Source organism: Nuphar pumila, chromosome 5 (genome assembly GCF_984573655.1).
Source record: "Nuphar pumila chromosome 5, dmNupPumi1.hap1.1, whole genome shotgun sequence".
Classification (NCBI taxonomy): domain Eukaryota; kingdom Viridiplantae; phylum Streptophyta; class Magnoliopsida; order Nymphaeales; family Nymphaeaceae; genus Nuphar; species Nuphar pumila.
The window spans coordinates 121,853,934-122,142,291 of NC_143253.1; the positions used below are offsets into that span (position 1 = coordinate 121,853,934).

The following is a 288,358-nucleotide window of genomic DNA, read 5'->3' on the forward strand; positions in this document are numbered from 1 at the left end:
GTTTGTTCCTAAAATGAATGTTTATCTCATTCTCGAGTTGTGCAATGCCAAGTGTACTTGTTATTTTCCTACAGTAAAATATGTTATATGGAAATTTCACCATTATGCACATATTCAGAGTAGGTTTGAAAAACACTGATGCACACATACATTTGTAATGGGAAAAAGCTCACTTTAGTGCACATGTTTAAAAAACACGAAAACACGATGATTTATCATATGCTTATGAAAAGAAAGTTATGTGTCAATGAATGTAGTGAATGAATGAGATATCCATGACATATTCTTGTTGCACATAGTTTTTGTAAGTGATTGACATACAAAGGTTGTGACCAATGTTTCAATGCATAAATCGTCTGTTGCTAAATGTATATTTTTGTTATAATTGCACAAATAAGAGAAAATCTACAAAGACATGATAGTACAAATTGAAATTGAGCATGTCAAATCCTTGTGATGCCATATGGGCACATATGATGCTAAGTAAATTGCATATAATTGAATCGTGATTGCATGTAAATGTTATGATATGTTGTTGTGCTAGTTGATCTATGCTTGTTCTACAAAAGTTTGCGTAATAAAGGATAATTTTAATGCCATGATCATGTGAAAGCTCAAAACCGCGCTTGCGGTCTTATGGGACCATTATAGTGCCAAACGAGCACTTATGAAAAGTTGTACTTGAGACATGCCTTATGAGTGCATGGTCAGTGGGGTACCACACGTTCACCCGAGCTCAGACATAAAACTTTAAAATGCTGAAAGTATGAGTACTCGGCACATAATTGAGCCAAAATATTGAAAAAAAATCATGGTTGTTGCCTATTGGGCAGTTAATGGGCAAAGTGCATACACTGAGATCACTCCGAGTGTGGGTTGGGATTTTGGAAATCCTCGCTTGTGCAATGACTTGCACACAAAATAAACAAGAATGAAAAATATGCACATCTAAAATAAAAATGAGGGGGGTTCTGGGTATACCTGAAAGATGGTATATGTTACTGGTTTCCCGGGATACTGGGTATACCTAACAACGGTATATGTTACTGGTTTCCCAGGGCTCTGGGTACACCCGAAAGATGGTGTATGTTACTGGACCCATGGTCTACCTTGGAGAGGGTAGATGGTACAAACTCCGTGAGACAGTTTAGTTTTGTGAGAGCGAGGCGTCTCACTCGGTCCCCAGTCATCGGAGTTAGGGGACCAGGACTACCAATTCGTCCTAGGTGGTAGATCCAAGTCTTCTGCAGAAGTACAGGGTGCATCCTGATTTTAGTTCTAGCCATTGGGGAGTACTCTCTCGGTCGTGAACCGTCCCCTTTGGACATCCGTACGGCTAGTCACACGGGTTATAAAATAATAAACCCCCGTGTGGTCTCGGTCCGCTACGATGGCGAATGCCTGTGCGTACCCACAAGGTAATTAACAAGATGAAACATAAAGTTAGTGCATTAAGAAAGATCTTTTAGTAGTTGCATACTACTCGATGTTGAAATTGTGGGAGTAAGTTGTGACTCCTACATGGCATGATTCAAATTGGTTCTCCTTTACATGGAAATTGTGATAACTTATGAATGATGTGTTGAACATTGATGTTTGTGCTTTATGCACACTTTACATGAAATGTTGTAGTTAAGTCAGGTGTACATCCACATTAGTTTCAAAGTTGTTATATGAATATGGTCTATGCATATGATGGATCGTGCTTTGACGTTGATGAAATATATCATGAAATGCATGACTTTATTGACTTGTACATTTATCAATTGTTAAATAGTTATTAGTTCTATCTAAACTTGTTGCACATGTACTTGTACACGTGACACTGTGCACACTCATATGGATATTATGCTTCTTACTCAGACGTGGTAGTCTGACTCCTTCTGATTTAATATTTTCAGGAAAACTGTATGGCGAGCAATTGCAGTCGTCGCTGCGGAAAGTGCTATGTGACCATATCTTCTTCGGATGTCCTGAGGATTTTTGACTTGTAATAAAGCTTCAAGTTGTAAATGATAACTTGTCGTATTTCAATGCAAGAATTTATTTTACTTAAATGCCTTGAGTCTGTGCTATTACTTGTAACCCGCCCAAATAATTTGACTAAGGATTTAATAAAGTTTTCCGATGTTGTTTAGAAAAAAAAAATTATTCCAAAATTTTCAAGTTAAATATTTGGGGCGTTACAATGCCAACCTGCCAACCCGTTTGACCCGTTTAATAAACGGGTTAGGCGTTTACACGAACCCGTCAACCCGCAACCCGTTTATATATATATATATATAAAAAAACTTATCTAACCCTAACTCCTAACTTTACACTTTGGTCACCCACCTGCCTCCTTTCTACCCACTCGTTTATATATATTGAAGTTTTATGTTGATGTTGGTAGTACAATTCCATATTGAGACTTGCATAAAAAAAGTATAATATGTATTTTTTTGTGTGTTTTTAATTGTGTTATTCGGGTTAGACAGGTTATTCGGGTTACTCAGGTCAGTTATTGTGTCTATGTTATAGGGTCGACCCATTTAATAAACGGGTCATTGTGTCGTGTAATCGTGTCGATCCGAGCCATTTATTAATCGGGTTAACCGTGTCGGGTCGGGTTACCCGTTTAATAAATGGGTCATGTTTGTGTTTGCTACATATGACCCGTTTAATAAACGGGCCGTGTTCGTGTTAAGGTATTCTAACCCGCCAACCCAATTGCCACCCCTAGTGCCAAGTGGGCATTTTAAAAAAGGGTCTTAATTGCATGACGAGCAAGAACTAAATGAAGTATGCATTTTTTTACTTAAATCCATATTTAATTTTTTTGGTTAAAAAAGTCCATCCCATGTATTTTTACTACAAAAAAAAAAACTTTTAATGTGAAAGTGCATTTAGAAAATAGTTTGAAAATTTTATTTTGTATTGAATGAAGCTAGTGTTTTGGGATGAAGGCGTAGTTGTTGTTGTTGTTGTATTGAATGAAGCTAGCTTCCGATACAATTTTGAAAGCATGAAAAAAGAACTATGAGCAAAAGAGCAACAGTATAAAATGCTTTATATATATATATATATATATATATATATATATATATATATATATATATATATATATATATATATATATATATATATATATATATAACAAAAAACCCAATTTTTAAATGGTAAATATTGAATGAGATTGATAATATGTTATGTTACAAAGAATGCGGATGTGTGACAGGTATTCAACTTGAAAGTTTGTAATTTTGTTGGAAAAGAGGGCGCGAGGATATGGAATTTTTAATTTCTAATCAAACAAAAATTATTTTTTGATATTTTAATGTCAAAAATGTATTTTTATTGAAATAAAACCTTAAAAAGTTAAAAAATAAAAATATTGAAATGCGATTGTACATGTGGTGTCCATGTCGACGTGCCAATAACGTGTCCCCAGGGACACACCCCTGTGACGTAGATGCTATGCCGATTGGCATACTTTTAGAGTTTTTTTTTCCCGAGTAGCATCTACGTCACAGTGACACACCCCTGTGACGTAGATGCTATGCCGATTGGCCTACTTCCTCCAAGGTCCAGTCCAGACCGTTAAAAAACATAAAAACTCTTTGACTATCGGGGCAGCTACGAACTCGGTCCGCTTTGGATGGTATTATAGTAATATTTCGAATACATGAGGGGACACTGCAGCGGTGTTCGTCGAAAACGTTTTGTTTAATTGTCTTGTTTGATGTGGGCCCACGATATCATTTTGAGACAGCCGTAGCTTGTCATTAGCCCGATAACCACGTTGCTTTTGTCGTCTGCAACAACCAATAAATACCTTCCACGTGTAAATATTCCAGCTCGCATCCTCATTTGTCCGAACGCGTTTCGTGCAGTTGATCGCGTTGAGATCACAAATACCCAAAACCTTTTCAACTTTTTCATCAAAGACGAAACGTTCCCTTCCATGTTTTATTATCAGAATTCAGAAAGATTAATTGTCTGATAAGGACATACTTTTACCTGATATTCCATGTCAGGCATCACTTTTTATGAAATCCCTGGTATAGTCCCAACTTTTCCTGACAATTGTCAAATGAAGACCTGCTGCAACCTACCGTTAACCTAATCGGGTTAACCCGAATTAGTGATTCAATAGCTAAAATGGGATTCGATTGGTAAACGTACATGGATTGAGTATCAAGTTTTACATCCAAATCCAAGTCTAAATTCAAGAAAAATATGGTTCAATATACATAAGATATCGGATTTTAAACAATTTGGATCAGAATTCATTTTGGCTGATCCTTGTCCAACTTTGAATCCCAATCCAGTTATGTTAGATCCAATCATGTGGGTCAGATCCATTTTGGAAATGCTTAAGTTCGTAAAATGGTCGTAGGGGTAGTTAGGAATTTCTCTGTTTTTAAAAGGGTTATCAAAATAGTTAGTAAAAATAGGATAAAACAGGAATTCTGCCGAACTTTAACACGTTCCCTCTTGTTTGTGTGAGCCCGTTCAACCACAGGTCTTTCTCAGGAAATTGAGGTAAAATCAGAAAATGGTGGTACTATATCAGAAAATCAGAAAATGGTGGTGCGTGACATGGAATATCAGGTAAAAGTAGGTCTTTCTCAAGAAATTGAGGAATTATGATGCACCGGACGGCGCAAACCTTGGATATGGTTTGAATCATGCGTGATCCAAATCCTATTTTAAGATTTCTGCGATAGATTCAAATCAGAGTTTGGATCTCAGTTACATCGGGTGATGTAGATATGTATCCTAAACATGTATTGTATAACTGGATCTAAAAGGAGACCGAAATTAAGGTTTTTACATATAAAAAGTGCAACTGGATCAAATTCTGCCCAACCCGAACATAGATTCCATTCAAAACACTGATCTGAATTCAATTTTGGAAAAAGTAACCTGAATATGTGAAACTGCATATATACTTTTACATTTTGTTTTTAAACAATCTTACCTTAAAAAAAGTCTCATATTTAGATTTGGATGTGCAATCAAAATTAGATCCAAATCCAAAATATACAAATTCGTGTCCTTTTTTTCCAAATGAAGGCCTATTATATTTATACCACATAGATAGATACAGATCAGGTCATGCTGAAAATGAGGGTTTTCGCTCATGCTGACATCGTGGTTATCCGATTTGCATTTTAAAAAGATCAAAAGTCAACAAAACCACGTGGCATTCATCCAAAATGCAAACAGACGGCCACGATGTCCGCATGATTTCAGCATGACCTGATCTGCTTCCCAATTCATGACATGGATTTGTGAATTCTATAAAAAATAAGACGAGGATATTGGATTATTTTATTTTTATAATTTTAAACAATCATTTAAATATTTAAATGTATATTTAAAAAATTAATATCTTAAAGCGATAAAATGGTGGGTGGCAAGATTGTCATTTGGAAGAAGTCAAAGGGCATAAAATATGCAACGCAAGAAGTCTTTGTGGAACGTTCGCCGTCTGTTTGTACAAAGGAGGCGGTGGTATGACCGATTACCGGACGAGCCGGTGATTTTAAATGCTGAAAACCTCGAGAAACGAACACAAAAGGAAAAGGGAGGGGAGTGGGTGCCAGAGAGAGGAGTGCGTTGGTTGAAGACGCCGGTGTTGAAGGCTCGGCTCGTCTTCCTCTTTTTTCCCCCTTTGTCTTCCTTCCTTTCTCTCATTGTCTGGTCATTCGCGTGATCCATCCATCCTTCACTTCGTTGGAAGCCATATCTCGCCTGAAAATCTGTTCTCCGGCGGTGATGAAGTACATTCTGGCCATATTCCAGCTGCTGGTAATCTTTGCTGCTGCTCCTTTCTTCGTAGGCGCTCAGAATGCGGCTTCTAACTCTACGCTTTTCTGGAAGACCCTCAGAGGTAACAAATTACAAATCTCTCTCTCTCTCTCTCTGTATTTCAATGAGGTTTTTCGGTGATGGATACGTGATCAAAGGAGAAAACGAAAAAAAAAGTAGAGATTCTGATCTCTTAATGCTTGATGTTGTTTTTCTTATGATTCAATTCCTTCAAAAGAAATGAATGAGAAACCGTATGAGGATTTTTTTTCGTAGAATGACAACAAGGTGATTTTATCTGTCAACTTTTTCATGATCGCCTTCAAAAAACTAAACGTTGTCTTATGTAAAGTCGTCGAAGTGCGATTATCTTCTTGATTTGGAATCATTACTGGCTTCTGTTAAGAGCACCGTTTTCTTTTTGTTTTTGAAGGAGTGGTTTTGATTTCCCTTTGTTTGATTCACCTGTGAATGGATTCCGCATTGCAAGAATTGCCACTCTGTTTCTTCATTTTTCTGTTTTTTCTTTTTTTTATCCTTATCGGCTTTTCAATTTGGTCTGTGGATGTTCAACAGGCGGCCGGCCGTTGGTGGTGGCAAGGGGTGGGTTCTCGGGGCTCTTTCCTGACTCGAGTGAGCCAGCATATAAGTTTGGGATGCAGCTGAGCTTGAAGGACGGGGTTGTCTGGTGCAATGTGCAGTTGTCGCAGGACGGAGTTGGCTTTTGCATTCGGGAGCTCAATCTCTCCAATACCACCAATGTTAAGGACATCTTCCCCAATGGCGCCAAGACTTACAATGTTAGCGGCGTTCCCACGAGTGGGTGGTTTCCAGTTGATTATAGTTCATCAATCATATTTAACAATATCTCTCGTAAGTCGATCAACGATTGATCAATTGATCGATAGATCACTCCTTTCATTTTATGCATTTTTTCTTTGTATGGAAAAAACATGATAGTCAAGTTAAATGAGATAGGTTGCTTCTTCAACGGCTGTTTCCTCTGTGGAGCTAGGTGCTGCATTGTGTCCAATTAGATCAAGTGCCCTCTCTTCTATACAAATTTGCGGGCTATAGAAAGACCAGCTTGATTCTGCTTCTTGTTTTCAATGCCATGTAACGAATTTTCAGCTCATAAGCTACTATGAATAAGTTAAAGAAGGATCTTTTATGACTTAAATATGGGGATTTGCAACTTTGGTAAAAAAAAATAGATTCCAGTCCCCAGTTTGCCTTAGGTGAAATCTGGCTGATTGTCGCCAATGGTGGGACAATTTGCCGCCTAAGAAATTTCTTCTTTGCTGACATTAGAGGGAATGTTGCTATTGTTTATTGGTTGGATGCACTGGAAGGACTATGTTCATATTGGTATGCACCATTATGCGGTAGAGCGTGCTAATTTCTTTTGGGTTATTATGCAGTTGTGAAACCTGAAATCTTTTCTTTTCTTGCTTTTTTCTTCAGTGGTTCAAGCATTGAATTCTCGTAATAACCTTTTTGATTTCCAACCCACACTTAGAGTTGAAGATGTGGTGCAATTGAAGCCTCCAAGTCTTTGGTTGAATGTGGAGGTAATGCTTTGATCACTCTACCGGTGTTTCACTTCCTGTGTCGCTTGCATCATATTCATGTTTAGTGTCCATATTTTGTTTCCATTTTTTTATCTTGGTAATTCTCATAATTGCTGCATTCTCCACCAAAGCTGCTTTGTAGCTTTTTAGGAGAGTCTCGTGTAAAGTAGCTGCTTAAGTGTACATTTTGAGGGCACAGGTGTAGAAATCTGGCTCTATTGGTTCTTACCATTTATGCTTTTCTTCCTTTCAATTTCATGTTTGATATTGCTGATTCTGTCTAATACTGTTTCTTTTCTTTTTCTCTTTCAGCACGATGTCTTCTATACACAGCATAAACTGAGCATGAGGGCATACATTCTTTCTATATCAAAGGGGGTGGCTGTTAATTATATTTCATCTCCAGAAGTTGGTTTCTTGAGGAGCATTGTGTCCAGTTTTAATGGCACCAAGACGAAGTTAATTTTACGCTTTCCAGATTCAGGAACTATTGATCCTTCAACAAATCTAGACTATGGTTTACTCTTGAAGAACTTCACATTTATTAAGACATTTGCTTCTGGAATTCTAGTGCCAAAGAGTTATATATGGCCCACGGGTGCAAATCAGTATCTACTGCCTCATACATCTCTTGTCTCGGATGCTCATACTGCGGGACTGGAAGTTTATGTGTCTGATTTTGCAAATGATAACGCTTTAAGCTATAATTACACCTATGATCCAGTGGTTGAATATCTGTCTTTTGTTTATAATGCTGGTTTTTCTGTTGATGGTGTATTGTCAGACTTCCCTGTAACTGCAGCAGCAGCAATAGGTAAATTATTCATATTTTACACACACACATAATGTTGCATTTCATTTTGTTCTTTATGAATGTGTTTGAGGATTTGTAGCATAATTTAATATTGACAGTAGGCCACTGCTTATCATTTTGTTCTTCATTTATGCTGCTTGCAATTAATTGCACTCTTGCATGCACAAGTACATGCATTCAGAGTAGTTTCTCTTTCAATTTCAATGGAGATGTAGAACTATCAAGCAATATGTTAGTAGATTGCAGATAATCTGGAAACTATTTGTATTTATGGGTCAATCTATTTTATGATTATCTTTGTGCTATTCTCTATCAGTTGAATCGTCTCTGTTTGCGTGATGATTTGGCCTCTTAAGCTACCTTTTGCAATCACATTCTAGTTTTTGCACTTTCCTTCATTTTTCTGAACAATGATTTCTAATAGTATAGGTTCAAAAGTTCTGGCACAGCAAGGTCGGTGTGTATTTTCTTGTCATCTTGTTTTTATTTGCATGGTGGAACAAATTTATGGACTACACATTTTTAGGTTGTTTTGCATTCAATCTTGTTGTTGACCAGTGCCTACAAATTCCTGTTTCTTCAAGTTAATCCCATTAATTTGGTCTTACTTTTGCATTGGAAGCTGATATATGATGCATGTGTCTGCTTGTTCTCCCATAAACTTTATAGTGTATACTGCTTCTGCTGGAAAGTCAACTGTGGTGGTATGAGATGATCACACTTTGGATCATCTTTTCTCAAAATATGTGATTTTCTGAGTCATGAAATTTTGGTACATTGGTTGATTTCTGAATCCCTTGGAAAGCCAACTCACATGTTGCGAACACATAACTCAAAACCTGTTTTCTACTAAAGAAACTATATAGATCACATCTATAAGGTTAGATCTGCAAGAGTGGAAAAATTTGAAAAATGTGGTGTTTTCTACCGGATTGCAGGTACAAAAAGCTGTAGCAAATTTATATCCTATTAGGTGGCCTTCATGATCCGTTCCTATTAGTTTTGGAAGTGCTGTTAAATGTGTGGTTGTTCTTGCCAGCATCAAACAGAATCAGGCATAAAAAGACTATTTGAACCTAATCTATGTAGGTGATTGTGCATTAGACTTACTCTGTTGACTCTTTTGGTCATGTTTTTCCATAAGAATGTATATAATCTGTTACATGTTATTTAAGAGTGGAAGACACAAATATTTTGTTTTTGAGTTATTAATTATAACTTTCTCTTCTTTTATGACATGTAGCCTCGTTACATTCTAACATTTTAAATTTGATATTTCAGATTGCTTCAGCCAGTTAACGAATCATACCTCTGGCCAAGGTAGGCTTTTCCATAGCATATTCTTAGTGCACAACTATTTTTTCATTCTATTACGTGCTTAGTTTCTGTTAGATCTTCTGTGGAGATTTTGGCACTATTTTGCTTTCTCATGATTTAGTTTTAAGATATCCTTGGGTGCTTCAGCAAAACCTTTGGTCATCTCATTTTTGGGGTCTAGTGGAAAATATGCTGGCTGCACTGATCTGGCTTATCAACAAGCTGTGGCAGATGGGGCTGATGTCCTTGATTGCCCAGTTCAAATATCAAAGGATGGAGTTGCTATATGCTTAAACACTACAGATCTTTTGACCAGCACGACAGTTCTTACATCAGCTTTCAGTTCTCGGATGACAACCATCCCGGCGATTCAGCAACAAAGTGGAATTTTCACGTTTGACCTCACATGGGAGGAAATTCAAACCTTGAAGCGTAAGTGATCTGCTTGATAATCTTTGTGTTCTTATTAGGTTAGTCTTCTCTAATACATCTTTATAACTAAAGAGATTCAGCAGCATTAAGCAAGATTCATAATGAACATTTATCTTGTGAGTGCAAATGAGAACCTTTAACCCTATCTTATTGGTCTGACATTCTGACATCCGTAAAGGTCTCTTATAGATATCTTTTCCCTTTGCTGCTGAGTTTGATAACCCAAATGATTCCAACTTGGCATCCCTTCGTCTTGGTTCTCCCATTGTATATCAAAGCCTACAAAAGTCTGACAGGAAAAATCTTACATGGGCACCATGGACTGAAGAGTTGAACTTAAAGATAATATCATTAAATTATTAGGCATCATACAGCTAACATTCCTTACAAAGCTAACTGCAGTATGCATAAGAATCCTGTCTAATGTGTTGTTGTGGACAGTCTCTGGCATGATTATTTAATGTCCCAGGCTCATTCTTGATTATGCTTCATGGTTGTAAGTCATATGCAGCAATGGTTGTTGCAAATTGAGGTAACAGTGGAACAAGTTATAAGCATCTCATGGACATGCAAAGCATAAGAGTTCTGGTGGATTTGATGTCTAATACAATGATTTCACCGTCATTTTTATTTTAGGCAAATAAAAACTACATCTAAAAGAAACAAACTTAAAACTGCATGTGACAGTGGTCCAGCATACACCACTAGTGGCGTGTATTTTGTATTGAAGTTTATTTTGACAAATGCTTCAACTTCATTGTTTTCCCTTAATAGGCTTGTGGAATACAAAGAGAGAGAGAGAGAGAGAGAGAGAGAGAGAGAGAGAGAGAGAGAGAGAGAGAGAGAGAGAGAGAGAGAGTGTTCTAGAAAAAATAAGTTTTTGAAATAACATGCATATTGTGAAGATGAAGATTCTTGAAGAAAAAGCACAATCTTGATGGCTTTTGCCATGCATACTCGTACAAGAATATCTTTATTATATATTTTTTTCTAGTCTCAATTTTCTACGCTTATGCTATTTAATTCACTCATCCAATGGCCGTTTCCTTTATTTTTTTCCCAACTATCATATGCACTTTTAACAGCTACCCTTGTTTGTCTGTTGGGATGTCTTCATGTTGTAATATTGAGGTGCCTGGTTAAAGATCTTATTATTTATTTGTATTCCTGCAGCTGTGATTCAAAGTCCATATATCAGTGAAGGCCTTCTGCGAAATCCAGCTTATATTAATGCAGGAAACTTTATGACACTTTCTGAATTTTTGACTTTCACAAAAGGTCGCCCTATTACTGGAATTTTGATTGACATTCAGGTGTGTGACATCAGAGTTTTTTAGTTTCTTTGGAATAATAATGCACTGTGGAACTCGTAATTTAAGCTGGCTAGAGGCTTTGATTTTGCAGTTGTGCACCGGAAACTTTATGCTATTGAATAAATGCTTTGCTTTGATTAACTAAATTGTGCTGCTCTCTAATAACTAATAATGACTAAGGTGAATGAAATTATTTAAAAGTGCAAGTGGATATGTGCAGCTTCAATAACTAAAATTAAATTGTGATTATCTAAAACATATTGACTGTACTATTCAGGCAGAGCTAAGAGAGTTCCGTTAGCAATATCTCTGATGTTAGTTGGCCAGACGATGTCAATATGAATATAGTTACACATCTATTTTCTCACAATAGCTCAAATAATTTCAGCCAAATGATATTTGAATCATTGTCACAAATATTGGAAATATTTTCAAAATATCATGATATTATCGTTGTATTTTCAACAAACGATATTATAGGTAAAATATCACCAATTTGATAATATCGTGATATTATCAATTATTGTTACTGTTTTATTTATTTTCTACATCCTAATTGTGTTTTTATTCTTTATTTTTGCATTTTTTACTTATTTCTTTTGTTATATATGTATTTTATTATCTAAACATGATATTTTTTTACTTATTTTTGTTATTGTCATATATTTTTATTTTTTTAAGCCCCTAGATTTTCCTGAGATTTATCACTAAACCTATAATATCATGAGAAATAGCCTCATCGAGATATAGCCGATACTGATATTTGTGACTGATTTGAATAAAGAAAAGTTAATCCATTTTCATTGCTAGTAGTTTGGTTTTTCCTTGTTCTTGATGTCTGTATATAATGGTTATCTCTACCTGAATACATTTGTTTGCGATTATGTTCTTATTTCAATATGAATTTAATCACACATCTATTTTCCTATTGGCTCAAATTATTTCAGCCAAATGGTATTTAACCAAGTTAATCCATTTTCATTGCTAATATGGTTTGGTTTTTCCTTGTTCCTTATGTCTGTATATAAAGACTATCTCTACTTGAATGCATTTGTTTGGGGTACAGGAATCGGGATTGAAAAGACGTCATTCACGACTGGATCCAGACCCAATTCATCTTGTTTATTAACACATGCTCATTAATGGCATGTTGTAATATTTGTATAACATGTAATGGGTATTTTCGTACCCTAATCACTGTACAGAAGCATACTTAATGAGAAGCAAAACCGCAGACCCTTATTGGGTTTTCTCTGTAGCCATCAGAGCGTCTCTCTCCTCCCTCCTTGCTTTCTCACATGCTATCAAAGCCATAGGTTTCAGGTTCTCTCTCCAACATCTTCTTCCAAGGTAATCTTTTCTCTTACTCTTGAATCTATTGAATCTCTCTGCCAACATATTCTGCAAAATATTTCTTTCCAGTTAACGTATTTTGTTTTTCTGTTTTTCCCTATTTCTAAGGTCTGTATCTCATCAATCCCTTTTCACTTTTGATCGTCACCCACCATTAATCGTCATCCTTTTTCCTTTAAAGTTTGCACCTTCTCTATTTGCATTTTCTTTTCCTCACACTGTTTGACGTGATTCCATATGGTCACGCAAGAGCAAATCCTTGCGTGAATTTCATAATTTATTTCTCATCTCTTTCAGAAAAGTAAAGACAGATTCTGATCTGAGTAAAATATCCGATTTCTTTTATTTACATTTTAGAATATCGTTACATCCAAAAATCAGATTCAGCCCTTTGCATCTTTCAAAAAGGAAAAACACGTTATATCCAAATAACGTGTTTCTGTTTTGCTTTTCATTAACTGCTCTTTATTCAGATCAGTTTATTGCATAACTTCGTTTTCTGTCTCGGGTCTGCTGTAAAAAAAAAGAGCTGAGTTTTCTGAAATTACGTATTGGTTCTGACCTTTATTTCTGACTTCTTTTGTTTTACTCCAGTATTCTTTTTTCTTCCGTTACCTATGGATCCTTTTTCTTCTTCTCAATTTGTCCTTTCTTCCAACTTTCTTAGCCAACTTGTGTCAAAAAAACTGAACTACAATTTTCTTATCTGGAAAAGACAAATCATCCCATTCATAAGAAGTCAGGATCTTTCTGGACATCTAGATGGCTTTGTTTCTGATTTTGTTCCTCCATAGTTCATATCAATGATGGCAAGACTGGGGAGGGTGACACTTCCACTACTTTTGTCAGAAATCCAGAATTTATATCCTGGATGATGCGAGATCTGGCTTTGGTTGCCTGTATCACTTTCACTTTGTCACAGGTGGTGCTTGTGGCAATCCCCGATGACTGCACAACTATGCAGTTATGGCATCGTCTCGTTCAGACATATTCTCAAGTTTCTCGGGCAAGAGTTTTATTTTTAAAGAAAGAATTTCAAATGCTGAGAAAGGACTCCATGACTGTCATGGAGTACTTAAACAAAATGAAAACCATCACAGATCAGTTGGCGATAGTGGGTTGCGCGGTTAACGACAAAGATATGGTGCAACAAACCTTGAGTGGGCTGTGTCCCGATTATAATATGATGGTTACTTTCTTGCTGTGTTTGCCAAACTTACCTACATTTGAAGATCTTCGTGCTAAGCTCTTACAATATGAGATGACTTTGAAAGGATTCTCTGTAGGTAATCACAACCCCATTGGAGCCCACAGTGTTCTTGCCACAGGAGTTACCTATAGTCGAGGACGTGGCAGGTATGAATCTCGAGAAAGAGGAGGTCAAGAAAGGAATGGACAAGGAGCTCGTGGAATATTACCTACTCCCAGTATGCCTTTTAATCTGCAAAGGCAAAGGACAATACCTACCTGCTTTCTCTGAAAAAAAGGGGGGCACATAAAGCCAAATTGCTGGTTTAACTCGCAAAATAGAGGAAAGCAATTGAAGACAAGAAAGAGAACAAATACATTGAAAAATAGTGGAGAAGTCAAAGAACTGTTATTGTCTACTTTGGCTGAATTAAATATCAAACAGAATGATCAAGGCACTTGGTATGTTGATTTTGGTGCAGTCACTCATGTCACTGGTGATGTTGGTAAGCTCCTAAATCTTGTTCTTTATGTTGGTAGAAATAGTATAGTCACTGGAGATGGGTCTCACCACCATATTTCGTACATTGGAGATTTTGTAATTCCTATGTCCAACTTTTCTCTTGCTCTTTCAAATGTCATCCATGCTCCTAATATCAAGAAAAATATTGTTTCTATCTCTAAGCTTGTAGATGACATTAATGCTTCAGTTGAGTTTACTCCTTTCTCTATTTGTGTTAAGGACCTTCACACGAGGTAAACGTTCGCTGAAGGAAAACGACAAGGAAATATGTATGTGTTTCAAGAGAATCCTTCATCTCGCATTCAGTCTGTTGATTCCACCTTGAAACTCACACCATCATCCTCAGTTCCTCCTGACAGTGTTTTTAATCTTTCTGAATATATTGAGCTGAATTTTGGTATGGTCGTTTGGGTCATTGTAGTAGTCGTCTTATTGATAAGCTTGTTTCAAGTAGTCTTATTCCCAAGTCAAGTTTAAGTTTAAGTGTCGACAATAAAAAATGTTCTAGTTGTCTTCATTGTAAGAGTCATGTTCTTCCTTTTCATTCTATTAATAAAAGAACTTCAAGATCATTCGAGATTATATGTTCTGATGTTTGGGATCCGGCTCCAGTTTCTTTCATGTCCGGCACTAAATATTATCTCATCTTTGTTGATATCTATTCTCGATACACATGGATTTTCTTTATGAAAAGTAAATCTGAAACCTTTAAGTTATTTCAGAACTTTCATTCTTTTGTTCAAAATCAATTCTCTGAGAATATCATTTGTTTTCAATGTGATGGAAGGGGTGAATTCTGTTCAAATGACTTTATTAGTTTCCTCCAGACAAATGAGATAAGTAGGCAGGTGTCTTGCCCTCATACACCTCAACAAAATCGGATTGCTGAACGTAAGCATCACCATGGTGTTGAGAGTGCAATGAGCATGGTGCATGATAGTAATCTTCCAGTTACTTTCTGGACAAAAGCCTTTCATACATGAGTCTATGTCATAAATTGATTGCCCATGAACATCTTGGAAAACAAATCACCCTATTTCTCTTTGCATGGTGTGCATCCAAATTATCATGATTTGCAGGTATTCGAGTGTGTATGTTATGTTCATGTTGACAGTTCAATGCGGCATAAGTTTCATGATAAGGCCTTAAAGTGCAGATTCGTTGGGTACGCTGATGATTACAAAAGCTACGTATGCTATGATCTCGTAAGCAAGCGCATCAAAATATCCAGAAATGTTGTGTTTGACGAATCAAATTTTGGTCATAATGCTATCACTCCTGAAATCGAAGTTTATCATCCTTGGTTAAACTCAGATCTCTTTTCTAGTATTGATGATGTTTGTTCATCTGAATGTCATCAAAGAGATGAGGGAAACGTATCTACTGCTGAGCAAAGACCTCAGGAAAGTGTGATTTCTGAGTCACTATCGGCCCCAGAAAGGTATAAAGGCATTGTTTACTCTCGACGTGAGAAGGAGATATCCCTTAGCTCTAATCAGGAGCAGAATCCTCCTGTTTTCATTCAATCACCTGTTCACAGAATGTCTACCCGATCTCGACATCCTATTGATAGGTGGGTTAGTTATGAGAATTTTACAATGGATTTCCAACTCTTCTTAGCCTCTTTGGGCAAGGAGGATCAACCCACAACATTTTATCAAGCAATAAATTTTAAGAGATGGATTAAAGTTATGAACGAAGAAATTGCGGCTCTTCATGAATGTGGCACTTGGGATATTATTCCCAGACCACACGATCGAAATGTGGTTGGATCAAAGTGGGTGTATAAGATAAAGTATAAGTCGGATGGGACTATCGAACGATACAAGGCTAGGCTGGTTGTTAAAGGCTTCACACAGGAGCAAGTACAAGATTATGATGAGACTTTCAGTTCGGTCGTGAAAATGGGCACTATCCGCATCATACTATCATTGGTTGTTGAGCACCAATGGACTCTCAGTCAACTGGATGTGAAAAATGCGTTTTTACATGGAACTCTAAATGAGGAAGTATACATGGAGCAATCCACTGGTATGTAGAAGAAAACTCTAAAGAATATGTGTGCAAGTTAAAGAGAGCTATATATGGTCTCAAGCAAGCATTTTGATCTTGGTTTGACAGTTTTTCGCTTGAAGTAGAAAGATATGGCTTTATTCGGTCTCTTCTTGACCATTCTCTTTTCATATTCAAATGCAAAGATGTAGTTACCCTGTTATTGATATATGTTGATGACATTATCATTACAGGTAACTCTAATGAACATATTGAACAGGTTAAAGAACTTCTGAATCATAGATTCAAGATGATGGATCTTGGTAAACTACGATACTTTCTTGGAGTAGAAGTTGACAGAACTGCTGAAGGCATGACACTCACTCAACGTAAGTATACCGTGGACGTTCTTAGCAAGGCAGATATGACTGATTGCAAGCCTCTAAGCAAACCCAGTGTACTTCACCAAAAACTCAATTCCCAAGATGGAGATCTGTATGAGGACCCTACAAGATATCGCAAGATAGTAAGAATGCTTCATTTTCTTACCTTCACTCGGCCTGACATTGTCTATTCTGTCAATCAGGTATCTCAGTTCAAACATGAATCACATATTGGGCATATGGAAGCTGTTAAACGCATTCTTCGATATTTGAAGGGAACTATTGGAGATGGTCTTCAATACAGAAAGAGTATGCATAGCCATCACATGCATGAACTTCTTACTTACATTGGGCAGGAAATCCAGATGAGCGTAGGTCAGTTTCAGGATAATGTATTTTTATTGGCTTAAATCTTGTCTCCTGGAGCAGTAGGAAGCAAAAGGCCTGTAACGCCCTAAAAAACGCTCTAAAAACTTAACACGGAAACACAGGGATTTTTTTTTTATATACAGCGGAATCATTTTATAACTCATGGTTAAGTGAATGGAGCGATACAGGTAAAAAGATCTTCAACAATCCACACATCCTTTATTCCACTTTGATTCATGAAACTTTACAAAAGTACATTTACATAGAACGAATCCATGATGGCCTATCAGTTACAAGTCGGCTAGGGAACCAGTAGATCAAACAAATATCGAAACCTTTCCTGTAACCACTTGTGGTGACTACTCATGACCTGAGAATGTTAAAAAAGATAGGAATTAAACTACCACGTCTAAGCAGGAATTCTGTACTGATAGTGCAAGTATATCGTGAATCGAGTGTGTGGTATGAGTGTCATGGTTGAGCTATAGTGTATATCAAGACAGGTAAGAACTATGTAACAAAGATCTAAATTCATGTACACGAGCAGGTGTGCAGTTATATAACAATAACAATTATGCCACATTAATACGCAGGTGAGGTATGCCACAGTCAATGTAATAACATGTACACTTTCAGATAATAATTTAATTACCTCGTATCCACAAAGTTAAGAATTTTACTAATTTACAAGTTGATAATATAAAGCATCTGAAATAAAACTTACATATATCTCTCTAGTGTCTCCACTGGTTGTGACACCTAACTCTTCTAAATGATGTTTAATTATCTTATCCCATGGTTACACACAGGCACAGATGACTATCTCAAAAGAGAACGTTCGGAGGTTATATTATTCTAGGTATTTTATTAACCCGAACATTTTAACGGAGACTGAATCCCCAAAGAAGCGATTAATAGCCGAGAGAATCTCTCAAGGGCTCAACTCAAAACAGGACGCATCCCTAACTTCTGCAGAAGACGCGGAACTACCACCTAGGACACATAGGTAGTCCTGGTCCCTAACTCTGAGGATGGCGACCCACGAGCCGCTTCACGCTCGACACCAAATACAAGTCCTTGAGGTCTTGTACCACCCACCCTCTCCAAGGTAGGTCTCAACTGAGTAATTGGGTTTCATTAATTTAGTTATTTTTTCGAAGTTTAGAACATTTACACAACTTCTAATCACTGCTATAGCATTAAACCCCATTCTTAGTAATACACACACTCAAACATTGAGTCCCAAACTTTCCTTTATCACATGTTATGTTTATTGTTCACCGTATACTAAACATGAATACCCATCATAAGTGTCTATCTGTTAAATATAACTCAACTACTCTGTTAATAAAAGTATCAATACTCCCACATATTGTTCTAACCAAATTGTCCCAACTAGATATCTTTAAAAAAAAAATAACAAATCAGCTATCCTGAAATTTGTGTTGAACCATTTTTAGCAAACAATCGTCCAATATAGATTGCAGTTAGTCAGAAAAATGCATCGATATGGTTTAAAAGAGACGACAATTCATGAACAACGAGGCAATATACCATTGACAACGTTAGTGAAAATCAAACATGAATAGAAACCACTACTCCTAAATATAACCTTGCATGTAGTGTGAAATGATATACAGTTTTAACATGTTCTTTATAATGTGAGATATGTTGTATGGATCACCTAGTATAAGATATAAAACAAAATGGAATCTGATACAGCATATACAGATTTTAGTTAATCTGAAATCTGACGCAGGCATCAAGAACCCAGGTTTATTCAAGAAGTCAAAGAAATCTATGTTAGGCTGTCCTTATTGAAAGGAAATCATCAACCGACAGATTCAAGACACCCTGCTTCACATATTATGTAGAATCCAACGCAATAGGTTAAAAGAAATCAATCTAACCAAGAATAATCAAGGTGACCAACATCATATATGATCAAGAAACCATTACACTTAAGAGAAGGAAACAAATCCAAAAACCCATCTGATTAAAACATATACGATCAAGAAAATCAATGTGTTCCAAAGAATGAATCAAATCAGGAAAAGAAATGACCCCCAAACCGTTCAGATTTGAAGATTTAGGGCTTGGCCAGCCAGACCCCGGGTTGGATTGTTTTAGAAATCATCCGCTCAGAATCCCAACCCCTTTTTCCTCATGACCATCGCGACCCTTGCTGGAAATCTCCAGCCCTCGGGATGGTTTTTCCGGCAAGCAGGGTAAAAATAAACCCTGAAATATGGACAGCCATCAGGTGTCCCTTGCCGACCCGACCTCACCTCGAATCAATCGATACCCTACAATATCAGAGCAAAATCCTACCTTTTCTTTTCCGGCGACGGACGAAGAAGGACGAGGCTGACGATCGAGTTCAGGTACCCTCCCCCCCTCCCAACACTGTGCTTCTTGCTGCCGACTCTGAAATCGTCAAGAGAAGAGGGATGAGAGACGAGCGACGAGAGAAGGAATTTGAGAGGAGAGAAATGCGAGGGCACAGACTCCTCTACGTTCCCCCCTTTTATCGTGGATCGGGAGAGTCGGTTACCTCCATCTCCGATGGATCGGGAGAGTCGGTTACCTCCTGTATCCCCTCCCCTCCCCCGATTTTCCATTTCCACTTCTTGAGTAAGAATCGTGCCCTAAGCACGATTTTGAAACTCGAGTTTTAATAAAACTCAAAACGGGTTCGGGTCCAAACCCGATAACCTACAATGTCGGATCCATTTTACCGTGGATCCGGATCTATAACAAATTATTTACCCACTCGACCCATTGGATCCTCCATGATGTGGGTTCGAAATGACACCACTTGGGCAAATCCTTAAATGGATCCATTTGGGTCCACGGGGATTCGACCCAACCCATATAGGTTGTACCCTATTGCCTACTCCATTTGGATCCAGTGAAGGGATCCAAGACCCCAAATCCCCCTATTTTTCGTAGTTATTACATCCTCTCCCCCTAAAAAAAAAACCGTTCCCGAAATTTACCTGAAAGAAAACAAAACTTTACTCGAACAGATTGGGATACTTCTCCTTTATACTAGATTCAGGCTCCCACGTGCATTCCTCTATACCATGATGTTGCCACCTCACCTTGATGAAAGGAATAATTTTAGGTCGTAAGGCTCGCTCGCTTCTTTCCAATATTTCCACCGGCTTTTCGTCCATCGTCAGGTCTTCCTTTATATTCACTTCCTCATACTAAATAATATGAGACAGATCATGTAGTTATTTCCGCAACATCGAAACGTGAAACACATTATGTATTTGTGCATACTGGGGAGGTAAAGCGACTCGATATGCTGTTTCTCCAATCCGTTCCAAAATCTCGAAGGGTCCCCACATATCTTGGACTTAATTTATCCTTCTTACTAAATCGAAACACACTTTTTGTAGGCGATATTTTCACAAAAACCTGATCTCCCACACCAAAAGTAAGTTCTCGGCGCCTCAGATCAGCATAACTCTTTTGACGACTATGAGCGGATGTTAATCTATCTCGAATCATTTTGACCTGTTGAGTATAATTTTGTATTACGATTGGTGGTTCTAAAGAACGTTCACCCACTGCATCCCAATAAATCGGTGATCTGCAAGGTCTTCCATAGAGAGCTTCAAAATGAGCCATACCAATACTTGCATGGTAACTGTTATTGTAAGCACTCTGCCAAAACCACATGCTTATCCCATTCGCCCTTCCAATCCAGCATACATGCTCGCAACATATCTTCGAGCGTTTGAATAGTCCTTTCTGATTGACCATCGGTTTGGGGATGAAAGGCCGTACTCAGCTTCAGCTTGGTACCCAATGCCTGTTGTAACTGACTCCAAAACCGGCAAGTGAACCTTGGGTCTCGATCTGATATGATTGATACCGGTACCCCATGTAACCGAACAACCTCTCGAATATATAAATCTGCTAGACTCTCCAGAGATTGGGCGATCCTTATGGGTAGGAAATGAGCTGATTTTGTAAGTCGATCCACTATTACCCAAATAGCATCGTGTTGTCTTCGTGTTTTGGGCAAACCCACCACAAAATCCATAGTGATCTCTTCCCACTTCCACTGAGGAATCTCCAGTTGCTGCATCATTCATCCAGGTTTCTGATGTTCCATCTTGACTTGCTGACAAGTCAGACACTTTGAGACATAACTTACAACCTCACGTTTCATACCATTCCACCAATACCCTCTTTGTAAATCTTTAAACATTTTCGTACTCTCTGGGTGTATGGTGTACTTGGTTTTATGTGCTTCTTCTAACAGTTCTCCTTTCAACTCGGAATTGCTAGGAACCCAAAGTCGCTTTTGCATCCAGATACTTTCATCCTCTTTCAAGGTAAAATGTGAGTTTCCTTGTTGAGCCAATATTCTAAACTTCTCGTATTGTGGATCCTCCTTCTGACCATCAATAATTCTAGTAAGGATCTCAGGAAGAACCAATAGATTTGATAATCTGATGTTTCCTTTGTCGTTCTCACACGACTTCCAGTCAATAAATGCTTCCATTAAATTCCATCGTTTACTCACTAAATTGGACATTGTACCCTCGGTTTTGCGACTTAGAGAGTCAGCTACAACATTTGCTCTTCCAAGATGATAGGAAATCGAAAAATCATAATCTTTTATAAATTCCACCCATCGCCGTTGCCGCATGTTTAACTCTTTCTGCGAAAAGAGATACTTAAGACTTTTATGATCTGTGAATACTTCAAATGTCTCCCTGTACAAGTAATGTCGCCACATCTTTAAGGCAAAAACCACGGCTGCTAACTCAAGATCATGAGTTGGATAATTACGCTCGTGGTTCTTAAGTTGGCGAGAAGCGTAAGTTATTACCTTCCCATTTTACATCAGAACGCATTCCAATCATGTTCCTAACGCATCAGAGTAGACTATAAAACCACCATGGTCTGTTGGTAAAACTAAAACTGGAGCAATTGTCAGTTTCTTCTTTAGTATCTGGAAACTCACCTCACATTCATCCGTCATGGCAATCCGTAAAAAATCCTGAATGAATCTTCTATAGTAACCAGCCAGACCAAGAAAACTTCTAATGTCACCGACATTCTTTAGTTGACTCCAACTCAATACAGCCTCAACCTTCATCGGGTCCACAGATATGCCATCACGGGATATAACATGACCTAAAAACATGACCTTCTTAAGCCAAAATTCGCATTTGGAAAATTTCGCAAATAGTTAGTCTCCAATATTATTTTAAGATGATCTTTGTGTTGTTGTGCAGTCTCCGAATATATGAGAATGTCATCAATAAAGACGATCACAAAAGTATCCAGATAAGCGCGGAATAGCCTATTCATCATCTCCATAAATGCCGCAGGAGCATTCGTAAGTCCGAAAGGCATTACTACAAATTCGTAGTGACCATACCTAATTCGAAAAGCTGTCTTTGAAATATCCTCACTCCTAATCCGCAGTTGATGATATCCGGATCTGAGGTCGATCTTAGAAAATACCTTAGCTTTCTGCAATTGACCGAACAAATCCTCGATACGTGGTAGTGGATATTTGTTCTTCATTGTAGCCTGGTTCAACAAACGATAGTCTATACAAAGTCTCATGGAACCATCTTTCTTTTTCACGAAAAGGACTGGCGCCCCCAGGGTGATACACTTGGTCTGATAAAACCCTGTTCCATTAACTCTTGGAGTTGCTTCTTCAGTTCCTCTAACTCTGCCGGAGCCATGCGATATGGTGCTTTCGAAATGGGCAGTCCTAGGCATCAACTCAATTTGAAAATCTACCCCACGCCATGTTGGTAATCCTGGCAATTCATCCGGAAATACATCTGAAAAGTCTCGCACCACTTCAAGTTCTTCTAAAGGAATGAATTTTGATTCACAGGAAAGTATATTCACCAAAAATGCTCTGCATCCTTGCTTTAAATACTTTTAAACCTTTAATACCGATATAGCTTTGGAGGTTGCCACCCGTTGGGAGAGTCAAAACTCAACTTTTGGATGCCCTGGTCTGTTCAAAATTACCTTCCCTTGGCGACATAAAATCTCAGCATAATGCTCAAATAACCAGTCCATTCCCAGTATAACATCAAACTCCGTCATATCGAGAATGACTAAGTCAGCATTAAAGGTTTGTCCTTCTAACACAATAACTACCTCAGGAATGACATTTATACATATGGAGTTATATCCTATAGGGTTGTACACATCCAAAGCATGTTTTAGAGTTTCAGTATGTGCACCTAAACGTTTTGCAAACTCAATAGAGATGAATGAATGTGTGGCACCACAATCAAACAATACTAGTGCAACATAACCACCGACCATTACAGTACCTTGCACCAATTTTGTGTTATCGAGTTCTTTCGCAGTAGTAGCGTAAACCCGCCCTGGTGCCCGCTTTTGCACATTCGATGGAAGAGTAGGTTGTGGTGGTGGAGGTTGTTGCGGTGCAGTCCCAACTTGTCTTTTCTGCATGTCAGCAGTCTTCTTACGGCACTGTCGAATGTAGTGGCCCATTTTGCCACAGTATAAACACGCGTCGGTGTCCCGAGGTCAGGGTTTCCCATTATGAGGCCGGTTGCACTTGAAACATGCCTTGTTTTGTCCTTGATGTTGTGGAGGACGGTCTCCACTTGAGATATGCGGCTTCTTCTGCGGTGACTGATATTTCTTGCCACCAGGTTGCTGCTGTGTGGAAGCTCCCCTTTTTTCTGACATGCCACCCTGATCCTTTCGAGATCGCTCCCACTCTTCGTTCAAGGTCGTGGCTGCTTCGATGGCCGAGGCAAAAGTGGATGGCATGCTAGTCATTACTTTTACTCGCAACCCATCTTTAAGACCACAGACGTACTTAGTTGCCCATGCTTTGTCATTTCTGAACAGGTCCGGGTAATATCGCTCCAAACTGCGAAAACGAGTAGTATACTCTACAAGACTCATATTGCCCTGAGTCATTTGTAGGAACTCCTGCTGCTTCCTATCGCGAGCATGTTGTGGAAAGTAGGTTTCCAAAAAGACTTTCCGAAATCCTTCCCAAGGTATGAGGTCCATTTCTGCGAACTGAACCGTGCGAGCCGTATCCCACCATTTCTGTGTATCCCCTATCGATCGGTATGTACCAAAGTCAGTCCGTCTATCGTCTGGAATAGGCAGAACTCTAAAGGCTCTCTCGATCTCGACAATCCAACTGTCGGCACATTCTAGATCGGCTTCCTCAAAGAAGGATGGTGGATTTAGCTTCAAGAACTTCTCATATGTCACGACTCCTGGGTCATGACGTGCACTCGTAGTAGCGACCATCTCTTTCTGGACCCACACTTGCGCATCCAAGGTCTGCGCTAAGTTGTTAAGGGTATTCATCATAAAATCCCTTTGTTCTTACCATTTGTCAGGCGAGTTAGAACAATTTTGGTTTCGACGATACATCTTTCAAAAATCTAGCAAAAGTAACAATATATGTCAATCTTTATAAGATTTGTACTCACTGGGCTACACTACTTAGCATCATGCCCACAATACTAGCTCAATATATATATATATATATATATATACTCACAAAACGCTTACAGGGAGTGGCTCGACCTCGATGCTTGATGTACTATTCCCGGCTTTGATACAATTACTGTAACGCCCCAAAAACTTAACACGGAAACATAGAGATTTTTTTTTTACATACAACGGAATCATTTTATAACTCATGGTTAAGTGAATAGAGCGATACAGGTAAAAAGATCTTCAACAATCCACACATCCTTTATTCCACTTTGGTTCATGAAACTTTACAAAAGTACATTTACAGAGAACAAATCCATGATGGCCTATCAGTTACAAGTCGTCCAGGGAACCAGTAGATCAAACAGATATCGAAACCTCTCCTGTAACCGCTTGTGGGGACTACTCATGACTTGAGAATGTTAAAAATGATAGGAATTAGACTATCACGTCTAAGCAGGAATTCTGTACTGATAGTGCAAGTATATCGTGAATCGAGTGTGTGGTATGAGTGTCATGGTTGAGCTATAGTGTATATCAAGACAGGTAAGCACTATATAACAAAGATCTAAATTCATGTACACGAGCAGGTGAACAGTTATATAACAATAACAATTATGCCACATTAATATGCAGGTGAGATATGCCACAGTCAATGTAATAACATGTACAATTTCAGATAATAATTTAATTACCTCGTATCCACAAAGTTAAGAATTTTACTAATTTACAAGTTGATAATATAAAGCATCTGAAATAAAACTTACATATATCTCTCTAGTGTCTGCACTGGTTGTGACACCTAACTCTTCTAAATGATGTTTAATTATCTTATCCCGTGGGTACACACGGGCACATGTGACCATCTCAGAAGAGAACGTTCGGGGGTATATTATTCTAGGTATTTTATTAACCCGAACATTCTAACGGAGACTGAATCCCCAAGGAAGCGACCAATAGCCGAGAGAATCTCCCAAGGGCTCAACTCAAAACAGGATACATCCCTAACTTATGCAGAAGACGTGGAACTACCACCTTGGACACATGGGTAGTCCTGGTCCCTAACTCCGAGGATGGGGACCCACGAGCCGCTTCACGCTCGACACCAAACACAAGTCCTCGAAGTCTTGTACCACCCACCCTTTCCAAGGTAGGTCTCAACTGAGTAATTGAGTTTCATTAATTTAGTTATGTTGACGACCTGAAAGCAAATGCAGAAATCGAGGCAGAGAGAGAGAGAAAGAGAGAAAGACAGAGAGAGAGAGAGAGAGAGAGAGAGAGACGGCTGTAGGAAACAATGGAACTTATTTTTTGATTAGGGCTCCTCTCTATGTTAAATAGAGAGAGAGGCCAAAGAAGTGAAATTACACATAAGTCCCTCATTAGAATAAAAATTCAAATAGCCTCTAGTTTAGGAAAACTTAACCATAAAACCTCTTAATCTCAACACTCCCCCTCAAGCTGAAGCATAGATATCGATCATGCTCAGCTTGTCACAACAATGGGAGAAACTAGGCCTCGCAAGGGCCTTGGTAAAGACATCAGCAACTTGATCTTCGGAAGATACATGATCTGTGCAAATATAACCAGCCTGGATCAAGTCACGTACATAGTGACAGTCAACTTCAATATGTTTAGTCCTTTCATGAAAAACTGGGTTGTTGGCAATATATGTAGCAGTCCTATTGTCACACACCATCACTATAGGTAGGGATACGTTCACCTGAAGTTCGGTCAAAACTGATTTTACCCACATGATCTCAGCTGCGGTTTGAGCCATAGCTCGGTATTCTGATTCGGCACTAGACCTGGCTACAACAGTTTGTTTCTTACTTCTCCAGGTAACAAGATTTCTTCCCACAAAAACACAGAATCCAGTTGTTGACTTTCTATCTTCGATAGACCCCGCATAATCTGCGTCAGTGTAAGCAACAACGTCCAAGGAAGGATTTTGTTTAAATAACAGTCCTTTACCCGGAGATGACTTTAAGTACCTGAGAACCATCATAGCTGCATCCCAGTGAGCTTTGGTAGGTTTATCCATGAATTGACTAATTTTACTCACGGCTAATGAAATGTCTGGTCTAGTAACGGTCACATATAACAACTTACCCACCAAGGATCTAAAACTGGTACTATCCACATATTCAGATTTCTCATCGAACATATGAGTTTTGGGATCCATAGGAATGTTAGCTGGATTCGCTCCTAGCATTCCAGTCTCTTTTAATAAGTCCATCACATACTTTCTTTGTGACAAAACTAAGCCCTCTTTGTTTCTTGCAGCCTCAATACCCAAAAAATATCGAAGGGAACCAAGATCTTTAGTAACAAAATGTTCCTGAAGGTGATCCTTTGTTGCAGAAATATCTTGGGCACTGCTTCCTGTTAATATGATGTCATCGACATATACCACCATAATCACAATTTTAGAATTAGTTTTCTTGATAAACAAGGAGTGGTCTGAGGCTGACCTGACAAATCCAAAATTCGACATTACCTCAAATAATTTTTGAAACCATGCCCGAGGACTCTGCTTCAAGCCATAAATAGCCTTATTCAGCTTGCACACTTTCTGACACTCCCCCTGAACCTCAAAGCCTGGGGGTTGTTGCATATAGACTGTTTCATGTAAATCTCCATACAAAGAGGCATTCTTGACATCCAACTGAGACAAGGGCCATCCATAGTGCACTGCAACAGAGAGAACGAGACGAATAGTGCCAAGACGAGCGACTGGGGAAAAAGTTTCAAAAAAGTCAACACCAAAAGTCTGAGTATAGCCTTTTGCAACCAACCGGGCTTTGTACTGTTCAATTGACCCATCCGAGTTATATTTAATGGTATATACCCATTTGCAGCCAACAATATCTGCATCAGTTGGAGGATCAACCAAGTCCCAAGTGCCCCTAGAGCATAGGGCATCCATCTCATCCTGCATAGCCTGCATCCATTTGGGGTCGAAGAGAGCCTGACTGTGATGAAGCAGAACAGAGGAGGTAGACAAAGCCGAGATAAAATTCTTCATAGATGCCCCAAGATTAACTTCAGAAACAAACTGAGAAATGGGATGAAGGGTGCACTGTCTTTTCCCTTTTCGCAAAGCAATAGGAAGATCCTCATCAAGAGCAGAAGCTTCAGTATGCTCAAAGATACTTACCTCAGGAGAAGGAGATAATGGGGGCATGGAGGTAGGTGGTAACCTGTGAGTATATACTATAGGAGGGTTTCTATATCGAGACTCCCCAGAGGATGGAGCCACAGGCTGTGGAGTGAACGACTCTAAAGGAAAAGGAGAAATTGGCAGAGGAAAGACATCACCCTGACTCTCTTGTAACCTTGGAGTAGTACTCGTGAAATATGGGGTAGACTCAAAGAAGGAAACATCCGCACTGACATACTCTTTATGGGATATAGGATCATAACAACGATATCCTTTTTGATTCTTAGGATACCCAAGGAAAACACATTTAATAGACTGTGAAGCAAGTTTATCTCGTTCAGGACCCAGCTTATGCACAAAGCACACACATCCAAAAACTTTAGGGGGGATAGGAAAAAGAGGAGCCTCAGGACGGAGAATTTGGATTGGGATCTGTTCTTCTACAGAACTTGAAGGCATGCGGTTTATAAGAAAACCAGCAATCAAAATTGCATCTCCCCAGTATGACGCAGGCATATTGGATTGAATCATTAGGCATCGAGCGACATTTAGAATTTGTCTATGTTTTCTCTCAGCCACACCATTTTGTTGGGATGTATGAGGACATGTAAATTGAGGTTGAATCCCTTTCTCAGAATAGAATTGAAGCAAGTCTTTGGATTTGAACTCAAGAGCATTATCAGTGCGAACAATTCTAACACACACGTCAAATTGAGTTTTTATTTCAACAATCAAAGATTTAAGAATGACAGGGCCTTGAGACCGATCTTTTAACAAGAACACCCACGATAACCTTGAGAAGTCATCAACAATGACCAAATAATAACGACACTAAGACCTACTAGGAATCCTAGTCGGACCCCATACATCGACATGAAGGAGGTCAAACAATCTTTGACTCGATGGACTTTGACTAGAGGGAAAAGAGCTTCGGCAATGTTTTCCCAATTGACATGTTTCACACTGAAGAGAAACTAAGGGAGGTATATGAGGAATGACACTTCGAAGTTTTGTCACTGGAAGGTGACCCAAACGATGATGCCACAAAAGAGGACTTGAGGATGATGTAACAACAGAGTTGGCCGAAACCTCTGGTTGGTGTAGGTAATACAAACCACCTTCCTCATAGCCACCACCAATCCTTCTCCCCGTCAGCAAGTCTTGAAAGGTGCATCCCATAGGATCAAAAATCACTCTACAATTCCACTCTTTTGTCAATCGACTGACAGATAATAAATTCTGTGGAAACGAAGGAGCATGAAGAACATGCGACAATTGAAGAGTAAGGGTAATAGACATGTTTCCTTGCCCTACAATTGGGGAAGAGCTACCATCAGCAAGACGTACCCCTTTTTGACCTGTCACAGGTTTTAAACTCACAAAGTTGCTCGAGTTTCTGCACAAGTGACCAGAGGCTCCAGAATCAATGACCCACCTACCACCTTGGCCAAGAAGGCCATCTCTTGCCGAGCCTGCAACCTCTGCACCAGGAGGCTTCGAAGCGGATGAACATAAGGCAAGGAGCTCATCATATTCAGCCCTGCTAAGAGTTACAGAGTCATTGGAATAATTTTCACCTGGTTTAGCCCCTTGAGCCATAAGATAAAATGATGGGCTTGATTAAAAAAAAGGTACAACCACACGCGCACCCAGTTTGCTGAAAATTCAAATCTGATTCACAACCAGCTATACAACTGGCTGTATCTAGTTTTAATTTCACAGATAAACCCTGAGATTCATGACCATCGACTGTAATATGACGACTATTCAGACCCAATATATCACATCCACCTTAACAATGAACTGCTATAGGCAGCATATCACACCACCAACAGAGATAGCACTAAAGACCTGCTCCACACTCCGCAGATCAACGACAGCTGATGGCCTTCACCAAAATACCTTGAAGCTTCAACACAACTTTCTTCCAGACTTGACGTCAAACCTAATTCCAGATCAACGTCTAAAAAAAGAAAAACTTTCAGCAATCCAGATCTCCACCTGATCTGGTTCCACGATCATTAGATTTTTCTCTCCACCTTCATGCGACTTCAACCTTCACGCTATCTCCTGGTTGGGTCTTCAAAGAGTTTCCAGATCTGGCAGCAGACAACTTCAACTACAATAGAAGGAATATCAGATCTGAATATGATATGATTTTGAGAAATCTAACTTCGATAGAGAATATCTGATCTGAAGGAATATGCAGGACCACGACTTATATAAGAATCCCTACAGTTTTTTTTTCTTCCGACAACCAGAACATTAAAGAAATGGTGATATAAGCAGATTAACATCTGTTCTCACAGCACTCCTGCTACTGCCAAAAAAAAACATATCACGACACAGCCTGCTGCTCATGCCTGCTGCTTCCACGAACAGAAATCGTTATTAACATTATGTTTTCACAGCACTAATGCTACGACCAAAAAAAAATCACGAACCAGCAAGAATCACGCCTGCTGATATTCATGTTCTGAAAGTGAACAGCCAAATAAGATCCAAGAAGAACTCGGCACCCAGATTCACAACCAATGACAGCATGTTATTAAAAAAAAATAATTTCAGGACTCAGCAGGGAACTTGGCAACCATATTCACGACCCACGATGACAGGCGCACGCAGAAGCATAGAATCACGACATCCAGAAACTGTCAGTTGTTTTTTTTTCAGCAACAAACAAAAACTTTTCATATTCAGATCTTAATGACACACACTCATCGTGTCAAAGATCTATCATCAGAGAAAAAGGAGCGACACACCTGTTTCCACCTTTTTCAGTTTTATTTGAATAAATTTTTTTTTTTGAGTAGGTCGATCACGCTCCCGGGATCTACCGCTTTGATACCATGTTGACGATCTGAAAGCAAATGCAGAAATCGAGGCAGAGAGAGAGAGAGAGAGAGAGAGAGAGAGAGAGAGAGAGAGAGAGACGGCTGTAGGAAACAATAGAATTTATTTTTTGATTAGGGCTCCTCTCTATGTTAAATAGAGAGAGAGGCCAAAGAAGTGAAATTACACGTAAGTCCCTCATTAGAATAAAAATTCAAATAGCCTCTAGTTTAGGAAAACTTAACCATAAAACCTCTTAATCTCAACAAGTTATTTTCCCGAAGTTTAGAACATTTACACAACTTCTAATCACTGCCATAACATTAAACCTTATTCTTAGTAATACACACACACTCAAACATTGAGTCTCAAACTTTCCTTTGTCAATAACTCAACTGCTCTGTTAATAAAAGTATCACATACTCTCACATATTGTTCTAACCAAATTGTCCCAACTAGATGATCTTTTAAAAAAAAAAACAAATCAGCTATCCTGAAATTTGTGTTAAATCATTTTTAGCAAACAATCGTCCAATATAGATTGCAGTTAGTCAAAAAAATGCATCGATATGGTTTAAAAGAAACAAGACAATTCATGCACAGAGAGGCAATATACCATTGACAACGCTAATGGAAATCAAACATGAACAGAAACCACTACTCTTAAATATAACCTTTCATGTAGTGTGAAATGATATACAGTTTTAACGTGGTCTTTATAATGTGAGATATACTGTATGGATCACCCAGTATAAGATACGTAAGACTGTTCAAGCAAGATATAGTCCCTCAATGAAAGTATGTTTACTAATATTTCTCTTTCATAATACATTTTTTTCAAAAGAAAAATCACAATCTACAACAACCCACGAAATTCTGGGCTTATAAAACAAAATGGAATCTGATACGGCATATACAGACTTTAGTTAATCTGGAATCCACCGCAGGCATCAAGAACCCAGGTTTATTCAAGAAGTTAAAGAAATCTATGTTAGGTTGTCCTTATTGAAAGGAAATCATCAACCGACAGATTCAAGACACCCTGCTTCACATATTATGTAGAATCCAACGCAATAGGTTAAAAGAAATCAATCTAACGAAGAATAATCAAGGTGACCAACATCATATATGATCAAGAAACCATTACGCTTAAGAGAAGGAAACAAATCCGAAAACCCATCTGATTAAAACATATACGATCAAGAAAATCAATGTGTTCCAGAGAATGAATCAAATCAGGAAAAGAAATTACCCCTAACCGTTCAGATTTGAAGATTTAGGGCTTGGCCAGCCAGACTCCGAGTTGGATCGTTTTAGAAATCATCCGCTCAGAATCCCAACCCCTTTTTCCTCATGACCATCGCGACCCTTGCCAGAAATCTCCAGCCCTCGGGATGTTTTTTCCGACAAGCAGGGTAAAAATAAACCCTGAAATATAGACAACCATCAGGTGTCCCTTGCCGACCCGACCTCACCTCAAATCAATCGATACCCTACAACATCAGAGCAGAATCCTACCTTTTCTTTTCCGGCAACGGATGAGGTTGACGATCGAGCTCAGGTACCCTCCCCCCCCGACACTATGCTTCTTGTTGCCGACTCTGAAATCGTCAAGAGAAGAGGGATGAGAGGCGAGCAAAGAGAGAAGGAATTTGAGAGGAGAGAAACGCGAGGGCACAACCTCCTCTACGTTTCCCCCTTTTATCATGGCGATCCCCCATCTCCGATGGACCGGGAGAGTCGGTTACCTCCTGTAACGCCTCCCTTCCCCCGATTTGCCATTTCCACTTCTTGAGTAAGAATCGTGCCCTAAGCACGATTCTGAAACTCAAGTTTTAATAAAACTCAAAACGGGTCCGGGTCCGAACTCGATAACCTATAGTGCCGGATCCATTTTACTGTGGATCCGGATCTATAACAAATTATTAACCCACTCAACCCATTGGATCCTCCATGATGTGGGTTCGAAATAACACCACTTGGGCAAATCCTTAAATGGATCCATTTGGGTCCACGGGGATTCGACCCAACCCATATAGTTTGTACCCTATTGCGTACTCCATTTGGATCCAGTGAAGGGATCCTAGACCCCAAATCCCCCTATTTTTCGTAGTTATTACAAGGCCATAGCCAGGTCTAGCACAGAAGCGAAATATAGATCAATGGCAGCAGCTACAACTGAAGTAACATGGATCAGACATCTGTTGACGGAAGTAGGAGAACTGATTTTCAAAAGCGTTCTCTTGTGTGACAATCAAAGTGCTATCAATATGTCATTCAATCCCATCTATCACAGTCGTGCCAAACATATTGAAATTGATCAACATTTTGTAAGACAGAAGGTCGAAGAAAAGGAAATTGAACCAGAATACGTTCGGACTGTTGATCAAGTTGCTGACTTGTTTACAAAAGGACTTATCAAGGACAAATTTTGGATGTTAAAAGGCAAGTTGTTCATGGTTCAAAACCATGTACAACTTGAGGGTGAGTGAAAAAACGTCATTCACGACTGGGTCTAGATCTCAAGACCCAATTCATCTTGTTTATTAATGCATGCTCATTAATGGCATGTTGTCATATTTGTATAACATGTAATGGGTATTTTCGTACCCTAATCATTGTACAACAACATACTTATTGAGAAGCAAAACCGCAGACCCGTATTGGGTTTTCTCTACAGCCTTCAGAGCGTCTCTCTCCTCCCTCCTTGCTTTCTCACAAGGATCACCCTTAATGTATATTTTTTCAAAAATTACCATTGGAAGGTCATACTAATATCATTTTAAATTATTAGTGATATTTCATTTTTTTATTTGTTAATACCAAGTAACTTTTTTATGTTTTCTGTATGATCCCACACCGAGCTCCATGCACACACACTTACAAAACCTTTGGCGTATTATGTCCATGTTCAAGACGTCATGTCCAGGCATTTGAAGATCCAGGATTGTTCTTGCTGTGTGTATGCGCGCACACACACACACATGTTCAAATACTTCTAGTTTAAAGTTGGAAGCATTCGACTAGGTCAAACAACATTATTAAGGTGTTGCCTGCTTTGAAAATTTTCTTGTTAAAGAAAATCTAAAACAAAGTATAGTTTTATAATTTTAGCTCAAGAAAACTGAAGTGATGTTTTTGCCTCAAAGGCAACAACAAATCTTGAATATCCCACTGCTTTAAGGTCATTGTGGTAATTTTGGCTGATTGAACACTTCTAGGTTTAATTTAAATGAGTTGAGTTAAAGCTTATATATATATGCTGCAATTACATGTATATACAAATGACTTATCAAATCCAGATTATTTCCTTCTTTTAGTAAATCTTATCTCATGAATGCAATCTATGTGCTCCGTTTAGTAAAGATCGTCATTTGGATTGCTGGATTCAATACTGGAGCAGGATTTTTCAGCAATGGAAAAATCAATGGACCTAAATGCACAAAAAAATTCCAACTCAAAACACATGATTTTGTGTTGAAAACATTATCCAAGGGCTGATCCCCACTAAATCGAGCATGTTGAACACTTGTACAACATCAGATTGAGTCAAAACAACTTGCGTCATCAAATCTCTGCTAGATTTTACATATAAACGATTATATATATATATCATGTCACTGATATCACCAATATTATCATGATATTTTTCTGAGATTTTCAAAAAACACATTTTTTACATATTTTAAGTATTTGATTTCTATTTTTCGTTTCTTTTATTATTTTAGAAACTTTTCTAGATGTTTCTTTATATTTTTGCAAGAAAACTAATTATTTCTTAATATTTTTTAGATGTTAAAGCTTCCAATTTTCCTAAGATTTTTTTGAGAAAAACAACTTTTTGACAAACTGAGAAAAACCTTGTTGAGAATGGTATATATATGCATTTTTTAGAACCACTTTGTCATTTTTTTTATGACAGGACCTCATTGTCATGTGGATCTGCTAAGTCCATTAAAAAATCATGCTCTATGTGCTTTTTGCTTAATTTGAACTATGTATTATGGATGTGTGCATGTCCATGTTCTACAAGCTAAGTTCTGGGCTTGCAAGCATTTGAAGATACAGGATTGACCTTGCCGATCCTCTAATGCTAACCACGGCTCTTTACCAGATAATTGATATAATATAGATATAGCGCACCCATCTTTCACGTTACTGGAGTTGCTTGATACTTCTTGTCAGAGTAAATTACAAAGAAACCACCCGTGTGATTAATAAACCTCAACATATTTAAAACAAACGGTGATAGTTATATTTTAATTGATTTTTTTTCTAACTGCAAATGACAGTTATATTATTACACAACAACAACAACTATGCCTTCATCCCAAAACAATTGGGGTCGGCGATATGAACCAAAAAAGAAAATCATTTTGGGTCTTCCACATGAATCCTTCTCCTCCTATCATTTCTATCCAATGCCATGTCCTCGGTGAGGTTCAAAGCATTCATATCCTTTCCTATCATCTCCATCCATGTCTTCCTAGGCCTACCCCGACCTCTTTTAACTAATATATTTTCCCATTTCTTCGTCCTTCTAATTGGAGCATCATTAGGTCTTCGCCGAATATGTTCAAACCACCGTAAACGATTCTCTCTCATCTTATTTTCAATGGGTGCAACGCCTACCTTCTTACGTATATCCTCGTTCTGAATCTTATCTTTTATTGTATTTCCACACATCCAAGCATACACATCTCAGCTACACTCATTTTTTGAATATGATGTCTCTTGGCAGCCCAACATTCCGTACCATATAGTAAAGCGGGCCTAATAGTCGTCCTATAAAACTTTCCCTTCAACCGCAATGGCATTCTACGATCGCACAACACTCCAGTTGCACTTTTCCATTTCATCCACCCAACCTTTATCTTATGATTTACATCTCCATCAATTTCTCCATACTTTTGAATGATAGATCCCAAATATTTGAAACAATCATCCACCGGTATTTCTTGCTCACCAAGCTTCACTACACTCCCATCACTACTTCGTTGCTTACTAAACCGACATTCCATGTATTTTGTCTTACTCTTACTCAACTTAAAACCTCTTGCTTCCAATGTCTGTCTCCATAATTCTAACTTAGCATTAACCCCAACTCTAGACTCATCAATCAAAACAATATCATCAGCAAATACACCACGACACATTTTCTTGAATTGATCTCGTAAGCCCATCCGTCACTATAGCAAATAAGAAAGGGCTTAAAGCAGATCTTTGATGTAACCCAACCGTTATAGGAAAATTGGTTGTCACCCCTCCACAAGTGCGGACATTGGTTACTACTCCTTCATACATATCTGATGCAGGACAGGACCCGATTGGGCCCATCATGTCACCCGATCCGCCACAAAGGACAGATGAGGGGCTTCACGTGTATGACCCCCTTGCAGGTACGGAGCCGCGACGCAGGGAGGTACCCCTGCGCACCTACTCCAGGCGTGGTGGAGTTCGCACGTCGCAGAACCAACAAACAGATGGAAGTTGACCCGGATCACGGTTCAGATCCAAACCTGGACCCGCGACCCGGGTCCAATAAATAGCCTTTAAAAGTCCCACTCCTAGGGTTGCGTGGGCAGACAGTTTGGAAAGCTTCAGCCATCATTCTCTTTCTGCATTTTGCTTATTCCTCTTTACTTGCATCCTTGTTTTCATTAAATTCTTTACTGTTAGTTGTTTTTCCCATTGTTTATTGAAACTTATTGAGGTTAATAAAGAAGTTCAGCCACACCGATTCACGGTGGGCCTCTGTGTTCACTCCTCCTCTGACGTGGGCTGCATCAAAGTGGTATCAGAGCCAACGCCCACCTTCATCAGCGATATGGCTCTTGAAGCAGGGACCGATCCGGTACGAGGAGAGGAACGTGAGGAGGCTTGCAGTGAAGATCCGATGCTGCGTGTGATGGATGTGCTCACAAAAATCCAAGAAAACATGTTGCAGATGAGCAAGGACATTGCCGGTCTATCAAAAAGAATGGATGGCTTCGATGAACGACTGGTGACCCTTGAATCATCCAGGACACAACCCATAGTTGCAGGCGCAGATCTGGTGGATGGCGCGGCGACAGGCGTGAACCCTGACCTTTTTTCAATTTGTCCGCCGAACCAACTTCAGCATAGTCGTATCCCTTCGCTCTCGACGGCACCGATGCACACTCCCAATCCAGGTACTTTCCAGCTACCTTGGAGCGTTTCGATGGGCGACGTTCCCTCTGTGGGGGTACCGAACTCAAGGCAGTTAGCCAATGTGGCTGCATCGCAGGCTAATTCGACCCTGCAGGGAATCAACGTCCCACTGGGTCCTTTTGAAGGCCCGGTTCTGGGGTACCAACACCCTGCGACCACGTCGCAGGCCGACCTGAATCATCGGGACCCCGATATTACGTTGGGCCTATCGGTAGGCCCCAGCTCGTGGCAACTGGGGGCACTACAGGCCGGGACGGGACGACAGGGCCCCAGCGTTTCTCTGGGTATCTCATCGGGCCCTGTTCTGTCGACCCGACCCAGGGAGACAACCTGCTACCCCCCTGACTTAGCGCACGGAGGCCTAGCGACCGCGTACCCGCGCACTGGAGCAGGGGGGGCCCTGCTGATCTTATTGAACCCAGGAGGGTCCGGTCCAGCCCTCATGACTACAGGGCCCAGGCCCGGGCCCGCGTCGCTGGGACCGTCCGTTGGGTCTCAGGGAGTGGGTTTGGACCCAGAACCCCTTCATCCAGCTTACCCCGTTGGGTCCGGTTCGCAGGCTGTCCCGAACCAGATCCAACTCGTTAAATTTTATCCCCATGATGGACCCACTACCGACCCAGACCCATATCGGACCCGGACGGAGCTCCAGTTTGGATTTGAGCCGGGTCAAAACCAGACCCATAATATTATGGATCGGGGATCGAGTTCAAACCAAGCCTCTTATCCCCACAATTCGAACCTCGATCCAACCCATCCATATCTGGGTCCGACGAGTAGTGTAGGAGCGGGCCTGATCCATATCCCATGGGGCGACTCAACCCATCAAGATAACCACCAGACCCTGTACCTAAAACCAAACCCACCTGTCCACCCAATCCTGACCCAGAACCCACTATAGCACCCGACCCAACACCATATTCCTAACCCACAACCATATTATGCCAACCCTACCCGCCAGGAACCCAAACCCCATCCGAACCCTCCACCCTACCTTGGACTTCCCATCATCCCAGTACCCCAATACCCGCCGCAGATGGTGCCCACTCACGGGCAAGCCAGACCGAGGCAATGTCAGCAGGAACCGGTGCGCCCTGATCGCCGACCCCTCATCGGGAGAGTTCGACAGCACCAACATCCCGGCGAGCAGTACCGCACTACTAACAATGAAACAGTATGGGATGACGACATCTTCTGGAACGAGCATCCTGCAGGAATGGTGGAGCCGCGACAGCAGAGAGCACCAGAGCACTCCTCCACTTACGGGGTGAAACTGGATCTTCCGGAATTTGCGGGGCGATTCGATGCGGAGCAGTTCTTCGACTGGTCTTATGCAGTGCAGTTCTTCTTCGACTATCACACCGTCGCTGAACATCGTTGTGTCTCGCTAGCGTCTACGCGATTGAGAGGCCTAGCACAGACATGGTGGGTGGAGCTACAACGATCGAGGGAGCGACAGAGATTAGAGCGCGTACAGTCGTGGGAGGAAATGCAGAGATTGATGCAGTCAAAATTTGTGCCTTCGGATCACGCCGAGCGAGCCTACAAGGAATACCTGACCCTGCGCCAAGGCTCCCGAACTATAGCAGAGTACACCGCAGAGTTCCATTGTCTTTCCCTGCGTGTGCAGATCGAGGAAACAACTCGTCAGCAGGTCACGAGGTACATTTCGGGTCTCCGTCCTGCTATCTCTGATGATTTTAGTTGTGTCACAGTTGAGACATTAGATCAGGCCAGCAGTTACGCCATGAACATCGAGGACAAGCTGAAGCGGAGGCAAGAATATAGGACGTCCCGTAGTGAACCCACCAGTCGACCTAAGTCGGGTTTCCCAACCAGGGGAGCAAGCTCCCCTAGTGATTCAATGCCTAGAGCAGACCTTAGCAAACCGGATCAGTCAAGCCCAGCTTTCGACACCCGGTCCAAAGCCAAACCTAGTGAGTTGACCCTTCATTGTTTTAGATGTCAAGAGTTAGGGCATGTCGCGTCCAAGTGTCCCACCGTGAGCAGGAACACCCATCTTGTTGAAGGAATTGTAGAGTCTAGCATCCGCAAGTGAGAGTGATAGTGATGACAAGTCATTAGTTGAAGACGAGGATGAGAGGGGAGTTATAGAGTTCGACGGTAACGTCGAAAGTTTGTTGTTCATCCGTCATGTGTTGACCACACCCCGAGAATCGGCCCCATCGAAATGGTTAAGGAATAACATTTTCAGGACCCGGTGCAACTGTGAGGGTCACGCTTGTGATGTCATCATTGACACCGGAGCTTGTGAGAACATGGTGTCCGAGAGTGTGGTTTCTACCTTAAAACTCAACACCGAGAAGTTGTCCCAACCCTATAAGATGGCCTGGTTCAAGAAAGGAAATGAGGTTCCCATCACTCAGCGATGCCTAGTCTGGTTTTCCATGGGGGAACACTACCATGATGAGGTGTGGTGTGATGTAGCCCCTATGCACGCGTGTCACATTCTGTTGGGTCGCCTCTGGCAGTTTGATCGCCAAACAACTCACGATGGCCGCAAGAACACATACTCCTTTATCTTTAATGGCCATAAGATAGTCCTTCTACCTATCAAGGAGACCGACTTTCCCACCGTGGACAAACCTGAGCGAGTCCCCCGACTAGCAGGCCTCTCGTACCGGCTTTTCTTGAATCATTGTCAGGAAGATGGCTATTGTTATGCCCTGGTGGCAAAGCCCGTGATGAGTTCGTCAATGTCCATTCCTGCGGACGTTGCCCCTCTTCTAGAGGAGTTCCGCGACATCATGCCGGATGACCTACCTGATGGATTACCTTCGACAAGGGTAGTTCAACATGTCATTGACTTTGTGCCAGGGTCGAGCCTACCCAACCTTCCTGCATATCACATGAACCCCTCCGAGCACACTGAGTTATTAAGACAGGTTCATGAATTACTGCAAAAGGGTTTCATTCGCGAGAGTGTTAGCCCTTGTGCAGTACTCGCCTTACTCACTCCTAAGAAAGATGGGTCCATGCGCATGTGTGTCGATAGCCGCGCGATCAATCGCATCACAGTCAAATACCGTTTTCCCATTCCTCGTTTGGATGATATGTTTGATATGTTATTTGGTGCCTCCATTTTCTCTAAAATAGATTTAAAAAGCGGGTATCACCAGATTCGTATACGAGAAGGGGATGAGTAGAAAACGGCATTCAAGACACGTGATGGATTGTACGAGTGGTTAGTCATGCTGTTTGGGTTATCTAATGCCCCAAGTACCTTCATGAACATGATGACCCAAGTCTTGCGTCCGTGTATTGGGAAGTTTGTTGTTTACTTTGACGATATTCTGATTTATAGTTCGTCGTTGTCCGATCATTTGAGTCACCTGCGTCAAGTCTTAGGTATTTTGAGGAAGGAAAAATTGTACGCCAATGCAAAAAAGTGTGAGTTTATGACGTCCAGTGTCGTGTTCTTAGGTTTTATTGTGTCATCTTATGGCGTCAAGGCCGACCCCTCAAAAGTCCTCGCGATTGTCGATTGGCGTACCCCAAAGACTATAGGAGAGATCCGTAGCTTCCACGGGTTAGCCATTTTTTACCGACGTTTCGTGAGAAATTTTAGTACTCTCATGGCCCCCATCAGGGAGTGCCTAAAAGGTACTAGTTTTCATTGGACGCCCGCGACTGGAAAAGCCTTTACGATCATCAAAGAAAAAATGACCAGTGCTCCTGTCTTAGCTCTTCTTGATTTTAATGCAGTCTTTGAGGTTGAGTGTGATGCCTCCAAAGTGGGGATTGGCGCTGTCTTGAGTCAGAACCGTAGACCCGTTGCCTTCTTTAGTGAGAAGCTGACTCAGGCCAGGTGCCAATACTCCACTTACGATGTTGAGTTTTATGCCGTGGTGCAAGCCCTTCGTTATTGGAGACATTATCTCATTTATAAGGAATTTGTCTTGTACACGGACCATGAGGCCTTGAAGTATCTGAATAGTCAAAAGAAGTTGAGTGCTCGTCATGCCAAGCGGGTCAGCTTCTTGCAAGAGTACACCTTTTCGCTTCGCCATCAATCTGGTACCCTGAACAAGGTGGCTGACGCTCTTAGTAGGAAAAACAGCCTTCTGATGACTATGTCAGTGCAGGTCATTGGCTTCGAGCAATGCAAGGAATTATACCCCACGGATCCTGATTTTCACCAAGTCTGGGAATGGTGTATCTCTTCAGATCGCACCCTCGACCCCCGTTTCTGTATTCATAATGGTTACCTCTTCCGTGGGAACAAATTATGTGTGCCCAATTTCTTCCTTAGGCTTCAGTTGATTTCTGAATTACATGAAGGAGGGTTAGCAGGGCATTTCGGGCATGATAAGACGTTCGCTCTTTTAGATGAACGATACTTTTGGCCCAAAATGCGCAAAGATGCTGTCAAGTTCATCCAAGGGTGTCATGTGTGTTAAGTGTCCAAGGGTCATCGTCAGAATAGTGGTCTGTATACTCCGTTACCCATTCCTGAACGGCCGTGGGAGCACGTATCCATGGATTTTATCGTGGGCCTTCCCCGCACACCACGTCGTTTTGATTCAATTTTAGTAGTTGTTGACCGGTTCTCCAAAATGGCTATCTTTGTCCCGTGTAAGGGAACCACCGATGCCTCTTTAGTCGCCTCATATTATTTCAAGGATGTTGCCCGATTCCATGGTCTACCTCACACAATCACTTCTGATCGTGACACGCGTTTTATGAGTCACTCTTGGAAATCGTTATGGGCCCTGTTGAAGACTAAGATTCAGTTCAGTAGTGCGTATCACCCCCAGAGTGATGGCCAAACCGAAGTTGTGAACCGCACCTTAGGAAATTTGTTACGGAATCTAGTGGGGGAAAATGTCAAAACTTGGGACCTCGTATTGCCCCAAGTCGAGTTCGCATATAACAACTCCATTAACCGTTCTACTGGTAAATCTCTGTTCCAAGTAGTGTATGGTCGGTCACCCACCCATGTCATCGACCTAGCCCCTGTGTCAGATCTCTCAGCTCCAGCTCCGGATGCCTTTGATGCCGTCGAGTATATGCGTGACATTCACCGACAAGTCCGTGTCAAACTTGTTGAAAGCTACGAGGCCTACAAAGCTTTCGTAGATCAGGGTCGTCGTGATATCCACTTCCAGGTCGGTCAACTCGTCTGGGTGTATCTGCGTCTAGAGCGTTTTCCTGTAGGCACCTATAGCAAATTAAGTCCTAAGAAGTATGGCCCTTTTAGGATCCTTCAACGATTGGGTTCGAATGCCTACCTCCTTGAGCTGCCCGATGATTGGCATATTTCTCCTATTTTCAACGTGGCTGATCTATATGCTTACTGTGGCAACAACAAGTCGTCAGAGCCGACTTCTTCCCAACCAGGGGAGAATGATGCAAGACAGGACCCGATTGGGCCCATCGTGCCACCCGATCCGCCACAAAGGACAGATGAGGGGCTTCACGTGTATGACCCCCTTGCAGGTACGGAGCCGCGACACAGGGAGGTACCCCTGCGCACCTACTCCAAGCGTGGTGGAGTTCGCACGTCACAGAACCAGCAAACAGATGGAAGTTGACCCGGATCGCGGTTCGGATCCAAACCTGGACCCGCGACCCGGGTCCAATAAATAGCCTTTAAAAGGCCCACTCCTAGGGTTGCGTGGGCAGACAGTTTTGGAAGCTTCAGCCGTCATTCTCTTTCTGCATTTTGCTTATTCCTTATTACTTGCATCCTTGTTTTCATTAAATTCTTTACTGTTAGTTGTTTTTCCCATTGTTTATTGAAACTTATTGAGGTTAATAAAGAAGTTCAGTCACACCGATTCACGGTGGGCCTCTGTGTTCACTCCTCTTCTGACGTGGGCTGCATCAATATCTTTAATTATACTAATGTACTTGAGAGAAACACCTTTCTTCATCATTGTCCACCAGAGAACGTCCCTAGGTACTCTATCGTATGCCTTCTCCAAATCAATAAAAACCATATGCAAATCTTTTTTCCTCTCTCTATTTCTCTTAATAAGTTGTCTAATAAGATATATAGCTTCCATAACTGATCTTCCAGGCATAAAACCAAATTGATTTTTTGATATCATGACAACCTTCTTCAACCTAGACTCAATCACCCTTTCCCAAAGTTTCATAGTATGACTCATGAGTTTTATACCACGATAGTTTGTGCAATCTTGTATATCACCCTTATTCTTATATAGAGGCACCAAAGTACTCTTCTTCCACTCATTAGGCATCTTATTTGTCCGCCAAATCTTGTTAAAAAGATTTGTCAAGCATTTTGAACCTTTCTCTTCCAAGCTTTGATAGGTATACCATCTGGGCCAACTGGCCTTCTTGATTTCATTTTCTTCAAAGCCTCTGCAATTTCTTTCTTTTGAATCTTGCGCATGAAGTCACGATTCATCTCATGAAAAGGAATGGAGAAGTCTCCAAAATCCTGAGCATGACTTCCATTAAATAGCTTATCAAAATAATCTTTCCATCTCTCCTTAATCTCCTCATCTTTGACTAAAACCCTTTGCGTTTTATCTTTGATACATCTAACCATACCCAGATCCCTTGATTTTCTATCTCTCATCTTTGCAAGCCTATAAATATCCTTCTCGCCCTCTTTGGTATCCAACTTGTCGTAAACCTCCTTATATACCTTATCCCTCTCGTTTCGAACTGCTTTTTTTAGCTGCCTTCTTTGCTATCATATACTTCTCCAAATTCTCATTATTACGACTCTTACTTAAATTTCTATAACACTCTTTTTTAACCTTAATAGCTAATTTGACATCCTCGTTCCACCATGATGTATTCTTACCTAGCAGTGCACCGCCTTTAGACTCACCCAATACCTCCTTAGCCACATTTCTCATGCCACCCACTATCTTATTCCACATTGATTCTGAATCCTCTTCGAGACACCAATCAACTTTCTTAACTACATGCTCTACAAACATACCTTGTTTAGCTCCTTTCAGTGCCCACCACTTAATTCTAGGATCTATACTATGTCTATCCCTTTTGCGGCATTGTCTAATTCTAAGATCTAAAATTAAGACTCTATGTTGTGTAGCTACACTTTCTCCCGGTATAACCTTACAATCGATGCAACAACCCCTATATCTCTTTTTAAGTAGGAAAAAATTTATCTGACTCGTATTAACCCCACTTTTAAATGTTACTAGGTGAGACTCCCTCTTCCTATAGAAAGTGTTTGCTAAGATCATATCATAGGACAAACCAAAATCTAAAATCCTTTCTTCACTTTCGTTTCTTTCTCCTATACCATAGCCTCCATGGATACTCTCAAATCCATCCCTACTAATGCCTACATGTCCATTAAAGTCACCGCCGATGAAAAGCTTTTATCCATAAGATATCCCTTGTACTACTCCATCTAAATCTTCCCAAAATTGACGCTTAATGGAATCATCTAAACCTACTTGAGGTGCATAAACACTAATAATATTAATAATATCCGTACCTAATACTAATTTAATAAGTAAAATCCTATCACCCTTCCTATGGACCTCAACTACATTATCTATAAACTCACGACTCATAACATTCCTTACTCCATTTCTTTTCCTATTTATTCATGTATACCAAATCTTATATTCCCAAGATTCTATCACTTTTGCTTTCTTACCTACCCATTAGGTCTCTTGTAGACATAAAATATCAAATTTTCTCCTACACATAACATCTACTAATTCTACCAACTTACCACCCTATGTTCCAAGTGGCTAACCTAATTTTATGGTCTTGGACTAACTTCTTTACCCCCACCCGTTCAACAAAGTGAGGGAACCCTTTCCTATTTGACACCACACCCGGGCACCGGTGTGACGCGTTATATTATTAGTAAAGGAAAAATTACTTTTTGCATTAGGTGGGTATTGAAATGCATTAAGGAAAAACAGGCCGATGAATGTAGCAATAGAAAGGTTTGGTGGTTCTTTGTGGATGCTGATGAGTTGGACAGCTTTTTGTAATTTACTCTGCATGTTAATTGATAGAGATTTTCTTGTATGCTTTCTTATTTGACTAGTCTTTTGCTATCACAAAGCAGATCAGATGATAACAGAATTTTCTTTCATTATGCTGAATGTCGTTGTTCATTTTTCGAACTCATGTATTTGCATGGGAAGAGAACCCTTGATTTTTTAGCCATGTCGGGTTTGATTCTGTTGCAGGAGCAACCTCGTTTTTCCCTTGGAAAATACAAGATGATCAGGTTTTGTCAAATAAATTCTCTTTTCGAGGCACTATTTTCATATGTTATATCTAGTTAGAAATGTGAGACCTCTGATGGGCTTTGCATGTTGTTAGATTGCGTACTATCCACATAGCTGTAATGGTGCAACAGTCTCAACTTCCTAATTTTTAATTACTTTTGTGTTTATTTTTCTTTTCTCCTTAATGAGCTGCTATGTGATAAATCTGTCACTGGCACTTTTCTTAAGCATTCAAACGCAGCAGACATTCTAATGGTTGTACATATTTTACAGAATGCTGCCTTCCTTGCACAAAACAGGAGTCTTGGCATAACTGATGCTGTAGTTCAAGCTTTGCATGATGCTGGCTACGACAACCAAACCAAACAGCAAGTAATGATCCAGTCCATCGACAGCGCTGTGCTGATTAAGTTGCAGCAGCAAACCAACTACACGCTTGTGTATAAGATCGATAAGATCATTGGCAGCATCCTTGATTCTGCTATCCAGGACATAAAAAAGTTTGCAAGTGTTGTTTCCATTCAGAGGGGATCTGTGTTCACAGCATTTAACCCAGTTACTGCAGGATCTACCGACGTTGTTAATAAGATCCGTTCTGCAAACTTATCTGCTTACATATATGACTTGAGAAACGAATTCACCTCTATCTATGCAGATTTTTTCTCAGATCCCAACATGCAAGCTAATTCATATATTGGTGCGGGGTTTAATGGCCTTATCACTGGTTTTCCAGCCACTGTAAAAACATTCTTGAGTAAGTCTTCTTTCATTTTACTGTTACCCTTTTGCTCTTATCAAATGCTTGTGAAAAGCATTTGTGGCGTCTTCCATATGCCCCAACTACCTATGATGGTTTAAATGCCACAGATCTATGAACCATGTATTGAATCTGTATGGAGCCTATATCAAATTTCATGTGTATTGCAAATGAGGATCTCATACCCATGAATCTGAGATTCAAAAGTAACCTCAGACTCATGAATCTTTGGCTTGAAGGGAGAGTGTTAATCCAGAGATACATTTATCTCATATATGAAACTCATATCCATCTCTCTCTCTCTCAACAAACCTCATCAAGCACTAGATTTTAAATTCTGTTGGAAATCGTAGGATCTGAGATCCGAGGTAATTACATGCACCCTTAAACTTATTGACACTTTCACATAATTGACAGTGGTGTTTTTTTTTTTGTAGAAAATGCATGTTACGACCTGAAAACCAAGCCAGCTTACATGCAGATTCCCGCACCTGGTGGCCTGCTGTCTATCCTAGCTCAGGTGCCACCAGCACCAGCACCAAGCCCACCTCTTACAGGTTCAGATGTAACAGAGCCGGCCTTACCCCCTGTCTCGCCGAAACCACCAGTCACTCCTGCCGGATCAGCGTCTCCCCCATCGTCTCCGAGTCGGAATGGTGCTTCACAGATCTCATATAGCATTCCCTTATATCTTCTCATGCTGCTGTTCAGCCTCCTGCTGCATTCTTGAATGCATGACGGGCTACACATTTTTGGGCTTGGTGAAGGTTCTGGCTTACCGTGATCCTCCTCCTCCTCTCTCTCTCTCTCTCGGCTTGTCAGATACTATCATGTCTTTTGCAGTTTTTTCTGATTCTTTTCTGTTTCATGTTTCCTCCGTTGGTATTGCCGTTTCTCTCTCTTTGTGAGGGGGGCTCCTGTAAAATGTCATTGAACTTGTAATCTTCTCCTTTCAGATTATGTACCCTATGCATTTCTTTTGGTTTTTTCTTTTTCTCATTTCTCCTGGTTTTTTTTCTTCCCACCCTGTGCTAACCGCACTCTTTATCTCCCTTAGCTTATATGTTATTTTGCAGAAAAAAAAAATAAAAACAAAAAAAAAACCCTCTTTTTCTGACAGCTTTTAGCATCCTTTTGGCACACAAGGTTTGGTTTTTCGGGACAGACGCACGTACGTCCAACAAAGACCACGCGAGATGCTCACTCATCTGTCATGTACGGTAAGAACATTACACGTTGCAGGTTCAATAAGACGTGTTTTTTTTCATCTTTATAAATGATTTATCAAGTTGTGACTCAATCGGACTTCGTAGATGAGTTCAGCGTGGTGGATCTGTTCGGGATCATGTCTTTTTTCATAAGAAATACTTTCTTCAAGAAATTTTGGTTTATTTATGGCCGTCTATTTTTGCATCGTTGAAAAATTATTCTCGCATATGGAAGTTTTTTTTGAGAAATTTTGGTGCATTTATGGCCGTCTATTCTTGCGTCGTCTAAAATTCATGCTCACATGTCGAAACAGTGATCCAAGCACTGATCCACAGTAAACGAACCATGATGACCATATAGAGTTAAATTGGTTGTGCCTACAAACAATTGTAACATAAACCCACAAGCAAGAAGTAGCAAAGATCTGGATAAATAGAAGAGCAAAAGGAGATAAAACAAGAGATTTACATAGTTCAGCCTTCTGGTCTATGTCCACAAGCCAAGAAAAAGCTAAAAATCTATTAACTAATTGTGAAGAATACAATAGCTATAACAGCACTCTCGAAGCCCCAAAATTCTAATACACTAAAAGCTGTGCGTGCGTGTGTAGCCATCATACGTAGGGATGCACACGAGCAGAGCTTGGCATGTTCAAGCTCCAGGTAAACTGGCGTACATGCTTGGCTCGAGTTCATTCCAAGCCTGAACCATTGGTGTTCAAGCTCGTACCAAATATCGAGTCGAGCCTGGCTCAGCAGAGAGAGAGAAACGAATCTGGCAAGGTGCCGGGCCTCGGCGAGCTTCTCAGCCGCGCATCACCCCTTGACAAGCATCTTGCAGATGGCATTTTCCTGAAAGAGTCGATCACAGCCTTCTTCACTAGGGACTCAGCATGCCAGGTGCAGCCATGGTCACACAGTGCCGAGACAACAATCGAGAGGGCCACTCAACAGTCGATCTTCAACCCGAAGGCGATGATATGCATCATCCGGTCGGTGCGGGCGAGGTGATCAACGACGATAAAGAAGGTGGTATTGCCGCTGGAGAGGTTGAGGGCTTCAACAAAGTGCTGGTGGTCCAGGGCATCGAGACGCTCCTGCATGGGCGGCCACATCTAGTTGGGCTTCAACAGCTTGTTAACCATGTATAAATTTCAGCAAGCCAATCAAACAATAATGACATGAAACATTGATAGCACATTCAGGTCAGCTATGCATGATTATGACTTGGCAAAACCTGAACCCAATAATTTATTGTTTTTATCAAGTTTGGGTATGTTTTGATGGGTCAAAAATTGGACTCATTAATAGTTCTAAAACCTAGTAACATATAACACTGATTAAACCCACTAATAGCACAACCAATTCAATGTTTGAAAACTCTATGCATACCAAACACAAATCCGGGGTCGATTGGTGTGCTGGAATTAATACATAGTTATATATTTAAATTGTCAACATTTGTGTATTTGGTAGGTTAGCGTTTTGTTTTATGTTGAAGAGGTCATGATTTCAAGTATTATTTTAAACAGTAGGTTCTACCGTCAAACTTTTAAGAACAATAATTTTGTGTCACGTATAAGGGTAAAATTATAAAAATTTTAAAACCTTGAACAACTCAACATCCATTCATGATTGGAGCAATTTGATTAACCAAGTAAAAGCTTTGGTGTGAATTTTCAATCGTTCAAACTTTTGGTGTGCTCATGAATTGGACTGAAAAGTTTGAAGGTATTTAAAATTTTCTAGAGAGAAAATTCAAAATTGTATTCTTTACGGCAAAAAATGGTGGTTTTGAATATAAACCTATTGAAAGGGAGGGGAGGGGATATGAGGGTCGTGGCCGGAGGAGGTTCAGAGCTGGAATCCCTTCTCGATTGGCATCCAGAGCTCATATTTGTTTCCCTATCGTGCCGCTCTGCCGCCTTTCGATGAGGTTTCTTTCACCACCATCATCGGACCCTGTCGGTGCAAGACCACACTCTTGCACTTTCGTACTCACAACATAGAACCCAAGGCAAATGTTCACGTCCTCGCCCGCACTTGGATCTATAGTGCTATCCATGTTACACATTTTTCGAGGGAAAATCTCTACCAGCATTTTGGAAGTTTTTAGCTTCTCGTAAATCTGCATGGATTGTGAGGTAGGTTTACGGTGACTTATCATGCGTGCATAGACTTATGTTGCTTATGCAAGTCTTTTCATGCTAAGAAATTTGTGTACTAAACAAGTTGCGTAATTATAAAAATATAAATAAATATATTACATTCTTTATGAATAAAATGTTTATTTACACATGCATTATGCATGTTGTAAACAAATATATGTATGCGGATTTTGAATGTTTAATATATATATATCCAAGTTCTTCGAGTATATTCACACCAGTGTATTTCAAATTTTAGGAACATATACATACAAGTGTATTTTCAGATTTTTTTATGAATGCATGTATGTATGTAGTTCAGGTTACTGATTATGCATGTTTCTAAATTGTTGCGTAATCATATTTGTTTTAAGGTTGCGTATAAAGAAAAAAATGAGTTCTTGACAAATCAGAGTTTTATTAATTTTGACATGCATAATACCTAATGAATAGCACATTGAATGATGAATGATATAATGCATGTGAATTGCATGATGAGTAAATTGTGTGAGGATCAATTTGTAATATGTGATTATTTTTTCTTATGTGAGGTCAACTAAATGATTGAGCCCAGTCAGGTGGCTCATGACCTTGAGTATGATCAACTTAACTAAGATATGTTAGTGCTCCAAATGTGTGGCCGATAACTTTATGATAGGTTAACTTCAATAATACCCGTTTTAGGCCCAATAGAGGCTATTGAATCTATAAATGATTAATTATGTTTTAAAAGCATGTATGTCAATAGAATTAATTAAATGATAAAGAATGCATATGTCAAATTCTCCAATAGCTTACAATAATAGAGTAAACGGTACATAAGGCTCTGTGAGGTTTTATTTAACTACGAAGAGCTATTTTTTATTGTCAGCCACGGAGATAAGGGGACCACCAATGTCATGGGTGGTAGTAAGATTGTTTCAGTTGAAAGAGAAATTTGATATATCAAGTAACAAGTGTTGGGGTTTCTCTCTCGTTGAATCATCCCAATAGAAAAAGGAAAAGATATGCAAGGCCAGGGTAATATGATACAAGTTGGTTGAATATACCTTTGTGTTGAGCATCTAATCTAAATATTTGTGTCATACCCGCAGAGAGATAAAAGAGAAATAAAACTATAATTTACATATAGTAAAGCATAGCATGCAACATCTAAGAATGAAAATATAAATAAAATGAATCGTAAGTCACCCATGGTACGTTGAATGCTTTGTCTGCACTGATAGGTCATGCACAGATGGAATATTCATACATAAGTAAGATTGATTGTGAAAATGCATACGCAATGTTTATTGGAAAACATGTTTCATGTCTGCCTATTTCTATGTTTTTATGCTTAGTTATTGTGTTCTTTCTAGGAGCTATTCTGACTCCCTGCTAAAGACCATTTTAGGTAAAAGCTAGAGCGGTTGCAGGAAGATAAGGTGGCATCAAATGACCAATCATCTTCCTTTCCTGGCATTGAATACTAGATTCATATCATTAAATATTTTGAAAAAACAATAATGTTATTCCAGACTTTGTAATTACCGTTTTATGGAATGAAATCATTTTGAAAAAATATTATCCACCTTAAATTCAGTATTGTTGTGATTGACCAATATGTAACTCGATCAAGCTTTTGACCCTAAAGTTAAAAAGGTTTTCGTTGATGATTTCAAAAGAAAAAAATTTAAATTTTTAATGTTTTTCAGGTTAAAATCTTGGGGCATTATAGGACATCCCTATGAAAGGAGACCTAGGACTTGAGAGGGGTTTGGTGTAAATAGGAAATCTAGTTTGACTACGAAACCAAACCATAGGGGGGCAATTTTTCTAGAGTCTTAGGCTAGCTAAACCCCAACCAGTATCATGTAAGGTCATAATCAGCCTTTTAAAACCCCTTCTCATAATTTTTGAAGAATAAAGAGAAAAGAGAGAGAGAGAGAGAGAGAGAGGAGAAGAGAATGAGCCTAAGAAGGAAGAAGAAGAAGCCCTAACCCCAAGTAAGGCCCTTTTCTTTTTCAGTGATCAACCATGGAAGCCAACCACCATACTTTTTCTTTATTGTTTTACAAAAATAACTGTATAAGGTTTGTAAATTGACCTTGGACAACATCTACATGAGAAGAAAGGGAGATCTATGGGGGTTTTTTTCTGATTTTGTTTGGTGTTGAGTATTTTTCTTTACGATTTGTTGTCATTTGTGAGTTTGTTTGCGATTTTTTATTCATTTACACATCAAAGGTATGAGATTTCTCATTATTCAGTATGTTTAGGGTTTAATATAGATTGATCAAGCATGAAATCATGTTCCTACGATTCATTTTAATGTATATATTGATTTTTAAACCCTAGTTTTGACTAATTTATTCATTTTTAATAATAGATATGATTTAGTTCATTTTTTATGAAAGAACTATATAATTTAATGCTTGAATTTATGTTATATTTGATTTGATGTTTACAACATGTTAAATATGCCCATGCAAAGTTTTAATATGGTTTAGATGTATTAAAAATATACTCAACGGTTTTCATAAACCAAAAAGCTTTTTCAGAATTTGCTTTTGAGAAAAACATATTTTTCTTGCTTGGAAATGTTGGATTTTGGTTTAAATGTTATTTATGTGATTACAACATGTTTAGATGTTGATATACATGTGTATGATATAGTCATGATTTATAAAAAATCCTTTGATGCATGAATGTCGTATATTCTTATGAAAATCACGAAAATAGTTTGAGTTTTATTTAAAAAGCACGTTGTTCAATTTTTATGAGCCTGAATACTTTTCAAGAACTTTATAGTTAACTCAAACGATTTGGCCAAATTTTCTAAATTTTGGATGGACATTTCAGACACATAGAGGATGTTCTAGAAAAAAAATTAGCACCGTGGATGAGAAATTACAACCTCCGAAAGTTAGAACACAATTTTGTATACGACCGTACTATTTTATAAATTTTATTTATCTTAATCTATTATATGATTATAGCTAAATTTTTTATATGTGTTAGTTTACATATCAAAGGACTTTTAAGAAAAATTTGATACATACATTCATTATAATCTATGAGTTAAAAATCATGAAAGATGGCTCCAAAATCTGTTTTTTTTTGTAGCACAGCCTATCCTAAAACTTAGGCAGGCTGCAGTGCATAAATTTTAATTTATAAGTCAGAAGGTTTAGACTTAATCTTTGAGGGAGATTATTTGAGACATGTTCATATACCTAATTTTTATAGAATTTTGCTCTTTATGAAAAGTTGCGGGAATGACAATACTTCAGAGGGACTGAATCGAAGAGGCCTGTTCGATAAACAAAAAATTGGTTTCAATAAATTATTGATTTCTCGCTACTCGAAACTTCGATTGAGGCAAGGTTTGTGGCTATATTTAAGTAACACATCTGAGCATATATTGTTAAATTTTTATTCACTATGGTTTGACCGTGACATATCGACTGATAAAATTAAGTCATTGCAGTTCTAAGTTAAAACTTTTGTGATTTCAGTGTTTTGGTTCTGAAAGTGGCCAGTGAGACATGGTTTGGTTTTAGATTTGAACCTTGGGATTGATGCGCTTTATGATGTATGATATTGTATGTATGCTCATGTGAATCATGTTGCCCTGATATGTGGCTTATGATCATTATTTGGCGTCAAATGGGTAATGCCTATTTGAATGCATGATATGGTTTGAAAGAGTAAACCAAATTGTATTGTGGCTTATGAGTAAGCTATATGTAAGCATATAGATGGTTGTGTATTGGTGCATATGAATGTAATAATCCGATACATGCATTGTTCATGAAATGGTGCATCCTACACAACCCTAAAAGTTGACTGCAACTCTTCATGAGAAAACTCAACATCAATCCTCGGTTGGTTTTTAAATCTAGACCAACCTCGTTTGGCAACACCCAAACAGTCTTGACAACCCAGTTTCTGTCTTCAAAATTGTTCTGACCTTGTTTGGCGAGACCTAAACAGTCTCGACAACCCAGTTTCTATTTTTAAAATTGACCTGACCTCGTTCGTCGAGACCCAAGCGATCTTGGTAACCCAGTTTTTATTTTTAAACTGGCTTGACCATGTTCAATGAAACCCAAACAGTCTTAACAACCCAACTCTTGTTTTTAAAATTGGATTGACCTCATTCGCCGAGACCCAAGCAAACTTGGCAACCTAGTTCCTATTTTTAAACTAGTTTGACCTCGTTCGACGAGATTCAAACAGTCTCAACAATCAAGTTCATATTTTCAAAACAAGCTTGACCTCGCTCGGCGAGACCCAAACGATCTTAGCAACCCAGTTTCCATTTTTAAACTAGCTCGGGATCCAAACAGTCTCGGCAACCCAATTTTCATTTTCAAACTCGTCCAAACTTATTCTGCAAGACATAAACGGTCTTGACAATTCAGTTGGTTTTTAAAACTGACATGTCCTTGTTCAGCGAAACCCAAACAGTCTCGATAACCCAAATTTGGTTTTCAAAACTGGCATGGCCTCATTCGTTGAGACTCAAACAGTCTTAACAACCAATTCTAGTTTTCAAAGTGAACTGACCTTATTCGACGAGACCCAAACGATCTTGACAACCCATATGTTTTTAGATTGACCTGATATTATTCAGCAAGATCCAATTTGTTGTTTTGATCTCATTTGGAAAGATTTGTGGGTGTTTATTTATTTGTCATAAATCGAATCACATTAGATTAATGACAAAGACGGGTATCTGTAGACACCCAATGTTTGATGATATATGAGTGCTAATAATTTTTGGAAAATGTTTTGTAAGTTTTAAGGCAAAAATCTCTAAGATCTTAGGTCATTTCACGCATCTTAGGAAATTCTGCAAATATCGAGAAAACCTAAAATTGTCTTAAAACTTGTGAGATCTCTAGACTACAAAGCCATTTTATCGTTTGATCTTGAGACGACAAACCACTTTGTCGTTCGGTCTTAGTTCAACAAACCATTTTATTGTTAGGTCCTTAGACATCGAAACATTTTGCGGTCTAGTATCGAGATGACAACACCATTTTATTGCATGGTCTTGGGATAACAAACTGTTGTCATCTGGTCACGGGATGACAAAACTACTTTATCGTCTGGTACCCCGAATGCTGAGATAGGCCTCAGGCATTATCCCTATCCTAACCTCCCTAAGCATGTTTCTCTCATAAATCTCTTCTTGGGGTAAGTTTGATACCTTCCTTAAGGATAAACTCATATCCATTTGGGTTGAATCTGAATTCGAAAAACTCATGAACCATATCCCATCCTTAACTCCTATAAATAGGGGTCGACCCCTAAAATCCGACACATCTGAAAATTTTGTTTGAGTGTTAGCCTTAGAAAAAATGCATACCCTAGCCTTGCCCTTATTCTTTCCATCTCTTGAGCTCGAACCCCTACACGAAGATGTTGTTGGACCGAGGAGAAGCCGCTATTGAATTATCTTACACGGCTTAGGAGGGGGGTATTGGTTAGAAAAAACAGAATATCTAGAGCCCAATAAGCAAACAAACCAAGAGTCCGATATTTTTCAGATCTATTCAGTTTTATTTTCTTGTTTATATTTATTTTTATTATTTATTGCATAAGTGCGTACACATATCTTGATCTGAATTGTTTATTTTATTCTATGGAGAGTTTGGATCCTGAACCCGATTTTTTGCGATAGTGAACTTTGAGCTACGACGATATGACCTGCTTTTGCTTCAGTTTCTTGTGTAGAAGAACGGGTGATCCTTGAAACGGGCAACTCACATCTTTTAATTCATTTTGAAAAAGGGTTTTGCTAAATCAAGATGAGTGAATTTTCTTTTGATGCAAAAATTTTGTTAACACTCATCTACTGATTTTCCAATTCGAGGGATTCAAATGCCCTCTAAATCCCAGTCAGGTCATTGAATATGACATGATCTCTTCTGGTACAAAGTTCAAAGCGAAAACTCAATCTCAAGTTCAAAATTGCAAGCTAGACTCATGTAATAGGTGCTTAATGATACGTGCTTAATGGGTTTTTCAAGTTTTTTTTTATTTTGTTTTTAAATTCTGATCGTACAGATGTGATCTATGTACTTGATTTTATAAGGATCAACTCTTGAAGTGTTTGATTCAGATACATTGGCGATTTTTTATAAGGTTGAAAAATTTAACGGTCCAAAATCTTTGTAAATTTTCGAGGCTCCAAATATCAATTTTTTTCATTAAAAACACATGATCCAGGTGTGAATTCCTCGTAAATCAACTATTCCCAACACATTTATGAGGTTGAAACTGCGAAAAGAAGAGCAGAAAACCCATTAAACACTTATCATTAAGCACTTGAGCTCTATTCTTAATTAGGAAACCGACACCTTGAGATGCAACTTCTGGGAACTACTTAATACTTCTTCGGTTCTTGGGAAGCAAAGTCATTGACTTGAACCCAACCCATTTATGCCAGACCCAAATTTGTGCCTGACCAAATTGTTTCGTTTGCGATACATATAAGCGCCGAGCATTTGCACTCCAACCCATCATTTACCTGTACCTATATTAAACAGGAACCATTTTAGACCTGAACCAACTGGTTCTCTAAAATTTATACTCGAACCAACCAAAACCATACATCGGTTGTATTCGAACCCGATCCAATTGAAAACCGTAGCAACAACCGTGTTTGTGTTTCTGATTAAAGCTTCCCATGATATATATGAAAGGATTGGTGCAAAGCTATGTCCAGAAATTTCCTTCTTTAGGGCGTCTTTTTGTCTGTTGATGAAGCTAGGCTCAGGCCGCAGAGCCTCCTTCTGCAGATAGCGATGGGTGTTCAAGCTCTGTTCTTTTTTTTGTGGCAAGCTGGGCTTAGCTTGAACTGGTTGGTTTACACAAAAAAATTATTTATATTAATATTAAAAATAATATAATTTGGACTCTGAACTTATTGAGCTAAGCTGAAATTGGCTTATTTATAAAATAAATATATTGTTTCAAAGCTCCGAGCAATGACACCAACCCGTGTCGAACAAGTAGCAGCTGGCTTGGGGTGAAGGTGCTGCTGACCTCTTCATCCTAGGTTTGACTCTCACCGAGTGTACGGGTGCCTTTAACAGGTGGGCTCCGTAAGGGCTTGGATGTCCGTGACCTCACCCAGGGTTTACCTCATAGAGGGCAGACCCATTAATCCGTCCAGTTTCTCGGTGAGAGTTTCTAGTCATAAAAAAAATTGTAAGCAATAGGATTTGAGCTCTAAACTTAGAGCTTGCAAGCCAAACATTTAATCTATCTATAATCAACGGCGGCTCTACTTGTTTGGTAGGAGCAGTTAGTGTACGTTACCTTGAGTTGGGACATTTCAGGTTCAAAACCCAATGATAGAGTTGTATAACTACTAGGGGTCTGTCTGACATAAGCTTGCCTTTCAAAAAAAAAAATAATAATCTTTCAATAATCTATGATATAAAATGTATGTAAATTATATTTATTACTAGTTAACAAACCTACATAAAGCCAAACACTCATTGGTCAGGTTCAGCTCGCCGAGCTTATTTTTACCAGTTAAAAGGATTATGGGTCAAACACAAGCCTATTTGTAGAATCAAAATTTGACCAACCTCTCATGTCAAATGGCTATGCTAAAAAAGGGGGGAAAAGAGGTCACCCTGGAAAGTCAGCCTGCCTTTCTCAGGGTAAAGGGAGCGGCTTGGTTGCGTTGTTGCAGTAGGGTCCATAAAAATGTAAACTTTTTTATACTTTTCTTATGGATTAAACTGGTGCCCTAAGGCTCACAAGGGCTCTGCTCAGCTCGTAGACGTCACAAGTTTGAAACCCACGGCGAAGCTGGGTGGACTTCTCAGTGGTCCGGAGGACCTGATGGTTCTACCAACCAAAGGCCAGCCAATGTGCGGTAGATGATGAGAGGGTTATCCTTTGGATTATCAAAAAAAAAAATGGTACCCTTAATATGTATGGAGATGATAGGAAAGGATATGAACGCTTTGAACCTCACCGAGGACATGGCATTGGATAGAAATGATTGGAGGAAAAGGATTCATGTGGAAGACCCAAAATGAATTTCTTTTTTTGGTTCAGACCCCAATTGTTTTGGGATGAAGGCGTAGTACTAGTAGTTGTTGTTGGTGCCCTTAATATGTATGGAAGGTGTTCTTGCAAAACCTCCGTTTTGTATGAAGTCCCTATCCACCCTGCTTGGACTTTGTTTTGTGGGATTTGGGGAGTGGAAAGCGATTCCGATTTTCAATTATTTGTGTGGGTTCTTGGAAACACCTCTTTCTGCCAAACTGGGGAACAAACGCTCCCTTATATCCTATTTAAAATTGTAGGCATATGTGGGCCCCATTTACCCTCGTCTATTGTCATTCCTTAGAAGGATTAGGGGGTGGGGTGTAGGGATGGGAACGGGGCGGGGCTGGGAAAAGCGTAAGTCCATCCCCGCATAGGAATGGATTTTAACCTTCATCCCCGTTTCATGCCCTTCATTCCCAGTTCAAACGAGGCAAGCAAGGGCGGGGGCCATTTTCCCCTGGTCCACTGCCATCCCTAGGCATATGATATGATATCATTAGGAATGCAATGTTTTCAAAATATCGTATATGTACATTTTGATGCTTAATACCTATTATATATTTTATATCCAATATTTGTTTATGAGATTTCTTTTTCAAACCTAGAGTTTTCGAAATATCCTGGGTTTTTTTTCTTGGCAAAGATTTTCCCAAAAACAAGTTTTGTGACTATGCTTAGATGGTTAAACGCGTGTCGTGGATAGTTTGATGGAATGGGATGGGTGGTACGAAGGTAATGAGAAAGCTGGACAGTGAAATCTCATAAACAAATATCGGATATAAATAAAAATAAAGCAAGGGTCGTGGGAATAATAAAAATCTCATAAACAAAAAAGTGGGTGGGAAGGACAACCATCCCTTTAATTCTCATTCATGTGCCGACCAAAGGGATCCCTGCCAACTCACTTTTAAATATTTCAAAAAGAAGAAAAGGCGATGCTTCACATCTACATTGAATAAGCCCACCTTACGGGGGAACACGGCCATTATGAGGCACAAATTAGGAGCCCTATAACCTGACAACCACAACCACATAGAAATCCTATGTCTCAAATATGGCAGGTCGATTTAATACCCCCCCAAAAAAGAATAATATTTTAAAAAATGTCAGCAATTTTGTGTTTTTATCACGATATTAATATGATCATAAAACCTTTTTATTATGTTTATATGTTTTACGTACTTTTTATACTTTATATATGCTGATATTTTCTCAAACTTTTACTAAGAGAACAAAAAATGTTCAAAATATTGCGAGTTTTTCTTGCTCTTAGATGTTTTTGAGAGTAAGAGAGCATCCGATATTGCCAAAATTGCATGGCTAAGATCTTGGGGACTACCATCAACGTAGTCTTGTAATCACATTTCAATTCGTAAGGGCTTGTTTTTTCAAGAAAAAAAAAAGGCCTTTTCTCCCTAGAAAAGTTGGGATTGTTTTCCCACGGGACGTGAAAAAAATGCAGCCTGCTATAGAAAGTAGGAAGCTCACTTGGTCTGCCATGGTGCTCACGTGGTCCTACGTTTCCCCACGGGCTACTCCCTTTTCGTATGAAAAAGCTTCCTTAGAGACCCCTCAAGGCCAAAGTTGTATCCAGATATATGATTTGGAGATGAATACCTAGTGCTTTAATGTGAAGAAATTCTGTGACCAAATAAAATAAGATAAAAAATTGAATGGATCTTACACCTTTGGATGCCAGTGAGTGGACAGGGAATCCATTTTTTTTGCCAATCTAATAATATGTAGTGCCATTTACATAATGCCACTAAACATACACAGTGGCAATCTTCAAGTGCCATCGCACTAAAATCTACCCATATAGTACAATCATGGTTGTCATTATACTTTACAAAGTTGTCGCTACATGTATAGTGACAACCAACGGGAGGCTCCAGTTTGGTATGAGCTGTTTAGTGCACGTCACCATGTGCAGGAACGTTGCAAGTTCAAAACCCAGTGGTATGTTGTGTAACTGGTGGGGTCTGCCTAACCCCAGCTTGCCTATATAAAAAAAAATGTCTACAGTGACATGACTTATAGTGGATAAAAGAATTGTCACTGAATATATAGTGACAATTTTTTATGTCTTTATTAGCATTTCATTGCTATATATGAATTTTACTCTCTGTCACAAAGATATATGTATGACTTCAAACTATTTTTATTTTTAATGAATAAAAATCTAATTTTTGATAAAAATGTTATTAAAAAGTATTAAAGCAAAAGCCATAACAAATCCTGAAAATGATGTCCATGCATGTCAGTGTATATTATAGTGTGTCCAACTGCATTGTAAATGGCACGCCATTATCTACATGTTACTATTATTATTTTCTAATGATCAAATTGGGAGAACGAGATCCCTAACTTCATGGCATTATCATATGATTTAACGACATGACATCCGTTGAGATCTTTGTTTACAATTCAGCTACGACGTTTATCTTTTGACGAAATTTGCTCCCCATCCTTGTTACAATCAACCCAATAAACTCTCACATAAGAGGAGTGAAATGAGACAGCTAAATGGTTAGGTCACACTATCATAATTAGGATCTTCGTTTAGAGTCCCATGATAAATATCTCTAGCTTAACTGAAGAAAAAAAAGAAGAAGATAAAAACCAAAATTCACATGTCCTTTATGAATAAAAATCTAGCTATATCTTGATTAATAAATGCTTATAGGAGCTTAATACTTTTTTTGCACATATAAAATCAGCCAACAGCTAGGCGCTCCAATAAGACTAGTAAAAGAGCCAGGTGATTCAAGTTCTGATCGTGCTTGTTTATCACAAATTGGAGATAAACAACATGAGCATTGTTTCAATAAAAAAAAAAAGCATTGTTTCAAAGCTGAAAATAATAAAAAGTTTAAAATCAAACTTATTCAGTTGAACTTGAACGGACTTGTTTACAAAAGATTTACATCGTTCCAAAGCTAAAAGGAAATGGAAGCTCACACGCTCGTGTTTTTTGCTGCAAGGCCGGAGCCAACAAGACAACCTGTAATTTTCTTTTTGTATGAGAATAGTTGTGAAATTCCGCATTGTAAATATGAAAAACAGGACGACATGATGACACCGATGAAAGTAATTACAAGATGTCCAAATTACACTGATGGTTTTCCTCGCTCTTTATGCTGAAAACAAAAAACAAAAAACTTGACATTGTTTATAAGTCAACTTCATATATATATATATACATATATATATTCAAAATAACATAAAATATAAAATATATTTGTTATTGTTCGAGTAAGATATACACTGAGACTATCAAAGCACCTTGGGGCTCGTATTTCACTCACCAAGCTTTATTTTATATATTTTTTGAGTCCGACCAGACCTTGCGACATGGGTCAGACCTTCTGCAAGATGCGTTTACTCCTTAATAATTACGGTTGCGCGCGATTGTGCTCAGTGTTGGCCCAAAATCCACCATGTTGACCAACGGGGTCTTCGGTTGTCTGGTAGGAACGTTTAGTGCACGTCACCTTTTGGTTGGGAAGTTGCAAGTTCGAACCCCAAACGGTATGGTTGTGGGCCTTCATAACCCAAGCTTTCTCTGTCAAAAAAAAAACCCACCGTATTTGTTTGTTGTTTTGTGTCTCAAACTTGTCCCAAAAAATTGGCAAGTTGCCACGTGAATGGACATGCCTTTCAGCTTCCACTAGTTCGGCCAGAATGGTCGAACACTCAACCGAACCCACTCCCACCACCTGACCTCTCGCCTTTCTCATAGCCATAACATAGACACAAATCGCAAAAAGACTTCCCACCATCATCACTAACACTCGCCCGATCGAACCAAGAAGCCAGAAGATCAGATCCAATACTCGGTCTGTATGTTAATTTTCCCTCCTTTTTAACTAAAAACATGCGTGAGATCCGGATCCGGGTCCGGGTGATTGAAACAAGTACTATGCAAGCGTCGGCTAGATCAGATGTGTGGGTCTGAAAAGCCCCACCAGGCTCTAACCTCCTCACGTATGCATCAACCCATGCGAGACAGGAGCTCGAGAGAGAGAGAGAGAGAGAGAGAGAGAGAGTGGGGCCCACCGTCGCATAACATCAGATGCTGGGGTGTCATTATGGCGCTCACTGTCATCTGCTCCTCACTTTTTCCAGTGGTGTCTACCGTCAAGTGTTGTTGTGTGGTGGTGTTGGTGGATAACTGTGAAAGGTGGAAAGAGAGAAAGAGTGGGAGAGGGTTGTTCCCTTTGCTTTCTTCTGCTCGATGAACCTTCATTCTCACTTCCATTCCTGACACTTCTCAGAGGAGTCAGGCGCAGCTCGCCCGAAAAAGGGGCTGATCCGGTGTCGAAATCGGCCTTCCGGCGATGCTGAAGCTCATCTTGGCCAGACTCCTGGTCCTGTGCTTTGTCTCTTCTTCTCCATCTCTTGTTGCTGCCGCCGGAAGTCGGCGGTCCAGAACTGGGGCCACATGGAAGACTCTTTCTGGTAAGAATGAGTCCCCGTTCTCTTTCTTATCACCTCTCCCGGATGATCTTTCTTTTTCCCCGATTTCTTGAAATCGACCAGAAAATTTTGAGAGCTTCGTGGCTCCGCTCTTTTGCGAGGAGAATGCGAAACTTTTGCTTCTGAATCAGAAGTTGAAGAAGAAGAAGAAGGGATTTTCGTGTGGTGCTCCTTCAACTTCTCCGCATTGAGAGTCGGGTCTGTGGTTGGTGATTCGCTTCCTTCTGTCTGTGATTTCAGGTGATCAGCCGCTCGTTGTAGCGAAAGGCGGGTTCTCCGGGCTCGTCCCGGAGTCGAGCAATTTGGCGTACGCGTTGGTGCCACTGCTGAGCTTTCCCAACACCGTATACTGGTGCAACGTGCAATCGACGAGGGACGGAGTGGGCTTTTGCGCCGGCGATCTTAATCTCGCCAACTGCACCAACATCCCGGATGTTTTCCCCAACCAAGGGAAGATTTACGACGTCAATGGCGTCTCCACGAAAGGGTATTTCCCGATCGATTACAGTTGGGACACCATTCTGAACAATGTCTCGCGTAAGTCCTTCATCCGCCATTTTGCGTACCTTTGATCTAAGCTATATACTCTGTGATATGACCTCTGCATTCTCTGGATGTAGAATTTGTGATACGAATTCCGGGGGATTACTAATAAGATTTATGATTAACTATTGGTGCCCGGTGTCCTTGATTCTCTTTTGGTGTCTGATTTCTTGCTGGTTGCCTGACGTTGAAGGCACATAACCAGTTCAAGTTATGGGCTTTAGATTTTCATGAACATTCTGAGCTTACTTTATGTTTTCTGCCCGAGAGAAACGGGCCAACGAGATTGATGTGCAGCTTTGCCTTTTGAGTTCATAGTGTCTGTGTGTGGTCTCGCAGTAGAGCGAGTGCCTCTTTCGGAACTCACTGGAGTTCTGCAATGTAAGTCATACATGATACGAACTTGATTCAACATATGGACCTGCGAATGCATTCCGGGGATGATTGGCCTCTGCATTATCCATCCTGTCCTCAGGCAAACCATTTTCACAAGACTTTTTTTTTTCATTTTATGTGAAAATTTGCCATACGGGTGTGCATTGGTTCAGAAAGGACTTGTTTGATGTTAATGCGGGTTTCCATTATCTGCCTTAGAAGGCCCGCTATTGTTATTTCCTTTAGGCATATGCAATTGTTTTTCTCTTTCCATGAAATGCAGTGGAATTTCCGCCTAGCAGTACTTTTTCATTTTCTAGTATTGGAATGCATCTAATCACTTCAATCTCGTCTCCATATCTCAAATGCAAAGCTTCCATCAAATCTGCTTTTGCATTTATTGATGATGCAGTTTGTCAAACCATGTTCATTTTGCAATTGTGCCTCTTTTATGTTTCTATAAACTAAGCATGTGTCTGAATCCAAAACATGCTAGCTTAAATCCGAAACATGTTGTTATGTTTATCTCATGACTTTTTCAGTTGGTGTCGTGATCTGAGTTTGATGGTCCCATCACTATTTTCTCTTTGTCTAGCATTTGGTATTTAGTCATTAAATGGTTTTCCTTTTGTTGCTTCATTCTCCAGTGGTCCAGGGAATCAATTCTAGGCAAAGCTTGTTTAATAACCTACAGATCCTTAGAGTTGAAGATCTGCAAACAATTCTGCAACAAGTGCGTCCTCCAATTCCAAGTCTCTGGCTGAATGTGCAGGTATGTCCTTATATTCTTTGCAATATACATTTTTGGAATGTGACTTGTTTTGGTCCTTGGAATTTTGGTAGCAATAACACTCATGCTCCATTTGAACTACATGTAGGGAATTTTAGGAGATTCATAATTAGATAAGCAGGTTTAGGGTGACACAAGGAAGAACTGGTGCAGATAGAGCGCTATTTAAGGCATCCTACTAGGCCATGGCCATATGCTCAAGCTTTTGTTTGGTAAGAAGATATCAATATTTCATGGATTAACACTCTTTTTTTTTTTCAGCATGATCTCTTCTTCACACAGCATAATCTGAGCATGAGATCATATATAATTTCTGTGTCAAGAAGGGGAATAGTAAACTATATTTCCTCCCCAGAGTTTGGTTTCTTGAAAAGTATTGCATCGCGGTTTAGAGGGAGCAAGACAAAGCTAATTTTCCGCTTTCTAGGTCCGGAGGATACCGACCCGTCAACTAAGCTGACTTATGCTTCACTCTTGAAGAACTTGACACAAGTCAAGACAGTTGCCTCTGGAATTCTTGTGCCCAAGAGTTATATATGGCCAACAACTTCTGATCTGTATCTATTGAGTCCCACTTCTCTTGTCTCAGACGCTCATTCCATGGGCCTGGAAGTCTTTGCATCAGATTTTGCAAATGATGTCTCCTTCAGCTACAATTACAGTTATGATCCAGTAGCCGAGTATTTATCATTTGTCAAGGGTGCTGACTTCTCTGTGGATGGTGTGCTGACAGATTTCCCAGTGACAGCATCAGCTGCAATAGGTACTGTTCTTTGTTTTATCATATAAATTTTTGTTTTCTTTTTGGGTATTAGTGAATGCTGCATAGAGATTTGGCAGCTTCTTGGTATTCCCAAAATTGCATTCTTGTAGTCAACTGTCAACCTTTGTGTAATTCTGTGAGGTAAATTTTTTGTTTCTGTTAGATATACTGGAACAAGTAAAGGCCCTTGCATATCTAATTTCCAAAAGCAAAAACTAATCTTTTGATCATGTTTAGCATTTTCTATTTACTATTTGCATATGTTGAAGTTGATTCCAACATCTTTTATACCAATTTTAAACCATCATTATATTAATGAATTTTGAGCCATGGATTTTTTTTTCATCATCTATAAATTGAAATTTATGGTGTATTAGGTATGATAAAACCTTCTAAGATAGTAAGTAAACCATGCTGAACACATATGTACAGCTGTGTGTCTACATACATATTATATTGTTTAGAATCTAGATTTCTTTTTTTGATCCTATGCTGGATGCTCCAACTCCAACTTCGGGCAAGTGGCAACTATATCATGCATGGTTGTCCCATAGGGTTTCACTGAATCATGTGTGTCTGGGGTTGGCTTCAGTATATGCAATAGAGTCTTGGAAGGTGATAAATGGTTCACATTGTTTAAAATGGTATTATGTAGAAGCTTTTAGAAATGGTTCCTGTTAGCTTTACGTATATCACTAAATGTGGAGCTGCATTTGGTAGCTTTCGTCAACTTTCTTCTGCACAACAAAACATAATTATGAAGATCATTAAAGTTTTCCATTTAGCTGTTCCACTTGCTCACAAAATATTCTTCAGTCTTGGACTTTGTTTGTCTTACTAGTGTTGTGATAGTAAATATGTTTTCTTCCCTGTGAGGGGCTTCTACTGGTGGAGCAAATGATGCTCTCTTACCATTTCTTTGCTGCATACAGTGGGATTTCTGATTATCTTGTTAAAATTATTGAGATTTTGATGCTATGCATCTCTTACCTGCTACAGGGCAAAAGAGATGTTCATGTTCACCTTCTCTATGCTATTCAAACGAGCATTTTGAATTCATGTCTCTGATCGTGGCAACCTTGCTTGACAAGCCATATTAGACATTGTTTGCAATTCTGTCCAGGCATACACCTGATTCATTATTCTTTTCTGAGACATTATTCATCACTCTTGACATGTTAAATTTACTGTTTCAGGTTGTTTTTCTCAGGCAGTCAACAGTACCTCTGACCATGGTATATCAGTCTTGTCATATTCTTAATCTATGTTGTTCTCAATTTCAAGTTTCCTAATCATATAATGGGGCTATCGCTTTGTAGGAAAACCATTGGTTATCTCACATGGTGGATCTAGTGGGATATATGCAAGCAATACTGATCTGGCATATAAGCGAGCTGTAAATGATGGAGCTGATATCATTGATTGCTCAGTTCAAATGACAAAAGATGGTGTTCCTATTTGTTTATATGATGCTGATCTTTCATCTTTCACGACAGTCGCTGAATCAAACTTTAGTTCTCTTGTGACTACAATTAATGAGATTCAGCTACTTGGTGGAATTTTCACATTTGATCTCACATGGGAAGACATTCAAACATTGAAGCGTAAGTGACCAACTATGTCATATTATACTGCACAATTTGTTCCATATAGAGTAACACCCTTCAGTACTCCTATTCTACTATCACATGGGAAATAGTATTCTTTGATAGATGACAGTAAAAAGGCCAAAAAAGTTATTTTATGTAGATGCTACCTGCTTTTTTTTAGATTTTAACCTACATGATAGTTTTGCTAGAACATGAGTTAAGATATATCCCACTTGGTTCATGCGACCAAGTCCTGTATTGCATAAAAGTTTTGTCCAGTAGCATCCTCAAACATGTAGCTCAATAGACCCGACAGACAGGCAACTAGTGAAATAATCTTTGTTTATCCCTTTTAACCAAAAAACTCATGAAATGTTTTGAAATACATTTTACTTGAAAGGCCCATTTCTATTGCAATTATAAAATTGAACAGCTTGTCTTTTATTTATTTGTTTATTTTTCTGCTACAGATGGTGATAATTGCTTTAATGGATGAAAGGAGTACAAGGCTATCTTCGATCATACTTAAAAAACACACCTGTATCAAATATAGAATTTTCATGTGCAAGATTTATTTTTCTGTAGCAAAAAAGCCATCCTATATTTGTTTTCCATTATTCTCCTTTTAATATGTTGTGTGAACCATATCTTTTTGCAACAATATACACTTCAATTGCTGTCAATTAACCTTTCCTTCTTTCCATCTCTCATACTTCCAGTTATAGAATTCAGCACTCCCAGTTATATACATGCTTGGTTAATGGGACTTTAGTTGGGAAAAAAGGACAACAAGGTTTGCTGAACCAGACATGGAAGCATTGTGACACCCATCCATTTTTTTCTCATTACCTGGATGTGAACTCACCTTGCCTTGGAAAGTTCAATTCTACTAGTTTGGCTTTCACTTTTAACCCTTCATCTCTGCAATTCTCTTGTGCTTCAAAAGTCTTATTTGGCTTATCCAACTCCAATAAAACAGGCTTCATGTGTGAATTATAAAATAAAAAGTGCAACTCATAGTAGACAACAAGAGATGTATTGGATCTGCTCATCTTAGTGGAGAATCCATTGCTTTTAGGGTGTGTTTGCAACCACAGAAAAAATGTTGGTGGGGGATTTTTTTCTCCTCGTCTTTGGGGATGTCTTCCCCCAAAAGTGCCAAAAAGTGCAGAGATTTTTATTGTGTTTGAAACACACTTGAGGGGGGTAAAAAAGTCACCACTGATTTTTTTTTACCTCCTTTCAAGCACACTCTATGTTACATTTTTATTTTTCTGATACATGCTTTTTATATGGAATTGTATGCTACCTTAATGAAATATGCGGAAATACAAAATACAAAACAAGGGCCTCTATGGGCTTACAAGATTGTAAACACAAAGTGCACATGTGCGGACATAAGTCCAACTAAGGGACAATACAAGAGCACAAAGACACTACACAAGCATTAAGTGCATTCAAGACAACAAAAAAATTTAAAAGAGGAACACAAAAACATAAAAAATATATATTTCACTGATGGACTGTTCCAACAGCTCTATTGACTAGTCAACTCTACGTTGGCTAGTCCAAAAAGAACCCAACAACTCTATTTGGTTTTTGACCAAATAGTTCCTATAAAAACAGAAAAGGACAACAAAACAAAATAAAGTAAAAGTACTAATGTGCCCCTAATGGGCACAACATATTACAAAGACTGAAATGACCAAAATATCCCTAATGGGTATTTGCCTATTACATCATTATAAATACTTAGATTGTAACGACCCCAGACTGACCCTTGAAAAATGTGATTTTTTTTTAAAAATATTACGAAAAACATTTCCTAGATCAGGGGCACATTATAGATTTAATTAACACAACCCAACTCTAGACATAATATAACTCAAATTATGAATTAAAATTGAATTGATTTAAATCAAATAGTTCCCACCGAGTGTTCATATAGTTTCCCAAAATAAAAATAAAACATCTTGGTTACGACAAAACCCGGGTCACCAGACCATAACGTTTGTGCCTTCTAGCCAACATGTCTCTCCATCACGGTGCCTCAGTACCTGAAAAAGATTTTTAAAAATCGTGTAAGAACCGAAGTCCTCGTACGAGACTTTCTCGAAATCCAACGGTAAGGAATTTAATATCTATCAAATCAAACACAAGTTTAAGAGGGCTCTACAAACAACACTCGGACATAAAAACTTACAATTTAAGTAGTTCATGCAAATAATCAACAATTTCATGACAGGGATGCATGAAATAAATGATAAACATTTAGGGATGCATGACATGAATCAATCCAACATACATGAATAACTTTTTAAGTTATCAGAATTGCTTTTACATGCATGTCCTTATTCACTGCACACAATTTAATTAAAACTTTTTTAAAACCTATGGATACTAAAAAACAGTTTAAGTTTTCGAGCTTCAAGGCAGTTTCCAGTGGTAGATTAATACACAATTTGTATTTTATTTATTGGGTTCTACATATATTTCTCGACCGATGTTAGAAATCATCACCATCAATCGAAATATTAAGAATCATCACCTAATGTCGAGATATTAAGGAAATCAACATCCATTGACGCTACTTTTTTGGTATACCAATAACTACACTTGAGTCAACACCACTACCTTAGGCAAAGTGACTGAAGTTCCCTATAATCGTGGCCGGGAACATGAACCATACATCGGGTTCTTGGGGACTAATTGCACATGGTGATTAGTATCCTCACGGTCCCTATAACCGTCATCCAAGATTCCCACCCTTTCAGAGGAAAACCAAGGAAGAAAATGATTACAATGTTTGGTTTCTTTTACCAATCTTAATTAATTTATAGTTATGCAAACCATCATGCAATAACATATTCGGGCCATTGCCCTGGCATATAACAATGTAATTATTTTAAAAACAAATTTTTTCAACAAATCGTTTTGCAATGCAAATTATAATTTAACATTTCATAAGCAACACCATCATGCGAACTCCTCGTTCTATCAGAAAAAGAAGACCCGTACTTCGCTTGTGGATTCGTAAAAGGAGACGTTGGAGGAGGTGACACCCCTGTCTCTTCTCTCTCTCTTTTAGTTCAACCCTCTCTCTCTCTCTCTTTTTCCTAGATGTGATTGGGAGAGAGAGAGAGGCTCAACCCTTTTTTATAAAGCAAGAGGGACTCCTCTAGGAGGTGACACCCCTCTTAATTAGGAGAGTTCTATGGAAATAAAACTCTTTTCTGTTCTATCTCTTTAAATATGTATATATTTATATATGTATATACTTTTTTATTTAAAGTTTTAAATTGTTATTTATTTTAAAGACTAACTTATCCTATTATGAATGGACTATGGGTCTTGGCTGGTGGACCCATGACCCATGTCCTGAACCATATAGATGTCAATGTCCCCTCTCTCTCTCTCTATATATATATATATATACATACATACATACATACGTATATATGGGTTGACGTCAATATGGACCTGGACATGCTTAAGGATCCATTGGTTGAGACCCATATATATATATATATATATATATATATATATATATATATATAGGCTCGATCAATGGATCCTAGCGCATGTCCACATACATTTGACGTTTGCCCTTATATACATATATTATATGTACTATATTAATCTAAACAACGAAAATATATTTATTTAATAAAAATTAAATTTAGGCATAATTCTATGAGTACATCCCTACCCCCTTAAAATAAATTTGTCTACGAAATTATTACGTACCGAATAAGTGTGGGTAATGTTTGCCCATATCGGTCTCAGGCTCCAAGGTGCACTCGTTCGGTCCGTGATGTTGCCATCGCAGTTTCACGAACGTATTCGTCCTACTTCGAAGTATTCGCTCATGGTGATCCACAATCTCCACCGGTCTCTCCTCTGTTGTCAAGTCCGATTGTACTTCGACTGCCTGATATTGAATAACATGTGAGGAGTATGGTACATACTTTCTTAACATCGAAACGTGAAGGACATTGTGAATCTGGGAAAACTGAGGTGGAAGTGCTACTCGATACGTGGACTCCTCAACTCGCTCAAGGATATCAAAAGGTCCCACGTACCGAGGACTAAGTTTCACATTTTTCCTGATCCTTAAAACACTCTTCATCGACGTTATCCAAACAAATACGTGCTCGCCCACTGCAAAACTAAGTTCCCTACGCCGTTGATCGTCATAGCTCTTCTGTCGGCTCTGTGCAACAATCAATCGCTAGAGAATCATCTGCACCTGATCGGAATAGTGCCAGATCACATCTGGAGACTCCATTGCTCTAACGCCACACACTAGGGATCTGTACGGTTTACCATACAGAGCTTCATATGGGGCCATACCAATATACCAATACTAGTATGATAATTATTGTTGTATCAAAACCAGTGTTATTAAAAACGCGCCTCAAGGCGCAAAAAGCGCGCCTCGCCTCAAGGCGAGGGGCTTTGTGCCTTGAGGCGCAGGCATAAGGCGCAAAAGCCCTGAGGCGCACGCCTCATACGCCTTGAGGCGTACGCCTCAGAGCGAGGCGCGCCTCAAGGTGAGGCGTACGCGCCTCAAGGTGAGGCTTTTAATAACACTGGTTTTGTCCTATTGAATTTTCTCTCCAACTTTTTCTAACTTTTATGCAGTGGGAGTCCAACTCAAACACCAATCTTTTGCAAGTTGTATGAAAACAGTAAATCCCCTTATGAAATTAAGAACTAAGTGGGTAATTAACTTTATCCTATGTCATTAGCAAATTATACTCTCCAACAGCTAGCATATGCCATCTGAATCTCTCTATATATAATCCATAGATACATGCCTATCGAAGAAGGAAATTATATAATTGATTTTCATGCCCACTTTTCCCCTTCAATAAAGTGATCACTTATATGTTCATCATATCCACATTCACCTTTTTACACAGAATTAATACCAGGATTCTCTTATCGATCTATTATTATCTCCACTCCAAAGTGCTCCCTGTGGTGTGTCTGTTCATATGTGCTTTGTGAGAATCTTTGTATAGGTTTAATCGTTCAACTTTAATTAGTTTGTCCTGGAATTTACTATTCAAGTCATAAGCAATAAGTTAGATTCACTTTTAGTAAGATTAGAAGTGCAGTAGACTATTATACAAGAATTTAAAGATGGGCCAACAATAGGCCAATTTGCTGCTCAGACTTAAATCTTATTCTACAAAAATAATGGATATATAGGTATATATATAGAAACATCATCCCTAGGATTAGTTAAATAACTAGATCTTAGAAAAGGGTGTCACGTTAATGAAAGTGTCACGGTTGTTTCACTGTAGTTTATACAACTGTAACAGTTGAACTGTTCTTGCTTTCTCAATAGCATCCACACTGGGAGTGTTGTATTTTGCACGCTGTCTCATAAAAAGATGCAAATCACAGTTGGATCAGTAAAGAGAACCATAGTTTCACTGGTTACTTAGCTTATAGAAACGTAGTTTTCAACACATAATTTGACAAGTATAACTAATTCAGGAATCAAATCCAATAGTCTAACTTCAAGCACATGGTATAGGTTTGGGAATATATAGGATTCTGGCTAATTGTATTGGTTCGCTTCTTATGCCATAAAAAAATATCAGATCTCTTTTCATGTTGGGGATCCCTCTCATGTCTTCTTTACCCTTTTACTTTACTTTATTTAGAGTTTCCATTCATTGGCCAGAACACTGTGTGCACATGCAAACAAACTTATTTTATGGCATAATAATGTAAATGCTCTTGATACTAAGTATTTAATCAATTTTATCAATCTTTAATTATTCCACAATACAATAACTAAGTTGTTTGTGGCTAAATTTACTTCTACTGCCATGGTTTGATGTTAGGTGTATGATATACTGTCATGGTTTGATGTTTGGTTTTATACGTTAATCTCATATTTTTTAGAATAATCTCATATATTTTAATTTCTTTTAGTTAATCTCATATATTTTCCAGTTATGTAATCAATTTTTTAGTTACTTTTATATGTTAATCTCATATTTTTTAGAATAATCTCATATATTTTAACTTTTATAGGTTAATCCCATATATTTTAACTTTTGTAGGCTAATCTCATATATTTTTTAGTTATGTAATCAGGTTTTAGTTACTTTTATATGTTAATCTTATATTTTTTAGTACTTATTTGACATTTTCTATTTCTTATTGGTTGTCAATTTCATCAATAACGCATTTCTTTATTTATTTGTATTTTTAGATTTTTTTTATAATTTTTTAAAAGTTTTCAAAAACAAATTTTGAGGCTTACGCTTTACGCCTCAAGGCTTACGCCTCGCCTCGGTTTTTGGTTGAGCGCCTCGCTACGCCTCAACGCTTTTCACAACACTGATCAAAACTCTACAAGCTTCATATGCTTATCCCAGTTTCCTTCCCAATCCAGTGCGCATGCTCTTAGCATGTCCTCAAGAGCTTACGCTCTGTCTGTCTATTAATCTGTGGGCAAAAAACTATACTAAACTTTAGCTTGGTACCCAAAGCTTTTTGTAACTGACACCAGAAACGAGATGTAAAGCGAGGATCTCGATCCGACATGATCGAAAGTGGTACTCCATATAATCTGACGATCTCATCTCTGTATAGGTCTGTCAAGCTCTCCAATCCCTGACTCACCTTGATCGGCAGAAAATGTGCGCTATTCGTCAGTCGGTCCACTATCACCCTGATGCAGGGCAGGCGGTACCAGTACCATGTGACCCTGGCACGGCCAGGGAACCCGACCCACCAGTTGGAATGGACGATCGGACCCAGCAGCAGGGTCCTACCCCAGGTGAGTTGACTCGATGCAGGAAGATAACGCACACCTACTCTAGAAAAGGGAAGACCCGGCTCAGCATCGATCCAGCCCCGAATTGAAGCCTTCTCGGGTCTGGGTCCGGGTCCGGACCTGGATCCTGTGACCATCTTTAAAAAGCACGACTTAGGGCTGCGTGAGGGCAGTCTTTGGAGAATCACTACAGTTTATTTTTTTTCCTGAGCAGCCTTGTTTTCCCTTTTCCCTGTCATTCTTTCTTTTCCCATTACAGTACGTTGTTTTCAATTTTTGTTCAACTTGTTTATCACCAATCTGCCAGTAACATTGGGTATTTAATAAAATAAGTTCCAACTCACCATTTAGGGTGAGATTGATTGTTTTTAAGCCTGTTCAGCATTCCGACTATACACAGTCGTGCCTGCCCAGCCTTCATCAAGATCACGCGAGAACTGGAGTGTGCATCGACAGGCCGTGTCTTCACTGCTCTTATCACAGCCCTTTGAAGGTTGCATCAACTTGGTATCAGAGCCCAGACATCCTCCGTCAGCAGCCGCATGGCTCAAGAGACGAGGGACGACCTAGCACGCGGCAAGGAACGGGAAGAAGTCGTTACCAAGGACCCAATGATGCGCATGATGGAGATGATGACAAAGATGCAAGAGAATATGTTGCGCATGAACAGAGAGATGTCTGGAATCACAAAGAGGATGGATGAGATTGACTGTCGACTCGTCGCCATCGAATTGACCGCAGGATCGAACCCAGCGACGACCCAACCAGTGGATACCACCGTGGGCGACGCTGGTATCCTCACGGCTGCAATGAACGACCCAGCCCAAGTGGGTCCTCAGCCTGCGGTACCTCAGGAGGGTTTTGGGGAAGGCCTACGCCAGACTGTCTGTCGAGATGCGCGTCTGCAAGGTATGCCCCCCCTGAACTCTGGTGCGACTGCGATGCAGCCGACCCCGGGGCATTTTGGAGATCCTTCCCTCACTGGCGCAAACCCGCAGGCCTGGCATCGACCCACGCACCTGGGAATACAGGCTGGACCTGGCCTGCATGACCCAAGTTTGACGCCGAATCAGGCAGTGGGTGTGCCAGCGTCAGCTCGTGCAGGGAGGGGTGTGTCAACCCTCCCGGCACCCGCGCACGGGGTTGTGGTTGCCGGCAGCTCGAAGACTAAGGGGACCGATGCCCTGTGGTCCGGACCTGAACCCTCAGGGACCGGTCAAGAGATTATTTTATTCGGGTCTGGACCCGATTACCGAGGACCACCCTTTGGGTTCTCAGGAGCGGGTCCGGGTCTAGCAGCCCCATACCCAGCCTACCCAGTTGGGTTTGGTCCGCAGTTCGCTCCGAATCCGACCCAACCCGTGATTTTTGAACCCCAAAATGGATCCCATACCGACCCGAACTTGTATCGGACCCAGACGAAACTCCAGCTTGATCTTGAGCCGGGTCCCGTGGATCGAGTTCGAACAAAACCTTTTATCCCCACAACTCGATCCCCGATCCGACCTACCCAAATCTGGGTCCGACGAGTAGTTTAGGATTAGGCCCAATCCATATCCAGTCGGGCGACCCATCCCCGTCCTACCCCAACCCAACTAGATACCCGAACTCTAACCAACCGAATAACCCCTTCCCGATCCAAAACCCAGTACCTCGCTCGACCCTACACCCTTATCATAACCCAAACCCTTATTATCCCTTTCCTACCCACTTAGAGCAAGAGACCCAACACAACCCCCCACCTTTAGTAGGACCCCCTTACATACCAGTGCCACAACGACAACCACAGACGGCCCCCGGCCGCGGGCAAACCCGGCCGCGACAATTTCAGCAGGGAGCGGTGCGACCTGAGCGTCGACCACCCCTCAGTGGAGTTCGTCAGCACTAGCATCCAGGCTAGCAATACCGCATAGAGGACAATGAAGCAGCGTCGGACGACAACACGTTCTGGAGCGAGTATCCTGCAGGAATGGTGGAGGCTCGTCAACAGAGAGCAGTGGAGCATCCCTCCACTTATGGGGTGAAATTGGACCTTCCGGAGTTTGCAGGGCGGTTCGACGTAGAGCAGTTCTTCGACTGGTCTTATGCCGTGCAGTTTTTCTTTGACTACCACACCGTAGCCGAGCACCGTCGTGTCTCTTTAGCGTCTACTCGATTGAGAGGATTAGCACATACATGGTGGGTGGAGTTGCAGCGACCGAGGGAGCGGCAAGGGCTAGAGCGTGTACAGTCGTGGGAGGAGATGCAAAGATTGATGCAATCAAAATTCGTGCCTTCAGATCACGCTGAGAGAGCCTACAAGGAGTATCTAACCCTGCGTCAAGGCACTCGTACTGTGGCGGAGTACACTGCCGAGTTCCATCGTCTTTCTCTACGGGTGCAGATCAAGGAAACTGCCCGCCAACAGGCCACGAGGTACATCTCTGGTCTCCGTCCTGTTATTTCTGACGACTTTAGTTGTATCACGGTTGAGACATTAGATCAGGCCAACAATTATGCCATGAACGTCGAGGAAAAGTTGAAACGGAGGCAGGAATATAGGACCTCCCGTAGTGAACAGTCCAGTCGACCCAAGTCGAGTTTTCCAACCACGGGAGCGAGCTCCCCTAGGAAGGAGGACTCAAAGTCTACCCCTAGAGCAGAAGTTAGCAGACCTGATTCGTCCGGACCCGCATTCAATACCCGGTCTAAAACCAAACCTAGTGAGTCTACCATCCGTTGTTTTAGGTGTCAGGAGCTAGGGCATGTCCCGTCTAGGTGCCCCACTGCGGGCAAAAACACCCATCTCGTCGAAGGTATTGTGGAGTCAGCATCCGAGAGTGAGGGTGAGTCTTTGATCGAGGATGAGGATGAGAGGGAAGTCGTAGAGTTCGACGACAATGTTGACAATCTATTATCCATCCGTCATGTCTTGACCGTACCCCGAGAGTCGACCCTTGCCGAATGGCTACGGAACAACATCTTTAGAACCCGATGCAACTGTGAGGGTCACGCATGTGATGTTATTATCGACACCGGTGCGTGTGAGAACATGGTGTCCGAGAGTGTTGTGTCTACCTTGAATTTGGGAACCGAGAAACTGTCTCACCCCTACAAGATGGCGTGATTCAAAAAAGGAAACGAGGTTCCCATCACCCAGCATTGTTTAGTTCGATTCTCCATGGGGGAGCACTACTACGACGAGGTGTGGTGTGATGTAGCCCCTATGAGTGCGTGTCACATCCCGTTGGGACGTCCTTGGCAGTTTGATCGCAAAACCATTCATGATGGCCGTAGGAACACGTACTCGTTCATCTTTAAGGGTCATAGGATAATTCTTCTCCCCATCAAGGAGACGGGGTTTCCCACGGTAGACAAGCCTGAGCGAGTTCCCCGGCTGGCCGGACTATCCTACCGGTCTTTCTTGAACCAATGTCGGGATGATGGTTATTGTTATGCTGTGGTGGCTAAACCCTCGGTGAGTACGTCGTTACCAGTTCCTACAGACATCAAACCCCTTATTGAAGAGTTTAGCGACATTATGCCAGATGACCTTTCAAATGGTCTTCCTTCCATGCGTGTCGTGCAACATGTTATTGATTTTGTGCCAGGGTCGAGTCTCCCCAATCTCCCCGCATATCGTATGAACCCCTCCGAGCATGCCGAGTTGTTGAGACAGGTCCAGGAGTTACTGCAAAAGGGCATTATTCGTGAAAGCGTCAGCCCTTGCGCGGTACCCGCCTTGCTCACCCCTAAGAAAGATGGGTCCATGCACATGTGTGTGGATAGTCGAGCCATAAACCGTATCACTGTCAAATACCGTTTTCCCATCCCTCGTTTGGATGATATGTTCGATATGTTGGCTGGTGCTTCCATTTTCTCCAAAATTGATCTAAAAAGTGGGCATCACCAGATTCGTATCCGAGAGGGGGATGAGTGGAAGACGGCATTCACGACACGTGACGGGTTGTATGAGTGGTTAGTCATGCCATTTGGACTATCCAATGCCCCAAGTACTTTCATGAATATGATGACCCAAGTGCTACACCCTTGTATAGGGAAGTTTGTCGTGGTATATTTTGATTTATAGTTCATCTTTGTCTGACCATTTGAGTCACCTGCGTCAGGTCTTAGAAATTTTAAGGAGAGAAAAATTGTATGTTAATGCGAAGAAGTGTGAGTTCATGACGTCCAATGTCGTTTTCCTAGGCTTTATTGTGTCATCTGATGGAGTTAAGGCAGACCCCGCGAAAGTTCGTGCGATTGTCGATTGGCCTATCCCAAAGACTATTGGAGAGATCCGTAGTTTTCACGGATTAGCCACTTTTTACCGACGTTTCGTGAGAAACTTCAGCACCCTCATGACCCCCATCACGGAGTGCCTCAAGGGTACTAGTTTTCAATGGACGCCTGCTGCGGGAAAAGCCTTTACGATCATCAAAGAGAAAATAACCAGTGCCCCTGTCTTAGCCCTTCCTGATTTTAGTGCAGTCTTTGAGGTGGAGTGCGATGCCTCCAAGGTGGGAATTGGCGCAGTCTTGAGTCAGAATCGCAGACCTGTTGCCTTCTTTAGTGAGAAGCTGACGCATGCCAGATGTCAGTATTCCACTTATGATGTTGAGTTTTATGCCGTTGTACAAGCCCTTCATTATTGGAGACATTATCTCATTTATAAGGATTTTGTCTTGGACACGGATCATGAGGCATTGAAGTATCTGAATAGTCAAAAGAAGTTGAGTGCTCGTCACGCTAAGTGGGTCAGCTTCTTGCAAGAGTACACCTTTTCCATTCGCCATCAATCTGGTACCCTGAACAAGGTGGCTGACGCTCTTAACAGGAAGAACAACCTCCTGATGACCATGTCAGTGCAGGTCGTTGGGTTCGAACAGTGCAAAGAATTATATCCCACGGACCCGGATTTTCAACAAGTTTGGGAGGGGTGCATCTCTTCAGATCGCACCCTCGACCCCCGTTTTTAGTATTCATAATGGTTACCTCTTCCGTGGGAACAAATTATGTGTGCCTGATTTCTCCCTTAGGCTTCAGTTGATTTCTGAATTACATGAAGGAGGGTTAGCAGGGCATTTCGGGCATGATAAGACGTTCGTTCTGTTAGATGAACGATACTTTTGGCCCAAAATGCGCAAAGATGTTGTCAAGTTCATCCAAGGGTGTCATGTGCGTCAAGTGTCCATGGGTCATCGTCAGAACAGTGGTCTGTATACTCCGTTACCCATTCCTGAACGGCCGTGGGAGCACGTATCCATGGATTTTATCGTGGGCCTCCTAAGAACGCCGCGTCATTTTGATTCAATTTTAGTCATTGTTGATCGGTTCTCCAAAATGGCTATTTTTGTCCCATGTAAGCGAACCACCGATGCCTCTTTAGTAGCGTCCTATTATTTCAAGGACGTCGCTCGCTTCCATGGTCTACCCCACACAATCACTTCTGATCGTGACACGCGTTTTATGAGCCACTTTTGGAAATCGTTATGGGCTTTATTGAAGACCAAGCTTCAGTTCAGTAGTGCGTACCACCCCCAAACCGATGGCCAAACCGAAGTTGTGAAACGCACCTTAAGAAACTTGTTACAGGGCCTCGTAGGGGAAAATGTTAAAACTTGGGATCTAGTCTTGCCTCAAGCCGAGTTTGCGTATAATAGTTCCATCAATAGGTCCACAGGCAAGTCTCCTTTTCAAGTGGTTTATGGTCGGTCGCCCACTCATGTCGTCGATCTAGCTCCAGTGTCCAGTCTCCCTGACCCCGCCCCAGACGCCTTTGATGCCGTTGAATACATGCGTGATATACATAGGCAAGTCCGGGCCAAACTCATTGAGAGTTACGAAGCATACAAAGCCTTCGTTGACCAAGGTTGTCGAGACATTCAGTTTCAAGTTGGTCAGTTTGTTTGGGTCTACCTGCGTCCTGAGCGTTTTCCCATGGGCACTTATAATAAACTGAGTCCTAAGAAATATGGTCCCTTCCAGATCCTACGATGTTTAGGTTCGAATGCCTACCTTATAGAACTGCCTCACGATTGGAACATTTCCCTGATTTTCAATGTGTCTGATCTATATGCTTATTGTGGAGACAACAAGTCGTCGGAGCCGACTTCTTCCCAATCCGGGGAGAATGATGCAGGGCAAGCGGTACCAGTACCATATGACCCTGGCATGGCCAGGGAACCCAACCCACCAGTTGGAATGGACGATCGGACCCAGCAGCAGGGTCCGACCCCAGGTGAGTTGACTCGATGCAAGAAGATAACACACACCTACTCCAGAAAAGGGAAGACCTGGCTCAGCACCGATCCAGCCCCGAATTGAAGCCTTCTCTGGTCCTGGTCCAGACCTGGATGCAGTGACCATCTTTAAAAAGCACGACTTAGGGCTGCGTGAGGGCAGTCTTTGGAGAATCACTACAGTTTATTTATTTTTCCTGAGCAGCCTTGTTTTCCCTTTTCCCAGTCATTCTTTCTTTTCCCATTACAGCAATCTGCCAGTAACATTGGGTATTTAATAAAATAAGTTCCAACTCACCATTTAGGGTGAGATTGATTGTTTTTTAAGCCTGTTCAGCATTCCGACTATACACAGACGTGCCTGCCCAGCCTTCATCAAGATCACGCGAGAACTGGAGTGTGCATCGACAGGCCGTGTCTTCACTGCTCTTATCACAGCCCTTTGAAGGCTGCATCACACCCAGAAGGCATCGTTCTGACGATGGATCCTCGATAAACCCATGATGAAGTTCATCGATATGTCCAAAGGTTGTAGTAGTTCATTAGGCCTCTAGTGCTCGATCTTGACTTGCTGACAAGTAAGACATCGAGATACAAACTCTGTAACATTCTGTTTCATTCCGTTCCACCAATATGTTCGCCGAAAGTCCTTGAACATCTTAGTGCTACTCGGATGAACAAAATACTTCGACATGTGGGCCTCACTCATCAACTCCTCCTAAAGAGCCTTCGGAACCCACCATCTGTCCTCAAACATAAAGGTCCTGTCCTCTTCACGATGGAACTGTTCATTCGGCTTCTGATTACTCTCGCACTTCTCAAAGTTTGGATCAACTGACTGTAACTCCTCGATGCGATCAATGATATCGGGTCGTACTCTCATCCATGTGCAATAGATGTCTCCGACTTTGGCTGCAAACGGCTGCAACCTGACAAAATTTTCAAGTAGATTCTAACTCCGACTAATCAAACTGGCTGCTGAAACCGATGTCTTCCTACTCAATGCATCAACTACTACATTCGCTTTACATGGGTGGTAAGTGATGGTAAACTCATAGTCCTTGAAGAACTTTAGCCACCTGCCCTGTCTCAAGTTTAGATTATTTTGTGAGAAAATATACTTGAGACTCTCGTGGTCAGACAAAACCTCAAACTGCTCCCCGTATAGGTAGTTGCGCCAAATCTTCAATGCAAAGACAACGACTGCTAACTCTAAGGCATGCATCTGGTAGTTCTTCTCGTGTACCTTGAGCTACCCAGAAGCATAAGCGATAACCTTTCTGTGCTGCATCAAGACACAATCCGGTCTGGTTCTTGAGATATTGCTATACACTGCGAACCCTCATAATCTTGAAGGTAATGTCAAAACTGGAGCTGAGGTCAACCTCTTCTTTAGCTCCTAGAAGCTCTCCTTGTAACGTAGTGTCCAAACAAACTTCACCCCCTTCTGAAGCAGCTTCGTCATCAAGGCAACTATACAAGATAAGTCCTGGATGAATCGACGATAATACCCTACCAATCTCAAGAAATTTTTGACCTCTGTGATTGTATTTGGCTGCTCCCAAGACAACACTGCTTTCACCTTAGCTAGATCTACCTCCACATCATTTTTTGATATAACGTGACTGTAACGCCCCCAAAATTTTAACCTTAAATATTGAAGTTTTGAGACCAATTTTTTTGATAAGTATAAGTAAATCAAATCTTATAATGCGAAAACGATTTTAAAAAACAGTTAAGACTTTGGGCGTAGTTACACTAAAGATAACAATAAAATCAAAATTTACAAGATATACACATTTCAAACCACCTGAAATACGAAGAGTTTTAATTTCATTTCAAATCAGAGTATAAAAACAATAGTTCAGTCTTTATATGATCAAGTACTTAAAACAAAAAGATCATGTCTACCAAGATCACAAGGTAAGAATGGACTCTCGAAGATGCAACTCGACCAGTCATTCGCTCAAACTACTCATCATACTTTATCTGCATTACCTGCCCCCCATAAAACGGAGTCGGACTCGCTAAAGTCTTATAAAGCAACCCAAACTCAAACTTAAAAAAAATATATCAAGCATTTAAAGGTAAAAATATGATATATTATTCATCCATCGTCAAGTGATAGACAAGGGAACAACGTCCTATGAGTCATTTATTTCAAGCATTCGGACACAGACATAAAGCGTTTAAAAATATTTCATCACTTACTATTCTATTCAACTTTAACTCACCTAATAAAGTATAATTTATATGCATTCAAGTCATACAAGCCATCACACACACACACCCACATATATATATATATGCATATAAGACGTTCAGATCATTTTATCATTTTCATAATTCATAATTATTATAAACAATAAGTCAAATCACATTTGACCATTCCAGCGTGCACATACCTTCTAAGTAATTTAGTTAGATATTCATAATACACATCAATCATGATACATAGGTGTGATATATTCACTATTTGCAATGAAACTATGTAGGCGTGACGTATCATTCATCTCATAAGTCAAAACTAGTCATTTGTAAGTGTAATGTGTCATTTACCTATACGCTAACATAAGCGTCACAATCATAACCTCATATAAGATCTAAAATCAATAAGGATATGATTCTTACATCTAAGTTAAGTATATAATCATGCTACAACAGAAAAGCCAAATCTATAGATTCATAATTGGCTATCTCAATCAACTCAGAGAAGATCATCATAGTTCATCGTAACATTTCATTTAATCTTATAAATATTCACAAGATTCACACTGGATCGCCTGGTCTGGGAAATGTACAACTTTACAAGGAGTTAGCACCCTAGACGGATGGTCTGCCTGGTCTTTGACAATGCACTTTCTCAAAAGAATATACCATCTTCGCGGGCTACCCGCTCTTGGACAATGCACTTCCTCACTAAGACTTACCATTCTAGCCGGATTACCTGATCTGGTCATGCACACCCTCACAAAGAATCCTTTGGGAATAGTTCTTCAACGAGTACCATATCCATTGAAAACTATTGTGATACTTGCATCAATACAATTGACCACTCTTAAGGTCGATAACTACCAACACGGGTATAAAATCAATATGCATCACATCATACATCACTTCATATGACACTTAAATCATAAAATTACACATTTAACCAATAAAGTTCCATGAACCATAGTGTACTATTGAACTTAAACATTTATCGCATGCATTTATAATTTCATATCACGTGGCATTTAAATCATATAATCCAGAAGCATGTTACCTTATGCATCATATCACCTCCACAAGGACCATTTCATTTCGTAAATTGAACCTTGAATCCTGCGTAAACAAAACATGAGTTCTATGCATGCATACATGAACATGCAACTAAACCTCAACATACTGAACTCCTACGTAGTTTGAGTTATGCACAAAAGATGAAAGTCATATATACATTTTTTATCACATGAATCGATATATCATTTTAGATATAATTACGTAAGAACGGTAGGTCAAAATCTTATTGACTATCCTACCATGCAACATATGTACATGTTTTTCAAACAAACAAGATTAGATTCAAAACAATTTATAGCATTCAAATGCATTCTTCCGTATAAGAATAAATGAGTCCATCATATGACAAGACAATGTATATAATATTTACAGTATGCATCGAACACGACTTACATGTATCCATATTAGTTATATGTACACCATGTATCAAATTCATACAAACACATAAAACAACATAACATGCTCAAACCAAATTATGATGACACACATTGCATACATATTATACATTCATAAGTGCACAGGCATTCAAACCCCCGCACAGGTGTACCTGTAGCAAATACACTCTATGTTTCGCTAACTACAATTATGACAAGCATGATCTCTGAACTACAATCACAAGTCCTAAATATCCACAACTAAGCGAAGTGTGTGAACATAAAGGTGTTGCATACAATAAAATAAATTTATTGAGTGATGCATTTGCACCACGTACTTACCATGAGCATTACCTGATTTGCATTGCATTCAATGCACATTGACTTATAACTATTTTGATATTTAGCATAAATATCACATTTTTAGTATATCCTGCACTCAAATTAGTTAAACATATAGGCAACCATAGAACCCATAGACATCTACAACTATCTGCGGTGTGTGCACATAACTTGTATTTGTAATTTAGTGAAGTATTTAGTACAACATCATGCTTACGCAATTAGTGCTTAAACATGCTCTCTATAAGTTCAGATAAGGAAACTTACTTTAATAATGTGAAGAACAACAAATCGAAACCCAAAAGACCGAGGGGTTTCGAAATTCGCAAAGACTGCTCAAGCAACGATGCACCGAACGCTTGGTGCACGGTCAAAAATGCCAAACGTTCTAAAAATATGAAATCCCCCAAAATCCAGAAAGATAGGGTGAACCACGAATAAATATTAACTGCTGAGCAGAAAACACTGCATACACCAACGTCCAAATTTGGTTACTGCAAAACATAAATAAAATATTTTAAATAGTACTTTTGATTAAAATGACCAAAATGCCTCTTGGTTAAAAATTAAGATTTTTAATTTGCTAAATTCATCTATTAAATTCCAAAATTCAATGATATCAAATATTTTACAAAACTCTTGAAAACATGTTTTTGATAAGAAGTAATATAATTGATTGTTAAATATCTGAAATAGTTTTAAAAATACCAAATTTACCCTTATTAGCCAGAAATGAGTAATTGAGCATTTAAACACCAATAAATGAGATTTAAATGATATAAACACATTTCTAACTCGAAGATAAAAATAAATTATTTATTTATTAATAATATCCAAAATTTACAGGTTTTACAGTGACTTAGGAACATCATCATGTCCGGCTAGAACCCACACTTAGATAACTTATCCAAAAGCTTATGTTCCTTGAGTGTTTGCAGAACAATTTTCAGATGCTCCCTGTGTTCCTCCATACTCTCTGAGTATATCTGGATGTCATCAATGAACACAATGACGAACTGATCCTTTCATAACCGGAAGACTCAATTCATCAAGTAAATGTTGTTGGGGCATTTGTGAGTTCGAAAAACATTACTAAAAACTCATAATGCTCGTATCTGGACTTAAAAACTGTTTTCGGGATGTCCTCTACCTTCATCAGCAACTGGTGATATTCAGAGCGAAGATCAATATTTGAGAACACCTTTACTGTCCGCAACTCATCAAACATGTCATTAATTCTGGGCAAATGATACTTGTTCTTCACGGTCACCTGATTCAACGTGCAGTAATTAATACATAGCCTCATGGATCCGTCCTGCTTTTTAACAAATAAAACTGGTGTACCCCCAGTGACACACTCGACCTGATAAAACCCTTGTCAAGAAGCTCCTTAACTCCACAAGCTCAACAGGTGTCATACGATACGATGCTTGTAACACCGGTGTTGTACCATGCACTTACTCGATCTCTTGGTGAGGTGGTAAACCTAGCAAGTCCTTTGGAAGAACATCAGCAAACTTGCGGACCACGTCCAACTGCTTCAATGATGTCTCTTGGCTATCCGTAGCGGATACGCTAGCCAAGAACACAATACAACCCTGCTTGCAGTATTTTGAGATCTTCATCACATCTATGATCTTCACCTCACTCATCGGCTTAGTCGCATGAAAAACCAATGCTGACAGATCGGACCGCTCTAAGCAGACCTTGCCTCGACACTAAAGAGTCACATTATGCCACGATGGCCAATCCATGCCCAAAATGACATCGTAGAATGTCACAAGTCTATAACTACTCGAACTATAGAGAGATAATTCGCACATCGAGTAGACACACCCATTAGAGGCATAACATCTATTGCATTCTCTAAGTTTGCAATGTCAAGCAACCCAACAAAAGAAGATACAAAAGAATGGGTTGCCCAAATCAAACATGACACAAGCAAGATGATCAATAACTACAATAATTCCTTCGATCTGATGGGTCTGATCGTTTTACTCCGTGGCTGGAGCAGCGTATACCCATTCATTAGTCTTCCTCTGCCCCTGCTGTTGCTGGTTGCCCTAGGCTTCTGGCTTGTTCTGGGCGACATGTTCGGGTTGCTTGCACCAATAGCAGAGCCCCTTTAAGAGAGGACAGAAATTGAAGGGCCCCTTGTGCCTTACCACCAGCGGGTGGGTTCTTCCGAGCTCCACCATTACCATTGCCACCGTTCTTTGACTGTCCTCCCTTAAATCACTCTCACTCGCTTCGGAATTTGGTGGTGTAGTCCACCAAACTCATGTTCTCCTGAGTCAACTCGAGGAACTGATGCTACATCCTTTCCCTGGCGAACGAGGGAAAGTAGGCCTCCAAGAACTCCTCTCGAAAGGTCTCTCAAGAAATGGATTCCTCCGTAGCGTGCTTCACCTTTTGCATAGTGTCTTACCACTTCTTGGCACAGGCTGAGCAGTCTGTCCCTGGATGTGCATAGTCACCGTCTTGACCACACTCTTAAGGGCATTTGTCAGAAAATCCCTCTGTTCGTGCCATTTTTCAAGAACGTTCCTACAACTGTGAGTATACATCTAAAAAAAATCAACCAGAAATTATCATTAAATTTATACTCCTAGAGCAAGTCTACACCCTTATGATTGATCCTGACAAGACACATAATCACATCAAGCGTACAATTTAATTCATCACACTGATTTAATTATAACTGTTCGTACACTAAAAAATAAGATTTTTTTTTTCATAATTACAAGACCATAAGGGAACAAAAATTCACAAGATACCTCTTACTAGTTATGTGGAGATTGCTTCTGGAGTACGAGTTTATGATCTTTATGGTGGTGGTTATAACTAGCTTTGGTATCAACTCTGTAACGACCTCAAACTGACCCTTGAAAAATGCGTTTTTTTTTAAATATTATAAAAAAATCCCAAGGGTCGGGGGCACATTATATATTTCATTAACACAACCCAACAATAACTCAAGACATATCATAAATCAAATTATGAATTGAAATTGAATTTATCTAAATCAAATAGTTCTCACTGAGGGTTAATATAGTTCCCCGAAATAAAAACAAAACATCTCGAGTACTTCAGAACCCGGGCCACCAGACCATAACTCTTGATCTCTACAACCAGTGGGTCTCTTCATCACGGTGCCTCAGTAACTGAAAAAGATTTTTAAAAGCTGGGTAAGAACCAAAGTTCTCGTACGACCCTGGGTGCGGTCACACACCTAGGGTAGGGTTGACCGCACCAGGTGCCGCAATCGCACTGGCGTCGCGTCGACGCGGGTGCGACACTTGGTTAGCCGAATCCCTGTGACATAGGTGCATATATATATATATATATATATTCTGCTTGCTGCGAATCTCTGTTCAAGAACAGAAAAACACAGATTCAGACATTGTCATCTTCAAAATAAATTAGCTATATTCAATTTGGAATACGTTTAGGAAAAATGCAGTTTCTTAACTCTATGCGATTCAACCCATGCAAAATTCCTTGTTCTATCAGAAAAAGAGGACCCATACCTTTGCTTGTGGATTAGTAAAAGGAGACTGTGGAGGAGGTGATGCCCCTATCTCTTCTTTCTCTCTCCCTCCTTTCCTCTCTCTTTAGGCTCTGCCTTCTCTCTCTTTTTCTCTCCTAGACGTGATTGAGAGAGAGAGGCTCGGCCCCTTTTTAGAAATCAAGAGGGACTCCTCTAGGAGGTGACACCCCTTTTAATTGTGATAGAGTTCTATGGAAATAGAACTCTTTCCTATTCTATCTTCTTTAAATATGTATATACTTTCTTTATTTAAAATTTAAAATTGTTATTTATTTTAATGATTAACTTATCCTATTATGGATGGACTATGGGTCTTGGCTGGTAGACCCATGACCCCATGTCTAGATCCATATAGATGTCAGCCCCTATATATATATATGTGGGTCTTAGCCAATGGATCCTGGACCATGTCCAAATCCATATTGACGTCAGCCCATATATACATGTGTATATATATAGGTCTCGGTCAATGGATCCTGGACCATGTCTAGATCCATTTGACGTCAACCCCTATATACATATATTATATTAATCAAAACAATGAAAATATATTTATTTAATAAAAAAAAATTTAGGCACAATTTTGCGAGATATTACACATATATACATATGTATATATGTCATGGTTGTAAGTATAGTATCGTTACATGTATCAATCTGGCCCAAAGTAACATTGTATCATATCGTAAATTTTTAAGAAAAACTTTCTAAAAATTTTAAAAAAATCTAGAAAAATCAGAAAAAAGTAGCATAAATTCTAAAAAAAATCATCACATAAAACAATGATGAATTGCATAAAATGAAATCATAAAATCTCATATGAAGGCAACTACATAATTTAAATTAATAACAAACCATGCAACTGATAAATGTCAATGTAAATAAAAGACAACTACATAATTTAAATTTTAAACACAATTTAAGCCTTACATTTAACCAACTAACTAACAATATTAAATTTACATCCAAGTCATACTAAAATGTCATAAGTCATAACTAAAGTTACTAAACTGCTAAGAGTTCATGATAATTAAAAACGTTACATTTAACCACCGTCTTGCATGCCAATCTTCATATCTAAAGTTCTAAACTATAAAGATCCTAAAACTAAACTATCTTCTAGAGCCTATTTGCCAAATATTAAAACAATATTTTCTTGGTGTTACATCCAACTACTACGCGATGGTCTCTTTATCTTTGGCCATTTTTTTGGCAATTGGTTCATCATCATCATCTTGCAAAATTCTTTTTCGAATTTCTTCTAGTTTAACAATAACATCAACACAAAAGTGACAGGAATAGATGAAGAATCATATGGACATACATCTTGATCTTGACCTGCAATATGTTGCTTAAATCTATGCATAATAGCATCACAAAACATGCATTCCAAATTCAATGGTAACTCTAGTTGTGGTACATCATCAATGCTTCTACAGTATTGCCATGCAAGATCATTTCAAATATGATATGAACGTGAAGACGACACTGAAGGATCTAAAATAAAATATAACCAATTAAAAAAGTCAATAAGAGGCAAATAATAATAAGTAGACATACATTTCCCCAAAAAACACTCAATAAAAAAAAATAGGGATTTTATACCTTAACCCACTTCCTTGAGTGAAAAAATGTTGGAAATGCACTCTTAATAAAATCGCAAAAGCCCTCTCCCTTGTGCACAAATCGGCCCCCAAATCAATCTCACGAAACCTAGGGTGAGTGGTTTTCTTCTAATAGGTTCTAGACATATGGAGAACTCAAGAGGCCTTTTAAACCTAAAATTAAAAAGATAATTTTCGGCCTTTTTAAAGTGCACCGCTACTGTATCGTATGATATAACACGATATATGGGTGTATCGTATGGTACACCCGATACGGATACGATAGACACTCGTATTGTGATACAAGTGTGTATCGTATCACAAAACCAAAAGCAATGATACATATTATACTATATCGAATCGAACAATACTGTATGATACTTACAACCATGATATATATATATATATACAACTTAACACTCCCCCTCAAGCTTACTTTGTGATATACCGAAAGTTTGGAAATACAAAAAAGAATAATTGGGAATGATCCAAGTCTTCAATGAAAATCTCTATCTTTAAGACATATCATTGAATTTTGCAAATAGAAGTCTTTAAATGTTTTTATTGGTGATCATCCCCAAACGCCTTCATCGGCTATCTCCATCTTCATCTTTATAATGCATCAAAGATATTCTTTTCTCAATCAATCACATCTTTAAGAACCTATAGAGAGAGCAAAACAAAGCTCTCAACTATACAAAAGAAAGTATTTTAACCAAATAATTATGAAGTTTCAAAAGAATAAAAAGACATATTTTGAACAAGAATAACACTCAAGTAGAATTTTTCAAACAAAGTAGCAATAATTTTTAGACAATCTTTAAGAAAGATAAGAGGAGCATACCTCAGAGAATTTTTTATGAAATCAATTTTAAACAATCATAAACCCAAAATCAACATATTTTTAAGAAAACATAAATATTGATCATAAGAGAATTTAATCACTAAAGAACATATAAATTATCAAGAAGAGAAACAATCATGTATTAATAATATCCCAAATTAAAATAAAACACTTTAAATAAAACAAATTATCTATTTATATAACACTTCAAAAAAAAGAACCCCAAGAAAAGAGAAGTTAATTAAATTTATGCATACAACAATGTGAACAAAATAATCAATACAAAACACACACACATATATATATATATATATATGCAATATTTTTAATGCACATAATAATGAATGAAAGCAATTTCATAAATCACAACCCACTAGAATTCACTCACACACCCTAGAACGGGTTTAAGTAAAAGAAACTAAATAACAATCTTTAATATATATATATATATGTTATCAATAAAATGCATGAAATTTTATCAATAAATATTTTTCTATACAAAGGAAAAACAAGTAGTAAAAGTTTAGAAATTTCATAGAGAGATTTTAAAAATCTCACAAGTACTAAGAAATGATGTTTTGCAAATCACAACAATAGTTCGACCACCACAGGCAATCACTGCACTAGACCTCCAAACCTAAAAAATTGAAGTGTATCAACTACTAAAACAAGAGCACAATCACTATGCCATTTATGAGCTTAACAAAAAAAAGTGTTAATAACCAATGGGTGCACATAACTCACCACATTAATAAAACATCTCTTATCTAAATAAAATAACACTTAAATAAGAGACAAATCTCAATACGTGTATTAGCTACTAGAACATGAACATAATACAAATGCACAAAAAGCGTGAATAACCAATAGGTGCACATAACTCATCACAAAATAACATCTCTTGTCTACATAAAATGACAATTAAATAAGAGACAAACCTCAATTTCAAGTGTATTAGCTACTAGAACAAGAACATTATACAAAACACAAAAAATGTGAATAACCAGTAGGTGCACTTGACTCATCATAAAAGAACATCTCTTGTCTTTATAAAATGACACTTAAATAAGAGTCATAATAGGAGAAAACCTATGTCACATGGGGGCAGGGGTACGACACTTTCAAAAACCTTGGGTGCGGGGGTGCGACAGGGCAAAAATATAAATATATATATATATATAATTATATATATAATTTTGAAGTTTTAACAGTTAACATTGTCATAATATCATTCATCATGCATGCAATATATCAACCTAAATATCAATCAAATAAGTAAAGCAATTACATAAAGCAACCTAAAAATCAATCAAATAAGTAAAGCAGAAAAGAACTAAATTACATGCCAAAGTATATCCTGACGAAGTAATGGATCTTAATAATTTTCTTCTTCATCATCAAATGCATCATTAGAAGGAATACTGGGTTCTTCTAAATCCATGTTTGTTATGTTTGAAATCATGCTCTCCCTCGAAGTCACACTCTTCTGGGTTTACATCCAAAAATTTGGATGTTCCTTGTCTGCGTTACAAACCCAATTTGAAAATGTTAAATGCAATACAAGTATATTTAAATGAAAAACTATGAAATAATCAAATAACCAAGAGAGCAAAGTAGTACCTGTATTCATCATTGGTTCGTGAAAGTAATTGAAGATTTGAATGAACATATACTAAATCCTCTTCACGCTTGCTGGTGAGTTTGTTTCTCTTCATGTTGTGGATTTGAGAATATGTGCTCCAATTTCTTTCACAACAAGATGAACTAGCAGGTTGCGATAGCAATCTTAATGCAAGACGTTGGAGAAGAGGTGTTTCTGATCCAAATGTTGACCACCATGTGATAGGATCTATGTTATCCTCTTCTTTCGCGAATAATGCCGGTCCATGTAATCTCGAAGATGAAAATTTTCTAAACTCTTATGTGACTTGATGTAGAAGATATGCTTTTGGAAAAAGTCTTGTCATACACATATTTTTATGTCTTGATAGCTCTGGGTCTAAATTTGGAGGGACACGACCAATACCATCAGCCCACCACTTATTTGCATAATATTTTGGATTAAGAGAATGTACCACGCAATGCAAAGGAGTGTTACTCTTATTCTATCTTCTGACTAAAATTGAATGAATATGATTACAAAATTCTAAATCATCCAATGCAGGATTTTTTTCTTCATACTTGAAAACTATGGCTTGTATTTTTTCATTCATATTATCCCACATTTCATAAACTATGTGAAGCATGGGCTCATCCTTATCAACTTCTCTTAACATTTCCCAAATAGGTTGCGTAAATTGAAAGAAGTAAACCACTCTGTCCCAAAACTCATCATCAAGAATGAATTTTTTAATTTCTTGAGCCTTGATATCATCATCAACACGATAGAATGTCCAATTTTCATCAGTCACCATGTTAATCAAAGCATTCTTCACTCTTTTAATCCTCTTCACCATCACAATGATGGTCACAAAACGTGTTTTAGCGACCTTCAACAATTTTAGGTCAGAATGCCTATTAAATATAGCATTAGCACGATGGTGGTTAACAACAAAATTCCTAATGCTTTTGACATTTCTTTCTAAATCTTCAATCCATGAACATAAAGCATATGCTTGTAAATTTTCTTCTTCTTTGGGGTTGCAGATGCTCTTTAGGGTCAGATTTAAACTACGTGTTACACAAGGAGTTCAAAAAACATGAGAGTACTCACTCTCTAAACTCAATGCTGCACTTTTACAAACTGGAGCATTGCCTGTAATGATTTGTACCACTTTTTGATCACCCACTTCTTTTATGGATTCTATAAACAATCTTTTTAAATACTCTGCATTTTTATATTCTCATCATCCATCAGACATAATAGAAACTCTATTTTGCTTGCTCCTATGAATATTTTTTAATCTCCAGCAACCTCTCCACATTTGCCATCTCTTCTGAAAGAAGTGTGGTTCGTATTTTTTCTGAACTTGGAGGCACATAGCCACTCAAATTACAATTTGCCAAGGATGTTACTAAATTCTTCCAATAAGGATTTCTAGCCGTATTAAATGGGAGTGAACTAGAATAAAAATACTTCCCAACTTTTCTATCCAATTCTTCTCTTCCACATGTATTGAATGTTGCTTATATCGTTCATCTACCTCCCACATTGACTTTTTTTCCCAGCATCTTCTTGGTGGCTGCACAAGAATCGACCATTATCTTTCTCTTCTCATATTCTTCTTGTATTGTCTTCGCATTGTCTCATCAACTTTTCTGCATCCTGAAATGCCATGTCCTGGTATCTTCAACAAATGAGCCTTCACTCTTGTGTAAGACCCAACAAAATCTCTTTCGCAGAGCTTGCAACAAAATCTCTTGTTTCCACCACCTCCTCCATTTTTTGCAAGTTTATCTACGTGTACCCATAGTGGCCCCACATCATCAATCCCACTACAACTATCAGCAAAACTAGCAACAGAACTCACGTGTTGGGATGAGGATGATGTCCTTTCCCTTTATCCGTCATTTTTATCCTGAAAACACACAAAAAATACATTCAAAATTTCAAATGCCAAAAACAGGGAGGGACGACTCAACCCCTCCCCTAAAATAAGAGGGAGCAGGGACAGGGGCTCGACCCCTCCCCTGACGAAAACAGAGGGAGCAGGGGGGGACTCAGCCCCTCCCCTGTCGACCCAACAAGTGAGCGAGAGGGGGGGGGGGTGCTCGGCTCCTCCCCTGTCGAAAACAGAGGGAGCAGGGGGGGGGGGTCAGTGAAAAAGGTGCAAAAGGATCCGACCCGATCCATGTAAAGATTGTAAAGATTATGTACAATATACGTTATACCTCTTTTCTTTTCCGGATCCATACCTGTGTAAAGTAAAGTTATAAATGAATTAATTTAGGTCACGATTTCATATAGAAATCGTGACAGCCGCAGACCCCTTCTTGCTTTCTTCTCTTCGTCTCTCCCTTTCTCTCTTTCTCAATACAAGTACAGGTGGATTTCTAACATGGTATCAGAGCCAAGATCTGTCTAAGGGCAAAAAAAGGTTTCGGCAGGTGCGATAATCAGAGTTTTGAGGTTTTTCGTTCCTCCCCTTTTCTACTCCTCTTTATTTTCTTTCTTCTCTCGTTCTTCCCTTCTTTTCTGAAATTTTCCCATCTCACGTGGGCTTGCTTCTCTATTGGATCTGAGATTCACGTGAATCTTGTTCACTTGAACCCAGACTGTGAAAAACGAGTGGCTGTATTTCACGTGAATCGTTGAAATCGATTCACGTGAAACATCAGACCAATCGCTTGCCCCATTTCAGTTTTGTTTGATATTGCCTGCTTGACCCCCTTTATTGCTATCGTCTGTTCGATCTCCCTTTGTCCAATCCCCTCTACGCATCTATTTCTACATATTCAAATATACACCTGTTGTGTAGTTTTCTTCCTGTTTCTCTTTTTGCTACTTGTTTGAAAATATATTTAACGTTGGAAAGTTTTTTTTTTTTTACATCAATATCAGTTTTCTGGAGTGCATAGAAAAAGGTTCAGTCTCTATTCTCTGAATCTGACAGTCGGAAAAAAAAGGCTGAGCACTTCGTGAAAACTCTTGCACTTCGTCTCTTGCTGAATTTCACTCTCTATGGATCCTTATTCCTCTCAATCAAATATTTCTTCAAGTTTTCTCAACCAACTCGTTTCTGAAAAGTTGAATACCTCAAACTTCTTGATTTGGAAGAGACAAATCATTCCTTTTATAAGGAGCCAAGGTCTCTTAGGTCACTTGGATGGAACCACCCTAGTCCCACCAGAATTTGTTCCGAGAGAAGAGAAAGATGATCAAGGGGCGAGTTCGATCATGTATGTCAAAAATATAGAATTTCTCAATTGGGAAATAAAAGATCAATCAGTTGTTGCATACATCACTTCAACTCTGTCTAAAGAGGTCCTTGTTGCCATTCCCAACAATTGTACAACGCTACAACTCTCGGAACGACTGGTTCAAACATATTCGCAAGTTTCTCAAGCAAGGATGGTTTTTCTGAAAAGGGAATTTCAGTTGTTAAGAAAAGACTCCATGACCATCATGGAATATTTAAACAAAATAAAGATCATCACAGATCAGCTTGCAGTTATAGGATGTGCCGTAAGTGACAATGACATGGTGCAACATACTCTGAGTGGATTGAGATCTGACTACAATATGATAGTCACTTCACTATTGTGCCTTCCTGTTCTTCCTACCTTTGATGAGTTACGAGCCAAATTGATCTAATATGAAATGACTCTGAAAGGATTCTCTGAAGAAACGCACATTCATCCAAATTCTCAAGAAGTTTTTGCCATAGGCATGATTCATGGTAGAGGACGGGGATGAGGAGGACAAGGGCGAAGTGGATACGGAGGGCGTGGTTTGCTTCCCACTCCAAACATGTTAACCCATGCGCAGGGACCAAGATCCATCCCTACTTGCTTCCTTTGTAACAAAAGGGGGCATATCAAGGCAAACTGTTGGCATAATCTAAAGAATAAAGGAAAGGGTCCACAGTGACAGTGGAGAGATTAAAGATCTACTGATATCTGTCTTGTTAGAGTTGAAATTGAAGCAGAGTGACGAAAACAATTGGTTTGTTGACTCAGGGGCAGTGACTCATGTGAGAGACGATGAAGGTAAAATTTCTAACCCTATTCCTTATTTTGGAAAAAGTAAGATTGTCACTGGAGATGGATCCCACCATCCTGTTTCTCATGTTGGAGAAAAACTATCATTCCCATGTCATATTCCACTCTTACTCTTTCTGACGTCCTTCATGCTCCTGACATCAAGAAAAATATTGTCTCTGTTTCCAAACTTATTGATGATAATAATGCTTCAGTTGAATTCACCCCCTCCTCTGTGCAGGTCAAGGACCTATGCACGCGGGAAACATTCGCTGAAGGAAAGAGACGAGGCAATATGTATGTCTTTGAAGAAGCTTCATGTCATGTTGTCTGCCCTGTTCATATGAATTCAAAGCCTTCATTAGAGTCATGTTCATCCTCTTATGCTAATGTTTTTAGTATTTATGAATGTAATAAGCCATTCTTATGGCATAGCCGATTAGGACACTGTGGGAGTCATTTTATTGAAAAACGTCTCAATGGAGATGAGAGCAGCCATAAGTGTTCCAATTGTCTTTCATGTAAGAGTCATGTATTGCCTTTCCATTCCATTAATAAGAGAGCTTCAAAACCTTTTGAAATAATTTGTTCTGATCAGTGTTATTAAAAACGCGCCTCAAGGCGCAAAAAGCGCGCCTCGCCTCAAGGCGAGGGGCTTTGTGCCTTGAGGCGCAGGCATAAGGCGCAAAAGCCCTGAGGCGCACGCCTCATACGCCTTGAGGCGTACGCCTCAGAGCGAGGCGCGCCTCAAGGTGAGGCGTACGCGCCTCAAGGTGAGGCTTTTAATAACACTGGTTTTGTCCTATTGAATTTTCTCTCCAACTTTTTCTAACTTTTATGCAGTGGGAGTCCAACTCAAACACCAATCTTTTGCAAGTTGTATGAAAACAGTAAACCCCCTTATGAAATTAAGAACTAAGTGGGTAATTAACTTTATCCTATGTCATTAGCAAATTATACTCTCCAACAGCTAGCATATGCCATCTGAATCTCTCTATATATAATCCATAGATACATGCCTATCGAAGAAGGAAATTATATAATTGATTTTCATGCCCACTTTTCCCCTTCAATAAAGTGATCACTTATATGTTCATCATATCCACATTCACCTTTTTACACAGAATTAATACCAGGATTCTCTTATCGATCTATTATTATCTCCACTCCAAAGTGCTCCCTGTGGTGTGTCTGTTCATATGTGCTTTGTGAGAATCTTTGTATAGGTTTAATCGTTCAACTTTAATTAGTTTGTCCTGGAATTTACTATTCAAGTCATAAGCAATAAGTTAGATTCACTTTTAGTAAGATTAGAAGTGTAGTAGACTATTATACAAGAATTTAAAGATGGGCCAACAATAGGCCAATTTTCTGCTCAGACTTAAATCTTATTCTACAAAAATAATGGATATATAGGTATATATATAGAAACATCATCCCTAGGATTAGTTAAATAACTAGATCTTAGAAAAGGGTGTCACGTTAATGAAAGTGTCACGGTTGTTTCACTGCAGTTTATACAACTGTAACAGTTGAACTGTTCTTGCTTTCTCAATAGCATCCACACTGGGAGTGTTGTATTTTGCACGCTGTCTCATAAAAAGATGCAAATCACAGTTGGATCAGTAAAGAGAACCATAGTTTCACTGGTTACTTAGCTTATAGAAACGTAGTTTTCAACACATAATTTGACAAGTATAACTAATTCAGGAATCAAATCCAATAGTCTAACTTCAAGCACATGGTATAGGTTTGGGAATATATAGGATTCTGGCTAATTGTATTGGTTCGCTTCTTATGTCATAAAAAAATATCAGATCTCTTTTCATGTTGGGGATCCCTCTCATGTCTTCTTTACCCTTTTACTTTACTTTATTTAGAGTTTCCATTCATTGGCCAGAACACTGTGTGCACATGCAAACAAACTTATTTTATGGCATAATAATGTAAATGCTCTTGATACTAAGTATTTAATCAATTTTATCAATCTTTAATTATTCCACAATACAATAACTAAGTTGTTTGTGGCTAAATTTACTTCTACTGCCATGGTTTGATGTTAGGTGTATGATATACTGTCATGGTTTGATGTTAGGTTTTATACGTTAATCTCATATTTTTTAGAATAATCTCATATATTTTAATTTCTTTTAGATAATCTCATATATTTTCCAGTTATGTAATCAATTTTTTAGTTACTTTTATATGTTAATCTCATATTTTTTAGAATAATCTCATATATTTTAACTTTTATAGGTTAATCCCATATATTTTAACTTTTGTAGGCTAATCTCATATATTTTTTAGTTATGTAATCAGGTTTTAGTTACTTTTATATGTTAATCTTATATTTTTTAGTACTTATTTGACATTTTCTATTTCTTATTGGTTGTCAATTTCATCAATAACGCATTTCTTTATTTATTTGTATTTTTAGATATTTTTTTATAATTTTTTAAAAGTTTTCAAAAAATTTTTTTGAGGCTTACGCTTTACGCCTCAAGGCTTACGCCTCGCCTCGGTTTTTGGTTGAGCGCCTCGCTACGCCTCAACGCTTTTCACAACACTGGTTCTGATGTATGGGGACCCGCCCCGATTGCCTCTGGATCTGGGAGTAGATACTATCTAATCTTTGTTGATAACTATTCTCGATACACTTGGATATATTTCATAAAAAAAATAAGCCGGAAGTCTTCTCTTTGTTTCAAAATTTTCTTTCCTTGGTCAAAAAACAATTTTTTGAGTCCATTCAATTTTTCCAATGTGATGGAGGTGGGGAATTCTCATCCCGTGATTTTATTTCTTTTCTCTGAAATAACGGAATCGGAAGAAGGGTGTCCTGCCCTCACACCCCTTAACAAAATGGGATTGCTGTACGAAAACATAGGCATATCGTTGATATGGTGGTTCTGGAAAATAAGTCTTCTTATCACTGTCTTTTTGGAGCTCATCCTAGTTATCATGATCTGCGTGTTTTTGGATGTGTTTGTTATGTGCATATTGATCAGTCCCTGAGAAATAAGTTTCAGGACAAGGCCCAGAAATATAGGTTTGTGGATATGCAGATGACTATAAAGGATATAGGTGTTATGATCCCACCAACAAACGCATCAGAACCTCAAGCAATGTTGTCTTTGATGAACAAAATTTTGATCACGAATCCGACACAACAAACATGCCAACTGAAGTATACTATCCTTGGCTGAGTTCAGAACTTTTTGCTGGCTCCAATGAAGCATGTTCCTCAGATTGCGTGCAACAAGAAGAAGAAATGTTTGAGAACCCTTGGACGTTGGGATCACAGAATGCAGAGGAAGTACCCGGCATATACAAAGGCATTGTCTATTCTAGACAGAGACCGACAACATCAAGCCATTCAGATCATGTCTCAGTCGCCAATCTGACTCTTTCTCATACTCTTGAGGTCAAAAAATCAAACCGCATACGACATCCTATTGACAAGTGGGTTAGCTATAACAACTTCTCCTTGGATCTTCAACTCTTTTTAATTGCCCTCAATAAGGAAGATGATCCCATTATGTATATCAGGCAACCATTTCTACCAAATGGGTAGAAGCCATGAATGATGAAATGCAAGCCTTGCATGAATGTGGAACCTGGGAAGTTGTTCTCAGACCACCTGACAAAAATGTTGTCAGATGTAAATGGGTCTACAAAATAAAGTACAAGCCAGATAGAACCATTGAACGATATAAGCTAAAGCTTGTGGCAAAAGGATTCACTCAAGAAGCAGGGCAAGACTATGATGAGACCTTTAGTCCGGTTGTAAGAATGGGAACAATTTGAATTATTATTTCTCTAGCTGTTGAACATGGATGGAAGTTGAGTCAGCTTGATGTGAAAAATACATTCTTGCATGCAGATTTGAAGGAGGAAGTATATATGGAACAACCCCCTGGATATCAAAAAAAAAATTGTAAAACCCATTTGTACAGGTTAAACAGAGCTATCTATGGTCTGAAGCAAGCATCTTGCTCTTGGTTTGATAGTTTCTCGCTAGATATTCAGAAACATGGATTTTCACGTTCCATGTTGGACCACTCATTATTTATTTTTAAAAGTCAGAATGTGACCACTCTAATATTAATTTATGTCGATGATATTATCATCACAGGAAACTCTGCAGCCCACATTCAAGAAGTAAAAGACTTACTAGGTCAGAGGTTCAAAATGAAAGATCTTGGAGTTCTACGTTATTTTCTTGGTGTAGAAGTTGATAACCAGGCTCATGGCTTGACACTCACTCAGCATAAGTACACCGTAGACGTTCTCAGCAAGGCAGGCATGAAAGACTGCAAACCTCTAGAAACTTCGAGTGTGCTTCATTAAAAACTTAGCGCTGATGATGGAGATCTGTGTGATGACCCCACCAGGTATCAAAGCATAATAGGAATGTTACAGTACCTCACATTCACTAGACCTGACATCGTTTATTTAGTTAATCAAGTGTCTCAATTTATGCATGTGCCACGTACTGGACATATGAAAGCGGTCAAGAGGATCCTTAGATATCTGAAAGGGACTATTGGGGATGGATTGATATATTCACCACAGTCATATGGCAAAGATGAGCACGAACTTACTGTATATTGTGATGCAGACTGGGCAGGAGATCCTGACGAACGAAGATCTACATCAGGATATTGTGTCTTCATTGAAAAAAATTTAGTTTCTTGGAGCAGTAGAAAACAAAAGGTTATCGCTAAATCAAGCACTGAAGCTGAGTATAGATCCATGGTTGCTGCTACTACCGAAGTCACATGGATCAGGCATCTACTAACTGAAGTAGGAGAAAAGATCTCCCACACTACCTTGCTATGTGACAACCAAAGTGCTATCAACATGTCATTCAATCCATTACATCACGGTCGTGCTAAGCACATTGAGATTGACCAACACTTTATGAGACAGAAGGTTGAAGAAAAAGAGATTGAGCCTGAATTCATCTCTACTGAAAGACAAGTTGCAGACATATTTACCAAAGGGTTAACAAATGTTCGTTCTTGGATGCTTAAAGGCAAGTTGTTCATGGTTCAAAACCATGATCAACTTGAGGGGGGGGGTGAAAAAGGTGCAAAAGAATCCGACCCAGGATCTCACTCGATCCATGTAAAGATTGTGTACAATATACGTTATACCTCTTTTCTTTTTAATCGGGTCTGGATACACCAGACCCAGATCCATACCTGTGTAAAGTAAAGTTATAAATAAATTAATTTAGGTCACGATTTCATATAGAAATCGTGACAGCCGCAGACCCCTTCTTGCTTTCTTCTCATCGTCTCTCCCTCTCTCTCTTTCTCAATGCAGGTACTGATGGATTTCTAACACTCAGCCCCTCCCTTGCCGACCCAACAAGAGAGTGAGAGGGCGCAGGGGGGGGGGGGGGGCTCGGCCCCTGCCCTGCCGACCCAGCAAGAGAGCGAGAGGGAGCAAGGGGGCTCGATCCCTCCATTGCCGACACAAGAAGAGAGCGAGAAGGAGCCAGAGGGTACGTACCTGCGACGGGGAAGAGGAGGAGCCTAGGAGATGGCGTCGAGGCGTCGGGAGGGGAGAGCTCGAGCTGAGCTGCACGGGAGAGGAGAGATTAGGGCAATTGTTTTTTTGCCCTAATCCTCCTTTTCATCATTTTTTAAGCGTCCGAAACATGGACAAAAATGACCCTAGGTGCGCTCACCACACCCAGGGTTGTGTTGACCACACCCGGTGCCGCACTCGCACGCGCACCCACATCGCGTCGATGCGGGTGCGACACCTGCTTTGCCGAGTCCCTGTGACTTAGGGGAAAACACACAAAGGTAAGAGAGCTTGTAATGAAAACACATTAATGTCACTAAGAAAAATAATGATGTCAATTTTTACAATATTTCGAAACACCATGATTTAAAAAATAGATAGCCATCACAAATAAACCTGATTATAAGCGTCCAACATAATGATAGTGGCAAAATAAATAAATGAGTGAGACAACACACTCATAAAACCAGAGATCAAACAATCGTTAGTTAGGGTCGAACTATAGGGCAACAATCTAAACTAACAAAAGACAAGGTGCACACAACTCACCCCAACAAACATTTCTTGTTTAACAAAGCCAACATGGATCCAGAGGCCAATCAACTATCAATCAGACCCAAGATAAGGGACAACACGTCACTGATAAGATGACATGAGATGCACACATAATTCATAGGAATGGCTAACCTGATCCAATAACAATAAGGCTAAAAAGAAGTTAAATCTGTGATGGACAAAACAACTGTCACAGGAAGGGAATAAATACTCAGAAATCAATTTTCAAATAATAGGAACCAATTTGAAAAAATAAATTTTCAAATCAAATCCAATAAAGTTAGATGAAATCTTAGAATGAATATAGTGCAGTCATATGCATAGTCAATACAAGTAAGTCTATTATGAGACAACAAAGGCATGCAACATTAAAGAAAACCAAAACATGTATAGAGATTCTCAAAGAACCATATAGGAAACCAAGAGCATACACAAGTACAACTAATCATAGATACTCATAAAGAGATCAAAATTCATGTATATGCAATAATCTTAATAATTTAAAGCTACATATCCTATACAAAAGCTATGAAAAATCACATAAGATATGTATAAGAACACATTTAAGCATATATACAAGTATTAGATTTCTCTAATGCAAGACATATATGAAAAATAACATATGATACATGGCATAATTATCCTCAAAGGATGATCACAAGGGCCACAAAAGAAGGACCAACAATAACCTAACTATTTTTAATAATTTTAAAAACATTTATAAAAGTTAATAACTCTCATAAGAAGAATTCATGCTCAATACCTTATGCATAAGGATCATATATCAATATAAACAAACATTTATTCAAATTTCAAAAATAACAAAGTATCCATGATCACTAAGATCCTAACCACATATTTTTTTTAATATTTCATGAAATATTTTATGTTTCACATAATAATTCAACATGGTAAAATCTCATAAAAAATACTTGTGAATGACACACCAAACCATTTTAAAATAAATATTTTAAATTATAGTCCCTATAAAACATAAAAGGACAAAAGAACAAAATAAAGTAAAAGTATTATTGTGCCCCTAATGGGCACAGTGATGTAATTGCTTCTATAAGACACTGGATACAATGGTTAAACGACACTTAACTAGACAAATGTATGCTAACTAGACCCTGAACTAGATTAGTAACTGAACCTCTAACAATCTAAGCAAGCAACACCTAAATGATACTATGTATGTATGTAAGAATGTGACAAAGTGGCTACGTTGGTCCTATTACCGACCTCTAATGGTTTAGTCTCTTGTTGAAGCAATGATCTTATGTAGAGGGCTTCCACTAAATTAAGTTATTTCCAAACAATGAAGACCCTCAAATACACACTTGATAATTTATCGATCCAACAAGCTGCGTGATCAGTCAGAATTTAACTATATGTAAATCTTATGTGAATCTTTTGAATAGGGTTAATTATGCACATAATCAATGCGAGTTTAATCCCTAATGGCATGCACACATATAAGAATATGAATCTGCAAACACCCGACAAGATTCACACCAACATGACAAATTTTAGTTCATTGAGGAATTTCATCAAACATGTGGTGTGTGCCTCGAAACAGCATTTAGGCATGAATTTTCTTGCAATTTTCAACACGATAAATTGTGAAAACAGCGAGATATATCAAATAAAACAAGTCATGCACAATTATCAACATGCAATTTCTGGTTTAATAAATGATGAAACAGATAATCACGTGTATCAGTTCCAAGTAAATCAAAGTTTCCAAAACACACAGGATTCTCGGAACAGGTTCTATTGAACTGAGAAATACCACACACTTTGTAACGATGAGGATTCAGTCAGACACTACATCCATGTAACAACTATGATCAAATTTCAGATTTTCTAACAGTGAAAAAAAATTCAGAAAACAGGGAAACCGAATAACAGAGGTGTATCGGCTAAGGGGAGTCGTTGGCTTAGCTTCGACGTCGTGCGAAGGCCCTCCTTAGCACTCGATTGACAGCACTCGTACATGCCCAGCAGATCGAGACGTTCCGGCCGCTTCCCAATGGCATCTCCACCACGATGGCAGTGTCTAAAGAGGTCACCGGCAGAGAGAGAGAGAGAGAGAGAGAGAGAGAGAGAGAGAGAGAGAGAGAGGGTCACTCCAACGTTTCTTCTCCAAGGGTGAACTTCGCAGGTTTCAACGACAAAAACAAGATGGTCTGCGCCCTCTGCTGTCCATGCCCTTTGTAGATGCAGGTAGAGGGCCATTAGGGAGGAGGGGCGTCTTTTCCTTGGGACTTCATGAACCATCAAAGGAACCCAATAGGAAGAGGCTACCCTAACGGGTAGCTCTTAGATGGGTCAAGTCTGGACCCGTGGATCCGAAACTTTTCCACCTTCTCGAACCGACCTCAAGATCAAAAAAAGAAAAAGAAAAAAAAAAGCTACCCCGGCAACCAGCTGCACCCGCCCATGGCCAAAATAAATCTTACCGGCCAAAAAGGCAGTATTCCTAATTAAAATAAGGTTTTAAAATGAAAGAAAACAAGGTAAATCAGATTATTTTCCAAAATTCAAAGTTCAAACTCGATGCGTCTATCATGTGCGTGTGTTTCACAGTCAGGTCTGATGGTACATCTTTCCCAAGTGCGTTCTCAATGCATCCTATTCGGTGTTGGGATCCGCTGCATCACACAACCTATTACAAGGATTGAAATGACTAAAATACCCCTAATGAGTATTTGCCTATTACATCATTATATATATATATATAAATTAACAGCTACTTTGTGTGTGTATAAATCTTAAACAAAGAATGAAGAAATCATAGAAATGGCTCTTGAATATCACTTGGCATTAAAACATAAAGCTCTAGAAGATTCTTCCATTCTGTTCAAAAACTATACATTAGCCTGGTTGCTATCATCTTTTCTTCATTGCTCTTTTGCCACAACCTTTACCATTCAAAACTGCCAAACTAAGGGGGCATCTTATTGGATGGCTCTGTTCCATTATTACCGTGTACCCGTTCTTTACCAACTTGTTTGATGCATTCACACAAAGATTGGACCACCTTTATGTAGTGCAGGTAGTCTTCTTTTGGACTGGTTCTTGTAGGTTCTAAGTGGACTTGTCTCCATGTTAACATGATCCCTCACTTTGTGCACTTGCTCATGAGGTGATGTCTTGTTGCTTCTACCCCTATCTCTTGTCTGTTATGTAAGATTTTGATCTTAACGCATCAGTGGAGAAGTACTTGATGAAAAGGATGTTAAAACATGACATACAAGAGAGAATTAGGTGCCTAAGGAAACAAAAGGGCCTTCTGCAGTGCTCCATAGGGTGTCTCAGTCTTATTTATAGATAAGACTTTACTTGGTCAACAAGATACCTCTACACTTCTCTATGCAGTAGTTGCTGAACCTACTTCCCAACACCTGCATTAATAGTGCGTTTCCTTTGCCTATTTCCAGACAATGACAAGTACAATATTGCTTTGGTCACAAGTCACAGAAAATAACAACCAAGGAACAAGTAAGACAAATATAACAACGTTGTTTATGAAGGGTAACAACTTGTACTTTCACCAAAATACCTCTGCTGCCATTTTTTGCAGTTAATATGGCTACCTCTTCTATTTTAAGAACAAAATCTAACCTATTGCTTTTAGTCATGCTAACACGCCCATGACTTCCTGACTACTTAGCTGCAACTAACCAATTTTCTTGAGGAATTTGATGATGGGAAAGGTAATGCTAGTGCAAACTTAGTTCTTCCTGCTTATGACAAATTTTATAGTGCAAAAATTATTAAAATCTTGATATATTGTGCATGCAGTTGCTCATATGTTTGAAGTAGCTTTTTTCTTTTAATCTAATTGTATTACTGGCACAACTTGGTTTAAGATTATCATGTACTTCCATAATTCATCAGTTGTGGCATTTTAGCATTGTCATTGTGATGGTTTTGTCCATTTTATTCATAAAGAAAAGGATCTAGAAATATCAGTATGTTGTTAGCTTATGTATTTTCTAAAATAGGTTATTAGCTGTATCACATTGATTAGTATGCAGGAATGGGACAACAATGTGGATACACTTGGTATGATAATGTAATTCTAAAAAATTAAAACATGGGGATATGAACATATATATATATATATATAGATAGATATATATATGATTCTTAGCTTAGAGCAATAAAACATAAATATCATCTCAAGTGTAAGCTCTTGAGTAGCAATTCTAAACTACTATTACTTATAAAAAATAAAAAAGAATATAACAGCACTAGGTTGAAAACTTGAAATTGAACTGTAATGCAATTTATAAATTTTAAGATAAAAAGAACATAAGCGAATACAAAATAAGTAATTAAGATCATATAAGGAAATAGATAGATAAAGTTAATGAGACAATGCTGACTGTGTCCATGAAGTGTCCTAACTTGTCCAAGTGTTGGGTCAATGTCGAAACGGGATGTGCATACTAAGTGAATCGTCCACGTGACATATATTATTGGTATCAATCTGTAGTTTATTTCTATTTTTATCTAATGGTCAATGTTCAGTTTTATCAAGTATTATATGCATTTTTAACAGCTGGTCTGTATTAACTTCATTTGGGTTGTTGATGTTAGACTGTTATTTTAGCACCTGGATTGTGGATCTTATTTTTTTGGTTTTCTGTAGCTGTAATACGAAGCCCATATTCAAAATTAGGCCTTTTGCGAAATCCTGCTTTTCTTAATCAGGGACGGTTCATGACGTTGTCCGAGTTTTTGAACTATACAAAATCTCAAACTATCACTGGGATCTTGATCAACATTGAGGTAAGCGAAGACATTTATTTTTCTGTTATTATCTTGCATATACTGATAAATTGTTGATCTCAAGCAATTCTGTATTTTCTGTTTTCTTTTAGAAAAAAAGAATTTTGGACAGAACAGATTTTGCATTGATGTACAACCATGTAATTTGGTTGCAATTGCATGAAAAATTATTAAGCCAAGAAATGTAGACCAAGCAACATTATAAAAGTTTAAGGTATTTGTGTGAACCATGTGGTGCAAATTGTACAAGATTGTAATACGTGTCATTTCGGGCGGTTATCTTTACCCAACTGATGTTAAGATGAATGCATATATGCGAAAGATGTCTATGCGCATCTAATAGAACTGTTGACCATCTTTAGACATAAAATGTGGTCAAGGTGTGTGAAGAATGTTCGCCTTAATGTTTAGGATATTGAATCCAGCAAGCTCAGTTCTGCAGGATGTCCTGTATCTTTAAGGGGCTCTTTGCTGGAGGCAATGGAAGACTGTGGTCCATTAGAAATTGTCCAACTATGGAGATGTTGCAGATTTGCCAAGTTCAAACAATGCCATTGGAATCAGATATATTTAGCGGCCTAACTAAATGTGCCCTCATACTTAAGGATACCACTTTCTGCAAAGAAGAATTTGAAAGTGAAGTTTTCATGTTAACATTCACATCGATATTTGTGATCTCTATCCATTTCGTTCGTATTCATTTATCTTTTTCTGTTCATTAGCTTTGCATTTTATTATTTCTTTTGATACCCTATACTTATTTATGTGATTTTTCTTTTCTTTCTTCCAGTTGCTTTATGTAAACAACAGGAGTTTGCTCATATTCTTGACATTGGAAAATTGAATAAACAACAAGCGTTTGCTCGAATATATATCCAGGCTTATACATTCTAGCAGTTTTCCATGATGGTGATGTTGAAAACCTGTATGGCTGGCACCATGTTAAAAGCCCAATCTCCTCTGCAAACACCCAGCCTTTCTTCAACCGGGAACCAGCAACAATATGGCCATTTGAGTAGATATTTCCTTTGTAGTGATAAATAGGTCAATCTGAAGCTTGTGTGGAAAAAAAATCTTTTAAGTGGTACAATTCTGGTGTCAGTAGGTGGCACCGACTATTATGGCCAATGCTGTCCTACTCGTTTCAGGCCAATCTGACAGAGGAATGCTAGACTGTATCACAAGTTCACAACTGTGATATGCTGATGTGTACAAACCTGTATTTTTGTGTGTCCATATATATCCTCCTTCCATCAAAGTTATTAAGAATTTATATCGTAGATCTTTTAACCATACCAAATCCTAATTTCATAAATTGTAGATCCAAACCTAGCATTGTGTGCACATGGTAGTGATATCCAAAATATTTATGTCAGATGGTAACAATTTATAGGTACCTAAAATTCTGTAAAACCTTTAGTATCTATCTCAAGAAAGTGGTTAGGTTGGACTTTAACCCCATTTACTGATGAGAGCAGGAAAGTTAACTGCCAGAAATATGATTAAACGTGGTCATCTAGAGGCAAATGGTGCAGTTTCTTTATTCTCTTATAAAGAGAGAGCAGTGGCCTAACAACAAAGTAATACATAATACATCAAAGGTGAAAATTTGAAGGCAATTACATTAATTGGATAACAAGCAAATGATGAAATCAAATTGCAGAAAAGCTTGTCTCAAGTGATTAATGGAAGCATTTGGTAATACCTAAGTCTACTTCAGACTTATAATGCTGCTTATTAGAAGCTTCTATAATTGCACTAGTTCTTCAATTTAAACTATTTATGACATTGGTTTTTGAGTTTGTGAATAGAATGGCAAGGAAATGCTGGCCTCTCTGTATTGAAACAACAAAAATAAGTGCAGAATACAAAGGACACTAAGGGCAATACGATAACCAAGCGGTGCACAATCACAAGGCCACAAGGACCATACACATGCCCACTAAGGGAAAATACAAGAGCTCAATAACATACACAAACACGAGCCACTAATGGGCAAAGAGCAATGTAAAAAAGTATAATTTTATTAAGTGTAAAATGATTAATAGGCATTGACAAAAGAGGGGTTTAAAGTTTAAACCCCTTAATATACAACAAGAGAGAGAGAGAGAGAGAGAGTCCCTTTACAAGGGCATTTAAAATACAAAAATGTAAAACATAAGAAAAAATATTGTACAAGGAACCCTAAAATACATTCTTATATATATATATATATATATATATATATATATATATATATATATATAAGTAATGCGTTGGTGCTGCCCATTTTCTCGTCCTGCCCTCTCAAAATTGTATTTTTTTTGGTATTTTTTCTTGCATCTTACACCATAGATGTGATCTATAGGTTTTGTTTAGTGGGAACCAGTTTTTGGTTCACCGGAATTTGGCCTGTATTTTTCTGGTGATCCAAAATCAATGGTTATGAAGTTACCAGTTTTTTCCGACTGATAAAAACATGTTTTTTTGTTGGAAAAACATGATCTAAGAGTTGATTCCCACTAAATCGCACATGCTAAACACATCTAATGGTTCAGATCTATCATAAAACACTTCAAAACCATGGGGCAGTACGGGGCACAAGATAAATGAGGCCTGTTCTCATATATATATATATATATATATATATATATATATATATATATATATATATATAAACACATGCACAGATGCTTGCATTTGACATTTTCCTTCTATACAGTGACTAACCAAAATTCTGGCTCGTAAGACCATCTTATTCTCAACTTTGGTTGCATCTTAATGAACCTGAACAAAAGTATTAAAAATTTATTGTTGGCTATTTCTCCACTCAAAATAGTTATGGATGCTATGACTCTACAAGGTGCATTTAGGTCCTACTGCTTCTAATATAGTCAATAGGAGGGCATTTATAATTTATAATTATATTTTCTGTTTATAACTTTATATTTTCAGTATATGATATATATTATATATAACATATATATTTAGATTATATTCAGTTTATTTTGAATTTATTTTGTATTTATGTGATATTTAATATATATATATATATATATATATATATATATATATATATAGCCATGTCCCCATACCGACATTTTTTTAGAATTGCCATGTCATACCCTCCATACGCATAACCGCACTGGCACCTGTACCCAGGTGACGCAGGTTTGGAGTATGTAGCATAAGAAGTCCAGCTTGAACCTTCACTCCAGCTAGAACCATGTACTTGTCCTTTCTTGTCAGCAGGGTGCAATCAAAATCCAGTGCATCAGACCACATCCTCTGCACATAGCTGGCCATTTCATACTTTACTTATGACCCCCACTGCATGTAAACTCAGCATGAAATTTATCATTTTCTTGCCATCTTCCACTTTTTCCCATGTCAGCCTAACTGTTCTAATTGGTGCCAATACATCAGAAATCTTACTATGTAGGTGACAGTAGTGATAGGCCTCTTTAGTGCAGCAGCTAGACAGATTGGGTGTAAGGAGGGTCTTATTTTCCTGGTGCTTGAGGAGGTGGGAGAAGCAATACAAATGAAAAAGCATACTGGATCTAATGAATTTGTCATAGGAAAGAAAAAACCAAAACCAACATTCACAATAAGACCATAAAATTCACATAAAAATTAACAACAGAGCTATTGTAGCTGACCACATCCTTTAGAAGGAAGAAAAAACAAATAAAAACAAGTCCGAATTCAAACTAATGTGAAAGATGAGCTCAACCCACGAACACCAACAAAATTATCATTTTTATACAAGACCAATATTAGTGAAATATCAGAAAATCCAAAAGCCAAAAAAAAAAAACTTGTATTAAAAAACGAAAAGGTCACTGACAAGCATGAAGAAGGTAACTAAGCCCCCCACCCAAAAAATTATGCAACAGAAGACAAAACCACAAACACATGACAACCAGATTCTAACCTTACACAACCAAGTGAACACTCAAAAACACAGAAAAGCCACAAGGAGAAATAAAGGAGCATAACCCAATGTTGTTGCCTCCTTTTCATATTGAGAATGAGAGAGGAGGGCAACATTGAAGAGACTTTGGGTGAGCAGCATGGCGGAAAGTCAACATATATAGTCCAAGGAGGGAAGGGAGAATAGGGAATTTACTCGGGTAAATGCTGTAAACAATTTGAACCATCGGAAATTCAGGGACCCATTGGAATCCTTGTGATTTAAGGAATCAGAAATAACCTCCTCTTTATAAAGGGAATGATATTTGAAGTTTCCAGGATTTGGAGTTGGTTGATTCCCAGCCAATATTCATACCTCCCTCCAATCCCTTCTTCCAAACATGGTCCAAATCCTTTTGGACTCATCCACGTATGTAACTGTCTTCAATGCCCTCCCACCTCCTCCGGTGCCCTTCTCCCAAACAGAGCCTTAACAGAATTTGAATTTTCCAGCAATCTGTTGGTTATGTTCTTATGGTCGCTAGCCATATTGCTTGATGTATTGTTGCATATACTTATAATCAAAAACACTAGAATGCTGTTAATATATATATGTATATGTGTTATATATATTTGTATGTGTGTTATGCATTGTGACAGGTAATACCCTCTAGGGGTATTTTTGTTTTTTCACTGTCATGTAATAGGCTTTGCCCATTAGGGGTACGGTAGCTTTTTTTGTAATTTTTATTTTTATTTTTCTGTTTTTTCATTTTATTTTTGTTTGAGGGCATTATTGGAAAATTCTCAGTCATTGGGATCCCCCCAACGGCTCTATTTCTAGCCGTTGGGGAGATCACAACGACTCTTAGAGCCTTGTAAATGCCTATATAAAGGTTTTTTTTTCCTCTGTTAAGATATATATACATAAATATCATATATATAATGTTATAAACATTTTTGTAATAGGTGATGCCCTTTAGAGACATTTTTGTCTTTTCCTTTTATTGTAATAGGTACTGTCCACTAGGGACAGATTTGTATTTTTAATTTTCTTTAATTTTTTTGTCTTTTTATTCATTGTAAAGGAGCTCTATCGTCTTTTGGACCAGAGTCGTTGGGAACCCCAACCGGAGCTGCCGGTCGAGGAAGCGAGAGCGGGAAGCGATACGGGAAGCGGAAGCGGGAAGCGAGTCACGTTCAAAATTTTAGGAAGCGGGAAGCGTGGGACGACTTAGAATCGAACCAGGATTTGTCTCGGAAGCAACTTAGGAAGCAAAGGGGAAGCGAAAAAAAATTTAAAATAAAAAATAAAAAAAAAATGAAAAAATGGAGGGTGCACTTCCCCAAAGCCTAAGGTGCTTCTGGTAACTCTGGCCCCAATGACTCTATTGGAACCTCCCTTCTCTCGTAGCCTATTTAAATGGGACTTCTTGTTCCTGTTGAAAAGTGCTTTTCTTAAGCATTTTTTTCTCAATAAGATTCATATTTTTTATGTTCATATGTTCCTCTTTGATGTCTTTTGTATGCACTTTGTGCTTGTCTAGTGCCTTAGTGCATTTGTATACCTTATTGGACTTGCAATAGTGCTTGTGCACTTTGTATTTGTATTTCCGCATGCTTCATTACATGGTATTAAAGCCATAGTACTCTTGGACTTGTGGAGAGTGACCATCAAGTGTTCATGTGTTCGTGGTGCTTGCGGTGACTTTGGTAAATGTGCTCTTCCATATCTACCTCTTTGTCTCTCTTTCTTCTCACATTTAACATGGAGCATGATTACAAGATAAACCTTTCTTGCAAACTTAATGGTACAAATCACATGATGTGAGCCTCCGCTATGAAGAACAATCTTAAAGGAAAAAAGCTTTGGGGATATGTGATGAGCATTATTCTTGAGCCTCAACTAGGGCTCACCAAGAATGAAGGAGACTAAGTTAAAGCTCTTAAAAGAGATGATTGTGCCAAAGCCATTTGTGAATATCAATTCAAAGTAAAAGATTGGGAGAGTAATCATGTAAAAATTCTTTCATGGTTTATGAATAGTGCTGACATCAAAATATGTGCCAACATTGCTAAGTTTAGAAAGACCAATAGAGTTTGGTCATTATGAAAAACATGTATACTCAAAAGGATCTTGCAAGACAATATTTCTTGCAAGAAAAAATTAAAACTAACAACCAAGGGGACGAGTGTCTAAGACTTCTTTAGTGCCTTATCCTCTCTATGGGATGAGTTGGCACTTCTGCTATTAAAGACGTTGACCTAAGACAAGAGAAAATGGATAAAGAACATTTTTTCCAATTTCTATATAGTCGATGCCCTAAATATGAACAAGTGTGGTCTTCTCTTCTTCATAGATCTTCTCTCTTACCTCTTGAAGATGTTGTCGAGATTTGCCAAGAGAAGACTCGACTCGGTATGTCAAAAGAGGAGATAAAGTGTTGGTGGTGTCTAAACCTGACAACAATGTGAAGACTTGCAAACCTCCACACTTTGGGAGGCAAAATAACTATAGTGGTCATAACTATAGTAAATGCAATAACTATGGTGGTGGTAGAAAATTTGTTTGTTACTATTGAAATGAGTCATGTCAAATCAAACCCGATTGTCCAAAGCTCAAGAACAAGGTGATTTTCATTGAAGAATTCAATCCCAAGAGCGAAGAGTCAAGCAAAAGAGGAGACTCTAAAGACACTCTCTCTCTTTCTCAACTATTAGAGACACTTCAACAAGTACTCAAATCCTCATCTACATTTAGTGTCATTGTTGCTTTTTCTTTCCCTCCAAGTATGTGTTCTTGGATTCTTGATTCGAGAACCTCTTTTCATATGACCCCTTATGAGAACTCTCTTTCTGACATATACACCAACTCAAATTTATCCTATGTTTCAACCACCGATGGGACTTCCCTAAAAACTAAGTCACACGAACTTGGCTAAAAGGTCGACACACCCGCGTTGACACTCCCCGACATAGGTGCGGCTTCGGACACGGGGCAGACACAGTCAACTAAGTGTCGGACTCAGTCAACACACTGGGGCCGAGTCCATCCACATTTTGGACTTGGTCAACTTTGACCGAGTCTATTTTTGTCTATTTATTAAAATTAATTTATTAAAAGCTTGTTATCACACTCACAAGCTTCTTTATTTGTTATATTTTGGTAAGTTTGTGTTGTTACTTCAATAGAATTACTTTTTTATTTTTGCTTTAAAATTTACAATCTTATTATTGTTATATATATATATATATAGTTGTGTCCCCGTGTCCAAAATTTTTGAAATTTCTCCGCACTCATGTCGCACCCGTACCCGCACCTATACTCTCACCCATGTGACATAGCCTAAAAATTAAAAGCACTGGGACTTTAAATTCAAAAACCTCTCAAAAATTCTTTGTTCCAAACATTAGAGTTGTTCTTAAACTCAACTTAATCTTTTTTTGGTTTCTTAAATTTTTAATCATGGATGTGAAATCTCTTTCTTTTTAAAAGGTTGCATCGTGCAAGAACTCTGGTTCGGGAAACAAATTGGGCATAAGGCTATAGAAGAAGAGATCTTTATTACATGGATCTTTTGTCTATCCCTTCTAAGTCATTTTGTAATTATGTCAAAGAAAAAGGATATCGGAATATGGCATAAGGGACATGAATATTTTAGTTTTGCAAGATGTAACTTTTTCCATTTGCGGAGGCTTGTTGGAATGAAAAAGATATTATTTGTAAAGATTGTATCTTTGGAAAAATTAAATCTATACCTTTTTCTCTTAGAACTTTTATTTTAAAAATATCATTTGAGTTGTTGCATTCGGATGTATGGGGACCCTCTTTCGGTCTTATCAAAGGGTGGTTACTCTTATTTTGTTGTTTTCATTCATAACTTGACAAGATATGCATGGGTCTACTTAATTTAAAATCAAATGTTTTTTCTTTCTTTGAAGAATTTCATATGATGGTCAAAAATCAATTTTAAAGTGATCCAATTCGGGTAGAGAATATATGTCAAACGAGTTTCAACATTATTTAAAGAATAGTGAAATTTGTCATCAAAGATCTTGCCTTAGAGCTCTTCAACAAAATAGGTTGGTGGAAAGAAAACGAACATCATGAAAACCGCTATAACCTTATTTGTAAAAATGCTCCTAAGAAGTTTTGGGCTGAAGCCATTTTGACTTCAACATATTTAATAAATAAAATGTTTTCTTCTTCTTTGCAAATATTTATCCATTTGAAAAATTATCCAAAAAAGTCTCCCGATTTTGAAAAATTACGTATTTTTGGTTGTAAATGCTTTGTACTCACAAAAATGATAAACTATCTCCAAAGGCAATTGATTGTGTCTTTATGGGGTATGGTGAAAAACAAAAAGGTTATCGATGTTTTGATTCTAAGAACAAACTTGTGTTAAAGGATGCAACTTCCTTAGAAAAAGAAAATGGTTTTGATAAAGAAGTAGACTATGTTTTCTTATTTGATCGTTTGCCAAGGCAAAAAGTTGATTCCCAAGAATCAAATGATTGCGAATTAAACAACAACTACGCCTTCATCCCAAAACTTGGGGTCGACGATATGAACCAAAAAAGAAAATCATTCTGGGTCATCCACATGAATCATTCTCCTTCAATCATTTCTATCCAATGCCATGTCCTCGGTGAGGTTCAAAGCATTCATATCCTTTCCTATCACCTCCATCCATATCTTCCTAGGCCTACCCCGACCTCTTTTAACTAATATATTTTCCCATTTCTCCATCCTTCTAACTGGAGCATCATTAGGCCTTCGCCGAATATGTCCAAACCACCGTAAACGATTATCTCTCATCTTATTTTCAATGGGTGCAACGCCTACCTTCTTACGTATCTCCTCGTTCCGAATCTTATCTTTTATTGTATTTCCACACATCCATCTCAGCATACGCATCTCAGCTACACTCATTTTTTGAATATGATGTCTCTTGGCAGCCCAACATTCGCTTTACCATATAGTAAAGCGGGCCTAATAGTCGTCCTATAAAACTTTCTCTTCAACCGCAATGGCATTCTACGATTGCACAACACTCCAGTTGCACTTTTCTATTTCATCCACCCAACCTTTATCCTATGATTTACATCTCCATCAATTTCTCCATACTTTGAATGATAGATCCCAAATATTTGAAACAATCATCCACCGGTATTTCTTGCTCACCAATATATATATTCATGTTCTGCGACTTTTTTAGAGATAAGCATGCAATACTTAGACGTTCTTTTCCAGGAATAAAACATGCATTAACACAATTTTAGTACAACATAAAGGCATGTGTTATGCTAATAAGAAACCAGTTGGAAACCCATGCTCATGACTTTAGTTTCTGCAGGGTATTCATGATTTTCAGAACTAATCGGCAAATTACATGATATTGGTAAATGTCTGGAAACTTCAAAGATATAGCAGCTCATTCAGAAAATAAACATGCACAGGAGCTTGGATGAATGCAACATTAAAACATGTACAGGGCTATATATTTCTGCAACATCCAGTATGTAAGTGTATCATCAATGTATTAACAGTTATGTAGCTGCTGTGCATTAAGGCTATATGCAACAGCCAAACTACATATATGTATATAGGGTTTCAACTTTGTATATCAGAAAATACGTGAATGCATGAATCGTTGATGCATCTATATGTATGTGGTTACCCACTGCGTATTTAACTATATGCAACAGCAAGACTATATATATAAGGTTTCAACATTCTATTTCAGCCATGGTTAATTCCCATGGCTGTATGCAGGTGCATCTTGGCACCTTGCACACACAGTCGTGTCAGGTTCCTATCTCAAATCGGCTTGGAGACAACCACAGATTAGTTGATGCCTAGAGACAGGTCGATCTGCTCCCGATCAGGCTGAAATTTGTCAACAGCCCCAACACACTCACAGCCGACGTTCGTCAATGTAGTCTCTCTCAAACGTGTGAGAGGATCTGGATCAAGGAGGAAAGAAAGTGAAGGGGATGTTGGGGGGAGAGATGGGCTCGTGAGAGGGAGAGAGAAAGATAGGTTCGAGTAAGAGGGAGGAGGGATAAAAAGGAAATGGGAGGGGGTCGGTTATGAGAATAAACAAAGGGGAGGGCATGAATGGGGGATTCCACAAGAGGTGGTTTCCCCTTCTTATTTTTTAGCACACTTTCCCCCTTTGCAACTTAATATTTTACTTTATCTTTTTCTTTTCTCTTTACCTACTTACCATTTTATCTATTAACCTCCCCGCCTCTTTACTTTACCTTTTTATCTAACTTACCTCTTCTCTTTCCCAAGCACTACTAATTCCCATAACACATATTCCCTCTTACCATCTTGTCTTTTAATCTCCCTTTCTAGTAAATTATCTTTTAATTTATGAATTACTTTCACTATTTACTGATTATCCCCTTTGATTACATAAATACGGATATAAATATCAAGTAGGTGTGTGACGTCCCACCCTAGTTGGGTTATTATCCCATCATGGGTAATTGGATCCACTTAATGAGGATCCAAGATCTATTTAGATTTTTTGGATCCGTATTGGGTCTATCCAGATCCATGCAAAGATCCAAATTTTCAGGGACTCGAACTCCGTGATCCAAACCCCAAGATCCAAATTAGATTTTCAGGGATCCAATATCAGAGATTCAAATAAGATATCAGGGATCCAATGTCAAAGATCCTAATAAAATATCAGGGATCCACTAGCAAAGATCCAATATCACATTCAAAAGTAAGAATACACATATATAACATTCAGGCCATAAAAAATAAAATAAAATTCATGTTTATTCATGTAACAAAATTCACAGGCGTTACAACCATGATCAGCCATGACCCATCTAGATATGATCGTTACCAGGAACCCAAGGTTGCGAAGATGAAACACCCTTCTCACTCTCATGGCCCTCCATCCCTCTCAAATCACAGAAACTATGATAGATAACTTTTAAATATGAATATTTTTTTTTCAGTAGATGCTCCATTTGCTGTTTCTTGCCTTTAGAAAAAGCTGTTTCAGTTGTATCTAGTGGCATCTTAATAGCTGAGCATTTTTGCAGAATGCTGCCTACCTTGCACGGAACAGAAGTATGAGCATAATTGATGTTGTAATTAAGGCTTTGGGTGATGCCGGTTATGGCAATCAAACTAAGCAGCAAGTAATGATCGAATCCACAGACAGTGCTGTGCTGATTAAACTGAAGCAGCAAACCAGCTACAAGCTTGTATTCAAGATAAAGGACAACATTGGTACTGTTCTCGACTCTGCTATCCAGGACATCAGGAAGTTTGCAGATGTTGTGACTCTTTCTAAGGCGTCAATAATCACAAGCAGCAACTCTTTTAGCTCAGGGTCCACAGACGTCATTAAAAAGCTGCATTCTGCTAATATATCAGCCTATTTATCCTACCTTGAAAATGAGTTCACATCTATCCCTATGGATTTTTTCTCTGATCCAAATACGGAGGTGAATGCATACGTAGGTGCTGGAGTTGATGGTCTTATCACTGATTATCCTGCCACAGCTAAATCATACTTGAGTGAGATTTCCATTTCATGATTGATTTTCTGTTCTTGTTAGGTGACTAGCATACACATTTCTTAAGCTATCCTGACCAAGTGCAAAATGACATTATTGTTTCTCCTGCAGATAATGCATGTTATGACCTTAAAGTTAAGCCAGGTTATATTCAAATTCCTCAGCCTGGTTCACTGATTCAGGCCCTGCAGCAGAATCTGCAACTCCCGCCAGTACCAGCACCACCACCAAATCCATCTCTTACAGATGCAAATGTCCTGGAAGCGCCTTTGCCACCCGTTTCACCAAAAGCAACAAATGCTAGTGCTGGAGGTGGCGCTCCCGGACCAGCTGCAACACCTCCAAGTGGTGCTCCACAAGTATCAATTTGCATCATCTTGTATCTGGTCATGCTTCTTCTTAACCCTTTGTTGTTCTTTTGATCAGAACTATGTCATGTTTATTCCTTTTCATGTGTAGTCTTAAGTCTTCGCAACTGTAATCAGGACTTATTCTTCCCATTTGTGGATTATCTGATTCCTTTTTAACTCCTTTTTTTCTTTGGGGAGTCTGTATTGTTGTCATCTTTGTGAGGGAATCATTTCCTGTAAAATTTTTATTGTAACATTTGGCAATAGATTTTTCTGATCTTGTTCTCTCATTAAGGCACACACGGAAAATTGCTCGTTATTGCTTCGTTCTATCTCATGATCTATGGAAAAATAGCACGATAATTTGAAAATATGTTGATATTTTTTACACCGATAATCCTGAAAATATCATGATATTTCCAAAATATCACCTATTCCGAAATAGTATGATAGTAACCTTATTTTTACATGACGAGAAGAACTATATCTTCTTTCATATTGTTCATATCGTCATGCTTTTTGATATTTGCGTTGGCTGATATTTTCCTGAGGCGTTCCCAAAGAAGACAAGCTTTTAATTTACCGCCAGTTTTTTCAATGACAAATTCCCAAGTCAAGTTTTGTGACATTGTTCTCGATACATGTGGTTTGTTTAGTGGTCTGGGTTAGATATAATGGTCCGTTGGATTGATCAAGTTGTGACTTGTGCACCTGTTAGCAAACAGGACACTGGTATGCTTTATGAGGGTGAAACCTGGCAAATTTCTTTTGGAAATGCTAGCTTACTCGGGTGCCCTTTTGCTGGAGCAGAGAGCACAATTGGTATGAGTCTTGGCTAGGGCTGCAAACGAGTCAAATGAGCTGAGATTGTGGCATTCAAGCCCTGCTTATGCTTGTGGCGAGCCGAACCGAGCTCAATCTGGTGACATGCCCAAGCTAAATGAGCTGAGCTTGAGTTTGGCTCATTTATAAGAAAAATGCATTGTCACAGTGCTTAAAGTAGTAGTAATTGAACTATGAGCCAAGCTGCAGCTGGCTTACGTTATTTCAAAGCTGGAAGCAATAGGATTTGAATTTTAAACCTATTACTTGCAAGCCGAACACTTTAACTATTTGTTATACGTTAACTCTACAATGTAATGTATATTTGTTACCACATACTGAGCTTATATGAGCCCAGCGAGCTGAGCTGAACACTTGCTATTTATGTTCAGCTTGTCAATCTTATTTTCCAAGTTTGGATGAGCCTTTTACAAGCCAAGTTTGAGCTGAACACCTACTGTTCATGTTCAGCTTGTCAACCTTATTTCCCAAGTATGGATAAAGTTTTTTACAAGCCAAGCATGAACCCGCGCTACAACTGGCCCTCCTTTCACAGCCCTAGTCTTGACTACAAGACAACCACGTCCTAAACATCCTGTCGCATTAAAACTTGCTCACACTTCGAACTCATGAAATGAAAATGCAGCTCTAGGGCATTCAGATTTGGACATTCTGGCTTGAGCCAAAACATGGTTGAAGCAGTTCTTGACAGATGCTAGCTTGATCACATACAGTGTTTTGGCTTTTGAGGCAGACACCATTCAGCATAAGCGAAAACATTCTAGAACCGATCATGTCCAAGGAGCCTTGGAATGGAAAAAACTGTCTTAATCCACCTTGGATACCATTCATCAAGACGAACTATACCACAGAGTCCACCTAAAAGGTTCAGCCATTGATATTGGTTATCCAGAGTGAACGGCTTACAAAGACTTGGGGTCTATGTAACACGGATTTGAGAAAACTTCATAAAAATGACTGTATCCCTGTATTAGCCGCCATATCCATGTGACAACTTGTGGGTTGCAACCAGGTAAGAATACCCTGCTTTAAAATAAATTGCCACAAGAAGATATACAACTATTCTATGAGAGGTTAAAAAATGGCGCAAAATATGTACAGGCATTATGCAATAAAGAGAAATATGTGCAGGCAGACAGTCATGCATTTTTTTCCTTTTTTGTTTTACCTATAACAATCCAAAACTGGTGCTAATATGTTTTTGGCAAATGAGATGTAGGCGCTCATTCGTGATTCTAAAGGATGGGTAGGGAGGAAGCATAAGCTGATAGAAGCAGGTATGAGATGAATGAAGGTAGATGATCAACAGTGCGCTTGTGCTTGCAGATTTGAAGCTTAGTGCCCAGTCCACCAAATCCTTTAGCTGGTAAATGATGCAAAGAGGTCCAAAAGCTAAAAAAACATCATCCGCTGCTCCATTGACATGCTCTCAACCACCTGTGCAGAAATACCAAAAAATGGCTATTAATGAACACATGCACACACACACACAGGCTACAGTAGGTTGAGGTTGTACTATGTCTATGTGTGTGTGTGTGTGGGGGGGGGGGGGGGGGGGGGTGTTACCTACTCCAATGCATGAGCTATGACAGATCGACGCTCCACTACTAGTTTCCATTTAACTGAATATACATATAGACATCATACTAACATAAGCATATTAAACATATAAGGAGAAATTTTCTTTATACAAACGATATGTTCTCAATGAAGTCATTACTTGAATCAGTATAGAACTTTGACTAGTCAGTCTCCTAGTCCTCACAAATACCAGCCATCCCTTAAGTTTCTCTTAATTATTGGCAACCGCTTGTTGTTATTTAACTCACATCTTAATTACTGTTTAACCTCTTGACCACATTGTTGACCATGCATGCGTCTCACAGTCAAAAGCGCTAGGCAGTGCCTAGTTGGTAGACCCCTAAAAGAACTAGTCGAGGATTAGGAGGGACTAGTCGGTACCCCAATTAAAATATAAAAAAGTACACAATATACATAAAAATATGTTTAATTCTTTTACTAATAAGATGTTTTTGTTACACAAGTACAAAATTACACATGCTTTCACAAAATATATTAATATAAATAACCAAAATATACATATATATATCAATTATTTATAACATATTCAGTATAATCAATAAAATAAGCACAATAAACATAAATAACATATTACATAATTCATAGTACTAAACATGCTTTCATGCTTTTATAGAAAAATTCATCGGAAATAAAGTAACACACACATATAAAAAACATAATCAATTAAATTTAACTGTTCATGCTTTCAATGTTTCACAGAAAAATCCCAAAAGCAAACACACACACACACACACACACATATAATTACTAAGCATGTTTTCATGATTTCACATAAGAAATCACACAAACACAGGCACATATATATAATTATATATATAAAAAATAACAAAATATATATAAGAATAACAAAAGACTAAACTGCTCATGTACCCTAGGCAGCGGCAACTTAGTTGTCGACTAGGCGCCTTAGTCGGTGCCTAGTCGGCAAAATTGGTACCTTTTAAGGTACCCACCTAGGAATTGCGAAGCCTAGGCATTTTACTTATGCCTAGACTAGCTAGGCGGACTACTCAGGGCTTTTGACTACATAGATACGTCTACTTTTACACTAAGTTAAATTCAGAGATTTTAGAAAATTTGGTAAAGTGTTGTAGAAACATCGATAAAATACTCGATATTAGGTGGCGTCAATTGAATCTGGGTTCGGCCTAGGTCTCATTGAAAAAACCTAAACAAGCCAAACAAGATATGATAAAAACTTTTATTTTTGACCTTTAAAATCAAGCAAAATTTGGGTTAAATTCATACAAAATTCAGAGGTGAATTCAAGTTATATATCAATAGATGCGCCTCAAAATTCTGAATTCGTGGATATTTTATTTTTCTGAATTCAGGCTACGGTTGGCCCGAAAATCTCTTTTTTCAAAAAAGGCTCACCTCGATGGGGTTTGGATTGGATTGGATCGGATCCGTATGATCCAAGTTAATATGGATCTGGACTCAATCCAAGACCCATATTAATTAGGATCTGGTCCAGTTCAAGATCCATATAGAATTTGGATATAAATTTGGATCTTGGATTCAGATCCAGATCCAAAACCAGGTCCAACAAAATTAAAGCTTTAAATTCAATACACAAGTTTAATTTAAGGAAATTTGAAGTTAAAAAGACTTTCAAAGGGGTAAGGCACCCTCTGAAACTTTCTGGACAGTTATTAATTATTAAAAACTAATTAATTCCAAAATTTATTTAGATAGGGTAGCTACCAAATAAGGTCTCTAGAAGAGTCCAATTTGGTTGAGTAAACATAAAAAAAGGTAAGTAATTAAAATAGGTAAAAGTAGAAAAAGTCAACAGAATTGAGAGAAATTAGGAAATAGGGGGTTGGATATAGAGTCCTACATGAGAAAGCTCTATCTCCAAACCCACATGGGAAACCCTAGAGGGACATCACCCCCTAGAGGATTTCCTCCTCTATAAAAACCTCAAAAAAAATATAGGAGAGAGAGAGAGAGAGAGAAAAGAAGAAAAAAGGAGGAAGAAAACCTTCTTCCACTCCGATCATCCGACGCATCTCCGACCTTTCTTTTCCGTTTCTCAACAAAAGTACGGGTTTCTCTCTCGATTCGAACGGGAAGAAATAATGCAAGTAAATTTCATGTAATGTTTTTGGTGGAAAGGAAAAAGAAGAAAAGAATGAGAATCTGATTTAAAATATGTATATGTATATATATATATATAATATTAAATCAGTAAATAAACTTAAGAATAGATTGTATAGGCTGTTTGATTTTTGTGCACATAGTTGAGTCTGTCCCATTATTCATAAGGGCAGATCTGGACAGACCTATCGATGTTCACGGGATGCACAGATCTGGTCCAGACCAGATCTTCTGAAATTATTTTTTTATGAGAATTTGGACATACAGTATTCAAGAACAGCCGACTCAAATTAGGTTTGTCAAGGGAGGAAACACTTATGCTGACTTCCCCTTCAAATAGTCATTAGTACAGGAGCATAACATATTGTTCATTTTTAGAGAGAGTAACCAAGCAAGCTTATGGATTTTGTTCATACTTAATATTATAACAGTTTGAGTATCCTGGTTACATTGAAAATATGTAGATCCTAATGGAAACTTGGAACTGGCCTGGGTTTGATATGAAATTTCACAACCAATCCCCGACTCTCTATTCCATTGGACTATATATATATCAGACCTGAATTCTGATAGAGTCCATTATTATCAGCAAACCTTGACCCTGTAGGGTTCGGTACTGGCCAAAAATGGGTCAGATCCGACCGGTTGACAATCATACTTATGCATTTAGCACAGTTTGATATGACCCATGTTTATTGGACAAAAAAAAAGTTTGCCAATTTGTACTTCTAAAGAATACCTTTAGGGAGATAAAACACATGCTCAGCAACAATTACTCAACTTTGAACAAGGTTGAGCTCAGTTATGGCAAAGTCTGACGAGAACTAGAGTAGTGAATCCATAACTGGTGAATTTAAATTTCACTTCAACAATGCTGAAGTCAGAGAATGTGATATTTCATGATGGTGTGACAAGGCACCCCTTATTTTCCATACTTGAACTATGTTTACTGTGAAAACAAAGTCTGACAGGGAGTTGTTGAATTTTGTCTGTGATAACATTCTCCATTTGATATTCCAAGCAGAGACTGTTACTTCATGATGCAACACCCCATTTATCTTTCTTTCTTGTTTGACTAACTTCGCATACAAGTTTCTAAATCTTCAAATGGATTTCTTAAAAGCCATATTCCACCAGAACTTGTCAATTACCACTGGCAGTTTCATTGTTAGGTCAGCTCTAATGTGTTTGGCAAAATTAGACATTGAAAGCAAGTGCCATCAATAATCACCAACTGATTGGCTAGACTAGACCCGATAACATGATAATTTCGAGAGGCTGGACAGACACTAATACAGACTATCGGGTGCTGACCAGACCCGATAACATGGCAATTTCGGGTGGCTGGTCAGACCCTGATACGAACTGTATCGGGTGTTGACCAGACACGATAGATTGCTGTTTTCGAGTGGCTGGTAGGACCCGAATACATGATGTATTGGGTGCGGACCAGGCCCGAATATATGATGATCGGATTCTCACGTAATGATGTCATCTTTAGGAACTAAGTTGTATGGTTGTATGCATACATGATATTTCCTTGCACAAAGATGCATCTGCATGGCATTCTAGCATGTTATTTTCCTTTATATGTAGGGCTGTTGTGAGGCAGACTAGTGTTGCACATTTTGGTGCAGTATTGCCTGCTTCCCAACCTTGTCCATGCTGCCAATAGTATCTTAATGTTGTCCTGTGAATGGGAACAACATAGCTTTGGCTCGGTACTTTTGTTTTGTAACCCAAGCGTACCCGAATCGGCAAAACATTTGTTGTTTACGTATGCTCATGAAATCTAATATTATGTTGGCATAAATATGCATATTATGAACACGTGAATTCTGAAGTTATATTGTTGTTGCATTAACATGATCACGTGCACAAGCGTGAGATGAATCACAAGACAAAATGTATGTTGTAAGCATGCGTTCATATGCATATGTAATTTGTTTTTCATATACATTTGTGGACATGCTGAATGATTGCGTGGTTACATGTTCACTGTGGTTTTTGCATGAGATGCATCAGCAGTCTGAATGTGAACCATTGTAGGCTATGTAGGCCACGAGCAGGTGTTGCTCCAAGTCTTGATGAATGCATTGCAAAAATTCATATGAAATCTATTTAATTTCTGAATTAATTGTATTGTTAAATTTTGTAACGGGCCAAGGTCCCGTGTTGTGTTTTGCACATTGATTTACAAAACGAATATTTTGTAAAGAATCTGTCTTTTGATAAAAAGATAAAACAGTGTAATTAATGTTTTCTTCTTGGATGTTCCTTCCACAGTGTGGAAATCCTGGATGGCAGTTTTGGAGAATCGTGAGGATACTAAAACTTCGTGTGTGATTGTGCCCCTGAACCCGATATGGTGGTTTACCTCTCGGCGACGGTTTGAGAAAGTTTTTCGCCACTTTGCTTGGGTGTAGTGTGTAGACACAACTGTTGTTATTGGTATACCAAGAAAGTAGCATCAGTGGATGTTGATTTTCCTGGTGTTCCGACATTAGATGTTGATTTCTAATGTTCCGATGGATGGTGTTGATTCCTGATATCGGTCGAGGGTCAAGTGTGGAACCCAGTAATAAAATACAAATTGTGTGTTAAGCTAAAACTAAGAACCTATCTTAAACTTCGAGAATTATTGTGACCGTTTTGAGTATTTACAGGTTTCAATGAAAAGTGAAACTAAATTTGTATGCATTTAATATGGATATACATACAAAAGAAAACTTTGATAATAATTTAATATGTTACTCATGCATGTGCATTGATATCATGCATATTTATTGTTCTGCATTAGTTTATGTAATTTTACTTATTTATTTCTCTATTAGCTATTGCAAATATATGATATTTAATCATGAATGCCTGAATAGCTATTGAGTTGTGAAATTATTGTAGTTATGTTCCTCTAAAAATATTGCATGGATTTGATTTATGCTTTTCTCGCCTATTTGAATCTTTAGAGAAATTCGTATGCAGGATCTTTGATTTTGACCCTTTGCTCTTTATGTTTTTTTGTAGACAGAAAAGATATATATATATATAGATAGATAGACAGAGAGAGAGAGAGAGAGAGACGTCTTGATTGTATTAGGTCTAATCTCTACTTGGTTAAATAGAGATTAGCCAAAAGAATGAATTTACATATGAGTCCCTCATTATTTAGGTAATACCAAAACCAGCCTTAAGTATAATTAAACTTTAAGAGGTCAGACTTATCTTAACACTCCCCCTCAAGCTGGAGCATAGATATCGATCATGTTCAGCTTGTCGCAACATTTTGAGAAACTGGACCTGGCAAGAGGCTTTGTAAAAATATCTGCAACTTGATCCTCAGAGATTACATGCTTGGTAGAGATATGTCCAACTTGAACCATATCTCTTATGTAGTGGCAGTCAACTTCAATATGTTTTGTCCTCTCATGAAATAACAAATTATTTGCTATATATGTAGCCGCCTTGTTATCACACATCATCACCATAGGAGTTGAAACCTTCACCTGAAGATCAGTCAACACAGTTCAAACCTACATCAATTCAGCTGTCGTTTGGGCCATAACCCTATATTCTGATTCGGCACTCGACCTTGTTAGAAAGTGACTTTGAATATTTTAGGTTCGATAATGAACCCATACACATGCACATTAAGTGCGAATATACCCACTTAAGGGAACAACACAAGCACATCAAGTGCTAATACATAAACCCATAAAAGGGATAAATATGACTTAAAGTCATAAGTTGAATATTATTAAAGAAATAGGAAGAAAAGGGTAAAAACCCTATACAATGGAGCATAAGCTCCTCCAAGGAGTAAAGAAATACAAGGGGGAGACCCCTATTTATAACACAAGAGAGGAGCCACAAAGGGGGCTCCTCAACGACTGTTTGGGGAGCCTCCCTAGGTGGCGCAAACCCAAAAAAAGGAGAAAAATAAAAAAATAAAAAATTAAATTAAATTACAAACATATTCCGAATGGAATATGCGTAAAACTGTGAAATGTCTAAACTACCCCTATGCCTATAAATAGAGAAATATATATTTTATATATATAATTAGGATAATACATATGCATATATACCATATATGAATATTTATTATCCTTTATATATGTAAAATATATATAATATAACAAATGTTGAATGATACATTTTAACACCCCCCCTCAAGCTTTGCATGGGGGAACGAAAAGATTGAAGAAAGCAAGAGGAAGAATCTCAAGGCTTCAAGAGTCATCAGTACGAATGCCATTGCAAATGTCTTCCTCCAACGTCTTTAACGATGAGCACCTTCCATGATCTATCCAAGGTACTTCTTTTCCTCTTATCTTCAAGATCCTGAGGAACAACAACAAAGAACAAGTAAAAAATATCTTTGCACTTTACTCAAAATGGAACATTCCTAACAAGGAGCAAAAATTATGCATAATAGGATAATTACTTTAGCATGAAAAGAAAATTTAGAAGACCAAAGTTTCAAAAATCAAATATCATGTTAAAGAGTGAGCGGAAGCAAATTATGCGGAAATGAATTGCAAGAATGCATAATGCATTCATAAGGTCTAACATTGAACAAACATAACCCCATAATGGGGAAAAACACAATGGTCCCCTAAGGGACACCACAGTAAGCCTACGAAGAGGCAAAAAGAACTTTATTGAATGAGATCCTAAAAGGCCATAAAGAGCATATGCATATATTATCATGAAATGAATTAATACTTAAATGGATCATTAATGAATCATGCTTTAAACATGTAATGAAGTGCCAAACAAGATAAACGAAGTCTCCAAGCATACTTTAGACAAAATAAACACAAGAGTTCACAAGGTTTTAAATCCATTTACGAGACAAAACGAAGAGTGTTATTTGAATAGAGAATCTTACCCATTTAGGAAAATCTCACTCAATTGACAAAAAACATATTTTAAATACAAAAGTGGTCAAAGAACCATAAGCACTTAATATATAGATTAAATGCCAAACAATCAACTTGATTTTAAAATATGCATATCAAAAATATGATTCACTTGAATATCTTAAAACACAAGTCATAAATTTTGCAAATTTCAACAATAGTTCATCCATTACAAACCACTACGTCATTAGTCCTCCAAAACCTATAAATCAAGTGTATAAGCTACTAGATCAAGAATATAAATATAATATTATTAAAGGTCAAAGACACACACAAATGTGTGCAAAAGAACCTCTTGTCTACATATAATAATACTTGAAATGAGTGTATCTACGACAAGAACAAGAGAATACATGCCAACATGAACCAAAAGCATCTCTTGTCTACGTAAAAATACACTTAAAACCAAGTATGTTCAGCTACTAGAACAAGAGTAACAAGTCAACCATGGGCAAAAACACAATACATCTCTTGTCTACATAAGATGACACTTGAAATGAGTGAAATAAGCCAACCATGGGCATACATCTCAGCGACTAAAACAAGGACACAAACGCCAACATGGACTAAAATCACACACCATGGTGTGAATCAACGTGCCTTGTTTACATAAAATAACACTCAAGACAAGTGTGTTCAGCTACTAGACCAAGAGAGAAAAAGCCAACAAAGGGCTACCAATACACGAAGGTGTAATAAAATTCTTGTCTACATATGATGACACTTAGATAAGGAGCTATAAAAGGAGAAGACTATTGAGGTAATAAAACTTGTAATGACAAACATATAAATAAAACCTTGAATCAAAAGAACGATATCCTTCAAAAAGAACACCCATTACAACAATATTTTGAAATAAATGTGTGAATATACACACACTAAGAACACTTGTGCACAAAAGCACAAAACACAAATGTGCAAATGCACTCATAAGATCCATAAACAACAAAAGGTTGGGCAATAATCCCAAAAACCTTGATTTTAATATACCTTAAGACATTTTAAGGTTTCAAACATCATATATCCATCACATTTATATATATAAATAAGAGCATCCATAAGATCAACGGCCAACATTAAACTAGTGACACACTCATATACCAAATCATTCTAGAGTCCCAAGGTGCCCATAACTCACCTCAACCACCATCTATAATATGGCAAGTGGACAATCTAAAATGACATAACAAAGAGTGACACACTCATAATTAGAGATCATATACCAAATCATTCTAGAGTCTCAAGGTGCCCATAACTCACCTCAACCACCATCTATAATATGGCAAGTGGACAATCTAGAATGATATAACACGAGGTGCCCATAACTCACCTCAACAAACATCTCTAATATAACAATAATAAGGCCAAAACAATGATGCATTAAAAAAACATGTGATGGACAAATATAAATGCCACAAAAAGGCAATAAACACTTTAGAAATCATTTTTCAAGAAAAAGAGGACTGATTAAAAATTGAATCAAAGGTCCAATATAATCAATCACAATAATATGCTTTATAACAACAATTTTGCATAAACACGAATTATGCTTAATCTTCAAAAGAAGTCATTTATACAAAAAAGACTTATTATGAAACTAACACAATTATGAAATATTAAGCAACGTCATGTGGAAAAAGGATTTGGAATAATCCAAGAAACAAATCAAGCCTTTATAATTAGCAATTTATATGTATACCAAGATGCAAAATGGCAATAATCTTAAACGTGCAAATTTAGGACAACATGTACTAAGATATTACAAAATCATTTATAATGATAAAAGAAACAATCTTACAAGTCCATTAAGGGATAAAAACAAACACAAGCCTTAAAGAAGGCAATAAAAACATCTCTTTATTGAAAAGAGAGTACTATGTGAAAATGTCTATGGATAGACAATACGCATACAAGCATAAATATTTTATAAAAGAATTGTACAAACACACTTTTACAATCACTTGAACACAATACGCAAAAAGCGTAATAAAGGCAAACATGCAATAAAACATGTATTTCATAAAAAGAAACAAATGCTTGAGTCTCTCAAGTTTTAATTATGCAACTATATGCAATTTAAGACAAGGAAGACCATATTATGGCCAATGTAGGCATCCTTAGAGGAAAAATCAAAATAATGAAAATCTTTTATACCAAAGGATGCAATAGATACACTATGCATTCTATATAGTGTGGAAAATTATTTTAAAAGATCTTTTACAATGGTTCGAACAACCTATTTATCACAAACAATTTTTCAAAAATCCTTTAAATAAACCAAAAACATTGAAACATCTTTAGGAGTTCTCATAAATAGTTATCATTAACAAGAACTACTTATGATTCATAACAAAGATAAAGATGTGAGAGATTCTTATATAAGAATTATATCAAGATTTTTCAAAAAAACATGCACTAAAATCCATAAACAAGAGAGGAACTCAAAACAAATTAGACTTTATATGAGAGAAAAGAGTTTTAAACAACGATCATTAATCAAGATATCATATATAATTTTTAAAAGGTAATTTATAGGTCAATAATGAAATACTTATGTAAACATCATAAATCCCACATAATTGAAGACAATTTTAACAACATAAATTACTATTATATGTGATGAGGAATCGATAGTCAAGAATTATATATTTGAACAATAAACAAGTTCACCAAATTTAAAAATAGATATCTTAAAATATACGAACACACGAAATGTGAAAGGAAATGATTCAACTATCAAAAAACACTAAATGTGCAAGAAAAATAGTTTCATAATGCATAATATGTTAAGAAAAGAGATACATACCGAAAACTTCTAAAAAAGAGAAGGAACAATGAATACTTCACCATTTCTTGAGCACCACGCTTTCTGTTGCGCCAAGAGACAATCCCATCGTAACCGGGCTCTGATACCATGTTAGAAAGTGACTTTGAATATTTTAGGTTCGATAATGAACCCATACACATGCACATTAAGTGCGAATATACCCACTTAAGGGAACAACACAAGCACATCAAGTGCTAATACATAAACCCATAAAAGGGATAAATATGACTTAAAGTCATAAGTTGAATATTATTGAAGAAATAGGAAGAAAAGGGTAAAAACCCTATACAATGGAGCATAAGCTCCTCTAAGGAGTAAAGAAATACAAGGGGGAGACCCCTATTTATAACACAAGAGAGGAGCCATAAAGGAGGCTCCCAAAGGAGTCGTTGGGAGCCCCCAACGGTCACATTTGTGACTGTTGGGGACTCCCCAACGACTCTTTGGGGAGCCTCCCTAGGTGGCGCAAACCCAAAAAAAAGAGAAAAAGAAAAAAAGAAAAAATTAAATTAAATTACAAACATATTCTGAATGGAATATGCGTAAAACTGTGAAATGTCTAAACTACCCTTATGCCTGTAAATAGAGAAATATATATTTTATATATATAATTAGGATAATACATATGCATATATACCATATATGAATATGTATTATCCTTTATATATGTAAAATATATATAATATAACAAATGTTGAATGATACATTTTAACAGACCTAGCAACCACAGTTTGCTTCTTGCTTCTCCAAGAGATTAAGTTACCTCCCACAAATACACAAAATCCTGTGATAGATTTTCTATCCTCTACAGACCCAGCATAATCAGCATCAGAGTAAGCAACTACCTCCAGGGTACTCCCTTTCTTGAATAATAACCATTTTCTAAGGAAAGATTTTAAGTAACTGAGTATCATCATTGTAGTGTTTCAGTGTACCTCTGTTGGGTTGTCCATGAATTGGCTAACCTTGCTTACAGCCAAAGCAATATCAGGTCTAGTCACTGTCACATATAGTAACTTCCCTACCAATGAGCGATAGCTCCTGCTATCAACAGGTTTTGACCCCTCATCCAATAAATGAACTTTGTGATCCATGGGAATATTTGTTGGTTTAGCTCCCAACATTCCTGTCTCTTTTAATAAATCAAAAACATACTTCCGTTGAGACAAAACCACTCCCTCACTTTTCCTGGCTACTTCTATGCCCAGAAAATATCTAAGTGGACCAAGATCTTTGGTAACAAAATGTTTTTAAAGATGAGCCTTTGTAGCTGCAATATCTTTCATGTTATCTCCTGTAAGGATGATGTCATCTACATATACCACCATAACAACTAGACCTGAGTTAGTTTTCTTAATAAATAATGTATGGTTTGACCCTGACTTATTAAAACCAAACTTTGACATCACATCAAACAACTTTTGAAACCATGCGCCAGGACTTTGCTTCAGACCATATGTCGCCTTTCTTAATCTGCACACCTTCTGACACTCCCTCTCAACCTCGAACGCAGAAGGTTGCATGTATATTGAAATGCATTTTATAGATCCCCATATAGGAATGCATTTTTCACATCTAGTTGACACAAACTCCATCCATGGTGAATAACTACTGAGAGAACAAGATGAATGGTGTCCATCCGTGCGACGGGAGAAAATGTCTCAAATAAATCAACACCATATGTCTGAGTATAACCTTTTGCTACTAACTTGGCTTTGTATCTTTCAATTGAACCATCTGAATTGTACTTAATGGTATATACCCATTTGCATCCAACAATGTCCGCATCCACAGAGGAACCAACAAGGTCCCATGTCTGTTGAGATAGTAAAACATCCATTTCATCTTGTATGGCTTGCTTTCACCTGCTATCGAGTATTGCCATTTGATAACTCAGAGGAATAGTTTCAACAGATAAGGCTGAGATAAATGCTTTCATCTGATTACCAATTTTGGCATCTGACACAAACTGAGACATAGGATATAAGGTAAATTGTCGTGTCCCCTTTCATAGAGCTATTGGCCTGTTATCATCAACATGCATCTCATTGCTATCAGAACTTACCTCAGGAGAAGAAGAAGATGGAGACACTGGAGGAGGTGGAGCTCTACGCACATACACCAATGGAGGATTGTGAAATCGTGAGGTAGGTGGAGTTGGATTCGGTAATGGGGGCATCGATTCCAACGAAAAAAGAAGAACAGAAAGAGGAAATTAGTCATCTTGATCAGTTTGCAAGTGAGCACCAGTACTGAAATAATATGGAATAGACTCCAAGAAAGATACATCTGCAGTGACATACTCCCGACAAGAAATCGGATCATAGCATCGATACCCTTTTTTATTCTTAGGATAGCCTATAAACATACACTTAGTTGCTTGAGTGGGTAACTTATCACGGTCAGGTCCGAGTTTGTGCACAAAACAAACACACCCAAATACCTTGGGCGAAAGAGAGAAGAGAGGTACATTAGGATATAGGATTTGCAAAGGAATTTGGTCATCCACGGATGATGGAGGCATGTGCTTGATCAAATAACAAGTTGTGATAACCGCATCACCCCAATATAAAGCAGGAACATTGGATTGAATGATAAGGGTGCGGGCTACATCAAGGAGGTGCATGTGTTTTCGCTCAGCCACCCCATTTTGTTGGGAAGTATAGGCACAAGTGGTTTGGGGTTGAATGCCATGGTCTCAATAAAATTGCAATAGTGCTTTGGTTTTAAACTCAAGGGCATTATCAGTGCGAATAATCTTGACAATAGATTCAAACTTAGTTTTTATTTCAATTACTAATGATTTGAGGATACTAGAAACTTCAGATCTTTCTTTTATCAAGAACACCCAAAACAACTTAGAAAAATCATCGACAATAACAAGGTAATAACGACATTGGGTCCTGGTAGGAATCTTACTGGGACCCCATACATCCGCATGAAGAAGTTCAAAGATTTTATGACTAGATTGACTCTGACTAGAAGAAAACGAACTCCGATGATGCTTGCCCAACTGACATGCTTCACACTGGAATGATGTAGTAGATGAAATTTGAGGAATGACACGACGAAGCTTCGACAATGAAGGATGTCCGAGACGACGATGCCACTAAACAGGACTCGAAGAAGAATCAACTGCAGCATAAATGTTTCCCACAGGGTGATGTAGATAGTAGACTCCATTTTCTTCATAGCCTCCACCAATCTTCTTCCCCGTCAGCAAATCCTGAAAATGACAACACAGGATCAAATATTACTCTACAATTTAGCTCTTTTGTAAGGCAACTCATGGATAATAAACTTTGAGGAAATGAAGGAGCATGAAGGACATTTTTCAACTGCAAGGAAGAGGATATAGAAACATTTCCCTGACCAATAACGGGGGAGGAACTCCCATCAGCTAATGAGACTCCCCGATGTGCAGTGATAGCCTTTAGATCTGAAATTTTTTAGAGTTTCCACATAGATGTCTAGATGCACCAGAGTCAATAATCCACTTACTATTATGGGAAGAAAGATGGTCTCTAGTAGAGTAGGCCACACCAGCTACAGGAGAAGAGGAACTTGAAGGACGATGAAAAACCAGCTCCTCATATTCAGCACGGCTAAGAGTGATAGATTCACTAGGAGAATTGGTTTCATGTTCCACCTCAAGTTTTGTAGCATTAGCTTTTGGAACATTTGGCTTCAATGGAGAAAATGCAGGCCATCCATGTTTATCCTAGCAGCGATCTTCTAAATGTCCTAATTTTCCACAATAGGTACATTGGAGTTTACCTCTACCTCCCATACCTCGTAACATTCATAGTATTTCTTCGTCCATAACTAGATGGTACAGCTAAAGCAGATGATTGAGATGCAGGTTGAGATTATGGAAGAGAGATGACAAGTCTACTCAATCGATTGTATGCATCAGCAAGAGTAGGAACATCAGACCTAGTCAACATTTAAACTTTTGCAACTGAGATTTCTAATGATAGACCTGTAAGGAACCGAACAACCATAGTTTGTTCTTGATGATCCTTTTGTTTTGAGCAACATAGAGGCCTATGGATATTCAGTCTTTCAAAGGCTGCCTTAACAGAGGCATAGTACTGGGCCAATGATTGATCACCTTGCTGTAAATTATATATTTCTTGTTCAACTTGGAGAATACGACTCACATTAGTCGCTTGAGAGTACATATCTCGAAAAGTGTCCCACAACTGTTTAGTTGTATTGTAATAAATTAAGCCATCTGCAATATGAGATTCAATGTTATTCATGATCCATGACATAACAATGTCATTATCTTCTTCCCAAGTATTATATTTTCTTGTTTTGTCATTTGGTTCAGATTCCAACAGAATATGTTTTTTACGATGTCTGGACACAGACATCATAAAAGTTCTGAACCACCTTGCATAGTTTGTTTCATTTAATTTCACTGAAGAACCATATGAGAAAGGATTGACGAAGGCTTTATATTCCCCAATAGCTTCATTCTTATAATCAGATTTTTGAACTTCACCCATAATGAATAACACGAACTAAGAAGCCACAACCAATATCGATGTTTCAATAGATGACCACGTGCACAAAAAAAACAATTTTTCAGTTCGTAAATGATCTACTCTACAATGTACAGATTCACAATGGTGATTTGCCTTCACCGCGACACCCAAATCTGTAATCAGATCTGAATCAACCAGGACCTTAAAAAAATGACGATATAAGCTTCACAACATCCTGAACATACGATCAGATCCAAAGGAATATGCAGGTCCACGACTATATAAGAATCCCTGTTTTTTTTTTCTCGACAACCAGAACATTAAAAGGAATGGCGATATAAGCAGATCTGTGATCAGATCTAAATCAGCCAGAACATAAGATAAAGACCATATGCAGATCCACAAAAAAAATGATGATATAAGCTTCACAGCAACCTGAACATATGATTAGATCCAAAAAAAATATGCAGATCCACAACGATGTAAGAATCCCTGTTTTTTTTTTCAACAAAAAAAACTGACCCACGACAAATATGGTCGTCACCCACTTCACGACGACATTACTGTAGCAACCTGAACATACGATGAGATCCAAAAAAAATTGTGCAGATCCACAACGATATAAGAATCCCTGTTTTTTTTTCAACAACAAAAAAAAAACTGATCCACGACACATCAGGTCGTCACCAACTTCACGACGACATTACTGCACCCGTACCTGTATCCATCAGATTTGGTCGACTGAAACCCATATTTCACCTCGACTTTTAAATCTGATTACAGATCTGAGTCATGACTTTCGTCAGACTGCAGATCTGTTATCAGATCTATGCCACTCGGTTCTAAAAACAAATACCGAACACACCTTAGGTTGAGCCCCTTTCACGCGATCTGGTACCCTTCACGCACGCTTTGACGCAGACCCCGAAGTCACGCTCCCAAGGCCGATGGCTCTGATACCATGTAGACAGAAAAGAAAGATATATATATATATATATAGAGAGAGAGAGAGAGACATCTTGATTGTATTAGGTCTAATCTCCACTTAGTTAAATAGAGATTAGCCAAAAGAATGAATTTACATATGGGTCCCTCATTATTTAGGTAATACCAAAACCAGCCTTAAGTATAATTAAACTTTAAGGGGTTCACTTATCTTAACATTTTTCACAGGATTCGAAGCTCAGTGATGAGATCGACTGCCATAAGGAGCCTACGAGACTACGTGACTGTTTTTGACATTTTCTTTGAGATAGTGTGACTCAATAATTATAGACATTTATTTGATTATGTTCTTAAACTGTGATTATTGATGAATAAAGTTAATTAGTTGATTGTTGGTTTAATGTAAGATTCCTTGTGGTTTGGGTTGTGTTATGTTTGTAAGCCCCCCGGATCTCTGGATTTGGTTTCCACAATTGTTTAAGAAAAATCATTTTTCAATGGAGACGAGTTGGGGTTGTTACAATAAAGGGTTATGCTGTATTTTGTATGTGCCTCTCTCTCTCTTTCGGTGGGGTGTGTGCGACTCCATGTTTGCTTAAACAGATATTAAGTTCCATTTTCTTTTTGCCGTTAGACTCGCTACAAGTTTGGGCATGAGAAGAAAGTCTTCACAAGAAAAATTACCAGGTTGAGTTTGTATAAAGACGCAAATCTAATTCTCTTACCATTTTTCTTCCTATCACAAAGTCTAGAAAAAATAATTATCCTTTGACTTGTAAAACATGTTGCAAACTTCCAGTTCCTGTGTTAATGCCCTAAATATATAACTGGATTTAAATTGTTCACTGTTGACATATTGCTAAAGAAAATCCAACTAATAGCAACAACAACTACAATATAGTAAATAAAAAACCAATTAAGAAGGGTAAACAACTATAGGACTCTTTAGAAAGTAGAACATGATCTCTTCATCTTTGGTGTATTCTTCAGAAGGTAAGAAGAGCGATCCATACAGCCCAAGCAAGTCAAGCAAAACAAAAACTTAAATAAAGCTGTCATCTATGTTACATAGGTGCGGGTGCGGATGTGACGATGTGGCACATTAAAAAAACTTGAGTGCGGAGAGCGTATATATAATTTTTAACAGTTTTAAGTTAACACTACGTGTATGTGTATGCATTTATGTATTTATATATAATATAGATAAAACTGGACTTGGTTAGGGTTAACTGAATCTACTTTTGGACAAAAATGGACCTCAGTGTGGTTGACTTCACCTGACACAAAGGAAGCTGTGTCCAAGCCCCACGCAGGTTCGGTGCCCTGTTAGAAGAGTCCGTGTTACATAGGCTGTCATGAACAATTTCTACACTTTACACAGAGCTAGAAATGGATGCCTTTGAACAGAATATACTATAAAAAAATGCTCTACTATGCTGGATGACCAAATGTTCAGATGGGACTATTGCATTGAAAGAAATGAAAGAAAAGTAGTCTATAGTTTGAAGAAACATATGCTAGAAAAGATAGGATTGATCTCATGATGTACCTGCCAAAACCACGCTATTTGGCAGTCTGACTGCAAATAGCCATTGTACTTGGTATGTGCTTTCCAATCATCCACAGATACATCCCTATCACCACCATGTAGCATTAGGTCAAGAAGCCCCTGTTCTGAAATTTGGAAAAAAGTGCCACTGAGCTTGGGAGTATTAAGAATGTCGCTAAAGCTCTGAGAGAAATGTGTCACTTGTCTAGACACACGTTTTGAAAAGCGATGCTCAATAAGCAGGTCCACAAAATGTTCTGTTGCTACTATCCACACTGATGTCCATGCCACCTGAGCAGAGTTCCACGCATTTCCTGGAACCCATATTTTCATATTCAACAGCAAATGAAAGGGCCAAATCACCTGAATCAAGAAATGCAGCATCCATCTCCAAGAGTTTTTTGCAGCTGTTATAGAGTTCTGGTTCTTCATCTTTAATATCTTCCAATGAAACATGTTTCCAAGTTAAGTTCAGGACACCGTGAAAGCACAACATTCACTTTTATTCTATGCATTAGTGTCATTGCTATCACTCGTCCACAAAATATGAAGTATTGAAGGTGCATAGGATCAATATTAGAACCTGTGTAATTAAAAGAAATAAATGTTAGAAGAAATAAGCTCCTTTTCCATGAGAAGAATGATTTGTTATATGTACACTGAGAATGACAGCTCTCAGCATTGACCAAATACCTATACGCATGAGCGCACACACACTTGCAGAGTCTTGGATAATGATAGTGTCATTGCTGTCTTAGAATCCCATTTAACATGGGAAAACCAATATACAGATTTACAGTTAGGGAACAATTTGAGGATCGTGAGATAAATCCAGTCCACCAGCAGCTACCGTCAAAATAAATAATCTGATATTGAGGTGCTGTTCTTGAAGTTCAAACTGTCCACAGCTACATCTCATGCATAGTTTGTGGGGGTTTGAAAGAAATAATCCTCTTGGGCACCCTTGCAGTTTGTAATACTTTTGAGTCAATTATTTCAATCATTGGAATAGGATGTGTATAACATATAATACCAAAATGAAATTCTAATGCATGCAGTTAAGGAGGTGGAATGTCCACCGATGAGATTGGATGCTTCCCTTAGGTTATTATCATTCTCTTGAATCACACATCTCAATCACAAAATCGTCGATAATTCAAGATCTTCATTTGCATGCCAAAGTGCCAAAACTAAGAAGAAAAATGAACTTGGGATGGCCGTTTCAATATAAATTACCCACTTCTGATTCTTGGGACAAATGTGAAAACCATAGTCTATGCCATCATAATGCACTTGGTCAATCCACTGCATATGAAGTGCTAGAAGGAAGAACCATCCTATGTAATCATCCAAGTCAAGCTTAGACATGATCCTATGTGATTGTTAAGTGCATGTAAACTTTCAAACATTCAAATTTGCAATTTCATACATCTTGACGACATCACATAAGATCTCAGCATTTTAGATGTGCAAGTAACAAAATTCATTGTCATGTTACATTAGCTGATTCTTTGCAGAACAATGCAATGTTTGGAAAGAATTGTAACTAACAAGAACCTGCAGAGAGAATGTCATTGGATCCCAGGTCACCGGTTAACTCCTTGTACACTTACACGAAGACACCAATATATGACTTCCCAAGCATTCCTTGAAGAAAAGAGTTTCATTCTAGAATTGGATAAATTTCAATAAGTCTTCTTTGCCAATGGCATGACCTCTATCTACAAAGATACAAATTATTAACACACATGACCGAAAACTTTAATGAAGAAGTGGTAGAAAAATACCTATAATAAGCTCCACACTAGCATGGAATGAAAGAAAAAGAACTGTCGCTAATATTTACACTCATTTCAAGAACTCAACTGTTTCTAACAGTAATGCACAGCTTATCAACAGCATTTACAAGACCATAGGATCCTTTTCCTGAATTCTCCCTCAAAATGATAACCGATTTTTCAGTTTCACATCAAAATGGTTATGTGAAAGCATGTTTTGAATTGTTATTTCCTTATATATGTCATGACCGCAAGGGCATCCAAAGCATATGGGGCTGTCTTCTAGCCTTTTTTGAGGAAACCTGAACTTGTAGACACTGATAGTCTCATAAAATTCTGTTAATTTTGATGTGATAAATGTCTTAAATGTGACATTAGAGAAATTTCAGCTCTCGACACATGAAGAAATTTTTTCAGAGCTCATTTATGTGATGTTAGTGAAATTGGTCAAGCAAATATAGCAGAGCAAGAAAATTTTCAGCTCTCAACACATAGATGCATGTTTCAAATATTATTTGTAACAGAAACTTGTTAGAAGAGCTAAATTTAACTCCTCAAAACTAACAAGATCTGGAAAAATTCAGAAATGCAATTAAATTGGAAACCATGTCTAGGTGGCAAACTTCAACATAATAAGATTACATAAAGACTCTCCTATTGTATAAAAGATGCATACCAGGGTTCGGGAAGAACTTCCTGTTGTCACCTGGGCATGCCTTAAAAAGTGGTCTTTGTGGATCAAAAAGTTCACTGCACACCAGATGAAACCATTCACGAATAACACCTGGACCGGTTGCTTCCTCATCTTTGAATCCTATCAGAAGTTTGTGTTTCAACAGGCTAGGACTTGACTTGCCTATGTATTCATATAAAACTTCCAATAGCTTTGATCTTTCTATCAGCATCTCATAACGCTCTCCTGGTTGGTCATCATTCACATCAGGAAACATTGAAAATAGCAAAAGTTCTATGAAATCAACATCAAGAACATCCTTATGTTCAAGAATCCACAAATGATCATCGCCCCTCTTCGCATGCTGAACAAGAGAATTTATTACTAATCTTCGTGATTTTAGAAGCAGATAAAACTTTTCTTGCTCACCATCAAAGAGATTAGACAAATGATCAAATTCTCCAAGGAGAAGCAGAAACCTTTGAGCACAATCACTGCCAATTTTTCTGATACCTGTCGATGGATTCTTAGCCAAAACATCCTCCATGTCAGCGAGTAATTCACAAAGTCCTGTCAATACTTTCATCAAGGTAACATATGAGTCCCTGATCACTGTTGCATTGTACTGTTGTTGATCAGGCATCGAACTTCTTCCTGAAAACCAAATGCTCTCTGCAATTGCTTGCCAAATTGGGTGCACCAAAGCGATCAATTGACGTAGATTATTAACTAATGCTGCAGATGATAATGCATCCAAACTGAAACTTGATTCCAGTTCAAAGCCCAATTCATTGACAAAGCTAATGAGGTTGCGAATCACTGTATATCGATCAACATTGTCGACGTGTCTGCTCCAATGTGCAACACCAATAACTTCGAGGGAAGATGCAAGAGCACTCCGACATGATTCATACAGGTGAATCATGTGCGATACAAGAAAGTCGCATACAGAAATCCAAAAGGACTGGAGCATAGCACGCAAGCAAGTCTTTACGGTAATCATGTGCCAGCGAAGAAAACAGCTGGATGCATTCTTCAGTACACTGCCTGTTATCGCCTATAGGCAACATATACAGATTGCACAGGGCTAAAGGAGCACCAGAATACTGGAATGCTCGGCGATGATCGATGCCGCCATCATCCACGGGAGGATGCACCTTGAGGAACTGACTTACCAAGTAAGGAACTAGATATCGCAGATGCAGAAGGCCAAGTTCACTCGAAACCAATCGACATACGGATGATACAATCTCATCTACGAGCTTCCACGACTCATGATTCTTCGCGCTCCTTATCCGACCAACCAAGTCAAGCTCTGAATCCTTCTCGATACCACATTCTGCAAGAGTTTGTTCCAAGCATAGCTGCCTTCCGGTGTAGATAAGGCGCTGTTCGTGGGCCGGCACGCCGATTCTGCGCTCGATTTCTTCATGGAGCTCTCCGATGGTGTCGCCGGAATCCGCATGAAGAACCAGAGTACGTCTATCGGGAAATATCCTCACAAAGAAGTGCAATTCTTTGGAATTGATCACATTAGAGGCCTCATCTTCCATTGAATTTTCATCCACTGGCATGAAACTATCGCCAGAACCAGCATTCGTCGTGTCCAAGATCGCGAAACGGCTAGACGGAGAACACCCCGATTCGTGATCAAGGTGATCGCTGCATCCATTTTGCTTCAGAAAACCAGCATCCACCACAATGCCATTCATATCTCCAGTTTCTTCCTTGTGCTCTGTATCAGGAGACAAATTAGGAGTTTCCACCGCTACGGAATCGGCACAACCCTGTGCATAATGCCCACCATCACCATTCAAATCCCTAATCTTCCTTGAACAACACTGGAATTTCGCCAAAAACGCTCTGAGAAACGATCGGAAGCGGCGAATTTTCCGCATCTTCGGCGCCTGCTCACAATTCCAGCACGCACCATCTTCCCCTGAACACCACCAATTCCCAACAACAGGTTGTCATTGTCAGTACCACCAAACAACCTCTGTAATATAGGCTTCGACCGAACCTCTGCATGCCTAAAGGAGGAGACAGTACCATACCACCAGCAACGTAACAGGCATCAAGGACGTAAGGAAAGAAGGGAACAGAAAGAATCAGAAGAAGGGGAATCTCAAAAGGCAACTAGGATTCTGAAACCCCATCAAAACCCAGAGACTGAAACAGAGACATCATTGCAACAGAAAGGCCAAACCAGTCTGAGAGCAAACGAACAGAAGCAGTAAGCACAAGAACGTGTAGAAGAAAAGAGTGCCACCAAACGGTACTCAGCATATGAATAACATGGGATACATCATGGACGGGATTTGAGAAACCGAAGAAGAGCAACTTAGATCCTTTCAAGCTGAGGTATATTTTATCGTTATTATCATTTGTTGTTGATATACATTTCTTTTTGACGACGAAATTCCCCACCGAAACAGGTAATCTCCGGGTGGGTCACCGATTAGGCAACCACATTTGGGATCTTCGTTTTCCTTTTCTTTAATTTTTTTTCTTTCCTTTTATTGGAGAGAGAGAGAGAGAGAGACCAAGGTGATCATCTCCTTCATGCATGTTTCCTTATCAAATTATATAGATATAAGAGCGTAGGGCAATGTTGTCAGTATTGCCCTGTATCGGCCAGAAAATCGATACGCTTCAACCCTGAACCGGCTATTTTTTAATAAATATAAAAAAGTACTTGAAATTTTTATTTCAATGGCTTTAACTTCTGTCACGTTCTGATTGTCACTTAATAAAAAAAAAAAATGGCCGATTCAGAACTATTCACTAAGCATCAGTATCAGCAGATTCAGCTGAATCATTTTGCGCGGCTGATCGGGCACGGGATTAGCAGCACAAAAAAATTTGTGCAAATAAAGAGATTTAGCTGTTCAAAACCTAAATTTCTGTTTAGAAAAAATGATGCATGATGCAAAACTGCCTGCCGGACTTTTGTTTGACGAAAAGAAATTTGTTGATAACCCTTTGTATATTGTTGGATTGGATCTTGGTACGAATTTTGTGTAGTCAAATGGGTTTCACATAGAATCCAATGACCTACTTAGTGGGTCATTGAGATATTTATCATTAGGACAATGGTGGAGCCATTACACATCATATTCTCAACTTGTTTAAGAATCTAATAGGACAGTTAGGGCTCGATAACGGCTACCAAGGGAGGTTAAATTGCATCTGCAATACAGCAGATGTCTCAATATTCCTATCAAAAATTTCCCGCTGTTAATCCCTTCTCATTCCTCTTCTTATGTCTTCCCTGCGCATACCTTATCTTAAACCTAATATTGGTATCAAAGCCCGTTGAGGGTGTGCGGGCATGGCAGTGGACTCGACCTTTACTCAGATCAAAATTGTCAAAAGCATGAATTCTGCGATGTGCAGGCTCCGCTGGACTCACCCTGAATTATGATGGCAACACAGGGAGCGTGTCCACCCTATCAGGCGGTGAACCCTTATAAAAAAAATCATCAGAGGCTCTCCATGTAATGGGAACGATGGTGTGGGCGTCCCTAAAAGGTCTGGGAGGAGCAGAAGGCCCTCCTGAGGGAGGAGGTCCTCCTGAGCTTGCTCGATCCCCAACTTGCTCATGACCAAGACCGACAGGTTCTTAAGCGAGATTTCGATCGATGATAGCCCCACCAGAACCCTAACTCCCCACCCGAAGCTAACAACGGCATGCTTCCTTACCAGAAAGGCACTCCTCACCCGGACCCGAACCGAAGAATAGGCCGACGATCGTGCCGACAAATGACTGCAACAAAAAAAATGCAGTGAAGCTTCTGAAGTTTTCGATTGGAAGACGGACAAGGGTTTGAGGGAAAATGGCCTCGTGGAGGAGAACGGTGGCGGAGGATCGGTCGATCGTCTCCGGCTAGGGTTCTGCGAGAACGGGGGCGTGGTCGCGGCTGGGCAGGGAAACAGATCGACGGTGTCATCATCATCATCGTCATCCCCAATCACTCATTTTTTGGCCATGAGCAGCAGAGCCATCAGAGTGTCGACCGACCTCTTCAGCAGAGCCCAAGGGAGTAGGCCATCGCCGGGAAAATGAGGGAGGCTGACGGCGAGGAGCAAGTTGTCCCTGGCGAGGCTTCTTTGTTGGAAGAAGTCGGTGGTTGCCATTATCAATGGTGTCAGAGCTTTGCACCTCAAGGGTGATCGTTTTCCCAAAAAACAGCCAAAGGGCGGCGACGGAGCAAGGATCTTCGGTTGCTCCCGAGACAGCATGACAATCGTCGGCCCTATCAGAGGCCTCTCGACGACAGACAGTCTCCTCCACCCATGCACCTGAACAACTCGGATTCACCAACATAAACTCAGCCATCTCCAAAGAATTGCAGTACAACACCCATCCATTTAAACCGTTGAAGTTCTTTTGGCAGAACCGATCCCCAAATAGAACTTGGTGACCGTCCAATGAACAAAAAATCGTCGTATGGTTGCAATCCAGAGAACAGGGGAAGATGGGTAGAGTGATTCTGATCAAAGATGCATCTCCTTTAGCGCAACAAATATCCAAGGTGCTTTCAGAATCAAGAATAGGCATGGTTTCACCACTTAATGGACTCACAGAACCTATAGTTCAAGAAAAAAAACTCACTGGTCTTGCAGGATCTCTTGTCGATGAGACAGTCGACGGACAGAGGAGGATCATGGCTGTCGGCATCAAGGGTGGAGGAGACCCGCTGGATGGTGGGGGTGCTCAGTTGACGAGCGGCGAAGCACTCGCTAGCAGAGGAACTGCCGAAGGCAGTTCAGCTGGTAGTGGGTGGAGAAGATCCCCCAGTGCCACGGTTGGTGGTTGCCGGATCTTTAGGCAAAGGAGGCGGAGACGAGGACGAGATCCCCCAGCCAGCAGGGCGGTTGCCGAATCTTCCAGCGAAGAAGACCCGTCCCCCTTTCTTCACTCTGTAAAAAGGGAAAACCCTAAAGAGTTCTCCTTTTACGTAAAAGGGTGACTTAAAAAAAGGACATTTATAATACCACCCAGGCCCTTTTCTACTTATTACGCATGTGTTCTTCTGATTTTCAAAATAAGGGCTCTACTTTTTTATTAATTTCAGAAACATGCATGTTCTCTGAATATTATTCGAGATAGGATTTTGTGTCTTTTTTTTTTTCATAGAACAACCTGAGTTTTTTTTAAATTTTTTGTTTAATTCAAAAAGTTCTAATTTTTTTTAATGTCTTGATTTGTTGTTTTTACTTAGAATTGTTTTGACCTTTCTGATTTTCCAGAAAAGTGATTCTAGTTAACAGGAATACCTCATACATGTTTGGATCTGGATTGGGTCAAGCTATTCAGGCAGCTTCTTATAAACTTGGTTGGATCCGGTAAAACTTTCTGGACCTAGTTATGATTTGGTTTATATCTCTACACTGATATTTTTTTATCCATAAATATTTTGTCTGCATATATTTTTATTATATGCATTAATATTTTGTTCATGTTAATATCTGGATCCAATATGATATAGATCAAGTATAACTATAAGATCTATTAAATATACTGTATGGGTCAAGATTGAATTTGATCGGTATTAGATCAGATGTTTGGATCTAGTAAGATGACATAGACCTAGTTGGATCCAATAAAGCAATATTGGGTCTGGTTGAATATGCATGGATCTAGATAGTTCAAATTAATTGGGAATAGATCCAGTTGAATTAGTTTTAGATCCAAACAATATTATTAGATCTTGTTAAATTTGAGTGAATCTAGTGTTGTATCCGAACAAGTATAATTACCATAGGAAATCCAAGTTTGTGATTGATTCGGATAAATCTATTACCATATAAAATATGGATATAGTTTGATCCAGTTTTTTAAATTAGATCTGAATAAGTATGGATCCAAAATTGATCTAGAGACAAATATAAATATATATATATATATATATATATATATATATATATATATATATATTGTGTCAGATATTTTATATGGATCTAGATTTGATTCATGTTGAATCTGGATAGTATCAGGCTAGATAATTGGATCTAATAATTATATATATTTTGTATGGATCAGTTAGATCCATATAAGTAGAATACTGGATGTGTAATATAGATCCATTGACATTTAAAATATATGATTTTAAATATGAATTTGGATTATATTCAAATCTTGTAAGAACTATGGTTTTATTTAAGCCTGTATGGAGATCCATTTTATATGGATTGTGTTGGACTTAATAGATAACATTTCAAGTCGGTTTTTGGATATGGACTCCTGCAAATCCAATAAAATTGGATATATATATATATATATGGATCCGGTAATGGATTTGAACTTAAATGTTCAAACTTGTGGTTTGATTAAAGCCTTGTAATTGGCTTATCATATCTAGCATGTCAAAATAATATAATGAATCTAGTGCATATCCAAATTGGATTTGGGTATGTGATTTATGACTTAATTCATTATGAAAAAATAACCTAGTTTGCGAATAACCTCATGATAGGGATATATCATGAAGAAAAAATTCAACTAGTGTATGTAAAACCACATGATGTCTTGGCTTAATGCAAATATTGCTTAAATGCAATGTATTGGAATAATGGGAATTGAATTATAATTTTGCATATGCATGTGAGGATATTTATCTGTAATAATGATAAATAATCATAGTGCTCCCTACTAATATGAATACAAATATGAATACATAAAAATATACTTTTTATGTTTTAAAGTTTTTGCATGCAATCCTAAATGGTGTTGGTCAGTCACACTTATGACTATTGGATTCAGATATATTGATCTGAAATGATCAAGTAGTGATCAACATATGATAATGCACATGAAAAGTGAGTATTTGCTATGTTTGGCAAATCATAATTTTATGAATTTCATAGTACTCCACTAGTGTGCATGCCTATGGTAAGGTCATGGAAGAGCTAAAGAACCTCATGACTATGTGAGTCTCACATTATGATGTATTCATTTTTTCTCTATAGACTGCATGACTTAGTATGCAATGAATGGTGAATACTTGAAATCTATAACATGATGAAAAAACAATCGAGTTTGTAAATAACCCCATGATAGAGATATATCATGGAGGAGAAATCTAACTAGCGTATGTAAACCTCATAATGTCATGAGTGTAATATATAATGCACTGACTATGATAAAATATAGGTGTTATCCCCATATGGCCAGGTGAGAGATGTTGGATCTTGGTATGGATCCAATATGGTTAAATGGGTCTCACATGAAATCCAATGACCCACTTAGTGGGCCATTGAGATATGCACCACCAGGATAATGGTGTGGCCCATTACACATTAGATTCTCAGCATGTTTGAGAATCCAATGGGATAGTTAGGGCTGAATAACGGCTACCCAGAAGAGGTTAAATTCTCCAACCCCTGCCTCTGCAATACACAGAAGATGTCTCGATGTTCATATCAAAGATCTCCCCTGAAACATACCGTTAATCAATTCTCACTCCTCCTCTCGTCATGTCTTTCCTGCGCATACCCCGATCCTAAACCTATATATATATATATATATATATATATATATATATAGAGAGAGAGAGAGAGAGAGAGGTATTTGTGCAATCCATAACAGTGCAAAAGCGTGGAGTTGCCATTAAGATTCAACGACTAGCGTAATTCATACTTAAAAGGTGCTTTCATGCTTTCTGAAATCCTGCCCTCTCTCGCTCCACCAAGCACGCTGCCGCTCGGTCAAGGTCTTGAGCGTTCGCACCACCTCACTTGGTCTCTCTCCCTCATCAGGCAAGGCCTCACGTGAGACAAGCGTCATTATATTCACAATGAAACATAACACTTAAAAACTTTAAGAGCAACACGCCATCCACAATTTTAATGGGCATGAATAGCCGCCACAGTAGAAACCATGGAGTCCATGCCACATATATTATGGTCCTTGCAGATCTTGTAGTATCTTTGCTCTCCCCATGTGGTGAAGCCTCGCTTGATGGGAGCTTGAGAGAGAGGCCAGGTGAGGTGGTGCGAACACTCAGGACCTCCAACGAAGTGCTTGGCCGAGAGAGAAAGAGAGATTTCAGAAAATGTGAAAGCACCTGGATTACGCTAGCTATTGGACGGCCAACGCAAGTCCAGCCTTTTGGGTTGTTATGGATTGTGCAGATGCCTCTCTCTATATATATGTGGTCAGCGGTGCAAGTATTTTTTTTGTTTTCTGGTGTTTAGCCGCAGTTTTGACCAAAATCCCAATTTTTTAGGAAACGCAGTGCAAAGATGCATGTTCAACTTTTGTCTGACAAAATGGGGTCTGATGATAACCCTTTTGTGTGCATATATACAAGAAAATGAAAACTTCTAAAATACAAAAATCTACTAAATGAAACAAGATAGTGGATTTTTATGAATTTAAGGTATTTTTTCAAAATAAAAAACCTATATAGAGATGGATGTGCACGATCAATGGTGCACCTTTTTCATGTTTTGATGATTTAGTGGCTGTCCAGGACTGCCACTAAACGTTAAAAATCATAAAAAAAGAGACATGCATGTTAGTGGCGGTCATGACCGCCGCTAATAGTCCAAAATCAACGTGTTCAGTGTTTTAGGCGGTCACCATTATGGTCTCTTTATACAACAACAACAACAACTACGCCTTCATCCCAAAACAATTGAGGTTAGCGATATGAACCAAAAAAAGAAATTCATTTTGGGTCTTCCACATGAATCCTTTTCCTCTAATCATTTCTATCCAATGCCATGTCCTCGGTGAGGTTCAAAGCATTCATATCCCTTCCTATCATCTCTATCCAAATCTTCCTAGGCCTACCCTGACCTCTTTTAACTAATATATTTTTCCATTTCTCCAACCTTCTAACTGGAGCATTATTAGGCCTTCGCCGAATATGTCCAAACCACCATAAACGATTCTCTCGCATCTTATTTTCAATGGGTGCAACACCTACCTTCTTATGTATCTCCTCGTTCCGAATCTTATCTTTTATTGTATTTCCACAGATCCATCTAAGCATTTGCATCTCAGCTACACTCATTTTTTGAATATGATGTCTCTTGGCAGCCCAACATTTCATACCATATAGTAAAGTGGGTCTAATAGTCGTCCTATAAAACTTTCCCTTCAACCGCAATGGCATTCTACGATCTCACAACACTCCAGTTGCACTTTTTCATTTCATCCACCCAACCTTTATCCTATGATTTACATCTCTATCAATTTCTCCATACTTTTGAATGATGGATCCCTAATATTTGAAATAATCATTCACTGGTATTTCTTGCTCACCAAGCTTCAATACACTCCCATCACTACTTCATTGCTTACTAAACCGACATTCCATATATTCAGTCTTACTCTTACTCAACTTAAAACCTCTACCTTTCAATGTCTGTCTCCATAATTCTAACTTAGTAATAACCCCAGCTCTAGACTCATCAATCAAAACAATATCATCAGCAAACAACATACACCATGGTACATTTTCTTGAATTGATCTCGTAAGCTCATCCATCACTATCACAAATAGGAAAGGGCTTAAAGCAGATCCTTGATGTAACCCAACCGTTATCGAAAAATTGGTTGTCACCCCTCCACAAGTTCAGACATTGGTTACTACTCCTTCATACATATCTTTAATTATATTAATGTACTTGAGAGAAACACCTTTCTTCATCATTGTCCACTAGAGAACGTCCCTAGGTACTCTATCGTATGCCTTCTCTAAATCAATAAAAACCATATGCAAATCTTTGTTCCTCTCTCTATATCTTTCAATAAGTTGTCTAAGAAGATGTATAGCTTCCATAGTTGATCTTCCAGGCATAAAACCAAATTGATTATCTGATATCATGACAACCTTCTTCAACCTAGACTCAATCACCCTCTCCCAAAGTTTCATAGTATGACTCATGAGTTTTATACCATGATAGTTTGTGCAATCTTGTATATCACCCTTATTCTTATATAAAAGCACCAAAGTACTCTTTCTCCACTCATTAGGCATCTTATTTGTTCACCAAATTAAGTTAAAAAGATTTGTCAACCATTATAAACCTTTCTCTCCCAAGCATTTCCAAGCCTCGATAGGTATGCCATCTGGGCCAACTGCCCTTCTTGATTTCATTTTGTTCAAAGCCTCTGCAATTTCTTTCTTTTGAATCTTGCGCATGAAGTCATAATTTATCTCATGAAAAGGAATGGAGAAGTCTCCAAGATCTTGAGCATGACTATCATTAAATAGCTTATCAAAATAATCTTTCCATCTCTCCTTAATCTCCTCATCTTTGACTAAAACCCTTTGTGTTTCATCTTTGATACATCTAACCATACCCAAATCCCTCGATTTCCTATCTCTCATCTTTGCAAACCTATAAATATCCTTATCGCCTTCTTTGGTATCCAACTTGTCATAAACCTCCTTATATACCTTAGCCCTCGTGTTTCGAACTACTTTTTTAGCTTCCTTCTTTGCTATCGTATACTTCTCCAAATTTTCATTATCACGACTCTTACTTAGATTTTTATAACACTCTCTTTTAACCTTAATAGCTAATTTGACATCCTCGTTCCACCATGATGTATCCTTACCTAGTGGTGCACCGCCTTTAGACTCACCCAATATCTCTTTAGCCACTTTTCTCATGCCACCCGTTATCTTATTCCACATTGATTCTGAATCCTCTTCGAGACACCAATCAGCTTCCTTAACAACCTGCTCTACAAACATTTCTTGTTTAGCTCCTTTCAGTGCCCACCACTTAATTCTAGGATCTATCCTATGTCTATCCCTTTTGCGGCATTGTCTAATTCTAAGATCTAAAATTAAGACTCTATGTTGTGTAGCTACACTTTCTCCCGGTATAACCTTACAATCGATGCAACAACCCCTATCATTCTTTCTAAGTAGGAAAAAATCTATCTGACTCGTATTAACCCCACTTTTAAATGTTACTAGGTGAGACTCCCTCTTCCTAAACCAAGTGTTTGCTAAGATCATATCATAGGACAAACAAAAATCTAAAATCCTTTCTCCACTTTCATTTCTTTCTCCTATACCATAGCCTCCATGGATACTCTCAAAACCATCCCTACTAATGCCTACATGTCCATTAAGGTCACCGCCGATGAAAAGCTTTTCTCCATAAGATATCCCTTGTACTACTCCATCTAAATCTTCCCAAAATTGATGCTTAATGGAATCATCTAAACCTACTTGAGATGCATAAACACTAATAATATTAATAATATCCGTACCTAATACTAATTTAATAAGTAAAATTCTATCACCTTTCTTACGGACCTCAACTACATTATCTATAAACTGACGACTCATAACAATCCCTACTCCATTCCTATTCCTATTTATTCCTGTATACCAAATTTTATATCCCCAAGGTTTTATCACTTTTGCTTTCTCACCTACCCATTTGGTCTCTTCTAGACATAAAATATCAATCTTTCTCTTATACGTAACATCTACTAACTCTACCAACTTACCAGTTAAAGACCCTATGTTCCAAGTGGCTAACCTAATTTTATGGTCTTGGACTAACTTCTTTACCCCCACCCATCCAACAAAGTGAGGGAACCCTTTCCTATTTGACACCACACCCGGGCGCCGGTGTGACACGTCGCTTCTAGGCGATGACCTAGCAACCCTTGCCCATTTATCACTGCCTCTGGGCCTAGAGAGTACAGCGCGTCGCTCAGTAGGGAACGCTCCAACGAAATTCTCATATTGATTCATTTTCATAGGGTATGACTAAGTTTTTATGCTAGCTGTCACAGGCCTACCGCAGCCCTCCTCCTTTATCCGGGCTTGGGACCGACAGTGTATAACTAAACAGTTATACATAGGCGGAGTTCTCATTATGGTCTCTTTATATATATATATATATATATGTGTGTGTGTGTGTGTGTGTGTGTGTGTGTATGTGTGTGTGTGTGAAGGCGTACAACTATTGTGGACATCTTCTTCGCGGATTTTTGAAAAATATGAAAAAGAAATAAGAATTACCATTTTAAAAATATATTTTTGAAATAGATTTGAATTTCAAGAGGGTGTGTGAACCGTTATTCAAGGTAAAGAGCCTTTCTTCCTTAATCTTCATTTTGGAGTGATGACGTTGGAGAGTTTCGTACCTTCGTAGTTACGACTTAAAGAAAAATCAAGTTCGGAGGCAGAAGCCACCGAAATACAGAAAAATCACAAAAAAGATGGCAAATATGAAAACATTAGATTAATTTAATCTTGAAAACATACATAAATAAAATAAAATGTGAAATAAAAATGATAACCAAGTCTCACCTTAGGCTTAGGTAGCCATTTCTATGACGTTGACGAGCACAGGGGTACAAACAATACCTCGGCTAGGCACAGACTCGAAAAGTAATGAGACTAGGTTGATATGGACCGTAAGCTAGGTCAACTAGTCTAAGAGGGTTAGGTCGGCTAGGCTGGGCTCCACAAAAGGGTTATGAAAGTGTAGATGTGAATGCTGAAATTTTCAGATCCCTTAAATATGAGAGGATACATCTCTATTTATAGGTTTTGAGGTAGATCCAGATATATTTTCTGCGTATTCAGGGTACATCTAGATGGATGATTGAGATTAGAATAGGGTTAAATGGAGGATTTAAATTTGGACAGGGTTTTGTTTAAGGCAAGGAATTTTGAAATTGATGGCATTCTATTATTAATTGTTGAAAGGCTTATTTGTCCCAAAGGTGCACAAAACGTTGGTTGACAATGAGTTATCCTTGAGATATGTTAATGATAAGTTATGTTGATGATAACTGGTGCTAACGACAAATTGCTCTGCGATAGTTCACGGACAAAAAAGAGCTCTAATGGCAAGCACTTCAATGACACGTGGCTTTAACGACAATACTTGGTAAAAAAATAAGTTAACAATACTTTAGAGGACATTAACAACAACCTAGATTATCGTCAACATTTTTGGTAAAAAATGCTAACGACAACCTAAATTTTCATTAGTGAAATCGAGTAAAATAGGCTTGACAGGTTAGCTTGTTTTGGTCATAACTTTCTACCCGTATGTCCGTTTAATGTAACTTTTTATGCATTGAAAATATAACATCATTAACTTTAATTTATTTTAAGTATAAAATAAATTTGATTGTTTTAATGATAAAAAATATAGTCAAATTAAGCTCTACGTAAAAACATATGTTTATACTAAACAAGTCAACTTGTTTTGAGCATAACTTTCTACTTCAATGTCGGATTGACCTGATTTTTGGCTTGTTTACAAACTAAGATCCTCTAATTTAATTTATCTTTTGGATAAAAACCTTAAGGATGTTATTTTAAATTATAAAAATAAAGTTGAAGCTAAAATAATTTTAAATTAAGTTGAAAATACTAAATTTTGGTATGGGACTAACATGAAATGACTCGGTCAAAATTTGTGTCCCTACAACTATTGAGTTAAAAATCATAGGTTTAAGCTTTATTGACTCAATCTAACCACATAAATGCGTTCAACATGGTTTGTTTGCTAAGGGTCAAATCTTAGATTGCTTGTTTTTTATCTAAAAATATTATTTTTTGTTATAAAATTTTAATGCATTATGATGTCGTTCAATTTTTTTAGCCATTAAAAAACTTGCTTACATGTAGCATTGACATCATGCAAAACTCATTTTCTACTAAAAAGACCTTGTAGATCACATCTAAGTCAAATTTACTAAAAAATCTAAAAATTATGAAAAGAAAGTGATTTTTATTTAATAGTTATGTGCCTTCATTAGCACCAAATATTAACTCTCTCTATATATAAGGTTTATCTAACATTAAACAAGTTGAATTTGGCATTAGCTATATTCAATTAATTAAAAAGACTTAAATACCCTTAAAGGCATTGGTATTTTTCAAAATACATAATTGTTTTTTTAGGTCAAAAGAATTTACATGAACATTAGTTCTATGACCAATGCGTGACTCAGTGGAGCCATTTTACCAATAATCTTTTCAAATTCAAAATTTAAAAGTATTTTTTTTAAAAAAGTGTTTGACTTTATGTTTTCCTCCAAAATTAAAAAATAGATTTTCCTAAAAAAACAACTATGTATGTTTTTAAATGCCTTTTCATTACGGGAGTAATTCAGTTATTTCAATCAATTAATTATATAATGTTAAACAAAACTAGTTTAGATAAATTCATATATATGTATATATATGTGTGTGTGTGTAGGGCCATGCACGCATGGGCACATGTGTGAGTTCGCTCTATTTTTTGTTACACTTTTAGGGTATGTTTGTTTACTTGTCCAAGTTTGGACAAAACTATTGAATAGAATAGATAGAATACATGTTTTGTCCAAAACAAGAATAATTGTACTTGTCCAACATTTGTTTCAATTGGACAAGGACATGTGTTCCTTGTGTCTGGTGTTTGATTGCTTGTTCTGCAAACAACTTGAACACATATAGATAATGAGTCAGATAACTTTGTTTCATATAGTACAACCCAATCCACCCACCATATGAGTGTTTAAACATGTTTATTATGGAATTTTAGCCTCGGATATGGATCTCAGATTGGATCAAAATGCTAAAAAATGCTTAAAATTTGTGTAATTTGATAAAAATAAGAATTTATATTTTCAATATATACATACTTTAATCAATATCATATTGGATCTAATTTTGAAAGTTTATCAAAAATTATAGGTTTTAGTCTAAGATATAGATCTCAAACTGGAACCAAGTACCAAAAAATATTTAAATTTTGGGTAATTTGAGAAAAATAAAATTCATATTTTTTATATATAAATACAAAAACCACAAATAAATAAAATGCAAAAAAATAAACCATAAAATTAAATAACACACATTCCGCACTGTTTGAATGTAGGTGTGTTCAACAGTGGCGTAGCTAGGATTCATGTGAGGGGAGGCAAACAGGGGTGTAGCAAAAAAAAAAATTGGTGTGATAGTGTGTGGGGTTCGGGGGCGGCGCCCCCCAATTTTTTTTTTTGAGATAAAATAAAAAATGGCTACAATTATTAATAAAAATCTATTTCATATGGACAAATTAAACTATTTGCTGCAGTCAGGGCTGGGCTAGGACTGGACTGGACTGGGCTAAAAAAAATGGATAAAAATCTATTTGATATGGAATCAGGACTGAGCTGCCCCCCCCCCCCCCGTTCCGCCTCTGGCGTTCAACACATCTGCGGTGTCACACGGGATGCACATTCAAACACCCCTTTAGGGACACAATATAACCAACACATATCTCATGATCAACATATTACAAGATATCATATGTCGATCCTACCCATTCAACTGACGGTTAAGATCACTATACGTTTTCACCCTCTTGACTGCAACGTGGACTAATCCCTAATCATTAAGCTACGATGGTTGGATGGCTAGGATCAATCATATCTTGTAGGATAGGACTATGATGTGACGATGAGATGTGGCATTCACATATATGCAAAATATTGTATTTAGGGTTAGGAAGCCAAATTTGCATATTTGGTTGTTCGGGATCCGAACCGGTCCGACTTTCCAATGTATTTTGGTATTTGGAATCTGATCCGTTTGTAGCCCTAATTGTATTATTTCTTATTAATTATTTAATAGTTTGAGTAATATTTTTAGGGAAATTTTAAAAAAGGCACCTAAGTTTTGGAAAAATCTGAAAATGCACTTAAAAAATATCGTGGTTAATTTAAAAGGCCCAGAAATTTACTACTTAAGGTTGCTGTTAAATGTGAAGTGGAATTACCATTTTACCCTAAACATCATTTTTTAAAAATGCACCTCAAAAAAGAGGGAAGGAGTTGATGAAGGGTTAACTAATAAATTAACTCTCTTAACTCATCTTGGGTAGTGCTAACCTAGGTTAAATGTAGGCGTGTCAACGGGTCGAGTTTGGTTCAGACCCAGGAGAAGGTCAGACCTGACCCTGACTTTTAGGTATAGTATTGGATCTGAACACGAGTCTAATCAAACCCACCATAAGAGAAACCATACCCGGACCCGATATGAACTACATGAACCAGACCTGGATCATAATTGGTAAAACAATACTTTTTATCATTTTTACATTGAAAATTTGAGGGTCTTAATTGGAACTCGGGTTGGGCCTGGGTTTGGTATTAAATTTCACAAACTATACCCAGGTCCATGTATTAATCAGACCTTCCGGTCCCAACCCGGGTCATCTTATTTATCACCATGCCGGGACCCTATAGGGTTTCGTTTGGGTCGGGTCCAGGCAAACCCGACCCATTGACAACCTAGTTAAATGCATGAAAGTTTGTTTTTGATCAATGATGCAAATTTTAGGTGCCTTTTTAAAAATGTTTCAAAACTTAATTGTTTTCTATTAACACCTAAACTTTAGGTGCGTTTTGAAAATTTCCCTTCTTTTAATCGATTGAATAAAACAAAATTTGGTGCTCTCGTGTCTAATGTTGCTAAAATAGAACGGAATTTGCCTGAATTTGACAATTCGGATCTAGTGAGCGCTTTATTGATTTATTGAAATCGACCTGAATCGCTTATAAATATGTTTTTTACTATTTTTTGATAATTATGATATTTGTTTGCTATTATATTTTGTAAACATTAGATGTGTTTTAATGAGTATCTCAGAATAAACCATCATTCACTTCATTTCTGTATTTTTTAGACAAAATGTTTCTTCATTTTTTATTTTTAAGATTGATGAATTTTTCTTTCGATTTGATGATTCAGACAGATTTTCTGAACCTTTTTGAAAGATAGTTCAGCTCAGAAACCAATTCTGACAACATTACTACTTTGCAAAAAAATTGCAAGCTCATCATGCCAGGAACACATCTGGAGCCATGTTTGATGGGCAAAAACATACCCGGCAACCAAACAGAGAGCATAAAATCTGAGGGGCCTTGGACCAAAAAGCCTCCAAAGTCTTTCTAGTGCTATTCATTTTTTAGATGAACGGTCTAGATTTTTTTATGTGTTTTAAATTTTCCTATACTTTCATAATGAATTGCTCTGAGCATTGGAGTGGAGCCTTGGCTGCTAGACGGGGCAGTCAAGGTTCTATTTCCATGAGCGTCACCTCTCTGCACAAGGCAACGCGTAGCATAGGCCCCGGGGGCAAGGGTCCTAGGCTCAAAGTTTTACACTGTCGGCACGACGACCATAGATATTGCAGACTGAGCCAACACGATCAGGTTTATCTTCGTGCCAGGTGCAGTTTCTTCGGGTTGTAAATAAAAAAAATTACAGCACATCTAATACATAATTTCTCTGTAGCATGTGAGGCGTCCCATGGCTGCTGAAACAAGTGAGTCCAGTTTTCTTTTTCTTTTTTTGAAAGGCAAGCTGGGGTTAGGCAGACTCCCACGGTTATTATTCAAGGTACCCTTGGGTTTTTGAACATACAACGTCCCACCACAGAGAAACGTGCACTGATAGATCCTACCAACGATCCAGGACTTTGTTGAATGGAGCAATCAAAGTAATTTACGCCTAACTTTTCCAGCTATTCCAAAGGTGGTTAAACTGTTTAGAGCGAATGTCAAAACAAAAAACTGCAGAGACCCCATGACAGCATACGGAAGGTCCTCTTCTTTAGAATACATAACAGGAAAATGAAGCGGAACTGCAAACACATTTTGCAGTAAACGGCAACAAGATTTTACACACACAATACTCCATTTGAGACCACAATGAGGAATAGCTGAAAAAGAAAATACAACCGTCTCGCAGTATTCATCAATGCCATGTGTTCCACTAAGAGTACATAGATTTCTTTAATAAGAGAACTAATGTGAAGTAAACAACTGATTCAAAACATCCGATAAACACTGGAATGGATAATCTGTCTTTGTTATGGGAGGACAGAATTTAAATATTGAAAACATCTGAACAATCATTATTCATACACGTGAAGAAGCGAAAAACGTGAGTACTCCGTATCATCCTAAATCTCGTGTGTAGCAAACAGACTTGCGTGGGAGAATGTCTCAAGATGACAAAGCACAAGCAGACCTTTTGGAGTTTGTCCAGTCCTTACCAAGAAGTCAAATCTAATTGGGTTCATTATAAGAAAAACCACACTCGGACCCGATAAGAACTACATGAACCAAACCTAGACCATACCCACTAAAACCATATTATTTATCATTTTTACATTGAAAATTTGCGAGTCTTAATCGAAACTCGGGTCGGGTCCCTGATATAAAATTTCATAAACTATACCTGGGTCCATGTATTAATCGGACCTTCAAGTCTGAACCCAAGTCTTAATCAGGTCTTATTATTTATCACCACACCTGGACCCTATAAGGTTTGGTTCGGGTTGGGTCTGGATAAATCCAACCCGTTAACACCATTAATATTAATATTAAAAAATGTTTTAGCCTGACAAATTCTGACCATGCTAACAATGCTTGGGAATACTTCAAAAATATGCATTCTCTTAAGGATATTGCATATATATGCAATTTATAAGACAATTTTAACTATGATTCAAGGAGACAAAAGCATTAGAGAATACTAAAATGAGTTATTCGAACTTTGAGGAGAGTTGGCTATTCTTAAGCTAAAATGACATTATCCCCAAAACATTGAGCTCTGATAAAACTAAATTGATATGTAGTATTTTTATCAATTTGTTAATGGGTCAAGACCTTAATTTGAATTTACTAAATCATCTCTTTTACATAGAGAAGAAGACTCCTCTAATGTTGAAGCTATAGAAGAATTAAGTATGGAGGAAAACAGGGTGAATAAACATTCACTCAAGAATGATGAAGATTTCATTTTAACCGTAACCAAGTACCTATACTCGCACATACAAATCACCTCATTGAAGACAAGGTAATGAGATGACAATAAAAAAAATTTATTTGTCATTATTGTCATAAACAGAGACATATTAAACATATGTGTCTTAAGCTTAGAAGAATAGAGGAAAAACACTATATGAAAAAGAAAGTAGCTACGGTTGAAGTACCTCAACAGATTAAGAATATTAACAACTCTCACTATTTATCAATTGAAATAGATAAGTCCTTGTCTCAATTGGTTGAACCTCTTCAACCCCTCCTTAGAGGGTCGTCTTCTTTGACTGAAGTTGTTGTCTCGTACTACACCAACCCCGGTAAGTTTTCTTGGCTCCTTGATTCTAAGGCATTGTTTCACATGACCCCAAAATTTGTTATTTTATTCAAATATTAAACTAACTCAAGTGTGCCTAATGTTTTCAGTGTCTCTGGTATATCTATTAAAATTGAAGGAATATGAAATCTTAAAAAAAAACTTTCAAAATTCTCAAAATATTTTAATTTAAAAAATTGATATACTCATAAATTAAATTTGAATCTTTTATTTATTTCACATATAAGACCATTGTGGTAATATTTTTTTCTCATCAAATGGTTATTAAGTGCATGATTGCCAGTTAAGAGAGCTGATTGGGCAAGGCCATAGAGAAGGAGACCTTTAATGTATGAACTTTTTGAAAATGCTCCAGAATACTTGTAATGTTCAAAAATTAAATTTAAATTTATGGAATAAACGATTAGAACATCCAAATGTATCCAAAGTATATTTTTTTGAAAACAAAAATGTAATATTGATAATTTTAATGGTGATAATTGTATTCTTGACAAGATGAAAAGATTGCCCTTTTATGAAAGAACTTTTTTCTCTACTAGTCCTCTTGAGTTAGTTCATTCAAATGTTTGGGGTCTGACACCGATTATATCAAAATATGAATATGTGTATTATATGATTTTTGTAGATGATTTTTTCTAAATATGCATGAATTCACTTTCTTAAACATAAATTCAGAGTTTTTCCACATTTTCAAAACTCTCATAACAGTCAAAAATAGGTTTGACAATAACATTTTTATTTTTCATACTGATTTAAGAAGAAATTTCTTATCAAATGAATTTAAAAATCTGATACTCTGTTTGTTAGGGAAGCCATGTCCTCGGAATCTGATACTCTGTTTTCTAGCCTGCGTTTTGTTTTTTGGAGAGTTGACGGGACGTAACAAGTTCAAAACCCACGGGTGGCTTTCCTTCTGCAAAGTTTATACTTCTCCCGTGGGCAGGGGATCTCATAGATACATTTGAAAAAATGGGAAACATACTCGTACAAAGAAAAAATGTTGCCTATGAAAAGTTTGATATCACTTGTTTGTATGCACTAAAAGGAGGGGAGTGAGGAAAAAGGAGTAGTGTGGCTGAGAAAAGAAAGGACGGAGGGGAGAGGGTGAAAAGTAAGGATAAGGGAGTTGATATTGCGGAAGAGGGCGGATATCTCCAACAATCAGACGATGTTTTTTAGTGGTTCCTTGGTGTATTCTCTTGGTCCAGCTCCTAGTCAGGCCAAAAATTGGCCTTGAAGATGGCCGTTGTCAAAGTTATGAGAGATAAATTGTGATCAAACAATGAAAAGAGAGCTTTTTCAGTAAAATTACGTCTCACTTTCAATTGGGCAAAATTTTGGAGAAAGGCAAGGTTAGGGTTTTCGATTGGGTGATAGGTGCAGATGGTGATCTCTGACAAGCCAGGTTGAGGCCGGTCAAAAAGGGCGGTTGATGATGATTATGCCGCTGTCACTTGGCGGTGGGCTGCAGCGGCATTCGCCAAACTTAAGAGGTGGTGGTGGGTTGTGGTAGTGAGAAGTGGACTTTACTATTTTCTCTTGATAGAAAATGTTCTTTCACCTCAGTTGAATGTTTCTTATAAAAAATATACTTTTAAAAAAAAACTCTTTAACTCTCTTAGAAAAAGTCTCTCTTGTCTGGAGTGTTGGAAAAACCATACGGATTTTCAATATTGTATCACATTTCCTAAAAAGGTTTTACTAACAGGAGACCAGCCAATGTGTAATGAGTATTGAGTTTTTTTGTGGTTGGACCATCCCCAAATCAGAGATATGTAATGTAATTAGTGTCAGATACGATGCGTAAAGTGAGAAAAAGAGCTTTGACATAATACTCTATGTTTGAAGTTGAGAGCTGGCAGTCAGAGGTAGCTAATAAATCCACGATTGCTTGGGACTTAGCATTTCCAAGTTACCAGGTTGGGAGCACCTTAAAATTTTCGGCCAGATATTTGACAAATCTAGACAATGAATTTGGATGCAGCTGACTGAATCAAACTGAAAGCTTATACCTACACCAACAGTTATGATACAATCGTCAAGGGCCCAACTTTCGTCAACATAATAAAAAAGCTTCTCACGAAGACATATCTTGCTATAGATTCAAATTAGCCCATCTTCAAATATTATGATCATTCTTTATGAGGCATGAAAACACATGTTGATTGTGTGATGTTATAGGACATAAAATAAAATGCATACATGCACTCATTGATGCTCATGAAAGGGCTTGTGATTTAAAGAACTTGTGTTGTTGTAGTGCACATATATATGTATGGCATGTATTTTATATTGTATTATAAAGCATGAAAATACATGCATGTACACGTGATCGCTCTAAAAGTGTAATGAGTTAATGAGAATCTATTGGGTGCCGAAGGTGTATCAAGTTATAAACAAAGCATGCACACATAATTTGTTATTTATCGCCTTTACAAGCAAGATGTTTGATCAGTTTAGACACCCGAACATACTGAATGAGTTATAAAATTTGTTAAACAAATAAAATATGTGATTATCCTGAAGGGATTGTATGGTGCTCATGCCAGAAATGACAATGTTGAAAGTACCCTATAGAGGTATTTGGGCTATTGAGCCCTGAGATACATATGTATGAAAGGCATCTATAATGAAATATATAAGCCATTTAATTAAATGAACCCAATAACCCATTCAGAAATAGCTTGCCTTGGAGATGATAGGTGGTACAAAACTTTATTGGACCGTTTATATTATTTAAGAGTGAGGTGTCTCACTTGGTCTCCGGTCATCAGGATTAAAAGGGTCAAACTACCAATATGTCCTAGGTGAAAGGTCCAAGACTGTTGCAGTAGTATTCTGGGATGCATCATAATTGTTATTACTTTAGCAGAGTTTCTCTCTCGATCAAGGACCACACACTTTGAAATTTGATTCAGTTAGTCATAAAGTTAAAATACAATCCATAGAATAATAAACCCTCGATGTGGTCTTTTTTGTTTGCGATGAATTGTTCTATAAGTACCCGATGAAATTCATAATAAAAAGAAATAGATGCCTTATACTCAAACAGTTATGTTGTAAAAAATATGAAACAAAAGTATGCCCTAATAATGCAACACTCTAGTGAGGACATAAACATATTTTGATGAATGTTGCATGCCATGAACACTACAAGAAAAATGCTATTTAGCGATAGAAATTAGCGACCAAAATAATTCATTGCAAAGTTGTGACGGATTAGCGAGAGAAAACTATCTGTCTCTAAATTTGGAATTAGTTGCGGAATTAGCGATGGAAAAATTCTATCGCAAACATCATCGTAAATTTATGATGAATTAGCGACAGAAAATTTTTATCTCAAATTCCGTCGCAACTTCGCGACAATATTTTTTCGCCGCTACTCTGTCGCAAATTTGTGACGGCCTTTGCGACAGAATTTTTTTGTCGCTAATTTTCCATAATACCCTAATGTGAGCCCCTTTCTTTTTCCTTTCTGTTTTATCCCATCGCCTGTCACCCATCGTCTGCCGCTCGTCGCCCTCTCCTTCACCTCCTCCTTCTTCCCTCACTCCATCTCTCTCATCGCCGTGTGCCACCGACGACGACCCCCAAGAACTCTCCCTCTCATCACCTTTCCTGACCCACCGTCGTCGACGAGCACCGCCGTCAGGTGATAGTGCCACCACCACTACTTCCCGCTCCTTCGTCCTCTTCTTTTGTTTACCAAGATCGACGCAGGCAACCCTCTCGGTTGTTGATCATGCATAATTCTACACATAAATTCATATATTTTTTATGCATGATCATGTGCAATAATTGCTTAAAAATGCGTGTTTGCAAAGGTTTTTAAAGATTTTTATCAAATTTTAAATTGAGTAACTCGAGCCCTTTCTGAGTCTTTTTGAGTAATTAATTAAGTTTTTGGAAAATACTTTCAAAAAAATGAAGTTGTTTGAAATATTTGAAAAGTATACAAACTCTTTTTGAAAAAGTTTTCCAAAACCTAATTATTATTATAAAAAGGAAAGTTTGAGAAAGAAAAAGGGGTCTCCCACTTTGAAGCTCACGTCTCTTTCTCTCTCTCAGCCAGTCGGTTTCTTTTATTTTTCTCTCTTACTTCTTCTTCTTCTTCTTCTCATTTTCTCTTTCTTCTCGCTGGTGGTTTCGTCTTTCAGCACAATAGGGCAACGTGTCGATTTCACCGTGGAGAGACCACTCTTTTCGCAACCAGTACATCGGAAGCACTCAGTGAGTGATCTTCTTCTTCTCCCCTTTTTCTTTTTACGTGTTTCAGCATATTCTCTTTTTTGTTTTGGAAAAGAATAAAAATATATATTGAGTCTTCGTTAGATTTGTTTTTCCTTAGGGTTAATGTGTTTTCTTGATAAGTATGTTTGTCATGTTGGCTACAGTCAGCAGTCTATTTTGTTCTTGTTTTCGTTTCTTTTGTGTTTAGGTTAGTTAGTTAGTTTTAACGATAGTAGTCGTGCGTTTTATTGATTTGCATTCTGTTAATCGTCTGCCTATCTTTTTTTTTGTTCTTTCTTGGTTACTGTAGATTCAAAACCGCATGTTAGTTCTATTAGTCAATATGTAATTCTTCTATTAGATACAGTCATCCATTATTGGTGGGTTAGTATTTTGCATCAACGTGAGTGTTGGCCTGTGCATCAACGTTTTTTATTGGTTTAACGTTTTTCATTCATGTTGGTTCAACACTAATTTTTTTAGGTTAGGTGTCTTGTTTTATTTTCCTTGTGTTGACGTTAGCAATGAAACAACAAAAGACGTTGTAGCTGCCAGCAATACAATGTCTTTTGCTGTTTAATATCATAGCAAATTTTTAGTTAGGTTTGCATTAGCTGTGTATTCAGGTTAAGTTAGTAAGTTTTCTTGTTTTTTTTTTGTTTAATACTATTAATGTCAGTTTCTTTTCTATTAGTTAGGTAATGTCAATATAGCTTAGTCGGTTTAGCCCATTGACTATTGAGTTTTAATTTATATTATTAGTGGTTTTCACATAGTGTTTTGTGTATGTCTTTCTCTTTTTATCAGTCACGTATCTTCATTATAATGACATCTTAGTTATTTAAAGCTAATAGTTTTCATTGATTGTTTGCATTAGACGTTCTTCATTTTAAGTGTTCATTAGGTTAGTGCAATTCATGGGTTGCTTGTTTGTTAACGAGTCTTTTAGTATTATTTGATTTTTCTTTATTGATTAAGTATGCAAAGTTGTTCAGCGTATAGTTCATGTTAATTTAGTTTAGTTTGGTATTAGCTTTTAGTTAATTCGTTATATTCTTTTACTTTTACTTTCGTGGTTTTAGTTAGTTATCTAATTAATTATGCTATTTTGTTTTTCTTGTGGTGTATTTCATAGTTAGTTTGTGCTTTTATTTCCGTTTGTTGTGATTTTTCTCTATCCTTGTTGTTAATTTTCTCATAGATTTCTCGTTTCTGCTACGTATTTTGTATTTTTGTTTTGCAGAAAAGCGTTTGGATGTGCAAGAGAAGTGATCTCGAGCTTCTAAAGAACCCTCCGAGGTCCCTAAAAGGTCCCCTCAAGGGACCCTCAGACCCTCAAAAAGGCCCCTTAGGGAGTCCTCAAAAAAGCAAAAGTTCAAGAAAACATACATTACCTCAAGAATGGACAAAATGACTTGAAGCACTGAAGCCTTTTCTTTTCTTTTTAGACTAGGATTTTATTTTATTTATTCAATTCATTGGGTTGTAATAAGGCCTTTCTATTCTTTTATTCATTAAGCCCTATGCGTAGGGCATTACTTTTTAGTGATTTATTTATTCAATTAATTAATTTATTTTTATTTTGGCAATAAAGAGTAGCATAATTGTGTGTTTGAATACGAGTATATCTCGTTCCCTGAGATCGACCCAGACTCCACTACTCGTGCGAGCCGGTTTTTATTATTTGGTGTTTGGCTTTCACACTAGTTTTTATCAAAAATATTGCTTTTAAAAATACTTTCATAAAACTTACACCAGCTGCCTCCATCGTGTGCTCTCACCGGCAACCCTTGTCGGGTAACCCGTGATGCCAGCCGCCTCTGCAGATAACCTCTTTCCCATTTGTGTGTCTTCTTCTTCTTGTCCTCCTTTTTCTTTCCTGTCGACCAGCAGTGGTTAAAGCCCTGCTTGTTTGTCTTTTTCGGTAGCCATGGCCGTTCGGCAGGGGCTAAAGCCCCTGCAAGTATTCCCTGCCTCTCTATTGCGGCAGGGGAGGGCGAGACCCTCCCTGCGCTCCCCCTCTCTTGCGTTCAGCGTGCCTGTGCCCTTGGCTTGCTTGCTCACTCGTTCGGCGGTTGTGCCGGCTAGTGGGGGGAGCTTTAGGTCTGTTGTGCATGCTTTGGGCATGAGTGGGGTTGGCTTTGGTACCCAGTGTTGTCATGGCTATGCGTTGTGCTTTTGCCATGAGGTGCTTGGCCCCCTTCCTGACTCCAAACAGAGTTCCTGTTCTCCTTTGATTTGTGGGATCAGTTTCCCGTTTGATTTGGAGAAACCGAGTTTCTGTTTGTATATTTGTGCTCTGCAGGTGCATAGCTGAGCTAATTGCGCGATGCTTAGTGCTAAGCATCTCATGCAGCTAAAAACGTCATGTAAAAAGAAATAAAAAAAATGGAAAGGCAAAAGCATGCAAATCGGGTAAATACCCATGGTAAGTGATGCAGGCGCATCACAGGTTATTTACTTTCTTTGATGCAACACTTTTCTGTTCACACACTCACTTAGTTATGGATATCTAGGACTGCTTTGCTAGAGTTCGGAGATCATGCTGAGCATGATTTGAATGAAAATAAAAATGCTCTTATTTTTTAAGTTTGAATTCCATGATAGTCTTGGTAGTAGTTAACAGGATATTAGAGTGTACTTGTTGCATGTACATGTTTGACATTGTTGTGGTATGAATGAGTGATTGTACAGTCATGTTTGATTTGACTGTATCCATGCTTGCATGAAGTTATTTTCAATTTGATTTTGCCTTTCATGTAAAATTGTATCATGAAAACATGCTTCAAATGATTGTATCATGTTGATGAATGTGATTTAATCATTCTAAATATCATTATGATGAGTGTAAGTATAATGTGATAGTTTTGCACATGAAAATATTAAGTTATCAATGCATGCATCATAGTTCTTGTGATTGAATGACATCATATATATATGTGTGTGATATATATATATATATATATATATATATATATATATATATATATATCAAATCATTACATCCATCATCAATGCATGATAAATTAGATATTTTCTTTATCATAACATTATTATGATTCTCTTTTAACGGGTGAATATAATATCTGTAACATCATAGGATAAAATGACTGCAAACTGTGAATGGATGTATCGTATGATAATTGATAATAAGGTGTCGCTCAAATATATGGATGGTGTTGACAGTTTTATTAAATTTGTAATGGCAAGTGTCAGTACAGTGGATCACATCGGTCGGATCAGGTGCCTTTGCATGATATATAAGAATAATCGATTTGTAGAACCTCATGGTGTTAGACATCACCTATATAGGAAGGGTTTTTTGAGTGGTTATTAGAACTGGATGCTTAATGATGAAGAATTTTGGAATAATTTTGACATACGGGTGGATGTGGTGCACGATAATCCATATGTAAATTTGATATTTGATACCGCAGGACCAGAACTAGGTTCTGCTATGGATCCTAGTGATGTACTAACTGGGGTAGAGGATGAAACATCAAACGATGCAGCTAGTAGATTTTATGACTTACTTAGAGATGTTAATGAGCCACTATAAAATGGTTGCGAGAGTTACACTATATTGTCTGCAGTTCTTCAACTACTGAATTTGAAGTCAGAGTATAATTTGAGTCAATCATGTTTTAACCGTCTGTGCTCTATTGTGAAGAGTATATTGCCCAAAGATGAGAAATTGCTACAAAATTTTTATCGTACGAAGGTTATGGTCAACGCTCTAGGTATGGAGTATCAAAAGATAGATACTTGTCCAAATCACTGCATGTTGTATTTCAAAGATCAAGAAAATAGCAGATCATGTTTATCATGTGGACATCCTCGGTTCAAGCTAAAGACAACGGACAATGGTAGCACGAGGTCAAAAGAAGTGTCATACAAGTCACTCTGCTACTTCCCTCTCACCCCTAGATTGCAACGACTGTATATGTCTTCGAGGATAGCTAAACATATGAGATGGCATGCAAATAAAGTTCGATATGATAAAAACAAGATCACGCATCATGTTGACGTGAAAGCATGAAATCACTTTGATCATACTCATCAGACCTTTGCAATGAAAGTGAGAAATGTTCGGCTTGGTTTATGTACAGATGAATTCAATCCATTTGGGCGTAGATCAACCCCAAACTCGTGTTGGTCAGTATTTGTCACCCCATACAACCTTCTTCCAAGCTTGTGTATGAAGCATCAAAATCTTTTCTTGTCTTTATTGATCCCTGGTCTGAACTCTTTGGGCCAAAATCTTGATGTATATTTAAGGTCATTGATTGATGAGCTGAAAATATTATGGGATGATGGTGTTCTCACGTATGATGCCCTCAAAAAATAAAAGTTCAATATAATGGTTGTTGTTCTATGGACAATTAGTGACTTCCCTATATATGATATGTTATCTGGTTGGAGCACACATAAGATGTTGGCATGTCCGTACTGCATGGAGGATACAAAATCTTTTAGATTGACCCATGGAAGGAAGCCATGTTGGTTTGATTGTCACCGTTGATTTCTACCCAGCGACCATCAGTTCCAATGACAAAAGAATGTGTTTCAAGCAGGCACAACTGAAATATAAGGTCCACCTACATGGTTGTCTGTCATAAAGATTTTAAGACGATTGCAATACTTTGTATATGGACTGACAGATGCCCTTCTTTGGATTTGAGAAGGAGCACAATTGGACAAAGAAATCTATATTTTGAGAACTACCATATTTGTCGACCTTATTGATACAACATAATTTGGATGTGATACATGTAGAAAAAAATATGTTTAATAATGTATTCAATATAGTAATGAATGTCAAAGAGAAAATGAAGGATAATCCGAAGGCCCATATGGATTTAAAACTAATATGTAAAAGACCAGAATTAGAACTCCAAGAGTATAATGACAAAGTACTGAAATCAAAGGCAAGATACGTGCTTGGACTAGATCAAGTAGGTATGTTAGTGGTTGAGACAGTTGAGATTTTTAGATGGATACATCTCTAACATTGCTCGGGCTGTGAAGATAGATGAGGGACAATTATATGGGTTGAAGAGTCATGATTGTCATGTCATTATGCAACGGTTGATTCTCCTAGCATTCCATGATATGTTATTCAAACCTATATGGGGGGTATTATCCGAGTTGAGTAGATTTTTTAGAACATTGTGTGTATCGGAGGTTGTAGTAACTGAGGTAAAGAATCTCGAGGATTCTGTCGTCACTACTATTTGTTAGCTAGAGAAGATATTTTCGTTAGCATTTTTTGATGTTATAGAACATGTGATCATACATTTGCCATATGAACTTAGGGTTGGTGGTCCTGTGCAATATCGATGGATGTACCCATTTGAAAGGTATATTTTTATTTATACTTTTCTCTCTAACGCTATTGAGAATTTATTGTATTAAGAGATGTATATTGTTGACATATGCATGTTTGACCTTAAAAAAAAGGTTCAGAATAAAACAAGAGTAAAGGGTTCAATTTGTGAGGTGTACACTTTAGAAGAGATTTCAAAATTTTCATCTATGTACTTTGAACCACACATTTCAACACGTTACACATGCCCACCTCGTAATGATGATGGAGAATAATTTACTGTAGCTGACAAATTATTGATATTTCACCCACTTGGGCATGCCTTTGGCAGTTGCCGATCAAGATTCTTGGAAGATCGAGAGCACGACGTAGCACAAATCTATATCCTTTTTAATTGCTCAGCAATCGACCCATACATCAAGTAAGTATATTTATTATGTAACATTAAGTTCTATACATGTGTATATGATTTAGTAATATAAGTATTTGTTAAGTGCAGACGATTTGATTTGGAGTTGCGAAGAGAACTTTCACATCTCACTGATGCAGAAGTACAGAAAAAATGTGAAAATAAGTTTATGGCATGGTTGAAAGAGTTGGTAAGGACGATGGCATACATTTTTTTTGTGTAAACAACAATAAGTTACTTAATTTGTCGTGATCGCAGTCATTGTTTATGCTTGTAGGTCCGCCATGGTGATGTTAATGACAAAGGAATATTGATTTATAAAATGGTCCAACCAAAGTTGTACAATGTTACAACGGGTACATCATAAATGATTATCGATTCCATACAAAAGACTATGGTGTAAATAAGTCAACGATGAATAGTGGCGTATGTGTCAAGGGTAGCAGTTATGGTGAAAATAAACTTGACTACTACGGTGTTATTGAAGAATTAATGGAGTTGACTTACTTAGGCATAAATAACATGATAACTTTATTCAAGTGTCATTGGTTTGATCCCACAGTAACAAGAGTCAACAAAGCCTCAGGCATTATAGAGGTGAATCATAAATCAAGGTTTGAAACGTATGAGCCATTCATATTAGCCTCACAAGCTCAATAAGTTTACTATACTTTATATCTGAATACAAGGAAGTCATATAGAAATGAATGGTGGACAGTTTGCAAGGTGAAGTCTAAATTATACCCTGAGTATGATCTGTTACAGAAAGATATTTAACATCAAAATCTTCTTTATTAATAATACTTAGAGAATCAACAAGATATTTAATATGATTCAAATATTTTGTTATGGTTATATCTCGTTTGTTAACATCTCGAAGATCTTTCTTCATTTGCATGATTCTAAGGCTTGATTGAGAGGCATATGCTTTCTCAAAAGCAATTCATGCTTCTTTGGCAATGAGTATCCTAGAGATTTGACTGAGCACAACCTCAATCATTAAAGCCTTAATTCAACTTGGGTCTATTGGTCAAATCTTTTTTTACACAAGATATTCAAGGTTTATAGTACAAGTTTTACCTTTCGTAGTCACACTTAAATATTGATTGAAAGCAGGACATGTCGCACCATCAAACTTGATTAAATCCCGATTGAACATAACTAATTGGATTTTTTTATCATCGTATCATCGTAATAAGTAATTGTTACGATCAAGTTTTATTAAGACCAAACTCAAAAAGTTGTTCCATTGGATCGCTGCATTAGGAACTAGAGTTGCAGATCGTGAACTCATTATGACTGATCACACACCAGCACTAAAGTAAGCACAAGAAGGATTGAAAAACACTTAACTGACCCCTACTTCAAAGCAAGCAAATGAATGCACCAACACCACTTTGATGCAGACGTTGAATCAGGTACCAAACTGATTTTAAGGCCCCCAAATACTAAACTTGTATGCATAAAATATGAACAAAACATGCAGGAAGATCAACGAAGCTTACCCCACGGTTCCTGATTAATGCACCCAGTGATTCTTCACGTTGAATCAAAACACGACTGGCTTGGACGACTTTCCATACGACCAGTAGATCATAGCTGTGGTACCGTGTAAAAAAACACGAAACTCAAGAACGACGTGGTTCGGCTGAGTCTGTGCCTACATCCATGGTAATACCTATTGGAATTCTTCACACTTATATACACAAAACAAATAGATCATAGTGCGAAAAGACTCAGAAACCCAGTTTTTGGGGTCATATACTTTTTTTTATAGGCAAGCTGGAGTTGTACACCCATACCATTAGGATTTGAACTTGCAACGTCCCAATGACGTTGACCAACTGCTCTTACCAGACAAGAGGAGCCCCATGTTGGTGTTTTGGGGTCATATATTTTCTGTTTCTTCATTGTAACTTTTTTTTCTCTTTGTTTTCTGCTTTTCTATACCCATTTAACTTGCTTTGCTTGGTAACTTCTCGTTACTGTGCTATTTCTTTCAATCAATATATTTCCTTTATTTCTTTTAAAACTGGTGTCAGCATATAATGAGACATCCTCTACCACGTATGAATTATGATGGCCATGCTGCATCTGTAGTGACGTATGGCTTACTGTCAAGATGTCTTTAATGCTAGCCATCTCACGGTGAATGGCATCAAAGGTAGGCATGATCATGTCAGAGGCGCTTATGACGGTACCCAAACACTATGGTTGGATAGTTTACTTTACAGATGGGTCCCACAAATTTTTTTTTGTCTTTGTAGATGAATGCTACCTAAAACACAAAAACTGAACGGCAGAAAAACAAAGAAAAAAACAACTTCACGAATGAACGACATCCAAGGCACAATTGATGAGGAAGCTACAGATGGTTTACTGCCTGGAGCCAGAGAGCTCGCACGGGGTGTGAGGGATCGACAAATACCATTCTGTCCCCTTCGTCTTTGGCTCAGCGTAGTTGATTGATCACAAGCACATGAAGCCGAAGTCGATCCACAATCAGGATATCCTGTATAACTTTTTCAATGAGTTCATGTACCTCTCATGCAAGGCGTTCATGATAAAGGAAAAGGGGCCGACGGCGGAGCACTTGCCAATGTTGGACGATATCAGCAAAGTGCCGACATGGAGCAAGGTGAAGAGTGGGATGCTCAAGATGCAAGGTGGAGGTTCCGGAGAAGGTGCCCATCATGCAACATTTCATCTTTGGGTGGATCATTAAGTGATATACGCTAAGCATGATTAAACTCATATGTTTGGCTAATTTGAGTGTTAATCTTTGTACACTACAAGAAAAATGTTAATTAGCAACAAAAATAATTCATCTTAAATTTGTGACAGCTTAGCTAGAGAAAACTATTCATCGCTAAAATTTGAATTATTTATAGAATTAGCAACAGAAAAACTTTCATCGTTAATCCATCGCTAATTAGCAACAGAATTTTTTTCTCAAGATCTGTCGCAATTTAGCGACGAATGAGCTGCAGAAATTTTTCGTCGCTACTCCATTGCCAAGTAGCGACGGAATTGTTTCGTCGCTACTTCATTGCTAATTTCTCCTGTAAAATCCTAATATGAGCTCATTTCTTTCCCTTTCTGTTTCATCCCTCGCACGCCGCCCACCACCCGTTGTTCGTCGCCCGTCGCCCATCGTTTGTCACCTGCCGCCTATCGTTCGTCGCCCGTCGCCCATCAACCTCCCCCTTCGACTCAGTCCCCCTCTCACCTCCACTCCCCTCTCTCTAGCTCTCATCATTTTTCTGGCCGGCGAGCCCCGTCCGGCAACCCCCTTCCGACCTCACCCCTTCGGGGTTTCCTGAAACGGCTCCCCCCTTGAGCTTTCAAGTAGTCGCATGAGGGGACCTAGGTTGCGACCTCCTCTCTCGTTCCCTCTCCCTTTCTCTCTCTCTCGTTGCTCCCCCTCTGCGATTTTTGGCGAGCCGACAACCCCAGCCTGCTCTCTCCGGGCTAACCATGTCTGCAATGATCAGCGGCGCCTCCCGCAGGTAACCCTCCCCCTTTCCCCCTTGTTGTTTTCCCTTTAAATCAAGGTCACCGAAGGTCCGACAAAGGGCCGCCAACCTCTGTCAGAGCCTCTCCCTTTCCCCTATGATTGTTGGAGGGCCAACAGAGGTCTGACAGCTTCTACCGGGCCCTCCCCACCCCTCTGTAGTTGGTGGGGGCTAACAGAGGCCTCGATCGCTTCTGTCATGCCCTCCCTTTGCCCTTGATCTCTTCGGCAGGACAGGGGGCTCTACCTCTGTCCTCTTGTATTTTTCGACAGGACAGGGGGCTTTGCCTTTGTCCTTTCGAATGCCGACAAGAGGCTTCACCCCTTGTCCTCTTGACTTCTCTGGCAGTGGGGCTCCGCCCCCTGTCCTCATTATGATCGACAGGGGGAGAAGCCCCCTACCCTTTTGTTTTCCCTTGCAGGGGGTGGCTCTGCCCCTCTGTCCTTAATAATTTTAACAGAGGGTGAAGCCCCCTACCCCTTGTTTGTTTTCTCGGCAGTGGGCAGAACCCCGTACTCTACTATTTTGCCTCGGTAGGGGGTGAGACCCCCCTGCCTCGTGATTGATTCATAGTAGGGGCCTTGGCCCCTGCCTCTCGATGCTTCCCTTCGGGGGTCCCACCCTCTGCCTCTTGTAAATGCTCCGGCAAGGGGTTTCGCTCCCTGCCTTGACCTTACTGCCGGTAGAGGCAGTGCCCTTGCCTATTTTGCTTTCAACATAGGGTTATGTCTCCATGTCCGAGATTGTTTTCGATAGGGGGTGTCACCCCCTTTGTCATCGAGTAATAAACTTCATTTTAACACAGTGTCTCCTGCAAATTCCGCAACGGATCCCGCTTGTGCCCCACGACCCGAGCCCCACATCACCTACACACGTAAGCACTCACAGCGATACAACCTCTTGAGGTAGGGTCCAGTCGCACAAGGACTTTATATGAATTAAATAAAGAAACTATAGATAAATCACTTGTTTTCGTATTTGCTTTATGGTAACTTTTGCATGCATAATTCCTTAATTGTCATTATTTTGCTTTGTGTGGTTCTTCTGGTTGTAGTCGTAATTTATGGACTCAATTAGTCCTGATATCGTGTACAAAGTATGAAATTCATCTGGATGTGTTACTTACAAGTAAATGTAACAGAATTTGTTATTCGAAAAAAAGTGCAAAAGCAAAAGCAATGCAAATCGGGTAAATACCCGTGGTGAGTAAGTGATGCAAGCGCATCATAGGTTATTTAATTTTTTGGATGTAACACTTTTTTGTTCACACACTCACTTAGTTATGGATATCTAGGACTACTTTGATGGAGTTTCGATATCATGCTGAACATGATTTTAATGTATGAAAATAGAAGTATTCTTATTTTTTGAGTTTGGATTTCATGCTAGTCATGGTAGTAGTTAGCAGGATATTGTAGTGTGTTTGTTGCAGGTACATGTTTGACATTATTTTGATATGAATGATTTGAATGTATTGCAATATTTGATGTGACTGTATTCATGCTTGCATGAAGTTATTTTCAATTTGATTATGCCTTCCATGTGAAATTGTATCATGAAAATATGCTTCAAATGAATGTATCGTGTTATGAATGAGTTTTCACATGAAAATGAATGATAAGTTATCAATGCTTCAAACATGCTTCAAATGAATGGTTTTGCACATGAAAATATTAAGTTATCAATGCATGCATCATAGCTCTTGTGATTGAATGATGTCATATATATGTGTGTGTGATATATATATCAAATCATTACATCCACCATAAATGCATGATAAATTAGATATTTTCTTCATCATAGCATTCTTATGATTCTCTTTTAACTGGTTAGGATAATATCCGTAACATCATAGGACATTGATGTGATATGAATGATTTGAATATATTGTCATGTTTGATGTGATTGTATTCATGCTTGCATAAAGTTATTTTTGATTTGATTATGTATCCATGAAATTGCATATCATGTAATTGATCTAAATAACATTTTTATTTGTTAGAATATGGTTTGTGGAGGTAACAATGGTCTAGCACCCAGTGGTTGAGGACCAAGTGAAGGCCGTGGGACATCATTAGGTAGATGTCTTTGTGTTATATTCAAATATAGCCATTCATTATGTTTTTGCTTATATGTTGATATAAAAATTGTTACTTGTTAATCGTCTTTATAGGATTCCAGCTCAGTGATAGTCAGTCTCAGCCTTCGTCTTCACGTAATGCTTCGATAGGTATATCATTTAAATAATTATATACTTGATTAGTTTAAATAGGTATTGTGTGAATTTTAACTCATTGTTTTGTATGTGATGTTTCACTTACACATGACCCACCTACACCAGCTACTCAAATACATCACGAGATAACGCTCGATGCTGGGTCTTCTCAGTCTGACACACGATGACTCATTCAAATAGTGTATATAGATAGTCAACCATAAGTATTTTTTTGTCACTTATTCAATACCTATCTTATAAATAGTGTATATCGACAGTCGATGGTTAATATATATTAATTTATGTACAATGTTAGATTCGAGCCACAAGAAGTAATACAAGAAATTCGGAAGTCACTACTTCAGCATCTTTCAGGACCGATAGCTCAATGAAAAGAGTACCCGAAGGAGGTGTTGGACAGATTATTATCCTTATTCTTGGTATGCAATCATTTATCATAACTAATGTGTTTCATATTAAATTTTTTATTATAGTCATATGTGCTAACTTTTTGAAAGTATTTGTAGGCTTCACATCGCTTCGCGACTGCGAATGAGGAGAAGGACGTGAGGGTAGTATCGCAGAAGGTGGCTGCCAATCGATTTGCCGACATGCTGTATAATATGAAGACTACAACAATAAAAATAGCAAAGATCGTTACTTAACTTTTTCTGCCATCATTTTTCGATGTTATGGAACATTTGATTATACATTTCCATATGAACTAAGGGTTGGTGGCCCTGTGCAATATCGATGGATGTACCCATTTGAAAGGTATATGTTTTTTTATATTTGTTTCTTTAATGACAGATATTTCAAATTTGAAATGTATATTTTTGACAGATGCATGTTTGACCTTAAAAAAAAGGTTCGTAATAAAGAAAGAGTAGAAGGCGCTATTTGTGAAGCATACACTTTAGAAGAGATTTCAAATTTCTCATCTATATACTTTGAACCTCATATTCCAACACGTTACACATGCCTGCTTCGTAACGATGATGGAGAACAAGTAATTATAGTTGACAAGCTGTCGATATTTCAACCACTTGGGCATGCATTTGGTAGTTGTCGATCAAGGCTCTTGACAGATCGAGAGCAAGACGCAGCATACATCTATATTTTTTTTAATTGCTCAACGATCAACCCATACATCGAGTAAGTATATGTAGACGCAACACAATTATAAATCCTTTTATGTTCTATACGTGCATACATGGTTCAGTAATATAAGTATTTGTGGTTTGCAGACAATTTGATCTGGAGTTGGGAAGAGAAGTTTCACATCTCACTGATGCAGAAGTACAAAAAGAATGTGAAACTAAGTTTGTGGAGTGGTTGAAACAGTTGGTAAGGACGCTAACATAAATTTTATACTTGTAAACAACACTAAGTTACTTAATTGGTCGTGATCACAATCATTGTTCATGTCTGTGCGTAGGTCCGCCATGGTGATGTTAAAGATCAAGGAATATGTGATTTAGAAATTGGTCCGACCAAAGTTGTGCAATGATACAACGGATACATCGTAAATGGTTATCGATTCCATACAAAAGATTATGGTATAAACAAATCAATGATGAATAGTGGCGTGTGTGTCAAGGATAGCAGCTACGGTGAAAATGAACATGATTACTACAGTGTTATAAAGGAAATAATGGAGTTGACTTACTTAGGCATAAATAATAGGGTAACTTTATTCAAGTATCATTGGTTTGGTCCAACTGCAACAAGACTCGACAAAGCCTCAGGCATTGTGGAGGTGAATCATAAATCAAGGTTTGGAACATATGAACCATTCATATTAGCCTCGCAAGCTCAACAGGTTTATTATACTTCATATCCGAGTATAAAAAAGTCAGATAGAGATGAATGGTGGGCAGTTTGCAAGATGAAGTCCAAACTATACCCTGAGTATGATCAGTTACAGGAAGACAAGTTAGCTTAAGACAATGATTACTATCAATCAGATGATATCTATGACTTCTCTTATGGTCACGATGTTGCGCATGATATGCATGTCATAGCTCAATTGGCCGATAAAACATTCATAGAAGAATGTGATCCAAATGATATATCAAGTGAATGGGTAAACAATGAAGAAGAAGAAGAATATGAAAGTCAAACAAGTGACGAGGAAGAATTCTCAAGCTAGTGAGCAAAATCTTGTAATACAAACCTCTATTTGAATACATTGTAATACTTGATATGAATGATTTGAATTATTTTTATGTATTATAATACTTGATGCGAATGAATGAGTTGTATTGCAATACTTGATGTGAATGATTTGAATTATTTGAATGTATTGTAATACTTGATACCAATGATTTGAATGCATTGTAATACTTGATACGAATGATTTGAATGCATTGCAATACTTGATGTGAATGATTTGAATTATTTTTATGTATTGTAATACTTGATGCGAATGAATGAGTTGTATTGCAATACTTGATGTGAATGATTTGAATGTATTGTAATACTTGATACGAATGATTTGAATGCATTGCAATACTTGATGTGAATTATTTGAATGTATTATAATACTTGATGCGAATGAATGAGTTGTATTGCAATACTTGATGTGAATGATTTGAATTATTTGAATGTATTATAATATTTGATGCGAATGATTTGAATGCATTGCAATACCTGATGTGAATGATTTGAATGCATTGCAATACTTGATGTGAATGACTTGAATGTATTGTAATACTTGATGCGAATGACTTGAATGTATTGTAATACTTGATGTGAATGACTTGAATGTATTGTAATACTTGATGTGAATGATTTGAATTATTTAAATGTATTGTAATACTTGATGCGAATGATTTGAATGCATTGCAATACTTGATGTAAATGACTTGAATGCATTGTAATACTTGATGTGAATGACTTGAATGTATTGTATTACTTGATGCAAATTAATGGGTTGTATTGTACTTGATGTGAATGATTTGAATTATTTAAATGTATTATAATACTTGTTGTGAATCATTTGAATGTATTGCAATACTTGATGCGAATGATTTGAATGTATTGTAATACTTGATGCGAATTATTTGAATGTATTGTATGACATTTGTTATTTGTTAGAATACGGTTCGTGGAGGTTATAGTGGTCGTTCATCCAGTAGTAGCCAGACCCAGCCTTCATCTTCACGGGCTCCTGTGATAGGTATATCATTTAACTAATTGGATGCTTGATTAGTTGAAATACACATTTTGAGAATTTCTAACGTATTTTTTTTACAAATGATGTTTCGCCTGTACACGACCCACCTACACCAGTTGATCACACAAGTCAGGAGCCAACACAGGATGCAGGGTCTTTTCAGTCTGGCACAAGAAGACTCATTCGAATAGTGTATATCGATAATCGACCGTAAGTATTTCGTTTTCAATTATTGCATATCTTATAAATATTTTATATTGATATTTACTGTGTAACAATTCATATACAACATGAGGTTTGAGTCACAAGAAGTAGTACGCGAGATTAGGAATTCACTTCTTCAACATCTACCAAGACCAGTCGCTCAATGAAAAGAGTATCCAAAAGAGGTGATAGATAGATTGTGATTCTTATTCACAGTATACAGTTGTTTATCATAGTTAATGTGTTTTATATTTAATTTTTTTTAGTCATGTCTACTAACTTTCTGAAAATATTTATAGGCTTCGAATCGCTTCGCAACTACGGTAGAGGAAAATGATGCAAGGAAGGTGTGGCAGAAGGTGGCTGTCAATCGATTTGCAGACATGCTGCACAATATGAAGACTGTAGCAAAAAAAATATCTGGCGGAATAGATGATCCACTACAATGGAAGGGCCATGGCCTTATTACTATTAGGAGAAATTATTGGGATGGAATGTGCGATAAGTGGGCGAATGGTGCATTTCAAAATTGCTCTGCGAAGGTTGTACAAAATCAAGCGAAAATGCCTGAAGCCCATCTACACACAGGTGGATCTAAGACATTTGGGAGCCACCTGAAGAAAATGGTAAGCAAGAAGCAGAAAAAGGAGACATTGTACCATATAAGGTTGTGTTTGTTGAAACACATAAACGGAAGTCCATGAGAGACTTCGTATCCGAGAAAGCGAGAACGACAATGGTATGCATTTATTCTATTAATAATTATTGCAATATGCAAGTTATCATAATGTTATCATTAATTATTAATGCATACTTTAAACATTATTTTGTAGGAGGCATATGAGCAACAGATGGTAGAGCGATATGGCGATGACGCTACTCAGCATCCATCATTTGATCATGCAGCATGGGTGACTGCAACAGGTGAACCCAAAAAAGGGTCGTGTGTTCGGGTTTGGGAGTAATATGAACACTTCACCTGTCATTGCTTCTTCCAGTTATGGCTCACAGACTTCTTCCGTCGACATAAGCTTCAAGCAACATCATATTCTTTCTGGTGATGATGTATGCCAGATCGTTAAAGACACAATGTGTGACTACTTCCATGAAACTGTCGCCGATGTTCTCCGAGCTGAGTTCAACAATTTTTTGCTGAACAGGGGAACTTCGATTTCAGGTCTCTCTCAGGTATGAAAGTTTCATGCAATATATTGCATGTCATTAGATTTTATGTAACTTTGATTGCCTTATCATATTCAGCTTTTTTTACTGCCTTAGAACACATATGAGCATGCTATAATCACATATTCAGTTTTTTGACTGCCGTAGAACACATATGAGCATGCTAGAATCACATATACAACTTTTTGGCTGCCTTAGAACACATATGAGCATGGTAGAATCACACATAGAGTTTTTCTGACTGCCTTAGAACACATATGAGCATGCTACAATCACATATTCAGTTTTTGACTGCCTTAGAACACATATGAGCATGATCAAATCACATATATAGCTTTTTGCCTGCCTTAGAGCACATATGAGCATAGTAGATTCACATATGGAGCTTTTTGCCTGCCTTAGAGCATATATGAGCATGCTATAATCACATATAAAGTTTTTTGCCTGCCTTAGAGCACATATGAGCATGATAGAATCACATATAAAGTTTTTTTGAGTGCCTTAGAACATATATGAGCTTGATATAATCAAATATTCAGTATTTTAACTGCCTTAAAATACATATGAGCATACTAGAATCACATATAGAGTTTTTTTACTGCCTTAGAACACATATCATTCATGATAGAATCACATATAAAGTTTTTTGCTTTGCCTTAGAGCACATATGAGCATGATAGAATCACATATAGAGTTTTTCTGACTGCCTTAGAACACATATGAGAATGCTATAATCACATATTCAATTTTTTGACTGCCTTAGAACACATATGAGCATGATCAAATCACATATATAGCTTGTTTGCCTGCCTTAGAGCACATATGAGCATGGTAGAATCACATATAGAGTTTTTCTGGCTGCCTTAGAACACATATGAGCATGATATAATCACATATAGAGTTTTTTTACTGCCTTAGAACACATATCATTCATGATAGAATCACATCTAGAGTTTTTTGTCTGCCTTAGACCACATATGAGCATGATAGAATCACATATAGAGTTTTTTTACTGCCTTAGAACACATATGAGTACATGATAGAATCACATATAGTGTATAATTTATTTCAATATATTTTGTTTATCAATACTGACTGTTCTTTTCTTGTGTAGGTTGCTAGCGATAATCAGCGTAGCGGAGCTGAATGGACATATCAAGGCAACGAACAAAAAGACACACAAAATCTTGGCAATGATTAGATTAATGTGTTGAATTTGTTTTTTTTTTTCGAAAATATAATTGTTGAATTGTAAATAAGTAAACTTGTTAATTTTAAAATGGAACGATTAATTGTTTTAGTTTCCTTTTATATGAAATTTTATGTGTACTTTGTTTTTTATTTACAGGAAATATAAATTGTACATGAAATATAAATTGTAGAGTTCTCGGTATTTAATTTTCAAATATTTTTTTTAAAATTTTTTTTATTGTTTGCGACGGATATATTTGTCGCTATATATATAATTTAGCGACGGTTGTAAATCCGTCGCTAAGCCAAGGTCGTCGTTTAGTACCGGCGGATTTGCGACGGAATCCGTTATTCGTTATTCAGTCGTAATTAGTGATAGAACTGGCGACATATTTATTTTGTCGCCAGTTAGCGTCAAAAAAATCGCGACGTAAGCTATCCGTCACTACTTTATCTCTAATTCATCGCTAAGCCTGTTAGCGACGGAATGAGGTCGTCGCTAATCCACTGCTTTGTTGTAGTGGTGGGCGAGCAATGAATTTTAAAATCGCTCAGCAAAGGCTGCACAAAACTGAGTGAGGATGCTTGATGCCCATCTACACACAGGTGAATTTAACACTTTTGGGGGCCATCAGAAGAAAATGGTAACTCATTAATATATATTATCAAATTTATAAGTATTGTTGTATATTTTTTAAAATTTTTTTTTATCATTTAACCTCGTAGGAAGCAGAAAAAGGAGGCATTATGCGTTACAAGGGTGTGTTTGTTGACGCACATTAACGTAACAGCATAGGAGAGTTCGTATCAGAGAAGGTGAGAGCAACAACGGTATGTATTTTTTGTATTAATAAAGATTGTAATAGACAAGTTATCATGAACATTGTAATTCTTAATTATTAATCCATAATGTAATCATTACTTTGTAGGAGTCATACGAGCAGAGCGATATGGCAATGACTCCACTCAGCATCCGCCTTTGGATCCTGCAGCATAAGTGACTGCAATCGGTGAACCCAAAAAGGGTCGTGTGTTCGGGTTTGAGAGTAACATGAACACCACACCAGTCGTTGCCTTCTGCAGCTAGGGCTCTCAGAGTTCTTCTGCCAGCATCAACTCCCACCGTCTGATTGACCCTGTTATGTCTTGGGATGGTGTCTGTCAGCGTCTTGAGAACAAAATGCATAACTTTTTACATGAAGTCATTCCCAACCTTATCCATAATGAGTTGTGCAACTTTTTTGGGGACATAAGAACTTTGTTTGTATTCAACATGAGCTCCGGTGCCCGTCAGGTATAAAGATTCATGTCATTAGATTTCAAGTTAGTATATGCATGATTGAATCACTATAAATTTTTTTGACTCCTTTAGAACACATATATGCATGATTGAATCACTATACATTTTTTATGATACCCGTATAACATGTATACGCATGATTGAATCACTATGAAAGTTTTTTTACAAACTTACAATACATATAAGCATGATTTCAAAATAAAATGTGCCGTGGTGTATGTTGTTTGCTGATGATATTGTTTTGATTGATGAGTCTAGAGCTGGGGTTAATGCTAAGTTTGAATTATGGAGACAGACATTGGAAGCAAGAGGTTTTAAGTTGAGTAAGAGTAAAACAGAATACATGGAATGTCGATTTAGTAAGCAACGAAATAGAGATGGGAGTGTAGTGAAGCTTGGTGAGCAAGAAATACCAGTGGATGATTCTTTCAAATATTTGGGATCTATCATTCAAAAGTATGGAGAAATTGATGGAGATGTAAATCATAGGATAAAGGTTGGGTGGATGAAATGGAAGAGTGCAACTGGAGTGTTGTGCGATCGTAGAATGCCATTGCGGTTGAAGGAAAAGTTTTATAGGACGACTATTATGCCCGCTTTACTATATGGTACGGAATGTTGGGCTGCCAAGAGACATCATATTCAAAAAATGAGTGTAGCTGAGATGCGTATGCTGAGATGGATGTGTGGAAATACAATAAAAGATAAGATTCGGAACGAGGAGATACGTAAGAAGGTAGGCGTTGCACCTATTGAAAATAAGATAAGAGAGAATCATTTACGGTGGTTTGGACATATTCGACGAAGGCCTAATGATGCTCCAGTTAGAAGGATGGAGAAATGGGAAAATATATTAGTTAAAAGAGGTCGGGGTAGGCCTAGGAAGACATGGATGGAGGTGATAGGCAAGGATATGAATGCTTTGAACCTCACCGAGGACATGGCATTGGATAGAAATGAATGGAGGAGAAGGATTCATGTGGAAGACCCAGAATGATTTTCTTTGTTGGTTCATATCGTCGACCCCAATTGTGTTGGGATGAAGGCGTAGTTGTTGTTGTTGTTGTAAGCATGATTTCATCACTATAAAAAATTTTGACTACCTTATAACATATATATGCATGATTGAATCACTATGAAAGTTTTTTGACAACCTTAGAACATATACAAGCATTCTTTCATCACAATGACGACTTTAGAACACATATGAGCATGATATTAGCATATATGAAAATTTTTTGACTGCCTTATCACACATATATGCATGATTGAATCAATATAAAAGTTTTTTTACAACCTTAAAACACATATGCATGATTGAATAACAATGAAAGTTTTTTGGGTGACTTAGAACAGATATGAGCATGATTGAATCATTATGAAAGCTTTTTGACAACCTTAGAACACATATGAGCATGATATTAGCATATATGAAAGTTTTTTGACAACCTTAGAACATATATAAGCATGATTTCATCACTATGAAAGTTTTTTGACTGCCTTATAACACACATATACATGATTGTAATACATAACACATTTATTTGACAGCCTTATAAACATTATATGCATGCGTGAATTACTGTGACATTTTTTTGACAACCTTAGAATACATATCTGCATGATTGAATCACTATGAATTTTTTGTCAGTCTTAGAACACATATCTGAATTCTGTTATTGTCCTTCACTTTATTGCTAGTCTATGTATCATTCAACCATTTACTTTGATTCCATTAGATTAGGTGCATTGCATATAATTTATTTCATTATATTTTGTTTATCAATACTAACATTTCAGTTCTCTTGTAGGATGCTGAAGATGATCAACGTAGAGTAGCTGATGGAGGCATGGATGAAGGGGTAGATCGACACAATGAAGATGATGATGCTCTGAATCTTGGCGCGGATTAGATTCATGTGTTTAATTTGTTTCATGTACTTGTAACTAATTAAAACTTGGCAAAGACTGTACTGGGTTGTTAAATTTGTTTAACTTATAACTTGTGTTAAATTTGTTTCATCTGCTTTGTATATGTATTTTTTATGTGTACTTTATTTTTTATACACAGGTTATATAAATTGTATAACAAATTTTTTTTCTCGATATTCATATTTCAAAAAAAATAGTTTTTTTTTTAAATTTGCGACGGATAGTATCCATCGCTAATATCTGTCGCCAATTTAAATCAGTCGATGTTTTGTGATGAAATTTAATCTGTCGCTAATCTCTCGCGACAGACATTAGCGACAGATTTGTATTCATCGTTAAATTTTAGCGGTGGATTAGCGACTGAATACATTTCTTCGCAAAACTAAATCAGTCTTTATTTAGCAACGAATTAGCGATGGACATGATCCATCACTAATTAGCGATGGATTGACGACAGGTAAATTTTGTCGCATTTTAGCGACCAGAATTATGCGACGAACGATTTTCATCGCTAAACACGTTAGCGACGGATTAGCGACAGATAGCGTCCATCGCTAATCTGCATTTTTCTTGTAGTGGTATTATGTGCTTTTTGCTCATTTATGTTTTGTTTATGATATGTTTAATGGATGTGATGACACATTTTTATCTTTTCATATGCGATTTATATTTGCTGCAATTGATCGTACCTACAATCTAGTTGGAATCTCACAATGCAAGTTGTTTCTACTCCGACATGGAAAACAAAAAGGTTTTTTTACTCAATATAACCTCATAAATATGTTTCGGTCGATTGAGTAGGAATCCATGGGAATAGACATTTCATTTTACTATAAATTGCAGCTTGTAGCAACATTTCCGTTATACTATCAGAATAAACATTTCATCTTACCTTTGATGTAAGTCTCCAAAAGAACAGTTGTAAGGTTTTTGGGCTGTCGGTGGATAAAATGAGTTTACTTGTGCAAAAGGCCAAAAGGTTTGACTGTTTTTATCTGCGTCTCCCCTAAGTGTATTTTTGTGAACATGTTCTTTGTGTACAGGTTGTGTTTTGGTTTTGCCCGAGTTACGAGTGATGATACAAACCAAAAATACTAACTTTTCTTTGGCTATTTACGAGGCAGATTGGTAAGAAGAAGGAGAATGCATTTTCAGACTTCTAGTTTTAATTGACCTTTCGGCTTTGACAACATTGATCTACTTGTTAGATCATTAACTAACTTTTAGGGTTCAGAGTCAATTATGGTGAGTAATGGATCTAATCTTCCAATATCTCACACAAGTAGGGGTGGCAAAACCTGACACGACCCGCCAACCCGCCTCTTAGGCGGGTTTGGGTTGGGCTTAAGCCAACCCGTTTAATAAACGGGCCGACCTGCGTAACCCATTTATTAAACAGGTCGGATTCGGGTTGGGGGTATGCCAACCTGCCAACCCGGCTGACCCGTTTAATAAACGGGTTAGGTGGATGGGTCAACCCGCCAACCCGACCCACCAACCCGACCCGCCAATCCAACCCGCCAACCCGACCCGCCAACCTGACCCGCGAACTTGAGAACCCGTTTACCCGACCCAACCCATTTATTAAATGGGTTGGCGGGTCGTGTCGGGTTACCCGTTTATTAAACGGGTCGGTTTCGTGTTTGCCACAGCCGACCCGTTTAATAAACGGGTCAGGTTCGGGTTGAGGTATTCTGACCCACCAACCCGTCGGGTCGACCCGCCAACCCGACATGATTGCCACCCCTACACACCTACACACAAGTAATATTTCTTTACACAGTTCTGGAAAAAGAAAATTACCTTAAAAGAATTCCATATATATATATATATATATATATATATATATATATATATATATATATATATATAGAGAGAGAGAGAGAGAGAGAGAGAGAGAGAGAGAGAGAGAGAGAGAGAGAGAGAGAGAGATGCATTATTATGGTAGTTGAGAAGATGGAGAATGCAATTTTGTCACACTTATCCACAAGTGGAGCTATCATCCAATTGCTGTGAAGACTAGGAGCAAATAATGGTTTTGGTATGTGAGGCTTAAAACTTTTCTTGTATATTTTTTCACTTAAAATTCATATTAGCGCATTCTTGATAAATTTAATATGGGCTTGTGGAGTGATTTCTCATCACCCCCATTCATTAGGGTCACTTGTCTCGTGTAAATTCTTCCTAGTTGAGCATGCTGACTGTGAGTATGGTAGAGAATATTAGAGGACTTGGGCGATCTTGGGCCTGCAGTGAAATTATTTGGCAGATCAATTGTTTCAAGTGCAACGTAGTAACTAAAGAACGAAACTAAATACCTCAATCTTTGGCTAGATTAATTGAGATTTTCGGAAGGGACAATCTGGAAGGACAAGCCTCCAGATTGGTTTCCTTTTGATTCATGGTTGAACTGGTCGGGGTCAGCCTAACCCCATCTTGGAAATCTAAAATAAAATAAAAGCGATAAGAAAAATGTCTAATTAACTATTATTAATTTGTTACAAGTTCCATGTAATTAATTTTTGAAAGCCTCAATAACAATAGTACTAAAAGAAAAAGAGTTCGGTGTAAAATCACCTGCATCCACAATCCTCCCCTCAACAACTTACTTGTAGAGGTTTCCACTATTTAAAGAGGTTACATGATTATCGATTTTTCTAGTCTCTTCACTATTACATTGACTTCTCGATATCATAACCGAATTATCAAGATTATCGTTATCACTGATAATCTTAATATCCTCGGTATTCTGTATCCCATCATGAGTCTCATTACCGATGACTTTGATAACATTTGCCAATCTAAAATAAAATAAAAGCGATAAGAAAAATGTTTAATTAACTATTATTAATTTGTTATCCATCTAATTAATTTTTGAAAGCCTTAATAACAATAGTCCTTAAAGTAGCGACACAGTTACTTGTATGCACAAATGTTCACTAAAAATGAGTTGGATACTCTTTCACAATGTAACAAAAAATAGTTTCACAAGTGGTTGGGATGAGCTAAATTGGATCACTTTATAAATTGCTCTTTGCTATTTGTACTTATTTTATCTATCTTTTTGAATGGCTTTTTCATAAACTGAGAAGTGATTGAGGAAGGTAATTTAGGGAGTTTCCTTGTTGAGGATGGAGAGATAATATGTTGACACTAGTAAAGTATAGAAACAAGTGAAATTTGCCCATCTTGGCTGATGGGTTAGTGTCTTTTCTATTTCATTTTTTCTAAATGATGGGTTAGTGTCTTTTCTATTTCATTTTTTCTAAATGAAGAACGGAAAGCAACTCTTGTTAGTCGTGAAGTGAGATTACAGGTAGCATCTCTGTCATGAACTTTGTCCACGTGCTTGACTTGAGTGCTCTAAAGAAGCTCACAAAATCCAGGAGGAAAAACTGGGCAATCGGATGAGTACTGGTCCATTGGACATGTATCTTACCTGTTTTTATGATTTTCTATAATATATATAATTATGTAGGTTTGGGATTCTATTTTAGTGACCCGACAAAATCTGAATCCAAACCCAAGTGGGTCTGGGTCAAGCCTGACCAGTTGACAGCCCTACTTGTGCATTGGTTACAATAAATCAATATCATATTTAATTCAAAAGATAAGTACACGTCACAATGAAGATAGTATGCGACTCAGTCCCAAGTGCAATAATTATGCACTTAGGTTTCATTGACTCAGTCCAAGTGCAATAATCTTTTGATTTTCACAAGAACAAGTAGCCCCCGACTCTTCAACCCCTGTCCCTCGGCTGCAAGAGCGGCAACGGTTGCCGGTAGGGGTGTCAACGGTTCGGGTTTGGTTCGGACCCAGGTGGAACCAGACTCGTACCTGATTTTCTGGTATGATATCAGGTCCCGGGATCATACCCGGTAAGACAGTAGTTTTTTTATCATTTTTACATTGAAAAATTATGGGTCTTAATGGATCTCAGGTTGGGCCCGAGTCTGCTATAAAATTTCATGAACTATACTCGGGTCTATGTATTAATCGAACCTTCAGGTCCGAACCCGGGTCTTAATCGGGTTTTATTATTTGTCACCATACTTGGACCCTATAGGGTCAGGTTCGGGTAAACTAGGCTCGTCCTAGTTGTAGGGTTCCTAGTCAGTTTGTTTCTCTTGGACAAGGAATTTGGGTCCAATATGATTCAAAATGGGTCCAAAATCACCAAAATGGATCCCTCAAAAGGATAGGGGTCAGTCCATATGTAGGCTGTAGCTGTGCTGTTCTGTAGCATGTTTGCCACGCTAGCCCAGCCGGTGCAACAAGTCTAGCCATGCCAGTTAATTTAGCTAGTGTCGGAGGGCTGGCCGCATCAGATAAGCTGATGCAGCAGTAGTAGATGCAACAACTTAGCTGGTGCAATTAAATAGACTAGGCCAAACCAATGCGCTACCTTGGCTGGCATGGTAGCACACTAGCCATGCTAGCTTAGCTGGCACTAAGCTGGTGTGGTTAGCTTAACTGCACCAGCTCAGTTGGCACAGCTAATCTAGGGTAAAAATTGACCCTGGACCATTCCCTTGGTGTTGATGGAGCTCGTTTTTGGCAATTTTACCAATGACTGAAGGTCAAGCAGTTTGTTTTTTTACTGCTTTTGGCTGATTCGACCCAATTTTACTCGTTTAAACCTAGTTGGACCTAATTTGGCTAAGTTGGACCTAGTTTGTGCTAGGTTTGACTGGGTTTTGTGAAACTAGGGTCCATACCACAAATCTCCATTGAAAAAAGAAATTTGCAAATTTTCTTCAGTTTTTAATTATTATACCAGTTCATGGACTGAAGTCGGTCACGGTGTCAATATAGAGGTGGTTCTAATGAAACTAAGTTTGGGTTTAACCAGGCTCTGACTTAGCTAAACAAAGTTTTTGACATAGTTATAGTTGAGGTCAAATTCTGAGGGATAAATTCTTGGATCCAGGGTTGTACTTGTACCCTTATCTTTGTGACAGCTGTTCATAGAAAGACTATTCAATGTCGGCTTGCATGTGATGGAGGTAATTGGCAGTACAACTTTGGGCATCAAAGGGTTGCCTGTAATGATAGGTAAAGCAATGAATGAGAGACAAGGAGAATTGTTTGATAGTAAGACTGGTAAAAGAGCCGAATGAACTGAACACTTGGTGTTTGGGTTCAGCTTGTTTACCAGTGGAAGGTATTTGAGTTTGGGTTGGTGTCTGGGTGAGCTGAACTGTCCTCAGCCCGGTGAGCCTATACCATGAGCTGGCTCGTGCAAAAAGGCAATATGTATTTTAAAGAGTGAAACTAATGAGATTTAAACTTTAAACATTTAGGTCGAAGGTAAGGCTGAGAGTCAACTACTCTATCCAGCTATAACACACATTACACTTAAAACCTATATATTTTATCTACACAAGCTCACTCTAGCCGAGCCGAGCTGCACACTGAGTACAAAAGAGTTCATAACAAGCTGAACCGAGCTGAGCCACCAGCTGGTTAATTAACCTGCCGATACCCACCGTGATAATGCAGCTCTCTCTCTATCTCTCTCTCTCTCTCTCTCTCTCTCTCATCCTAACCAACATTATAAATAGGTCAGTATGGGGCTTTCATTCTGCACTCGTCCACTTTTCCTCTACCATTTGATATGGCAATGAAGGGAGCTTCCATAGCCATCCTCTTTCTTGCTCTACTCTTAGTATTTTCTCATGCATTTGCACGTAAATTGGATGAAAAGCAAAGTAGGTTCTATCCTCCAGTCCTTTTCAATCCTACTTGGTTACTTAATTTTTATCCCTCTGGCTATATGATCTTTGCTATATATATATAGTTGCTATAATTGTTTGATTCTGCCTATAATTAAGTTAGAATCTCATGATGCGAGTTGTTTTGAGTTAATCTAATCTCATAGATGTATTTAGCATGCTCGATTCAACCCTTGGATTATGTCTTTTCAATGAAAAAATATGTTATGAGTAAGGAAAAATTGATGTGTTTATAGCCGATGATTTTTAGATTGCTGGAAGAACCAGCATACAAGTCGGATTTTGGTGATAGAAAAGCATATTACTATGTGAATCACATCTATGGTGTTACATGTGAGAAAGAAACAAAAAATCAAAAGAAAACGCTATTTTCTAAGTCAATTATAAAGAACAAATATATGAGGTCTGGTCATTGATGCTCAAGCATGATAGAAACCAAGCTTTCAAAGGGTTTTTTCATGTTTTCTTTAAATCTTACCGTTCAGATATGTTCTACATGCTTGATTTTATAGGAATCGGCTCTTGGATCATTCGATTCCAATATGTCGGTAGGCTTTTATAAGGTTTAAAAAATTGACAGTCTAAGATTTTCATGAATATTCAATGCTTAAAAAATCATATTTTTATTGAGAAAACATGATCCAAGTGTCATTTTCTTTTTAATTGATCATGCCGAACACATATGTACGGTCAGATTTAGGTAAAACGTGAGAAAACCCCTTCAAAAGTCTGGTTAGCTGGGCGGTTTGCCAGAAAAGTGGTTAGCAGCTACCACCTTCTTTATGGGCGGCAATACCTCCAATCGATTACACCATATATATTCCACACTGAAACTCATCCGTGCATGCATTATATCTGACCCCACAGATGTGTTTTCCATTGTTTATCTATCAAGAATTGCACGCTGGATTTATTGGTTTCCGCATGAATACATAATTTTCTAATCGTAAAAGATTTTTTCCTTGTAAACCGTTGATTTTTTGAGATCTTGACAGGTCAGATTAAGCAAAATGATTGGATGATCGAAAACCTGTTTTTGAGTATGTAAGCCTTGTACATCATTCCCATAAGGCATGATTCATAAAAAAAAAATCACTAAAATGATGAAAATGTGTAGTTTCTAATAGAGAGTACAGTAGGGTCAGGTGTACTCTGGAGAAGGACCATTCCAAGATTAGTGAGTGGAAGTGATTGCTTGGTTTACAATTTGGATGGAAAAAACTTGAGCATCCCATCTCCTACAACAACCCCATGCACATCCTTATAAAGTTAACAATGTTAGTGGTTTGGTTATTTTCCTACTAACGTTTGTGCATTTTTGCTTCACATAGATGTCAAAAACGGTGATTCAGGTCGATATTCTTATGGACCTCCTAGTCAACCTACTCCATTTTATGGGTACCCTCCTCCAGAATATGATCCTCCTCCATATTATGATCCTTCTCCGTGCTGCTGAGTTCGCTGAGTTTGTGCTAAGCTCCTTCGCTTCCACATAGTCCATATATGTTGTGAATCAATAAGCAGTAGATGCTTAAATAAAAGTACTTCAACTGTGTGCACCAAGTGCAGTGTGGCATGTAGCTTGTGCTAAGAATAAAGTTTCTTCCTCCCGGTACTGTGTTGTCATGAAATGTTGTACTTTATTATTTCAATAAAAGCTATTATAATTATAAGATTCTGGTGCTCGCTGAATGTCTAAATTCAATTACCAATAGTGAAACTCTTCCGGTAATTAGGAATGTGTGAATATCTTTTCAGTTTAAAGTACCGGAAATGAGGTATTTTGAATCAAGCCATTTACATTCGTGTGAGAAATTTTTTATTATTTTTAATAATATTCTGATTAAAGATCATTTTTAAATATTAAAATATCAAAAATAGCTTTGATTGATTAAAAAAAAACTCTACATGTCCCATTTTTGAAAAAAAAAACTGCACCTGTGGGACGAGTACTTTACTAAGCATTCAGTCTGTGTATTGGATAAGTCAAATGTGGGAGAGTGATTTGGGGGTGGCGAAGATGCAGTACTTACCCCGGTACCTTGCAAAGCTACTCGGTCCCAATGACTGATCACCGGATCTCCTCTAGTGTTGGGGGCTGATCAGTTGCAATGTGATTGCATACTTTCAGTGTGCTGCAGCACTTGTTCACCCACCATCTATGGGATACAGTGTATCATCTGTGGGGCCCAATTAAGTTTGGTAAATGATCCAAATGAAGTGAGTTTTTGATGTGGAGATGGCGACGAGGCCAATCCATGATCCGAGAACCAAATGGATCTCTACGGGCGAAAGCTTTATGATTTTAGCAGTTGAGTCCGATCGTCGATTAGAGGCAGAGGCACTCTGTTTCGACAAAAAGTATAAATACGAAAAGATGCATCACGAGCACACCTTTCCAACGGGTCAAAGAACGTTAAGGATATTGCACGTATATGCAATTTATAAGACAATTTCGACCATGATTCAAGAAGACAAAAACATTAGAAAATACTAAAATGAGTTATTCAAACTTTGAGAAGAGTTGGCTATTCTTAAGCCAAAATGACATTATCCCCAAAACATTAAGCTCTAATAAAAATAAATTGATATGTAGCGTTTTTATCAATTTGTTAATGAGTTAAGACCTTAATTTGAATTTACTAAATCATCGCTTTTACATAGAGAAGAAGTCTCCTCTAATGTTGATGCTATAGAAGAATTAAGTACTGAGGAAAACAGGTTGAATAAACATTCACGCAAGAATGATGAAGATTTCATTTTAATCGTATCTAGACCAGGTACCTATACTCGCACATACAAATCACCTCATTTGAAGACAAGGTAATGAGATGACAATAAAAAAAAAATATTTGTCATTATTGTCGTAAACAGAGACATATTAAACATGTGTCTTAAGCTTAAAAGAATAGAGGAAAAAAACTATATGAAAAAGAAAGTAGCTACGGTTGAAGTACCTCACCATATTAAGAATATTAACAACTCTCACTATTCATCAATTGAAATAGATAAGTCCTTGTCCCAATTGGTTGAACCTCTTCAACCCCTCCTTAGAGGGCCGTCTTCTTTGACTGAAGTTGTTGTCTCATCCTACTCCAACCCCAACCCCAGTAAGTTTTTTTGGCTCCTTGATTTTAATGCATTATTTCACATGACCCCAAAATTTGTTATTTTATTCAATTATTGAACTAACTCAAGTGTGCCTAATGTTTTCAGTGTTTATGGTATAGCTATTGAAATTGAAGGAATATGAAATCTTTAAAAAAAAATCAAAATTCTCAAAATATTTTAATTTAAAAATTAATATACTCATAAATTAACTTTGAATCTTTTATTTATTTCACATATAAGACCATTGTTGTAATATTTTTTTTCTCATCAAATGGTTATTAAATGCAGGATTGCCAGTCAAGAAAGTTGATTGGGCAAGACCATAGAGAAGGAGACCTTTAGTGTATGAACTTTTTGAAAATGCTCAAGAATACTTGTAATGTCCAAAAATTAAATTTAAACTTATGGTATAAAAGATTAGAACATCCAAATGTATCCAAAGTTAATTTTTTTCCAAACTTGAAAAAAAAAAATTGTAATATTGATAATTTTAATGGTGATAATTGTATTCTTGACAAGATAAAAAGATTACCTTTTTATGAAATAACTTTTTCTCTACTAGACCTCTTGAGTTAGTTCATTCAAATGTTTGGGGTCCAACACCGATTATATCAAAATATAAATATGTGTATTATATGATTTTTGTAGATGATTTTTTCTAAATAAACGTGAATTTACTTTCTTAAACATAAATTCTGAGTTTTCCCACATTTTCAAAACTCTCATAAAAGTCAAAAATAGGTTTGACAATAACATTTTTATTTTTCATACCGATTCAAGAAAAAAATTCTTATTAAATAAATTTAAAAATATTTTAACTTACATGGCATTACATATCAAAGATCTTGCCCATACACACCACAATAGAATGACTTAGCGTAAAAGAAAACATAGGCACATTATAGAAATTGCAAGAACTTTACTTATTGCCAATCATATTTCTTAAGGTTTTTTTTGGTGAAGTTGTTCTAATCATTGTACATCTTATAAAGAGAATGCATCTTCTCTATTACAAAATATCTCTTCTATTGAAAAAGAATTTAAACTTACTCTTGATTATTTTAGGAGATTTTTTTTTGCAAATATTTTTTTTTACCCATAAAAATGATAAATTCTCACCTAAGGTTATTCTTTGTGTCTTTTATAGATACTATGATAACAAAAAATATTGTGTTATTACCCTAAAAATAAAAAATCATTTGTTTTAAGAAATGTGACATTCTTCGAAAGAGAAAACTTCTTTGATGATAAAAAATGTAAGGAAGTAATCGAGTACTCTTTTTTGCTTGACTTAGATTCAAAGCAAGGTATTAATAAGTGTGATTGTGATTTTGATTTTGATAATGATAATGAGTTTGTAAATAATGTGGTTAGTGAAGAATAATATCATGGTGACAAAAACTACTTACAATATTCTAGACATAATGTCTTTAAACCAATATCTGCACTAGAGAAATATTTTGATATAAAAAATTAACATGAAATGCAATCAACAAAATATTCTAGAGCCTCTAATCCATCAGAAAAAATTGTGTCAGGATTCTTTTTCATCCAAATACAAGACATATATCACATTAATTCATACCTATGTACAACGCTCAACCTATGGCTAAGCAAAGGGACTTTTCGAGTGAGAAGAAGCTATGAGGGCAGATTTAGATGTCTCAAGAATATGACATTAATTATAAAGAAATATTTGCTTCCACCAGAGTTAGAATAATAGTAGTTATAGCTTCCATTAGAGATTGACCTATATACTAAATATATGTCAAGAATAATTTTCTTAATGAAAATCTAATTAATGAAGTATACATGGAGGCACCTCCTAGTGTAAACATTTTTAAGAGAAAAACTCTTCGTTTAAATAAAATACTTGATAGTCTAAAATAAACATTAAAAGCATGGTATGCTAGGTTTAGTAAAGTTATGCTTGATATTGACTTTAGATCTTGTTTGATAAACACAATTTTTTTTTGTTAAGAAAACCAATACAGGTACTGGTATACTCCTCTTATATGTGAATGACATAATCATCACCCGAAGAGATAAACAAGAAGTTAAAAAATATTAAAAAATTGCTTAAAAATAATTTTGAAATAACTGATTTGAGTTTCTTAAGATACTTTCTAGATGGTAAAGTTGTTTATTCTCTTAAAGGGTATTTATTGTCTCAATCTAAGTTTATTTTTGAGGTTGTTTTCGGGTCTGAAATAAAAATTGATAAGAGAGTAGATACTCCACTGGTTATAAATGTCAAGACGTGAATTAATGATTGAGAACCCTTTGAATATCGAACTCCCTATAAATAATTTATCAAAATACTCTCTTATATTTTCATTACTAGACCTGATATAACACATGATGTACACATAACTAGTCAATTTCAATATACTCTCACTTTTATTCACATGGGAGTTGTCTTACAAATTGTTAGATATACTAAAAATTCTATTTCTAGATGTTTTTTCTTGTCTTATTCATCTATATTAGATTTACTTGCATATAATAATATTGACTAGGAAGATATCCCAATAACACACTCAACCGTGGATTTTTGTGTATTTTTAAGTCAATCTTTGATTTCATGGTAGTGCAAGAAACAATAAAAGGCTTCTTTATTATCTACAAAAAGTTAAGGTCACTAACAAGATGAAAGTGGTGTGACTAAAGAAATTGCTGCCATATTCAAATAGCAAAAGATTTAAAATTGTAGTGACAACTAAAACACGATTTATATTGTCAACAACCATACATTTCATGAGTGTACCAAACATATCGAGATAGATAGTCACTATATATGAAACAAGTACCTACATAACAATATTAATCTTCCTTGTGTTACATTAGAATACCAATTGGCAACTCTATAAGTTCCTAGGTTTCAATTTCTTTTAGGCAAACTTTTGATTGTTATATCATAAGTTTGAGAAAGAGTGTTTAAATGCACATGTATGTATATATATATATATATATATATATATATATATATATATATATATATATATATATATATATATATATATATATATATATAATTTATTCTTTAATAATATATTTTTGTTTTTTTATTTTTGCTTTTTAATCTTGGTCAACCAAGATTGACTACTCGTTGGAGCTAATCCAATGGCTAAAAATCTAGTCATTGGACTAGTTCCAACAGCCATGTGGGCTCCCATTTGAGTCCCTTTTGGCTAGCTTTTTGTGGTACAGATAAGAGTGAAACCCCTCAGTATTGTTTATGCTTCAAGCATATTGAAACAAGCAATAAAATAATATATTTTGTTTTTTATTCTTTGTGTGTGCCCTGTGAGTTTTGCGAGTGCTCTCTTTGTGGCCTACTTTTGTGCTTTTTCATTTGGAGATCCTATTGGTGAACATTCTTGTTTGCATGTGAGGACTCATTTCCATACATCATTATGGGTACACTCGCCTCAGCTTAATCAATCAGTGCGTCATGAAAACTTTCAACACTGAAGGCTATCTAGTATGGAGCCAACTTCCTTTATAACGTCACTAGGTTTTGCATACGAACCTTGAAGGTTGATAACACGATAATCGAGCCCTCTCCATTGTGAAATCAAGGAAAAATGTGGCCTTCTATAAAGGCTACTAAGCAGCTCAAGAATAATTGTTTGTGGCAATGCAGCGATTATATGAGTAAGGCCAGCCCCATGAGCTCCTATAATCACTGAAGCTTCCTGTACTGCACGCACTTGATCTCTGAAAGACATGTGAGCAAACAATCCGTTCACAAGATGTACTTTACATTTCACTCTTGTAGCAGACCATTCTTTGAGGGCATCAAACACATCCTGTTCATTGCTTAATCTCGATTCCACCTTTCCAGTATGGCGGGGGTGTGCCACATAATCTTCTCGCCGCACAAATAGCACGTTATGGGAAGAAACTGGCTTTTGGATGCTGTCTTTTACTGGAAGGCCAAATGATGCTCTAAGCATTTCTCCAAACTCAGTGAGCCGCAAAGTCTTTGCTGTATCAGGGCTAGCCAACAAATCAAGAGCAGAAGCACCATGACACTTTATGACCTCTGTCAGTCCCTGAAACAAGGCCGTCTCATAGCCCAAAGGTGAAATAATGGCATGACGGAAGCACAGTGGACCAGAAGTCTTAGCGTATCGCACACTTGAATACAATGCTTCCCAAGCTTCTTCCAGAGGTGCCTGATGAGCCATAACAGAAACAGCAGTCAGATTATGTCAACTAATGTCCCCCCTTCTCATTTTTGTTAATTAGAGGGGCCAATAGAGGATATTGAGGGAAAAAGCACATGAAACAAAAGCATATCCTTGAGTATTGAACACGACAATGCAATCAATTATATGGTTTCACAATGTGCTTTACTATATAGAGAAAAAATTGCTTAAACCAAATTATCAAAAATCACATTCACCTCTAAATGTTTTCATCAACAGTATGAGAGGAGAGGGCGTGGGGGGTTGAATTGGACCCTATTTATGGAAATCTATTTAAACTCCAACTCCATATACACTCCAAAGTCCATATCATATCCCATGAACATGGGTACAAAAATGCAGTACGACACAGACATTGCCGGTAGAAGGGTGTGGGGTCATGGCTGGTTTCTCTCTCCCCAAAACAGAAAGCCTCATGCCAAAAACAAGCTGTTGCACTTGCTCTTACAGGTAGGGAATTTGCATCATCCCTTCCATGGAAAGCAAGTCCAAAACCCATCACTGTGCTCCATGATGAAAACTGCTCCCACGTTCTCATCTCGTGTGCCGGGGCTGCATAAAGGGCATTGTTTCCATGCAATGCAAATGCAGCCTTCAAAGATTATATTAAGAAAAGGAAGAGGATGAAGAAGAAGATTTCTCCAACTTGATTGGTAATGACATACCTCATAGATCCTCCTTCCAAGGATGAACCACCTTTACTCTCATTGCCTAACCTTAAAAGCCACACTGTTTTCCACTCAAGTTGACAACCATAATGGGTTAATAGCATCAATGTTTCTCATTCTTCACTCTTGAGTCACTGCAAACCCACATTCACATGTGTGACACCCTCCACATCTCATGCAAACCAGCCTCAATGGCGCATATGTGAGGCTCTCTGTGAAATTGAAATTTGAAAAACTCAGAGGATGGTTGAAACAATACTAAATGAAGGTAGGGGATCTTCTAGAAATTCAGAGGGTGGTTGAAGCAAATACTAAATGAAGGTAGGGGATCTTTTAGAAATTCAGAGGGTGGTTGAAGCAATACTAAAGGTAAGGGATCTTGGAGAGCTTTAAATGCTTTGAGCCATGGATTGGACTTGCTGCCAAAAAGCTCTATTGTCTACTATTCTCTTTTAATCCCTTCCCATGAAAACTCACATCTATTACTAGGCTTTAAGGATCAGCACTTGCAGGCTACTATTATGTACACTCAATTCTTCTTTCATTCTCGCATTTCAGTTCAAACTAAACCAAAGCTACCACCAAAAAAACTGTTACCTACATCAAATAAAACATCTCTAATACAACCTAAAGACAAAAAACTCAAACTACAAGCACAGACAAACACAAACCCCCCTAATGTTCTCCAAACAGATAAATTATAACTACTTCCTGAGTATTTGTTATCAATTTGCTTGGACTGATCAATTTGTTCATCTTTTAGCCATCCTTGAAGCATTCTTCTATAGCGTCACAAGCACTATGTGAAGTCGGATGGACTTTATTAAAAAAAGAAAAAAATAACTGATAAGATATGCTCGAGGAGTGTCGAGTCTCAATTATAATGACTTCAGTAAGATCAAATCATTCTTCTCGTTTGGAGCATATCATAAGATACCGAAAGCAAGAAATTGAATGAAAGAACAATCACTGTGGAGATGAGAATCAATGTACCATTTTTACCAGCAAATGCTAGGAGTCATACCTTGCAATGACCATCCACAAATATCAAATGCGGCCGAGCAGGCAGACCAGTGACTCTCGAGGCGACGTACGAGCTGTACCAATCCGTCACCGTATGGAATAGATTAGCATACTCGAATCGAGTAACAAGCAGCACCGGATCATCGATCCACTGCAAATCGCAGAATCGCAAAAAACAATCGCGCATCAATTCGAATGATCGAAAGATGGCCAAAAGGAGTAGCGTGAGATTCGAATAACCATCGAGAAAATGTGGGGAAAGCCCTTACCTGAGAGCACTCAAATCGCTCGGGAGGAACGGTGCGGATCGAGGCGATCAAATTGCGCATCGTGTGGAAGTGCACAGCCCCGACGGGCACGAAGCGATCGAGATCGTCCCCGCCGACGATCCTCTGCTCCTCCTCGCCCTCCGCCTCGACGACGAAGGCGCCGTTCTCGAAGACGGGGAGCTCCTCCTCGTCGCTCCGGCCGATGACCGATTCAAGATCCTCGCCGCCTCTCGACATCCGGATGCGGTCGGGGTCCATCCTGAGCATCCCCCCCTCGCAGACGGAGCTCCGGAGGGTGTCGCTGTAGAAGCAGCGGAACCACCCGCGGCCGCGGCCGGTCGGGCGGAGGAAGTCGATACGGCGGCCGAAGCCGTGGCCGAAGTAGGCCTCGCAGGAGCGGGCGGTGATGTTGGGGTCGAGGGACCAGGGCGTGAAGGAAGGGAGGTCCGGCCATGGCTTCAGGGAGAAGGGGTCGGAGGGAGGGGGGTCAGCGGAGAAGAGGTGGGTGTGAGAGTGGAAGAGGTTGAAGGAGATGGAGAGGCAGATGAATCCACAGAAGCAGAAGAAGAGGAGGCCGTGCTTCCGCACACCACCACCGGTCCTCCCGGTCCTCCGGTTCATGGTTTTTGCTTTTCCTTGTGATTGGTTCTCTGCTGTTTGCTTTATTTCTTTCCTCGTGGGCTTCCGCGAAAGACACCTCTCTCTCTCAAACTCACGCCAGTGTTTGGTGGGGAAGCCATTTCCTTGGAATCTGATACTATGTTTTCTAGCCTGCGTTTTGTTTTCGGGAGAGTTGACGGGACGTAACAAGTTCAAAACCCACGGGTGGCTTTCCTTCTGCAAAGTGTGTACTTCTCCCGTGGGCAGGGGATCTCATAGATACATTTGAAAAAGTGGCAAACATACTCATACAAAGAAAAAAATTTGCCTATGAAAATTTGATATCACTTGTTTGTATGCACTAAAAGGAGGGGAGTGAGGAAAAAGGAGGAGCGTGGCTGAGAAAAGAAAGGAGGGAGGGGAGAGGGTGAAAAGGAAGGATAAGGGAGTTGATATTGCGGAAGAGGGCGGATATCTCCAACAATGTGAGGCATTTTTTAGTGGTTTCTTGGTGTATTCTCTTGGTCCAGCTCCTAGTCAGGCCGAAAATTGGCCTCGAAGATGACCGTTGTCAGAGTTATGAGAGATAAATTGTGATCAAACAATGAAAAGAGAGCTTTTCAGTAAAATTACGTCTCACTTTCAATTGGGCAAAATTTTGGAGAAAGGCAAGGTTAGGCTTTTCGATTGGGTGATAGGTGCAGATGGTGATCTCTGACAAGCCAGGTTGAGGCCGGTCGAAAGGAGCGGTTGATGATGATTATGCCGCTGTCACTTGGCGGTGGGCTGCAGCGGCATTCGCCAAACTTAAGAGGCGGTGGTGATTGTGGGTGGTGGTGGGTTGTGGCAGTGAGAAGTGGACTCTACTATTTTCTCTTGATAGAAATTATTCTTTCACCTCAGTTAATGTTTCTTATAAAAATTATACTTTTTAGAAAAACTCTTTAACTCTCTTAGAAAAAGTCTCTCTTGTCTGGAGTGATGGAAAAACCATGCGGATTTTCAATATCTTATCACATTTCCTGAAAAGGTTTTAGGAACAGGAGGCCAGCCAATGTGTAATGAGTATTGATTTTTTTTTTCTTGGACCATCCCCAAATCAGAGATATGTAATGTAATTAGTGTCAGATGCGATGCGTGAAGTGAGAAAAAGAGCTTTGACATAATACTCTATGTTTGAAGTTGAGAGCTGGCGGTCGGAAGTAGCTAATAAATCCACGATTGCTGACTTAGTATTCCCAAGTTACCAGGTTGGGAGCACCTTAAAATTTTCGGCCAGATATTTGACAAATCTAGACAATGAATTTGGATGCAGCTGACTGAATCAATCTGACAGCTTATACCTACACGAACAGTTATGATACAATCGTCAAGGGCCCAACTTTCATCAACATAATAAAAAAGCTTCTCACGAAGACATATCTTGATATAGATTCAAATTAGCCCATCTTCAAATATGAGGCAAGAAAGCACATGTTGATTGTGATGTTACAGGACATAAAATAAAATGCATACATGCACTCATTGATGCTCATGAAAGGGCATGTGATTTACAGAACTTGTGTTTTTGTAGTGCACATGTATATGTATGGCATGTATTTTATATTGTATTATAAAGCATGAAAATACATGCATGTACACGTGATTGCTTTGAAAGTGTAATGAGTTAATGAGAATCTATTGGGTGCCGAAGGTGTATCAAGTTATAAACAAAGCATGCACACATAATTTGTTATTTATCGCCTTTACAAGCAAGTTGTTTGATCGGTTTAGACACCCGAGCATAATGAATGAGTTATAAAATTTATTGAACAAATAAAATATGTGATTATCCTGAAGGGATTGTATGGTGCTCATGTCAGAAATGACAATGTTGAGAGTACCCTATAGAGGTATTTGGGCTATTGAGCCCTGAGATACCTATGTATAAAAAGCATTTATGATGAAATATATAAGCCATTTAATTAAATGAACCCAATAACCCGTTCAGAAATAGCTTATCTTGGAGATGATAGATGGTACAAAACTTTATTAGACTGTTTATATTATTTAAGAGTGAGGTGTCTTACTTGGTCTCCAGTCATCAGGGTTAAAAGGGTCAAACTACCAATAGGTCCTAGGTGGAAGGCCCAAGACTGTTGCAGTAGTATTCTGGGATGCATCCTAATTGTCATTGCCTTAGCAGAGTTTCTTTCTCTATCAAGGACCACGCATTTTGAAATCTGATTCAGTTAGTCATTCAGGTAAAATACAATCCATATAATAATAAACCCTCGATGTGGTCTTGTTGTTTGCGATGAATTGTTCTATAAGTACCCGATGAAATTCATAATAAAAAGAAATATATGCCTTATACTCAAACAGTTATGTTGTAAAAAATATGAAACAAAAGTATGCCCTAATAATGCAACACTCTAGTGAGGACATAAACATATTTTGATGAATGTTGCATGCCATGAATGGCAAAAATGAATTTGCTTAGAAAGCCAATTGTTGGTTATGATTGAATGGTTGTAACATGCCTGCTTGTGAACTTTTATGTTAAGAGCATAAAATCATGGTTTGTGTATTATGTCTTGCAAATAAATGCCTTTATGCTTATATTATCTTATGCTCTGCAATAATATGATTTTGAATGTATGTTTTAGTTCTTTATAAGCATATAAGGTGATTATACACCTATAAGACTCGATGAGTTTGACCATATATAAATTAACCATTCAGGCGATGAGTAGCCGGAATGGAGGGATGTGACATATGGCATCAACAGACCAAGCTTTTATTAGTTTTGTAATTAACCATAGAGAGTAGTTTAAGACATTAAGACTTTTGAAATATTTTGATTGCCCAACTTATTTAAGTTTGATTATTTTGAATGGTTTGATTTATGGTTTGTAGATCATAAGAAAATGAGTATGTTTTAAATTCAGATTTGTCCATTGAAACTGAATTTTGAACTTGAATATGGACCTGAATCCAAGGGATTTGGATCCAATACTAAATTGTGTTCAATTACTTGCAATCCACCCAATATTTGTAACCTAAGGCAAATTAAAATTTATGGTGTTGTGTTTGATATTTTGTCATTAGGTAGTGTCTTTTTAGAATTGAATTCTATGGAGCTAATAAATGCTAGCGCTTTTGCATAAGCTAACTTCCTAAAACTTAATTCTGTCGTGCAATGCCCCATGGACTTGCCATTGGTTGTCTTCTCTTGAACGTGTTCTAAGGGGCTATTAAATGCTAGTGCTTGCACACAAGTTGATTCTTTAGAGCATAGTTTGGTTTAAGCAATACCATATATGAGACCTTGCATTAAATTGTACATTAAAAAAATGGCCAATTTTTTGTGTTAAAATTTTGATGCATTATAATTTTGAAAAGCAAATAACAACTTGTAGTACATCATATATAATCATTATCCTCAGTCATGTGTGTATATTTGTTGTACTATACATTAATATGAATTATATATGATAACAAGTTAATGAGGAAGAAAAAGTTGTACAACATAACATAGAAAAGCCGAAAGAGTACGAATTTGGCAAAAAAAAACTCTGTTGGCAAGTGATGTAAGTGATAGGTTTGAATATTTATTTGTTTATTCTTTTGTTACGTTTTTGCACGTAGACTCATTTGAATCTAACATGAATATACAACACTGAATTTTATACTATGTAACATCTAAGAAGATTCATAGATAAACTCTAAGCGACCCATAACACGGATAAGAAAAGAAACAACTTGTCAAAAACCCTTTACCTTACCTCATATTTCATTGTGAGTTTGAAAAGCGATGTTTATATTAATTTTTTATTGATTAATAAAAACTAACTAACAAACCTTGTTGGTTCACACCAAATGATCGCAACTAAAGGACAACAAAGTAGGGGCAGTTGATTGCTTGGAGAGTAAGGACTTGCCATATCATTTTCTTGAAGCTAACAAGGTATCACTTACATAACTTTGCATACCTACAAAACTTGAATTTCCACATGCACAATAACCTTAAACTAGATTTATATTGCAACTCTTAATTCATTTCAACTAGGGCAACAAACATTGAGTTATTTAAGAAATGAACATGAAGGAAAAAGATTTCAAGTTGTACAATTCCATGCAAAATATATATTTAGCAGATAAAAACCTCAAACAAATAGTATGATAACATAACTTATTCAATAATATACTAATTTTATTGTGTTTGTTTGTTATCTCATTTTCTAGCATGTGTTAGAGGTTTATTTTTTTTAACTCAATTTGGGTTTGACTCTTATAAAGATTGGACGACACAGTTTATAAATGGTATTCCTCAATAAGAGAATGAGTAATTACTTTGCATTTATTTGTTAACTCAATTTATACATATACATTTTCTTGACTTGATATATGATTGTTACATATATGATTATGATATATTTGTCATAGTGTATATGCAGTACTTGGTTAGAAACTTAAGATTGAATTTTAGTGAGGTATGTATTTATATGTCAGTTGCTCAATTTTTTGGGATGTTCGTTGTAGTTAATTGTTTGCTAATAACTTTTTTTTTCCAGCAAAATGTCACAGATATAAGAAATCATATGATCAACTTTTATATGCACATGAAGAAAATGACTTCTAAGGGTACGAAGGCCAACAAAAAGGTGGAGGTTAAGGAGACATTAGTCAGTGAAGTGCCAAATGTCGATGTTTCGATAACTGAATTATGGACAATTGTGGGTTCATTGTAACTTGTATTATAAACTTCAAACATTAAGGATATAAATGCATACACACATATGAGATGTGAATATTGTTGTTGTTCTTTTGTTATTATTTGCATGGTTTAGATTCATTTTTTATGGTTTGTACATGCGCACACATACATATATGTGAAAAAATGAATGAATGAATGAATGTATTGTAAAATACACAAGCATAATAATTTTTAATAAATGAATGCTATTAAATTTATGCAAATATTTACTTAAATGAGGATGTATGCATAATTTGTCAACTTTCACAATTATTTTATGCGAACTTCTTTATCCTCATAAATATTTGCCATTCTTATGCAAAAATTTATTGGAATGAGGAAGTTCATATAAAATAAGTACGGCAATTGACAAATATTTACGATAATGAGACAAATATTTGTCTACTTTCGTAACTATTTTATGTGAAATATCAAGTTTTATAAATATTTGATACGAAAGTATCCCTGATTGGGGACCAAAAAAAATTGTTTGTTGAAGTGTCACCTATGAATAGTTGCCAAAAATAGTCTCTAAAGGAAATCAGGTTGGAGACTACAAAGAACCCTAGTTTATATGAAAATAGCCCTGGGTTGCTGACAACTGGTTTATATATGATTCACGAACTTCACAAAAAAAATAAATATCGCATATATGTCATAAATTTATAAATATTTAAGTATAATATTTGAGATGTTGCGACATTCAGTTAAACTAAAGTGGATGTTCACACATATGTTTATGTTAATTCATGAAGTATAAACAAATAAGTAAGATATTTGCGATTTTATTGGTTTTAGTCTAACTGGAGGTTCACACAATATTTATGCAAATTCGTGAAGTATATGCAAATAAATAGGATATCTGCGATTTTAGTGGTTTTAGTCTAATCGAAATTGATATATATATATATATATATTTATGTGAATTCGTGAAGTATATGCGAATAAGTAAGTTATTTATGATTTTAATGGTTCCACTTTCATCGAATGTTCACAAATAAATTTATGCGAGTTTGTGATGTCCATATAAGAAAACATGTGATTCTGGATTTAAGTGAGAGTTTACACTAGCTGCTGACGAGCGATACAATTTTATTACAGCAACCCAACAATTTACAATTGTGAATGGTAAAAAGGTCCTAATGAGGTTGGGTATTTATGATTTTGAGCATCGAAAGAATAACAAAAATTGTAGGGTTTTTAAGAAAACATATCAAATTAGTAATATAAGATGATAATTTTTTGCATCCAAATGGCCCTCCATAAGGGTTTTATCAACCATAGGCCAGCCACTGTGCTGATGAGGGGAGGGGGAGGGGGAGGGGGTGGGGGGTGTGCCTTGGATTATAAAAAAAAAAAACCATAGTTACTTAAAGCTGCTTAAAATCTTTGATACTTGCTTAGAAAACGTGAGACTATACACTTTTTCAGAGTAAGCTTAACGAAAAACTCTTTTTCAATACATGAATGATTAGTTATCTTTGAATAAAAGTAAGCTTCTTTAATATTATTACTTTTTATGTTAAAAGAATCACATTTTTTTATTTTATATTTGTGATATAAACTGTATCGAGGCCAGCTTCGACCTTGTGGCAAGGGATGCCACACCCGTAGGCTTTGAACTGATGACATTCGCAAGTCCTTCTGCTAGATGAGTGGAGCCCAAGAATGTCTTTCTCCTCGTTTTACCCGGGTGTGGATGGGTTGCCATTGATTTGGAAGTAAAGGGAACTTGGAAGATTCATTTGAAGGAATAGGGAGAAATGTTTGTTGAGATTTTTTCTATAATCTCAATGGAGATAAAATGAAATGTGTGGACTTTTTTTTTTCTTTTGAGAGAAAGGACGTGTCATTTCTACTTATAATTTATTGCTACTTTATCTTTCTTGCATTATTGTGGCAAAATATCGGCAAACAAATTAACTAAGAAAATAAAAACTATCTTCTATAAAAAGTAAAAGATTCTAAAAAATAAAAAATTAATTTCTTCTGATATTTACGTTTTTTATTGGATACGGAATTTCTCGCATTTTATTTTCATGATTTTCTTTTTTGAAAAAATCACCGTTGTTTGTGATCAGTGGAAGACCTAGGGCTTTAACTCGAGATTGGAGTCATCTGATTCTGGATCGGTCCTAATCTTCACAACGACATCGGCTAAACTTAGATGGACAGACAAAAAAAAAAAAATTCTTAATGCCACAAATCTTGTTCTCGCGAAATTCTCAAGTGAAAAAAAAATCTCGCAGATTTTGAAAATTTTGTATTTTCTCTCGGAGATATATCGGACATAACCGTATCAACTACATGCAAATATACAAATAAAAAATATAAAAATATTGAAAAAAGTGTTTCTACTGTGTTAATGTTGAGATTAGAAAAAAAATGTTAAGATAATCGATATGATGAAAATATCACGCCTTTTGGTATTCTATCGTCTTCTGAAAATATTCCGATAAAATTACGATATTTTAAAATAGTGCCGATATTTTTGACGCGAAGAAATATCAATGGATTTCAGAAGCAAGAAAGAGTGGCGAATTCCAACCACACGACGAGGCGTTAAGATGGCGAGGCTCAAGCTCAACAAGAGAACGCAGTAAGCGTTTCCGCTGCTTCTGCAGGCCCTCTCCCACGATGGCTTCTTCCCACTCGTCAATCTTCTTCGCTTCTCTGCAATCCCTTCTTCCCCACCACTCTCTTTCCTTCCCTCAAAACAGGAAGATTTCCCCCACCAATCCTCGTTTCAGAATTCCAAGCTCAGATTTTCCATCCCCTTCTTTTCGCCTCTCCAAACGCCTAGGAACCCAAGTAGCGAGGGAGCTTCGGAGGACGTCCACCCCTTCTTCGTCTTTGGCCACTGCTCCAGACGTCCCAACTGGGGCGGAGGAGTCCTCGGATGCTTCGGACAGAAGTTCGCTCGCGTCGGTCGTTCTTCCCACCAACGAGTCCCCCAATCTCCTCCGGGTTCGCCATACCGTAAGGACTATTCGTTTCATTATGTATTTTCTGTTTTTTTTTCGAAAAATTTATTGTTTTTGTTAGAAGGTGATGCTCATTTACTACTGTGCTGGTGGAGTTTGATGGGTATATGAAAAGTTTTCTGTTTCTCACTTCGTTGGGATTTAATTTCTTTCTTTTGGTATTTTTCATAAGTTCTATGACGCACCAAAAACTAAATACACTTCTTTTGGTTAACCATCAAATGCATTTTCTTGGTTCTTCAATTTCTTGCAATTGTCAGAGTATCTGCAGACTACTTGGTTGTGATTTTTTCACTTTGTATTTGGTGTTTTTCATGTCGTTTCTGATACCCCAATAAGAAAACAATTATTTTCTTCTTTTTCTGATGATGGAATAGAGTTCTTTTTATTAGCCACCAAATGCGTCACTTTGGTTCTGCTCCTTCTTGGTTCTTCAATTCCTTACAATTGGAAGAGTACCTGAAAACTTACTTGGTTGTGACTCATTTGCTTTCTGTTCGGTGATTTTTATGCGTTCTCTGACAACCCAATAAGTATTATAGTTCTCTTCGCTAACCACCATATGCACCACTTGAATTCTTAATGTTCTTGGTTCTTCAATTCTCTACCATTTGCCAGGTATTTGGAATCTTACTTGTCATGTGTACTTTCTTACGCCGTTCTAGCATCCCCTTAAGCTGGGGAAGGGCCGAATTTGAGCTCCCATCCTGCAGAGAAGATCTCAAAAGCATAATTTTGCGTGAAGATTCACTTTAGCTGCTCTCATGATATGACCCTGTATTATCCCTCATGCCACTTGTCTCAAATAGTATAATAGTTTATCTTCCTAATCTTACCAAGCTTTGTCAAATTATGCATTGAAATGAGTTGGGCGCTTAACGCATTCTGCTCACGTTGCCAGTTTCAGTAAGATACAGAATCCTGAAAGAAAACATTAAAATCACCCTTCAGATCTTAACTGCAGTGGATTTTATGCTCTTATGCTTTTAGATCGTTGCTATTAATTTCTTTCCTTCTTAGGTTTGATTATTGTTTTACAATCATGCAGTGTGCACATGTAATGGCCATGGCAGTGCAAAAGCTCTTCCCTGATGCTAAAGTGACAATAGGCCCATGGATCAACACTGGTTTTTACTACGATTTTGATATGGAACCTGTAACAGACAAGGACCTGAAGAGAATAAAAAAGGAAATGGTCAGCAGATATTTCTATTAAATCATTTCTTCATTTTTTTAGGAAGGTCTTTATCACCATACATACCTTGTGAATATTCCTTAAATTATTTGTTTCAGGGTCTGGAATTTATTTCTGACATCCTCTGTAGGATCACATTATCAGGCAAAATTTTCCTCTGATAAGGGAAGAGGTTTCAAGGGCAGAAGCTCAAAGACGGATAGAAGCAATTGGCGAGCATTACAAGTTGGAAATTCTTGAAAGTATTAAGACAGATCCGATCACAATATATCATATAGGTCAGTACAGTAACTTCACTATTCTTTCAAGTGTGTGACATGTATTCTTTCCAAGTTCTTCAATCATTTGGCATATATTCTATTTGTTTCATTTCACATTTTTTAGCTGGAGGATCTCTGACATTGAAATTCGCTGACTATGGGTCACTGGAAAGACTATAGAAAGCACTGGAAAATTTATATGGAATATAAGTGAGTTATTATGTTCCTATAATTTGGAAACTTACCATGTACTCTTTGTGGTTAACATTACATCCATCAAATCGAATTATTATGACAAGAATGGGGTTTTCTAATTCAAGTTTTATTTTTAGGTCAAACTTTATAGATATGTTTCCTTTTTTTGTCTTCCAGGCCTCCAGGTCTTGCAGCTTCATGTTTTTGACTATTGACCTTTCATTCCCATATATTTAAAAATTTGGCAGATTAATATGAATTGTTATGGACTTATTTTTCAACCAGCATTCGATTTACAAGTCCAAATGCGTTATCATTTTGAAGAGAAAATATTGATATTTACTTCCTTTTGTGTCTCTAATATATTTATTATTGACAAACATAGATGCTATCAACCCTTTAGTAGATGTGTACATTATGTAGTTATATTATTGGATGCTAGCTGCTTTTGGGGTTAATCATGGTCGTTGTAGGTTTAAGCAATATAACTTTGTCCTGACATGATGCAGGAATATGGTGAATAGTTCATGAATTTTCTTATCTGACTGAAATTTGTATTGTTTTTGCAAATTATATGATGTGTTTGTTTCTCCTGGTTTTGTTCACAATCAAGCATATGCATACTTCTCTATCTAAAACTTCTCCATGCATAAATATCAATTCTAAAGCAACTGGTTGCATAAGCAGGAAACAAATGGTGGGACTTATGTGCTGGACCCCATGTCGAAAGCACTGGCCATATTAACAAGAATGCTGTCATGCTTGAATCTGTGGCTGGGGCGTATTGGAGAGGGGATGAAAGTAAGCCAATGTTGCAGAGAATATATGGCACAGCCTGGGAAAATGAAGAACAGTTGAAGGCTTATCTCTATTTAAAAGAGGAAGCAAAACGCCGCGATCATAGGCGCCTTGGCCAAGAACTTGATTTGTTTTCTATACAGGTGCCTTCTTTTACTTTCAGTTTTTGGGGAGGATATACATTTTTATTATTGCTCCTATTCAATTTAGGTATATGCTGTCAGATAGGTGGGTGAAGTAAATTTTGTTAAAATATATCATGCGTATGGATCTGGATCCAGATCCATACGCATGGCATATTAAATGAAACACACATGCTAAATTCATCTTCATTAATGGCATCCTTGTAATATCTCTGATATTACAAGACTCGTTGTATACTTGTATTTTATAAATGTTAGGGTTTGGAGGTCGAGCATGTAGTGTGCCGCCCCAGCCGATTCTGCATCTCTCTCTCTCTCTACTTTCCTGTGCAGGCTCTTGCAGGCTGAACCTTATTGAGTGATCTTGGGGAGACAATTATTCGATCATTTCTTCTATGTGACAATCAAAGTGCAATAAACATTGCATGTAATCCTATCCAGCATAGCAGAACGAAGCACATTGAGATTGATCAACATTTCATACGGCAGAAAGTCGAGATGAAGGAGATAGAACTACGTCATGTTCGAACAAAAGATCAAGTGGCAGACCTGTTTACCAAGGGGTTAACAGGACGCCAATTTTGGTTATTGAAGAGCAAGTTGTACATGCTCCAAAATCACGTACAACTTGAGGGAGGGTGTTAAAATATATCATGCGTATGGATCTGGATCCAGATCCATATGCATGGCATATTAAATGAAACACACATGCTAAATTCATCTTCATTAATGGCATCCTTGTAATATCTCTGATATTACAAGACTCGTTGTATACTCCTTGTATTTTATAAATGTTAGGGTTTGGAGGTCGAGCATGTAGTGTGCCGCCCCAGCCGATTCTGCATCTCTCTCTTTCTCTCTCTCTCTCTCTACTTTCCTGTGCAGGCTCTTGCATGCTGAACCACACATACGAGATCAAAATCTCATAAATTTTCCATGTAATTCTGGTGCAAGTACAATAAAAAATTTGAAATTTTTTCTTTCCATCGCAAATGTGATGAATTCTGGAAAGACTATTTAACTATTCAAGAACATTCAGTGTGTGCTGCAGATATAAAGGAACAGATTGAACACTAGCTGTGGTTTTAGCATTTGCTTTATTTCCTAGAACTGATGGCGTACCAGATATGTATCAGATATTCATCCTTCTCTGCTAATGGAATGAAAATTGACCTGCCCACTGCTAGATACCAGGAATTGTTAGCAATTAGACTCATGCAATATGATGACTCCTCTTCAGTTGATTGAGATCCTCTAACCTGCTACAATACTATGGTACTACTAACTCTAGATGCTCTCTCTCTCTCTCTCTCTCGTGCTGTGTACTGAACTCACTACTGTAACTTTAGCACACCCTATGCAGGTACATAACCGACTCATGTTTGGAGAGTGCAGGATCTTATATGGATCTTGTTACTCTATTGAAGTCAATTGCTACAATAGATGCCTTGGGACTGTTAGATTTTATAAAACCAGAGTTTCATCATGCGTGAAGGGTGAAAAACAGAGAGAGAGAGCAGCTGCAGAGAAAACCAGATTCTCGATCCAGGAATCGGATGTTGAACCTTTCATTATATGCTATTACTGATACAAAGATTTTAGGGTACTAAAATACCCTTTTACAACAGAATACAATAACACATGTGCCATTAATGAAGGAATATAACACATGATTACGGTCATGGGTCTGGACCCTGACCCGTGACCCAAACACGTCTTTTCACCCTCCTTCAAGTTGTGCATGGTTTTGAACCATGAACAACTTGCCTTTTAACATCCAAAACCTGTCTTTAGTCAATCCTTTTGTGAATATATCAGCCACTTGATCAGTAGTCCATACAAATTCAGGCTCAATCTCCTTCTCATCTACCTTTTGTCTCACAAAATGTTTATCTATTTCGACGTGTTTGGCACGACTGTGATAAATGGGATTAAAGGACATATTGATGGCACTTTGATTATCACATAAAAGGAGGGATCGAGAGATCGATTCTCCTACTTCTGTCAGTAATTGCCTAATCCGGGTAGCTTCAGCAGTAGTGGCTACCATTGACCTATACTCGGCTTCTGTACCTGATTTAGCAACAACCTTTTGTTTCTTACTACTCTAGGATACCAAATTCATCCCAACAAACACACAATAGCCGGATACAGATCTGCGTTCATTTGGATCTTCTGCCCAGTCTGCATCAGTATAGACAATAATTTCATGTTCATTTTTCTCATTTGTCCTTTTTCTATACAAAAAGCCATCCCCAACCGTTCCCTTCAAGTACCGAAGTGTTCGTTTAACTGCTTCCATATGTCCTTCACGCGGCTCATGCATGAACTGAGAGACCTGATTTACTGAGTAAACAATATCAGGTCTAGTGAAAGTAAGATATTGCAACATGCCTATTATGCTACGATATTTTGTAGGATTCTCATATAGATCTCCATCTTGAGAATTGAGTTTCTGGTGAAGGACGCTAGGAGTTTCTAAGGGTTTGCAAATTTTCATAATAGCCTTATTAAGAACATCAATAGTGTACTTTTGTTGGGTGGGAGTCATTCCTTCAGAAGTACTGTCAACTTCAACTCCAAGGAAGTATCACAATTTTCCAAGATTCTTTATTTTGAATCTCTGATTCAAGAGATGTTTGACCTCCTCAATATGAACTTTGGAATTACCTGTGATGACAATATCATCCACATATATTAACAGCAGAGTGACCACATCTTGGTTCTTGAATATAAACAAGGAATGGTCAAAGAGAGATCGCCTAAAACCATATTTTTGTATTTCAAGATAGAAACTATCAAACCAGGAACGGGATGCCTGCTTCAATCCGTATATCGCTCTTTTTAGTTTGCATACGTATTTTGTAGGATTGCCTTCTGCATAGCCAGTGGGTTGTTCTATGTATACTTTCTCCTTCAAATTTTCATGGAGAAAAACATTTTTGACATCAAGTTGACTAATTGTCCACTGATGTTTAACAACTAAAGATAGTATGACTCTGATTGTCCCCATTTTCACAATTGGACTAAAGCTCTCATCATAATCCTGTCCTTGCTCCTGTGTAAATCCTTTTGCGACAAATCTTGCCTTGTACCGTTCTATAGTCCCATCCGGTTTGTACTTTATTTTGTACACCCATTTCGACCCAACTACATTTCTGTCAGGTGGTCTGGGAACAACATCCCAGGTACTACATTCATGTAGTGCTTCTATTTCTTCATTCATTGCTTCAACCCATCTTTTAGAATTTGCTGCTTGAGAAAATGTTGTGGGCTCATCTTCCTTGCTCAAGGCAGTTAAAAAAAGTTGAAAGTCCAGTGAAATTTTTTCATAACTGACCCATCTTTCTATCAGATGACGAGAGCGGGTGGGTCTACTAACCTCAAAGGTAGGAGTGGATGTAGAAAGTGTATCCATTTCCTGATTAAAGTTAGTGGGTGCATCCCTTTCTCGTCGGGTATAAACAAGACCTTTATACCTTTCTGGAACCAAAGATGACTCTGTACTCTCTTGTGCAATCAGCCTATCAGCAGACATAGATCCTTTATCCTTCTGATCACAATCTGAAGAACAAATATCACTAGTGGCGGAGAAAAGTTCAGAATTCAACCAAGGATGATAGACCTCAACTTTGGAATTTGATTCAGAAGTAATGCGTTGATGATCAAAATTCAATTCATCGAAGATAACATTTCTTGATATTTTGATGCGCTTGCTCATGGGATCATAACACATGTATCCTTTATAGTCATCTGCATATCCCACAAACCTGCACTTTAAGGCCTTGTCCTGAAACTTATGTCTCATTGAACTGTCAATATGAGCATAACATACACAACCAAACACACACAAATCATGATAGTTGGGCTGAACTTCAAATAGGGAAAAGTAAGGAGATTTGTTCTCCAAAATAATCATGGGCAATCGATTTATCACATGGACTGTTGAATGAAAGGCTTCTGTCCATAGAGTAATCGAAAGATTACTATCATGTATCATACTCATTGCACTCTCAACAATATGGCGATGCTTCCTTTCAGCAATCCCATTCTGCTGAGGTGTATGAGAGCAATACACCCTTTTCTTTATTCCATTACTTCGAAGAAAGTTAGTAAAATCACTTGAAGAGAATTCACCTCCTTCATCACATTAGAAACAAAGAATGTTTTTAGAAAATTGATTCTTGAAAAAGGTGTGAAAATTTTGAAACAACTTGAAGGTCTCAGACTTGTGTTTTATAAAGAAAATCCAAGTATAATGAGAATAACTGTCAACAAATATAAGATAATATCTAGTTCCAGATAAAGAAGCAACTGGGGTAGGTCCCCAAACATCAGAACAAATAATCTCAAAGGGTCTTGAAGCTCTTTTATTGATAGAATGAAAAGGTAAAACATGACTCTTACATAAGAGACAACTAGAACATTTGTTGTCATTGACATTTATTCCTAAACTAGACTTGGGAATGAGGTTATTTGAAACAAACTTCTCAATGAAACTACTACTGCAATGACCTAAACGACCATGCCAAAGATTTGGCTTATTGGATTTAGAGACACTAAAAACACATGTAGGAATCACTGAGGGCGATGATGAGGAGAACTTCAAGTTTGGGTCAAGAGGGCGAACACGAGCGAAAGGATCTTCTTGGAAAACATACATATTGCCTTGTCGTTTTCCTTTAGCGAACATTTCCCTCGTGCAGAGATCCTTGACAAGAACAGAAGGAGGAGTAAATTCAACTGAAGCATTGACATCATCAACAAGCTTGAAAACCAAAATAATATTTTTCTTGATGTTGGGAGCATAAAGAACCTTTGAAAGACTAAGAGAGGACTTTGTCATGGGTATAACGAAATTTCCAATATGAGAGATAGGATGGTGGGATCCATCCCTAGTGACTATACTATTTCTACCAATGTAAGGAACAAGGTTTAGGAGCTTACCAGCATCACCAGTAACATGAGTCGCTGCCCCAGAGTCCACGTACCAAGTACCTTCCTCATTCTGTTTCAGGTTTAATCCTGCCAGGGCTGACAATAACAATTCTTTTACTTCTCTGCTGGCCTTTATGCTGTCTGTTCCTCTCTTTGCTTCAGTCTGTGTTGATTTCCCTTTATTTAGGGGATTAAACCAACAATTAGCTTTGATGTGCCCCCTTTTATTACACAAAAAACAAGTAGGGATTGGCCTTTGTCGCTGTGAGTTGGGATGTATGTTGGGTGTAGGTAATAGCCCACAGCCTCCTTGTCCACTTCTTCCTTGTCCTCCTCTTCCCTTAACATCATAATTTTCTCGTCCTCGTCCATAGGCTACCCCTGTGGCAATGACCTCTTGCGTCCCTGTATGCATATGCGATTCTTCAGAAAACCCTTTCAAGTTCATCTCATATTGAAGTAGTTTTGCACGTAGGTCTTCAAATCTGGGCAGATCAGGTAAACACAATAAGGAAGTAATAATCATATGATAGTCAGACCCCAATCCACTCAGAGTTTGCTGTACCATATCTTTATCAGTCACTGCACACCCAACCACTGCTAATTGATTTGTGATGATCTTCATTTTGTTTGAGTATTCCATGATAGTCATCTGAAATTCCCTTTTAAGAAATACAATCCTGGTCTGAGAAACCTGTGAATATGTCTGAACTAGTCTGTTCCAAAGTTGCATGGCAGTGCAGTCATCTGGAATTGTCACAAGCACCTCTTGTGACAATGTAGAGGTAATGTAAGCAACTAGCGCCTGATCTCTTTTCATCAAAGCCACAAATTCTGGATTTCTAACATATATTATGGTAGATGCTCCTTTATTGTCCTTTTCCTCATATGATATAAACTCTAGAGGAACTGAAACAGATCCATCCAGATGTCCAGAAAGATCCTGACTCCTAATGAAAGGAATGATCTGCCTCTTCCAAGTCAGGAAATTGGAATTGTTTAATTTTTCAGACACGAGTTGATTAAGAAAGCTTGAAGAAAGGTTCGACTGAGAAGAAAATGGATCTATGTTTTATGATAAGAATAGGGAGAATGTGTCTATCCCACAACCCGATAATAGCTAAGAAATCAGTATATAGAAAGACAACTTTCAACTTCAAGGAAATTCCTGCAGTCTTTTTTTTTTGTTGTTGCTGCTGCTGACAGAATAGTCACGCAGATGACTAAAAATAACTGGAACTTCCCTTTTTTTTTGCAAAATAAACTATACCAGGCTATGTGAAGAACGATAAACAATAATTAAGAGGAAAACTGAAATAAACCAAATCTGGTATCTAATTTAGATGGAATATTGAATTCCGATCAGATCTGTAATTATCCAGATGTGAATAAAAACGGCGGTAATCACTAAGTACGAAAATTTAAGAGAAACACATAAATGAAGCTCAGACCCGATTTTGATTTAAAACATTCAATGATAAAGATAATGAAAATGTCAAACGACAGATGGAGTCAGATCTGATTGACAAGGAGAAAAATGAGGTTGATAGACTGCTGATTACCTGATCAGATTTGATTCTGATCAACAAGTTGATTTAAAACCAAACTGAGATTAAAAAAGACCACACAGAAACTATCAATGAGCGAAAAACGTGATCAGATATGAATCTGATCAGATTTGATCAAGATGGGTTACTGAAGTGCTCCGCACACACAGAGAAGAGGTACCGAAGAAGCGAGATCACTAGAGAGACACAGCGTAACGATGACGTCGACGGCGACGACAATGACGAGAGAGAGAGAAGTGCAGGCAGGAAGAAGAAGAGATTAAAAAATCGATTTTCTGACTTGTGAGACTAAACAATCTTTTTAGACATACCTTTTTGGAAGTAATCCCAGATCCAGCTCTAGCGTGGCTCTGATACCATGTTAGATTTTATAAAACTAGAGTTTCATTGTGAAGGAGCTGCAGAGAAAACCAAATTCTCGATCCAGGAATCGGCTGCTGAACCTTTCATTATATGCTATTACTGATACAAAGATTTTAGGGTATTAAAATACCCTTTTACAATAGAATACAATAACACATGTGCCATTAATGAAGGAATATAACACATGATTACGGTCACGGGTCTGGACCGTGACCCATGACCCAAACACGTCTTTTCAGGGACCCCTTATTCTGGTCTTCCTTGTCCCTATGAAGACTGAAAGGATGCTAATACTGCTTGCTAACTGCAACTTTTGTTTCTTCTTACTTGCACACGCACACATGCAAACAAGGTGCTCTCAACATCTCTGGCATTTAGTGGAAATTGCAGCATCTGTTACAAGCAAATTTTAAAGTGCCACGGGGGCTTCTATTTGTTACCGTCAAGGGCGTTTTAGTCCAAAAAGTAACATTGAAAGGTTCTATATGTTTCCAGTGTACCTTCCTTTTAATGGAATCACCTGCTTATCCTTGGTGATGGCCATTAATGTAGGGTACTGCCATGAATTTCACAATCTCTCAGGGTGAAAAGAAAGTCATGAACATGTCAACATTGACTGATGGCTATGGATGAACCAAGGAACTCACCAACCTTTATTACCCCCTCAAACTTAATAACTCAAGTGTGACTGTTATTGATTTGCAGGACTATTTTCAATTATCACTTGTTTGCAGCATTCAATCACACAACTGCTTTTCATTTTGCACCTTTTATTATATAGGCCACATTGATTCTCAAGTTAAATAGGTTAGGGATAAACCAATGAGAACAAAAATCAAGCTAATACATTTTTTATCCTTTTGTGTTGCCTTTTGTTGGCTATTGTATTGTCCCTTAGTGGACTTGTGCTTGTGCATGTTGTGATTGTGATCTTGTAAGCCCTTAGTGGCATTGGTTCTATATTTTTTCCCACTATTTCATTACATGATTTCAGAGCCATAGTGCTCTTGGTCTTGTGGGAAGCATCATCAAGTGTTCGTGGTGACTTTCACGCGCTTTGTTCTCTTTCTCCCTCTTTCTTCTATCACTCAAGATGGAGCATGAACAAAAGATCAATTTATCCTTCAAGTTAAATGGCTCCAACTACATAGTGTGAGCATCCACAATGGAAAATAACCTCAAAGGCAAAAAACTTTGGAGATATGTGTGAAATGAAATGGGGATCTTCGAAACACGAGCTTAGATTAACAAGAGCAAGTGTCAAGAATGACACTAAAGCATAACCCTTAAAAAGGGTATAACTGGAAACAAAATAAAAATGTATTCTTTATTGATATGAAAAACCAATTGCTTAAGAAGCATTGGAGTAAAATACAAGAGGGGCTGCACCCCTTTATATACACAGCTGAAAGAGGACTCAATAGAGCTGTTGGGCATAGTCCAACAACTCTATTAAGAGCTGTTGGAATGTGTCAGTCCAACAGCTCTATTGCTAGTCAAGTCTGGACAGGACTTGACTAGCAACAGTCATTCTAGTTCAAACTGAACTAGATGACATAAAGAAAAAAAATAAAAATAAAGGAAAAAAATTACAGAAATGAAAGAAATGAAAAATGTATTTATATATATATATAATAATATAATATTATTATATATACATATATGTACAGTTTTACATTTTAACACTCCCCCTCAAACTTACGGTACAATGAGTGAAAGTTTGTCTAAGAGAAAGTGAAATCGGGGAGCAGCAAGAGGCTTTGTAAAGAAGTCTGCTAACTGATATTCTGAAGTGACATATGGCAGATCAATTATCCCGTGTAGATATTCCTCTATGACGTAGTGACAATCCATTTTGATGTGTTTGGTGCGTTCGTGGAATGTTCTGTTACTGACAATATAGATCGCACTTTTGTTGTCACAACACATTTGTGAAGCCTTTGTTGCTTCAACTCCCATGTCAGCAAGCAGTCGTCGGAGCCAAACTACTTCCATGGTCGTGGTTGCCATGGCTCTGTATTCAGCTTCGTTGGATGAGAGAGATACCTTCTGCTGCTTTTTATACCTTCACGAGATTAATGATTCCCCTAAAAAGACACAAAAGCCAGTGGTTGAGTGCATGTTATTGGGATCACCTCCCCAATCAGCATCAGTATATGCAATTAAATCAAAAGAAGAGGAGGAAGATAAGAAAAATCCTTGTGAAAGAGAGGACTTGATGTATCTGATAATACGCATGACTGCTCCCATATGAACAGAAGTAGGAGCATGTTGAAATTGACTTGCTGTATGAACAACATGTGCTATATCTGGTCTGGTAATGGATAGATAGGAAAGTGCCCTGACAAGCTGTCTGTAAGGAGTAGGGTCTGCAAGAAGTTCTCCATCATCAATCTTCATTTTAACATTAACAACTTCTGGAGTGTCGACTTTCTTATCATCAGTAATACCAGACCTGAAAACAATATCAAAAGCAAATTTAGTCTGAGATAATAAATACCCTCTAGGAGAATAAGCAACTTCAATGCCTAAAAAATATCTCAACAAACCCAAATCAGTCATTTCAAAATGAGATTTAAGAAGTGTTTTGATTGTTTCAACTCCCTGTTTATCGCTTCCGGTGATGATCATATCATCCACATAGAGAAGAAGCACAATGATCCCTGCATCAGAATTCTTAATAAACAAAACAGTTTCAGTTAAACAGAATTGAAAACTAATATCAATCATAACACGACTAAACCTATCATACCAAGCTTTTGGTGCTTGTTTAAGTCCATAAAGAGCTTTTTCTAAGCGAAGGACTTTACCCTTAGGAATACTTAGACCAGGAGGGGGTTCCATATATATACTTCTTCAACTAGCGTTCCATTTAAAAAAGCATTTTTGACATCCATTTGAAAAATAAACCATTTTTTGATAGAAACTAAGGCAATTAAGGTTCGGACAGTAGTCATACGAGCCACCGGAGCAAAGGTTTCTTCATAATCAATCCCATATTCTTGGGCATAACCTTTGGCTACTAAACGGGCTTTATATCTTTCAAGAGTACCATCACTCTTGGTTTTAATTTTATAAACCCATCGACATCCTATAGTTTTCTTTCCTGGAGGAAGATCTTGAATATTCCATGTAGAAGCCTTTTCAAGTGCATCTAATTCAGCTTTCATGGCTTCTATCCATTTGATATCATTTTTTGCTTGAAAATATGTGGATGGTTCTTCATATGAGTGAATTAATGCAATAACTGCCCTATATGTGGGTGAGAAAGACTCGTATGATACAAACTTTCCTGGAGGCCTCGAGATTCGGGTTGATTGTCTAGTTAGAATGTTAGAATATTTCTCAAGTGCATATGGAGGATTAGACTCTTGTCACCTGAAATATTGAATACTAGTATCTCTATGAACTTCTTCATTTTCAACATTAAGATCAATAATTCTTTGATCATCATCAAAGTTACAGTCAAGGTCATATTCATCAGATGTTGATGTTAGATCTAGCAAAAAGGAGTACTCAGTGACGTCTTTTAATTTTCTAAAATCAAAGAAGCTCTCCTTTTCAAGAAAGGAAACATTTCTAGATACATATAGTTTATTAGTTTTGAAGTCAAAACATCTATAACCTTTCTGGTTTTCAGCATATCCTAAAAAGGCACAGGGAATCGCACGAGGGGAAAGTTTATCATTTTTGTCAGTAAATATGAAACATTTGCACCCAAATATTCTTAGTCTAGAGTAGTCTGGAGAAATGTTCATAAGTTTTTCAATGGGAGTGATATTTTGTAACGAAGAAGATGACATCCTATTAATGAGATAGGTGGCAGTTAAGGCAACTTCTGCCCAAAAGTCTTTCGGGACTTGATTTGCTATTAATAAAGTCCTAGTGGTTTCTATAATATGGCGATGTTTTCGTTCTGCCAGTCCATTTTGTTGAGGTGTATAAGGACAAGATCTTTGATGTGTGATGCCATGCAATTTAAGATAATTTTGAAAATCTGTGGATAAAAACTCTCCCCCTGAATCTGTGCGAAAAATAGTAATATCATTTTAAAACTTGTTTTTAACCATATTATGAAAAATTTGAAAGTATGAAAATACTTCAGACTTATGTTTGAGAAAGTACATCCACGTATGTCGGGAGAAATCATCGACAAAAATAATATAGTAAACAAATCCTCCTTTAGAAATTACTGTTGCAGGACCCCAAACATCCGAGTGTATTAATTCAAGTGGTCTTGAAGAGAAAAAGGTTCTGTTCTGAAATGGTAATCTTTTCATTTTGCCGAGAATACAATCTTTACAATAAAATGATTCAGAGTTACAAAATTTCCCTAGATTTGGAAAATGTTGGATTTTGGCTATATGTGAGTGACCAAGTCTCTTATGCCACAGTTCCAACTCTATTTTTTGAATATTATAACAAAAAGCTTTCTTCGGCATTTCCAAAAAATCCATGTAATAGAGTCCTCCTTCTCTATGGCCTTCCCCAATCAGCTTGCCTGACTGGCGATCCTGTGTTAGAAAGTGACTTGGAATACCTTGGGTTCAATAATGAACCCATACTTATGCACGTAAAGTGCAAATATACCCATTAAAGGGAAACAACACACGCACATAATGTGCCAATACATAAAACCCATAAAAAGGGGAAAATATGACTTAAAGTCATAAGTTACATATCATTGAAGAATAATGGAGAAGGGGTGAAAACCCCATTACAATGGAGCATAAGCTCCCACGAGAATACAAAATACAAAGGGGAAATCCCCTATTTATAAGCATGAAAAGGGACCACCTTGGGGGCTCCCAAAGGGGACGTTGGAGAGCCCCCAACGGTCACATTTGTGACCGTTGGGGGCTCCCAACGTCACTTTTGGGAGGCCCCCAATGTGGTACGAAATCCAAAAATATAAAAAACAAAAAATAAAAATAAAAATAAAACAAAAATTACAATGCATATTCCAATTGGAATATGCGTAAAATGCTAATTTACAAGAATACCCTTGAGGGTATTTTAAGAAGATAAAATATATATATTTATATATATATAAATAGAGATATGTATACATATATATATATATGTATACGTATCTTTTTATATATATATATATAAATATATATATGTACATTTAAGGATCAACATATTTTAACACCCCCCCTCAATCTTTGCGGGGAAACGAAAAGATTGAACAAAGGGCAAGACTCCAAGAGGCTCCGGCAAGGATGCAATGGAACTTGAAAAGACCTTCCTCCTATTGTCTTCAAATTTCCCGAACTATCCAGGGTACTTCTCTTTGTCCTATCTCCAAGATCCTGTGAAATAACAACAAAGAAACAAGTAAAACAAATCTTTGTACTTTTATTCAAATGGAACATTTCTAACTAGCACAGGTTAGAAGAGATGCAAATTATGCAAAAATGACACCAAAGTTTCAAAATCATATATCATGTTTAAAACAAAATGAGCGGAAGCAAATTATGCAGAAATAAATTCCAAGAATGCATAATGCATTCATAAGGTCCAACGTTGGACAAATATAACCCCATAATGGGGAATAACAAAATGGTCCACTAAGGGACACCTCAATAAGCCTACGAAGAGGCATGATATACATAAACATTATTGAATGAGGGCCCAAAAAAAGGCCATAAAGAGCATATGCATATACTTATCATGAAATGAATTAATACTCAAAGAACTCATTAATGAACATGCTTCAAACATGTAATGAAGTGCCAAACAAGAGAAACAAAGTTTCCAAGCATACTTTAGGCAAAATAAACCCAAGAGTTCACAAGGTTTTAAAATCATTTATGAAAGACATACTTAATACACATTTTGCATATAAGGGTGGCAAAAACCATAAGCACTCAATATATAGATTAAATGCTAAGAAATCAACTTGATATGCATATCAAAAATATGATTTGCTTAAAAAACACAAGTCATGAATGAAATTTTGCAAATTTCAACAATAGTTTATCCATTACAAACATCTTCCTCATTAGTCCTCCAAAACCCATAAATCAAGTGTATAAGCTACTAGATCAAGAATATAAAGCCATTAAAGGCCAAAAACACACACAAAGGTGTGTAAAAGAACCTCTTGTCTACATATAATAATACTTGAAATAAGTGCATCTACGACAAGAACAAGAGAATACATGCCAACATGGACTAAAAAGTATCTCTTGTCTACGTAAAAAATACACTTAAAACCAAGTATGTTCAGCTACTAGAACAAGAGTAATAAGCCAACCATGGGCTAAAACATAATACATCTCTTGTCTACATATGATAGCACTTGAAATGAGTGAAATAAGCCAACCATGGGCATACATCTTAAGCGACTAGAACAAGGACACAAACGCCAACATAGGCTAAAAATCACACACCATGGTGTGAATCAACGTGCCTTGTCTACATATAAAAACACTCAAGACAAGTGTGTTCAGCTACTAGACCAAGAGAGCAAAAGCCAACAAAGGGCTAAAAACATACGAAGGTGTAATAAACTTCTTGTCTACATATGATGACACTTAGATAATGGGCATACAAGGAAAAGACTTTTGAGGCAATAAACTTGTAATGAAAATAAACCTCGAATGAAACAATATTCCTTTTAAAACATGAATACTCATAACAATAACATTTTGGAATAAATGCATGTAAAAGTATCTTCAACAAGATGATAAAATAATATTCTTTAGAACAAATGTGTGAACATACACACACCAAGAACACTTGTGAAAAAACACAAGAACACATGTGCACAATAAGCACAACATTCAGAATCACAAATGTGCAAATGCACTCATAAGATTCATAAATAAAAGGTTGGGCTATAATCCCAAAACACCTTGATTTTAAATATACCTTAAAGCATTTAAGGTTTCAAACACCATATGTCCATCAGATTTACATAGAAGCATCCATAACATCAATGGCCACAAGAGAAAAAAAGAGTGACACACTCATAATTAGAGATCAAATATCAACTCATTTTAGAGTCCCAAGGTGCCCATAACTCACCTCAACAACCATCTATAATATGGAAGGTGGACAATCTAAAATGATACAACACGAGGTGCCCATAACTTACCTCGACAAACATCTCTAATATGACAATAATAAGGCCAAATAAATGATGCATTAAATAACATGTGATGGACAAATATAAATGCCAAAAAGGGCAATAAACACATAAGGAATCATTTTCCAAAAAGTTTTTACAAAGAGGACCGATTAACAAATTGAATCAAAGGTCCAATATAATCCATAAAAAACAATTTTGCATAAACACGAATTATGCCTAATCTTTAAAAGAAGTCTTGTATCAAAAAGACCACAACATAAAGAATTCATCAAGACAATGAAGCTTTTAATCAAAGAAATCATAAGAACCGTGATGGTTCACAAAGAAGGCTTTAACACAATACTCAAGGAAAAAGTACTTGAAAATTTATAGATTTGGGATTAAATCCCATACAACAAGTTTTAAATATTCTTTGATTGAGATGAGATATGCGGAAACGTACAAAGTGCTATAAGCACTTACAATGATTTAAAAAGGACTCAATATCTAAATTCATTATGTTTTTCACAGTAAGAAATGTGCATAAAGGCTCCATAATACAAAAATGTCTACGAAGAGACAATACACATGTAAGCACACAAGGCTTTATAAAAGATGTGCACGAAAACACTCATACAATACTTGAACAAATACACACCAAGGTGTAAACAAACATGCACTAAGGCATGTATATCATAAAAAAAGAGAGAATGCATACAAGCGCAAAAATTTTGAGAAGCAAATGTGCACAAAATACAAAAATACACAAAAGTGAGCAAGTATGCACTTTATAAAAAGAGCAATGCTTGAAATTCTCAAGTTTCAATTATGTAATTACATGCTTGACAAGTGCAATTGAGGACAACTAAAACTATATTATGGCCAATGTAGGCATTTTTAAAGATATTTTTAAGAGATTTCGAAACCTTATGAAAAATACAAACCAACAAGTTTATAAGGATGAAAAATGAAATCATTTATACCAAAAAAGGATGCAATAGATGAACTATGCATTCTATGTGGGAAATTCCTTTTTTAAAAACAATCTTTCCTAATGGTTTATCATAAATAATTTTTCAAAAAAGAAACATTGAAAAACTTTTTAGGAGTTCTTATAAGTTATCATTAACAAGAACTACTTTAGGATTCAACAAAGATTTTAGATGTGAGAGATTCTCATATAATGATTATATCAAATTTTTCAAAAATGCATTAAAATCCATAATCAAGAGAGGAACTCAAATCAAATTAGGGTTCATATGAGAGTTAAGAAATTTTAAGCAAAGATCATTATTTTAGCAAGAGATCATATATAATTTTAAAAGTTAACTTATAGGTCAATCATGAAATACTTATTTAAGAACTATAAATCTCACATAATTGAAGGTAATTTTTTTTTTTTAAAACATAAATTACTATTATATGCTGTGAGTAGTTCGATAAATAGACACAAATTTTATATTGGGACAACAAACGATTTCACCAAATTTAGGAGATATTTTCAAAATATATGAGCACACGAAATGTGAAAAGAAATAATTCAACTATCATGACCATCAAACGAACAAACTATATGCAAGAAACATACTTTCAAATGCATAATACTTTTTGAGAAAAGGGATACATACCGAATAACTTCAAAAGCATCATACTTTAGGAAGAGCAATGAATACTTCACCATTTCTTTGAGCGACACGCTTTCCGTTGCACCAAGAGACAACCCCATCGTGACCTTGCTCTGATACCATGTTAGAAAGTGACTTGGAATACCTTGGGTTCAATAATGAACCCATACTTATGCACGTAAAGTGCAAATATACCCATTAAAGGGAAACAACACACGCACATAATGTGCCAATACATAAAACCCATAAAAAGGGGAAAATATGACTTAAAGTCATAAGTTACATATCATTGAAGAATAATGGAGAAGGGGTGAAAACCCCATTACAATGGAGCATAAGCTCCCACGAGAATACAAAATACAAAGGGGAAATCCCTTATTTATAAGCATGAAAAGGGACCACCTTGGGGGCTCCCTAAGGGGACGTTGGAGAGCCCCCAACGGTCACATTTGTGACCGTTGGGGGCTCCCAACGTCACTTTTGGGAGGCCCCCAATGTGGTACGAAATCCAAAAATATAAAAAAAATAAAAAAAAATAAAACAAAAATTACAATGCATATTCCAATTGGAATATGCGTAAAATGCTAATTTACAAGAATACCCTTGAGGGTATTTTAGGAAGATAAAATATATATATTTATATATATATAAATAGAGATATGTATACATATATATATGTATACGTATCTTTATATATATATAAATATATATATGTACATTTAAGGATCAACATATTTTAACAATCCTGTACCCAACAACCATGAGAAGAAAAAGAAATATTACACTCATAATCAGAAATTTGAGATACAGATAAAAGATTTAAATTTAACTTGGGAACATGTCTAATTTCTGGAATAAATTTTTTTTTTGTTTTATAAATTTTTTCAAAATTTCCTATTCCTTCTATTTCAATAGAAGTCTCATCAGCAGTAAAGACCTTTGACACACTTGTTTTATTTTTAACACATTTGGATAGACTTTGATTATTTGGGGTCATATGAAAAGATGCACCAGAGTCAAGAAGCCAAGAAATTTTACCTAGATCAGAAAAAGATGAGGCTGCTGCGCCGGTTGAAGCTTCAGATGAGGAAGAGACACCTTTGATGAGAGGTTGAAGAATCTCCATTAGTTGGGCCAGGGAAACTGGTGCATCCTGATCTTTAGGCTCCGATCCAGCAATTGGAGCTCTTTTTTCTCTCAGCTCCTTAAGTTTGGGACTTTGTGGCCTGTAGTGTCCCGGTTCATGACAGTGATGACAAATAACTTTCTTCTTATCATAGTCACCATTTTGTCGGTTAAAGTGAGGAGGCCTATATGATCGAACATGATTCCCTGGTCTAGACACGGCTAAAACGGAATCATCTTCAATTTTTAAAGAACCTTTCCGGAGACGATTTTCTTCCATTGTTAACTCTTCAATAGTTTCAACAATAGAAGGAATTTTTCCCCGGTGAAGTAGGGCCGATTTAGTGGTTTCAAATTTCGGCCTTAATCCAGTGATAAACTGGTAAAAATGTTCAGCATCGAGTTGTTTCTGACGAAGCTCGATGTCTTCGGCACAATGCCACTTTGGTTCTAAAAGGGAAAGTTCTTCCCAAAGATCGGACAACCCATTGTAATATTCACGAATAGTTTTGTCTCCTTGTGTCATCATTCGAACTTTTTCTTGGAGGTTGCACACGTGTGCAATATCTTTAAGGGAATACATATTCTTAAGGTATTCCCATGCCTTATCAGCATGATCAAATTTGGCAAGACTTGAGCATTTTTTAATGTCAACGCTATTGATAAGCCATGACATTATCTTCACATGAGATATTCTCCATTCTTTCCATTTCTTCTCGTATGAGGCAATAACCTTGATTTTCTCTTCTTCTGATAGAGGGACCTCTTTATCTCCCTTCTTTTTAGTAAGAGATAGCTTAGGTTCCGAATCGGAACCATCCACAATCCCCCATAAGCCTTTTCCCCATATATGGTGCTTCATGATTGAAGCCCATGTTACATAGTTCGTATCACTTAGTTTCATAGGCATGATGGTGACTTTATCATTGTCATCCATCGATTACAAGGAGAGAAAGAATAGGGATAGAAGAGAAACAAGAAGGAAAATGAAAAAGAAAGAAAAAAAATAATACAACAAGATGTGAAATCCTCTCCAATGAAGTGATAAAACACTTCTCTTCAAGTGGCGAACACTTTTGCAAATGGGCACGGAAACCGAGGCAGCTTTTCCTCAAGATTTAGTACTTCTGCGGCTCTGATACCATGAAATGAAATGGGGATCTTCGAAACACAAGCTTAGATTAACAAGAGCAAGTGTCAAGAATGACACTAAAGCATAACCCTTAAAAAGGGTATAACTGGAAACAAAATAAAAATAAAAATGTATTCTTTATTGATATGAAAAACCAATTGCTTAAGAAGCATTGGAGTGAAATACAAGAGGGGCTGCACCCCTTTATATACACAGCTGAAAGAGGACTCAATAGAGCTGTTGGGCACAGTCCAACAACTCTATTTAGAGCTGTTGGAATGTGTCAGTCCAACAGCTCTATTGCTAGTCAAGTCTGGACAGGACTTGACTAGCAACAGTCATTCTAGTTCAAACTGAACTAGATGACATAAAGAAAAAAAACAAAAATAAAAGAAAAAAATTACAGAAATGAAAGAAATGAAAAATGTATTTATATATATATATAATAATATAATATTATTATATATAAATATATGTACAGTTTTACATTTTAACAATGTGATGGACACTATCCCAAGGCCACAACTCAAGCTCACCAAAAGAGAAGGAGATCAAAAGAAAGCCTTGGAAGGTGATGCACATATGAAAGCTATTCAAGATCACCAAACTAAGGTAGAGGATTGAGAAAGTAACCATGATAAGATTCTTGCATGGTTTATGAACAATGTTGAGCTCAAGATACGTGCCAACATTGCTAAATTTCGTAAAGTCAATGAGACTTGGTTCTTTATGAAGGGTATGTATATCCAAAAGGACCTTGCAAGACAATTTTTCTTGCAAGAAAAACTACGAACCATCAAATAAGGTGAAATGAGTGTTCATAATTATTTTAGTTATCTAGGTCCACTATGGGATGAACCAACTCTTCTTGAACCCAGATGGGTTGCTAGCAAAGGTATGAAACTAAGAAGAGAATAAATAGAAAAATAATATTTTTTTCAATTTTTACATGGGCTTAGGCCCGAATTTGAGCAAGTTAGATCTTCCATTCTTCATAAATCTAAATCTCTTCCCTTGGAAGATGCGGTTGTCGAGGTTTGCCAGGAGAAAACTCGTCTTAGGATAAATTGTTAGCCATATCTAAACCCAACAACCATGTTAAATCTTATAGGCCCCCACACTTTTGGAAGCAAAATAACTATAATGGTGGATATAGGAAAGCTATTTGCCACCATTGCCATGAACCGAGACACAAGGCCTAATTGTCCCAAGCTCAATGAGATCTCAAAAAACAAGGTAGCTTCCGTTGAGGAGACCATACCAAAGAAAAAAGAATTCACTATAAAAGGATGTGACACTTTTTCATTTATTCAACTATCGGAGGCACTCCAACAACTACTTAAATCTCCATCAACTTCAGTGGTCGTGATAGCATTATCCTCTCCTCCCGGTATGTGTTCTTCGATCCATGACTTGAGAGCTTCTTTTCATATGACTCCATATGAAAATTGTCTATCCAATTTATGCACTAATTTAAAAAATTCTTGTCTCCACCGCCGATGGAACATCCTTGCAAATTAAAAGTATTGAAAATTTAGATTCTTCTCAAAATTTTAGTGTTTCAAAAATTAGAGTTCCAATTTTTTTTTTTCGGTTTCTCACATATCCGATCATTAATGTGAAATCTCCTTCTCATCTAAGGGTTGTTTCATACAGGATCTCTGGTCTGAGAAGCGGATTGGGCAAGGCCATAGGAGAGGGGATATCTACTTCATGGGCTCTCTGAATTTTTCCTCAAAACCATTTTGTAATTATGTTCAAGATAAAGACATTGAAACTTGGTACAAAAGACTTGAACATCCAAGCTATTCAAAGATGTATCTTTTCCCTTTTGGAAAATTTTTTTGTAACGAGAAAGATTTAATTTGCAAGGATTGTATTTTTGGAAAAATGAAAGCTATTCCATTTTCAAATATAACATTTGTTTCTAAAAGACCTTTTTAATTAGTGCATTCAGATGTTTGGGGCCCTTCCCCGGTCATATCAAAAGGAGAATATTCATATTATGTTACATTTATTGATGATTTCACTAGATATGTATGGATTTACTTCCTTAATCTCAAATCCGATATATTTTCTTACTTTAAAGAATTTTATATAATTATTAAAAATCAATTTCAAAGCAATATTTCCATTCTTAGATCCGACTCGGGTGGTGAATACCTATCAAATGAATTTCAAAATTATTTAAAATAAAATGAGATTTGTCATAAAAAATCGTGTCCAAGGACCCCTCAACAAAACAGACTAGCCAAAATAAAATATAGATATATTATGGAAACCGCTAGGACCTTACTTATCTCTAAAAAAGTTACAAAGAGTTTTTGGGCCGAGGCCGTTCTAACATCAACCTATTTAATAAATGGAATGCTCTCATCATCTTTTTAAAATGTTTCTCCATATGAAAAATTATTTGAAAGAACTTCCAATTATAAACGTTTGAGAATCTTCGGTTGCAACTGTTTTGTCCTTTTGCATAAGAGATAAATTATCTCCAAAAAGCTATTGAATGTGCCTTCATGGGTTATGGAAAAAATAAAAAAGATTTTAGATGTTTTGACTTCAAGAATAACAAACTTTATGTTTCTAAGGATGCAACTTTTTTAGAAAATGAAAATGAACTTGTGATGACTAAGGGTAAAGAGGAAGTAAATTACAACTTCTTATTTGATTTCTTACCACAAAAAAAATTAACCTTTTGTGATGTTTCTTTGAATGATAATTTCTTGAGTGATAATGGTGATAATGATGGGCATTCTAATGTTCAAAATACCAAATCAAGTAATGATAATATGAATCAAGTAATGCTAATATTATTAATAAACCAATACAAGTGTATACCCGACGTGAGCACAAAAACCCTCCAAATGCTTTAGAAAAATATACTTATGACTCTTTTATGGAAGAAACCCCACTTAGAAGATTCAATCGTATCTCTATTCTTCTTAGTAGGCTCGTATCATATGATACCTTGACACCAAATTATAGAGCTTGTTTGATAGCCTTACATTCCTACTTTGAACCCATCACATTATAATGAAGCTAAAAATCTTCTACAATGGGTTGAAGTAATGAATGCAAAATTAGATGCTCTAAAAATGGCAAAAACTTGGGAGATAACTTCGTTACCCTTAGGAAAGAAAGTTATAGGATGTAGATGGGTTTTTAAGGTTAAAACCAAGAATGATGTGACCCTAGAAAGATATAAAGCTAGGTTAGTCGCCAAAGGATATTAACAGGAATATGAAATTGATTATGAGGAAACCTTTGCACCAGTAGCTAGGATGACCAGTGTTAGGACCCTCGTAGCAGTTGCATCCATTAAAAAATGACCCATATATCAACTTGATGTTAAAAATGCTTTTCTTAATGGAGAATTAAATAAGGAGGTTTATATGGATCCTCCACCGGGATTTAGTATTGAAAATGGAAAAATTCTTAGACTTAAAAAAGCCTTGTATGGTCTTAAACATGCTTTAAAAGCCTGGTACGATAGATTTAGTAGTGTTATGTCTCTTTTGGGTTTTTACTCTTGCTATACTGACACTACTCTTTTTGTTAAAAATATAGGTTTTAAAGTGGTTATGTTTTTATTTTATATAGATGATATGATAATCACTGAGAGTGACAAGCAGAAAGTTATTGATATTAAAAATGTTTTGAAAGAAGATTTTGACATGTCTGACTTGGGTTTTTTGAGATATTTCCTAGACATTGAAGTTGCTTACTCTCTCAGATGATACATTTTGTCTCAAATGAAGCTTGCTGCTGATATTTGTGCTAAGTCTGGCATATCAGATAACAAGAAAGTAGAAACCCCTGAAGTGATCAATGATAAGTTAAGACTTGAAGATGAGACTCTTCTTGATGATCCTACACCTTATCGTCAATTGATCGAGTCACTTACCTACTTGTCAATCACCATGCCTAATATAGTTCATGCAATTCATGCTATCTGTCAATTTTAGCATGCTTCAACAACTGTGCACATGAGTGCTATGTTAAGAATTATTAAATATATTAAAAACACCATAACAAAGGAAATTTTCTTATCTTCATCTTCTTCTCTAGAGTTGCTTGCTTATAGTGATGTTGGTTGGAGAAAAAGTCTCAATAATAGAATCTCAATCACAAGTTTTTGTGTCTTCTTAAGAGATTCTCTAATATCGTAGAGGTGCAAAAAGCAACAAAAAATATCATTATCTTCAACCGAAGTGGAATATTGTGCAATGACTACAACTACAATGGAGCTTGTGTGACTAAAAAGTCTTTCTCAAAGATATGGGTGCCATCATCTCAAAACCCTCAAAGATGTATTATGACAATAAGAGTGCAATCTACATTGCAAGTAACCACACCTTCTATGAGCGAACAAAGCACATAGAGATGGATTGTCATTATGTACGTGATAAGTATTTAAGAGGAACTATTATGTTGCCATATGTCATATCAAAGTATCGACTCGTCGATTTCTTCATCAAAACTCTTCTTGCACCTCAATTTCTTTTCTCATTAGCAAACTTTCGGTCACTTCACCGTAAGTTTGAGGGGGGCTGTTAAAATATATAATAGTTAATGCCCATTAGGTGCATTTCTATATTTTCACATATGTAATAAATAATTGTTTTTATAAAATAATAATTATTTTTTATTCGTTTTATTTTATTTTTGTTTTTATTGTAATTAATAAAGTCATTGAGGGCGCTATGGTCATAAGACTATATGTGGAAACCCCCAATGGTCTCCCACTCTCTCTTTTTGTTGTATAAATAGGGATGTTCCCCCCCTATTCCCTTATGCTTTTTACCAAAGCATTTACTCAATAAATTGAATACATTTTTTATCCTTTTGTGTTGCCCTTTGTTGGCTATTGTATTGTCCCTTAGTGGACTTGTGCTTGTACACATTGTGATTGTGATCTTGTAAGCCTTTAGTGGCATTGGTTCTATATTTTTTTCTGCTATTTCATTACAATGAGTGATGCAATAGAACCAGTTTATGTTTACCTTTGAAGAAGCCAAAATGGGATATGCAATAATAAGACGTGTGGGGAAATATAAAGCCAACTGAAGCAAGTATGAAGTGGTGACTGATGCAGTACTGGATTGCAAAAGAACAACGATTCTGGACATGTGAGCTTGCATCTAAAAGTGATTTGATGGCATCTGGTTACAAGCAAAACTAAGAGCTATCAGTGAAGAAATGTGCTGTTACCTGTAACTTGTGAGTATTAGATACGATACAACTATTTGTGTAAAAAGGAGCTCGGCTTGAAGTTCTTTGATTTTTGTTTAGATGAGGTTTAGAAAGGGACTGGACATGAAAGTCCTTTGGTTGCAAGTAGGTAGAGAAAATCTAGAGAGAAAATATGAGGAGGATTATGTGATGAGATGAAAAAATTGTGCAATCATGAGGGAAAAAGTAAGGTTTGTAGTGGTTTTTCTTTTTCCTTTCTTGAGCGTCAGGAGAAACACATATTCATGTATATATGGGTGAACTGTTATTTCGTCCTTTATTTGATTAGTATAACAGAAAAGATCTTATTAATGTTAAGATATATGCATTGTATTATGTACCTATGTATACCATTCGTATACTTATCTATTGTATATTGTACCTTTGGATATTTTTAAATCAAGTATACATAATGTATACTTTTAGGATAGAATAGGTTCTCTTTTTCTTTCCTTTTTAGTCATTATTTAGATGCCTGTTTTTGTAATTTTTTATTCTTATTTTATTTATTATTTTTGTTCTTTTTTGGTCAAAATAGATTGATCAAATTAGCCATTAGGATCCAGCCTAACGGCTAGTTGAAGGAGGCCAAATGTGTATCCCTTATGTATTTTGAGAGAGGATGGATGTATGTAAAGTGTGTGTACATGAGTGTTGTAGTGAGGTGTTCTTGTATATTTTTTATACATTTTTCATTAATACAACAACAACAACAACTACGCCTTCATCCCAAAACAATTGGGGTCGGCGATATGAACCAAAAAAAAAAATCATTCTGGGTCTTCCACATGAATCCTTCTCCTCCAATCATTTCTATCCAATGCCATGTCCTCGGTGAGGTTCAAAGCATACATTACATTTTTCATTAATAAAATATTTTAATTTTTTATATTTTGTTTTTCTTCATGGCTATGCACGGTTTATTGTATCTAGTCAAATGCATTTGGACTTCATTTATGTTGTCATTTTTAGTGTTTCTTGTGCCTCGGGTTCGGTGCCATTTCATGACTATTATCTCTCAAGATTAGCTTTTCAAATTCTATTAGAGACTTTTTCCTTCCTGAAGGTTATTCTAAAATATTAGCATCTTTAAGAGCACTTTCACCCATGATTCATCATTTGTTTCTTATAAATATAGGAAAATTTATTTAATTATTGGTTTCATGTTAACAAACATCTATTTGAAACTTCTGCAGGAGGATGCAGGTGGAGGGTTAGTATTTTGGCATCCAAAAGGTGCCATTGTCAGGCATATTATTGAGGATTCTTGGAAAAAAATGCATATAAAACATGGCTATGAGTTGCTATACACTCCTCATGTAGCGAAAGCTGATCTTTGGAAGATCAGCGGCCACCTAGATTTTTACAAGGAGAACATGTATGATCAGATTAAAATAGAAGATGAACTTTATCAGCTAAGACCAATGAATTGCCCTTACCACATTCTTGTATATAAGAGGAAGTTGCATTCATACAGGGACTTCCCAATTAGAGTGGCAGAGTTGGGAACAGTTTACAGATATGAATTATCTGGAAGTTTACATGGCCTTTTCCGTGTAAGAGGTTTCACTCAGGTATGCTGCTTTCATCCATTTATTCACCACTAACCTGTTTAGAATGTGCACACACTTCCTAATTTATTCTATCATATGCTTTCTCATTTATTTCTGCTACATTACTTCTTAATTTCTGAAATGCACCATCACGGAAATTGTTCTCTTTTTTCTGGTGCATATTGTAAAAGCTAGACTAGTTCACCCCTTGATTTCTCAAAGACATCCTGGCTGACAGTTATGTTTAAGAACCCAATTCCTTTTTCAGAATGAAGAATCTTTTCTAGATTGCTCTTTTGGGGAAGATCACCCAATACTTTGTGACGGGTAAAAAATTGGAGATCTGTAAGATTTGTACGTTTGACTCCACAGGCCACTTAGATTTGCCTTTGTAGACACAGATTCTAATGCTGCACAGGGATGCACAATATGACCTATAGATCAATATGTGCAATGGCACTAAGCCTTTTTGAATGTCTCAGATGGGATTTACCCATTCGTGGAAACATCTCGCAGCCCACTTCTTTTGCTTAATCCATTCCTGCCAATCTCAAGTGGAAAGTGTGTGATAAGGTGTATTTTCCTTACAAAGCTTCTGAAGATATATCTGACAGAAGTAAAACCTTTACAAAAAACCAGGAGACGTTTAATGACTGGTGGTTGATGGGGAAGTCATCCTCATTTAATACTGTGAACTGCAAGAAACCACTGGTGGACTCACAAATGTTTTAATTACTTTTAAGTTCCTCATCTTTAAGCATTTCCCATGATGGCTTGCTTCTCCAGCTTTATTATTGTACAACTTAGAACATGCCGTTAGTATGCATATTTAATAAAAAGGGCAACATGGTCCAGCTAATTGTGGTAGTTGTTTGGATTCCAGAATATAGGTACACCACATTTTTAATGAATTTTAGCTTGGTTATCATTGATTTTCTGTAGAATGTTTGCACGACATATAGTTACTGTCATATTGTTTATGGCAGGATGATGCACACATTTTTTGTCTAGAAGATCAAATCAAAGATGAGATCAGAGGTGTCCTGAATCTTACTGAAGAAATCCTACTCCAATTTGGTTTCAAAAAATATGAGGTGAACCTCTCAACAAAACCAGAGAAGGCTGTGGGTGATGATGATATATGGACAAAAGCTACAGATGCTCTTAGAGATGCTTTAGATGATAAGGGTTGGGAGTATAAGATAGATGATGGAGGTGGTGCTTTCTATGGTCCCAAAATTGATCTTAAGATTGAAGATGCTCTTGGGAGAAAGTGGCAATGCTCAACAGTACAGGCAAGTCCTTAACCTCAAACTTATTCCCCAAAAGCTTTCTCCCACTAGGCGGAGTTTGCATAAGCTCTTTCATCCTTTTTTCTGTCCTTGGCCTGAAGTGCCCATTTATTAGCATTCGGCCTTGTTACTAGTTGTGAACTTAGCTTCTGCTTTGTCAAATCAAAACAGAAACTATGACTTAATTCAGTACTGTTGTATCTTGAATTTCTCAAATTCCCAAAGCTATGTTATGGGGTTTGATTTTTTTTTTGTGATTAACAGGTCGACTTTAATCTTCCCCAACGATTTGACATATTTTATGTTGACTCAAATTTAGAAAGGAAGCGTCCCATCATGATCCATAGGGCAATCCTTGGATCTTTAGAGCGTTTCTTTGGAGTACTTATAGAGCACTATGCTGGAGATTTTCCTCTCTGGATATCACCAATCCAAGCTCGTGTACTACCTGTCACTGATATGCAGGTATTGTGTGTTTCTAATGTTTGTACTTTCTTAATCCTTGTGTTTGTTGCAGATTGCAGTTATGCCAAGATACAACAATAATCTGTTAAATAAAAATTATAAAGGATTTGAGTGACCAAATTGTTTTCATGATTGATGATTTCATAGTAAATGTCAAGGTGGGGTGGTTAGCTTGCATTATCATAATGGAAGGGTCTCAGGTTTGAATACCGGGGGGTTTATCCCCCAGCTTGGCTATCGCAAAATAAATAAATAACTGTCAAAAGTTCTCAAAAACATAATGCTATCCTTGTTAAATGGTTCTATGGATGCCTATATTAGTTTTTCGATGGATCCTTGTAGAAATGACTTGCTTACTACAGCAAAGCAAACAGTGACTATCATGGACATTCTAGGAAATGCATGCATTAGTTGATCAACATGTTATCCTAGAAATGACAATTGATGTTCACTGATTTACTAGTGGGTGGAGCATGAAAATTTGGTGAAAAGTACCAATCTATTTCCTGAATTTGCAAATATTATTTGCTTGACCAACCAAAAGAGTTGTTGCTCGTAACTCACAACCAAAGTTTCTGGAATATCAGAATAATTGAGGATTCTGTGCTGCTTCTAGTGTCTAATGTTATTTTATATGCTGTATTATGCTTGATACCTTTTAGCTTAAAAAAAGGTGATGTTGACTTGAAATGAAATGGGGATCTTCGAAACACGAGCTTTGATTAACAAGCGCAAGTGTCAAGAATGACACTAAAGAATAACCCTTAAAAAGGGTATAACTGGAAACAAAATAAAAATAAAAATGTATTCTTTATTGATATGAAAAACCAAAGCATTGGAGTGAAATACAAGAGGGGCTGCACCCCTTTATATACACAGCTGAAAGAGGACTCAATAGAGCTGTTGGGCACAGTCCAACAGCTCTATTTAGAGCTGTTGGAATGTGTCAGTCCAACAGCTCTATTGCTAGTCAAGTCTGGACAGGACTTGACTAGCAACAGTCATTCTAGTTCAAACTGAACTAGATGACATAAAGACAAAAAATAAAAATAAAGGAAAAAAAATACAGAAAAGAAAGAAATTAAAAATGTATTTATATATATATATAATAATATAATATTATTATATATACATATATGTACAGTTTTACATTTTAACACTCCCCCTCAAACTTACGGTACAATGAGCGAAAGTTTGTCTAAGAGAAAGTGAAATCGGGGAGCAGCGAGAGGCTTTGTAAAGAGGTCTGCTAACTGATATTCTGAAGTGACATATGGCAGATCAATTATCCCGTGTAGATATTCCTCTCTGACGTAGTGACAATCCATTTCGATGTGTTTGGTGCGTTCGTGGAATGTTCTGTTACTGGCAATGTAGATCGCACTTTTGTTGTCACAACACATTTGTGAAGCCTTTGTTGCTTCAACTCCCATGTCAGCAAGCAGTCGTCGGAGCCAAACTACTTCCATGGTCGTGGTTGCCATGGCTCTGTATTCAGCTTCGGTGGATGAGAGAGATACCTTCTGCTGCTTTTTACACCTCCACGAGATTAATGATTCCCCTAAAAAGACACAAAAGCCAGTGGTTGAGTGTCTGTTATTGGGATCACCTCCCCAATCAGCATCAGTATATGCAATTAAATCAAGAGAAGAGGAGGAAGATAAGAAAAGTCCTCGTGAAAGAGAGGACTTGATGTATCTGATAATACGCATGACTGCTCCCATATGAACAGAAGTAGGAGCATGTTGAAATTGACTTGCTGTATGAACAGCATGTGCTATATCTGGTCTGGTAATGGATAGATAGGAAAGTGCCCCGACAAGCTGTCTGTAAGGAGTAGGGTCTGCAAGAAGTTCTCCATCATCAATCTTCATTTTAACATTAACAACTTCTGGAGTGTCAACTTTCTTATCATCAGTAATACCAGACCTGAAAACAATATCAAAAGCAAATTTAGTCTGAGATAATAAATATCCTCTAGGAGAATAAACAACTTCAATGCCTAAAAAATATCTCAACAAGCCCAAATCAGTCATTTCAAAATGAGATTTAAGAAGTGTTTTGATTGTTTCAACTCCCTGTTTATCGCTTCCGGTGATGATCATATCATCCACATAGAGAAGAAGCACAATGATCCCTGCATCAGAATTCTTAATAAACAAAGCAGTGTCAGTTAAACAGAATTGAAAACCAATATCAATCATAACACGACTAAACCTATCATACCAAGCTTTTGGTGCTTGTTTAAGTCCATAAAGAGCTTTTTCTAAGCGAAGGACTTTACCCTTAGGAATACTTAGACCAGGAGAGGGTTCCATATATACTTCTTCAACTAGCTTTCCATTTAAAAAAGCATTTTTGACATCCATTTGAAAAATAGACCATTTTTTGATAGAAGCTAAGGCAATTAAGGTTCGGACAGTAGTCATACGAGCCACCGGAGCAAAGGTTTCTTCATAATCAATCCCATATTCTTGGGCATAACCTTTGGCTACTAAACGGGCTTTATATCTTTCAAGAGTACCATCACTCTTGGTTTTAATTTTATAAACCCATCGACATCCTATAGTTTTCTTCCCTGGAGGAAGATCTTGAATATTCCATGTAGAAGCCTTTTCAAGTGCATCTAATTCAACTTTCATGGCTTCTATCCATTTGATATCATTTTTTGCTTGAAAATATGTGGATGGTTCTTCATATGAGTGAATTAATGCAATAACTGCCCTATATGTGGGTGAGAAAGACTCGTATGATACAAACTTTTCTGGAGGCCTCGAGATTCGGGATGATTGTCTAGTTGGAATGTTAGAATATTTCTCAAGTGCACATGGAGTATTAGACTCTTGTCGCCTGGAATATTGAATACTAGTATCTCTATGAACTTCTTCATTTTCAACATTAAGATCAATAATTCTTGGATCATCATCAAAGTTACAATCAAGGTCATATTCATCAGATGTTGATGTTAGATCTAGCAAAAAGGAGTACTCAGTGACGTCTTTTAATTTTCTAAAATCAAAGAAGCTCTCCTTTTCAAAAAAGGAAACATTTCTAGACACATATAGTTTATTATTTTTGAAGTCAAAACATCTATAACCTTTCTGGTTTTCAGCATATCCTAAAAAGGCACAAGGAATCGCACGAGGGGAAAGTTTATCATTTTTGTCAGTAAATATGAAACATTTGCACCCAAATATTCTTAATCTAGAGTAGTCTGGAGAAATGTTCATAAGTTTTTCAATGGGAGTGATATTTTGTAACGAAGAAGATGGCATCCTATTAATGAGATAGGTGGCAGTTAAGGCAGCTTCTGCCCAAAAAGTCTTTAGGGACTTGATTTGCTATTAATAAAGTTCTAGTGGTTTCTATAATATGGCGATGTTTTCGTTCTGCCAGTCCATTTTGTTGAGGTGTATAAGGACAAGATCTTTGGTGTGTGATGCCATGCAATTTAAGATAATTTTGAAAATCTGTGGATAAAAACTCTCCCCCTGAATCTGTGCGAAAAATAGTAATATCATTTTGAAATTTGTTTTTAACCATATTATGAAAAGTTTGAAAGTATGAAAATACTTCAGACTTATGTTTGAGAAAGTACATCCACGTATGTCGGGAGAAATCATCGACAAAAATAACATAGTAAACAAATCCTTCTTTAGAAATTACTGGTGCAGGACCCCAAACATCCGAGTGTATTAATTCAAGTGGTCTTGAAGAGAAAAAGGTTCTGTTCTGAAATGGTAATCTTTTCATTTTGCCGAGAATACAATCTTTACAATCAAATGATTCAGAGTTACAAAATTTCCCTAGATTTGGAAAATGTTGGATTTTGGCTACATGTGAGTGACCAAGTCTCTTATGCCACAGTTCCAACTCTATTTTTTGAATATTATAACAAAAAGCTTTTTTCGGCATTTTCAAAAAATCCATGTAATAGAGTCCTCCTTCTCTATGGCTTTCCCCAATCAGCTTGCCTGACTGGCGATCCTGTACCCAACAACCATGAGAAGAAAAAGAAATATTACACCCATAATCAGAAATTTGAGATACAGATAAAAGATTTAAATTTAATTTGGGAACATGTCTAATTTCTGGAATAAAAAAATTTTTTGTTTTATAAATTTTTTCAAAATCTCCTATTCCTTCTATTTCAAGAGAAGTCCCATCAGCAGTAAAGACCTTTGACACACTTGTTTTATTTTTAACACATTTGGATAGACTTTGATTATTTGGGGTCATATGAAAAGATGCACCAGAGTCAAGAAGCCAAGAAATTTTACCTAAATCAGAAAAAGATGAGGCTGCTGCGCCGGTTGAAGCTTCAGATGAGGAAGAGGCACCTTTGATGAGAGGCTGAAGGATCTCCATTAGTTGGGCCAGGGAAACTGGTGCATCCTGATCTTTAGGCTCCGATCCAGCAATTGTAGCTCTTTTTTCTCTCAGCTCCTTAAGTTTGGGACATTGTGGCCTGTAGTGTCCCGGTTCATGACAGTGATGACAAATAACTTTCTTCTTATCATAGTCACCATTTTGTCGGTTAAAGTGAGGAGGCCTATATGATCGAACATGATTCCCTGGTCTAGACACGGCTAAAACGGAATCATCTTCAATTTTTAAAGAACCTTTCCGGAGACGATTTTCTTCCATTGTTAACTCTTCAATAGTTTCAACAATAGAAGGAATTTTTCCCCGGTGAAGTAGGGCCGATTTAGTGGTTTCAAATTTCGGCCTTAATCCAGTGATAAACTGGTAAAAATGTTCAGCATCGAGTTGTTTCTGACGAAGCTCGATGTCTTCGGCACAATGCCACTTTGGTTCTAAAAGGGAAAGTTCTTCCCAAAGATCGGACAACCCATTGTAATATTCACGAATAGTTTTGTCTCCTTGTGTCATCATTCGAACTTTTTCTTGGAGGTTGCACACGTGTGCAATATCTTTAAGGGAATACATATTCTTAAGGTATTCCCATGCCTTATCGGCATGATCAAATTTGGCAAGACTTGAGCATTTTTTAATGTCAACGCTATTGATAAGCCATGACATTATCTTCGCATGAGATATTTTCCATTCTTTCCATTTCTTCTCGTATGAGGCAATAGCCTTGATTTTCTCTTCTTCTGATAGAGGGACGTCTTTATCTCCCTCCTTTTTAGTAAGAGATAGCTTAGGTTCCGAATCGGAACCATCCACAATCCCCCATAAGCCTTTTCCCCATATATGGTGCTTCATGATTGAAGCCCATGTTACATAGTTCGTATCGCTTAATTTCATAGGCATGATGGTGACTTTATCATTGTCATCCATCGATTACAAGGAGAGAAAGAATAGGGATAGAAGAGAAACAAGAAGGAAAATGAGAAAGAAAAAAAAAAAAAACAATACAACAAGATGTGAAATCTTCTCCAATGAAGTGATAAAACACTTCTCTTCAAGTGGCGAACACTTTTGCAAACGGGCACGGAAACCGAGGCAGCTTTTCCTCAAGATTTAGTACTTCCGCGGCTCTGATACCATGAAATGAAATGGGGATCTTCGAAACACGAGCTTTGATTAACAAGCGCAAGTGTCAAGAATGACACTAAAGAATAACCCTTAAAAAGGGTATAACTGGAAACAAAATAAAAATAAAAATGTATTCTTTATTGATATGAAAAACCAATTGCTTAAGAAGCATTGGAGTGAAATACAAGAGGGGCTGCACCCCTTTATATACACAGCTGAAAGAGGACTCAATAGAGCTGTTGGGCACAGTCCAACAGCTCTATTTAGAGCTGTTGGAATGTGTCAGTCCAACAGCTCTATTGCTAGTCAAGTCTGGACAGGACTTGACTAGCAACAGTCATTCTAGTTCAAACTGAACTAGATGACATAAAGACAAAAAATAAAAATAAAGGAAAAAAAATACAGAAAAGAAAGAAATTAAAAATGTATTTATATATATATATAATAATATAATATTATTATATATACATATATGTACAGTTTTACATTTTAACAGACTTCAACATAATCAACAGTGGGCTGCTTGGAATCTGGCCTGTTTTTTTTTTTCAACAGCATTGTCCGTTTTATAGAGTGTCTTTGAGCCTTATTAGCTGACATGATTACTAAATGGCCACATCTTCAAATGCTAAGAGTGTGCATAGGACAGTTATTTAGCATTTGCTAAGGAAGAAGCTATATGAGGATTGAACTTATTACCTAACACAGCTATATTTTCCATTTAACTTGTCCTAAACCGAGACAACTGTTTGGTTTTGTTATTTTCACGTGTAGGTGGGTTACTGCCAAGAGATTACAGCTAGATTGAAGGCAAAAGGTATCAGAGCAGAGCTTTGCCATGGCGAGCGCCTACCAAAGCTGATAAGGAATGCTGAGAAGCAAAAGGTTCCATTAATGGCTGTTGTAGGGCCAAAAGAAGTTGAAACCCAATCAGTGACAGTCCGATCAAGATCGGGTGGAGAGCACGGTACCATGAGCATTGATGACTTCGTCGAAAAAATCCAACTTGCAGTGGAGAACAGAACTCCCTTTTTGTAAGATATCATCAGGTATTGTCTTCTAATGTTGTCCCATGGGGCCAGATTCTTTTGATTTTATAAATGTAATTTGGATTCATAGCATTGCCTTCTTGATAATATATTAAGCATGATTTACAGAAATATAAGATTGTGCTCATTTTTTTGTCTGTGGGATGGAGTTCTTCAGTATTGGGGTGAAGAACCTCTTGTTGTGATGACCTGTTGCTTTTGGTTTTTCCATGTTGCAAAAAATTGAACAATGAAAATAGATGGAAAGTGCTGACCGAATTGATTGGGATTTGAAGTTTCAAGTCTTTGAAAGCTGACCGATCAAAATCAGTTTCTCAATTTGTACGGTTCAAAGCCTTTGAACAATTTGCTTCTGACCTAGAAAAAAGCTACACCAAATCAATTGTCAAGAGGTCAACAATCATAGAAGCTGCTTGAATAGTTCCAATCATCCCCTCTAATGGTGGAAGAATATATAATTTGCTATTTATGTTAACGTGAATGGATATCTTAATCTGTTACTGCTTAGACCGGCAAAAGACATTTCTTGTCAAGTTGCGTACCCATTTAAGAATTAACACACCAACTTCCAACAAATCATATCTTCTCCCTTCATATTCACCCAGCAGTCAGGTCTTTTAAATGGGCTATCTAGAAGCAAGTTTTGAATAATTTCTATTTCAGGAATTAATATAAAATAAATTGTTGAGAAAAGAAATATCACTTTGGGTTATGTTGACATTAGTTTTTTCTTTCTTTGGATTAGGGGTATCTAATCCAAAGATGGAAAATGTAGAGAAAAAATCACATATACTAATTAGATATGAATCCCCTTTTCTAGGCACTTAGCTAGTGTTTTTTTTTTGGGATAATCACTTAGAGATTTTTGAGGCAATAATATCCTATAAAGTTGTAATACAAAAGGAAATTACAAGACCGTGATATCAACATCTAACCAATCCATTTGTGGTATTTAATTTTTCTAACTTATTTGATTTGGACACCTGTGGGTTTAGGATAGTAAGACTTGTAGATTCTTGGTCTATAAACTCTCCTCTCTCTTCAAAATTAACACTGACGTTATTGCTGATTCAACTGCAAAATATGGCGATACAGCGAGAAGAGCGCAGAAGGGCTGCAATGCGACATTAAAAAAAAGGCAGAATGAACTCGTCCTGAGACAAAGTCATGTTCAAAATGTATCATAATTGTTTGAAAAAAAAAACCTTTTAAAATCCCAATTTTCAGTGTTGAAAAAATGAGAACTAGGGCTTTCCACGGGTCTGGCATTGGACCCATTAGGGTTCACCAAAACCCGCCCGAATGTTGAGTCAGGTTTGCGATATGTCGGATCAGAAAAAACAGAAGTCCAAGCCCGACCCATCTAATTCAAAGGATAATTAACACATATATTTCCGCTTAAAAACACATAAATGATGCTCGGATTAGCTGGATTGGGTTATATATCTGGTAAAGTTCATAGCTCAAACTGGCCGGGTGTTACTTGGGTCGAGTTTGGGACGACCCACCTATTCGGGTCAGCATTTTCATTCCTTTATCTGGATATACAGGTTCGGGTCCTAAACCCACCCATTGACAGCCCCTATGGGTACACCAAATGGAGTCCGGATCGGTTGCACAAATATTTGTGCATTAAGCACTTTATTGCCCTCCCGTCAGGCCTTGGGCCCCACAACTAACAGGCCCTGTACCCAAGATGGATGGTGATCAGGTGCTTAATGCACAAATATTTGTACTATCATATTGCACCTGATCTTTTCACCACCAAATGACATTCACTTTTCTTCTGAGCCGTTTAGTCCCTTTCCTTCTAATATAATTTTCTTTTTTATTAAATACCAACCACAAATGGGGCGAACGACAATTCGAACCGGATCCAAGTCCATACCCTCATTGTGAAGGCGGCCAGTTTTTGCTTGGTCCTTGTTCCTTCCTGTTGCCCACAAGTAGGCGGAGCTAGGGGGGGCAGGCCCGAAACAGTTAATTTTTTTTTTGTAAAAGCCCAGTCCTAGCCCAGCCCTGATTCCATATGAAATAGATTTTTATCCAATTTTTATTAATAATTGTAGCCATTTTTTTTTTCCTACACCCCTGTTCCCCCCTCCCCCCCACCACCACACACACACACACCCCTGTTCCCCCCCACCACCACACACACACACACGAATCCTAGCTACGCCGCTGCCTGGCCATATTGTTATGCACTTCATGACCCAAAAGTGCCCCCCAATAGAGGGGTTTGTGCCCACCCTAGTTTAGATTCCTGGCTCCGCCCCTGCCCACAACCAGAGATTTTTGAGAGAGAGAGAGAGAGAGCAGATGGGTTCTGCTTTGTTACACTCACCCAACTCTCCCGTGTCGAGCGCGAGGTGGAGGGATGAAGTCTACGTGAGCACGGTGCCCCTCCGAGCTACCAAGGGCTCCGGACAGTGGCTGAAGCGGTCTACTCCCTCAACCTGTGGGAGATGAAGCATTACATAGTCCTCATCAGACCCTCCTCCTCCTCCTCCTCCCCACATCAATCTCAGGTTATTCGCATCATCCTTCCTCCTCTGTCTCTTCAAATTCTCAGCCCTTTTCTTCTATCTTGAATTGGGTTCTGTTGCTACTTGAGAGATGACAAAATTCTACCTAACCTTGCTTTTCCTCAAATGGGTATTATATAGTTTGGCCTTTTAATGATCATATAGTTGACTTCTATTTTATCAGATTAGTTCTGTTACAATATATTTTTCTTTCTTGCTTTTGTTTTTATTGGAATTCATGTATAGAGTTTCTAAGGAATAACTGCAAAAATATTGTTCTTTTAGGACAAGGGAAAGAAAGAATCATGGTTGAAATGATTGGTGTTTTACAATCTTTCTCTTAGCTTAGCTGACGTTAGGGGTGGCAAAACCTGACACGACCGGCCAACCCGACCCCCCAACCCGCGGGTTCGGGTTGGGCTTAAGCCAACCCGTTTAATAAACGGGTCGACCCGCATAACCCGTTTATTAAACAGGTCGGGTTCGGGTTGGGGGTATGCCAACCCGCCAACCCGGCTGACCCGTTTAATAAACGGGTTAGGCGGGTGGGTCAACCCACCAACCCGTCAACCCGACCCACCAACCCGTCTGCCAACCTGCCAACCCGTCGATCCCGCCAACCCGACCTGCCAACCTGACCCGCGAACCTGAGAACCCGTTTACCCGACCCAACCCATTTATTAAATGGGTTGGCGGGTCGTGTCGGGTTACCCGTTTATTAAACGGGTCGGGTTCGTGTTTGCCACAGCCGACCCGTTTAATAAACGGGTCGGGTTCGGGTTGAGGTATGCTGACCCGCCAACCCGTCGGGTTGACCCGCCAACCCGACACGATTGCCACCCCTAGCTGACGTTTGTCATACGAACCATGGTGTTTTAACCTTACTGGAAGTCGCCATGTTGGGTTAGTAATCTGAAACCTGTGCCTAAGTGCAAGTGGAGCTGGATCTTGCAGTTTGTTTTTATAACCATACTGAGATTCTATTGAACTGGAGCTGGAGCTTATACTTTAATTTTTCTAACCATACTGAAATTTTATTAAAAAGCAGTCTCTGATTCTTTCGAATATGCAGGCACTTGTATTTGATTTTCTACCTCAAGATCCTGAAAATCTATTTGTAGCTCTGGCTGCATTTTCCCAGGTATGCTTTGTGTCATGCTAGATCTGATAAGGAAGAAAAGTTACACTATAAAGCATTTGCTTAGAAAGATACAAATTTAGGTTAGTAGAAATATACATATATAAATATTTTTTTGGGTGGTCAGTCCAGCCCTGACTGCACATACTTAGGCCCGGCTGGGCTTGTGCATGGGCTGTCAGGCTGTCTTTTTTGGCTCGGCTAGCCCGGGGCAGGCAGGGACTTGCCAGGCCCAACCTTGGTCGGCTGGGTGTAAACCTTCTTAATTTTTTTTTAATATATATATATATATATATATATAACCCTGGATGTGGTTTAAACCAGGGGATTGATTTGAACATGTATACAGTTACGAGCATACACTTTGATTTTTATCCATATTATGAACATAATTTTTCACATGCCTTGATGGAACATGACATACTTGAGTATGATGCTAAGTACAAAGCTTGAGTACATACGTGAGATTTATGTAGGTTTACATGTGTTGTTGCATGAATATTCACTGTTGTGAATCATGAGTGAGTGAATGCATGTGGCATGAATGTATGCATTAAATGGACATGCAGTTGACTTGAATAGGTACATTAAATGAAACACTACAAGAAAATTGTGGATTAGCGACAGACTATATTCATCGCTAATCCGTCGCTAAGCCGTCACTAAACAGTTTAGCGACGGATTAGCGATGGATAGAGACCATCGCGAATTTTTGCTCGCTAATTAGCGGAAAAACTTATCTGCCATTAATTCCGTCGCTAATTTGCGACAGATTAGCGACGGATAATGTCCGTCGCTAAGTTGTCGCTAAATTTTTTTTTAAAAAAAAAAAAAAAAATTTGATCCCTGTCGGGCGGTATTTCGACAGCAATAAGCCAGACTTATACCGCACCCGACAGGCATTGCACAGAACCAGTGCTCTCCAGCGTCGTCGTCCTCCATGAACTGGCGTCATCGTCCTCCGTGAACCGTCTTCCGTGAACCGATGCTCTCCGGCGTCGCCGTCCTCCGTGAACCGGTGTTGTCATCCTCCGTGAACCGGCGTCGCCGTCCTCCGTGAACCGGCATCCCGCACCGATGCCTCGAGGTTAAAGTGGTTCGAGTCTCCCTCCGACTTCACCCCGGATGGAAGGACGATCGCAGAGGAGAAAGACAACATTCCGTCTTCAATATTGTCGTTCCTTGACAGTCCAGAGGCCGACCACTTCTTCTCATCCACTGCAGCTGCTGGCACCGCCATCTTCGGCTCCAACAAGCTGCCAAAAGCTGAGGTTCCGGCCACCGCTTTTGCGTCTGCATCGTCGCCGTTCTCCGTGAAATGGCATCCTCCGTGAGACGGCGTCCTCCGGCGTCGCCGTCCTCCAACGTCCTCCGGCGTCGCTGTCCTCCGGCATCGCCGTCCTCCAGCGTCCTCCGACGTCGTTGTCCTCTGGCGTCGCCGTCCTCCGTGAAACTGCCTCGTCGCCGTCATGCTCTCCGACGTCGCCGTCCTCCGAAGAAGTCGGTTTAAATCGAGCGCGACCGATTTAAATTTCAAACGGGGAGAGAGGAAAAATTTCGCGCTCTGTTAAATCGAAAATTAGCGAGGGAATTAGCGAGGGAATTTTTCCGTCGCTAATCCGTCGCTAATTAGCGACGGGTTAGCGACGGAAAAATTCCCTCGCTAAATCCCTCGCTAAAATGTTTTTCTTGTATTGAGAAGTAGCGATGAAAAAATCATTGCCGTTAATCCGTCGCTAATTAGCGACGGATTAGCGATGAAACAACTTTCATCGCTAATCCGTCGCTAATTAGCGACGGCTTAGCGATGGAACAACTTTCATCGCTAATCCGTCGCTACTTAGCGATAGATTCATGAAGAAAGTTTTCTCTAGCTAATCTGTCGCAAAGTTGCGGCGGAAAAAATCCGTCGCAAATTTCCGTCGCTAATTAACATTTTTCTTGTAGTGAAAGTGTGCACTTGTCATGAGGTTATGAATTGAAAAAAAAAAGAAATATGCATATGAATGTTATATTTCATGCATATTGTTAATTGGTTAAATCGTTGTATATGAATGTGCATTTGGAGGCATGTTGACATCATTGCATACATTGCATGTTATGATTTTTGCATATAATGCATCAATGATCAAAATGGACCGTCGTGGGCCTGGTGAGCCTTGAGCTTTAGTTTTCCTCATCTTTTACTTATTTCAAATGCATTGCAAAAATCACATTGATGTTGCACTGTATTGCACTGTTCTATGCTTTTTCGTGGGTGGTGGTGGTCCTGTAATGGTTCTCGCAGGATAATATGCGAGTATGTGCCTTTGTTTGCATGCTGAATTGTAAATTAAGGAATTGATTATTAATGAACAAATAAAGATAAAAGAGTAATGTAATATACGTTGTGAGATCTCTGGTCGTTAGAATAAGGATCTTAGAGTTTCGATTTTAGGGGACCACGATGATACACAAAATTCGTGTGCATTATTGATTATCCCTAAACTCGATATTGAGGTTCTTTATCCTGACCATAATTTTCGAGAGAGTCCGTCACTTTACTTGAGGGTGGTGTATAAACACAATTGTTGTTTTGGTATACTAAGAAAGTGACACTATTGGATGCGGAGGTCCTTAGTGTCCCGGCATTATATGTGGAAGTCTAATATTCTGAGGTAATTCGCTCGAGGGCTAAGTTTGAAACTTAATAATAAAATACTACTTTTGTGCTAAGTTACCATGTAAACCCTACTTGACCTCAGACATTTTTACTCGTTTGGTGTATCTGCGAGCAACAGTAATAAAAAGAAGAACTTAAATTATGTGCATTTAAATAAGAACATATATATGAAAGGATACCTTAATGAAATATAATAAGTTATTCATGCATGTGCACAGACATCATGCATTTTTCTGTAATGCATTAAATCATGCATATTTACTTATTTCTTTACTTGCCGTGTATGAATGAATGCATGATATTATATCGTGTTGCATGACGAATGTTCTAAATGCTTATTTGAACCATGTTTTTATTGCAATAGTATTCCTCCAAATTATTGAATGAATTTTGATCTGTATTCTTTATGCTCATTTATTTCACTAGACAGATTCATACATAGAATTTCTTGGATTTTTGACATCCCTATTTTTTGTATTTTTTCGCAGCCTCAAGAGATCAGTGAAGTGACTCGCTTTTGGGAGAGCTACGAGTGTTAAACATTCCCTAGATAGCTTCACAGATGAACAATGTGGTTATGCTTTTCTTTTGTTTTTTTTTACATTTAATGGTTCATGCACTCTAATTCTTTTTATACAATTGTCTCGACTATTCTTACTTATTTAATAAAATTTGGCTTGCTATGGTATGAATGATAAATGCAAGTTCCTTAATGGTTTGTTTTGGTTATCCAATTGTGAGTGAAACTGTAAATATTTTTACATTGGTTTAAAAAAAAATCTTTATTTTTAAGGGGTATGAGTTGGAGTCATTACAGTATGAGTCACTGACTTGTATTTGATCTTCTAATGATGTTATTACAGTTTAGAGGAGTAAACAAGCCTAGTTGAATCAAATTTTAGGTTCATACATGCATTGTTAAGAAATAGTGAGTTCAAGCTTGGACTTGCTTTGAGCCTAGTCTGCCAAGTTTGTACTTTATTTTCTTTGAGCTTTACATCAAGTCGCAGCTCAATTTGGAACTTAACCTGTTTATTATCTTTGTCATCAATATAATGAAATGTTTTCGGACTTGGAAGTATTTTATGCAGCGCAAGGTTGTCCAAAAGAAGCTTATGTGTATGTATTTATGATTCAAACAGCATAAATTAGTCTTCTCTTAAGCACTTTGTTCAAACTAAAAAAGAAGAAGAAATGTAATAACTAATTCTTAACTAAAATAAATGAGTTTTATTTCCCATGGGCACACACTTAGGCATTGCAAATGATCCGTTCTAAGTAAAGAATAATGTTGAAAGAGGAAGCTAGAGATGTCTTATCATGAGAGTTAAGCAAAGAAAGATGGAGGGATGTAAAGAAGTGGGATATTTTTTAATAATCTAAATTTAATTTAAAGGTAAACTTAATGGTTTTAAAATAACAGTTGCACACACAACACATGTACTTGCATACTAAGTGAAACAGGCTTTGGCGATAGTAATGCTTCTTCTGTTAAGCTTGGCTTGATTTCTTTTCAGACTTAAAATTAGCATTTGAGCTTGCATTGTTAGCTTAACAGAAAAATTTCAGCGAGTCAAACCTGAGTCAAGCTCAAATAACTTGATTTGATTACCACCCCTGTACCATAATTTACTGGTGATTTGTTATTTAATTAACATTTTGATGAATGATGATCCGCTTTCACCTAAATATATTGAATAAGTATAAATTGACCTCAAATTTAATATGATTAGCTGTTCTAGCATCAAATTGTCAAGCTATACATGCAGACTGTTGAGATATACGTAAATGAGGCCAAACTAATTAAGTTCATTAATGCTGATAATTGATTGTGTAAGATACCAAATAGATCTTGATAATTTCTATGATACTGGATACTGGGAGTTTCTGCTCTTGGAGGGAGGGATATAGCAAGTTCATTGCTATTAAACTGTGTGCTCTTACCGAACAAATATCATTCTTTCATGGGTCTGGATTCGATTTGCTTTTCAGTAATTTTTGCTTCAAATCATTCCTCTATAGGTTCCATTCCACGTGGTTTTGATATGACCAAAGTTGCGAAATCTACTTGTACATTTTATATGTGGACATTTTCAATGTATGCCTTACCCAGAGCAAGTCCAGAGCCTAAGAGGCCTAGCCTGGATTATCAGTTTGGATGTGATTGGGTCCAGATCGTCATATATGGTTTGGATCAGTATCAGATCTGACTCACTGATTCTACTCTATCATTGATTCCATGTAAGATATATGTGGCTCACTATGCTCTATTAATTCACAAGTTTCTATGACTTGAATGTATCCTCTTAGCTTATCTCATAAAAGAATCACTTTTGGTGCCTACCCAAGGGCTTCACATTCATGGCCTTGGGGGTCGTATATCTTGTTAGGAAAAACCACGAGCAAGAGACAATCAAAAGGAGTCAAAGAACAAGAACGATCAAACAAAACACAAGAAGAACACAGATTTATGTGGAAAAACCTCTCCTCAAATCCGAGAGAGAGCAAAAAACCACGGCCGCCCAGAGAGAAATATTATTACTCTTAATAGACAGTTACAAGCTCGAGAAAGAAAAACGAGAATATAAATAAGGCAAGGGCGACAACCCTAACCCTAACCAAATCGGGTCGGATACATTGAAAACTGGGTCCCAAACATAAGCCTCAAAAAAAATTTCTTCTGGGGGGGGGCGCTGCCCCCCTATAACCCCCCGCCAGGGGCGCCCCCCCTGGACCCGCACCGGGGGGAGCCCCCGGACCCCCCTTCCTACAAGGGCAAAAACAGTGAATCAGGCTCCACAACTCATCATATCTTAAGTTGACAAGATGTTGCGAGTTTGATACTCAGGGTGTGTGTTCCTTGCCACAGGGCCGAAGCTGGGTGCTTCGCTTGGCGGGCAAGGTTTCCCCTGGGATTTTACCCCGACGATGATTGAGTAAACAGTGTTTTCTACGATGCCCATAAAATTGTCCATCTTCTGTCAAATTATCCAAAAAAATCAAGTTATTCTACAGGGTTTTCTTTAAAATAGGCTTAGCCAGACTCCACCTGTTTACTGGAAAGAGTAGAGGCCTATCACACCAACGGCGGCTCCGCTTGTCTGGTAGGAGTAGCTAGTGCACGCCACCTTCTATTGGGAAGTTTCTGGTTCAAAACCCAATGACATAGTTGTGTACATTGTGGGTGGTGAGGATGCCAAATCACTTGATCTGCTCTCCAGATTCACCCATCTAAGCTGGTGTTCAAAAGTTACAGATAGGAGGTTGGGACCCAGAAAGAATAATGTGCGTAGCTAGTGCATATGGGCAAACATAAGATGATCCAATAAACTTAGTTCATTCATTCTTTTGGATAGAACGAGATGACACCAATGAGGCAAATGTACCCTTCTAGGTTGGTTTTGCATAAGTTATAACTAGGCGGTTGGGACCTAGAAACAATAATGTGCATAGTGCATATGGGCAAACATAAGTTGGAGACAAACTGTTCTTGGCGTCTGCTACTTGAGCCTCACCGGGATAACATAGTTTAGAAGCTCATCTACAGGATGTTTGAAAAATGACTTTTAAATATGAATGGTGTCTTCGGCGCATTAATTAAGAAGGCCTTATAAAGCATTGTTTTTGTAATTAAGGATTAAATTACCCTTGAATTTCTAAAGTGGGTCGGGTTTGGGTGGGATGTAGGTTAAACCCACCCAACCCAACTTGAACCCAACTCAAGGGTATTGGATCACGCTGCTTTTGTGGGCCTTTTGTAATAATGGGTCGGATTGGATATTGGATCATACTGTTTTTGTTGATCTTTTGTAATAATGGGTCCGATTGGATAAGCACGTTGAACACACAACATATACAATTTGCAAGAGGGACAATGGTGAGGCCACATTGTTCTACCTTGTCATGATCTACTTTGGCAACATTTCTCATAGAACAGGATGACTGCAAAATTTGTACAAAAGGGATGCTTGTCAAGAACCAACTGGGCCCCTAGTGGCCCCATGTTTGCCCTCCAAGAAGTGGGACTCTATGAAAGGTTTTCATATGAAAGCCCTGTAGGAGCCCATAGTAGGCCAAATGAGAGCCATCATGGAACCAAGACCTATTTTCATATGTAATGGGTCATTGCACAAGAAAGGAACGGGCCTAGTTGGCAACACATACAATTTATACAAGAGAAAATATAATCTTTCCCCGAAACAGGCAAAGAAATGCACAAAGTTCAAATATGACACTAGTGTGGACATGGATACAAGGATACAAGACCTCTTCAACCTGAAAGTAAATGGCATATTTGCTTAAGCCAAGTCTTCATAAAAACAAAGCCATGTCTATCCTGTAACAACATAAGAAAACTTGTCTTTCACAAAATTGAAAGAAACAAATGAGTGCATATTTCAACTAATGAGAAATCACAGTCAATCAACATATGCAAATCAATTTTTTGTGCTCTATGTTTCGGAATATCACAAGTCACAAACAACAGTATGAGCATGAAGAGCCATTCTTTTGATCTCAATGGCCACGACACCAAATAAAAGCACCTGTAAAGAGTGCATAAGAACAATTTCATTATAGTGAAACATGTCCCATTACATGGTGAAAACATTGCTGCACCATGATCCATGTTAGAGGACCAATGTTGATAAGCCCCATAAGAAGCAGCATTAAAACCAAATAGGCAAGGAGAACAAAAATAGAATTACAGCAACCTCTAGTTACCTTTATCAACAAATGCCTCAGACTAAAAGATGAATTTCTTTGCAAATAAATCCAATTACAAATCACTGGCAATCTAACATGTAGGTTATATATGCTCATGACCAACCAGGCTCATGCACCAATACAAGCTGATCAATGAAATCCTCATGTAAAAGAACCAGCATGACCTGCTGCTATGGATGATCCCACTGTTCCAGTACCATCCCTAAGACCATCATTCACAACCATTAACGCCAATATTAACATCACATCACGACCTTTGTTCCCTTCTTCCAACCAGGCTAGACATAAACGGTCAAGATCTCATCCACAACTGCCACTTTACTGAAAACAAAAAACAGAACTATATCAAATACCAGGAAATTGTAGGAAGCATTTTCATTCTTCTACAAGAAAAGTACCTACTCAGTATTTAACCAAGAAATGAACTGCAGCACTCTGGTATTCACAAAAGGAAATAAAAAAACATTATAAACTGGCATTCACATCACTCTGATTCCAATGTTATGATGGCCAAGCCTCGTAAGCTCACCAAACAGAATGTCATATTAACTTCTAAGTAGCACCAAATTAAAAAAATACTATGACAACTATGTCACATAGGTGTGGGTGCGGGGATTCGGCACTTCCAAAAAACCCGTGCGGCAGGGGAAAAAATGTAATATATATATATATATATATATATATATATATATATATATATATATATATATATATAAGGGGGGTCCGGGGGTTCCCCCGGCGCGGGTCCAGGTATGGTGATAAATAATAAGATCAGATTAAGACCCGGGTCCGGACCCGAAGGCCCGATTAATACATTGTCCCATGTATAGTTTGTGAAATTTTATACCAGACCCGAGTTCTAATTAAGACCCACAAATTTTCAATCTAAAAATTATAAAAAATATGGTTTTACTGGGTATATAGTCCGGTTCTGATCCATGTAGTTCTTATCGGGTCCAAGTATGATTTTTCTTATAATGGACCTGATTAGACCCGGGTCTGGACCCGATACCATACCCAAAAAGCAGTTCCAAGTCTAGTACAACCAAGGTTCAAACCAAACCCGACCCATTGACACCCCTAATGGTAAAATCATAATTGAAAAGTATTATGTAAAATATCAGGTCATTTTGTCCATCTAAAATTGTTAGGGCTGTCAATGGATTGAGTTTGACCCGGACCCAACCCGTAAAAGACCCCATAGGGTTTGGGTTTGGTAATAAAGAAAGAGGTCCAACTAAAATCTGGGTCAGACCAAAGAGTCCGATTAGTATATGACACCAGGTATGGTTTGCAACATTTCTTACCAGACGCAAGTCTGACTCGAACTCCAATTAAAACCCATGGGTTTTTCAATGCAAAAAGATTAAAAAATATTATTTTATCGAGTATGGACCGAGTCTGGTTCACATAATTCTTATAAGACACATGCATGGTTTTCCTGTAACAAACCTGTTCGGACCCAATATTAGTACCTCAAAGTCAGGTATGGGTTTGGACCGATCTGGGTCCGAACCAGGTTCCAAATGGTTGACACTCCTAAAAACGGCAGATAATTTTCATGACAGTTTCAACAATATCGTGATAATTTTCACACTGTCTAATAATAAACAATTTAAAATCCTGAAAATTGGGACATTACTCCAAAGTTCCAAACATGTATCGATGGGAATCTTTTGACAAAATGTTTGAAACTTAAAAACAGCCATATGGCGCGATTTTTTGAAATATCGTAATAAAAGCGTCTATATCATTAAATCGCGATATTTCCCTTTAATGAGAAATGTTGCAAAAAATGCATGCAGCTAACCGTTTTTCGGAATCGGAATTAATTAGTAAGGATCCATTAAATATCACGCATCTTTCTAGGCGAATTAATTGTTGCTTTAGGATGATTGGTTTGCTGCTTTAGGAAAAAGTGTTCCAAAATTGAAGCTTTGGAAAGTGGAACTTAATTAATTTTAATTAAAGTTTTGAACTAAAACCTTTAATGGTATTTACTTATTTTTTTCAATTTCTCCTTTTATATTTTAAAATTTGACTTAATTAATGTTAGCCAAAATTTTACTGAAAATATTGCAAGAATAATAAAACTCTATAAAATCCCATGAAAAAAATATTTGCGATATTTTCCCATTTTAAACATGTCAATACGGTCGAAAACTGGAAATCTCTCTTTCTCTCTCCGTGTGTGTGTCGCTAAGAACAATGGGCTGCAGCGAGGAATCAGAAGCAAGACCAACTAGAGAGCTTCCCCACGAGATCATCATGGACATCTTGAGGAGGTTGCCCGCCAAATCACTGATGAGTGTGAGGTGCGTCTGCAAGCAATGGGACACCCTCACCTGCGACCCTTCCTTCATCGATTCCCACCTTCAGTTCGCCCTCCTCCAACGGCCCCCTGATCTCATGGTCACCCCTCAAGATTTTTTTAAAAAATTTCGCAGCACATTTTATAGGATAATTTTTTTTAAAAAAAATAAAAATAAAAAAATGGACCAAAATGACCTTGGGTGCGGTCAACGCACCCAGGGTCGGGTTGACCGCACCCAGTGCCGCACCTGCACCCGTGTCGAGTCGCGTCAACGCGGGTGCAACACCCTGCTAGCCAAATCCCTATGACATAGTATGACAACTACTAAGTGCTAACCTAAGTAACCGGGACTCGATAAAGCAGGTGCCGCACCCGCGTCGACGCGACGCGACGCGGGTGCACGTGTGGGTGCGGCACCGGGTGCGGTCAACACGACCCTGGGTGCGGTCAATGCACCCAAAGTCATTTTCATCCACATTTTGGACGTTAAAAAAAAACCCTGATGAAAAGGAGTGATTAGGGCAAATTTTTTTTTTGCCCAAATCTCTTCTCTCCTCTCCTCTCCCGCGCAGCTCAGCTCGAGCCCTCTCCTCCTGATGCCCCAACGCCACCTTCTAAGCTCCTCATCTCCCTCATCGCAGGTACGTCCCTCTCGCTCTCTGCTTGTGTCGGCAGGGAAGGGGCCGAGCCCCCCCTCTCGCTCTCTTGTTGGGTCGGCAGGGGAGGGGCCGAGCCCCCCCTCTCGCTCACTTGTTGGGTTGGCAGGGGAGGGGCTGAGCCCCCTCTGCTCCCTCTGTTTTCGGTTGGGGAGGGGCCAAGCCCCCCCTCTCGCTCTCTTGTTGGGTCTGCAGGGGAGGGGCTGAGCCCCCCTGCTCCCTTTGTTTTCGACAGGGAAGGGGTCGAGCCCCCTACCCTGTTCCTTTTGATTTTAGGGGAGGGGCCGAGCCCCCCCCTTTTGCTCTCTTGTTGGGTCGACAGGGGAGGGGCTAAGCCCCCCCCCCGCTCTCGCTCTCTTGTTGGGTCGGCAGGGGAGGGGCTGAGCCCCTTCTACTCCCTTTGTTTTCGGCTGGGGAGGGGGTCGAGCCCTCGTCCCTGCTCCCTATTTTTGGTAGGGGAGGGGCAGATCCCCCCTCCTTGGTGATTTTATATCAAGATAATGTGAGTCTGTATAATTGATTTAAAATTTTGAATGTATTTTTTTTTTGTTTTTAGGATAAAAATGACGGATAAAGGGAAAGGATTGCATCATCTTCATCCCAACATGTGAGTTCTGCTGCTAGTTTTGCTGATAGTTGTAGTGGGATTGATGATGTGGGGGCACTATGGATACATGTAGATAAACTTACAAAAACTGGAGAAGGAGGTGGTGGAAACAAGAGATTTCAATGCAAGCTCTGCAAAAGAGATTTTGTTGGGTCTTACACAAGAGTGACGACTCATTTGTTGAAGATACCAGAACATGACATTTCAGCTTGAAGAAAAGTTGATGAGGCAATGCGAAGACAATACAAGAAAATACAAGAAGAATATGAGAAGAGAAAGGCAATGGCCGATTCTTGTGCAGTTAGTGTGCCATTTGCAAGCCACCAAGAAGATGCTGAAAAAAAAAAGTCAATGTAGAAGGTAGATAAACGATACAAGCATCATTCAATACATATGGAAGAGAAAAATTGGATAGAAAAGTTGTGAGGTATTTTTATTCCAGTTCACTCCCATTTCCAGGTAGCATAATTATCCCCATTCAAGAGATTAGAAACAAGAACAACACCTGGGTTATCAGAATGATGGAGATAAAATGGAGAACCTTCAAAGTCAAAGGTTCGATCTGATCGCGCTCCAGATGAATCGTTGGATGATCCTTCATTTGCCAAGGAAAACTTGATTAAGATCCTGTTTCACAATAGTGGTGACGCAATGACTGAGTGATAGCTGAGTTTCTGAAGGTGCAGAGGAACCTGCTCTGATACCATGTGAAGAGGAAATCCTTTAATTTTCTTTCATACGTATATCAGTTACATGAGGTGGAATATATATCTTACAACAAAGTAAAATGTTACAATAAAGAAAAGGAAATAATTTTCATGGATATGGACGTTATCATATTCAATCCAGAATCCCAATTGATGCTAACCAATTCCTTGATTAGCGTGATTCCGTAATTCTCTCTTGACAAAATCCGTCAAACAAAATAAAGAAAACCCCTTAATCATATATATATATATATATATATATATATATATATATATATATATATATATATATATAGAGAGAGAGAGAGAGAGAGAGAGAGAGAGAGAGAGAGAGAGAGAGAGAGAGAGAGAGAAGCTCACCCTGCTGTCGATGGTGTTGGTGGGGGCTGCCGTCGATGGTGTTCACACAAGCAAAACACGAGAAAAATCATGAAAGTAACCCTAATGCCACATTTTTACATGTGACATATGGGTAATTAACGGGAATGAGCTTGAACAACAATGTCTAAGCTCGTTATTACCTTACCATCCAGACGATGAAAAAACTCTCATCTTGCTCCTTAAGGGAAGGAGCTTTTATCTCCTTCCTGAAATTTTAGTTGTGAATCGCCATTACAGATGGGAAGGACTTTTATTTAAGGCTTCCAAACTCCTTCCCATCTAGAAAATGTGGGGCCCACGTTCTGGAAGACCTTCCTGAGTCCAAGACGAGGCACCAATCCAAACGTGACCTTCTTGGCGTAGCTGATGCGTTCTTTTAGATATCTGATACGATACCAACAAGGCAAAATGCACAAAGTTGGTGTTTACAAGTTATATCTATGAGGTTGGGACTGCTCAGAAGGGCCCCCGCACACTGATTAGGTGGGTTGGCTTAAGGCGTTCAAGCTGGACTTCACGAGTTTGACACCTATAGGATTCACATCCCTTGCAACAAGGCTGAAGCAACAGACAGTCTGGTGGGTGGTCTAGCTTGGGGTTCTACGCCGTCGGTGACCATACCTCGGCCGATTTGCTGATCCAGCATTGGGATTAATTCTTGAGTAATATATGAAATAAAAAGGAAACGAGTAGTTTAGCCTACTAGAAAGAATGAAGTGCGCATTGCACAAGGGCCTGATACGATGGAGACGAACCACAAGTGACATACGCTAAACTTAACCCCTATATTCTTTTTAGATAAATCTGATGTATCCCTACTAAGTTGGTGTTCAAGATAGTTGCTATTACAATGCAACACTCGGTCAGAGCTGGGTCAGGATGTTTCTTTAGTCCTTGATCCATGACATGCGAACATGCACCAAGCAGTAAAATTCTGTGGTATGACGAAAGTATCAACCCTGTTAGACATGTAGCCTAGAAAATAACTTTCTGGCCACACCCACCAGAGTTGCCTGAGTGGCAGCGCTTGGGGAGAAGGTGCTGCTGACCCTTTCATCTCAGGTTCGACTCACACCGGGTGTGCAGGTGCCTTTTCACTGATGGACTCTGCGAGTTCGCTTGGGTGTCTGTGACCCCACTGGGGGTTTACCATGAAGAGACGTGTGCCCATTAAGTGACCCGGGAAGGGTTCCTCATCGTAAAAAAAACTGTGGCCAGCAGAGTTATACAGTCCTATTTAATTGCAAAAATCTCTCTCACTGTAGCGAACATGACCAAATTCCTGGAAATATTAAATGTATTTTTACTAAATTAGTGATGTTGCCACGTTCTGGCCAGACCAGACTCCCATCTACATTTTGTAAGATCATAAAAATACTATGATCATCAATTGCATCTCTCTCTGTCTCTCTCTCTGGCTTATGCATTTGAAGAGGACAGAAATCCCCAAATGGTGCCAGCGAAAGCAACTGAAAAAGTTTGCTTCATTTTTTCACTTTTATGCCAAGCTTTTTCATCATACATTGGAAAGTAGGGAAATTAATGCAACCAACCACCTTCCCCGTGCAGGGTACTGGCGCCAAACCGGGTTCGGACTTGAGCTCTTCTCTTTGCATAATATGATCAAGAAGAAGAGTGCTACTGCTTAGACATCAAGAGATGGAAACACTGAGAAGAACAAAAGCCAAGAAACGAACACAAAGGGAGTCGACAACATAATGCATTGGCATCAAAAGCAACTCATATTATTATTCATGCCTAGACACATACATTCCCAATACATGCGACAAACCATATCCACCAATAGATGCTAACCACGTGGGTGAAGATTCTCTATGGAGAGTACAAAATAATTTGCTGCTCACGTGGCATCATCCCTGAGCTACGTTGGATCAATTATTGCCTATTACCTCTGACGTTCATCACTACCACACCAACATGACTACAGACCTATCAAAACAACTCCAAATGCACCAACATCACTACCATGACATCTCTTACTCTTCAACCTTACTCCACCTTGGCCTCTTCTTCTGCCTTGCTCTCTTCCTTCTCTGATGGCGTCTCTTCCACTGGCTTTTCTTCTACACTCTCCTCGGGCACTGCTGGTGCAGCTTCGACCGTGACGGTCTCCGAGACGGTTTCAACAACCTCCTCCGGGGTTGCAACTGGCTCCTGTGCCGCTTCTTCAGTTTGTGGTGCAGCTACATTGTCTTCATCTACCTTCTCCACTGATGTCTCTTCAGTTTGAGTGACCTCCACTTCCTGCACAGCAGCTTCCTCCTTGGGTGGCTCTTCTGTTTGCGCGGGGACAGCATCTGCTTCCACTGCTGCCACCTCTTCTACTACTTCCTTGGTCTCTATCTGTTCCGGAACATCAACGGTCTCCGGTTTTGCTTCCTCTGTTGGTGCTTCTGTTACTGCCTCCGCTGTCGTTTCTTTTGCTTCCTCGCTTAGCACTTCGGAAGCCAGTGTAACTGCATCCACGGTGGCGGCTTCGGTAATGGGGATCTCGGTTACCGGGGTCACCTCCGGCAATGCTGTCACTTCTGCAACCTGTAAATCAAGTTCTCTAGTTACTAAACATGATAAATTCTTGTAATTGAAGATGACCTAATGCGGCTAAAAAGATTAATAGGGATATCAAAGAACGATCTGAGAGGGGGAAAGTTGGGTTTCACATAGAAACTCTAGTGAACCACCTACGATAATTTATTTCCACAAATCAACCAAAAGAATGATTCAAATGCAGTGATCAACACTAGATCGTTCTCCGCAACCGACGCTAAAGATCAAGATTTTCTTCTCAGGTGTGTGCGCAGGCATGTGTAATTTCTGAAAGCCAATTCCATTTGAAAGAAGGAACAGCTTGAGTTGAGACCTTTAATCAAGGACTCATGCTTTGAATTTTAAGTGGAAGAGAAATATGGAAGACCAACATGGTGCTTAGGACTATATGACTCGTCAAAACAAAAAAAAAACTAAAGGCAGCTTAAAACACATCTAACCACTACAGTCTAAGCATATATATATATATATATATATACATAGAGAGAGAGAGAGAGAGAGAGAGAGAGAGAGAGAGAGAGAGAGAGAGAGAGAGAGAGAGAGAGAGAGAGAGAGAGAGAGAGAGTTAAGAAAACGTACCTCAACGCTAGCCATGGAGATACAGCAAATGAATACTCTAGAGAGAAGAGAAGCAAAGAGAGATCCTAAAAGACTAAAAATATACCAAAGAATGTGTTGATGGATTGGAAGGGGAAGGGGGTGGGTTTATATAGAACAAGGGCTTCTCGATCAGAGAGAAAGGTAGGGGAGTGGGAGCACTAAGGGATCTGAAAATCACAATGCATGACATCATGGTTGTGTCTGTAAAGTTGATACATTGACAGGAAACAAACTATTTTCTTTTGGAGTTTTATTTGGTTTTGAAACAATGAAACGCCATATCGTACGTGGCCATCTTTTATAAGTTGTAGCCATGTTATCTTGAGTCCACCGTGCTTTGTGCAGTAGGGCTAATGGGTAACCTAGAATCAAGTACTCGTTTGTTACTCCCAGGTAAGAAGGAAAAGTTGAGGGGTAACTCTTTTTTTACCTTGTATATGTCCTTGTTTTAGCTATGCTTTCTTCTTTTAACCATTACAACCAATAATCAAATATTAAAAGCGGAAAATGCTCCATGGCCTTTGCTTATCTAATAGAGACCACTTTTGAACATCACCAAATTTAAGAGACATCACGAGTTTGGTTGTGCATCAATTGCTGAAAGGCCAAAATTAGGTGCGAGCGTGGTACATGGTCAGCAAAGAGAACTTGGATTTTTTACTCTAAGAAGCTTGCCAGTGAATGAGCTGGTTTTTTATTGGCTACAATCTTTTGCGTGTACAATCTAATTGGGATTTGATGATACAAGTTGTTTTGAATTTATTTTTGGACGTAATTTCTTGATAAAAATGTTGTTTGAGTAAAAAAAATCGATGTATCATGATGATTGATTTTTAATTACCAAACCAAAAAAGACTTATTGGAATCTAATGATCCAAATGCTAACACATTCATGGGGTTAGATTTACTAAAAAATAAAAGAAAAATATTTGCTCAGCTGTTTATACATAGAAACGATTATAGCAAAGATATATGTCCATCTGTGACTATGATTTTCTTATTAAAATATATAAAAAAACAAAGTATTTATGATGAAATTGAAAAAAAAAGTGTGGTGGTGGTGGTGGGGGGGGAAGTCTTGGCCATGTGCCATCGGGCGATGGAACCGAGGCACCTATCAGGTTGGCAGAAGGACGGTTGGTGGGTGGTCGCCCCCCCCCCCCCCCCCCCCCCCCCCCCCTCCCACACACACACACACACACACACACACACACACACACACAAAGGCAACCCCCCTACCCTACCACTCCCCTTGTCATTTCACCCATTCCATTTTCTCGTAGGAGAGGAGTGGGCATGCTGACGTGGCCAGCTGTTTCCATCTCCCATTTCGGTCTTTGGGGTTCTGGCGCCGGCAAAATTAAATCAAAGTAGACCCCACCCACCCCGCGACAGCTCGGCCGCGCCAGGCCAAGTTGCGCTCGTCCGATGTGCGCCATCGTACGGTCCAGATTCCAGTCTCTGCCCTAGGACTTTGCCTCGGCCACGTCAGCGTCTCACTTTCCATGTAGACCGATTCAGTTGGAGGCTTCGTGCCAAGAATGTGACCAAAAATCCCCTTCCATAATTGCCATTCAACACGACTACCCTTTATGAAATGCAAGAGATAACCACCTGCGATTTAGGCTTTATGCCAGACTAGAAAGAAGTTTCCAAAGCTAGGGGTACTCTCGTAAAATGCTTAGGAAACGGGGATACTTTCAGACGCATAAGAGCCGTGAAGCCAACGTCGCACCTAACGGCGTACATCACCGAGGGCGACTCAAAAAGAGAAAACGCCGTTATCTCTCCGTTATCCTCCTTCCCCTCCCTTTGGAGCTGCGTCCAAGGCAAGGATGCCAAAGTTCGAGAAGAGGCTAAAGCACAAAAGTGGAAAAAGGGCGGTGGGGTGGCCCCATACTTGCCACCCCTTGCCAACCGCCTGCCAAATAACATCATGACACGTGGAATTGATGTGGGGGACAACCGTGCCTGATGATGTGGACTGCTACTGCGCAGGGCCCACCGCCTAGTGTCTCCACGTCACATGTATTTATCAAAATCATATCCATGGTGCCGCCCTCTCTTTTAGTCTTGGAGGCTGACATGTGAGTCCAGTTGGTTTGTCATGGAGCGGCTTGATGTTATTCACCTGTCGTACTTGTTTTTTCACATAACATTATTGAAGAAAACTATATAAAAAATTAAAGTGACCAAAGTATATAGCAGGAATGCAGAAGCTTTAGTCTAATATGGGCTTGAGCAGTATATAAATTAATGTGTTATATACATGCATGCTTGACCATCATAGAAGAAAACTATACCAACAAATTAGAATAATCAATGTAGGTATTAAAGACTGTAGAGGGGTTACATAGTTTAATGAGGGCTTAAGCAAGTTAGGTTTCTTGTATGTTAACATCTCACAAACCCACGTGGGAAAAATTGCCACTTTCATGTTAAAGATGTCTTTCACATTACCTCTCGTGGGGCTTGACAAAATTTTTAGTAAATTATTTATAAACAAATTCGAAATGACAACTTCCTGCTATGCAATCAAATGACATGTTCTTATGGTTATTCATTTTATTGGGATATTAGACCTCAATACATGTGTGACATGATTGTGCATGTGATGTCAATTGCGTACCATACCAGAGGTGACAAGGTGCATGTGTGCCCCAAGCACAAGAATACTTCCCAAAAAATGTTAAATCCAGAGCATGAAGTTGTATGCCAAGTAGTTGTCAAACACCAAAACCTGTGGTTGGAGCAAGCACTTTATCATCCCTTATCCAGTCGAGGTGTGGGGAGGCAGTAGTGGTTGCCTCAAAGGATGAGGGAATGCAGCTGCAGGGGCTTGGACCATGTGCCAAACAGTTGGTGGATAGTCCAAGCACTAGAAAACATGCTTGGGACAAGCTTTGCTTGTTCTCCCTTTCATCTCTATCCCTGTTCTGACCACCACCAACCACTGTGTTGTTCTCAAAGTAGTGTTCATTTCAAGGTGCCTTAGTTGTCTACGTCCAAGGAGTGGAGGGAACAACAGCTTTTCCATGGACGGGGTTCACATGCATGGTCTTGTCCTGCTAGCTGCCTAATTCATGCCCCGAGTCTGTCTGTTAAGGGCCCATTGGTTATACAAGGAAGGAAAAGCGATCTTTGCATAAAAAAGACTGCCTGAAACGGGAAAATGCAGGGCCCATGCACTGCTTATGTGGTGGGCTCTGCATTCTCTCGCAGACGCTCATTTCACATGAAATGGCTTTCCCACTGGGAGGCGTGAGAATCCATTTCATGCAAAAAAGGAACACTTTCTCCTTACTGAAACAAATGATCCCTAAGCCTTCGTTTGTTTCACCTATTTTACACATGAAAATAAAACCCTCCATTTTTTGTATGCAGCTGAAACAAACATGCCAATCTCATTTTTTTTTTGTGGGGGCCTACAGTCAACAATCACATATATAGTCAATCTTGTACTGTTGAGGCCACAGCTGACGAAACATGGGGCCTAGAAGAACACCTGGTTGCATAGGCGATCAGTTTATTGGCCCCGTCACCTGATCCCTAGCAACTTTGATTGATGTATAAGAGTCGCACAGTATTGTAACAGAAGGCCCTTTTATTGGAGCTATGTCACATGGTTGCACTCTACCGGCATAGATACACTCATTTTTATGAAGTTTTTCAATGCGACTAGCATAGGATAGAGATGAAATTCACAATGACATATTGGCCATAGAGACTTTACCCCTAGCATGGCAATTTAAAATAAGGCAAAAGATAAGATTGTTCTGAAAGTTACCTTAGGCATGATCCTTTTTAGCTAATTCATATGGTGCATAAATCAACATTTTCCAACATATAAATACAAAAGTATATAAATATATGACTTTGGCTTTTGGAAATGCTTCATGTTCCCATGATCTTTTAGGTTAATCCTTTAAAACCGTTCCCAGGTTTGACATACATATTCCAAATGGTTGGCATGGTTTAATTATGATTGTATTGCTTTGCGACCCCCATGAGGTTTTCTTCTATGAAGGATGAGGAAATCACCCTCGATCGACATGAGAGACCTAGTCAGGCCGGCTAAGCTTTCTGTACTTACGGTTGCTTTGGGGATAGTGTTAACCCGTGAAACATCCCTTGCTCCCACACCCAACTTCTATGAATGAAACCCTGACCACCCGTCTAGTGGCCAAGGCCCCTTGGACTGCACCAAAACCCTTGGGGCGAGATCCCATTAGGTTATCATCAACTAAAAGAAATAAAAAAGATCATATTACTTTTTTGTTTCATAACACCCGCCTGGGTCGCCCGAGTGGTAGCAGTCTTGGGGAGAAGGTTCCGATACCTTCGTCCCAAGTTCAACTCCCACAGAGTGTGTAGGTGCCTTTCATTGGTAGGCTTCATAAGGGCTTGGGTATTGATGACCCCACCCAGAGATTACCGCCTTTGGCAGGGAACTTTGTCATTAAAAAAAGAACTTTCGTTACATATGCTTTTTTTGAAACGCAAGCTGGAGTTAGGCAGGCAACAAACCACTGGGTTTTGAACCTGCAACGTTCCACCACAAGAAGACGTGCACTGACAGCTCTTACCAACCATGCGTAGGTATTAATTATTGCAGCTTATCATATCATTTTGTAAAAAGTGTAGATGAGAAGTTTCAAAAGGTGAGACCTCAGAAAAATGCAAAGGGCATTTTGCGGCTTTGTTTGGGAACTAGCAGTCGAGATGGTAATTGAGGATGTCAGATGGAGTTCATCATCAAACTGTTTTAACGTGGTTGTTTGAAAGAAAGGTATAGAGGAGATAGTTTATGAAAATGAGAAGATAGGTGAGTGAAACGATGAGGGTAACCAATAATCCCAGCAGCAGGGCAACTTTGAGTACGGCAGATACTCGGTGATGGTTTAAGATGGTTTTAGTTTCATATAGTTGTAGCTAAATGGGGGTGAGTGAGTTTGAGAGTGTTAAACGACAATGGGACTTTAGGATGGGAATAAACGAATTTTCAGTGGAATGATAATCATATTACATGTCAAATATTACAATGTATTTATACAAGAAAAAAAAACTGTGAGCTCCACGATTTTACGATGGCTCTTATCTATTGGTTATTTACAACAACAAATCTCGATCACTTCCAAAATATTAGAAGATAAGAATTTTACAGAAACCATGTTATTGAGCATTTGACTTATCCATAGCTTCACGCATAAGTTGTTGAGCATTTGGCTTATCCATAGCTTCACGCATAATCAATCAGAGAGATAATGATTAGTTTATCTCTAATATGCTCTCCTTCAAGTTAGAGCGTGGGGATTAATGATGCCCAACTTGCACTTAAGCTGAAGAAATTAATATCGTCCTAAAGGCTTGGTAAACATATTTATACACCGTAGATTTGTGGGAACAAACTGAGTTTTGATTGAGCCATTCTGATTTTTTTTTTCCTTATGACATGACAGACAATATCCATGTGCTTTGTACGCTCGTGGAACATTGGATTTGCCACAATATGTAATGTTGTCTGATTATTATAACAGAACATTAACATAGGTTGAGGATGCTTGATTCCTAAATCAATCAATAAATATTTCAATCATGTTAACTCACAACTAGCAAGAGCCATCGATCTGTATTCTGCCTCAGTTGGCGATCTTGATACAATTATCTACTTCTTTATTTTCCAAGATATTGAACTCTTTCCCAACATAGTGCAATAACCCGAGCTAGATCTTCGAGTTTTTGAACATGATGCCCAATCTGAATCACAATAAATGGATAATTGGAGCTTGTTATCAGATGACAATAGTATGCCTTGGCCAGGCGTGGACTTAGATATCGCAAAAGCCTCTGTGCTACGTCAAGATGTGGCCTCCTTGGTTTATGCATAAACTGACTTAGGATATTGACACAATAGGCTATATCAGGCCGTGTTATAGTAAGATATATCAATTGACCCACTAGTCGACGATAATGGCTTGATGAGTCATTCAATAGTTCTCCTTCCTCTAAATTAAGTTTCATATGTTGCTTCATGGGAAAATCTGACGGTTTGACCCCAAATATACATGATCTCCAATTATGTCCAATGTGTATTTATGCTAAGATAAGAAAATGCCCTTGCTAGATCTTGCCAATTCGATTCCCCAAAAATATTTAAGTGCTCTTAGGTCCTTGATGCAAAATGCATTATTTAGAAGGACCTTTAGTTGACCAATTTTTGCAGTGTCGTCTCCAACAATGAAAATACCATCAACATATATGAGAGCAAATATGCATCTATGCTTTGTGAAGCAGGAAAACAATGAATAATCAACTTTAGATTAGGTAAAACCAATCCCTTTAAGAAAACTCAAAAATTTTGCAAACCAATTTTGAGATGACTATTTGAGGCCCTAGAGAGATTTGTTGAGCCGACAAACTCACTGCTCCCTTTGTCGACTAAAACCAAAAGAAAATTTTATGTAAATTTCTTTGTCAAGATCTCTGTGTAAAAATACATTGTTGACATCAAATTGATGAAAAATCCAATTCTTGATGGCAGTTACTGCCAATAAGCACTGAACAATGACGAGCTTAGCCACGGGAGCAAAAGATTTATAGTAGTCAAGGTCCTCTATCTATGTATAACCTTTTGCAACAAGACATGCTTTATAACTCTCAATGGTTCCGTCCGATTTGTACTTCACCTTATAAACCCATTTGCAATCGATAGAACATTTACTTGGTGGAAGATGTGTAATCATCCAAGTGTGGTTGTCTTCGAGGGCTCAAATTTCGGCTGCCATCTCTTCCCTCCAATGATCACACCCTATAGCTTGGGCAAAGGTTTGGGGTTTGAGATTTTTATTAATGGCTACAAATAAGGCATAGTGAGATTGAGAGAAATTTTTATATGTGAGATAATGAACAAGATGATACATTGTACCTTTCTGGTTGACACTCTGAGAGTCTGATGTGGGCAAGCAAAACACAATATAGCATTTATAATCCTTGAGATGAGTGGGTTGGGTTTTCTCCCTAGAGGATCACCTGATTAGAACAGAGACAAGTGGTTCTCACTGAGTCGAAGAAGAAGGGTTTGGATTGACTGGAGATGGATGAATAAATTCAAATGGATTGAGACAATATTATGAACTCAGTATGCTGTGATTTAGAGAATCTGGCATAATGCCGTTCTGAGTATCAGTTTCTTGGATTGAAAATGGACCATATGGTGTGGAATCAAAAGAAGGAATAAGTAGGATAACATTTCTATTATTAGATGATACTCATATATCAGATCAGAATGGAAAAACATGTTCATGAAAGATCACATCTCTACTGGTGAAAGTAACATGAGACTCAAGGTCATACAGACGATATGCAGCTTGGCCATATGGATATCCAATGAAAATGCATTTTCTCGCTCTACTAGCAAATTTGTGGGAGTGATTTATATTGTGAGCATAGCATAAACACCTAAAAACCTTGAGGTGTTTATAATTAAGACTTTTCTCGAATAAAATATCATGGGGAGTTCGTCCATTAAGAGCTTTGCTAGGGACATGATTTATGAGATATGCTACAGTCATGATACATTCCCTTTAGAATTTGATAGAGAGATATGCTTGAAAACACAAGGCTTGAGCCATATTGAGAAAGTTTCGGTGCTTGCGTTAGACCACTCCATTTTGTTGAGGGGTATATACATAGCTATGTTGATGAAAAATACCCTAGCTGAAAAAAAATCACTCTCATTATCATTTCTAACCTTTTGTATTTGAATTTTAAATTGGGTTTTGATCATGGAAAAAATATCTTGGATAAGGAAAAAAGTTTTGAATTTATAACGCAATAAGTAAACCCGAGTTGAGCGAGAGTAATCATCTATAATAGTTAGAACATAATATGCACCGGATAATAATGAGGTTTGATATCCTCCCTATAAATCAATATGAATGAGTTCAAAAACTCATGTAAAGTTAATAGCACTATTTGGAAATGGAAGGTACGATTGTTTAGCCAGAGGATAAATTGAGCATATTCCATCAAACTTGCAAGAATTCATTTTATTAGAATCAACAAGATACTAAAAACGAGAATGCGAAATGTGCCCAAGATGATAATGCCAGAGATGAGCAAGACTGAAATTAGAGAGTGCGACTCAATTCTTGATTTCAAACATATAAAGGCTACTTTGCATTTTACCCGCTCCAATCATTTGCTTCGACTGACAATCTTGAAAATTACAAGATCCAGTGGTGAAAACAACATCACATTGTAAATCTTTTGTCAATTTGCTAGTAGATATCAAATTATACTTGAAGCCAGGGACACATATGACATCAGTTAGGCACATTTGTGAATTGATGCTTACACTATCAATGTGGGTGACTGGAGCAGACAATCCAGTGGGTAATCCTATTGGTGGACAAATAATGGGTCATGACGAATGTAATAAATCTAAACCAGAAACTATATGATCGGTGGCCCCAGTGTCTATTATCCGACAAGAAGAGCAATAAAGGAAGGCTAAAGTTTTGCCTGCTAGGTTGACTTGTGGTTTCGATTTGCCTTGTGACATAAGAGTCGTGAGATGTTTATATTGTTCGAGTGTGATCTGAGGTATGTCAACTCCTTTACTTGATGTAGCCAAATTCACCCTTGCACTTGTGTAGCCATTATTGGTTGAATTTGGATAACCATAAAGTTGATAACATCGAGCCTTGATATGACCCAATTTACCATAATAATCACATTTGGCTCTTGAACGATTTGGACGTGATCTTGGTTGAAAAGTTCTTGGATTCATGCCTTTATCATCCTTATGCTCAATTGTGTCATCCAACAAGATCTTGGATTCATGTCTTGTTTCCATGTCGAATAATTATCCCTAGTTAAAACCTGGGATACCAACACCGTACATGGGTTATTTGAGTGATGCAAAAAATATGGACTAACTATAACGCCTCAAAATTTTAACCCTTAAATTTTAGAGAAAACTTTTTGTCTTTTTAAAACAGTAAAAACAACTATTTTCTTTGGGTTAAACATTCTGATGGGTTACAATATAATCAATCATTATAGCTGAATTAAAATGTGAACATTAAGATTTAATTCAGTTTCAATAATTTAAAATACATATCAGAGTAATTTGATAACAATAATTATTTTTTTAAAACTATCTCTGAGAAAGGAAAAGATTGGCTCTCGATGTCGCCTAAGCATTCTGCATCTGCTCCATAGTTGCACATCATAATCTACCTGAAACCTCATAAAATGGGTCACACTCATGAAATCTTAGTAGAAAATAACATACTTGCATAATGTATGATATCAGAATACATTCAAACACTGCCTCAGATATATCAATCATGTCATACACATCTTAGCAGACTATAATATAAAAATTATGCTAACAATTAAAATAACAGATTAGTTATACCATTCATGCTAAGTTTTGCATCAACATAATAAATTATGCATATGCATGAACTTACCATTTCAGTATTGTGGATCTTTCATGCATGAATAACTTCTTATATTCATTTATTGTTTTCTTGCTTAAATGATACATGTCATGTTCTATCTATATGCAATTCAAAATTTTGTTTCACTTGCCAATATCTGTTTGTGGGTACAATACAAACTCTTTTAAATAGAGGTACAACCCAGGTTTGTATTTTCAAACAATTGTATCTTATTATCTTGCATGACACCCCAACTGTATATACTCCAGAGAGGGAATATAATTTTATAAAGAGAGTTTCTAACTCTTGCAATCTCGATATATCAGATTTTTCTCATGAGTCTTACATACCACACCGTAGACAAATTATGGTAGTTTCTCCAGTTACTGGTCTTGTGGATGTAGGACAAAAGCAACCTTCCATGCTAAGCCAAAAATTCTACAGAATCGTCAGTACCATGTTTACTCTCACTAAGCCCCAAGAGAATTAATTTTATTTTGATTTCTTAATTAATTTTTTTGTTAATTATGCCAATGCAATAATATTTATTACCCTCTATACATGCTTTTGATTAGTCTCTACCATAAAATCAATACAATAATGCAATCATTATGCATTTACATAGTCAAGGTAGGCTAAAAATTGATATTTATGCATGCTCAATTCAATCAATAATGAAATGCATTCATTTAATATGCATATTAGTCAAATATCTCATTTAAGCATAAAAAAACATGTTGCAAAAAGTAAAATATAACTCGGCATTAACACATGCCATACTGTGTAGTTCGAATCCCTATTAACCCGATTTTGAAAAACTCACAAAAAATCATAGGTACTGAATTTAATTTTTAAAATTTTACTGAGGTTGACCCATCATCTTAGGAACACAATCTAAGAAACAAAATTGCAAAATTCATTGCAATAAAATTAGAAAATTTCTGGAACTGAACCCTATTCAAAAAATATATCAGACATATCCTGTTAACAACAAAAATTTAATCCGGTTTGAGGAATTTCTCAAGATTGACAGAAAAATCTTTTAACAAGATTCTTTTTACTGAATCTTTTTATATATGTTATCGTTTACCCATATTTTTCACAATATATTTTGATTAGTTTTGATTAGGGTTTTAGAGCTTTCAAAATCTTTAATCGGAACAGTCTTGCTGACATGACAAAAAATATATGACCTGTTGCAATGGATGTTTCGACCTCCAAATTGAATCAAACGGGAAAATACGTGATTCTAAATTCAAGCCAAAGATGTTTAGAATACTCTAATATTTTTATTTTTATTTATTGACCTTATGTTTATGGAGATTTTTTTTCTGAGACTGATCAGAATAAAAAAATGAGGACAGAATAACCAAGATCTAAACTCATGCAAGATCTATTAAGCAAGAACAAAAAACATGGTGAAACTCATACAATTATGATTTTTAGATACTCTAAACACATTTACAACATTATACAACACATCTTTGATTATATTTAGGCTAATATTGCTAAACCATTAATAAACATAATCCAAAAATCATAAAACCTTCGTAAAATATCTCAAATACAAATTTAAATATGCAAGAATCATAAGAGACATCAAAATAACATAGAATCATGGATTATTTATTCAATAACATGATGTTTAATCATGCTATACATGTCACAATCTGCCATATATGATCAGATTAACATTCTTTATCATAAAACATCAAAATCCTAAAATATTTTTGGCAAAACCTTCTTCAAAATGATTTTCACGTATTTTTGACCAAGATCTATGCAAAAGACATATTTATAGCATCAAGATCTATGAAAAAATACTCAAAAACATGCTTCTACATTCATTATTCATGTTGAACAATCAAATGAAATATAAATCTATATATTCACATGATTTTTGCTTTTTAAGGTTTCAAAATTAGTTTTTTCCAAATCGTTTTCTCAAAACCGATCTTCCAAAATACCATTTTGGGTTTTTGAAAACCTTTTCATGTAGATCTAATAGCCATAGATGTTCTAGGCATAGATTATATGAAGATCCAAGCCCTAGATCAAAAAGAGGGCATGCTAATGCATCCCGAAACAAAAAATTATAAAAGTAGAGATTCCGTACCGAAAACACGCTTTACGCAACGATATCGTCACTTTTTCCTCTACTCATACTCATTCTGGGCTAGATTAGACATTCACCAAGGTGGTTGCAGGGCTATCAAATCGACTATTTAAATGTCTAATTCTATTGAGTCTTTTGGTCTATAGGTCTTTCGAAAGGTTACCATGTCACTAGATTCCAAGCCAGGATAAGAAGACCCTACTTTTCTTCTCTAGCTTAATCAATTTCAAAATTTAATAAGTTATGACCATAATTTATTTACTTATTTTATAAAAAAAAAATTAATAGATATTAATTTTTTATATTAGATATGAGACTCTTGCCTAGGCACATTTATAAATAGAGACCCTCATGATAGGGATGTGCATTTCTCTCTTCTTCTTCCTCACATCTCCTTCTTCCTCTAAGCTATTAGAAAAATTCACATGGTGGTCCTAGATTTAATCGTATGCATATGGATAATAAAAAAATTTAGTCGATATCGAAAATATTGATTTTTAACCTACAATTAGGCATGAACTCCGGTTGATGATAAAATACTCAAATCAACACTAATTTGGGTATATAGCTAGTCGATTTTGATGCCCTTGAAATGAGGAATATCAAGGTTAACTTTGATGTAACAGGTGAGCCATCAATCGACCGAAATTTTTGTCAAAATAATAATAACGTTGTTCAGAGCGTCTGACTCTATATGTTAAATCCAATGAGGTTGGATCCAAATATCTTAAGTTATATCTAACACAATTAGTCCTTAATTAGATCCAAATATCATGGATTATATCCAACCAAATTAGGTTAGATCCAAACATCATGAGTTAAATCCACTACCTAATATAAGGTTCAAATCCATATTAGTCTCGAATGCTAGAATTTAGACTGAAATCCAATATCTATAATCTAAACATACTAAAATCATTTACATTCTTTTTTAGTCTATATATTTTATATTTTATAATTATTCTTGTATTGTTCTTCATAACTTGAGACTTAATTTTCTAATATTTCAAAATAAAAAAAAAATCAAAAAATTTAAGAAAACCAAAAAATTGCATTAATGTCATAGATACAGATAAAGTTCATCATTTATTCATTTTAATTGCTAAAGAAAAATCTTGGGTTTTACACTAACGACTGACACCATCGATGAATCCCCTTTGGTGTTGGTTGATTTCACAATCTGTGCAACCATTTTTCTAATTAGCATTAAACACGCCCCACCGTTGCGATCAAATCGACTCTCTCTTCCATTAGAATATCATGGCTCTGATACCATGTTAAACGACAATGAGATTTTAGGATGAGAATAAACGAATTTTCAGTGGAATGATAATTACATGTCAAATATTACAATGTATTTATACAAAAAAAAACACTGGGAGCTCCACGATTTTAGGATAGCTTTTATGATAGCTCTTATCTATTGGTTATTTACAACAACAAATCCCAATCACTTACAAAATCTTAGGAGATAACAATTTTATGCAACCATGTTGTTGAGCATTTGACTCATCCTTAGCTTCACGCATAAGTTGTTGAGCATTTGGCTTATCCATAGCTTCACGCATAACCAATTGGTAAGATAACGATTGGTTTATCTCTAACAGGGAGTCATTACTCGAGGTGTGCATCACTTATTATAACTTCAAAGCAGCAGTCTTTCTATTTACCGAGGAGGGGGGCAGCTGAGAGATCTTAACCACTTTGGGGAGATAGTTTTTGTGGTTGTAAACGCTGGGTGAAATGCTTGGGGAGATGTTGAGTTCAGGTAGTTCCTTTTCATGAGATTTTATGGTAACATGGCTACAGGGGTTCCACACAACTGGCTAAGTAGGTGTCTAAGATATAGGGTACCGCAGGTTCCATATCCGGGGCGTCCTTCCTTTGCCACAAGGCTGAAGATGGGAGTACTACTAGCGAGGGGTGTAGTCGACCTCAGGAGTTTTTACAGGTGGAAGTCTGCACTAGAGCCAGTTGAATTCACACTCATGCTGATTGCAGCCAATGAGAATCGGGTATTTCATTGGCTTAGCAGATAAAAAGAAAAAAAAAATCAAAGAAAAAAAGTTAGAATCTGATCTCTCCTCTCGTTCCATACTTTTTCCACAACCAGACTCGGCCAACAGGATATTGGCTAATAAGATTCAGATTCGGATGGAGAGAGCACAGTGATTCAATGACTTACATGCATTCTGATTTTAAAACCCATCAGAATCCAACATCCATTAGATTCAGTTTTGAAATCCTAAACCAAATCCATTTTTTTAACATTAATCAAATTCTATTTCCTTTACCGAATCTGACTAATCAAATTCAGATTCGGGCTGGATATTTGAAGCAAATCAAAGGGGCTCGATTTACATTAAAATTTTACTCAACTATGATTATTTAAGAAAAATGAGAAATAACTAGGCAAATGCAAGAAAATAACTGAAAAACAAAAAAATAACTGAATTTCATATTCCAATCAAATCCACCATTTACAAAGATCCCTCATTTATAAATAGAAGAGATTTTCTTAAAAAGATAAAACTTATCATGATGTAATAAGATCTGGATATTGAATCTAATACATAAATCTAATATCCATTATAAATGAACCAAAACACAAAAATGATCTAAATTCTAATGGATCAAAATGATAAAATCCAAATTATGAATCAAACCCAAATGAATTCTTATGGACCCGGGTCTTCTGCTCTGCTCCTATATTGAACAAAATCTGATCATTGACATCCCAAACCACAACCACCACATCCTTTTTCTCAACATCATGGCACCTTCCAACTATAATGGTGAAAAACAACCCAGGCAGAATTGCAATAACATGGCTAGTAGATGTTCATTATGTTTATGCAACTTATTTTGGGAATGTGAGTTCATTAGGTGATCTGGGTTTGGCCTGGGACAATTTAGTATTTCCAAGACAGGTTTTGATTGCGAACCACCTCGATTCAAAAAGGAAAAAGTAGAAATTTCTGTGGAGGTTTTGGTTGGTGGTGGTGTGGAGACTTTTATGGCTTGAACCCAATCAGCATATTTTCAGGGGTTCTATTAGCAATCCTGATTCTAAGCTGGCACAGCTGAAGTGGAAGCTTTCAAGCAGGGCGCGTAGGAAACTCATGACATTAGAGATTAAAACCCCTCGGCTGCTTCCATTAGAGATTAATGCTTCAGCCTCAAGGCAAGGGACGTACAGTCTGAGTATCAAACTCATGACATCCTTCAACTTGAATGCCTTAAGCCAACCTACCTATCCAGATGTGCGGAGCCCTTGTGGGTTGCAATAAAAGGTCTTCCTCACAAAAATATAATTTTTCAATGCATTTGGATTTCACATCAGCTCACACGGTTTGGAATCATATGGGGGCAAAAATCTGAACATTCTCAACCAAGATTAGGAACTTCTTTCATAGTTTACATAATAATCTTGCTGCTAATGTAAAGGCAAGGCCTGATGATTAAACAAACCAAAAATGTACAAACAAACCACACAAGATTATCATAGTTCTCTACCCAATGAAATTTAATTCGTAACTCATGGCTTCCATTTTAGTGAATTAGTTAAGTGGCTAATTGCAGAATACTTACTTTTAATTAGGTATATTTTCTGAGACTGATAGCTCCAATCCAAAACAAACTTGAAGCAGAAAAGAAAAATCGCACCAAGTAGTGGACACATTTCCTATTGGAGATGCAAATCATTGCACAAACGACAGCATCACCGAGGTTTCAACAATAATGCCATGTTTGGAAGCCCTGCATTGAGATGGAAACACTATTTTCATGTTTTGCCAAAATGTGGGGTCGAGGATGGAGTTGACAAAAATATCCTCCTGTGAAGGGCACTGAAAGTGTGGTGTTGGGGCTGCCAACTTCATTCCCCAATGCAATGGTTTTGCAAAAACACTGCTCCCAAACAGCAGCGAGCATCAGAATAATGGAGGAAACTGTGTCACACCTCCGATTCAAGGCTCCCAGACAGAGCCTAAACATCAACCTCTTGCTCCAGTGGCTATGAACAGAAACAAGCTAACAGAAGCACAACAATCCAAAGGTACAAGTGCGTATTAACTACCTTATAGTCACGTCTGATTACCTTATGTTCAAAGGAAAGGAAAAGAAAATCCAAGTTAGAGAGGGATGGGAAATTTTTGCAGTATTCTTCCATAAAAAATGTCCTGCTATTTCTAGAGTAAAGGATTCTAAAAAACTTAGTTGTTTGAAGAACATCAAGTCTAGCTTTTGAACTTGATAGATGGAGAGAAAATAAAGACCATGAAAAGCAATAACTGTTCAGTTACCCGGTGTGGATGTTCAGCATTCAGTGATGCGAAAAGAGAAGATAATGAAGAAATTGCTCAGCAGAGAAAGACAAATAAGATCTAGTGTCATGACAGAAGGGAATGATTAATTTTACGAGATGAAGTCTCAGAAAATTCCTATGTTTATGAACACTGGACATAGGAATTGAGTAACAATGGACCATGCAAGTCCCATAAATTCGGAGTGGTCAAATTACTTATACAAAATCAATTCCTTAGTTTTTCCTAAGCTCCTGAAATCATCCTGCCCAGGTATAGCAGCACAATACAAATGGAACCCAATAGTTCAATATAACAACCCTCCATGAAGGGGAAGAAGAAAACCAGCACGTCAGTTGCATCATTTACTGCATGTTGCTGTAAGAGTAAGAAATACAAACTATTGACAAAATTTGAGGTTTTGGTACCCTGTGCTCTCAAAGCACACACTCCACATTTCACTGGCTTTTTTATTCCGCAAAACCCTTCAATAGAAAATGCTTGACTCAAGGCTAGAGATGTGTATTGGACAAGAGCTGTTAGACAAGTAACATGATTTTGAACAGAAGGCCATGAATAAAAGAAGTGGAAAACAAAAACAAAAATATAGAGCTTCTAACATACTCCAGCTTATCAAAGAGGAGTAATTTTTAAACGAACATGCACGTAAGCCTAAAAAATCATGAAATATTCTCCTTGAAGGAAAGATTGAAATATGGTGAGAGCATCAGAATGATCTTACTTAAGAAGAGATAAGAAGGCAATAGACATTTTAGCATATACCATCTGCATCCGACTCATTGCAAGAAACCAATGTTCTATAAAAGATGTCTGACATGAATAAAATGTACACAAACACATTAAAATGACGTATCCCAGTCACATTCTAGTACATTGCTATCTCATTGCCAAATGAAAGCATTTCCCCACAAGCTGCAAGTACATGACTTCTTTTCCTGTATCCCAAATAAAGTTTAATCATTATGGAACTGTCCTCCCCATCCAGTTGGAAATGTACTACCACATTCCAGGAGAACATGCACGTAGAAACTGTTCTCTTGACAAGTGCCCACAATAGAAGTTTATTAGCTGGATTGCCACCTAATAGGAAAGTACCTAGCCCTAGCACTAAACACAACCCACAAGGATCCAGACTATATTTATGTTTTGGCAACAACCTTCCCCAAAATCCACAAGATAGTGATAAGTGATACAAAGTAATGAAACAATCACAACCTTTCATGGTACACAGTGTTGGTAGACTAGAATATTATTATTATTATTATTATTATTATTATTATTATTACAACAACAACAACAACTACGCCTTCATCCCAAAACAATTGGGGTCGGCGATATGAACCAAAAAAGAAAATCATTCTGGGTCTTCCACATGAATCCTTTTCCTCCAATCATTTTTATCCAATGCCATGTCCTTGGTGAGGTCGGCGATTATTATTATTATTATTATTATTATTATTATTATTATTATTATTATTATTATTATTATTATTTGGCTAGCCCAAGGGAAACAAAACTACATGACTGCACATTAGCAGGCCTCTGGTGGTAAAAGTTGGTAGATTAGATATTATAGCAATACTGCATCAGTTGGCACTTCAAGTTGTTTCTTTCTACCTTTCTCAGTTTCACAAGAAGAAATAAAATTGGCATATATAACTTCATCTGAAACTGCATTTTCTAACTTCATGTTAAACTTACTGAGTTTTTATATGCACCAAAATCCATATAGCACGGCACATGGATTGACCAGTTGGTTTGGAATATGTGCTGTAAAGTTTAACACAAAAAGGTCTAGTTATTTGTCAGTCCTGTTTCACCAAACTCTACCAAAGAAAGCATAGCTGGCAATTGGTTCACATTAACTTATGTGTTAATGTAGGTTGGTTCTGATTCCAAATGATAACATTATTAGGAGATAAGAGACAAGGACCGCTTTGTGCTGAGGATGAATAGGTCTACGCTCCAACATCCCTACATGCATACACAAAATGATGACGTCAAAAGGTTTCATATGCAGTGATTACCATCTTGTCTCCACAACGAGGACCTCAAGCAGTTAATGTTTCATAAGCATAGCATTTCTGCCAAATTGAAGATGAACTTTAGTTTTGGTAAAATCCAGAAGAATTTCACATATGCTAGTAAGCCACCTGAAAACCCATGCAGATCACTTCAGAATCGACATCGGAATCCTGTTCTTCTGTGTTTCATAATGGTGAGCCAGCAGCCATTCTGTGTTTATCTTCACCACATCACCTACTAAAGAGACAATTCTTTCTTCCTCAAACTCTTTCAGCTGTGGAGGTTTCACCACCATTAGCCATCTGACAAAATGAACGAGGACAACCAAAGCTAGCTAGCCTTTAGATGTACCAACTTGGAACTTGTAAAACCATACCACAAGAAAGAATGGAGCGATGGGCCAACAAGAGCTTGCATTTTATCATTTTCTTCTCCATTTATGCAATTTACTAACTCTAAAATCCCAATACCATTATTCGAGGTTGAGGTTTCAAAGTTTTCAGATGAACGATACACAAACCAAGACATTTACCTTATGAATTCCAAGAATCAACATAATATCAAGAGACTCATTAACCACCATTAGTGATATAAAACTCAGAATCTGAAGCTTTCGTGCTTACAGGAGATCATTCTTTTAACATGGAATGTCATAGGCCCTTTAAAAATAAATATAGAAACATTGAATATGATCTTCTATATTCAGACAAGGACTGTTCAAGTTCTATGGAAAGCATTTTGAGTTGTCCGAAGTCATAGCAACAGTCAACCATTTCGGCTTCAAAACCATAAAAAGCAAAAACATATGAACATCATATACATATAAAATGGCCATGACAACATTATTGACGCCTTTCCAATTACTATGATTAAAGTGCAAGAACTTATAAGATTGAGCTGAACTAATGAATGGGATGGTGCTATATTCAATACACAGATCAAATATGTAATCAAGCTTCAATTCCTTTTCAATTTGTCCATTACAGATTGAAAGTTGACAAGCTTCAGCTTAAAATCAGATTGCATGAGGTCCAGATGTTTCAGAATACAACAAACTGGATTCACTTTTCAAAGTAAAGAGAATGACACAAATAGTACAAGGCTGAATTCTATCTAATACAAAATTCAGTAATTTTTATGCAGTCACTATAGTATATCTGACAGCCCATTCATAGGAAAAAGCAAAAGAAAAACATATGACAACCAACTTGAAAGACCAACCCTAACTAAGAATCGGTTGGGAAGACTCATTGATATAGAATTGACTGAAAACCACACAAAATAAAATGACGAAACAAATAAAAGTAAACCCTCAGCAGCAGGAAGATTTGATCTTCTTCTCCTCTGATTCTTCCTTCTGGCCATCAACAAGGTTCACCCTGTTCATAGACAATTCTTTCTTGTAATTTTCAGAATTCAGGACCTTTCTACTCACATTGCTGTAAATCTCCTTGATGACAATCTCAAAAGCCGCTTTGACATTTGTTGAATCTAATGCAGAGGTCTCCATGAAGAAGAACCCTTCTTTCTCGGCAAGCTCCTTCCCTTCCTCCACGGTCACATCCCTAATACTCTCTAGATCACACTTATTCCCAACCAAGATTCTTGACACCGTAGTATCCGAATGAGCTGCATATGTTTCACCACAGCCCAACAAAATCAAAACAAACACGTCAAAGAAAAACCCAAAAGAAGAAATAAAACTTACAGATCTAGAAAAGCAAAAGATTTCCACTAAACCCATCAATTCATCTTTCTGAATCTTTTGATTTTTATCGACTTTGCAAAGAACAACTTCAAATATCATAAGTGAAAGAAGAAACATATGGATAATTTTCTCACAAGAAAACTGAAATTGATTCTCATGATGTTTCTGATCCACCAATTTAGAAGAACAAAATCAAAGCTCAAAATGAAGCACCAAACTCCCAGAAAAACGCAATGTTTCAAAATCAATCATAGACTACCAACTCCGATGCCCTTAACGAATGACCTAATTAATTAAATCCCATATAACAAAGACCCAAAAAAATCAAACTAGGAGAAATCTCTCAAAATTCAATAAAGAAAAAAAAAGGAAACAAATCAAATGAATGTAGACCCCAGAAATGAATTCCCATACAAACCATGGAGATCAATTCTCACTGACCCTTTTCATTGAACAACAATTTCCACAAAGCCCCAAAAAGAGCAACTCCAGAGAGTAAACAGACATAAACCATGAATGCTTTGCACTACAAAATAAACATGTAAACCCCAAAAAGCGTGACTAGAAAGCCGACCCAAAACCCAAATCAAAATCACAAATTTCCCAATCCCTCAGAAAAAAGGAAGAGAGCAGAGGCAGGGGAAAACCATACTCTGGAGCTCCTCGAGCCATCGATCGACGCTGTCAAAGGTGGTCCTCCGGGTGATGTCGTAGACGACGAGGGCGCCGACGGCACCCCTGTAGTAGGCGGAGGTGACGGCCCTAAACCTTTCCTGGCCGGCGGTATCCCAGATTTGGGCCTTCACCTCCCTCCCATCGATCTCCATGCTCTGCGTCTGGAACTCCACCCCGATGGTCGCCTTCGAGTTCGCGTTGAACTCGTTCCTCGCGAACCTCGACAGCAGGTTCGACTTCCCCACCGCCGAGTCACCGATAATCACAACCTTGAACAGGTAGTTCTGCCCTTCGTCTCCGTCCATCCTTCCTTCTCTGCACCTCCACACCCCACTATCCCAACAAAATCAAATTCAGATCACCCACTATGGGATCTCTTCTATTCCTGGTGGTGGACCTTGATTCAGATTGCTTCTTTCTTTTTCTGTGTCTCTGACCCTGTTGGTGGTGAGTGGAAATCTTCTAAATTGAGAGAGAGAGAGAGAGATTGAGAGAGAGAGAGAGTAAAAATTACCAGCCATCATTGAAGGAGTTATTTCGCACACCGAAGCGTAAGTAATTGGATCGCCCACCATTAATTAATGGTTGGAAATGCCACATGGGTCGATATTGTTTCCAGTTGGGCATTGTCATCATTTTTCAGTGTGGAATGGACATACAAAAGATCTCTCTCCCTCTAAGAAGTAAGAAATCCATGGAAAATCAATCACCGTGAGATGTGGAGCCGACAATACGCAATGAGAGGGAGGGGGCATCTCTCGCGTCAAATGGTAGGCACAAAAACGCGTGGGTGAATGAGATCTCTGCCCGCATTTCACGCTCGTTTGTGTCGTGAAGTACATAATGGAATACTGTGGTCAATAGGCGTCAAAATGATTATAAACGGCGATCTATTTGCGCCAAGACAGGTGAACTGTCAGGAACCAATTTGATTTTTACATCCGTTTAAAAATCAATTTGGATCTAATAGATCTGTAAATGACAAATATTTTACACTACATAATAAACTTCAACAAATTGGCTGTGACAGACTAACCTCTCTCTCTCTTTCTCTCTCTCTCTCTCTCACACACACATAACGGTCAATTGCTCTCCCAAACTTAAGATTACTTGATATCAATCATATTGCTTTTTTATGTTCTACTGTCTGTTTTTTATAACTCTTAGTAGATGACATTTATTCGGTAAGGAGTTAATTAGATTAAGATAGGTTTTCTTACTATTTAAAGAAGGAAGAGGGACATTAGTGTGTCAATTGCTTTATAAACTTTTTAAAAATTACACACTCGTTTTATTGGGTTGTATCATGCATGCCATTTTTAAATTGTCAAGATTTTTGTCATGGAGTCCCCATCACGCACAAGAGAGAGAGAGAGAGAGAGAGAGAGAGAGAGAGAGAGAGAGAGAGAGAGAGAGAGAGAGAGATGATCGTTACTTACCAAAGTTAAATTTACCTACCATATTAAAAGTTACTTAAAATTAAACTATACATAATCCTTAAATGTACCATGCATAAAGAGAGACTAGAAAATCCTATGGAGATGCGAATATTTATTATTTATTAAAAAACACTAAATTAGATAAACTGAAGATAGTTTTTAAAGTTACCAAATTTCAATGTCTAAAAAGCCTGAGATACATTTGGTTCTTTCTAAATCCTGTTTGTGAAGAAGTTATATCCATAATCAAGGAGGTGAGATTTAATACTCTTAAGGATTTTATGTCTTGGGTCATTAAGGATGAGGTTTTCTTAGACCGGCCATTAAAAAAGGAGAGTGTGCTCTTGTTATAGTTACTTTAGTAATCTTCTATAGTAGTCTCTTCAGCCCTGAACGGGGTGAGAGGTAGTAGATTTGGTTATGATTACTGAATAGTGATCCTTAGTTTTTGGAGCAAAGAAGAGCACGTAAATATTATTTTTTTAATTTTCGTTAAATTTTATATGTAGAAATTTTAGTTTTGGATTCTATAATTATCTCACTTGATTTGAATTGAAGGACGTTTTTTTATATTGCCCATCTGTGAAGACAGGTCGTTGATCTAGTAAAAAATAAAAATACATGATATTTTAAAAAAATATTGAAATAAAATGGCAATTTCTGAAAGCTGGCATAATCTAAGGAAAGAATGATGCTAGTGATATTAACGGTTCGGCTGCAACCCTATTCCCGACAGAAATCCGAGCCCATTAGGCTGGTTTGGTAACCAAATCTGAATCCGATTAATAATTGGATCCAATTCAAATCCGAACCCAAATCCAACTAGTTAAAAACCGGACCTGATTAAGTGTAAATACTGGGTTTTAAGCTAGTTGGATCCGAGTTTGGTTTTATCTTTTTCCCATCCAAGTTCTAATCCGAATCAAATTAATCCAAACCTAATTAAGTCGAATTTGGTAATGCCTAGATCCAACCCGAATCTGAACAGTTTGCATCCCGCCTTCAACATATCACCTATAATGCATCATTAGCGCACTTTTTTATATTTTCTTTGGCAATTCTAAAAATACTTCTAAAGTTTCAGCCTAACTAAAATATTCACAAAAATCTTTATTAAGCTGAGGTCATGAGAACATCCATGCTACATAACCGAACTGGATCTAGATGCAACTTTTGTTGGGGTGTTCATTCTGTCTATTTCAAGGATGTATTTGTAACATTGCTGTCCGTTTATGGTGAGGGGTGATACCTCATCACCCCTTGCTTATATGTAACTTACTTTTCTGAGACAATTCGATTCAATGCATATATATACAAAAAAAAAGGATATAGCATTTTCAACACTTTTTTTCCCAAATCTGACTCTAGAATTGACAGGAGTTGATACTTGGAATATATTTATATGATGAAAAAATATGATCTTTTGATGCTTGAATATTTATACAAATTTTCATGGTTTTAAAACCCAGTGACTAGTCATTAGGCTCATTCTTGAGTGACTCGTGACACGGCTGGGTCAACTGGGTGACTCTCAGCTGGGTCCATAGTGACAAATATTGTGAAATTTAAGAAAAACTCGCGAGAAATTGCCTAAAAGTTTAAAACAAAAATTGATCTTAAGATTTTCAAAATATCGCGAGATTTATGAAAAAATATAAATACCATGATTTAAACACGATATTTACATTTTAAACGGCTATTTATCGTGAAAAACCCATGTAATTTTATTTTATTAGCTAAAGGTGGCAAAATTTTTGGGGGTATTTAAAAATAAATTGAATAAACTTCGGTGGACAGATTAATTGGGACCAGGTCTAACTTAACCCGTTTTGGATTTTCCTCAAAAAATTAATAGTGTACATCTGTTTTAACCAGATTCAGTGTCATATATAGATAGATCTTTGGAGTCCTGTTATGAGATCTGAATCGAATACAAATCTAGAACCGGCCCCGTTTTCAAGAACTTGGATGCAGTGGCTAAACATGATTCGATCCATATCTTACCTGTGTTTGCATCTCTCGTTGGAGCTTGCTTTGACAACGGTTCATGCTATAAATACCAAGGGTGAAAACAGAATCAGTTGAAGTATTGTTGTTTTCTCACATGGTAGGTCCATTGAGGACTTCCACTACGTTCTGGCATTAATAATGCATGCCCTACTACTTCAACATATTTCAATAAAAAAGTAAGTTTTTTTTCAATATTAAAAGGTCATCATCAACCGGTAGATGAACTGGGCCATCCTATATATTGAATTAATGTTTGAATGTCTTAGCAACAACTCAATTTCACATGGCGTTGCATGACTGACGACCATAAAGGAACCCTAGAGAATATAAACCATGGGAAACAAAATGGATACGGTTGTGAAGCGATTATGCAAATGTATCAAAAATAAAAAAACATATAAAAAGTAATATGAAATATAAGTGAGGGAGAAGTGAGTGAGAATGACAAGATAGAGGGAAACACGTCAAGAAAGTGAGAGGGAATCAATTTGAGAAACTAGAAGGAAGCGGGCTTCTCTCTAAAGAAAGTCAAGTTTCTCATATTTTGAAAGCAGGTTCCCAAAGCTTTCCTTTCTTTCGTGGAAGCGAGGAGTTTTTTCACTTCAGAATTGTGTTTCCAAAGAAGCATGCTTTTCCATATAACACTAAGTTTATAGTAACTATATATGACACAAACATTTTACTAGAAAGAGAGCCACTTTCTCACATTAGATAACTAAATGTGAAAACCTTTTTTTTTATGAAAATGGTATTATACACCCCCCATAGTGAATCATTTTCTCTCGTAGTGTCCCTTTCATGGGAAAGTGTGCCTTCATAGGCTTGTCTGTCTTAGCCATTTTTCATACTAGAAATCCATTCGGGCAGAAAAGCCTCAGCTTTTCTTACCACATAGGTGAAACAAATCCCCAAACCAAAAGAATGAAAAGCCTATGATGGCAGTCATGAAATCAGGCTAGCTTTTCTCTCTATTCCAATGAAATTGATGCACGCGTCCACCTTCTTAAGAAGGTATTTAATGATAAATCCACATTGGCTGGGATTTCTAAAAGTTAGAACTTCTAATAGCAAAGTTACTTCCCATCCCTCATCCTTCAACCAAAAGACCTTACAACACCTCCATTTCACCAGAGGGTGGTGTGTGTTCTTCCCGAAACACAAATTGTGTGTTCCTGTGTGTACTGAGGAATATCTTGGGACCCACAATAATTCATATGCCAATGTTGCCCATGATTACTTTATAATAAAATAACATATAAAAAAGGTAGATATGCTTTTGATGGAAATGTCCTTCAGTAAGATAGATATGCGTTGGATGAAAATGTCCTCCCGCTCCTCGTAAATAGATTTGCACATTTCGCCTTTGTTTTTAGCTTGTGTTACAACACATGGCCGCCTTCTCATTCCTGCCTCATGAGTTGTGGAGCCTGATTCATAGTTTTTTTCCTTACAGAAAAGGGGGTTCGGGGGTTCCCCCAACGCGGGTCCCACTGCGCAGTCAGCGGGCGGGGGTCCAACGCCCCCCAGAACAAATTTTTTTTTGGGCTTATGTTTGAGACTCAGTTTCTTATGGATCAGACCCAACTTGTTTAGGTTTAGGGTTCTCGCCGTTGCCTTGTATAAATTCTTTCTTTTCTTTCTCTCTTGTAACTGTTGAAAAGAGCAATAAGATTTTTTTCTGAGCGGTCGTGGTTTTTTTTATTCTCTCTCAGTTGAAAAGAGTGATTTATAGTAGAAATCAAATCAAAGAGTAACGATTTACAGTAAAAATCAAATCAGAGAGTAACAATTTACTGTAGAAATCAGATCAGAGAGTGACAATTTATAATAGAAATCGGATCAGAGAGTAACGATTTACAGTAGAAATAAGATTAGAGAGTAGCAATTTACAGAAGAAATCTAATATGTACTGTAAATCGCTTATCTCTAATTTGATTTTTACTGTAAATCGCTACTCTATAATCTTATTTCTACTATAAATCACTACTCTCTGATTTGATTTCTACTGTAAATCACTACTCTCTTATCTAATTTCTACTATAAATCGCTACTCTCTTATCTGATTTCTACTGTAAATCGTTATTCTCTTATCTGATTTCTATTATAAATCGCTACTCTCTTATTTGATTTCTACTGTAAATCGCTGCTCTCTTGTCTGATTTCTACTGCAAATCACTACTCTCTGATTTGATTTTTAATGTAAATCACTACTCTCTTATCTGATTTCTATTATAAATCGCTACTCTACTCAGTTTGACATTGCCATCATTATTTCTGCTGTAAATCGCTATTCTCTGTCTACTCAGTTCGACATTTTCACCCTCATATCATGATGAACAATAGACAGAATGCTGATTTTTCTGGTAGTTCAACTATTTCTCACGAACAGACGATGACAAAGAGTGCTTCGACGATAATAGACACTACAAGAAAAAGGCTAATTAGCGACGAAACTTTAGGATGAAATTTTTCCATCGCAAAGTTGCGACGGATTAGCGAGAGAAAACCATCCGTCGCTAACATTTGAAATGTTTATGAAATTAGCGACAAAAAAACTTCCGTTGCTAAGTAGCGACAGCTTCGCGACAGAATTTTTATGTCGCAAAACCCATCGCACTTAGCGACGGATATAGCGACAGAATATTTTCCATCGCTAGTTAGCGATGGCATTTGCGACAGAAATATTCTGTCTCTAAATGCTAATGTAAAATGCTCACTAGTTAGCGACGAAATATTTTTATCGCCCATCTGTCGCTAAATGTCGATGTAAAACGCCCTAGGGCACGAAATCGATCTTTTTTTTTTGGCTCTCACCCACGCCACTCTCTCTCTCTCTCACCCGCACCGCTCTCCGTCAACCGCCACCTCCCTCTCTCTAGCTACCGCCCCCTCCCTCCAGCTCTTCGGTGACCACCCCCCTCCCGCTCTCCGTCGACCGCCCCCTCCCTCCCGCTCTTCGTCGACCGCCCCCTCCCTCTCGCTCGCTGTCGACCGCCCCCTCCCTCCCTCTCTTCTACCATCGCATCACCCGCTTCTTCTTCTTCTTCTTCTTCATGGTTGTTGGGGCCGACGTTTAGGGTTTCGGTGGGGAAACGAACTCAGAGGAGAAGGTCGAGGACGACGACGTCTTGGGCATCGGTGACATTCCCTGAGAAGTGGTTCCTGAGGAAGGTACTGCGTCTCACATCCTGAGTTGTGCATTTTTGTTAGGGGTTTCTCTGAGATCTTCGTCTTTAGCGGGTTTTCGTCAGAATTCACGGCTGGGAGAGCGTTGATCTGGTTGAAGGGGCTCTGCTTCTGCGTTGTTTCAGAGAGTTAGGGTTTTGTTTATTCCCGGATGTGCTCTGTTTGGTCCAAGGATAGGAATTCGAGGGAGCTGGGGATGGAAGGGCTTGTGGGTTGAGTCTGCAGTTTGTAAATCTCTGTTGCTCTCTTATTCTGGCTTGCGGTCTAGAAGCGATGATCGACTGCTATTCGCGTGGGATTAAAACTTGCTCTTTTAGAGTTGTCGATTTCTCCTTGCGAATCTCTCCTCCATCTCTTCATGTGATGGTGAAGAAAATGGGGGTCCCTTGCTAGGCTTTCTTCTTTTCTCCGATAGTTGGGTTTCTCAAAGCAGCAAGCTTGGTGTTTGGGGAGATGCTGGCGATATTTACCACCGAAGCTTCATTTAGCCGCGAGACCCCTCCTCCTCATGGTTTGTGCTTGTGAGGCTTAGTTCTCAAGATGGAGATAGATGTTTTCTGGTTTCGATTGAATCGTGCTTTTGTAATTACAAGGGTGTCTTTTAGGTTCTATTATTTACTTTCTCTTCTATTTTTCTCCGTCTCCTGCATCTAGCTAGCTGTGGAAAGTGGTGTTTTCTTAATGCTGATATGGAGACTACGATGGTTTAAGATCATGATTAATGATCACAATATATATGATTATAGAGCAAAAGATGGAAGTATATTGGATAGGCTTGTGCATTCACAATGTCCTTGTATTTGTGAAGATCCGTTGAATACTTGGAGTAGGCATTGGGAGACAAGGTATACCGACTGTAGGCTTGAGCGGTAAAGCATCAAGTTGTGAAATTGTTGCTTAATAGTCTCGATCTATGGTTTGATGTTTGGGTTAATGGTTTGTGCTCTTGTTTATTTTGCAGAAACATATGACAGGTAATTATGATTATATTGGGCAAGATCATGAGACTGTCCAGGTGATTGGGGGGACGATTTTTGTTGTGTATGTGGAGATAGTTATGAATGGTGGCCATCTTAGATGTCTCTACAAACTTTGCTCATCTCTTTTTG

General features: G+C 37.8%; 6 protein-coding genes and 1 long non-coding RNA gene across 10 annotated transcripts; 4 read left to right on the top strand and 3 right to left on the bottom strand.

Moving 5' to 3' along the window:
- The first annotated feature begins 5,545 nt into the window (after positions 1 to 5,545).
- Positions 5,546 to 46,707, top strand: LOC149838442 (glycerophosphodiester phosphodiesterase GDPDL1-like). The gene is made up of 9 exons (XM_090006594.1): positions 5,546 to 5,878; positions 6,373 to 6,669; positions 7,261 to 7,367; positions 7,680 to 8,181; positions 9,463 to 9,501; positions 9,646 to 9,930; positions 11,104 to 11,243; positions 45,225 to 45,705; positions 46,146 to 46,707. Exons 1-9 carry the CDS (start codon positions 5,764 to 5,766, stop codon positions 46,436 to 46,438), a joined length of 2,259 nt encoding a protein of 752 aa, XP_089862720.1. The 5' UTR covers positions 5,546 to 5,763; the 3' UTR covers positions 46,439 to 46,707.
- A 14,533-nt stretch (positions 46,708 to 61,240) lies between these two features.
- Positions 61,241 to 117,306, top strand: LOC149838443 (glycerophosphodiester phosphodiesterase GDPDL3-like). The gene is made up of 9 exons (XM_090006596.1): positions 61,241 to 61,585; positions 61,844 to 62,140; positions 63,169 to 63,293; positions 63,573 to 64,074; positions 65,271 to 65,309; positions 65,394 to 65,678; positions 105,079 to 105,218; positions 116,187 to 116,667; positions 116,778 to 117,306. Exons 1-9 carry the CDS (start codon positions 61,465 to 61,467, stop codon positions 117,086 to 117,088), a joined length of 2,301 nt encoding a protein of 766 aa, XP_089862722.1. The 5' UTR covers positions 61,241 to 61,464; the 3' UTR covers positions 117,089 to 117,306.
- A 1,635-nt stretch (positions 117,307 to 118,941) lies between these two features.
- On the bottom strand, positions 118,942 to 143,658 carry LOC149838444 (E3 ubiquitin-protein ligase UPL5-like). 4 transcript variants are annotated; one of them, XM_090006598.1, is made up of 5 exons: positions 139,265 to 143,658; positions 138,755 to 138,997; positions 136,664 to 136,741; positions 136,301 to 136,425; positions 118,942 to 119,296 (listed from the first exon to the last, which is right to left on the bottom strand). In XM_090006598.1, the coding sequence occupies exons 1-5, from the start codon at positions 139,752 to 139,754 to the stop codon at positions 119,252 to 119,254; spliced, it is 981 nt and encodes a 326-aa protein (XP_089862724.1). In that variant the 5' UTR covers positions 139,755 to 143,658; the 3' UTR covers positions 118,942 to 119,251. The 4 variants fall into 4 exon arrangements, 2 of the variants coding, with proteins under 2 accessions (XP_089862724.1, XP_089862723.1); XR_016431964.1 differs by adding an exon at positions 136,029 to 136,074 and having other exon boundaries at positions 136,301 to 136,741; positions 138,755 to 143,658; XR_016431965.1 differs by adding an exon at positions 136,029 to 136,074 and having other exon boundaries at positions 136,301 to 136,883; positions 138,755 to 143,658.
- A 44,503-nt stretch (positions 143,659 to 188,161) lies between these two features.
- LOC149838445 (uncharacterized) lies at positions 188,162 to 189,983 on the top strand. The gene is made up of 2 exons (XR_016432188.1): positions 188,162 to 188,286; positions 189,642 to 189,983. It is a non-coding gene; the product is annotated as an uncharacterized LOC149838445 (long non-coding RNA).
- A 4,805-nt stretch (positions 189,984 to 194,788) lies between these two features.
- LOC149838446 (beta-1,2-xylosyltransferase RCN11-like) lies at positions 194,789 to 198,226 on the bottom strand. The gene is made up of 3 exons (XM_090007694.1): positions 197,596 to 198,226; positions 197,328 to 197,477; positions 194,789 to 195,602 (listed from the first exon to the last, which is right to left on the bottom strand). Exons 1-3 carry the CDS (start codon positions 198,214 to 198,216, stop codon positions 194,886 to 194,888), a joined length of 1,488 nt encoding a protein of 495 aa, XP_089863820.1. The 5' UTR covers positions 198,217 to 198,226; the 3' UTR covers positions 194,789 to 194,885.
- Positions 198,227 to 205,469: 7,243 nt separating this feature from the next.
- On the top strand, positions 205,470 to 241,544 carry LOC149838447 (threonine--tRNA ligase, chloroplastic/mitochondrial 2-like). The gene is made up of 8 exons (XM_090006600.1): positions 205,470 to 205,912; positions 206,966 to 207,112; positions 207,243 to 207,390; positions 208,255 to 208,508; positions 232,769 to 233,146; positions 234,112 to 234,420; positions 234,682 to 234,882; positions 241,159 to 241,544. Exons 1-8 carry the CDS (start codon positions 205,571 to 205,573, stop codon positions 241,420 to 241,422), a joined length of 2,043 nt encoding a protein of 680 aa, XP_089862726.1. The 5' UTR covers positions 205,470 to 205,570; the 3' UTR covers positions 241,423 to 241,544.
- Positions 241,545 to 279,228: 37,684 nt separating this feature from the next.
- Positions 279,229 to 281,143, bottom strand: LOC149838448 (ras-related protein RABA5c-like). The gene is made up of 2 exons (XM_090006599.1): positions 280,592 to 281,143; positions 279,229 to 279,860 (listed from the first exon to the last, which is right to left on the bottom strand). Exons 1-2 carry the CDS (start codon positions 280,917 to 280,919, stop codon positions 279,544 to 279,546), a joined length of 645 nt encoding a protein of 214 aa, XP_089862725.1. The 5' UTR covers positions 280,920 to 281,143; the 3' UTR covers positions 279,229 to 279,543.
- Positions 281,144 to 288,358: the final 7,215 nt, after the last annotated feature.

Bases quoted from the DNA above. Each gene is read 5' to 3' on its own strand.
- LOC149838442 (XM_090006594.1), top strand. From the start codon at position 5,764: ATGAAGTACATTCTGGCCATATTCCAGCTGCTGGTAATCTTTGCTGCT. The intron at 9,931-11,103 runs GTAAGTGATCTG...GTATTCCTGCAG, and splicing joins GGAAATTCAAACCTTGAAGC to CTGTGATTCAAAGTCCATAT. The intron at 45,706-46,145 runs GTAAGTCTTCTT...TTTTTTTTGTAG, and splicing joins CACTGTAAAAACATTCTTGA to AAAATGCATGTTACGACCTG.
- LOC149838443 (XM_090006596.1), top strand. From the start codon at position 61,465: ATGCTGAAGCTCATCTTGGCCAGACTCCTGGTCCTGTGCTTTGTCTCT. The intron at 61,586-61,843 runs GTAAGAATGAGT...CTGTGATTTCAG, and splicing joins CACATGGAAGACTCTTTCTG to GTGATCAGCCGCTCGTTGTA. The intron at 65,310-65,393 runs GTATATCAGTCT...ATCGCTTTGTAG, and splicing joins CAACAGTACCTCTGACCATG to GAAAACCATTGGTTATCTCA.
- LOC149838448 (XM_090006599.1), bottom strand. From the start codon at position 280,919: ATGGACGGAGACGAAGGGCAGAACTACCTGTTCAAGGTTGTGATTATC. The intron at 279,861-280,591 runs GTATGGTTTTCC...AAACATATGCAG, and splicing joins ATGGCTCGAGGAGCTCCAGA to CTCATTCGGATACTACGGTG.
- LOC149838446 (XM_090007694.1), bottom strand. From the start codon at position 198,216: ATGAACCGGAGGACCGGGAGGACCGGTGGTGGTGTGCGGAAGCACGGC. The intron at 197,478-197,595 runs GTAAGGGCTTTC...TGCGATTTGCAG, and splicing joins AGCGATTTGAGTGCTCTCAG to TGGATCGATGATCCGGTGCT. The intron at 195,603-197,327 runs GTATGACTCCTA...ATGGCTCATCAG, and splicing joins TTGTGGATGGTCATTGCAAG to GCACCTCTGGAAGAAGCTTG.
- LOC149838447 (XM_090006600.1), top strand. From the start codon at position 205,571: ATGGCTTCTTCCCACTCGTCAATCTTCTTCGCTTCTCTGCAATCCCTT. The intron at 205,913-206,965 runs GTAAGGACTATT...ACAATCATGCAG, and splicing joins TCCTCCGGGTTCGCCATACC to TGTGCACATGTAATGGCCAT. The intron at 234,883-241,158 runs GTATTGTGTGTT...TTTCACGTGTAG, and splicing joins TACCTGTCACTGATATGCAG to GTGGGTTACTGCCAAGAGAT.
- LOC149838444 (XM_090006597.1), bottom strand. From the start codon at position 139,754: ATGATTACCGTAAAGACTTGCTTGCGTGCTATGCTCCAGTCCTTTTGG. The intron at 136,742-138,754 runs GTATGCATCTTT...TTTCATTGGAAG, and splicing joins GAAGTTCTTCCCGAACCCTG to ATATTAAAGATGAAGAACCA. The intron at 136,426-136,663 runs GTGATTTGGCCC...TCCAAATTTCAG, and splicing joins TGCTGCATTTCTTGATTCAG to AACAGGGGCTTCTTGACCTA.